Raw genomic sequence first — 243,793 nt, 5'->3', positions numbered from 1 at the left:
TGAAAGTTAAGCTTGCAAAGGCATGAACTGAAAAGCGCCAGACTGAACTCGCGTTGTGAATGTATGCCGCGAGTGTAGTCGCGATTACCTCAGCTCTCATCACTCCTGCAGTTAGTGCTCAGTGCTGTGATACTCGCGCGGTGACTCACTCATTATATTTAACAGACACGTTCAGGTTTTAATTGTAGTGTCTTCAACTCAGTCACAGTAATCCAGTAGGTGGCTTTGGGAATGGCCTAACAGGGCAGCGAAGCATTCTGGGAATTGTAGTCTTTCATCCCCATTAGACAAAAATACATTTTCTGTCTTTTCTCAGTCTAGAAGGCACCAAATTCAAAAATAATTTCACATTTCTACTACACTGATGACCCAGTTTAAATACAGATTCATCTTCCCAGCGCTGAAGTACCCCTTTACATGTCATCCCACACCCGTAAGACCTCCGTTCATCTTCAGAACACAGTTTAAGATATTTGATATAGTGTGGAGAGTATAGTGACAGTATAGTGTGCGTACACTTAGATACGCTCTCAGACTAAATATAAAATACCTTAAACTGTCTTCCAAAGATGAACGGAGGTCCTACAGGTCATGCAAGTCGATTGCTAGGCAAAATTATAAATAAATAAATATCTTGCTTTATAATTTTATTTAATTTTTTTGCCTAGCATTGACTTGCATACCATAAAATACCTGTTTCTCTAGTTTACTTTTTTTTATTTCCTGAAAATATCAATCAATCAATCAATCAACTTTATTTATATAGCGCTTTTACAATCACGATTGTGTCAAAGCAGCTTCACAGTGTCAAACAGGATAATATTGCGACAAAATTAGATTTGGCTGTACAGTCGTACTGGAGAAAACAGTAATGTTATTAGCTTAGTTTAATTTATCATATATGTTTAACAAAATATGTTTTTTTTGTTCATAAAATCTAGTGTTGCTCACAGTCACATGCCACTTCTCCCTTAAGCTCAAAAAGGTGAGGGTAGTGCATGATATTGATGACATCACCATAGCTCTTTTATGACTTAATAATAATAATAATAATAATAATAATAATAGATTTTATTTATAAAACACTTTTCATTCCGAAGAATCTCAAAGTGCAACATTGAAAAAGGGAAAAATAACAAAACTGAAAAAATATAGAATAATACAAACAATCAACACATAAAAGCCTTTCTGAACAGAAAAGTCTTGAGTTCTGCTTTGAACTGGTCCAGGCTCTGTCCTGCTTAAACTGACTTAGCGCTACAAGTGATTGCTTAAATATATTTTGATTAAAATAACCATTGGTTAAATAAATAAATACAATCTTATTTAAAAGTATAGTTACCCCAACATGTAAATTCTGTCATAATTTACTCACTTTCATGTTGTTCAAGTTGATGGTCCCCATTGACTTCCATAGTATTTTTTCCTACTATTGAAATTAATGGCTACAGTCAACTGTCTGGTTACCTACAATCTTTAAAGTATCTTATTTTGTGTTCAACAGAAGAACGACACCCATGCAACTTTATTCAAACAAGTATGTTGTATCTGTAACTGTGGTAATTGATACAAATAAATGTAACATAATTTGAATTAATAATACTGTACCTACTATAGGCCTACTATACAGTATGGAGTGAGTAGAATAAAAATCAAATAATTTAACGTAACAGAAACAAAATATTTTACAATTATTTTTATCACATAATTTTATTTTAAAAAGACTGCTGCCTTTTTTAAATCTTAGGAGGGTGGTCCCTTGCACGTGAATGCTCATATTTGAGAGTCCATGCTATCTAAAATAATAAAAACCCTCTGGGCTTTAATGCCAGTCAGCTGCATAAACCATATTATGTTAAAGGGATAGTTCACCCAAAAATGAAAATGTAGGCCTACTCGTTCTCATTTTCCCGCCTATGGTAGTCAATGGCTATACCGTCAACTATTTGGCCAACATTCTAGAAAATATCTTATTTTGTGTTCAACAGAAGAGAGAAACAGGTTTGGAACAACTTTAGGGTGAGTAAATGATGACAACATTTGGGGGTCAACATATCCCTTTAAGACAGCGTATTAACATAACTACCAAATCATCTTTTTTTTTTTTTTGCCATTCAATTAGATTAATATATGTTTTTATGTAGCCTAACTTAAAATAATCTTAAAGGGGGAAAAAGACAACTAACTTGGCTAGCTAGTCAAACTCGGCCAGTCTTAACGGACTACTACCTAGTTATGAAACAAAGTATGTGCAGTCAGTGCATTTATTTATTTATTAATGTTTCGGTAACTCTAGCTACGGCGTTGATTAGGCCTGATTCTGAAACAAACACACCATTGTCTCTCGGGAGAGTTTTGAGGAAGCTAATTAACTTCAGATATAAGATGTTTGTCAAAGCAATGCTGCGACGGATATCGAGCTAAAAATCGTGAGCGGCTTTCGCTCGATTTTCAGGGAAAGCGTTCTCATTTGCACGGTATTATCGAGTAGTAATGCTGGCTGATTAGACACATCGAAAATCGCAATTTGTCACGGTCTACTGAACTGAGGATGATGAGTATCAGACACTCACTAGCACATCCTGCTATCCAAGTTACATCGCTCCCCTGGGCCCTCCTACCCCTGTTCCCGCGTCTCCATGGCAACATGCCCTGCCTCACATTTCCCAGAGAGAATGAATTCTCACAAACACTCCTCTTATAGTCAGTTTCGAGTATATGCTTCTTATTGTTCCTGCTTTGAAACAAACCTGAGGCTACACTGGTGAGTGGTAGTGTTTTTGTGTGGTGGCAGGACTTGTTATGGTTCTAGCAACGCTGCCTTGTGTTCTTTAATTTAGCCCTGACAAAATGCTGAGAGGATAATGAGGCCCTTATGAGTCACACTCCCTCTTTCTCCTTCATTTCCTCTTTTGTTTTCTTAGTATGTATGTGCATGTGTGTTGCAGTTCAAGCAATGTTTTCTGTATCAGCAAGTCGTTTAGTTGGTCAACTCAATTCTGATATTTCTTTCTTTTCATAAACCGAAACAACTCAGCTAAGTCATTTAACTTCGTTTGAATACTCATCTATGACAAGGCTCTGAGCTTTGTAGCCTAATTATTAGACAGATGTCTCCATCTGCTGGCCGAACACTGTAACTACAAGAACGTGAATCGCATAAAACCTCAAACCTGTCCATTCACTTACATATTTCACCCCAAATCGAAAAAGAAATGGAAATAATAAGAAACTATATTTGCTTGTTCATTTAGTTCATTGTCTGTTCACAGTGCATTAACTAATGTTAAGAAATACAACTTTTGATTTTATTACAATGTTGAAATTAACATTAACCAAGATTAATAAATGATATATTGTTCATTTGTAGTTCTTGTTAACTAAAGAAAACGGTGTTTGCACCGTATTATCGTTCACAAATGAGACATTATTGTAAAGTGTTACCAATTTGTCTAAATAAAAATATCAATAAAATAAAAACTAATCTAGGCCTTCTACACACGCACGTCTTGCTCAAAAGTTTACACACCCCTTGCAAAATCTGTTCAGAAGTTTTCAACCCTGGCTTTTAATGCATCATGTTTCCTTCTGAAGCACCAGTGAATGTTCAAACCTTTTTTTAATAGTTGTGTTTGAGTCCCTCAATTGTCCTCAGTGTGAAAAGATGGCTCTAAATATCATACAGCCATTGCTGGGGAGGGTTCAAATATGCAAAATATGCTGGAAAACTGAAGAATGTGCAGGACCTGGAGGATTTTTCTGAAGAACAGTGGGCAGTTTAACTGCTCAGGACAAACACAGGATTGAGAACAACTATCAAAAAAAAAAAAAAACAGAAACAAAAAAACGCTGCCATGGATCATCCATCGTCTCGTGGACACATTTTTAAAAATGTGAAATATCTTATTCAAGACGGTACTGAATAATAATTTAAAAAAAAACATATTTTGTAGTATTTTTCTTATTTTGTTAAAAGTATTCACATTTTCACAGATTATGCAAGGGACGTGCAAACCGTATATTGAGCAAGACTGTATATACAGTGTTTAACAAATGTATTAGACCACCTGTCATCATAAAGAGAAAACACAAATATTTAAGGAATCTGTCAACAACTAAAAATGTTGTTGTCATTTATTAGGCAAATAACAAACTGAAACAATTAAACAGTCTTTATTCACATAATAACCAAAAAACATAATATTCTGTATAGCATCCTTTAGCTTTGCAGCTTGCATTCTTGCTGGCATTGTTTTCATGTATTTTCCACAGTCTCTGCTGTTACTGACTTCCAAATAGTTTTAGTTGTTCTCAAAGACTTGCTTTTGATGAAACTTTTGTGTAATTAATCTTTAAATCCCAAATTTGTTGAATAGGATTCAAGTCTGGACTTTGTCTGGATTTTGTTCTGGCCAACTGTGACTAAAGAACTTACACATAGCCTACTGGTGGATTAACCATTACAGAAATATACAAAAAATATATTTTGGTAATAACCAATACTGTTAGTTTAGGGCAACTGTGGCACAGACCTTACAACAGGTGGTGGTCTAATAATTTTTTAAGCACTATATATATATCTGCCCCACCTCAGACCTGCGTAGGTCATCTTTAGAGTTCATTGGTGATAATGCATGGCAACATCTCAATGCAAGTGAGCTGTTGCTGTGTTAGAAATAGCATTTTTGCCATTTTACCATTTTTTTATTTGTTAAATGTATATACTTTTTAACCTAAATTGCTCATCTTGCGCTGCTTTGTTACATGACACGGATTGCATAATCACATCAGAAATGTCACGCTAGACGCAGGCGGAAGTACCGTGTTGTGCTGTCACTTAACTTTGCAAAACAATAAAAGATACGATGGCACAAGAATTCCTTGGATTATCAGATTTCTTTAATCCAGACCGAACTCTCCATGTGTATTTACCATCCTTCTTCCTTTCATCACATCTCCCCCTAGTGTTCATTCTTCGTAATAACAGTTTCAACACAATACCACCCCCTTGTTAACAAAGCGAACGTGAAAAGACTACTACAAATGTCCTTTAGCAAAAAAAAGGTTAAAAAAAACAAACAAAAAAACATATGATTTTAAAGTTGAAGATGGAGTGTTTTTTTTTGGAAAAGGACATTTGTATTAGTCCTCGCACGTCCGCTTGGGGCGGTACTTCCGAATACATCTAGCGGCATGATTACACAATCTGTGGCACGGAGCAGCGCAAGATGAGCAATTTAGGTTAACCCTTAAATACATACATCGTGTCTTTAGCGACCCGGGACCCAGACGTCATTCACTACCCTCCTCCATTAATTTTTTAAAGTTAGACATCAAGTTAGACATCAACCTTCTTAGTATTCCTCAATCAATCCATTTTAAACAATGTAACAATACAAAAATCATAAAAATATAATTGAATGCCTGTTTTTCTACTATTTTTTTTGTCAAAATTGTATAGGGTCACTAACGACCCGAGGTGTGTACGATTGTACTTTTTTTTCAGCACAATAATACACTGATCTGTAATGACAAAATAAGTGCAATTCACCTTTATTCCAAAAGGTGGCAATGTCTGATACACAATGATGAAGTGACGTTTCACTCATAGTTACCTATTTAGACAGAAAACAAAACTATATACTCCAATCTAATCATAATCTGAAAATCTTGAAATGGCTCAGCGATTTACTGCTGAGCAAGTACTGAACACATTCAAATATTACTGTCACTGTCACTTTGTCACTTTACTAAATTAGTTTTGAGAATATGTTTGAGATTATTATGAGCCAGATGCTGAATGTACTTGGAAATGAGCACTGAGGAGGACAATGATGATAGTATAAAACATCTGCTCAAACTGAACCCTCCCAAGCTCCAAAAGGTAACGAAATATAATTTATTTTATTCTTCTGTAATTGTTAACTCTAATATCAGGAGTTTTATATATTATCTTAACAGGTACATATCCATCCATGTTAGATAGACCCGCGTTGCTAAAGACCTGAATATGTAAGGGTTAAAAAGTATAGCCTATACATGTTTTTTTAATGTTTTTGTATTGTTGTTGTTGTTTATTGTGAAAATGATGATGGTTTAGCTATATTCCTCGTCTGGGATTGCGCAGAGCCTCTGAAGCTACTCAAAGCCCTTTGAAACTGCATTCATTTGGACCTTCAACATTTTGGTTGCCATTTAAGTTTATGATGTGGAATCCTGTAATATTTTCCTCAAACAAATTAATTTGTCTTCGACTGAAGAAAGAAAGACATAAACATCTTGGATGAGATGGGGGCGACTAAAATATCAGGACATTTTCATTTTGAATTGAACTAATCCTTAAGCAATATCACACGTGTGCTGTTTTTGTCACACACATCAGCGATCAAAACATACAAAACACATGTTCACATTTGAAATAGAATCTATTCTTTATTATTTGGACGCAGGGAGAAAGTTTTTACTTACTTCTTATTTTTCATATATTATCTTTTCTCTACTGCACAATTTGCATAATTTCATGACATCCTGTGGACAACCACAAAACCATAACATTAGATTTTTTTCTACTTTTTTTTACACGAAGTGAAAAACAAGACTCATTTTACAAGCATTTTTACAGTCCGCATACAACTTCAGATGATGTGTTCAATTTTTCTCTCTTTTTAAACTGAATCCGGAGGCAAAATATATCAACAAACATCTAACAAAACATGCAACATCTATGTAAAAACATAGAAACTCTTTGACAACCATTCAACTTGACAGGAAATTGTGTTGTCTTTTTTTTTTTTTTTTTTTTCATTCTGAGAGATGTTGTTTATTTCATCAGACAAGTTGGAATGGGTTGATCGAACACATGATTTTAAACCAATCCAGATATTACATTCTGACACAGTTAGACAAATACAGTATGTACAGACAGAGGTTGACCTTGATCACAATCGCATGCTCAACGTCAGACCAAATAAATATTCAGACCGCTTCTCGTAGAAAATATCCTATATATTTACAAAATCAAATAAATCAAATAACCAAATCACATTCACACTGTTTACGGCAACTGAATTCATCGAATGATCAATGATATAAGAATAGAAGATAATATTTAGTAGTCAAAAAGATTAAATGAATGTGCTTGTTTAAAGGAAACAACTGAAAAATGATGAAAATGAATGACACTGACTCATTACAGGTTTTGATTGGTCATCATAATTATGCGCATTATAAAATATGCATCGTTTTTACCCAATTTTCTGGTACGTTAGCATATTTTTTGTCATTATTTATGATGACATTTGGAATCCTGTGAAAACAATAATGTAAAGTGCATAATGATTAATATATACTGTGCCATAAAGAGGAAGTACAAAATAAATAAATAAAAATAAACACTATACAATATTCATATAATTCATTTCTTGTTTTCTTTAACAGATATACATATATTCAGACACTCGCTGGATGTCGCATGTTAAGGTATATGCATTCAAAGAACATAATCCATGTTGCATAGATTTACCCAAACAGAACCAGTGGTTTGGTTAAAACATCAGGTTGGCACACGATAGTTTTTCTTACTATGACAGCAACCTTTTATTCAGGTACATCTGTGCACCACCTGTGCAAGATGCAGATTAAATCATATGGAAACGTCGGTGTACGTTATATTAGCCAGGTTACAAAACACCCGGTTTCCATGTGTGAGAGATGTCCACTGATACTGAACATGGAAAGTTAGAAAATTACTGACTGGTGTTTTCAGGACCTAGACAGACAAAAACATGTGCCTTTATCCATCAATGGCACAAACTAGTGCAGATATACACTGATATGGTGCAGAGGCAGTGATCATAATGAAAAAGAACCATCCTTCATAGCTAAACTGACTTGAACAGATGAACTTTACAGCAGAAAAACAATATTAAAAAGTGCACCACCATGGAACAGTGACACAGACAGGTAGGACAGACACCTTGCACCATTCAAATAAACAACAAACATTACATCTGGATTTAAGTCGAGCCAATTGAGCCAGAATCCTTATATAAATGGCAAAAAGTTGTTTGTTCATTTGTATTATTAATAATATTTTTTTTCTCTTTTTGTCAGTGCATATTTGGATTCCACATACAACTTGGTCACAAAACGGAGACTATTGGTGACAACATCTGACCACTAACATGACATTTACTTCAAGATGCTCCTCATAAAACAAACACATCGCAGACACATACAATCATACTTCTGGACAGAAAATAGATGCCCTTTAACTTCGGAGAACCTAACTTGAGGGCTTGAGATGCTAAAGAACAAAGTACACCCTCGTTTAGGTTTACCATTCTCGAAATATTTCAGTGAGCCATCCGTGTCCAACTGCCAACGTCACATTCCCTAAACGTTGAAGACGACACCCGAGACGATACAAACGGAGGAATCTTAAAATGTGTGCGCTTGGATGCTGCATTCAAAAAGGGAAATCCATTATATTAACGATTGTCTTTCTTCCTTACGGTATAACCTCCGTACAGTGCATAACATATTCTGATATCACATGATTGTGTCAAGAACTAAAAATTATGCTATGTTGATCTCCATTGTTGATGGCCTTTTTTTTTTTTTTTTTTTTGCCAGAAATATATATGAATTTGAACACGTGATAACAGCTTAAATGCAGAAATTCCCAAGTAATGATTGGCCCATGCCTAATATATTTAAGATGTAGAATGTAGTTGCAGAAATGACCCCGCAAAATGACAACAGCAGAGCTCTGGGAGCGGAAATGGATTTACATATCCTGATTATGAATGGTTCGGGATTTGGAATACACTTTTCAGTTAGAAAACTGGCAGTCTCGCCCTACAGACTGTTCGATATTGTAGTCAGTTTATTTATTCACCTCCATTTTCTCTTTCCGTCAACTGTCAGCCATTCTAGATTCACAAACCCACCGTTTCCTGTTTTCTCTTTTTTTGGAGGGCACTGATGGGAGACAGATGGGCGTCTGATTACGGCTGCGTTTGATTGGTGGTGGCCACTAGCTTGTGCCAGCTGACTGCCCGCTTACGCATGTCCACTTTGTCCAGCCAGATGTAGGCTTCACCAATCAGGGTCTTCTTCACAAACTTCCCACCATTTGACACCAAGAACAGCTGTGAAGAGGGCGGGGAAGCAAGAAGTTCAATTATTGAAAGATATTAAAGGGTTACTTCACAGATTAGCATATGGCTTATCATATTTATCAGTAGAAACCCTAGCCTAGAAATCTAGACGCACCCTAGCTGCAGCAAATCTAATCTGCCACGAGTATCGTCTAGCAACTCTCAATACAGTTATGAGCTGTAAAAACCAAACTCTGGTCAGGCCAATCACATCGTGTATAGAGTTAGTGGGCGGGGCTTAACATAATGACAGCAGAGTTGCCGTGCTTCTAGTAAACACAGAATCTGGCGAACGGCGGTCTTTCCAATCAGCTTTGACCATGACTCTGGAAGACTTGGAGTTAAGCTTTTCTCTGAGAAAAGAACAAAGAACGGCACTGAAGTCATTCTTAAAAAGGCATGATGTGTTCTCAGTCTTGCCGATCAGATACAGCAAATTAGAGGTGGGCGGACAAGCGGCAACCTCCCGCAATCTCTCTTGAAGCCAAAACAGAAGTAATGTAAACTGCAATTCCTCAACTGGCCACTAGGGACAGGCTCCAGAAGGGAGCAGAATCTCATTGAGCCCTTATGTTAAAATTCTCAACTTTACAGTAGAGGATGACACGGGAGTGGATTTTCACTCCTGTCCCGTCCCACTCCCATATAAATAAATCTTGTCCCGTCCCACTCCCAGACCAAAGTTTAAAAAATAATCCCATCCCATCCCGCTCCTGGTAAACTGACTCCCACTCCCATCCCGCTCCTGTACTGCTCCCATATTTTTTTTTTCTTCAATTAGTGTTTAATACATAGCATTTGATTTAATCTGCTCTCCATCCTGTTTTAGACCAGCTGCTGAGCCCCTGTTTCTAGATTTTCTCCAGAAAATGGAAGACAGTAAATAAAAGAAAAACAGTACGGTTCACACCATGTCTACAATAGTTTAATAAATACAAACAGCACATAAAGCTGCGTTTTACTCATTAATTGTTCAGTAAACAATACATTTATAGTTTACATTTACAGTTTTAGTTATAGTTCTTAGAGCACTGCTCTTTGAATTCTGGCGGGAAGCCTTGACAAAAACTTTTGAGTGTGCGTCCTTATATGACGTACACAGTGCGCGCCTTCACCACTGAAGAGTGCGCACAGCGCTCACATGCACCAAGCTATAATGTTGACAAGAGAGGAAAATACATTTTTCTGAAGGATAAACTTTTTATTTCGTAAGAAGTTATGAAGATAATGTTGGCATAATGACACTGTCCTAAACCTACCTTCAACTGCGCCTGACATTAGAAATAATTTTTTTCTGAGATGATTGTACACTTTACAACAAATACATATCTTTTATAAAACCGTATAAGTCCCAAAAACAGTAAGATAAGTCCTGGTGGCCGTTGAGAGTTGCTATGGCATCTGTAAACAAATTCCAGCTGCTGGAGAGGACCGCGTCGACAGCTGATGCGGTAGACAAACTGAAAGCTTTATATTCGAATACATTGCTTGATATTTGATATCCGTTCAAATTAGTTTTTTTCCCCAAAAATGACAGCCCTAGTAGGTGTATTAAAAGGAAACTACAAAATGTTGCATTTACTTTTTTTTTTTTCCGTCTTTGCTATTGGTTGATTCCCGCTCCCGTCTGCTCCCGTTAACTATTTATCCTGTACCGTCCAAATCCCGTGATTAATAGCAAAGATGACTCCCATCCTGCAGGAATCCCACGGGAATCCCGTGACCCGTGGGATTCCCGGAAAAATGTCAGCCTCTACTTTACAGCAGAAAAAAACATGTTTACAGCCTGGTACAAATTGTGGTTTTGGCCTATAAGGCTAATTTTGACCTACATGACAACAGTGAGGGGAGTGAATTTTTTTATAACTCATTCGTTTACGTTATATAAAGCTTTAAAGTTCTGCATAATTAAGGGCATGGTTACTTTGAGTGATAGGTGGATAGCCATTTATCTGCCGTCTATAGTCACCTAAGCTCTGCCCACATCCCGCCTTTTTGCCCATTTTCTGTTATCAGGGAGTGACATGCGATGACTCACTTGCAAGATGGCAACGCCCAGCTCGACGCTACTTTAAGCTTCAGAACGGCTTATTGGAATCCTATGGGTGACGTCACGGATACTATGTCCATTTTTTACAGTCTGTGGGCAGATCGATCTAAATATCGATAGTATCGATGCCAACACTGGTGCTGGTATCAGATCGATAAAGTTGTAATTGAATCGATATATTAATTTAAATATCTCTCCTCTACGTTCATTACACTTTGCTCGTGTCTTCTACCTCTACAATCCTGAGCACTTTGCTTCTCCTCCTCCCCCTCCAATTGTAATTGATTGATACCAAATTTTGCAGTATCGCCCACCACTACAGCAAATGTTTCATCTATCAACGAGCTCCATTTCATGTTGCTCTGGTTGGTTGAAACGCTATCCTATTGCGTGCAGAGGGAGTTTGAAAGACAAAATCTTTTTGTTTATCCCGCCCCTCAGATTAAGCTGGCAATGGTGAGTTTCCAGACCAAACATGTTGATGTGGGTCTGGCTTGTCAGGCTATAGAAACCCTGGAGTATATTTGAAAGATCATGCTTCCCCCCTCATATCGCCCTGAGACAAGAGATTTATGCATTTTATTTCTGGGGGAAAAAAATCATTTTGGAATTTTTGGCCAGAGGCTAAAGACTACAGCCAGCAGAGGGAGCTATTTCCTCATGTTTTTAACCCGCGCATGGGGGATATTGCACTCACAGCTCAGCTCGTAGCTGCAGGCATTCATGTAAACGGAGCGGCAGAGCAAAGTAAGTGTTTCAACTTCTCAAATTAATTCCTATGAAAGTTAAGCTTCCAAAGGCATGAACTGAAAATGTGCCAGACTGAACACACGCTGTGAATGTATGCCGTGAGCGCGATCACGAGAGCTCATTCAGCTCATTCATCACAATGAATGTAATCTGACTCCTGCAGCATTTGTGCTGTGACACTCCCTCAGCTAAATCACATTATATAGAACAGACACATTCTGTTTTTAATTGTAGTGTCTGTTCTCTAAATGAACTGATTTTATGAAAATGAGCGCGGTGGGAAAGTGATCCAGTCACAGTGATCCAGTAGGTGGATCACTGGAGTGGCCTTACAGGGCAGCAAAGCATTCTGGGAGTTGTTGTCTTTCCTCCCCATGAGACAAAAATAGATTGTTTTAAACTTTCTATTAATCAAATACTGTATTATGATTTCCAAAAAATATTATTATATTATATTATTATTCATATTAAATATAAATATTTGTTTCAAATCAACATAACAGAGATTCATTTAAAAAAATAATGCTTTTTTGGCAATTCGTTAAATTTTAATTAAATGTTTAACACATTTATTCTTTCATAACTTAAACGTAACATTCTTTTTAAAATTCTTTTGAACAAGTATAATGCCTTTTTATGAATTTTTATTTTAGCCTAATGTGTCATATTTAATATGAAAATTTCTAGGGCCTATAAATTATGACCACATCTTTGCAGAAAAAAAACTGTTCTAATTCATGCCTTCTGTCCTCTGATTGATAGGTCACATTTTTTTTAATCAAGTAAAGTCTTTTTTTGCTCATAAATATTTGATGATTTTGATAAAGTGAATGTAAAATAAACATTTAACATTTACTGGTCTGAAGCAACTTGGGTTTACTTGATTATGTATACACCATTTTTTAATGTTGAAAATGAAAACTACTGTTTATATACAAGTTTTCATTTGTTGTGTATATCACACACAGACACACACACACACACACACACACACACACACACACACACACACACACACACACACACACACACACACACACACACACACACACACACACACACACACACACACGCTTCAGTACAGTAAATGTTTATCTTACATTTTATGAGCAAAAAAAAAAACACTTAATTAAAAAGTATGAACTATTCAGCAAAGTTTTGGTCACATTGAATCGTACATCATATTAAATATGACACATTAGGCTATACTATATTCATAAATAGGCTTAATATTTATGGTTCAACAAAAAATTTACAAAGAATGTTTAGTTTAAGTAATGACAGAATAAATGTTTTAAAAATGATTTATTTTGTTAAAATGCTGTAATACGCATTGCCAAACAAGGATTCTTTTTAAAATTAATTTGTGCCCCCAAAGAGGTGAGGTATCCTGGGGGATGCAAATAAATCCCCTCCAAATATAGTAAATATGTGAAATATATAAACTTTTATCTGAAGGTGAGTAGATTTTTCGCTGCAGTTGGTCATGTTGTTTTTAAATTCTGCACATGAGCTAAACAAAGAATGTATGAACAAAGTGACCAGATCTAAACGTTCACAATATTTCAACATGAAACAAAGAAGTGAGACCTAAACTCTCCCCACTGCCTCTCAAATGTTTGTATCCCCCAGGATACTTAGCCTATTTTAGAGTTGAACTATATTAAATAGATTTTAGAAATAGCGTAATGACGCGCGGAACAAGCTGTTCTTACTGTTGAATAAAGTGTCAAATAAATGGGTGTCATTCTAAAATTATCCTTTCACTCAGTATCTGTGAAGTGGGGCAGGGCAACATCCCACCAGTCCTTGTTTCGGATTCTCATCCTCAGATGATGTAATACATATAAGCAGCAGGGAAAAATGGTTCATATGCTCATTGGCCCTCATTTATCAATCTTGCGTAGAAACTAGTGTATATGTTGGCGTAAGATTATGCTTACACTCCTCTCATCGCCTGATTTATGAAACTGTGCGCACCTCTGCAATCCAGGTGTACGCAATACTTGCCCTTGATAAATGTGGCGGCTGAAAACGATCGTCATTAGAATAACACGCCCCTATATATTCAAGTCTCCGCCTCCTCCACGCCTTCATTTTACACCATGGACAAACAGAAGACGGCAAAGAAGCGAAACTTCTCCAACGTGGAGATCGGGCGTGCTCAATCATCTCACTAGTCCACTAGTCAGGGCACTGATTAGGACATAAGTCAATGGGCTGACTCCCTGATCAGTGCCCTGACTACTGAACTAGTGAGATGATTGAGACGCACCCATCGAGAGCATCACCAAGGAAATGGAAAAAAAACCCCGAAATTGTTTTATTTGGGAGTTTAAAGAGTGGGATTAAAGGCACCTACAAAAACAAAATATGGACCCAAATTACGAGTACTCTTAATAGTGTGGAGGTTGAGAAGCGCACTCCAGCAGTTTAAATAGCTGTTTGGATGATAAATTACCATCACTGCATTATTTTACAGCACGTTTTGAAAAAAATAGCATTTAATTTCGTATCACGGCACATGTATTGGGGTGTACAATAGTGATGATGATGTGATGTGGAGTAAGATTCATTGACATTAATAATTACATGACAATTTGTAAGATTCTTCTTCTTCTTTTTATGATTATTATTCTTAATGACGCTTAGAAGAAGAATGTCGTTTGTATTGATTGTATTATTATTTAAAAGAAGAAGGTCATTTTTATTATTTTGTCAGTCTGAATTATTTTAGTCCCAGTCCGTGCGCAGCTGCTGGGCCAGGCGGGCCTGAACCGTCAGATAAAGCGCACAGGCTCGCGACTGGAGGAATACATGCCTTCAAATCAAATGCTTTGGTAAAGTCACACACATTAAACATTGACGTTCATGTTGCACAAAAATAAACACTGAATGTTGTTGTTGTGGTTTTTAACAGTTGGTCATACAGCATATCTTGTCAGTGTGTTTTGTGGTGTTAGGAATTGTTTTTCTGCGCATTTTCCCACTAACTCAAACGTGCGTACACTACCTCCTGAGCTGGCGTAGGATTTGAGCGTGCCATACGCCAACGTCCATATTGATAAATCTCAAAGTCACCGTGGGTTTGGGTGTACGCAAGGTGTACGCTGGAAATTTGGTGTACGCACTTTTGATAAATGATGGCCACTGTCCCTAAATTATGACCAGAATGGATAAATATTAAAGGTCCTGTTTTTCATGTGTTTTTGAGGCTTTGATTATGTTTACAGTGTGCAATATAACATGAGTTCATGTTTCGCGTGTAAAAAAACAGTATTTTTCACACAATTTACTTATCTGTACACCGCTGTTTTCTCTGTCCTAAAAACGGCCTAATGATTTCCTTGTTCTATGAAGTCCCTCCTTCAGAAATACGTAACGAGTTCTGATTGTGCCAGCGGTTGCCTCTTACCATAATGGGGAGATGCATGCGCTCAGTGTGCGCTCTTCTCCACGTGGGAGAGCAACAAGACCACACACCCTTTTTTGCGTATTCTTGTGGCGGAGGGTTATGCTGCGTCCCAATTTGACTACTTATACTACATCCTAAAAGTATGTACTCTTTTTTTGAAGAAAAAGTATATACTTTTGAGTGTGTAGCAGAAAAGTATGCAAGCTTCGGGACATACTACTTCGCCATCTTTAACAGACTCTGTCGCTTAGTTACGAGCATACCGTCACCGTTTAACTGCCCTGTCAATCATCGTCAGATACGTCACAGTTCAAATCCTCCACATTTAGATTAATCTCCTACCGTATTGGAGAGAAATAAAGCCGCTCGTTGATCTGCCATTTGTGGGTCTTTAATGTAGAGACTCTCCTCGTGTGTTTGCAGTTTAAATATAATGATGCATTTAAAAGTTAATGGCCAAACGTGTCATTACAAAAGTTCACAATGCTGCTGCCGGTGAAATATAATATGGACAACACTGAATAAAATGTATTTTTGTCAGGTTAAATACTGACAGTTGGTCACTCAAACCCCTTTATCTGAACTTCTCTACTTAACCATCTGACTCACACATCCGTCATGTTTGTAGTTTTTTTAACGCTTTTTATCCGAGTTTGTAGTTCTAATCGAATCCTCGTCCAACTTGCAATGGGTTGTGGGTAATATCAGCCGTTAGAGTGCACATCGATCAGTACTTCGAATTCGTACCGGAAATAGTAAACCATCCGGGTATCTTTGGAATACTCTTTTCATACTAATTCTATTTTCGAATACTATTTAGTATGGATAGTATGTGAATTGGGATGCAGGGATAGTCAGCAAAAGGCTTGTTCGAGATCCATTGGCACTGCGCAGACCAATCGGTGTATGACATCAAAGTACCGCGAGAGAGATTAATAAGGAGTAGTTTGCTCTACAATCGTTCTCTCTGTACTTAGATGTCATTTGCTGATCAGTCTGCGCAGCGCCATTGGATCTCGAACAAGCTTAAACTGTTCTAGTGACGTCATTACAGAAGGAAGTGCAGGGATGTAGTCCAAGCTGTAGGTTTTGAAAGGGAACTTCTGTTAAATAAAATATCTCGCTTGGCATTGAACTTTGAGCTTTATAATTTTACAGGTATTATTTATGCTCTAACAGCAACATTACACACTAACTAAAGTTTGAAAGATGGGATTTGACATGGACCTTTAATGTCCATGTAGAAAAAATCAATTCCGATTTGAAGCTTGTGACATACAAATGCACATCAACCCGATCACTACATTCAGATCCATCAACTGAAATGAATTCGGTCCGATTGAAACAAGAGTTGTACATGTAAACAGGCAGTTTGTAATTTCTCTCACCTGGATAGAGTGGCCAACGGGATTCAGGTTAAAACGAAACGTCTCGTTGAAAGATGGCTCTCTGTCATGGCGACACACTCTGGTCTTCTTCTTTATGATCTTCTTTTGGGTTGCCACATTCACGACATAAAGCTTAACATACAAGTCTAAAAAAGATAGTTGAAAATATAACAGATGGTATGCCAATGGTATTTGTGAGTGCGTGTTGAAGAACATTTGATTACCAGGTAGGTGGTCTGGAGATTTGAACTTGTAGGTGATGTTTCTGCACTGCAGGATCTCAAGAACCAGCTGCTCTCCTTCAGTCTTCATCTCCTTCTTCAATGCAACCTTGATCTCACCCATCATCTTACCTACAAACAGACAGATAGATAGATAGATAGATAGATAGATAGATAGATAGATAGATAGATAGATAGATAGATAGATAGATAGATAGATAGATAGATAGATAGATAGATAGATAGATAGATAGATAGATAGATGGACGGACGGACGGACGGACGGACGGACGGACGGACGGTTGTCTGTTGTTCAAAATAAATGAATACAAGTTTTCGGCAATGGTGGGCAGGTGCATAACTACGATTGTGCATTGTATGATGTAGGTCGGATCTCCTTTTTGGGGCTAATACAGCCATTGAGTTGAAGCTTGTTGGGACTTTTCCACTTCGAAAGACAGTGAAGATGGAGTCATCAGAGAACAACACACTTTTTACATGATCCACAGCCCAAGATTTGTGCTGCTAGCACCAATGAAACCGACATTTGGCATTGGCACGCGTGACTGAACGTTTGACTATAGCCACCCGACCATGTATACATATATAGACTCTGTGGAAACAGGAGTCGAGGCACGTGTTGAATTCTGCAGTGAGTAGGGCAGCTGTGGTTTTATGTTTTTTAAATACAATCCAGCTCATTACTTAGATGTCCCTTTCAGACAGCTTTACGTTGCGTCGACAGTTACTCCTGATGGATGTGGTTCATCTTTAGTGGTGGTATGCCGACATCACCCTGGATACCATATCTCTCGATACACTGCAGAGACTTGCTGTCTTGGTCACAGAAAAGCAAGCGATATGCGCACCGACAATTTGGCCTTATTTGAACTCTGATATGTCTCCCATTATGCTGTGTGGATTGGAATAGTTTATTTACTATTGCTCTGTTAATTCAACCTTCACACTCTGCTCTTACTAATGGAATGTAAAATCAGTGAAGAAACCTCTCTATACTGTTTCAGAGTTTAATTTTCATTGTCCAACCCCTGTATGCATGTTATATACACGTAACAGTTATATACAAACCCGATTCCACAAAAGTTGTACACTGTAGGCCTACACATTGTGAATAAAAACAGAATGCAATGATGTGGAAGTTTCAAATTGCAATATTTCTTTCAGAATACAACATAGATGACATATTAAATGTTTAAACTGAGAAACTGTATAATTTTAAGGGAAGAATAAGTTGATTTTAAATTTAATGGCATCAACACATCTCAAAAAAGTTGGGACAAGGCCATGTTTACCACTCTGTGGCATCTTCTCTTCCCTTACGGACAGAGATTGTTCCAGATTCTCTGAATCTTTAGATGATATTATGCACTGTAGAATAAGGTAACTTCAAACTCTTTGCATTTTTTTCTGAAAAACTCCTTTCTGATATTGCTCCACTGTTTTTTGCCACAGCATTGGTGGAATTGGTGATCCTCTGCCCATCTTGACTTCTGAGAAACACTGCCCCCTGAGAGGCTCTTTTTATACCCAATCATGTTGCCAATTGACCTAATACGTTGCAAATTGGTCTTCCAGTTGTTCCTTATATGTACATGTAACTTTCCCGGCCTCTTATTGCTACCTGTACCAACTTTTTTGGAATGTGTTGCTCTCATGAAATCCAAAATGAGCCAATATTTGCCATGACATTTCAAAATGTCTCACTTGTAACATTTGATATGTTATCTATATGCTACTGTGAATAAAATATAAGTTAATGAGATTTCTAAATTATTTCATTTCTTTTTTATTCACAATTTGTCCCAACGTTTTTGGATTCAGGTTTGTATGATATAAAACATGGAGCAGTATAATAAAATACTAGAGATCTCTACTTCAGAACTGTTATATATATTTCAGTATTATATATAGGTGAGTAAATGCTATATTATATTTTGTGTAATGTTCATTATGCTGAACAAAGATAAAAAATAATGTTCAAGAATGACACTTTGCCACAGAGTCCATGTTTTGTTGTGCCGACGTCCGTCTCTTTTGACAGCAACAAAAACACACCCTCTGCTGTGATGAATTATTCAGCAATATATGGCAGTGACACAGTGGCTCATCTAGAGTAGAACAGAAGGGGATGACTGCTGTTTTCCTCTGTTTAACAGGTTCATAGTCTTCCAAACAGCTTTCTGACAAGTGCTAATTCAACCTCACGGGTGAACCTGACCTGTACTGACTTACCCTGCATAACATTGTGCAAAGCTCTATTGTGACACGCAGTTTGCCAATTTAATTTTGTTCTCATAATGTTCACTGTTATGAGCATGGAAATGATTGATTAGATTGTGTGTGAACTGAATCTGGAATACCAAACAGATTGTTACCTTCCGAATCTGGCAGGTTCAACGATTCAAGTCCTCTGCTTTTATCTGTCCCATTAGGAATGTTTTTCCTGATGAAATGAACAACGATAGAGCAAATAAATTGAAGTAGTGAGTACTGCAACTTTTTTTTAAACTATTTTGATATACATAATTAAATAGTAGGGTAAAAAAAAGTAACAAAAGAAGAGATTCATTTTATATATATATATATATATATATATATATATATATATATATATATATATATATATATATATATATATATTCAGCAAAGACACATACCATTGATTATTATATTATACCATTGAAAAGTTACAGTAAATACATTTATTAAGTTTTATGCATTTATTATGCAAATTATTCAAAAATATGTCACATTTTATGAATCAAATAAAATCAAATAAAAATGTTTCACCGAATCCACTTTTTTTTTTTAAAGCAGCACAACTGTTTTTAACATTGATATTAAGAATAAATATTTATTGAGCAGCAAATCATTATACTATAATGATTTCTGAAGGATCATGTGACACTGACTGGAGTAATGATGATGAAAATTCAGTTTTGCCATCACAGTAATAAATTACATTTTAAAATATATAATAAAACAGAAAAGTTATTCAAATGTTTATAATATTTCCCAATATTACGGTTTTTACTGTATTTTTACTACAGACTTAACTATATATATATATATATATATATATATATATATATATATATATATATATATTTGCAATTGCAGGTTTGAATAGAAATACTTACAGCTGAGGGACCTGAAATATGGCACTGTCCACAGCATTAGTGCCCATAACATCTTCACTGTCCAGAGTGTATCCATCCCCCTCAATCATTCTGTGGTTTGTTTTATCTGTAGAAATACACACACACACACACACACACACACACACACACACACAAAGAGAGAAAGAAGGAATTGTACGCATGCCATATAATGTACAGGGCTCAATATTTACATTACTAATTTACATTACAGTTTATGCAAAAAGAATGGATATGCATTTTCCACATGAACAGAAAAGATAAGCAAGAGAAGAACTAAAAAAATAAAATAAAATATAGACCACGGTGAAATGAAAGGTAATTTTAAAATAACTTTAAACATCGGTTTAAACACAAAACTGAAATTTAAGCAAATCTCATGGCTTTCTTGACTATATTCTAGATTTAAATATTTTCGTGTTTTGCTATTAAAATGGATGTATAATGTGCTAATTAGTGCTGATTTTATTCTTATATTTAGAGAGAGGGAGGAGTCACGTGTCTCTCACCTCCTCTAGCAGAGATCCCTCCATGATGGTCATCTGACTCGATACTTTGCTCTCATTGGCTGGAAGATGTTGTATGATCAGTATGGGGCCAGTTCTGCCTTTAGATGGGGCTGTCTCTACACAGACTCATCCACAGATTGCATAGTCGCCCTCACATGAAACCAGCTCATGATTTTTACACACCACAGTCATGCGGACATAGATATGGGTTTGATCTGGGGTAAGGGCCTGGGATTTTACTTGCAAGGGGAAATGAAGTAACAGAGGGGTTCATCATGCTCTGGATGTCAGTGTGAAGTGTCTTCAATATGCACTCAGTTCAGCATCGAGAATCTCTGACGGCGGGACAATTCGGGTAAAAATAGCACTTTGTGCTGTACCTCAAGGGATCTTTTTTTTTAAATGCAACAAATATATTCTCTGCTACTACAGAACTGCAAAGAAAGACTGAGCCTGGCATTATGTCGGGCATCAAATTTTATCGAGGAAATAAAAATTTTAATTGCTGACTCGCCCAAGTTTTACTGCAACTAAAGGCAGGTTTGTAATTTGTTTTTACGAACGGGAGTTTAACAGACATTGATTGTTTAAATAATTTAATGTTTTGTAGGATTTATTAAAAAGTAAGATCTTTTAGATGAGATCGTTTCTGTTTTGCCACTGAAATGTCTAAATTGAAATGCTGGGAGGTTTAAAAAAGTACTTTTAGGGACATCTAATTTTTCACTTTTCCTTGTATTCCATCAGATATTGTCTATTTATGATTTAAGTTAGATGATTTCATTTTGTAATTTAGGTGTAGGCTTTAATTTACTAACATAAAATGAAGAAAACTAAACGAAACAGAAAAAAAATGTGTCAGAAAGGTGAGGACGAGAGGGAATGGAAAAGAAATAGTGGAAGAGTGCGAGAATGAGAGGAAGGAAGAAAGAAAGACGGAGAACAGATAGGCTGTGAGCTCATGTGAAGTAGTAGGGGTTACTTGGCTGGAGTCGGGCCTGTTGCACCGCAGCCTCGGCTGCAGCGATGGCGTTCCCTGCTTCTTCCAGGTGTGCTTGGGTGACGCTGCCTTTGCTCTGGCTGCGTGAGGGGCCGTGGGAGCGCAAGTGACCCTCAGAGGAAGATTTGGAGCTGCCAGGACTACTGTGAGACTTTTCTATTGTAGGGACTTGTGTGTCTGTGAAAATACAGTACGTGCCCTCGATTAATCCAGCACTGATCCTAAATATATTTTAAACCTTCCATCTATTGTAAACTATGCAGAGCCGTTTAAACGTTTGAGGTCAGCGGTTTCATTATTTATTTGTATTTTTTTTTAAAGAAGTTTATACTTCCATTCAGCAAGATAAAATGTTTCTTGAGCAGCAAATCACTGTATTACACTAAAAAAGCCTTTAAAAATAAATAAATAAATAAAAGATTAACTATTAATTTTGATTAATAGTAAAATTCCATCAAATTTAATTGAATAATCCTTACATATTTTAAATGAATAACTGAACAGTCCATAATCAACTATTCAATTAAAAATATATATATTTTAAATGATTTCTGAAGGATCATGTGACACAAGGAGCAATGGCTGCTGAAAATTCAGCTTTGTAGTCTCAGGAATAAATTGCATTTTAAAATCTATTTAAAAAGAAAGTCATTTTGAATTGTGATAATATTTCACAATATTACTGTTTTTACTGTATTTTCTGTCTTTCATTTAACTTTCATTCACTTTATCTTTCAATTTTATGCTGTACAAACTGTAAAGCTGGTGATACACAGGGTAACTTTTTGAGCAATGTTGCTGAAAGATGTTGCTTGGGCTTTTTCCCATTGAGGAAAAAGCCCAAATAAACATCTTTCAGCAACATTGCCCGGAAACATTGCTCAAAAAGTTGCCCTGTGTATCATCAGCTTAAGAGGCTTCTTTCAAAAACATGAAAAAAATCATACCGAGCCCAAACTTTGAACGGTATTACATAACTAGTTGCGCCACCTGTGCGATTCCTGTGTTTATTTTTGTTTAGTATGCATGACCTACCTTTAGCCGGATCAGGGAAAATGCCGTGACTTCGGCTCTTGATGACAGAAGTTTTAGGGGACTGCTGGTTCCCCGGTTGCCCTCCTTGACCTCCAGAACTTCCTGGCCCTCCAGGGCCTCCCTGACCTCCAGAGCCGCCCTGACCCCCGAGTCCCCCGGAGCCGCCAGGCCCCTGTGGAGGGTGTGTTCTTCCATGGTGAATACTCTCGCTTTGCTCCTTTAGGGGGTGCCAGCGAGGTGTGTTATCCAGCTGAGTTGTGTTTGAAAGATCAATGAGCACCTACAAAAAGATGAATTAATAATGTGTTAGATTATATTTAGTCATCTGACTTCAGAGAAATTTCTTCCCTTTACTCAACCATAAACTATTCTTCCGTCGATAATAATGTAAATAGATACTGACAGAAGCTAGAATGACTTAAGTATTACAAATTCAATAAAAAAAGGAAGAGAAGACAAAATGCTAGCATACTTTGAATCACATTTAAGGAATTGATTCAGTGCATATTATGTTTATCTCAGCCATATATTTTTGGTGCACGGAATGACAATTATCCAGCAGCACTCACTTCTCCCAGGAAATCATTTGAGGAATATCTGTCATAATCCCACACAGTAACCTCCAGAGTTTTCTTCTTCAGCTGAACCGAACACACACACACACATTTTCAGTCAGATGAAGACATAATTCATGAAGGCAGTGCACAAACATATTTTAACTTGAAATCTGTGAATCAGTAAACAGCATTAGCAATGACAGCAAAACTGGGTCAACTTTCAGTGTTTTCAAGAATAGAATGGCAAGTTTGGATGGAAAAAAAATGGGACACATGGGAGATGTGACTGGGATGTCAAACTTCCCTTGTGTCTTAGACTAGTAATTACATGTAATACATTCTGTGCATATAACTTGGACTATATAGAACATTGCATATATAGCAAGAGAAAGAGGGAGGAAGCGAAAGAATGAGATGAAAGATGAATTTCACGTGAAAAAATGACTAGAGTAATTTAAAAAACAAGTGAGAAAGAATATAATTTTTTATATAAATATAATCTTTTACTGATGTTATCTCATTAGAAGAGATAAGTAGCACTGGCAAATGTTTATAACAAAATGTTTGATGAAAAAAATCACACACACACACACACACACACACACGCACACACACACACACACACACACACACGCACGCACACACACACACACACACACACACACACACACACACACACACACACACACACACACACACACGCACACACACACGCACACATATATATTGATCAATTTGATGTTTGCTTGCTAAATAATAAAATAAAAATTACCTAAATGACCCAACATTTGAATGGTAACATAATACATTTATCTGTTATAATGTATTTTATATATATATATATATATATATATATATATATATATATATATATATATATATATATATATATATATATATATATATATATATATACACTTACCTAAAAGATTATTAGGAACACCATACTAATACTGTGTTTGACCCCCTTTTGCCTTCAGAACTGCCTTAATTCTACGTGGCATTGATTCAACAAGGTGCTGAAAGCATTCTTCAGAAATGTTGGCCCATAATGATAGGATTGCATCTTGCAGTTGATGGAGATTTGTGGGATGCACATCCAGGGCACAAAGCTCCCGTTCCACCACATCCCAAATATGCTCTATTGGTTTTACATCTGGAGACTATGGGGGCCATTTTAGTACAGTGAACTCATTGTCATGTTCAAGAAACCAATTTGAAATGATTCGAGCTTTGTGACATGGTGCATTATCCTGCTGGAAGTAGCCATCAGTGGATGGGTACATGGTGGTCATAAAGGGATGGACATTGTCAGAAACAATGCTCAGGTAGGCCGTAGCATTTAAACGAAGCCCAATTGGCAGTAAGGGGCCTAAAGTGTGCCAAGAAAACATCCCCCACACCATTACACCACCACCACCAGCCTGCACAGTGGTAACAAGGCATGATGGATCCATGTTCTCATTCTGTTTACACCAAATTCTGACTCTATTAAATATTATAATTAAATATTGAATGTTGTTATTACCTGCTCCAGATGGATATTTTTATAAATGACAGTCTGGTTCCACTCTGGGTTCTGAGTCTTCTGGATATATTTAGTCCTTCTCTTGTTCTCAGCACTGAGAGGTCATCATGTTGAGAGAGGATATGAGGAGCAACAGACTTAGATTATGCCTTTCAATTGATATATAGCAAATTAATTTAGCCACACTTGAGGATAGTGGAGTTTCATAAACAGATGACCTCATAAGAGGCAACACCAATGCTTCTATGGTCCATGCCACCAGCGATGATGATGACATTATCAGATCACAGATTAAAATATGGAAAAATGTCTACTTCTACATGAGTATATGGGCAATCTATGCAAACATACAGTAGCGGTAGACTCTTACAATGAGCTGATGTGAATTTAAACAATGGTAGAGTTGCACAACTGTACTTAATATTTACTTGCTTCGAGGGAATCATTTCAAGAATGTATTGACTTCACATCAAAAACTTCAGAGGTAGAGGTTGCTTTGAGGTAGATCTGAGACACTTCACAGATGACGCAGTAGGTTTCACCACATGAATGACAGCTAGATAATGAAAGAAAGGAAATCCAAACACACACACCCACGCACCAATGAAAAAGTCAAATGAAAAGAAAAAGAATCGCCACGCTACCTTGCGTTCTGGACAACCATGACTTGTCTGAACCAATCCGGGGATTTGTATGGAATGCAAAGTAAAAGTAGACAGACAAACAGACAACAGTCAGAGAATCCAAGGAAAGGGTAGACAGAAACCCTTCGCGAAAAGTCGTAGTTTGGGTGGAGTCGCCGCTGCCGAGCTTTTAGCGGCAGACGGAAAGATCATATGTGCAGGTAATAGGAACTAATCTCATAAACGCTGCAGATATGGCCATTAGGAGATGGCAGATATAGCATTACACACCCCATAGTGGTGGAAGCCATATCGATTGTGCCGTCTCCGCAGTCTGAGACACTGAGCTTGATTACTTGGTAGCATGTTAAGAGAGGAAGGCTAAGCTAATAAAAATTGACTTCTCTAAAGAAGATCTCTTCCACTTTAGCCTTCCAATAAGTCATTTCTGCACTAAAGAGGTAAGGACTTCTGCACAGGAAAGGGGACCTTTTGTCCAGTTATTACAGGTAACTTTTTTATTCTGCCATCCAGCGTTTCAATTGATTATGAAACACTTTATACACCTTAGTTTCATTCCAATTATTAAGGAGTGATTTTTATACATGTCATTATATCTAGAATCTGGATATTGGAGACAAAAAAAGGGATTTTCAAAGATAATTTTTGGAAGACTGGGAGTAAAACAACATCAGGAGCTATCCCCAAAAAGGGAAATTAATTAACTCAGGATTCAAGTAACTTAAAAGGGAAAAATTAGACAACAAATTAATTAAAATTACAACACTTATATGTGCAGACAAGGACAAACATAAAATATATACAGGTACTGTAGAGAGCCTCTAAGTCTTTCATTCTTCACTCTATTAATTTAATAAGCACACACGCACACACACAGACACAGACACACACACAGACACACACACACACACACACACACACACACACACACACACACACACACACACACACACAACACACACACACACAGCCATAAACACACAGACACTCACCCTCTCCCTGGCAAGAGATAGACCTTAACGAAAGGGTCTGTGTATCCATTGTTTTCTCTAGGGGCAAGGTTTCTTGCTTGCAGCACGTGAACAATCAGGTTGCCCATATTCCTGTCATAGTTGATTTGAAGCTGAGGGAAAGATAATTATATGACACACAATACTAAAGGCAGCCCATTCAAATTGAACAAAATAGCACTGGGATGCTGCAAATACTTAAAGGTAGGGTAGGCATTTGCAGAGAGGCTAGCAATAGCAAGCATAAGATCCCACCCTCCCTTTAGAGCGTCTCCAAAGCCACGGCTTCTTTAAAACACATTAACACACAGCAGAGTCTGCAAAGCGTCACGAGAGACGGTGTTAAATTACTTCACGTCTCAAAGGACATAACAATACTAAAATAATGAATGTAAACAACTTAGAGCTCTGACTTGATTTTGGCGTTGATAGTCTTGCTATAGAAACGCATAATTCTGAGTCTGAGGATGCTAACTGCTCCGTGTTGAATGTCACATGTTGCCATCTTGAAATTAAGGTAACTATGACATGCCGTAAACAGAAGCTTGTAGTGAGTATACGTTTTTTTTTAGGAGGAACTGTAAAAGGTGGCTGTTTGTATAAAACCTAATGTGATGTCTGCGTGAATAGGGTGCGCGGAGGTATGCAAATACATACATCGACCAGGAGGTAGGACATCCTATCATTGCAATCGGACAGAGACTTCTACAGAAGACTTCTACAGAAGTAATTTTTGTTGTTGTTGTATGGGAGGCCGTTTCAGCATAAAAACGTTCCAGCGTTACTCGTCGTAATTATATTTTTACTAGTAACAATTCAATTAAAGAGCTCTATAATTCAATTTTTACTAGTAACAATTACAATTACAGAGCTCTATAATTCAATTTTTACTAGTAACAATTACAATTACAGAGCTCTATAATTGTATTATTACTAGTAACAATTATGATTATAGAGCTCTCTAATTCAATTGTTACTAGTAACAATTCCAATTAGAGAGCTCTACAATTCATTTATTACTAGTCATATGTCTCCATTGACTTCCATTCATTTTTATTTATAGAGCTCTGTAATTCAATTGTTCCTAGTAACAATTGGGATTATAGAGCTCTCTAACTGAATTGTTACTAGTAACAATTACAATTGTAGAGCTCTCTTATTGAATTGTTACTAGTAACAATTGGGATTATAGAGCTCTGTAATTCAATTGTTACTAGTAACAATTACGATTAGAGAGCTCTCTAATTGAATTGTTACTAGTAACAATTGGATTACAGAGCTCTTCAAATGATTTATTACTAGTAAAAATACACATTAAGGATATGTGTAATTGCAGAGCTCTATATTTGAATTACAGAGCTCTCTAATTGAATTGTTACTAGTAACAATTCAATTAGAGCGCTCTCTAATCGTAATTGTTACTAGTAACAATTGAATTACAGAGCTCTATAATCCCAATTGTTACTAGTAACAATTCAATTAGAGAGCTCTATAATCCCAATTGTTACTAGTAACAATTGAATTACAGAGCTCTATAATTAAAAATGAATGGAAGTCAATGGAGACATATGACTAGTAATAAATGAATTGTAGAGCTCTCTAATTGGAATTGTTACTAGTAACAATTGAATTAGAGAGCTCTATAATCATAATTGTTACTAGTAACAATTGAATTAGAGAGCTCTATAATCATAATTGTTCCTAGTAATAATACAATTATAGAGCGCTATAATTGTAATTGTTACTAGTACAAATTGAATTATAGAGCTCTTTAATTGAATTGTTACTAGTAAAAATATAATTATGACGAGTAACGTTGGAACGTTTTTATGCTGAAACGGCCTCCCATAGTTGTTGTAATATTTAGACCAATTATATTATTGATTTGTACCAGGATATGAAGAGAGTTTCAATCAGTGTAACAAAAAGTGTTTATGAAAAACATTGCCAACCCTACCTTTAAGAGTAACAGGTAAGAACATGAATTGCTAAATATTTGTTTATCCTCAAAAAAAAGATATATAGTACTTATAGTACACTTATTATATAATTTATACTTAAATTATATTTTTTGGGTATTTTTTTTTTTTGTTTGTTTGTTTTTTACTAAAGATATTCCAAAACTGTTTACATGTTGCCAAATTGTGATTAATACATGATGAAATATTTGCCATATTCAAATATCTGGAAATTGGAATAATGACTGGCTTACATCATGCAAACAGTCAAAACATAACCACATCATTCAAATTAACTTTAGAATAGTCTTGTATAGTTCATGTAAGTAGTTTGTTGTGAAATTGTACAGGCTTACTTGTATTTCACCAGTGATTGGATGTGGTTGTGGCTTCAGAACCTCTGCTGACTGAAAAACAAAATAATGGAAATCAAATCAAAAAATAAGAATTTGCAGTTCCCTATACAGACACAACATTTACTGTATGTACAGCATACTATATATGAGGCATATGCAGAGGCACCTTACTTCACACCTTTACACATACAGTACCTTGCTACTATGGCGCTTCTTGTTTATTGAAGGGGACCCGGGTTGCCCAGGGCTGGGGACACCACTGGAAGCGGCAGATCCGGTGCCAGAGTGCAAGTGTCCTGCTCTCTCTAGAGCAGACAGCACGGAGGCAGGAGCCTGCTGCTGGGACACCTTCTGCAGCTCTGCAGCCAGCTGCTTTGGGTCTACACCTGGAGAGCGCTGACGCTCACCTACAACACACACACACACACACACACACACACACACACACACACACACACACACACACACACACACACACACACACACACACACACACACACACACACACACACACACACACACACACACACACACACACACACACACACACACACACTTGTTTTTGTGAAATGTGGGGACATTCCATAGGCGTAATGGTTTTTATACTGTACAAACCGTATTTTCTATCCCCTTACACTGCCCTACCCCTAAACCTACCAATCAAAGGAAACATTCTGCATTTTTACTTTCTCAAAAAAAAAAAAAAAAAAAACTTCTCGTGTATGATTTATAAGCATTTAAAAAATTGGGGGCATGGTTAATGTCCTCATATTTTACCCTCTTCTTGTAATACCTGTGTCAATATACACATTTGTGTCCTGATATTTCAAAAAAAACATACACACACACACACACACAACAGCTATAACACAAAACAAACCCTTTTCAACCAACTGTTCAATACAAACACCTTTTCCATGGTCAGGAGTGCAAGAAGACGTGCTAAAGAAGCTCTAGGAAAGGAAGTCACCTTCCAGTTAAAATAGCAAATTACGGTAACACTTTAGTATGGGAAACACATATTCACTATTAACTATGACTTTTGCCTCAATAAACATGTACTGCTTATTTATAGTTAGCAAGGTTTTGGGTAGGATTAAGGGATGTAGAATAAGGTCTTGCAGAATAAGGCATTAATATATGCTTTATAAGTACTAATAAACAGCCAATACCCTAGTAATATGCATGCTAATAAGCAACTAGTTGATACTCAGTAACTGTACTTTAAAATAAAGTGTTTTCCAAATTACTTTATAGAAAAAGCATTGTCTTATGCATATTAGCTGGATCTGGATCTGAAAATGTCTCTTTTAGCCTGTTCAAGAAGCTAAATTTTGTACAGAATACAATATATACAGAATACAGAAATGTATTGAAACCTAGCCAACGGTTTTTGTTTAATATTTAGTCTTTCCCCATTCAAGTACTTTGGAGTGTGTGCATGGCCAACACCGTTGCAAAGTGGACTCATTTACCTTAAAGAAAGCCGAGTGAAAAGCTCAATAAAGGCATCAAGACATGTAAGTGTGAAGGGAAAAATGAAATATTCAAGACACTTACCAGCTCTCTGCTGAGTATTCAGCTCCAGTTGTTGTGGGTGCTCTGCGCTGGAGAGCATGTTTAGGTCTCTAAAAAGGAGTCAATATGGCAACTGTATTAGCATAGTGGCTTAAATATTCCAGGGTCACAGCATTGTAGTACATATCTGATAGTTAAATCAGCATAACAACACTTATTATGGCACAAACTGAACCTGACAATTTTCCAAGTGTCTTAAATGACTGTGTGAAACTATATGCCCTTACAAAAAAAGCACTGTACTATCACGGTACAGAGAGGGGATCAGGTGGTAAAACCATGGAATTTTGATATAGCATATTCATCCAACATGGTATATGAATAGCTTACATATAGGCCTATTTCAAAATTGATAATAATAAGGAATTTGTGAGCACCAAATCTGCATTTTAGAACTTGTGACACTAAAGACTGGAGTAATGATGCTGAAAATTCAGCTTTGCCATCACATCAATAAATTACATTTTAAAATTATTTTCTTTCATACAAATGTATATATATATATATATATATATATATATATATATATATATATATATATATATATATATATATATATATATATATATATATATATATATACTGGGAAACTAATATTGTTAGTTAATGTAATGTTGTTAATTCAAGTTGTTTAATGTACATCTAGCCATGGATTACCCTTGTCAGCATTGACAAGTTGAAGCTGTTATTGATGTTTGCAGTGCAATATTTGACTAAAAGGATAATAAAGAAGGTTATTTCAGAATGTTAGAATTGTGCCAGCTTTAAATCAGACACAGAGATAAAGTAGTGCATAAGGTTATATTATTTTAAACGAGTGAATTATAGAATTTATAATGTACAGCATTTGTTGTGCCTGCAGTTCTTTTCTATGCTGTTATGTGCTGGGGAAGTGGAATCAGGATCAGTGACGTAAATAGACTGAAAAAAAGCTAAATAAAGCCAGCTCTGTTTTGGGGACTAGTCTTAATCCGCTGGAGGTTGTGATGGAGAGGAGAATCCTAGCCAAACTCTCAGTCATTATGGGTAAAACTGCTCATCCATTAAATAGTATTGTTGGTGCTCATGGGAGTACATTTAGTAGGAGGTTGATTCCTCCTCAGTGTAAGAAGGAAATATACTTTAGATATTTTATTCCTGCAGCGATTAAGGCTCTACAACTGCACCCTGATTTGAGGCATGTGCAGAATAGTGTGAATATGTACACTGCGTGCAGAATTATTAGGCACATTGATTTTCTGATCACATTTTTCCCCCCAGGCACATTTTACCAATTCCAAAACACATTAATCTTAATAACTACTATTAATTTTGTATTTAATCATTTATAAGTTATATATGAAGGCTGGAAATTAAAAACACCTTATTTTCAGATGTTCTGAATTATGGACAGGTATATACACTCTCAGAAAAAAGGTACAAAAGCTGTCACTCAGGTAGTACCTTTATAAAAGGTACATTTTTGTTCATTTTAGGTACTAATATGTACACTTTATGTACTAGTATGTACATTTAAGGTACCAATGTGCACCGTTTAGGTACAAAAGTGTACCTTTTGAAAAGGTACCGCCCCAGTGACAGCTTTTGTACCTTTTTATAAGAGTGTACGTATATGGGTATATATGTGTATATCTGTGTATCATATTTCTGGGGGCGCCACTGTGTGTATGCACTGTATGTACAGTATATGTATAGGGACGTACAAATACAATCACCTACAGGATTATTAGGAACACCTGTTCAATTTTTCATTAATGCAATTATCTAATCAACCAATCACATGGCAGTCCTGGTCAAACAATCTCCTGAACTCCAAACTGAATGTCAGTATGGGAAAGAAAGGTGATTTAAGCAATTTTGAGCGTGGCATGGTTGTTGGTGCCAGACAAGCCGGTCTGAGTATTTCACAATCTGCTCAGTTACTGGGATTTTCACAAACAAACATTTCTAGGGTTTACAAAGAATGGTGTGAAAAGGGAAAAACATCCAGTATGCAGCAGTCCTGTGGTCGAAAATACCTTGTTGATGCTAGAGGTCAGAGGAGAATGGACCAACTGAGTCAAGCTGATAGAAGAGCAACTTTGACTGAAATAACCACTCGTTACAACCGAGGTATGCAGCAAAGCATTTGTGAAGCCACAACACGCACAACCTTGAGGCGGATGGGCTAGAACAGCAGAAGACCCCACCAGGTACCACTCATCTCCACAACAAATGGGAAAAAGAGGCTACAATTTGCACAAGCTCATCAAAATTGGACAGTTGAGTCAGAATTTGGCGTAAACAGAATGAGAACATGGATCTGTCATGATCTTGTTACCACTGTGCAGGCTGGTGGTGGTGGTGTAATGGTGTGGGGGATGTTTTCTTGGCACACTTTAGGCCCCTTACTGCCAGTTGGCCTTTGTTTAAATGCCACGGCCTACCTGAGTATTGTTTCTGACTATGTCCATCCCTTTATGACCACCATGTACCCATCCTCTGATGGCTACTTCCAGCAGGATAATGCACCATATCACAAAGCTCGAATCATTTCAGTTTGGTTTCTTGAACATGACAATGAGTTCACTGTACTAAAATGGCCCCCACAGTCACCAGATCTCAACCCAATAGAGCATCTTTGGGATGTGGTGGAACGGGAGCTTCGTGCCCTGGATGTGCATCCCACAAATCTCCATCAACTGCAAGATGCTATCCTATCATTATGGGCCAACATTTCTAAAGAATGCTTTCAGCACCTTGTTGAATCAATGCCACGTAGAATTAAGGCAGTTCTAAGGCAAAAGGGGTCAAACACAGTATTAGCATGGTGTTCCTAATAATCTTTTAGGTAAGTGTGTATGTATGGCATGTGTATATGTACTTATTTGGGTACATGAACAGACATACTTTTTATATATTTACTTATTTTATTTAATGTAATGTCTTATTTGTAACATATTGGAATTATTAGCTTGGAGTATGGATTTGATGTAATATGAGAGTATTTAGTGTGTATTTGTAAATGGATTTTTTTTTAGTGTATAATGCTAATGAGGGCATTGCATGTATTATTAATATTATTAGTATTACATTGTATTAGTAATATTTTGTATTTGATAATTATTCAGATTGTGATCAATTATTGATTATATTGTACAATATACGATGGTTATACAACCATCGTCCACATAAAAAAGTGGCATTAACATTGTACATTTTTGTTAGTGTTGTGGACTAGATTGAGACTTGAACATTGAATACATGATTTTAACTTACAGGCGCACACATATTTCTGCCTCTCCATACTGCTGACCCACAATGCTTTGCACCTCTTCATAAGTCTTTCCCAGCAGAGAGATTCCATTCCACTCCAGAACCTGCATTCCTGAGGAACAAAACATATGCCATTAGAAACAGTGGCTGAAATACATGTATTAGGTTAGAACAGTAAAAAATATAGAAGCTTGTTTCTGCCACAGAATGAAAAATTGAAAAGCTTATTGCGACTTTTTAATCTCACAACTCTTGTGTCTCTCAACTTCAATCTCTCAACTTTTTTTCTCGAATTCTGACTCGCAAATGCTTGTTTCAAAGTCAAAAATTGTGTGATGTAAAGTCGCAATTGCGAGTTATAAAGTCAGAATTATGACATTAACTTGCAATTATCAGTTATAAAGTCAGAATTGCAAAATATAAACTCGCAATTGCAAATAAAAGTCAGAATTTGGTGATATAAAGTCGCAATTTGCATAAAGTCAGAATACTCACCCTCAAGTAGTTTCAAACCTGTATGAATTTCGTTCTTCAGCTGAACACAAGGGAAGACATTTTGAAGAATGTCAGTAACCAATCAGTTAACTGGAATCATTGACTTCCATAGTTTTTTTTTTTACTATGGAAGTCAATGGCTCCAGTTAACTGTTTTGTTACTGACATTCTTTAAAACATCTTCCCTTGTGTTCAGCTGAAGAAAGATATTCATACAGGTTAGAAACAACTTGAGGGTGATTAAAGGATGACAGAATTTTCATTTTAAAGTGAACTATCCCTTTAAGGATTGTTAAAATGTTTTTTTTTTTTTTTTTTTTTTTTTTTTTTTTTTTTTTCTGTGGCGGAAACAAGCATCCATAAAAAAAATAAAAAAAAAAGATACAGTGTGTTTTGGCTAAAAGATCTGTATGTCTGTATGTTATGGAAAGCATTAAGAAGATATGTTGTTACTTAAAGTCACCAACAGCATGTTTATTTTTAAAAGCCTCAAATTGAGAGTTTGGTTTGGCGTCACTAACAAAGTGAAAGTGCTGTATATTAGGGAAACATGTCAACAACTATGATGATAGATTCACACACAGATAGACAGGTAGATTTGCTATTGTGATTCCTGAGAGGAAATCCAAAAGAAGCAATCACTGAGTCACCTACAAACATAAAAAAACATACACACTTCTTCAATAGCATGCTTCCCTGAGCACTCCACTCACTACAAGAAAATAGTCCCGGAGCATCAGGGACCGAAACAAGTGCAGAGGTGAAAGAAAACATGTATTCAAAAAGTATCACTGCAAACTAAAGCCCACTTCAAGCCAAACACCGGGCACTTACACAAATGGAAGCGCGTCTTCAGATAGGTCTTTTGCATACGGAGCGCTTCAGCGGCTGATAACAACAGGACATCATTCAAATCTCTGTTCATCACTACACAATCAACCCCTTTAGTTTCCACTCAAAAACCTCAAATGTTCAGCAAGTATCTTAGTCATATCTCTTTATCACGCTGCAAGATTACCACTAGGCCAAAATCATCACTTCAGCTTTGAACTATCTAAATGATTCATGGTTAATCTGGACTCATATTCGTTTCATATGCTGAAAATAGGGTGAGCATTAAAGTGGAATCATATTCGGTTCATTTGCTGAAAAGAGCTATATACAAATGAGCATTCAAAGCATAGCTAAGTAATATTTTACCTTATACCCCAACATTATTGTTGAAAATGAATTCTTAATATGGTTAAAAAATGTATCCTTATTTAGCCAGTGTGTTACTGATATAAGATCACTGTTATATGCTACAAGCACACATACTTGAAATGCATGGATATGAGTATGCATTGTGCAATTGTGCATGCATTCAGTTTTTGGCCCTAACAATAATATTGCTATAGTTATCAGCTATTAAATCTGCTCTCTAGCACTTTTTCCTCTGTGGCAGCAGACATTGTATTCTATCAAGGGAAATGCATACTTAAGATAGAGAACAGATGCTTGTGTAATTTACTAGCAGACTGGTGCTTATTTCAGGCATGAAACAAATATACCAAAGTTTTGACACTCTTAAGGAAAAATTCATTTTCTAAAATCACAAGTTATGAAAGAGTCAAACACAAACAAGCAAAAACATGTTCAGGAAGCTGAGCTACTCTCAGAGGAGCTCATCCAAATTGACAAGATATGCTGAGCCAGCAGAGTCAACAAGGAGAGCAATCATACCACAACAGCAGCGTCCCCGTTAAAATGAGAAATGGCTTCCCAAATTAGACACTTCCTTTGAAAGAATACTGAATGCTTAAAATGAATGAATGTGCTGACTCTTGCTTTAAAAAAACAAAAAACAACACCTTTTGAGATAATAAAAGAAGCATGTATTTACACTTTTTGGGTGACTTCACCCAAAAATGAAAATTAATTAATTAATTACTCACCCTCATGTCGTTCGACACCCGAAAGACCTCCATTTATCTTCGGAACACAAATGAAAATATTTGTGTTGAAATCCAATGGCTCAGACAGGCCTTCATTGACACCAATGTCATTTCCTCTCTCAAGACCCATAAAAGGCACTAAAGACGTCTTTACAAAGCCCATCTCACTACAGTGGTTCAACAATGATTTTATGAAGCGACGATAATAGTTTTTGTCCACAAAAAAACCCTAAATAAAGACTTATTTTACATTTACATTTACATTTATGCATTTAGCAGACGCTTTTATCCAAAGCGTCTTACTATATCACTTATATAGTGATGGCCTATTTTAAAAACACCTCTTTGTAAAGCTTCGAACTGTTATGAATCAGCATGTCGATTCATGATTCGGATTGCGTGTCAAAAAATGCATTTAATGCTGTTGACCTGACTAGTGGACTAATCGACTAGTCGACTTTAATGCTCTGTCATGACGCTTTAAGCTTGACGTCGACTAGTCGCTGGCCTATAGAGGGCGCAACAGGATAAGCAATTTCCTTACATGCATGCTCTGTTTTCAAAAGTTAAAAATGACAAATGCATACTCCGAGAGGTCTCCACAAGACATGTATGATTATACCATCTGGATGCTCAAAAATGATCACGCTTATTGTACACGTAAGTTAATCATCATACTAAACTAATGCCTGCTATGCGCGCCTCACAAAAAAACATTCAGTAGCAGCAGAAATGTACTGTCGACACTGTTCTGTGATTTATCAATAAAATAGCTCAGAAACTGAAAAGTTCTAGCATATATTTCTTGATAACTAAAACTCACAGCTTCACTTTTAGTAGAGAGACTCTGGCAGGTAGAATTAATTCACACGCAATCCCTCACTAATGCATTCGTATACATGTAATCTTTATTGTGCTACTTTATCTGAATCTTATTCAGAACGAGCAGAAATCTGTGAGAAATATAACAACCATAAGACAAAATAACTGATACAAAAGCTGTTATGTAGGACCAATAACCTTATGGGCAGTGCTGTGTCATAAGCTATAGCTGTCCTGATGCACAATAAAATCTGTGTTTGCATCTCTGCTCAAGGTTCAGAATTATATGTTCATTAATGAGGTCATCAGCAACTAGCCAACGTCGACTCAACTTTCATCACATTAATGTCGACTTAAAAAAATTGAAAGTCATTCAACGTCTACAGCGCAATTGACTTTGTACACGACGCATGTGTCATTCCTATTTTGCACCCGCGCAAAGCGCGCTTTTACTTCCACAGAAGCACGCTGCTAAACTAGTGAATGAACTTGCGCTCCCTGGGCGGTTCAGCGCAAAAAAGGAGGCGTGTTCCGGCGCAAACAATCCCTGGTGCTGTTTTGCTGTTCCATTAAACAATTTTGCGCGTTGCGCGTTGTTCATTATGCTATTTTAAGGACGCATGCTTGACCATAATGTATAGCGTGCACAACGCGCACATTGCTCATGTAATCTACACAGATGCAAGTCATTTTTGCAAATCATAAATTGTTACACTAAAAAATTTTAACACATGAGATGACGGAAATCATTGTGGTGTGCCACGAAGATGTGAAAATATAGGCATAAATCTAGCTTACAAATTATTCAAAACAATTGTGGCTATTTCTTCCCACGCCTGTTTAACCGACGCTATTTTGGGTGGGTTTCTCCCATCCCCATACAACACAATTTCTCTGTCTTTCACTGCTCTTACAAGAACATCAGTCTCCTCAGCTGTGAACCGCTCCTGGCGTGCGCCTGGTAAATACACCATAATAATAGCAAACTTGCGCACCTGCTTTTAAAGGGAATGTTGGATGACGCTCTGATATGTTTATTCACGTTACGCCCAAACCACACCTATGAATAATGAAGCTACTTCAGACCAACCCATTTTAGATTTGCGCCGGGCTCAAGAGCCATTTATCCCCCCGGGAAAATAGCAACAGCGTCAAGACCCGCCCACAAAGTTACTTGCACTTAGCGCTTTGACACTTGCGTTTCAGATCGTTAAAATAGGGCCCCTAGTGTCAAACTGCCAAATTGCTAAAATCACGTGACTTTGGCGATCCGTACTGCTGATTCATAACGGTTTGAAGCTAAAGCTTTTTTTTTTTTTAAATCAACCACCACTATATAAGTCGTTATTTAGGTTTTTTTTGCGCACAAAAACTATTCTCGTCACTACATAAAATAATTGTTGAACCACTGTAGTGAGATGGATTTTGTAAAGACGTCTTTAGTGCCTTTTATGGGTCTTGAGAGAGGAAATGACATTGGTGTCAATGGAGGCCTTTCTGAGCCATCGGATTTCAACAAAAATAACTTCATTTGTGTTCTGAAGATGGACGGAGGTCTTACGGGTGTCGAACGACACGAGGGTGAGTAATTAACGACAGAATTTTCATTTTTGGGTGAACTCACCCTTTAAGGGGTTAAAAAAGTGTTCATACATGCTTGTTTTATTATGTTAAAAGGTGTTGTTGTTTTTTTGTTTTTTTAAAGCAATTAATGATAGAATTTTCATTTTTTGGGTAAACTAAAATACATTTTAAAACAACTTGCTTATCTATTTATTGCATCTCTTTTGCATCATTAACCCCTCAATGTATGTAAGAGAACTTAACTTGCTAATATTATCGCACTGAATAAAATAGAAGTTCTTACCTTCAACAACTTTTCCCATTTGATCGGCACATCCTCCTACTGAAACCTTGGCGATGTAGGCTCCGATCTCGCCGTTGGTCCCTGGAACTTCTTTCCCGCCAACAACTCTGATTCCCAGCCCTCTCCCTGAAATCACCACATTCAGTTTAGCTGATAAATGGCTTAGTAACTGGATCCTAATCAGAGCATCTCAGTATCATTTTAAATGTGATCTCTTCATCAATACATCATCCACGAGGTAGATTACAATTGTTGTATTGCTTTTTCCTTCCAGTAATTTAGTTTGGAAGCCTAATTAACTAATTTTAGCTGTGTATTCTGTTGATTAATTGCTGAGAAAACATACCTGAGATGCTGTGGTCCTTGGGGTCCCGTTGTAGTTTGATATGAGTGTGTGGGAAGGGGTAATAGCTGCCTTTTATCTGCAACAACGAAAATACAATACTGAAGCAAATGATTGAAGCTCTTAAAGAGATTTTGCAATAACTATGCGCATACAGATGTGGTGGTTTGGGGTTCTTTCAAAGATAAGTACAGTATGTCTATGTGTTTGCATGACAACTAGGGTTGAAGTAGCACATGTTCCTGGAATAATAACCACATTTTAGAGTTAGCTTTACAGTAGGGGTTGAAGTTTAAATAGAATTGATATTGACTTTTTAAGACAATAAATAATTGTTATGGTTAAAACTATGAAGGGTAGTTACATAGTGGACAATCTGTGGGTACCACTTTACCTGTCTTCTGTCTGGTCCGAGTTCTGGTCCACCGTGTCCCTGGCGGGGTTTGTCAAACCAGTCCGTGTCTTCATGCTGAAGGTGGTATGCTAGAAGACAGGAAGAAAGCAGCCACTGTACCATCACAAGTGACAAAACTGGGGCATGCGTCCCACTCCACCACTTTTCTCCCAGACAACCATCCCTTCACCACCCCCAGTTGGGGACACCTCTTTGCTTGAGTGTTTGAACTGACAGCTTGATGGATTTAGGTTAGGGCTTCCAAGAACAACTTCTATGTTTTAAAAGGGTTTGACATTAACTTCCATTCCACAAGATCTTAAATCAAGCGCTTATTTAGATAAATGCTAAATGTAATAAGTAGCCTGTCCCCAGGGAAAGCAGTGAAGGAGGATGGTGAGGGCAGAAAAAGCAATGCTCTGAGACATGTTTTGGACATGCATAAATGAACATGCATTCTGTGTCCCTTCAGGACCGGGCTACATGTCATGCGTTGAGAATTTGATAGAGAACTGTTGTGGGTCTGAACCACAGCAGATATACGCACATACACACACCATCATACAACAGTGTGATGATGAGATGCCTTACCATATGTCTAATGATTAGTACATGTTCTGTTAGTACTATCTCTAACACACTACTTAGACTATACAAGTAAACCACTACTCAAACCAAACAAAAATCACAGCTTCTGTTCTATTAAACCAGACTTTCATGATGCTAAAATGTAATTTACTTTATACAAACTGTAATCTGCACCCTCAAAAACATTTTCTTATTCAGTGTTGCCATCTTGTTTTTAAGGAAAAAAGACAAATATAGTTGATAAGTCAAAATTGTGTAAGATAAGAATATAAATTTAAAAATAAATTATTTTAATCTTGTTAGATTCATGCTTAAAATAACGGGTAAGAAAATTAAATCAGTGTATTTCTAAAGTCGCATTTAGTCAGTCACGTTTGACGTTATGTCGATACTTACATATTGGAGTCTCATTTGACGGCCCAATCACCTTCGAGAGGTAACAAAACGAGCCAATGGATATTGGCTAGTGAGATTTGCATAGCGAGCCACTCCTACCCAGACATATGGGTATACAAGGCTGCCTCTCACTCACTCATTCATATTTTGCTTCAGAGCCGAGGGTTGTATACAGGGATCACTCTGTTCCAGTCATCCTTCAAAATAAAGCTGATTCCTGAAAAGAGGAAGAGCTTGAAAATGTTATTTTCTAAAGAGCTCTCCTGCCTGTGTGAGGGTGCATCCAGCCGTGATTTGCTTCCTGAAAGAGCTTAAGATCCCGTCTCTAAAGACAGTCCTGACTGCGCTTGCTTCTTTCAAGAGGGTGGGGGACCTGCAGGCATTTCTGGTCAGCAAATCGTGCCTTGAGTATGGGCTGCCCTGTCTCACGTGATCCTGTGACCCAAGTCCGAAGTTCCCACCTCTCCCTTTTAAGACCAGGTGGTGAACTTGCAAGCACTGCCCCTGGAGGAAGCATACTTAGCCCTTGCTTTGCCGTGTCCAGTTTGCGCACTGCACATTTACATGAACCGTGCTCAGAGCTTCAGAAACTCTTTGTCTGCGTTAGAAAAGGGAAGGGAAGTAAAAGTTAAAGGCTCTCTTGAGTCAGAGGTTGGCCCCCTTGATAGTGGATGCCATCACCTTGGCATAGCAGTTTTCCCTCGGAGTGAAGGCTTACTCCACTCGGGGTGTTGCTTTTCCCTCCTGGGCGTTGACACATAGCATCACTCTGGCAGAGATCTACAGAGCTGGTTGACACGTAAAACAACTTCGCGAGATTCTACAGTCTCTGGGTTGAGACAGCTTCTTTTCAACCAGGAAATGTGTGGAAATGCTGGCTCTGTCTCTCGCTTGGAGTGCCGGGGCTTTGGTGTATGAGTGCCTACTTGGCTCCTTATGTGAGTTCCCCAGTCTGCAAACCCTGAATTGAGCTCCTCCAGCATCTTTCAGCAGTCAGACATGGCAGAGGCATATTCTTTCACAGTATGGTTTCCCTGTCTGTAAAGCTGTTTCTTTCCTTGGGCAGTTTCTGCTCTGCCCTGTCTCTGCAGTGGTAGTTGTTCCATCCCTGACTAGGCAGGACCTACCACAGAGATCTTCCACTTCCTCACGGGTTGGTCCATATGTGTATCTACCACAATCTACCTCCCTATCAACAGGGTTTGGCCTCCGTAGCATCCCACTCCATTGGACTAGGCACGCCTCCCCAGCATTAACAACACTGGTCATGGTTGAAGAACTGGGAATTAAGAACCAAAGCACTTTTCTCATAAAACATCACGTAAGAGGAATAGCAGCTACGACCTGTCCCTTCCACCCCCAGCCCAGACTATTTTTGGGCTTACATGGGGCGATGGGTAGGTTACACCTGTGTGAGGGCAGTTGCTAAAAGGCCACGCTACAGCTTGCCATCATCTTTGTCTCCAACACTCATTACAGTTCAGAAGCTGTTACGCTTTCCATTGGGACCCCAATACTTCGGTATCGAAGTAATGTCAAACATGACTGACTCAATGTGGGAATGGAGACGTTATATATTCCTCCTGCCACAAACCTGAAACAACGCCGGGTTCCCTGTCTCTGAACCCCAGCAAAACATGAATGAGTGAGTGCGAGCAGGCTTACTCCCATATGTCTGGGTAGCAGTGGCTTGGCATGCAAATCTCAATGGCCAATATTCTGCGGCTCGGTTTGTTACCACTCAAAGGTGATTGGTCTCCAAAGTGAGATTCCATACATCAGTATAGACGTAACGTATCCGTTCCATCCTTGAGGACTGAGACAATCTTATGCAATTTGGGCTCTCGACAAAATTTGTCTTTTTATTAAAGAATATTTAATGTAAGAATGTTTATTTTTGGAAAAACAAGACAAAAATACTGATTAAGTCTCACCTAGAGTTGCACCGGTTATATGTTAGCTTTGCATACTAGTAGACTGTATACAGACCTACTGCTGTTTTTTTTTTCAGCATCCATTTCAGACAGTCTAGCATTTTCTTCAAAGACATTAAATCTAGGAATTCCTAGAATAATTCATAACAAGCTAGGGCAGACATGTCAGCACATACCTAAAATAGATCTGGCGAGCAATGTCTTCTGTTATGTTTACTGGGTATTTTGCACAACATGCAGGTGCCTTCATTACAATACTGTATAAGCGAAGCATTTTTTTATTCATGAGGCAGCACTGTAGTATGCCACAAACCATCATTTGACTCCTAATAGAGTGAGAAGAAAACAGACAACCGGATATGTCTGCTAGCTCCTAGCTCCTTCTGCAAGGAAATGTCACCTTAAATCAACAGTGCATTCGCTTTATAACCAAAATTGGAGGAACCATTTGGCATGGCACGAACCATCTAATTCTGGCCAACACACTATCAAAAGGACAGATAACTCTGACTTTTATCATGTAACACCAAAATAGCTCCCTTGTTCTGTATTTACAATGTCAACTAGTTTCAGAGGATTTCATTACCTTAGTGACATTTTGGTGGGGCAAGATAAAGGTTGCTGGAGTAACTTTTTATAATGAGCCTATCACTTATTCTAGGCTTCTGCTATGTATGCACACATATTTACTTGTGTATGTAGACATGTATGTGCCCTGGTTGATATGATCAGGCTATGTCAGAGAGACCTTGAGGAAGTGCAGTGATAATGAACACCAGGATGGGTCTGAGGTGCACCACTGAGAAATGCCCGTCACTCAAGACTACAGTATGGCACGCATGAAAGTAGGTTTATGCTTTATGATATTTTGAAGGTTGCTGAACAGCAGTTCTCACCTTTCACATTCCAGCTAGGACCTCCAGCTGTAGTGCAAACATTGTATTTCAGAGAATTCATAGTAAAATTAGCCTTAAAACAGAGCTATATTGTGCCAATGAAAACACATTGTTATACACTGTTATGCAGTGCAATTGGATAACTTGTACTATTGCAAATATCTAATACATACAATAATCTAATTTTCTAAAATATCTAAATAACACACCTTTGCAATCTATATTTTACTCTAGAGAGCCTTTTAAAAACATTCTGCAGCATTGATGTTTTGTATCAGCATCTGTTCCAGTAAAAGTAATAAATGTAAAGCAAAATGTAAATGACAATTTAATATAATACTATCTATATGATGTTTTGAACTTTACAAAATAAATTATTTGTTTAGTAACACCAAAAGTAGTAGTCTTAAAATGAAATGGTCCAGACTTCAAAACTAAGCTAAACTATACTAAGCTCTCTTGACAGCATCTGCAGCATATTTGCAATTACTACACAAAATACATTTCAGAGCAAAATGGGTGGCTTAAAACAGTGGTTATTTATGATTTCAGATTGTCTATATAAACTGAGGCTACTGAAAGTACTTTTTGAACCTGTAAAGTTCCTTGGACTGTGAATATAAGCAGAGCTAATTTGGCTGTTTCAGAAACACAAACCATGTCTGATACTCTCACTACAGAGCATAATGTAGGGTCACATCTGTGTCAACCCAGCAGAGCATTTAGCGTTTAAAAGCAACATTTATATTTACAATTTATACCATCTTTACACCTGGCTTATTTTAAGCTTTCCAAACAGCTTGATGTTCAACACAATATCCCAATCTAGAGGGTATTTAAAAGTGTTCTTAATACTGTTATCTTATTGGCATTGAGAGACCTATGAAAGCTTACAGATTAAAAATGTTTTACAGAAAATAACTGCAATTATCTCACAAATTGTGTATAAGACAGACTAGTGCTGGGCGGTATGGGCAAAAAATTATATCACGGTATTTGTCAAAATTATACCGGTTTCGCATATATATATTTCATTTCAAGAAGACGTGATTAAACATGCATATACATGTTGCTGGTTTATGTTTAAAGCACTAGAGTATAATAAATATTTCCATAAAAAACTTAACACACTCATCATGGTGGTATCTGATCTATATGATCCCTGTGGTGAGCGTTGTTAAACTCGATCTCAGCTGTGCTCTCACTACAGTGCAACAGTGAAACAGGACCCCTCTCAAACAGTGTTGTGCTGCGCCGCGGTCCGAAACACTGTTTAAGTAACATACACCAGTATTGCAGTATAATAAAAAAATTCATATTACAACAAAAATAAACACCGGAATACGGTATGAACCGGTATACCACCCAGCACTAAGACAGACTTCAAAACAATCCAATACCTGGGTAATTTAAAATTGTAATCCTTGCTTAATGTTCACTTCAGTAAAAAGAATAAATGTATATGAAAAACACAAAAAGAGAATGAATAGTATATTCACTGAAAACATATTAATCTTCATGTAACATGCAAGATGTTGTCAAACTTCCATTTATAAGCCATGCAAAAAAAAAAAAAAAACTGAAATAGCAAGAATTTATTGAGAATGAAAATTGGAAACACACCTATGAAAGACATTACATGACATGAAGAAGAAAACTGTAAAACAGGCAAGTTATAAGTTGTATATATGGAGGTGATGAAAAACTAAGCTCCGATTACTGCATGTTATAAACAGATCAACTTCCCTTAACCCTCGTTTAATTTACAACTTTATCTTATCACTTGGCAAAAGCACAAATTATTGTCCACAAGGACAGAAAAGGGAAAGATATACATCGACTACATTATTTTCTACAGTTCAACCGCATAACTGTTTTTGTTTTCCTAATATGAAACATAGCAATATTATAAAAATATATATTTATATAATTAAAAATAGACAAATATAGTGCTTCTTAAGATAACCAGTTATTAAAAGATTACAGGATAAGTCTTTAGTGCTGTGATAAATAACAGAGGCACTGAACGCATAATGAATTAAAATAGCTGAATGAATAGTTTTTAAGATCTCCACAATTGTCTCTCATCTTATATGTATATGATAAAACAAATAAGTTCCTTTTTTTGCATGCAAGTGGCATGCAAATTCCTCAAGAAACACATAGGCAAGCTTTTATACATACAAATCTATACTATTTATACATACAGTATGAAGGTGAAAATTTTAATTTAAGAGAATGACATGCAAATGTAACACCCTGCAAATTGTAAAGTAAATATGAAACAAAAGATGAACAATGTAAAGGAAAATGTAACACCTGAATTTACACACAAATATAAATAATGATTTCAGATAAATACAAAAGAGACATTATCAACAGAAGCTGGGATTGAAGATAACAGATCTCATAACAAATTTACCTTCACTATCTGACATGGCCCCCTGAAGGTCATCCTTTATATAGGAAATGTCTCGTTCATAGCCACTTGTCCTGGACTCCTCTCTCATGTGCTGTTGGACTTCTGGAAGAGAGTGACTGGAGCCAAACTGGTCCCTTGAGTCTGCTGAGATGGGTGGGAGTGGGCCGGCAGATGCTCTGGCCATGCCCATGGGCTGACCAACAGGACTCAGTGGACTCTCCTCTTCTGAGTTTTGTGCAACAATGGGAATTCGACCTCTGCTCTGACTAATTGGCAGACTTGTTGGTTTAGCCCTAGATACAAACTGTGAATCCATGCCCTCACCCTCTGTTTTCAGTCGTAGTGAAGAGTTTGATAAGTCTCTTTTGATAGATAGGTCCAGTCCATATACAGAGGATGGCCTAGAAGAAGGTCTTGACCGAGTGCCACTGGGATAAGTGCCGTCATCGTGGAGGGAAGACCTTATGGTAGGCCCTAGGTTGAGAGACTGGCCAAAGTTGACTGACTGAGCCAGGTTAACATTAAGAGCGGAACCCAAATATTTCTGTTGTTCAACTAGGTTCTTCCTAAGACCAAATGTGATCTCATCCTGCAGGAGCCTTGCCCTGGCAGACAGTCCACCAACTGATGAGCCGGCTGAGGCCAAAAAGCTGCTGTAGTCTATTTCAAGGTCTCTGCCTTCTTGAATAGGTGAAAACTTTGTAATTTTAGGGTCAATTATTGCTTTTTTATTCTTTAACTGTTTCTGGTAAAGAACTGAGGCAGGAAGCTGCTTGGCAGCTTGCTTTTCTAAAGTTAGTCTCCCAATGCTGTATTTTTCAGTTTTAGGGAAATGTCTGAAACTAGTGTCAGAGTGGAGGTAGTGAGGCAGGCCTGTAAGCTGTTCAAGGCTGTCTGTACCTCGTCTGAATTCCTGCTTAATTTGCTGTTTCAACAACTTTAATTCATAGGGCTCCTCCATAGAATCCTCATCAGCTTTACCATAGGAATGCAGTCGGGAAGAAGCCTGAAGAGGACCGAGAAAGTCTGCCACATCTGCTGTTCGACGGACATCAGCAGTCCGGAGAAGTCGGTCAGATTTGCTGATATCCTTATCTGCAATACTGAAGCTTGAACTTAGGCCCGTGGAGCTCTTTGTGAGTTCACCGATGTCATCAATCAGGACATAGTTCCTTGCATTGTGATGATCGAGTTCTGCATAGAAGGACTCGGCTGATATGCTGGACATGGGGCTGCTGGCCATGCTGGCTCTCTCTTCAAGGCCCATCCTCAGATCAAGGCTACTGTATTTACCACCGAGGTGGGAAACTCCATAGACACTCTCTGTGGATGTAGGGACAATTAGGAGGGGCTGGTTGCGTACGACCTCATAGTTTGTCGTAATCTTTGGTTCTAAGTCAGACAAAGTTGTCTGACGGGTTTTCTGTTGCATCAGAAGGAGTGAGGAATGGTCATAGCCAGTCTGCTGGGACTGCTGATTGAGTGAGGGCACTGACGAGTAGATGGATTGGTAGGGGGACACCTGCTGATGGTACAGAGACTGCTGCTGGTACGTCTGCTGAGGATATTGACTTGTTTGGGATGCATATTGATAATGGGAGTAAGGGCTTGTAAGCTGTGCATACTGGGCCTCAGCCTCAGTCTGTGGTGGAATGAACTGGTTAAACTCTGACTGTGGGGCAGTCCGTGGCCGTTCTAGTCCATGACCATTACCTCGTGCCTCTCTGATGTTGCTGACCTCACTATCTGACATGTAGTCTCGCTCTTCTGCCACTCCTTGTAAGTAGGCTCTCTCCCTCTTCTCTCTCTCTTTCAGTAAAGCCTCTTTTCTTCGATTTATACCCATCTCCAGATATCTCAATTTAGCATCTATCTCTTTCTCCTCCTCATCAAGTTCTGCCTGTATCTTACGAAGTTTTGAGGACTCACGTTCAACTAAATCCAGCTCTTTGTCTATGTCTTGGAGGATTTTGGCCCGCGCCATAGTGGTGTTCCTGCACATTCGTCTCCTGGCAGAAGCAGTGGAGTACCCAGAAAGGCCAATGATGGGATCTTCTTCCGGTGGTGGATGAGGTAGGGTGCGTTTTACTTTCTTCTGAGTGCCAACTGGTGTACTGCTCTGAGAACCTTTGCTCTGTGGATTAAAATTTGATTAGTTTTGATCCAAACCATTTTGGTTCAGATTGACATTTTAAAGTGTTGGATCAGCATTGAAATTTTGATAAAAGCCAAAAAAACACATTGGCAGAGACAGTGACATTGAATAAACCAGCCTGGTCTCATTGGAAAAACGTACCTGTGGCAACATCTTTGCAAACCCCAAAATACGTTGTGTCGTGCACATTTTGCAACAGTTTCAAAGTGAAATGGGGCTAAAAGCATGTTTAGTTTTTTTTTTTTTTTCGGAACAGGAATATATTTGTTTATAAATCATGCACTATGGTAAAAACATTTTTTGAGGTCATAACGTAATATTGTGCAAGGGGCCATGTGAAAACATGTCATTGGTCCATAATCTGCCCCTCTTATCATCATCTTTCAAGTGTTTATGAAAACAATAAAAAGTGCTTGCTGTTTTACTGCATCTAGTGTTAATTTATGTTGGAAACTGGTACTTATTTTGCAGTTTGCAAAAACATTGCCACAGGTACGTTTTTTAAAATGAGACTACGTTGTAACAAACTGTGATTTGTAGTTGATGACCACAATAGCATGCAGGTATGCATATCTGCAGGGTTCCACTTTATTTTACAGTACGTGTACTTACAACTACATGGGTTCAGGTCAGGTTTAGGGTATGTGTTCCCCATTTAGGGGGGTGTTTTTAAACCATGATGGCCATTTTCAATGTGCTCTAATCCAGTGGTTTTCAACTGGTTTTACGACGGGGCCCAGATTTTTGTACTGTACGGGAAGTCCTGTACCAAAACGGATATATATATACATATATAAACTAGAAAGAACTTAAGAAGAAAGAACCTAGAACCACGAGAGTGAACGTGATCATCTCTTCCTAGTCAAAGAATAAACATGAATTAACATCTTAAGGTCTGTTGAAGGATATATTACAACTTACTAAAACGTATCATGTGTCGTGTGCAGCCACTCAATCAGTGTTTCAATCACAGAAAGACGTCAATAAAAAAGCTTGTAAACAGCACGTCGCGTAGCATTTACCTCAGGCAAGTCATTTAGTTTACACAGCTTTTTAGTTCGCTAGAGAGATGAACTAATTCGCTAAATGTATGCACTATATTAGCCTATATTCCTTATATTTCACTTAACATGTTATATATGTCTTCATTATTTAATGTATGTTAAAATAAATAAATCTGTCATGAAAATGACAACCACTGTAGGCTATAAATGATTATATTTCCTCAACGAATTGGGATTAAAACATAATTGTATAATTCGTTTTAGAAGTCAATGCAAAAACTGCATACAATATGTTGTGTAGTGTTGTTATGTCTAAAAATAAATAGCACCTGAATTTAGGCTAATAGTTTGGGCTCTGTTGTTAACCTTTAATATTATAGTAATGTGCAAGTAAGAAACTTTTGGTTATAACTTAATTAATTTAAGGATATACATTAGTTGTTTAGTAAACCACTGTTTAATAAAAAAAAGCAATTAAATTTTTTAGGTTTCTCTCCCCAGCTGTACCGAACCTGTACCAAACCGTTATTTCAAAACCCTCAGTTTTGTGTACTGTTACACCCCTAATAAATATACAAATATAATCAAAGATTACTTTTATTATTTCAATGTTGATTCAAAAGCAATGATGTAGAATCAACATCAAAGTGTAAAGTTGATTCACTGGCTATGGACCCTAATAATCCGAATGTAATTGGACTAGTAGCACAATCTGAATAAAAAAAAAAGTATTTCGGAATGAATTGCCCAGATCTGATTAAAATTTAATTTGGATTGTAAGGGCTGGTTTATTCCTTTTGTAATCTGATTTAGAGGACATGCAAAACCAAAACTGGAGTGTACTGTAAATGTGTAATGACATAGAAATTGCATAATGACGTGTGATACGCAGAAAGAGCTATTCTTCCTGTTGGATAAAGTGTCATAAATCAGTGTCCTGTTATTCTGAAAATTCTCTTTCCACTCATTATCTGTAAAGTGAAGATTAGAAGTCAAAAGATTCTATCCGATCAGAAGCTTGTGAAATATAAATGTGCACATCAACCTGATCACTTTATTTAGCGTTAATGTAAATACTGCGTTTGGATTTATCAATCAGAATGAATTAATTCAGATTGAAGCAAAAAGTGTCTATGTAAACGTAGCTAATGACATTACTATTGATTATCTTTGTGAATTTCTATTTTAAGGTTAACTATATATTCAAATATATTAAAATTCAAATATATATATACTGTATATATATATATATATATATATATATATATATATATATATATATATATATATATATATATATATAAATTTTTTTTTTTTTCAATACTGAATCAACATTGGTGCAAAATACCAAATTCACTTTGTAACAAAGTCAATCCAATTATCGTTGACACATCAGCATTGACTTAACATTGTTTCAATGACTGCTTGCAATCTGGGTTTGAAGTACACAGAACTCAGTATGTAATGCAAGAGTTAGGAGAGGACAAAATTAAACAAATATATAAAGAATGAATCAGGTTTAAAGTGCAGTACTTACTGAATAGGTGTCTGAGTACTGGTACATCATTCTGTCCTCAGTTGTCGGACTAAGTGATTTGGGGTCAGACAGAGATCGTTGTGAAGGCCTTAGTGATCTTGGACTACTGAGGTGCCTTGATGAATCAGCAGTAAGCATCTTCTGTGAGCTTTTCCCTGGGGACACTGGTGAAACTGGGGAGCGTAATACCTTTGGAGATTTGGTAATTAATGAGCTTCCAACATCATCAGCTGTCAGGTGTGTGCTAACACTTATCGCAGCTGGCGCTAGACGTCTTTTATCTTTGTCTGATGTAATATCTGAATCGCTTTCTGTTTGACCCTCTCTGTGTAAATCTACCTTAGTGTCCACTTGAGCCCGAACAGGAGATCTCCTAATTGTCCCTGAATGCTCTGTCTGAACTGAAATCTCTGCTACAGTCTGAATAGCAATACTTGATACCTTGGAGCTTTTACCCTTCTCCCCGTCAGCATATCTAGTGGAACGAGACCTGCGTCTGCTCCGAATGGGGACGTCCCACTCATCCTGATCTTCATCATCAGTTTGCACACAGCTATCTACACTTCTCCTACTTCTTCTCCTTCTACCTGAAGGTATCTTCTCAACACCATCTTCATCATCTGTTTGAACACCACTCTCAATCAATTTCTTACCACTTAACACTACACTTTGATCTTGCTTGGCTGTATCTTGCAGGTTTGTGGATAACTGCAAATGTTCCTTTGTCTGTGCACTCACTGACACAGGAATGTTTGAACTATACTGTGTAAAAGCCCCAGAGGTTGTAGTTAGCCAGTTTTGACCTGTTGTAGAGTCGTGGGTGGACACTGCAGATGAAGTTGAGTTATCATCCTTCACTGGCCAGTACTGTCCATTATCTCCCCCAGAATATTTTGAGTCAAGAATAATTTCTGAGCTCATGGGTGGGGACATACCGTCACTTGGCCTAAACCCATATGGGTGTATCTTTTGATCTTCTAGTTGTTGCTGGAGTTGCTGCTGCAATCGATGGATTTGCTCTAACTGAAGTTGCTGTTGTGCAAATGTTTCTTGTTGAAGAATCAGATGGGCTTTGCGTTCCTCTTCTTTCTGCATTAGAAGTTGCTGTTTCATGTTCTGAAGCTCCTCTAGCTCCTTCTGAACGATGATCTGCTCTTGTTCACGGTAACGCTGTATCTCTTGCCTCTCCCATTCAAGCTCTTCAGCTAGACACAGCTGTTTCAACTTCTCTAACTGTAAAAACTCATGTTCAGCCTTGTACTGCTGGCTCTTGCTGTCATCTAAATCAGGAAAATTTGGCGATACCAGTGTATCCAGGGAGGCTGCTATTGCCTCAAGTGTAGCATCTGAGTAGAGCTCAGGGAAGGCTGTCAATGAGGGAAGGAGACTGGCTAATGCAGAAGGTAGGATATCATTTGATATATCCGATTGTGTGAACATTGATTGGTCTGTGCCTGTGGTGTTTACAAATCCATATGGAGCAGGCTGATTTTGAAGTGCTGAAAATGGCTCTGTAGAATCTGTCAGACTATTGTACATTGTGCTAAATATTGAACCTGGTTGGGTAGTAATTGCATACGTGGAGGGAACGGGTGCAGCAACTGATGAGTAAACAATGCCATTTGTCGATCTTAGCAAACTATTAACGCCAAACAAAGTTCCTTGAGAATATGGAGTAGTGGTGATCCCGGTAAATGCCAAAGTGCCTTTCTTTGAGAAGTCTAAGGCTTCTTCTGTTATGTTGAGAAAACAAAAATAGCAGCATCATCAGTATCTAAATGGATAATTTCTCTGTTTCATGCAACATTAATTAACTATGAAATGGAAGCCAAAGAGCATGCACATTTCTTGTCAGTGTCATCAGACTAGCAGGATGCAAAGCCAAAACACTGAGGGACAACACGAAGGCAAATGCATGCATCTGTTTAAAAAAAAAAGAACAGAAAAACACAAGAATGAAAATCAAGACATTTGTAAAGTAAACAAAAATATAGTAAACTATAGAGTAAACAAAAATATCTAAAATAAGGAAAAATAGGGGGCAACCAATATAAGGTACATTTCTCAAAACTAACATACAAAATAATACATACAATACTGTATATACTGACCTGTTGACATTTTAGTTGATGTCAAATCTATAGCCCCCTCTGATGCCCCATTCTGATAGGTGAATCCATTCTTCCTTTCATACCCAAAGATCTCAGGTTCTTTGAAGTTACTGTTTGATATTGAAGCATTCATGGTACTGAGATCTTCAATGACAGGTGTTGTGGCAATATTAATTTGATAGCCAATTTGATTGTCTGGTTGTGTGGTGACAGGTGGCTGTGTTCTGCAGCTTCCTGTGAAAGGAAGCCTGTAAATTACATCACAGCAAACAGTTTGTCTTCCATATGTAAGGTCAACTGGTGTACCATCATCTTCCACAACAGTTGTGATCACTCCAGAAGATGAGGACAAAGCAACCATGGTTTTCATTGTTTTAGAAGTGGTGAGGTCTACAGGTCCAACTGCTGATGGCTCTGTATGCATTGGCATTCCAGCAGTGGCATTTACAGGAACAGGCATTAGAGGAGAAGGTGTGCTTGCAACAGCTCTGTATGACAGATTAATAGGAATCTCTGCACTAGTTGTTGGCTTAGGTTTAGAATTCACAGGTCTGTACACTATCTGTGCAAGTGGCTCAAATGGATTATACGTGGTAAGTGGAAGAGGCACTGAAGTAGCATTTCCCAGGTCCATTGGCTTGTCAACTGTGTTACTGTTGTAGGCAATTGTAGCTGTGCATGTGACAATTGTTATGTTATCAGTTACAACAGAGAGTGTGGTAGTAGGGGTTATTTCTGCACTAAGATTCACAATTTCTGGCTGTACAGCAGAGGCCTGTCGTACACTTGATTCACTTGACAAGGAAGACCTACTTGAATCTGGGGCTCTCAGATCCATCCCTTGATCAGTCATTGTAACATTGACTTTAAAAGTAGTAAGATCTATAACATCACCAGGGTAGTGTATTTTTCCATTCTGTTTGGGCTTAGAATGGGCTGGCTGGATTAAGACTGTAGCTCTCACAGGTTCAGGTATAGGTTCAACAGGAATCCTCTCCTGGACAACTGACACAGTTGTTCTTTGCACTTCAGTTGTGACAACTTGGGTTACAAGATTAGGCAATGTGTCAGGATGCTGCTCAGTTGTTGAGATTGCAGAGTAAACTTGGCTCATGCTTGATATAACTTTATCTTGACCACGTATTTCTTGACTCTCAATAGATTTAGTAAATTGGGTAAATGTGACTGGTAATGGTGGCACAGCTGTTGCAGAAGTCACTACTGGAGATTGTTGTTTTTGCTTATAAACTGTTTGCTGCTCTTGAAGCTGTTTTATTGGAACTGATGAGGGATCCATGTCAGTCAATGCCTTTTCTGAAGCCGATACTATTAGTACTTCTTCCATATCCAAACCAGGAATGTCTTCATTCTGATCTGGGATTGGAATCTGGGTAATTGTTATTGGTACAGAATATGTTGTTGGAATTTGTTGCATCGCAAGTTCTTGTCGTACACCACTCACTGTATGCTGAGCAACAGACTCACCAGAAACAGCTGACACTGGGGTTAAGGCTATTGGTTTTGATGTATTCATCACTGAGACTGAGGGTATGAAATGATTAGAACCCATGGAAGGTGTGGTATACATCATTTCTGGATATGATGTTGGTTCCATTGCAATGGGTGGTGGTGGTGGTGCTGCTGCTACTCCTGAAACAGGTGCTGCTGAAATCCAAGCAGAAGATGCCATTACATCTTGTGCTGTATCATGTGGTGCTATATTCAGCGGTGGGAAGTGCATTGTATTCTCCATTGTGACATGAGAAACAATATTCGTAGTCTGCGCTACTTCTGATGATGCCTCTACAAGAGGTACTAAAACTGATGGTTGTACAGAAGGCATCTCTCGAACCGTTACACAAGGGGCTGTAATACTTTGTGTTGAATCCACAGCTGGAGTGATATAATGAGTCTCCATTGAGACTGAAGCAAAGTCAGGTGCCATCACCTCACAGGACGCTGCTGCATTTAAAGCAGAGATAGCCTTTGGTGGGGCTGCTACAATTTGTGCTGAAATTAATGACACAGGTGCATCCTCTACAGCTGGAGCAAACAATCTTGGAGCATCAGATGGAACCTGCTGCCTGGAAGTTGGAAGTGATGATCTTCTCATATGTGCTTGAGTTGTAATGCCCTCCACAGGTGATCCTGGTTCTGAGGGTAATGTTATCACCACATATGTTTCAAGAGTTCTAGCAAATCTGGGTGACAAGGGTGATTTTGGTGATGAAGCACTGTGCTTGGTGTCCACAGGGGCAGTCAAACTTAGTGACAATGCATTTGGAGGTTCTCTTGTTCTTGGCAAAGTTGCAGCACGAACTGCTTGAACAACTACTGGTTCGGGGCTAACCGGTGGCTTTACGCTCTCTCTTGATCTGTGACTAAATACTAGTCCTGGGGGAATACAGACAGGTTTGGGGGGAACAGGTGGTGGTGATTTGTGTGTTGGGGTCACAGCTTGTATTACAGTCATGCCAGCCATATTTGCTGGGGGTTCAGGTGGAGTTGCTGTAACTGACGAGGGTGTTGAGCAAATATTTTGCTGGTTAAAATCAGCCTTAGGAAATGTGCTATATGGCAGTTCTGGTGGTGAAGCTGTGGGAGGTGGTGGAAATGAAATCACTGGTCTATCTGTTCTTTCTTGAGACACATGAGGTTTTGCAGATGCCATACAAGGTGGAACTGTTGAATCAGTGATGAAACTTGATACTGTCGCTTGATAAGTAAAAGGAGAAACACTAACAATACCAGGGTGGCCTCTACCATCTTCAATAGTTGTTTTAACCACAACATTTTCCAGACTTGGAACAGCAATGTGACCTTCCTGTGTTTGTACAGAAGGATAAATATTTTGTGAAACTGATTGTTGTGAAGAAATTACATCATCTGGTACATTTTCCTGCAGTATTTCTGCCACCCTTGGCTGAATATCAGCCATTATAGATTGAACTGGTTGGGAGGTTGCAGCTCCAAAAGCAACAGTTGTAGTAATAGTAGGAGAAACAACAGAGACTGTCTTTGCAGCAATACACTCTATGTGATCTGTTGAAGGTGAAATAGGGGCTGCTTGGCCAAATGGGGGTGCCATGTCTAATCTGGTTTCCCCTGATCTCTGAATAGGAATTTGAATAGAAACACTGGTCAGTGGCTGAGTCCCTCTTGCTAAAGCAGATATAGTGGTACAGGCAGATGCTGGTGTGACTACTTGTTCAACAACTGAGATGGTTTGCTCTGTAGAGACAACACTTGCTGGTATTGAGTCTGATACTATAGTTAAAACAGAAATAGGTGCTTGATCCACTGATGAAACTGTTGCTGGAAGTGTGGCATGGGTTTGAGAAGATACTGGACAAGTACCAGAGACTGACTGTGATGGAGATGTGACTAGGGGAGGCATTTGGGCAACACTGGGGGTATATGTAGGAATCTGATTCCTGTGTGCAACAGACGGAACAGTAGGCTCTGAAAGTGAAGCTTGTTCTAGGACTGTATGCTCTAATGCAGGGGACACAAGATCTGGCATTTGAACAACAACAGAAGTTTCTATTAAATGTGCCTCTTGAGATTGAACAATAGGTGTAGCAACAGTAGTTGTAGAAGTTTTCACATTGTCTACATTTGGAGAAGTCACTGGTGCAACAGTTTGTTTGTCGGTAGAGGCTGGTTTAGGAACAGAAGTTGGTTCATGTACTGCACCAGCCAAAGGTTTTTGAGCTGAATCATGAAGAGCTGAATCCAGTGTATAAGAGGACACCCTATCTGGAGTAGGGACTGTTTTCTGTGTAGATTTTGGTACTGTTGGTTTTGGAGCCAGGTTTGGTTTTGGACCTAGTGTTGGCTTTGCAACAATAACTTTAGACGGAGGCGAAGTGTCAGCATTTTCTGAGACATGTGGTGAGGCTTGAATGATTGGTGAAGAGGATCCAATCTGTGTGGGAGATGTAACAGGAGCAGTTGCAAGTGAATGGTATGTTGTGGCTTGCTCAGACACTACGTCTGGCATGTGAATTACAACTGGGGTAGAAACATCAGCAACACTTGGGCTAGCTGGAGTAGATGTCTGGCCAGAATCTGGAGAGGATGACGGTGCAGTTGTAAATTCTATATTTGAATCTGGGGATGAGACTGCCGGAGATGTCGGTGGAGACAGTGGTGATATTGCTATTGTCTCCACAACATGCTTTATTGAAGGAACTTCACAGATTACAGAAATGGGAACCGACTCAAATGACTCTTCTGGGGCTTGTGGTTTCTCCTCACTTTGAGCAATATCAGTTGGCTCAGGGGACATTTTTTCTTGTGTGATACTGTCCTCCTCTTCAACTTCCTCTTCAACTTCCTCTTCACCAGAGGAGCACTGAGTGATCTTTAAGTCTGGAATTGGATATAAAGCTTTATACACAGATACATCCTGAGTAGATGTTGACTCTGTAATATAAGGCTCCAAAATGCACTCGATAGGTTCAGCTAGGTTGTCTTCTTCTTCACTTGAAGGGATGAGTATCACCTCGGGGGAATCATATGATGACTCAGAAACAGTCAGAGGGGAGGCAGGAGACACAGGAGTTGATTGTGTTGGACTTGTTCCTGGTGTTAAAACATCTTTTTGTGTTTTTAGTAGCTCTTCATAGGCATCCTCTGTTTGCAACAGTGGCTTTGCATTTTTATCTGTAGTAAGCGCATCATTTCCAGAAATAGTCACATAACAAGTGTCACTAACATAAAGTGGTAAGGATGTGTCGACCTTTGATGCATGTGTTTGCTGATCCTCCTCTTCTTTTTGCGAGATCTTGTTCCTTTTATGCATCATTTCCTCATAAGCCTCATCTGGTGTCATAAGTATCTTGACCGACTCATGATCAGACATCTTTCTGAAATCTTGCTTATGGGTGTCTTTACCAAAAGCTGTTGCAGCTTGTTCTTGTTCCTCAACTAAAGTTTCATAAGCATAGTCCTCTATTAACATGCCTCCATATAATGGTTCAATATCAGGTGGTGTGCATTTATCTGATGTTTTGTATTCCTGTGCTTTTTGCATCATTTCCTCATATACCTCTTCAGCACTCTTTAATGGCTTATCTGCAGCATCTTGTGTTTCAGATGATAATGTTCTGTATTCTGCATTATCTGGTTCAGATTCAACACTAGGTGAAATGTCAGAGAAAGAGGAGGACTTGTGTTCCTCCATCCCTGTAACCTGCTGTAATTTATTAGTTTTAGTCAAATGCTCACGTCTCCTTTGCATGCCCAGATCATCTCTTTCTGTCTTACATTTTTTTGGGACCTTTCTTAACTGCTGCTGATCATCACGTTCATCTTCCTGCTCCATATGTTGATCACCCTCCTCACGTAACTCCTCCTCAGACGAGTCCTCTATAGTGGGAAGGGCCTGGCTGTGTGGTCTGTGTTTTGCCTTTCTTTGCTGTTTACTTTCTGTTCTCACCTTTTTATCATTTGTGCTACTGTCACTGTCTTCATCAATAGAGGAGACAGAAGTAGGTGAAGCTGTTCCTGGTGTAATGCTGGATACCTGAACACTGGAAGACCCATCACCCTTGGACAAGTCTTCAATCAGACTCTCATACTCCTCTGTGCTCTGTTTAACAGGAGTTTTTTGTGTAATGGCAACTGCTGTGGTGTCAGAAGCTATGATATTCTCATTGTCATTTGACTCATCTATTTGCATTCTGAATTCTTCGAATGCTTCTGAAACAGGGATGACTTGGGCAACTAGATCATCTTGGTCATGAGAAGACAGGCTGATATCAGATCTCTCCTCAGGTTCTACAGTAAGTTTATTTAGGACACCTTTATGCTTTATGGAATCATCAGATTTTTCAGCCTCGCTGGTTTCTTGCTGTGTTTGTTGGTATTCTCTGACATTGTTTTCTTCATCAGATGGTAAATTATCATCTTCACCCATGTGCATAAGTTGTCTTCTTATGAACTCCTCATCATCTCCAGAATTTGAACTGTCTAGTTTGTCTTCTTCACTGCTGGAGGAAGGAGGCCTTACTCTTCTTCTCTGTATCTGAGGGGAGGGTTCACTCTCACTGCTGTCCTCATGGTATTGTTTTACACTATCATGTGCTCTAACAGGTAAGAGTTTTGTAGCTGTCTCTTTTATGGCCATTTCACTGACTCTCTGTATCTCCTTAAGCTCTTCCTCAGCCGAGCTGTATGATTCTACCGAAAACGGCATGATGTCCTTTCTTTGTTGCTCTTTAACATTTGCTTTTAAAGTGTCTACTTTATACATTTCAGAAATACTGCTATCCATTTGTATTACAATATCTTCTTGTTGTCCTTTTATTGCAGGCTGAGTATATGTATCCTCTTTAACCTGCGTATAATGAAGAAAGAAAACAATTAAATTAATTCTGTAAAAAACTGAAATTACTATTGTCTCCTTTAAACAGGCACACCTCCAACAGAATATTATTTTGTAGTATAACAATATAATATAAACAAGTCTTTGAATAAGGTTAAAAAAACAGCTTCTTGCATTGCTCAATACTGTGTAAGTAATACTATACCTTTGACACTGCTGGAAGTGTAGACATTGATCCTCTATCATCTTGTGTCTCGTCTGGGATTTTGTCTTTGCCTGTTTCTTTCAAAGTGACCTCAGCAGCAGCAATAACAGCTTTCTGAGACTCTGCAGCTGGTATTAGTGCCACCACAGCTGGCTTCTCAGTCTGCAGCATATCTGTGGTTGGAACAACAGAGAGAGGTGCAGGGACTGCTGAAGTTGTCACAGCTGACTTTTCAACAGTAGTAAGGGCGGTTTTCTCCTCTGCCTGCTTTCCAGCAGATGGTTTTGGCTTGGACTTTAGAGTAGGTGTCTGTGAAGGCGCAGGAGTCTCTGACAGTTGCGTTTTGGGAGTGACTGTAGGCTTATCTTTTGTGGATACAGGGTCAGATACTGATATTTTTTCCATGTCTCCGAGCTGCCCAGCTATAGCTCTCTGGGTTTGACAATTCAAACACAACCATTCAGCCTGCAAAAAAGGAGAGAAAAAAAACATACACAATTAAATACAATAATATACTTCAAAAGATTCAATAATAATAAATCTAAATGCATAAATACAATAATATTAAAAACATCCAAGAAATAGAGGCATACTATCAATACAGTGCCCCTAAATATTATGATGGCCCTTGAAATATGCTTGAATAAATAACAATCTTAGTGCATTTAGAATAAATGAACAATACGTTTACTGCCCTTAGCCATTTTTACTAAGGCTCCTTTCATTATTCTTGCAAATGAGAGTCCCAGTAATATATTTACACGTGTTTATGTCCGTGTGTGTGTGTGGAGAGAGACAAGGAATGAGATAAAATGTTCACACTGAGAACATGCTGCAGTATGATTTAAAAGACACATTATCTGTACCTAACAGGAGATTAGGGTTTATTCCCACATCCAGTGACGCAAACCAACCATAATTCATTGGCACAGGGTCTGACTTGAGTACTGTTCTTTATGATGTAACACGCCCTCTGTCTCTTTTGTTAAACTCAAAGGCTTATTCACAAAGCTGTGATTATAGAAAAAAAATGTTTCTTAGAAAATGCATTATGAGTCAAATAATTTAAAAAAGATGCAAATGCCTTTCACAGGAAATAAATTGAAAAACAAATCCCAAGACTAACTCCAGACCAGACTGAAACCATATCGCCTTTCCAACATAGCTATTCTGTTAGGAAAATCCTACTAAATCTCTTTGTCTGTAGATCATTTGTACCCCCCCCCCCTCCCTCGCTCTCTCTAATGATATTTTATTAATGATTGCAACAGCAAGCTGACAGATGTATAAAGGGCGTTTTTAACATTGTGTACCAGTGTGAAGAAATTAGGCATAGCCAGATGATGGTAAACACATGTAATCACAGACAAAGTCAATGAGGTGGATCAGGACAGCCTTCCTCTTCAGAACATCTGAATTACAATAACATACCAGACTAAAGAACAAGGGTTTGACTGGGTCATTATTAAGTGTCACCATGGAAACCAGATGAGATTTATGTCCCCTGGAGCACAGTTTGTCCTGAACATTTAGCTCTGTACCAAATCCTAGTGAGCAGCCTACCTAGACAGCATTTTAAGGCACCTTAGGCATGCATTCAAAACGTAGACCATTCAAACCGAAAGCATTGCATTTATTCTTCATACAGAAGGGAAATTAATTAAAAATAATAATAATAAAGAAAAGGGGAAATAAGGAAAAATCTATGATAATTAAGATAAACATTAAGATTAACATATATTCTTAAAATTATGAAAAGAAAATAATCAAGCATATAACGTCAGTTCTGGCGGATAATTTCAGTCAAGCTCACATCAGCTGACTGTCAGCTGATCACGTCTACCTATAGGAATACGAAATCAATCAGAGCACAAATATGCTGCGTCCCAATTCGCCTAATTATACTACGTCCTAAAAGTATGTACACTTTTTGTGAAGAAAAAGTATATACTTTTGAGCGTGTCATTACCAAAGTTCACAATGCTGATGCCGTTGAAATATAATATGGACAACACTGAATAAATGTCTTTTTGTCAGGTTAAATATTGATAGTTGACTCTGCAACTACATGCCAACTAACTGTCATTAGAGTATTTGTAGACTGTCTGATTAATATTTACTAAAACTTATTTTGTCTGTCCCCCAACAGACATTCTACTGACTATAAGTAACTTGGCAACTCCAATTCAACTTATTCTACTAACCCAAATCCTAACAACTAACCATAACCCTCCAGTCTACTGACAGTCTACTAATACTCTAATGAGAGTTAGTTGACATGTAGTTGCAAAGTTACTTATAGTTAGTAGAATGTCTAAAGTGGACTATCAAAATAAAGTGTAACCGGAAGTTCTTACTGAGAACAGAACCATACCGGCAAGCAAAACTATATGCTAATAGTCAATCAATCATATTTGACGATAGTGGTCCTGACAGAAATGCAAGACTGGGGACAAAGTTGAAAGAAATGCTGATTATAAATATAGTAAATAAAGGAAATGATAAATGAAAGCATACTTTAATCATAATTATAACAAACTAACTGTAATACTTTATTTTACAATGTCCATGTAAAACATTTTACATGTAGTTACTAGAGTAATAACAGTCAATTATGCATAGTTGCATGCAACTAACCTAAAACAAACCATAACCCTAATTGTATAGCAAGTACAAGTAGTTAGTTACTATTACTTAGTACATAATTGTATAATTGTAACCAGACTAATTTATTCATTATTGTTGTGGATGTGTTCCAAATCAGTCACAGCCAGCTAGGCAGCTCACTAGATTTTGGAACAGAGCTTTGAATTATACAATTTCAACTTGGAATGAATGAATGAATGAATGAATGAATGAATGGATGAATGAATGAATGAATGAATGAATGAATGAATGAATGAATGAATGAATGAATGAATGAATGAATGAATGAATGAATGAAGAGTTAGCAAAACTAAAGACAAAGCCAATTATATTTGAATATACAAAGATACTCTGTAGCTTAATAATAGGGTTGGGCATTGTCTACCAAATTGGCATCTACAGTGAAACTGAAACGACCATAGTGTGGTGGGCTTCTGGAGAAGGAAAGGGCTTGAATGAAGTACGTTTGGCTTTAGATAAAACTATTAGAGGCTATAGCGCTGAAATATCATTACCACAAATGATCCTGAGTGCTTGTGGTGTGACCGCACCACTGATTTGACGCTCTTCTCACTTCAAACAGGATAATGGTGCTAGCAAATATTATTGTTTTTTGTTTGTGTAAAACACCTAGGGCCAAGTTTACTAACAGCTTGCACCAGCGCAAACCCTCTTTTGGCGTTAAAACAGGGTTATTTTTGCAGCTGACCTTATTGCATATGTATTTGTCTGGGGGGTCAACATTGTAATGTCTGTCAGCCATCAGCAATGGCTGAGGGCATTGTCTATCGGCCAAACCCTACATAATAAACAGCAAGTGTTTGGAAAAGCAGTGTCGTTTTTGTCATTTTTGACCAAATTTGTGAATAATGTGTAGTAATGGAGTCACATTGGTGAGGTAACCGCCTAGAGCAGCCTATCTGTTGAGAAAATCCCTCAAGGGCACTGCTGAGCAAGAGATGCTTCAAAGTGCTTATAATGAGGTTCAGCATCCAGTACTTAATAAATCCTGTAAATCATATAATAGACATGAACAAGATAACAAATAACTACTAGCCTCCTATAAACTAGATGCAAATGTACCTATTAGAGCAAGATAAATTAACTCACAAATACAGCCATTACAGAAATGGTGGCAAAAAGAAATATACCAAGCTCATTTCAACACTGGCTGTGACTTCAGTAAAAGGTGCAATCATCACCACTAACCGATAACTTGACTGGCTTATGCATATGCAAATCAGGAGAAGCCTGAATTAACACACAGGACATTCAGAGCAGGGAAACCAGAAGATTAATTACCAATAAAAGGAACCAATCATCTTTTTCAGTATGTAACTTTGTGAAAGAATGTCTTCATCACTGCTGCTTGTCATTTTTGCATTCAGGCAATGTAGAGCACTGATCATGGCACATAAATAAGACAGCAAAAACAAAAAAGCCTGAATTGGGGGTGCTACAAAGAGAAAATATTCCTTAAGTCCTTAATCAAGGTACCAAATAGGGATGAATAAAAGTACATATTTTTAAAATCTATAAGCCTGTGTATTGCCTGATTGACTGCAAAAAAATGTCTGAATGTCTTCAGAAATCTTGGAATAAATAGGCTAGTTTGGAATTTACATAACCATATGTATCCAGGATGTGCTTGATTTTGTGTTTTAAAGGGTACATAACACACACATTGATTTCTGCCAATCTCATGTTGATCTTGAGTACTTATAGAGTACTATTGCATCCTTCATATTGCCGAAGAGTTTGATCAAATTTATAAAAGACAAACACTCTACTGATTATTACCAAAAAAAAGCCATGAATGGATTGTATTGCAAAGCACTTTTGCTGATATTGAGGTGGGATACATGTAGAGTTAGGGACAGGTGTGGTGATATGGGTAAGTTTAAGGGTAGGGTTAGGTGTAAAGGAAGTGCCAACTGTGTAATTACAAATGTAACTACAGAAATAATAACAGATGTAATTACATGCAGGTATTTCTAAAATGTAAGTACAATGTAAAAACATGTATGTACACAATAAGTGCATTGTATCAAATGATTCATTAAAATGTTAGTACATAGTAGTTAAGGCCACCTAATAAAAGTGGATCCAAAACATGTTTATTAGCAATGTTTCGGTATTATTACCTTCATCAAGCATACGGTATGTACGTTTCGATATCTTTTGCAAGTGTGCAGGATTTCCTTTAACTTTTGAGATTTGGGGATTTTGTTTTATCCTCTTTCCTACGCACCTATCTATTATCAACAGGTGTGCGATGGTAATTCTCAATTAACTGATTTTGTAGTCTAAAAACAAAATGAGAGCGCTGCCGATGGCTTCCATAACCACAGCGAAGCTTGTTGATGGGCGCACTCTTGTTCTCGCTCTAGTCGATGTGCGCACGCGCTCATTCGGTTGAAGTGCCCATACAAAGAATTCCACCCTTTATAATGTCACACAGGGCCATGCAACAACAAAAAAGTAATTAAAATAAACTTGTTTGAATCCTGAAGGAGTGTATTTGGCACATACATGTGCAATTTGTATTGACAGAATATAGTACTTTCAATTGTGCTTGGACATTTCTTTAAGAATATTTTACCAACGTTCACAATCTAAAGCTGCAGAGTGTCAGAGTCTTTTATAAATTTGGTCATTTATAAAATTCTTCCTCTGCATTCCCTAAATGCTTGTTCACCTATATCTGATTGTCTGTATTTGATTCAGCACAGAACTGAGAAATTGCATAGCATTTGAATTAGAGATGCACGATTAATCAAAATCGAATCGCAATCGCGATTTGGATGATATGCGATTATGAAAGATTAAAGGTTTTGATTTTAATTGAATAAATAAATACCCAGTGTGTTAGCGAAGAGCGGCTCTGAGATCATGAGTAAACGCTGCTCCGTCTTATAGACTGCGAGTTTGAGTCGCTTATAACGTGCGTTTGAAAAAGCAACATGAGTCAAACATCTTCACAAACTATTGAAGAATTCATAAACCTGTTAAACAAAACACAACGTTTAATAACATGTTTTACCTCACTTCATATCGTCAGTCAAGTGTTTGTGAGCTGATGTGGCTTCTCATCACAGAGTGAGGCAGACGATGTGTTATTTTATAGCATTCTACGTCAATCAGCACTGCATTGTACTTTATTATTATGAAAATACCCTAGACGGCTTGAAGAACTCAAATAAACCATATTTTGCTGCAGTCGTGTATATTGTCGTCATGTTTAATCAAAGCGTCTCTATCTTCTGTTTACAGCGTTAGCTTCACATAAGGGGTTTCCTGAAAATGAACATCATCATATCACTTTTCTGAGGCAAATGTGGCTTTTCCGTTCGAGGGTGCCCTCTGGCTTTCAGTATGAATTAAAATAATACATACAAATAAAAATAATTATGTACATAAAAATAATACATAAGAAATTAAAACACTTAACAAAATTAAAAAATAATACATTTAAAGGACAATCCATGTTTTCAATCCATGAACAGGAGTCTTTTCCCTCACAGTGGATGCGCAAGAAGTTAATATTTCATATTAAAGACATAGACATTGAAATTGATATCGCAGATAAACAACATATTTAATTTTATTTAATTATATATATATATCATTATATATATATAATGTTAATTATAATAATTCATATAATTATGAAATTATATTTCATAATTATATATATATAATTATGAAAATGTTATTGTAATGGTAATTTCTTTAAATATTTTTAGCAGTAATAAAAATCATAATAATTATTATTAGTCATATTAATAGGCCTTTATAAACACAATGTTATATACACACACTTAATTTGTGTAAAAAAACAAAAACAATAATAATTGTATTTTAAATCGCAATCGCAATTTTAACCAGAATAATCGCAATTTATATTTTTTTCCCAAATCGTGCAGCCCTAATTTGAATGCTTTTTCAGATCAATTAAACTATATGCCATGATTGCATTCATTCTACAAAGAACAGTCATCATTCTCTGAGATCAATTACATCTGCTCAAGCATTTGAGAAGAAATGTCAGCGTCCCTGAATAACAAAGACTGTTAGATTAATTTGTGAGTGATTTAGGAGAAAATATTGTATTTCTTATTTGTTATAGTTTCACATTTGGCACTATGGCAATACAGGGATAAGGGCATGCAGAAACCATGCATCTCTAATAGATAATAATAGAACATAATAGAAATAATAGAAAATAATGTTTCACAGAACAAAAAATCACAAAACTCTATTTTGAGGATATTCAGACCAAAGTTACAGTTAGCAAGTAAAATCCAGTCAACATAAGAATGAGAACAACAAATTCTGCCCTCTTTTTCTCATGCAACACAGCAGTGAACAATCATGCACCATTACCCAACATCATAGATTCCCACCTCAAAGTGTTAGTGTGCCTGGTTGCACTTGTTTTGCCATTCTTGTCGTTTACAATGAAAAATTAAAGCCAAAACGTCTAGTACACTGATACAAATTGACAAAAAAAAAATCCTGAAGTATCATATACTGACATAATTCTGTAATTCAATTGTGTCTGACTGACAAAGACATTCTTTTGAATGTGTGTATCTGAAAGTAGCTTTTCAGACACTCACAAACATACATTAGAAAATCAGATTACTGCCAGGCCCTGTAGTGTAAATGCAACCTGCTGATTTAATTTGTTAAAAATTGCATTCAACAGAATTTATTACAGGGTTCTCACACTTTTGCAATGAATTTCAATGAGTTTTACTTGAGTTTTTCCAGTATATACACTCACCTAACGGATTATTAGGAACACCATACTAATACTGTGTTCGACCCCCTTTCGCCTTCACAACTGCCTTAATTCTACGTGGCATTGATTCAACAAGGTGCTGAAAGCATTCTTTAGAAATGTTAGCCCATAATGATAGGATAGCATCTTGCAGTTGATGGAGATTTGTGGGATGCACATCCATAGCACGAAGCTCCCATTCCACCACATCCCAAAGATGCTCTATTGGGTTGAGATCTGGTGACTGTGGGGGCCATTTTAGTACAGTGAACTCATTGTCATGTTCAAGAAACCAATTTGAAATGATTCAAGCTTTGTGACATGGTGCATTATCCTGCTGGAAGTAGCCATCAGAGGAGGGGTACATGGTGGTCATAAAGGGATGGACATGGTCAGAAACAATGCTCAGGTAGGCTGTGACATTTAAACAATGCCCAATTTGCACTAAGGTGCCTAAAGTGTGCTAAGAAAAAATCCCTCACACCATTACACCACTGAGCAGATTGTAAAATACTCAGACCGGCCCGTCTGGCACCAACAACCATGCCACGCTAAAAATTGCTTAAATCACCTTTCTTCCCCATTCTGACATTCAGTTTGGAGTTCAGGAGATTGTCTTGACCAGGACCACACCCCTACATGCATTGAAGAAACTGCCATGGGATTGGTTGATTAGATAATTGCATTAATGAGAAATTGAACAGGTGTTCCTAATAATCCTTTAGGTGAGTGTACTGTATATTTATGGAAACAGCACACACAAGTAGTCATAGTCACTGACTATAACTAAAAACTGTAGTCCCTACAAAAATTACTATTCTATTAAATTGACTTTTCCAGGAATTTAAAACACGTCTTTGAAATGTTCTCATATTTTCAGGTTTGCCAGGACCAAGGACACACTGTAATTTAACAAATCGTATTTGCGTGTTTGTTTGTTTGTTTGTTTTCAGCGAGAAAGGCTTCATGAGGAATAAAGTGTTTCTAATAAGGTTTAACATCCAGTACTTGACAAATCCTTTGAATAATACAACACATACAACATAACAAAAAGTATAGAGGGGGAAATAAATAAAATAACATTTGAACATCTCCAACCTCAGTGGTTCTCCAAGCAAGAGACTTACAGACATCTTCTAATCATATACACTAATGTTGTAGTGCTGTATTATGTCCAATATTCTTGTCTTTCCTTACCCTAATTTTATGGTGCATTATTAGCATCCTAGCACAATGACCATGGTCCGTAAGTAGTATCATTAGCTGGCCCTTCCTGTTGCGCAAATACATCTTTCTGCCTGCCGCAGCTGGTTCTGAATGAGCAGGGCCTGGCTGCACTCCATGCAAAGTCTTCTTTAATTATAGACTAGCATTGACCAACAGGCCTGAAGACAGGCCTCACATAGGCCATTGTTCTCAATGATTAACCCAAGAGAAAAACACACCACTATCTATCTAATAATAAGACACATCAAGCCTTACAGCACGGAAACAAGGCACACTTCACCGAAGGAGATATCTGACCTTTCGCCATATTGTAATCTGTTAAATTACCTCAAATTCAACTAGCCAGAAGGAATAGAGAATGGCTTAACCAATAGAGTTGCATAATTTCAATAGCTGAAACAATGCTCAAGCTATATTCACTGCAAACTATTTTTTCTCCAATCTAAAGCCATCTAGAGAAATGCATTTTTGTAAGAGCTTATTAAGATATAGCTCTACTATTCATCTGCTAAGGGTAGCGCAATCTACAATGCCAAAAGCCATTAGGATAATAAAACTTCGTATTCAACATTCATTGCTGCAAAAGCTTGCTCCCTAAAGCTCTGTAAATGAATGCAGACTCAGAGCTGCTTCATGCAAAGCAAGTTTGTGCTTTGAAGAACGTAAGACGCATCTTTTAAAAGAAGAACATTTTAACATGAGTGCTGCCTTACGCTGTCATACACGTCTGTCTAGCACGTGTTTACATAGAAAAATAATGAAAAGTTAGAGCATTTGAAAAATTGGAAAAACGGGTTTTGTACGAACGGCCCAGTGTACAGTGTACCCAAATACAATTTTTTTTTTATATATCCTAATCATTTGTTAATGCAAATTAATACATTGTTAACTGCTTGATTTATATATAGTCAAGGCAAAATTTATTCAGACACCTTCAGCATTTTCTCACATTATCACAGTTTATTCGCTATAGTTTAGAAAGTTATAATAAAATAGGAAAGGAGTTAAACTCTGTCAGAACAAATTCATCTTGATAATGTCAGATAACTTTGATAAAAAGGGTATGTAATGGATTACAATCAACCAACCAGCTGTCAGGTGTTAAGTTAAAATACACAATTAGATAATACCAATTTAGGTCAACCAATCAAGCAATGCTTAATTTTGTTCAGTCTGTGGTGTAAAAGCGATAGTTAACCCTAAAAACAAAATCTGTCATCATTTACTTACCCTCAGTTTTTTTACAAACCTGTATGAGTTTCTTTCTTTTGCTGAACACAAAAGTGTTTGGAATATACTTTTATAGATATTTGGAAGAATGTTTGTAACCAACCAACCAAATAGAGCAACCATTGACTACCATAGTAGGGAAAAATACTATGGTAGTGAGCAGGACTGGACTGGGGCTTAAATTCGGCTCTGGCATACCCAGAACATCCGGCCCATGAGTTCCCCGTGAATGTTTTTGCTGGGGTTGGGGCCTTAAATTGGCCTATATAAATTAGGACAAGGACATAATGATAGATATTATCCAATTTGCTGCAAATGCAGATAAACTTAATATTGCTTTTTTTGTCACACAGAAATGCCCATTGGCAGTAAAGCACTGATGATTTTGAGCTAGGATGCAGTAAAGTAAATTCACTTCTTTTAAATGCTGTCAGCAATTTTTGGTTTGACTGTACATTTCTAAAAATTCATAACCTCTGATAAGAGATCACTCTAAATTATAATGTAGATATATGCATTTTCTTTACAGCTGCTTTGAAACGATATGTGTGAAAAGCACTATACAAATAAATGTTAAATGAATGTTCTTTTTCAAAGAACCCAACTATACTAGTCTGCATAATATTCTAAACCATCTCATGGCAAATTCCAGGTAAAATAAAATGACTGGCCTAGTAAGTATCAGCCATGGATTGTTTTATTACCAACCTGCCTGCACTGCAGCGAAAAATAATTTTGCACTTGAGAAGTATGAATTTATAGTTATATATTAGAGGTGCTATTCCTTCATGGGACCACGGCATTGCAGAGCTGCATCTGCCGCCGTATTGATTCCTGGCAGCTGCCTTTGGCAAAGGTTGTAGCTGGCTAATATAGTGAGCTTTCAACCACCCCCACAGTGGTACAATCCCAATAAATCAGGCCCAATGATAATAGAGAATCTTGACCTACTAATCTGTAATAAGCAGAGTGCTTGCCACTGAAGGCATAGAGCCAGCCTGTGCCGCCCACCGGTGTGACAGAAAGCTGATAAACAGAGAGAGAGGGGAGGAGAAGTTTAAAAAAAAAAAATATCCTCCTTTTATTCTTGCGTGCCTCAGCAAAATATATAATTGAAGACAAGCAATTTATCTCCAGGTGGTTGAAAGATAGAAGGTTAAACTATTCCCAATTTTCTATATAAATGAACAAACTAGCTGAATGCCTCAAAATAATCTGTTTCTGCCTTAGTGATGTTCTTTTGAGTGCTCTCATTTAAAAAGCCAAACATGCACAGACACACAGCTAGGGGCATCTAGTGAGCTCATTGCTTTAAAAGCAGCTTGCGAGAAGGGAAAAAAGGTTAGGTGCATCTCTCTAGGCTCGCCTCAGACTATTTATACACCTACCGTCTCCTCCAGGGGAGCTCTCCTTTTTGACTTGGCAACAGATGCCGTCTGCCTTTAATAACATGAAATATCTCTTCCTGCAGCTGTCTGTGATTCCTGCAGAATTTTTGATGGTGGCAATTTAATGTGTTGGGTTGCGTGCAGCCTATAGATGTCATTAAGACTGTGCAGGTCAAATATTAAGATAATTAAACTGATTTTTTTGCAGTGAAATTCCTGCAAATTGTGTTGCTGCAGAATCTTTCTAAAGCAGCCCAATGTATTTTGTAGAAAAGAAATGAAAACCACAGACATACTTCTTTCTTATCTATTTCTATGTCTATGCAGTAACAAAATAATAGCTTTAAGTGAAAATTATGAAGCAAAGCAGACTAATGGAATGGAATATTGTAATGCAGAGTAGATTTGTGGAAAATATCTTGTACGGCTGTGCAGATTTGTGTAGTCATGACAACCGCTGACAGCTAGTGTTATGAAAACAACTGTTCAAAGGCTAGAAGGAGAATCATTATTTGCATTATTGCTTTTGACCTAAAGCAAACTATTGATGACAGAGTTTTGTTTCAATATGAAATGGAAACGGTTTAAATGTTTAGCATCTTCACAATTACTTTCCAATAATAAAATCTCATTCAACATACGGTAAAGCCAATTACTTCTTCTTCTTCTTCTTTTCCTTTCCGGCTGTTCCCTTCAGGGGTCACCGCAGCGAATCATTTGCCTCCATCTAGCCCTATCCCCTGCATCCTCTTCTCTTAGACCGATTACCTTAATGTCCTCCTTCACTACATCCATAAACCTCCTCTTCCTCTTGACCTCCTGCCTGGCAGCTCTAACCTCAGCATCATTTTACCGATATATTCATAATAATATGAATAATATATAAATATACATACATTTTACATAATAATATATATACTTTTAAAAATCATGTCTCAAATTGTAAATTTTCTAGTGACTGATCACATCTAAATTGGTCAGTTGGCCAAATTGAATTTGATGCAAATTAATAAACAGAAATTCAAATATGGACAAGTAAAAAAAATTGATGTGATCAGTCGCTAGAAAATGTTCAACTGGAGACCTGAATTTTTTACTTTTTATTTTTTTGCAGTGTATTTAATTTGCTTATTGAAGGTTATAAGCTAAGCTTTTTAATGTTTTTGAAAAAAGTTTATTTGTATGGCAGTGGTGCTATATAGTACCACAGCCACCCCAAAGAACCACTGAAGAACAATACTGGGCTTAACAGGTTACTTTATACGGTAGTGGATCTATATATATAGCACCTCAACCACTCAAAAGAACCGCTGAAGAATCCTTTTTTGTGGAATGAGTTTATATTAAATTTTCGATTTTAATATATTAAAAATGTAATAAAATAAAATGTATTAAATTAAATTAAAATGTTACGACAAAAAGCTGAATTTCCAGCAGCCAATCTACAATCTACTAAAAAAAAAAAAAAAAATCGCCAAATTACACAACATTTTTACATACGGTTTTACTGGCTACCACAGACTAACAGGAAAAAAGGTAGCGAAGGAAGAATAAGATAACTACCAGATAAACACATATGCCTATATGCCTATAGGTGCTTGGCCCCATAAAAAGAATGACTGTGGCCTCTTGCAGGTGAGGTTATACAATACGAGTTAGTTAATGGCATCAAATTAGTCTAGCGGGTTTTACGTGCCTCTCAGAGTCTCAGAATAATAAACACCAATTATTAGCAAGCAGAACACACCTTGAACTGTTTTCCACACACTGTGCCATTGGGATGATCATATTACTGTGCATAAAGTATCTAGGGCACACACAGACACATGAAAACACACCCATACATGTGTACACACAGAAGACTAAAAGGAGAAAAAGAAGGAGATAGAAACTGTGTGCATGATGACAATGGCCATGCTGTATAAACAATCAGGGCATTGTTTTGTGTTAATGGCATGTCATAGAAAACTCAGTCCAATAGAGAACACACAGAACTCTCTCGGGCACAGCTGGGCAACAGTGTATTATCACCAATGAGGAAACACAGCACACACTCTCCACCACTGCTCAGTCCATTACTGCCTATAAGACAACAGAACACTCTTTGTCTTTAAAGGGGTCATATTATACAAAATTGAATCTCTTTTTTGCAATAAGAGTTTCATACATATTAGCTATGTAAACAACTGGATGGAACTGAAAGCCTAATATCAAGTACAAATAGACCATTTTTTTTCTTCAAATAAAAGCTCCACTAAATAAACTGGAAATGGTTGGATTTCAGATATGAGAAAAAAAGAAGATCTATAAAATCTGGAAAAAGCTATCGATTAGCATTACAATTCATCTTAAAGGGATAGTTCAGCAAAAAAAAAAAAAAAAAAAAAATCAGCCTATGATTTACTCACCCTTAAGCCATCCTATGTGTATCTGACATTCTTCTTTCAGACAAATACAATCAGAGTTATATTAAAACATGTCCTGGCTCTTCCAAGCTTTATAATGGCAGTGAATGGCAGTCCAAAATTTGAAGACCAAAAAAGTGCATCCATCCATAATAAAAGTAATCCACACGGCTCTGGGGGTTATTAAGATCCTTTTGAAGCTAATTGATGTTTTTTTTTTTTTTTTTGGATCAAAATTTAAAAAAAAAATCATATTCCAGGAACATATCAAATCTCCAATGAACTATATACAGACAGATGCAGATGAAAACAGTCCACAATGAGAAAAAAATAATAATAAAAGAAAATAATAATAATAATAATCATAATAGTAAATAATAAAATAAATAAACTAATACAAATAAATAAACTAATTGATGGGTTTTCGTTAAAATAAAAATCCATATTTAACATGTTATAAAGTAAAATATCTAGCTCCCGCCAGACCACCTTTCGTATTCAACTTACGAAGAAATTGTAACACCTCTTACAGTTCAAAATGCTTACGCCATGTCCGACATCATTGTCGCACCAGTTGCGTAATGCCTAGTTCACACTGCCCAATTTTAGCCCCAATTTTGACTCGCCGACAGGTTTTGAGAAATCACAGACAAATGCCTGAAATCATAGGCAAATCGGTGCTCATGTACGCGAGTGACAATCTCGCAGTGTGAACGATCAAAGACGCATTTAGAGAGAATCACAGACTGAAAATTACATCGGTGATGACCGACAGCAGATGAGAGAGCAAGATACATGCTCGCAGGAGGTTGAGGGAGGAGTTATATATCTGAATATCCGTATTTTAATAGATATATTTACAATTCTATCAAACAGAAACAAAGCCCAAACATTTCCTTGTCCAGCTGCAGCAGCAGCATGTTAAAAAAAAAATATTTGGGCCCCACTTTATATTAGGTGGCCTTAAGTTCTATGTACTTACATCCAAAAATAAGTACAATGTACTTACTGTGTTCAAATTGTATTGCAACACATGTTTGCTGATACTGAGGTGGGATACGGGTAGAGTTAGGGACAGGTGTGGTGGTGTGGGTCAGTTTAAGGGTAGGGTTAGGTGTAAAGGAAGTGCCAACTGTGTAATTAAAAATGTAACTAAAGAAATGAATTACAGACGTAATTACATGCAGGCATTTTTTTTTATGTAAGTACAATGTAAAAACATGTATGTACACAATAAGTGCATTTTATCAAATTATAAATTACAATGTTAGTACATAGTAGTTAAGGCCATCTAATATAAAGTGGGTCCAATATTTGTTTACCTCAAACTCTTTTTGCAGACACAGCCCTTGCTCCCACTGTCTCAGAAAAATCTGACGAGTTTGAAAATCAAGCTGTCTGAACTAGGTTCAAGTTGAATAAGGAAGGCAGTCCTGTGAAGCTAGATATTTTAACATGTTAAATGTGGATATTTTTCTGACAAAAAAAAAAAAAAAAACATTGATTCACTTCAGAAGGCCTTTACCCACCCCCCGGCGCAGTGTGGATTACTTTTATAAAGGACACACTTTTTTGGGGCTTCAAATTTTGGGCTTCCATTCACTGCCATTAAAAATGCTTGGAAGAGCCAGAACAAATTGTAATATAATTCTGATTGTATTCTTCTGAAAAAGAAAAAAAAAGTCATATACACCTAGGATGGCTTGAGGGAGAGTAAGTAATGGGGTAATTTCAATTTGTGGGTGAACTATCCCTTTAATGGCAGTTGTGGACATCACTCCACTAAGGAGGAAATTTGAATGTAAAACTATCAAATCAAATGTTGTTTGGTGCAAGAACTTTGACTGAACTTGTAATGATAAAATAAAATAAAAATGTATCACAGATTATCACTCTAACCTTACGCCGCATTCACACGGGGCGTAGGCGTAGGCGTTAACGCTTCCCATTCACTTTGAATGGGTGACATCATCCGTTGCCGAACTGAATTGTGGGTTCCGTCGCGGCGCTTCACTCGCGCTGCAAGTGGCAGAAGTTGAAGATTTCTCAACTTTTCAAGCGCCAGTGCAGGCGTCATCCAATCAGATCGCCGTATGCAAATATCCTACAGCAGACGCTAGCCAATTGCGTTCATTACTGCTCTGAGAACCATCCAGACGCAGATCCCGGACCACTACGTGATATTCTTCCCGCTGTCGGAGCGCTTTTTCAGGATTTAATGTACTTAACAGCTTCGTGCACCTGTGCAGTGCACTGACAACAACTACACAGGCAATCGCACTCACACATACAACCAAATCGGCATCCATTTCGTCTCACAGACTAGCTGTCATAAAAAGGCTTTTTGTGTTTTGGTCCAAGCGGCAAGTTAATGTGATTGGCTGTTGTCATTATGACGATCGCGGCAGCACCCAGCTTCAGCCACGCCCTCCGTCAAGCGTTAACGCCTACGCCCCGTGTGAATGCGGCATTAAAGTTACTTATAAATCATCTAAATATAACAACATGATTCTATTGTACATAAATAGCTAATTATTAATGTCTACTTTTCGTTTATGTAAAATCTGCAATTGCAAAAAGGAAGAAGTCAGCATAGACTGTTAGATGGCATCCAAAATTACACAAGTCCCCTTGGGTCTAGCAGTAGTTTTCTTGGAGCCGCTGTCACAATGCTAGCTGAGGTAGATTAAAATCTAAAGCTATTTTTGGCCAACGGTGTGCCAGATGCAGACACGGCATATCACTAAATATCTTAATATCACGCATCAGCGTTGGAAGCTATGCCCTTATCTTTGCACATGACAGATATGTGAATATGCATTGTCATCCAAAAGGTTGTTTGGACAAACACTGCATTTTTCAATTAACATCAGAAGCACAGGGTCTGTTTTCTTGTGTGAAGGTGCAGTACTGTAGAGGCCAGAGTCAAAGGCTCATGTTAAGGGCATATTACAAGAGACTGACTGTGTCATTTCCAAAAGGGCAGGATGACAGTGCAATGTCAAATATGATTTAGCACATAAAAATGCAAGGCTGTCTGTTTCTAAGGTGGCCATCTTTTAAAATACAAAAGGAAAATGTTCTAGACAATGTGGCCCCAAGGGAAAAATGATTGGATAACGAAGGGTCACACATACTAGACTTTTTCCAGCAGATGATATTATCCTTTAAATGGACTTACACACTGGTGTACAGAACACCCCAACTAAGCCAATTTTATTATAGGTAAATGTGCCTATGTACAGCTGTTTCTACACTGCATAGATGGTCCATTAAACTGCACATATACTGATTACAAAGATGGGGCATAAATGTATTTGCACAGATCCTAAATTCAGCAAACAGTCAATCACATGATTGTTGATTAGCATGCACAGTAGATAGAACATGAGATGCAAGCTAATTGTCAAAAATAGCTTCTGTAGTTTGTGAGAGTGACGACGCGGTTGGAGCATATTTTAGCAGGTGAATTGCTTTCCTGACACAGTCAAGTGTTTACTTATTAGTTTATTTAAATCTCATTTACACGTTCTAAATAAATTGAATTTAAAAACATTTTCAGAATGGAAAAGTACAGAAAAGGTAAATTGCAAAAAAAAAATATATATATATATATAATAAAATCACCATCAGCGATGCTATGATTGAATAAGATTTGCAGAGTGCAACTGACAGAGAACAGCTGCAAAGGGACACAGAACAGACAATCATCGCATGCCATTTTCTTCAATGCGCTGTAATAATCCATCAATCCATAAATCAAACCGTTCTCCATTCAAATTACATCCACAATCACAGCTCTGATGAAAGCAATGAACACATCTTGTTAGGGTCACAAGCACAGGAAGTCACATTAGCATAAATTGTGAATGGCTGACATGTTGTGCATGTGGCCATGCTCACACTGCGGATGGCGTGGAAGCTTTAGTCCATCAGTCCACTCACACAAAGTAGGCATTTGACTACACACCAACACCCAACCCCCACACTCCAAATCTGCTCAATTGATTGGGATATCATGAGGCACACCACCCCTCCCCATTTCATAGCGGCTGCAGATTCTATCACATAAGGCTGTTGCACAACACCTCAATCACTTTAACAGAGTGTGCTGTGAGCTGTGGCTCTCTTCAATCAGCCTGTTACGTAATCACATTTTGTCCAAACACAGGGATTCTTCCCTCAGATTCAGCACTCAGCACGCTTCAGCATTAGCATGAAGCTATGCTCTCATAAATACCACTCATGCAGATTACCGCCTCTACTCTAGCTTAGGCCTGGGCAACTCGCCAAATAAAAGTTTGTTCAAATTTGCAATGCATAGTGCATGCATAATTTTTAAAACAAAATTGTTTAGCATACAAACAGCATTATTAAATCATCACTGGAACTACTGCCCACTACCATTTCCCAAGCTTTAAATACCTAAATCGTTTAATTTATTAGCAGTTTTAAATCACCAAAGGGACAATAGTGCCCACTTTCATTTTCCAGGCTTTGGATTCACAAGTCACTTAATTTCTTAGCAAGGTTTTGTCGACTCAATCTACATCCGCCGTTATTGGCTAAACCTGAAAGAATGCCAATCATTCATTGGTCCCTGCAGAACACTAATGCATTTATTGGCTCTTCTGCTGCATCCTCAGCCCTTGTGAAGTTTTAGTAAAATTACAATGATTTGGAAAGAGCCATCTGGAGAATGAGTGGGCATAACAGAGGTTATGAACTGCACATTGGAGAACCGACCAGCACAGATTTTCTGTCTGTCAGACTCATGGACCCAAGAACATCGGCTGATTAGTCATTAATACATAAGAGCTAAGACATGAGAAATAAATCAAAATAATTTATTCTCTAGACACAATCAATGGCTGAATGTAGAAGTGGAGAGACTCCCAAAAAGAGTCAGAAGTATTTCAGGTAAGAAATTAAATTAAATTAGCAATCAAGTCAAACTAAAATCTTAGCCATGCCTCCATCCATCGAATTCCTAACCTTCACACTCTTACTGGGCTAATCTGTCTACTAAAGACATTAAAAAGAATACACAACAAAGGCAAAAAGAGGTAAATAGTCAATGACCTACCTCTGCAAGGTGAGGCATGGGGTTAAATCCACAGAGATGGCATACCACTTTTTTACATTCAGTGCAGGTGTTGTAATTAGGAGGGTCCTTCGAGCCCATGTTAAGATCCACTTTACAGAGTGGGCAGGTGGATGGGTGAAGTACACTTTCAGGATGTTTAACTAATTTATCCTGTACAGTCTCAGGTTTATCCTTTTCTGAAGTAGGTATCCTGGATATTTTGTCATCATTGAGCTGCTCTGGTTTCTTTTCAACAGGTGGCTTGATCTTGTTGGGTTCTATTGCAATAGATCCTTTTTGTGATGTCGGCGGTGTAGCCTTGACAGAATCCACTGAGCCTTTACGGGAAGCTGGTGCTGTGGTAGCTTTACTGGACTCAGTAGAAACCGTGGAGATTTTCCGTGAAGTTGGTGGTGTTGTGGATGGCTCATCCTGAACAGCTGAGGAAATCAGATTAGATGCTGAGCTAAATAATGAGGATCCAAAGCCCAGAACTTTCCCAGAGACAGCAGAAACGGACTGTGGTGAGGGTGACCGAGATCTAGTTGTTTCTGTCAGGCCACTAAAGCCACCAAAGAAATTCCCTGTGGTTGACTCTGATGATTTAGAAGCAGGCTGTGCTTTAAGACCACCTAATCCAAAACCAAATAAATTTGATTCTTGTTTTGGGGGTTCGACCTCAGTAGGTGGGGCAAATTTTACAGGAGTCCTTGTATCTTTGGGTGGCTGTTGTTTCACAGGCTCCGGTTGAGTATTATTTTGCTTTTGAGTTTCTTCTCTTGAGGTGATAATATTAGTTGTCTTGGCATCAGTGCCTGTCTTTTGTTGAGGGCCTGGAATTGAGATATCTTTCTTTATTTCCTGACCAGGAGCTGCTTTCTTTTCAGCTGGAGCTGTGGTGGGATTTTCATCAGGTTTGGACTCAATTGGTGTTATAGCTACCTTGTCAACTTTGGAAAGAGTTTGGTTGTCCATCACTAAGGGAACTGGCTGAGGTATCACAATGGGACTTTCAGATGTATTCATTCCTGCCTGTGCCCGTTGTACCTGGCAACTTAGGCAGAGCCATTCTTCAACCTGCAATAATTATAGGACAGTCAATTGCAATAAGACAGTACATCCTCTACTATAATGTATTAGGTTTCTATCTAGAAAACTTAATAACTACTAAAAAAGCTGCTTCATACACTTATACATATCAGGTTAAAATAATTTACCACTTAAATGCATGTCACTAACATTGACTGTGTGACATATACGTTAGCCAGTGAGGGTCAAATACTTTTGTTAAACTTAGGTGTATACTACATAATTACACAAATGAACTGCCTCAAGGCACACTGCTGCATAATATGGCTTAGGAATTGCAATTGCTTACCACATTGACAGCATGAATACAAATTACCTCTCTTAGGCAATTAGCAGACAAAAAGTCAAATATATACTGTACTAAAAATCCTTTTAAGTAAAATCAGAGATAAAACTGTAAGAACAATTCAAGCTTAATAATGGGAAACTAATAGTAACTAATAATTACATTATATATATAAATTACAAGAATGAAATATAAATCTTATACATGTTAAAAACTACAGGTCAAATGTCTTACCTCTGTTTGATGAGGCAGTGGATTAAATCCACATTGGCTGCATACTGTTGTCTTGCATTCAGTGCATGTGTTAAAATTCTTTACATCCTTGGCACCAATGTTGAGTTCCACTTTGCATATTGGGCAGTTGGTCTTGACTTCTTCAGGAGCAGGCTTTTGGGGTGGTTTGGGTGCAGTAACTTGCTTAGTTTCTGGTTTCTTCTCCACTGTTTTTTCTGCATCTTGTGCTGCATGTGGTTTAGTGTCTCCAGCAGGTGGAATTTTACTAGAGTCTGGTGCAACAGCAGATCCTTTGCGAGACGAGGGTGGAGTAGTCCTAGCAGACATCTGGGAAACTGTGGATCCTTTTCGAGAAGCGGGTGGAGTTGTGAAGGGCTCATCCTGAACAGCTGAGCTGATCAAATTAGACGCTGAGCTGAATATAGAGGATCCAAAGCCCATAACTCTCCCAGAGACAGCAGAAACAGACTGTGGAGAGGGTGAGCGAGATCTAGCAGTTTCTGCCAGACCACCAAACCCAAAAAATTTCCCAGTGGTTGACTCGGTTGGCTTAGAGGAAGCAGGTTGTACCTTAGGACCACCAAATCCAAAACCAAAGAAACTCTGTTCTTGTGTTGGTGGCTCTGCCTGCGGAGGTAGAGCAGATTTTTCAGGAGTGGTTTTCTCTTTGTGTGGCTTTTGTTCTGTTTTCCCAGATTCTGGTTGATTATTATTTTGCTTTTGAGGTTCTTCTCTTGAGGTGATAATATTAGTTGTCTTGGAATCAGTGCCTATCTTTTGTTGAGGGCCTGGAATTGAGATCTGTTTCTTTATTTCCTGAGTAGGAGCTGCTTTCTTTTCAGCTGCAGCTGTGGTGGGCTTCCCATAAGGTTTGGACTCAATTGGTGCTGTAGGTACCTCGTCAACTTTGGAAAGAGTTTTGTTGTCCATCACTAAGGGAACTGGCTGAGGTATCACAATGGGACTTTCAGATGTATTCATTCCTTCCTGTGCCCGTTTTACCTGGCAACTTAGGCAGAGCCATTCCTCAACCTGCAATAATATAGGACAGTCAATGGCAATAAGACAGTTGATCCAATACTGTAATTTCTGAGGTTTTTATCTAAAAAACCTAATTACAACAAGAAATACATATCAGGTTAAAATAAATGAACATATAAATGCATGGCATTAACATTGACTGTGTGACAAATAAATTGTTTCTGTTTTTTATCTTTTAAGGAAGTTCGAAGAAAAACAAGCCTGTGAGGGTCAAATACTGTTCTTAAACTTATTTTATACTACATAATTACACAAACGAACTGCCTCAAGAAACACTGCTACAGAATATGTCTTGGAATGGCAATGACTTGCCACATTGACAGTACGAATACAAATTGCCTCTATTGTTTTTCAAAACAAAAATCAAATCGGCAATTAGCTGACAAAAAGTCAAAGATATTCTGCACTTAAAAATTTAAAGTAAACAGATATATAAATATATAAAGGTCAAACAATATATACATTTTTTTTGTAAGATTTTGTAAGATTATTATTTTTGTAATGGCAACAAGAATGAAACATGCCTTACCTCTGTTTGATGAGGCAGTGGATTAAATCCACATTGGCTGCATACTGCTGTCTTGCATTCAGTGCATGTGTTAAAATTCTTGGCATCTTTTGAACTAGTGTTGAGTTCCACTTTGCATAATGGGCAGTTGGTCTTGACTTCTTTAGGAGCAGGTTTTTGGGTTGGTTTGGGGGCTGTGACTTGCTTCGTTTCTGTTTTCTTCTCCACTGTTTTTGCTGCCTCTTGTGCTGCATGTGGTTTAGTGTCTCCAACAGGAGGAATTTTACTAGAGTCTGGTGTGACTGTAGATCCTTTCCTAGATGAGGGTGGAGTAATCCTAGCAGACATCTGGGAAACTGTGGATCCTTTTCGAGAAGTAGGTGGTGTTGTGGAGGGCTCATCCTGAACAGCTGAGCTGATCAAATTAGACGCTGAGCTGAATATAGAGGATCCAAAGCCCAGAACTCTCCCAGAGACAGCAGAAACAGACTGTGGAGAGGGTGAGCGAGATCTAGCTGTTTCTGTCAGACCACCAAAGCCAAAGAATTTCCCAGTGGTTGACTCAGATGGCTTAGAGGAAGCAGGTTGTACCTTAGGACCACCAAATCCAAAACCCAAGAAACTCTGTTCCTGTTTTGGTGGCTCTGCATGCGGAGGTTGAGCAGATTTTTCTGGAGACTTGTCAGACTCTTTTAAGACTGTGTCAGTCTCTTTATCTTTCTTTAGATCTGATGTTTCTTTCTTCTGAAAGGATGCAGTTTGTGCCTTTATGCTACTCTCTGGTAGTTCTGGTGATTCTTTCTTTTGGAAATTCACTGAAATAGCACTCTTAGTTTTATCAGGGATGGCTGCAGCTTGAATCTCTTTCTTTTGGGTTTCAGAAACATCAGAAACGTTGGTTGAGACTAATGATGGTGGCCCTGGTGTTAGACTTTCTGTTCTTGGATGCGGTGCTGAGGTATAGACATTGTCAGGTTGTTCATTGGTCTTTATTTTAAGAGGTCCTTGTAGTTCCATTCCATGTAATGCTCGCTGTGTCTGGCAGTTCAGACAAAGCCATTCATTGGCCTGTAATGACAGATTAAAAAAAATTATTATTGAATTTTTTCTTCCTTGACGTTGATGGAACTGATATTGATTGTTTTTTAAACCACTAAGCAAAATGATCATATGCACCGTGTCATAGGTAAGTAAACACATTTGCTGCATTGAAATAGTGTTATCAACAGGTACCAATAGTAAAGTTATATAGAGTAACATTCTCTTACCTTTGTTTGATGGGGATTTGGGTTGAATCCACAGAGGTTGCAAATAATGTTCTTACACTCAGTGCAGGTATTGTAGTTAGGAGTTTCCTGTGAACCTATATTAAGATCTACTTTGCAAAGAGGACACACTTTGGTCTCTGCTTTAGGAGCTACAGCTGCTACCACCAAAGCTTCAGGTTCTGCTGTAGCCTGTTGCACCTGCTTCTCATCTGTTTCTTCCTCCTTTGTTTTTTCTGTTGTAGATGCTTTTGTGTCAAAAGAAGGTGGAACTTTTTGAGAAATTACAGATTCTTTCAAAGAAGTTGGTGGTGGTGTTGCCTTTTGAGAAGATAGTGGCAATGTGGAGGACTCATCTTGAACGGTTGAGGTGATTAGATTAGATGCAGAGTTCAAAAAGGAGGATCCAAAGCCCAGAACCTTCCCAGAGACAACAGTCACAGAAGGCTGAGGGGATCCAGAACGAGCACCACCAAAATCAAAGCTAAAGAAACCTGATTCCTCTTTAGAAGGTTCTGTTTTTTGTGCTACAGCAGATTTTGTAGGATGAGGGTCGAGTTTTGGCATTTCAGTTGGTTGTGTTGTAGATTGTGTGAGTTTGGTCTCTTGATTCTCTGTAGCAATTGATGTTATTTTCTTCCCAATGATATCTGGCTTATTTTGCAGAGAAATTGAAACTGGAGTAGATATGAGAGCCTCCTTTTTTCCTGGTAATATTGGTGGAGATGCTTTGCTAACCTGTGGCTGTGGCTGGGTAGAGGGAGATCCTTGTGCTTTCTTCACCTGGCAGTTTAAACACAGCCATTCCTTAACCTGTAGGATAACAATGGAATTAAAATCCTTAAAGGTGCTATTGAAATTAGATTACTCTTAAGTAGAAATTAATGCCATAAGTGATGCATGAAAGACATACAGAAAAAAGTACTCTTACCTCAGTTTGATGTGGCATGGGATTAAATCCACAAAGGTTGCACACTATGTTCTTGCATTCAGTGCAGGTGTTGTAATTCTGAAAGTCCCTATTTAAGTCCACTTTACAGAGTGGACAGACTTTTGGAAACTCCAGGGCTGGTTTGTTAATTTTCACGTTAGTGACTGGTTCTTTGGACATATCATCTTGTGGCTTATTCTCAACTGTTTTCTTTTCATCCTGTTTCTGTACAGCAGTGTGTTTAGCCTCTTCTGCCAGTTTAATTTTTTGTGAGGCTTGTGAAGCTTCTGAACCTTTTCGAGAAGTTGGTGGTGTAGGTGTTGTCTTAATAGAACTTTGGGACACAGTGGATCCCTTACGAGAACTTGGTGGAGTTTTGGTGGATGACTCATCCTGAACGGCTGAGGATATCAGATTAGATGCTGAACTGAGAAAGGAGGACCCAAAACCTAGAACTTTCTCAGAAACATCAGACTGAGGAGAAGGTGACCGAGAACGAGCACCACCAAACCCAAAGCTGAAGAAACCAGACTCTCCCTTAGTCTGCTCAACTTTATTTGAAAGAGCAGTTTTGGAAGGAGATTCATCACCTTTAGATTTTTGAGCATTTGGTGCAGGAGTAATTGTAGGTTTTTTAGTTTCTGAAGGTGGTTTCTTGTACTGCTCATCGGGAACTTTCTGTTTCTTTTCTGGAGAAGGTGGATCTTGAGTCACTTTCTTTTGTGGAGATGCTGGTTCTACTTTGTTAGATTGTGGTAGAGTAGAGGGAGGTACTGAAGTTCTCTGTACCTGGCAGGTCAAGCATAGCCACTCTATTACCTGTTGATTATTTTAGAAAGTTAATAAAACCATTAAACACTACATTAAGTCAAAATCTACACAAAATAATTTATAGTTGCATTTTTAAAAGAGCCTTTAAAACATATAATTGTAAAATACAGTGACATACACTACCTCGGTTTGATGTGGATTGGGATTGAATCCACAGAGATTACAAACACATTTCTTGCAAGAACTACAAGAGTTATAGTTCTGTGGGTCCTGCTTAAGGGTTTCTTTGCAAAGTGGACAGCTTTTTGAAAGCTCCTCTGGAGCATGTGGAGGTTTGGTCAGTTGAGGATCTGGGGTGTTCTCTACTGGCTTTTGTTCTTGCATTGATGTAGCAGGTGGCTTTGATTCTTCTTCAGGTCGTTTTTGTTTAGCATCATGAGGAGCTAATGATCCTTTTCGAGAAGTGGGTGGTGTTGGTGTAGTCTTATTTGAAGTCTGGGAAATTGTAGATCCCTTGCGAGATGTTGGTGGAGTTTTGGAGGCGAACTCACCCTGACTAGCTGAAGAGATCAGGTTAGACGCTGAACTGAGGAAGGAAGATCCAAAACCAAAAACCTTATCAGATACAGCAGTTTGAGGAGAGGGAGACCGGGAACGAGCACCGCCGAGACCAAAGCTGAAGAAACCAGATTCTTCTTTAGTCTGTTCAACTTTATATGACAGAGCAGGTTTGGAAGACGATTCGTCACATTTAGATTTTTGAGCATTTGGTGCAGGAGTAATTGTAGGTTTTTTAGTTTCTGCTGGAGGTTTCTTATCCTTCTCGTCAGGAATATTCTGCTTCTTTTCTGAAGAAGGTGCATCTTGAGTCACTTTCCTTTGTGGAGATGCTGGTTGTATTTTGTTAGATTGTGGTTGTGGTAGAGCAGGAGGAGGTCCTGAAGTTCTCTGTACCTGGCAGGTCAAGCATAGCCACTCCGTCACCTGTTGATTATTTAAAAATGTGAATTAAGGGGACAAAACATACTTTAAGTCAAAATTTACACAAAATAATTCCTAGTTGAATATTTAAAAGAGCCTTTGAACATATATTTGTAAAAATCCATTGACATATGGTACCTCGGTTTGATGTGGTTTGGGATTGAATCCACAGAGATTACATACAAATTTCTTGCAAGAACTACAAGAGCGATAGTTCTGTGGGTCTTTCTTAAAGGGTTCTTTGCAAAGTGGACAGGTTTTTGAAATCTCATCTAGAGCATGTTGAGGTTTGGCCAGTTGAGGATCTAGGGTTTTCTCTACTGGCTTTGGTTCTTGCATGGATTTAGTAGATGGCATTGATTCTTTTTCAGGTAGTTTTTGTTTAGCATCCAGAGGAGCTACTGATCCTTTACGAGAAGTGGGTGGTGTTGGTGCAGTCTTATTTGAAGTCTGGGAAATTGTAGATCCCTTCCGAGACGTTGGTGGAGTTTTGGAGGAGGACTCATCCTGACCAGCCGAAGAGATCAGGTTAGATGCTGAGCTGAGGAAGGAGGATCCAAAACCAAAAACCTTATCAGATACAGCAGTTTGAGGAGAGGGAGACCGGGAACGAGCACCGCCGAGACCAAAGCCAAAGAAACTTGACTCTTCTTTAATCTGTTCAACTTTATGTGGTGGAGCAGACTTGGAAGGAGAAGTATCACCTTCTTTCTTGCCTGCCTCAGCTATAACACCTGACTTCTTCTCCGTAGGTGATAATGAAGTCTCTTCTTTTTGTGGAGTTGCTTGTGTAAGTACTTTGCTAGACTGTGGTTGTGGCTGACCAGGGGGAGGTCCTGTACTTCTCTGCATCTGACAGGTCAAACACAGCCACTCTTTTACCTGTAGATCATAAGAAATATTATACTCAAAGAAAGTCACATATGTATTGTATTTGTACCACCTGTGACTATATTAACTTTTAAACCTATGTCTACAAAATATGTAGACATAGATTTTTTTTTTGTCCAAAACAAAACCCTTTACATGTAATAACTGTAAAAACACAGACTTACTTTAGTTTGATGTGGATTAGGATTGAATCCACAGAGATTACAAACAATGTTCTTGCAAGAAGTGCAAGAGTCGTAGTTCTGTGGGTCCTTCTTGAGGGTCTCTTTGCAGAGTGGGCAGGTTTTTGGAGGCTCCTCTTTTAATTGAGCTTGTAGAGGTTTGGATGTTTGAACATCTAGTGGCTTTTCCTGTTCTTTTGTTGGTGTAGAGGCTGGCTTTGATTCCACTGCAGGTGGATTTAGTTTAGTGTTCTGCAGAGATACTGATCCTTTTCGAGAACTGGGGGGTGATGGTGTGGTCTTATGTGAAGTCTGGGAAACTGTAGACCCTTTACGAGATGTTGATGGAGTTTTAGAAGGTTCATCCTGGACAGCTGATGAGATTAGATTGGATGCTGAGCTAAGGAAGGATGAGCCAAATCCTAGAACTTTCCCAGAGACAGCAGACACAGTGGGCTGAGGAGATGGTGACCTTGAATGAGAACCACCGAACCTGAAGAAATCGGAATCCTGTTTAGGTGGTTCAGCTTTGGAGGGTTGATCCGATTTGGCAGGTAAGACATCACTTTTCTGCATTTGAGCTTCTGAAGTGGGTTGTTTTGTATCTACTAGATTCGGTTTGTCTTGTTTACCAGAAGCATTACGTTTCTGGTCCTCTGCTACAACACCCGGAATGCCTTGTTTTTGTGGTGATGCATTTTGAAGTAATTTAGTAGTCTGTGGTTCAGGTTGCACAACTGAATGTTTGGGAGCTCTCTGCACCTGGCAGTTCAAACACAGCCACTCATTCACCTGTAGGATGATGATAAAAGGTAACCATACAAGACTGTGAGAAATAAACACAACTATTACTTAATATTAAATAAATACATATAGTACGTACATACATGCATACATACATACAAATATGCAAAGTTTTTTCTCACCTCGGTTTGGTGTGGCATTGGGTTGAATCCACAGAGATTACACACAGTGTTCTTGCAATCAGTACAGGTGCTGTAACTTGTTGGATCCTTTATTATTTCTACATTACAAAGTGGACAATGTTTTGGAGGCTCTGATTTGTGGTCATCCTTTTTTACTACATTGTTTCCTTGAACTTTTGTAATTGTCTCTTCTGGTTTCTTGTCTTTCTTCTCTTCAACAGATTTAGCTACATGTTTAGTTGACAAATCAGCTGATCCTTTCTGAGAAGCTGGTGTTAATGTAGTCTTCACAGGAGTTTGAGAAGCTGCTGAAACCTCCTGAGTTGCAAATGGTGGTGTGGAGGATTCATCTTGTACAGCAGTGGAAATAAGATTAGAAGCTGAACTCAAGAAGGAAGAACCAAACCCAAATACCTTTCCAGAAACACTGGAAGCAGCAGGTTGGGGAGATGGTGATCTAGAGCGTCCAAAACCAAAAAAGCCACTCTCTTCTTTTGTGGATGCAGTCTTTGTTATGGCAATAGATTTTGTGGATACAGTTTCTTCCTTCTGTACTGGATGTACTGGGCCTTTGATGTCCTGCTGATGAAATGGCTTCTGTGTTGGGGGAGCTGAACTTGCATTCTTAGACCCTAGTGTTATACCTGCAGATAGATCAGTCTTTTCTTTTGCATCTGTGGAGTCAAGTGGCTTCTTCTGTGGAGGAACAGGAGCTGGTGTCATTTTCTTTAGTGGTGATACCGGTGGAGGTATTTTATGAGCCTCAGCCTGTGCTCTTTGCATTTGGCAATTCAGACATAGCCACTCCTTTTTCTGAAACAAGATTTTGTTTGAGATTGAAGAGGTTTAGGAATAAGCATCAGCATAAACACAATTAATGTGGTAAATTCATGCAAAAGACTATATAGTTAATATATTTAAAAAAATAAAGTAACAATATACACTTAAGCATATAAAGATATGTATTATAAATTAAACGTATATTAGTTTTTAACAACCTATATCACCTATATATTTAAAGTACGTAATGTGAGGTTATAAAAGCTGGTCCCCATACCCATAATGTCAAATACTACTACAGTACTTATACAAGAATAATGCCAATAATTTGTTTTTAATGTTCTAGGTAAAAGACTGCTTACCTTTGTCTCGTGAGGCATGGGGTTAAAGCCACATAGATTGCACACAGTGTTTTTGCACTCGGTACAGGTATCATAATTGAGAGGCTCCTTCTGCAAATCAACCTTACAGAGAGGGCAGGCTTTGGGAAGTGATTTGGTAGACTCTGTACTTGTTTCTGGTACAGCTGTATCTTTTAAAACTGATACATTTGTTGACTGTTTCAAACTGACCGTAGATTTCTTATCATCTGTTTTCTGCTCTTCTATATTTTCAGGATGCACTTTTTTGTCACCTAAAGGATGAATTTTAGGAGAGGAATCAGATACTTTTTGTGAAGTGGGAGGTGTGCTGGTCTTAAGAGATGTCACAGAAACTTCAGAGCCCTTTCGTGAGGAAGGTGGAGTGGTGATCTTGTCAGAAGCTTGGGAAACTGATGAGCCTTTACGAGAAGAAGGTGGTGTTGTAGTCTTAGCAGATAGCTGGGAAGCTGTGGAACCTTTGCGAGAAGTGGGCGGTGTTGTGGAAGGCTCGTCTAGAGCTGATGAGATCAGATTACTTGCTGAGCTCAAGAAGGAGGAACCAAATCCTAGAACCTTCCCAGAGACAGCAGATGCTGCAGGTAAAGGAGACTGAGATCTACCTCTAGATTCTTCAGAGATTTCAGAGGACACTGGCACAGCTCTATCTTCCATCTTTCCTTGTTCTTGTTGCTGTGGTGTATCTCTTTTAGTGGTTTCTTCACCTTTCTCTGCAACTTTATTTTTTGTTTCATCTGTATTGTCAATGATTTTAGAGTTTTCAACAGCTTCAGGCACCTTTCGTGAGGTTGGAGGAGGCATTTTATTAGATGTCTGTGAAACTGCAGAACCCTTGCGAGAGGAAGGTGGGGTGGTATTATCCTTATTGGAGATTTGAGAAACTGCAGAACCTTTTCGAGAGGTCGGTGGTGTCTTATCGGAGATTTGAGAAGCCATTGAAGCCTTGCGAGAACTAGATGGTGATGTGAAGGAGTCATCTTGAACAGCTGTTGATATTAAATTAGATGCTGAGTTTAAGAAGGAGGAACCAAATCCTAGAACCTTGCCTGAGACAGCAGATGCAGCAGGCTGAGGAGAAGGTGATCGAGATCTAGCTCCACCAAAACCAAATCCAAAGAGTCCAGGTTTGTCTTTTTGTGGATCTATGTTTTGAGAATCTGAATTTGGAACTTCTGCAATATGCTGTTGCTTTCTTTTTGTTTCTTGGGTAAGTTGTTCGGTTTCTTTTGAAGTTTGCTTATTGTCTTGTTTCCCTGCTAATTCTGGTTTCTTATCCTTTTGAACTGTATCTGCTGTAGGATGTGGCTTCTTCTGTGAAGCATCTGGAGTGGGAGTTTTAACTTGTGCTAATTCCTTAGCATGTGACTGCGCAGGAGGAGGTTCAGGTGCTTTCTGCATTTGGCACGCCAAACAAAGCCACATCACCTGTAGTTTGTAAAGAATAATGTATTTATAATTTTGCAGCTTAAATTTGCATTGTGTATATTCAGAAAGATAAATAGCTTAACAGATTCCATTGGACTAAATCACACTGCATTTTAACTTGCAATGATCCAAGGCAGCTCAAATGATTAAAATTACAGAAGAGGTGAGCATTACAAGCTCTCCTGTTAACATTAAACTGTTATATGTAAATAAGCTTTTCAATTTGCATCATGATGCCACTATTATCATGAAAGAGATTTTCATTAAAGTCAGTATGAACTAAAGATTGACACTATTTATTCTCTGAATGCATGTCACTGGTCTTATTGTTAAACATTTATTTATGCATTTATTTTTATTAGACTTTGTATCCTTTAATCTAAATGTCTTAACTTGCTCTTTTCTCTGCTGACACATGCAACACCGCCCTGCATTTCAGATTTGCATCCCATCTGGTATGCAACACTCACTTTGCTGTTCCACTCAACAACAGTGGTGTCCCTCCTCATGTTTTGTCTTGTTTAATAGCAGTTTCAGAAAGTTGTTAGCAACCTCCGTATTATACTGACTTTAACAAACCAAAATTTAACAAAAAAGTTTTCTTTCAAAACAACAGTAGCACTTTCTCACCTCATTTTGATGGGGCATGGGGTTGAATCCACACAAGTTGCATACAATATTTTTGCATTCAGTACAGCTGTTGCATTGGTCTTTCTTGAGCTCCACCTTGCAAAGTGGGCAGGCCTTGGGAAGAGGCTTGGATAAATCCTTTGGTGTCTCTGATTTATCCTTGGCTGACTCCTTAGCTTGTGGAAGTAATGCTGCCTGCTCCTCTTGTTTCTGTCCAATCGAATGTTTAGTATCTTTATTATATTGAGCTTTCGGAGAACCTTGCATGGTCTCAGAACCTTTTCGTGAGCTGTTGGACAATGCCTGCGACATTGTAGACCCTTTACGGGGGCTGGGAGGAGGTGTGGTTTCTGAAACTGATGAACCTTTGCGGGAGGTTGGTGGTGTTGTGGAAGGTTCATCTTGAACAGCTGATGATATCAGATTAGAGGCTGTGCTAAGGAAGGATGAACCAAAGCCTAAAACTTTCCCAGGCACAGCAGAAGCAGAAGGTTGAGGTGAAGGAGACCTGGATCGTGCCCCACCAAAGCCAAAACTAAAAAATCCTGATTCCTCTTGATGAGGCTGAGCCTTTGGTGGTAGTTTAGTTTGTTTTTCTTGAGGTTTGTCCAATTTCATCTGCTGTGAAGTTTTAGGTTGATTAAGCTGCTCTGGTAAAACATCAGTGGGCTTCTTTCCCTCAACCACAGCAGCTTTCTCTGCAATTTGTTTCTGCATTAATTTTGGAACATCTTGCTGCTCCATCTTTGGCACTGGAACTACTTTCTTAGCTTGATCTTGAGGCTCTGCATTGGAAGGCATTGATGCCCGCTGCACTTGACAGGTCAAGCAGAGCCACTCCTTTGCCTGCCAACAAATGAGAGGTTGAGAAACCCCAGACAAAAGGATTTTCACAAAGGCTTCTTTAAACTAAGGTTAAGAAATACAGATTTGATAATACAAAAAATGTACATAACAATATTGGTGAACTAGCTGTGGAATGACAACATTATCAAAGGTATTTTCTAGTAAAGTTAAATACAGTAGAAACCACAATCTTACCTCGGTTTGATGAGGCATGGGATTAAACCCACAAAGTGTACATACAATGCTCTTGCATTCAGTGCAGGTGTTGAAATTAGGAGGATGTTTCTTGAGCTCAACTTTACAAAGTGGGCATTCTTTAGGATGAGACTGAGATGTCTTATCAGCTATTTGAAGCTTTGATGTAGGTGTAGATGATGCTTTGAAAAGTTGAGGCTGCAGTGGCATCTTGTCTTCCAATTGCTTTTGAGAAAGAGGTTTACTTTCCCCAACCAGCATTTTAGTTTGGTCCTGGGATGCTGTAGATTCCTTGCGAGATGTAGCCGTTGCTGCAACAGCAGATGTGGCTTTGAGAGATGTCTGTGAAACTGATGAAGCCTTACGAGAGGTAGGGGGCGTGGACTTCACAGATGTCTGGGAAACTGTTGAACCTTTACGAGGTGTTGGTGGTGTTGTGGAGGATTCATCCTTAACAACTGATGATATGAGATTAGAGGCTGAGCTGAGGAAGGAGGAACCAAAGCCTAGAGCCTTCTCGGGTTGAGGAGAAGGAGATCGAGATCGAGCACCACTAAAACCAAAGCCAAAGAAACCTGTATCTTCTTTAGAGGAATCTGATTTTGTTGTAGTTTCGGATTTGGCTAAAGAGATGCCGTCTTTTATCTGTTGAGATTTTAGAGTTTCTTTCTGTGCAGGGTGTTTTTCCTTTGTGGGATTTTGTGTTGTTGACATTGTGATGGGTTTGCCAAGGGCGGTTTTTGACTGGTCTTCAGTTCTGCTGTCTACAGGAGGAGGCTGATGTGGAGCTGTTTTGTCGTGTTTCGAGTAAGCATTAGCCTGTATCTGGGGATTTAGAGTTGAAGGTTCAGGTGTTCTCTTTATATGACAAGCCAAACAAAGCCATTCCTTCACCTGCATGACCAAAATCATAACCACAAATAAACATTATTGTTCTTCAATAAAATAAATATGACCAAAAGAGTAAAATAGATAATTTATCTTACCTCCTTTTGAAGAGGCATGGGGTTAAATCCACAACGATTACACACAACGTTTTTGCAATCAGTGCAGGTGCTGAAGTTAGGAGGATCAGTGGTAATATCTGCCTTGCAAAGTGGACATAATTTGGGGAGAGGCAGGGGAGTTTTGTCAACTTTTGCAGATTGTTCTGTTTTTGCTTTCACAGAAGATTTGCTGGCTAGATGAGGTGACTCAGATAGCTTTGTGTCTTCTTTTTGTGCAGTAGGTTGTTTTATATCCCCTGTGTTTGTGGTCGGTGGAACAGCAGGGCTCTTCCGAGACGTGGGTGGTGTTGAGCTCTGGGAAACTGTTGAAGCTTTGCGGGAGGTTGGTGGTGTTGCAGATGTCTCATCTTGCACAGCTGAAGATATTAAATTAGATGCTGAGCTGAGAAATGAAGAGCCAAAGCCAAGAACTTTCCCAGGAACAGCAGACACAGCAGGCTGAGGAGATGGAGATCTTGACCTAATACTACCAAAACCAAAAAATCCAGATTCTTCCTTGGCTGTTTTGGCAGGGACTTTGGATTTGGCTTCATTTTCTTGCTGCTGGGCATTTTGGATGGGCAGAGTACCATTCTGAGCCTTGCTTTGCTGGTCCTGTAATTTTGGAGGAGGATCAATTTTATTGCCTAACTTCTCCAAATCAGAAGCACCTTTCTTTTGGATTGAGGGTGAAGCCAGTGGTTGAGTAACATGGCTTTTGTTGGGCTGCTCTGCGGTCTTCAACTTTGAAGGTCCTTGGGTCTCCATTCCTTTGAGAGCTCTTTGTGTCTGACAGTTTAGACAAAGCCACTCTTTCAACTGAAACAATAAGACACAATGGTTAACTCATAAACATAATCATCATTCAAAAATTTTAAAAGTATTAAAAGCCAACATAATGTTACCTCTGTTTGATGGGGTGTTGGGTTGAATCCACAGAGATTACACACAGTGTTTTTGCACTCAGTACAGGTTCTGTAGTTGTCAAGGTCCATATTGATTTCTACCTTGCAGAGAGGGCAGGATTTGGGAGGGGGTTGAGGGCCTTTGAGTGCTTTTGGCATATGTGAAGAAGGTTCAGATTTTGTAGATATTGGTGCTTTGTTCTTTTGGTCAGCAGTTGGCTCTATCTTTTTCTCTTCTTTCTGACCAACTGATTGATTAGCCTTTCCTGTAGACACTGATACGGTAGTACCTTGTGATGCTGTGGAGCCTTTGAAAGAAGTTGTTGGAGTAGTGGTCTTGGAAGAAGTTTGAGAGATTGAAGATGCTTGTGGATTAGTTGGTGGCGTTGCAGAAGGTTGATCTTGTACCGCTGATGAAATACGATTAGATGCTGAGCTCAGGAAGGAGGACCCAAATCCTAGGACCTTACCAGACATGCTGGAAACAGCGGGCTGAGGGGATGGTGATCGTGACCGGGCTCCACCAAAGCCTAAGCCAAAAAATCCTGATTGTTCTTGCTCAGTCTCAGCCTTTGGTGCTGCTTTAGGCACCGGAGAAGAGGGGGCATTTTTTGCTGTTGGCTTCGGTAAAGGCTTAGGCGAGGGAGCTTGCTTTGCTACTGCGGCACTAGCCTGTTGTTCATGTATCTCCTTTTTCTGAGCAGCAGGTTGATTGGCAGGACTAGCCTTTGTTGGCAGAGCCGTGAGCTGTTTCTCTAAAGGACCAAGTGTAGAATCCATCTTTTGAGATTTGCTGGGCTGTGTTTGGAACTTTACAGTGGGTTGTTCTGGAGGCTCTATTCCTTTCAGCGCCCTCTGTGTCTGGCAGTTTAAGCAAAGCCACTCTTTTCCCTGCAAATACATTACAATTGTTATGATTGTTGCAATTATTCATATAATAATCATTATTATTTAATTTCTTCACATTGTTTCTTCTTCAATATTAATAAAGAATAATACAACATATACTTCTGCAGAAATGTGTCCACAAGCAGATATAACATTACTACTTGTAGATGTTAATGTTTTTATTTATTTATTTATTTATTTATTTTTTAAGAAACACTCAGGGGCTCAAACATTGGGATATATTCTCTCTCTCTCATTTGAATATATTCATATCAGAGTAGCCCTTACAACTCTTACGCTCCCTAAAGTTTCATGACCTTAGGATACTCCTACACATCATAGACAACTGTAAAGTATGCTGAAAAAGCATATTCTGCTTGAGGCCTACATGGCTAGTTTTATAAATGCATTAACAGTAAGCTAGAAGGTGAAACCTCTGTATGTTCATCTCAGGCTTGCCTTAAGACACATGTAAATGTTTTATTATTCTGAAAATGCATGTTTTTGATGTCTACAGTGCAGTTGCTCTGATTTAAAACATTCTTTCCAGTAAACTAGAATGCTGAAACAAATATTTTTATTTCAAAGCAGTCCTCAGAAGATCCCCAAAGTCCCATTAGGCTACCATGAAAATCATTTTAAATATTTAGTGAATGGGCTCTTTTGTGTTACATATTACATAAACAGTGATTACTAAAACAATTAAAGAGATAATTATAATTTTCATAAGTTTACAGTATATATATGTACATATACTGAGCACACACAATATTAAAAGTAAAATATTACAGAAAGATTTAAAATTGGCATTGGTGCCAGTAGGTAGTGACAGTGTTGTGTGATGTTGGGAAAATACAAATGAGTGTGCGCTGATGTTAAAATGTGTATTAATATTTAAACTTTTCTTTTTTTACACAATGGATCTCTCGGGGTTAAATGAATTCCCCTCCATATTGCACTATTTGTACTGCATGCACACTTTAAGCACACACACACAGATCACCCTGAAGCCTACATTTAATCTCTGGAGAAAGCCAGTACCACACTTTTTTTAGGCATAAGGTAACTAAATCATTTAGATATTTTTTGCATTGGATAAAAATATACAAAGATGTGCTGCATTTGCTAATCCTCCACACTTAAGGCAATTCCAAGGTTTGAATGTTTCATGATAAAACACCAACCACACAGTTGTGGCCATGAATGAAGGTGACCTTTTTATTGAAGAGATATTTTTGTAACTATTATTTCATTTCAACAACCTGTGCTTGACACTGAGCGCAACCAAGCAACAGATGCCACTTTATTCTACACCTCATCTCTGTGTTTTTGAACTCTCTTGAAAAAGTATTGTTATCTCTGATGTTATCTCTTAAGACTGCCCGATGATCATATTTTCATCACACAGCTGGTCCATGTGACCTAATAGCCTTGGAGTCTCCTTGCCAAGCTGCACATAAAGTCTGAATGTTTAATTACAGAGTCAATACTCTTTTGTGCTCAACACATCTTTAAAAGATGGCCATTCCAGCCTTGTATGCTCAGGACTTCCAGATTATGACAATAGAAGTGGTAAGGGCTCTCTAGGGGACATACATCATTACAGCAAATTCACTTAGACTAAGCACATAACACATCCCAGGCCTTGCCTATATTTTTCCCTTAATATAAAACCTGATTACCAAATGTATAAAAGTTAGTCTGTGTTTTGTAAAATCTATTGCAAACTTAAACATTCTTTCTGCTACAAACTGACATGTATGATATGTGTAAAAAATACATTTTGTACCTTAAAGGGATAGTTCACCCAAAAATAAAAATTCAATGTTTAACTTCTTACCCCCAGTGCATCCAACATGTAGGTGTCTTTGTTTCTGCAGTAGAACACAAATTACGATTTTTAACTCCAACTGTTGCTGTGTGCCAGTCATTTAATGCATGTGAATGGGTAACTATTCTATGAGAGCAAAAAAAAAAAAACATGCTTAAACAACATGCACAAAAAACCCTGTGGCTCATGATGGCACATTGCTGTCTTAAAACACAAAATGATCAGTTATATCCAACAGCCTGGAATAAGCTTCACTTCCGGTAAGGAAGATCAATCTACATGCTCTGGCATCATGTACGAGATTCACTGTTGGCGTAAACTACGCCAGATCGTGTAAACCGGAAGTGATGTCGTTACACATACACGCCAGAGCGTGCATATTGACCTTCATTACTGGAAGTGAAGCGCCATGCAGGCTTTTGGATATAGCGTTCTATTTGAGGTAAAAAATTATTTAAATACGGCTACATTTCTCACACAAACTGAGTCTTAAGATATCAATGTGCCATCATGAGCCACAGGGCTCTTTGTGCATGTTGTCTAAACATGTTTTTTTGCTCTCACAGAATTGTTACCCATTCACATGCATAATATGACTGGCACACAGGAACGGATGGAGAAAAAAAACATTTTGTGTTCTACTGAAGAAACAAAGACACCTACATGTTGGATGCACTGGGGGTAAGCAGATAAACATCACATTTAAATTTTTGGGTGAACTATCCCTTTAAAAAACCTTATTAATACTCAGTGTGACATGCCTTAAGATATACCTTAAACCTACAGTTGTAACAAAAATTATATGAACCGCTTACATAATCTGTGATAATGTGAATAATTTTAACAAAATATAAGATTATACAAAATGCATGTTATTTTTGATTTATATATATATATATCCTCCAGTACCCAAAAATTCTTCAGATTTGCAGGACCTGGAGAATTTTTCTGAAGAACACCGGAGAGTGATACTGCCGAGGACATACAAGGGAACCATTAGAAAACAAAATGGTTCATAAACTTTTGAATAGAATAATTTTAATAAAATGGTTGTCTTGTGGACTATATGTAAACTTTTTAAAATGTGAAATATCTCATTCAGGACAGTACTAAATAAAAAAATTAAAAAAACATGCATGCCGTTCTCTCTTATTTTGTTAGAATTATTCACACACAGATTCTGCAAGCGACTCACATACTTTTTCTTGCAACTGTGTCCTGAGAAACTGTTTGTGTCAATCTTTTATTTTATGAATTAACTAGAATTTAAAGGTGCGGAATGTTGGATTGACAGCTAGTGGTTGAAATGGCTACTGAAATGTAAAATATCCTCCTCAGACTCGATGCTCACGTGAGTTGCCAGCTTGAGGACATGCAACAGGAGTGAGCGCAATTGACAAGGAATGCCGCACTGTGAATTGATGTATCAGTGTTAAAATATGCTCTCGTTCATAAACATGTTTAGATGGATGCTGAGGCTTTTTAGTTTGGGTAGAATTTGTGATCTCTGACCTAGTTTGTTTGCTAGCTTTCATGGCTGCTACAACATGCTGTGTTTTCCACCAACTGGCAACTTGGAGTGTCGAAATACTATTGGGTAAACTGACAGTGTGCGCTTTTGCACAGACCAAAACAAAAACAGATATTCCGACACGGAGCGCACATTTCAAAGTAGAATAACTGGCTGTAGCATTTTTTTGTTTAGTTTTTTGCTGCGAAACAAGTAGGTGATTTTAGCATGTTTTATAAATATCTGCAAATACAGCTCTGGAAAAAGTAAAGAGACCACTTAACATTGATTTCTCAATGTTGAGTGGTCTCTTTTTTTTCAGAGCTGTATATAATGGTATTTGGTAAGTGAAACATTTACATACAGCACCTTTAAAAATAAAAGACATGATAGACAGTTATGTTTACAGTGAAACTGAATTCACTGAAATTCTGAAGTGAAAGGAGAATTATATATCTTATTGGATCAAAACAGACAACAATAAAGCCCATGAGATTATAATGAACCTCTTTCCCCAAGCAGACTTGACTATCTTGACAGCTTTGCTGGGTCTAGAAAGTGTCTGAAAGCAGCACACTGGGTGGAATGTTTGCATGTAAAATAGACAAGCCACTAACTGCAGTGTTTGACCCAGAAAGATCATTAAACGTCACAACACGATGCACAGAATGTCTACTTAATGGATTTGTGAATCACTCTAATGCATGACTAAAAAAGGAAGAAACAATGTGAATATGCACATTAATGTTTTCTTTTCTGCCTTAAGAGTGCAAGCAAATGCAAGCAAACTTCATTTCTGTAAGTTTAGGCAGGGAGTAGTCTGAGGTAATTGAGAATCAAGGCACATTTTGTCTCTCTCACAGCCATTTTTGGTCTGCCTTCCACAAGACTGCCTCCACACAAACCAAAGAGACTAGAAAACACATCCATCTTTTACAACAGAATCACTGGAATCACCCAGAACATGTCCTCTGAAATTGCTTGTGACATTTTCCACCCACAGTTCATTGCACAAACCATAATGTGAACCTACTGCAAGAAAAAACATTCATCTGTTTCTTACCTCCGTTTGATGAGGCACAGGATTAAATCCACACTGATTGCACACAGTGGCCTTGCATTCAGTGCAGGTACTATAGTTGGGAGGATCTCTTCTCAGGCCAACCTTGCAGAGTGGACAGGCTTTGGGAAGAAGTCTCGGGCTTTGATCTGTTTTAGTAGCCTGAGCAGGTGAGGATTCCTTCGTTGTCAATGGTTTTTGAGTGTCTTGGCTTTTATTTTGTTGCTGTTGCATCTTTCCTTCCAGTGTCTGAGATTTAGGAAGATTGGGGGATGCCTTAAAGGCCTCTGAACCTTTTCTTGAAGAAGGGGGTGTGGTGGTCTTGGCAGAAGTTTGGGAAATGGCAGAACCCTTTCGAGATGTCGGTGGGGTTGTCGAGGGCTCATCCTGGACAGCTGAAATCAAATTGGATGCTGAACTAAGGAACGAAGAACCGAAGCCTAGAACCTTCCCAGAAACAGAAGAGGCACCAGGCTGTGGAGAGGGCGAGCGGGATCGAGCGCCACCAAAACCGAAACCAAAGAAACTGGACTCTTCTTCTTTTTTAGGGGGCTCAGTCTTTACCGGTAGCTCACTTTTGGCAGGAGGAACACCTTTTGTTGTCTGCTGTGGAAGAAGTTTCTGTTGTGATGTTTGCTGCAATGGATGAGCTGCACTTGTGCTAGACTGGCTTGGCGGTCTCTGACCGTCTGTTGGTTTGGTTGGCTGGCTGGCAGATGGAGGCATCTGCTTATTATGAGGTGTGTCTTTCTTTGCGGGTTGCTGTGATGGTACGGAGACTTTGGCCTGTGGCTGGGCTTTTAGCGTAGGAGGTTCACTACTTTCTGCCCCTCCCAGAGCTCTCTGCATCTGGCAATTCAGGCAAAGCCACTCCTTAGCCTGTGTACATTGAGGATACAAATTTCTGTCATACAATTGATAGTTTTAAACTTAACAAATTTTGTAATTAACATAGAATCATGAGCTCTGCAAAGTTACAAACAGAAATATCATATAAAATAACAAAACAATAAAAAAAATATATAAAAAAAAGTCTTCTGAATTAGCATTTACTTATTCACGGTTCAATTGGTGAAACACTACATTAACTACCTTAGTGAATGGTGATAAATGTATTTAGCAACAAATATGTGTTTTTGTTCGTTTTTGTTTGTTTGTTTGTTTAACACCATCCCAGCTCCCATGGCTATTATGATGGCAAAAACCTGGTAAAATATTATAAAACTGATAAAAACCTATACAAGATATAATATTTTAAAATCTATCTTTGATTAAAAAAAAATGTCATGTAGTATGACTTTGCTAAAAAGTTATTATAAAAACAACGTCATCACTCGAATAAGACTTATTCAAGGGATTAAAACCTCATAGTCCATTAAAACATGCTTCAGATAGAATGAGGCACATAATGGTGAGCATCGCCTGATACTACAAACTAATGGAACAATCTAGAGTGGTCTATTAGATAAAATATCTTTATTATATAAAATATATTGATTATGTTCCTATTTTAATCCAAAAACAAGCACAAAAAAAAATGTAGTCATGCATTTTACATGTCACTGCTTTATTTATACTAATGCAAAACTAAACGAGTTAGGAATTTGTACTCACAGTTGCATCTGGAGGACTGAACCCGCACATGTTGCAGACCACAGATTTACATTGTGTGCAGGTGTTATGGTTGGGCGGATCCTTTGACTTAAAATTGAGTTCTGTATTTTTACAGACTGGACAGAGGGATTTCACCCCAGCTCCATCTTTCACCTGAGGCTCTACTGAAGGAGGCCATGACCCAGCTGCACCTGCTGGATGAGACCCAGGTCCTCTTGGGCTTTGTTGTTGCGGTCCAACCTTCCCAACACCTTGCTTAGGAGATCCACCCCCAACTGCTCCTTGTGGCAATCCTCCTCTGCCCACTCCCTGCTGTGGGAGACCTCTACCAGCTCCTTGCTGTACAGGACCTCCCCGTCCAGCTCCTTGAGGTTGAGATCCATTCCGTCCAGCTCCTTGAGGTTGAGATCCTCCCCGTCCAGCTCCTTGAGGTTGAGATCCTCCCCGTCCAGCTCCTTGAGGTTGAGATCCTCCCCGTCCAGCTCTTTGAGGTTGAGATCCTCCCCGTCCAGCACCTTGAGGTTGAGATCCTCCCCGTCCAGCTCCTTGAGGTTGAGATCCTCCCTGTCCAGCTCCTTGAGGTTGATATTCACCCCGTCCAGCTCCTTGAGGTTGAGATCCTCCCCGTCCAGCTCCTTGGCCTCCTCTTCCCACACCCTGCGGCTGCTGTTCACTTTTCCTCTGAGGCCCCTGTGAGGCTGGTTGGCCATTCCCCTGCTGTTGAAGATCCTTCTGCTTTGTATGTCCTGGAGGCTGCTGTTGTTGCTTTTCCTCACTTGCCTCATCCCCAAAAAGACTGAACTTGTTTACAGCAGAGGACATCGCATTTAAAGGATTCCCCCCACTCAGAAAGTTGGAGGAAAACATGTTGGCTGTGGGGAATGTTGGTGTAAGGAAGGGCTGGGATGGAGGGGCCCAGTGGAGGGTTTCTCACACCAGTTGCAATTATCCCTCACATCTACCTCCAGTGTCCCTTTGGACAATGAAAAGAGAGAAGTCACACATTATTGTTGTCTTTAATGCATACATACCTTTAATGCAAACGCGTACACACACACACACACACACACACACACACACACACACACACACACACACACACACACGTTGGTCTATGTGGTTTACAGGGACTCTCCATAGGCGTAATGGTTTTTATACTGTACAAACCGTATTTTCTATCCCCTTACACTGCCCCTGCCCCTAAACCTACCCATCACAGGAAACATTCTGCATTTTTACTTTCTCAAAAAAACATCATTTAGTATGTTTTTAAGGCCATTTGAATTATGAGGACATTTGATATGTCCTCATAAACCACATTTATAGTGTAATACCAGTGTAATACCCATGTAGTTATACAAATTTGTGTCCTCATAAACCACATAAACAGGCTCACACACACACACACACACACACACACACACACACACACACACACACACACACACATACACACACACGTTTGTTTTTTTGTGAAATGTGGGGACATTCCATAGGCGTAGTGTTTTTTTTTTTTTACTGTACAAACCATATTTTTTATCCCCCAACACTGCCTCTGCCCCTAAACCTACCCATCACAGGAAACATTCTGCATTTTTCCTTCTTCTTTTTTTTTAACTCATCCTGTATGATTTATAAGCATTTTGAAAATTGGGAAAATGGCCAATGTCCTCATATTTCACCCTCTCCTTGTAATACCTATGTCTTACCCATGTCATTATACACATTTGGGTCCTCATATTTTACCAGAATAGAAAAACATAAACACACACACATACACATAACACCATATACATGGTTACGGTAACATAGTAGTTGTTTTTAGACTCCAAAAATTAATATCAATTATTTAATATCAATAACAAATATCTCTGAAATAGTTTATGTTCTGCCAAAGACAAATTGGAGTAAAATGAGAGTGTTATTTTCAGACATGTTTAGCGAAGTCATCTTCAGCGTGAGTAAAAACCTCAATAACACAAGAGCAGTAAATAAGATAAAACAAACAAATAAACAAAAACAGTTATGAACTTTATAATACATAATCGTTAGCTGACACGTAGAGGTTGTAGATGGGATGATCAAGCTTATACAGTCACCCTGAAATCTATTCAATAGTAAATAAGAAAGGAAATAGTGGGGGACATAAGTTACCTTACTGTCCTGGTAATGTTGCATACACCATTAACTTCATATAAAACTTTTTCTTTATTTTTATTTTTTTTATCATACGATTATTACACATGCATATCCATGATCTTTGAATGACATTATGCCAGAATGCATTGAATATCTGTAACATGTTACAGGCTATACCATACAAAACATATTACAGAACTTTATTAAAATGAACTACCCTTTCGAATATGTACCAGCAATGAAACGATTTTTCGTTTACAGCATGACTGCATTCCCCCAGTGATTGACTGGATGTTTGGACGTGTCCCTTCAGCACCTTGGACAGCGTTCGACGCTCGGCTCATGCATCACGTTTCTCTGCCTTTTAGCGTGAAATACAACACGGCTCGCCATTCACAGCAGTAACTCTATGCGGACACATTCACGATGAGAAACTTTAAAGTCAGAGGGTTTTCTGTCTATACATTTATTTTCCCAAACGCACGATTGTTTTTCAGTAGAGCGCGCGCACTTCAACCACATTGACGATAACCATCAACGTTAAATAGTCACACTGCTCTTCAAACAGCCTACAAATATATATATATATATATATATATATATATATATATATATATATATATATATATATATATATATATATATATTATTATTTTGGTTCTGCTCCTTCAAAAACATCTATAGCCCGTTTACAGAAATCATCCATCGGCATATCCGGGTTTTGAAACATTCGCTGCATGTGTAAAACACAAATGGGTGTTTTGCAATATCATGTGAAAGAAAACTTAATGTTTCATTATTTAAAGTATTTGATATATTAGTTACTAAAAACTAAGTGTGTGTTCTGCATCAAAAGACCAAAAAAACTAACAAACATTGAAATAGTATATGTTTGATAACGTTAGATGATCAATCTCAGACAGTCACGATCTTGCAGTAATAACACCAATCTCGCCATATAGCATGCATTTAAACGGGAAATAAAAGAGCAAACGGTGAGAAATCGAGGGTTTCTCGCTGTCCTGATCATGCTGCATTCGCCCTTGATCAAACCCTGCAAGGATTTGATCAAGGATGGGAGGATTTCCCAGCCTCATCACTAAAACCGCTTTCTAGCACGCTGTAGCCAATACGAGCATCTAGAAGACGAAAGCATACCCAGACTGGAAGTAGCCTTCTACTCTACTACAACACACCATCATCATCATCTTTCATGAAAACTGCCACTGTGATCACGTGGAAAAAATACGAATATTTTTCATCGGAACGGAGAGCTGAAGTCGTACAAACAGCATCCTACCTGCATCGTGCCTGCATCTCTATTTATTCTCCCATCTCTGTCTCCCTAGTGCTGTTTGGTGGTCGGCTGCTCAGGATGGAGGTTACGAGGATCTGAGGGCATACCCGCTTTCACAATCACACCCTCCGCGCATGCGCCGGACATGACAGGTGATCAGCATACATCGCCTCGCGAAAATTGAACTTAAAGCGACATAATCATTCGTCTTTGACAAATCGTCCGCTAATAATCGGCTTCTATTTGTTCCGGCATCTGTAAAGGGTTAGCGTTTGCACAGATAAGAATGTTGACTGTGCAAGTGCACAGTCTACATAACAAACACCTTAAGATTACTTATTAAAACAGTTTTATTCAATACTGAACATTTGATTACATGTTTGAAAATGCCTATATTTTACGATTACGATTATATTAATAATTAATAGTACTGTCTAACATTCTAGCTGACTTGCATTTGAAATGTTAAGTTATTACAGGGAAAAGGTGGATGCTCCTACTGGATAAAAATATCTAAATAATATTTAAATAAATAAAAAAATGCAATGATGCTTCTATAGGCAACAAACATATTTATGAGCATAGTGCCAGAAAGAATAACCATTGCTTAAATGTTGCCAACAGTGTGAAAAACAACAACAAATACTACTACTACTACTACTACTACTACTACTACTACTACTACTACTAATAATAATAATAATAATAATAATAATAAAGCTTCAAATAACTCTGAACTAGATTCATGCTGCTACAAAACGCAATCTGGTTTATGTTTATTAATATAGAAGGTCAACTGCAGTCATAAACACTGAGCCTGTGGCAATGGCCTGAATCAGTTCACCTTCACATTCATTCAGTTAACACTGATAGAGTATGACAATTCCTTCACTCTCTCGGTGTATCTTTCTCTTTCTATCTATGTCCGCTTGTCATTTATCTGTGCATACTCACTCAGATGCAGCATCATTCAGTCCTCAGGTGGCGAGAGAAACCTGCTTTTCTCTATCTGCATTATAGGTTTTTGCCAGGCAGAATCTGTCCTGGGAGAATCTAATGCGCTCCACTCTAGTGCTAATGGTCAATCCATAAAAAACCATCAGTGCCGGCATGCCAGTGCCATTACCTGAGTCTTGCTGCCCCATCTCTCTTCAGAATAGAACTCTCAGCAATCATCAGACTTCAAATATTTCAGTAACATGGCCAATATAAGAGCACTACTTTCCTACTGTCTCAACTACTGGGATGCAACAACAACAAAAATGGGGGGGGGGGGGGGGGGATTTTTATTTTCTTGTTGATGTCAAAGGTTGTGTTTACTGTATTTTGACACATATTAATCTATCAGGCAAATAATGTTTCAGCTTATAAAGTTTTAATCTGTTCTTTAATGAGTAATGATGATAGGCAGCTAGCATTCAATTTGAGCTGAATTTTTAAACGTTAATCTTAAAACGGCCTGCAAATAAATCAGATAACTCAGGTCATGAGTGGCCACTTATCACATTCACACTGATAAAGGCCTGGCATGCCTTAGTAGGTGCTCATGTTTTAACTTCTAATCAAGCTAAGCCAAATTTGTACCTGGTCAAATCAAATCATTGTATTGACTCTGTATTCTATCTCAAACATTTCTCTAAAATGTCTAGTTGCTATAGTGGAATCCTGCTAATTCAGAAGCCAGCCTGAAAACCATATTGGATTGAGGTCACATAAATCAGGAGTGCTTGGCTTACAGCCCAGGTGAGTTTTATACAACAAGCATTTCATTCAAGACAGTAGACCATACCTGTCACCCTGCAATGCGCTGAACAAGAGCCGTCTAAACAATCTGCCAAGAAGCTACACCACAGATTGGATCTCTCCAGCATCTCTTTGGAGAATTAAGGCCAAAACCATAACTGCCATTTATTCCTTTCCCATTTAAATTAATTCTCATCACTTTAGAAGAAGCCCTCAATCATTCTGAGCTATGGTCAAGCAATGGTTTATGGAATAATCATACATCATCTCACTGTTTGGTGCAGAGTCAGATGCAATTAGGAGGAATGTCTATTCCAGCAAATTCAGCTTGTCAAGAAACCATATCATTAATGGATTTCACCTGGTTGCCCAAGTTTAAATAAAATTTGTAAGGATTAAATTTGTAAGGATTAAAAGGAATAGTTCACCCAGTAACCAGAGTTTAGAACTGAACTGAGAATGCATTTTAAATTACAATCGATTTGAATTTAAATTACAGTACACAAACTGGATGCAGAACTGCAATTCAAATTTAAAGGGGTGATGAATTTTGAAATCAACTTTCCCTTGAGCTTTTGATATATAAAAGGTCTTGGTAAAATACGAATATCCTGTACGTATCAGAGCTGAAAACTTTGTTAGTCAAAGAAAAGCTTGTATAGACACCAGGCCCAGAAAAGGATTGTGTGTTCATCCTGACGTCATCGACTGACGAAATACCGCATCTACAGAATAATAAGCACATTGCCCCGCACACTGAGCTGTTCGCATCACGTTGCCAGCAGCAATAAACATGCCGAAGAATATAGCCAGACATTGTGGAAGAACACAGTCGCTGCATAAGGATCCTAATATTAGGAATGTGTGATACTTCATTTATTTTTAAAGGGGTACTTCAGCGCTGGGAATATGAATCTGTATTTAAACTGGGTCATTAATGTAGTAGAAATGCGAAATTATTTTTGAATTTGGTGCTTTCTAGACTGAGAAAAGACAGAAAATGTATTTTTGTCTCATGGGGATGAAAGACTACAATTCCCCGAATGCTTCGCTGCCCTGTGAGGCCATTCCCAAAGCCACAACTACTGGATTACAGTGACTGAGTTCAGAAAGTACAATTAAATACTGAACGTGTGTTCAATATAACGACCGAGTTGCTGCGTGAGTCTCACAGCAGACTCAGATTAGGAGTCAGATTACATTTAACGTCATAAATGAGTTGATGAGCTCTCGTGATGAGAGCTGAGGTAATCGCGACCACAGTAGCGGCATACATTCACAATGCGTTTTCAGTTCATCCCTTTGGAAGCTTAACTTTCATAGAAATTATTTTGAGAAGTTAAAACACGTACATTGCTTAGCATCCGTTTAAATTAATGCCTGTAGCTGAGCTGTGCCTTAAATGTGATGTTTTCTAAGTGTGAAAACATGCGGAAATGGCTCCCTCTGCTGGCTGTAGTCTTTAGCCTCTGGGCAAACATTCCTCTCGTGACGCAAATATCGTCAATTTGCGTCACGAGAGGAATCCAGAAATAAAATGCATAAATCTCTCGTCTAAGAGGGGGGAGCACGATCATTTGAATATACTCCAGGGTTTCTACTGATACAAAGCCATATGTTAATCGCTGAAGTAATCCTTTAATAAAGTTCCAGCTCATGTGGGGAAGACATTGTACACGTGTTCGCAATCGCTTCATTTAACTGCGGAATCGTTTGTAAACAAGTCTGAGGTCGCGCTGGATTTGCAGACACAATGTTGTGCCTTCTATATTGGATCTGACAGGAATGGTGCAACACACTTATGTGAGTAAAATGTCTTTTTTATAATGTAATTGTAGTCCAGGGGCTATGTGCTTTCCAGACGGGTTACCAAAACATAAGCTCGTCGGCAGGCCGGTGAATCTCCATTAGTGAAATAATATTCCTTTCTTGATCTGGGCGCGCACACGCATGTGTGTGTGTGTGTGTTGTTAGGTCTGTGCGTGCACGGTTTGCACTGGGCCAAGTAATAGAATTACTTTTACAATTACAATTACAAAATAATAGTTTTGTCAATCGAGGGTGGATGAGAGATAAATCATTGTGTTTGTTTGATAAAGACGTTTACGAGCCCTGTGATCGAGAGAATCATTCCGGTTGCCGCTTTCAAAACAATCCCTCCCTTATGTGAACTGAAGTGACAGGAGAGCTGAAGCTCATTAAATATGCAAGTCTTATCCAATCCTAGCCGTGGGCGTTTACTTCCAAGTCTCCAGTGCGTCACACCCATCAAAACCCAGCATTCTGGAAAGAGCCTCAAAACCAGTCTAGAAAATAGCCTATTATTTATTAGTTATGATTTAACTTAGATTATGTTTTTAAATGTAAAAATTTTAAATGTAAAAACCACATGAATGTCATTAGTTGACATCAGACAACAGTATATATATATGTTTTATATATATATGTTTTATATATATATATATATATATATATATATATATTTTTTTTTTTTTTTTTTTTTTTTTTAAAGCCAGTTCATGACACCTTTAAGAAAGAATAACATATCTTTGAATTTCAGTTTATTTTATCTAAATATAATTATTATATTATTATATTATTAACTTTATAACTTTTAAACTTTTAATCTTTCAAAACAAGGTTTTATCGGGTCAACATACAAAGATGGATGGATGGATGGATGATGGAACAATGGATGGATGGAGGGACAATAGAATGATAGATGGATGCATGGCTTGACAATAGAATGATGGATGGAAGGACAATAGAAGGATAGATGGCTTGATGATAGAATGAGGGATGGATAGATGGATGAATGATAGAATGATATATGGATGATGGATGGGCAATAGAACAATAGATGCATGGATGGGTGATAGAAAAATAGATGGAATGACGATAGAATGGTAGATGAATGAACAATAGAATGATGGATGGATGGATGGATGGATGGATGGATGGATGGATGATAGAATGATGGATGGATGGATGGATGGATGGATGGATGGATGGATGGATGGATGGATAGATGATGGATGGATGATAGAATGATGGATGGATAGATGATGGATGGATGGACGATAGAACGATAGATTGATGGATGGATGGATTTCAGAACTACCTGCCTTTTAACTTCCAAAAATGTGTTGGCTTTATCTCAAAGCTCAAAAGAAGCAAAGAACCGCATCTAATGAAGTGTTAATCTGTTCTTTAATTAATAATGAGGATTTTCCATGACATGACCTCAGCATTAAATGTGAGCTGAATTTTTTAAAACGTTAAATGTAAAAAGGCCTGTGAAGAAAAACCAACTGCCTTCAATGTTTGCAGATCATAAGTGGCCACTTATCACTTATCACAGACAGACGGACGGACAGACAGACAGATAGAGGATGGTTGGATGGATGGATTTTCCTATTTTTGCCTGAATTATTACAATATGGTTTTCTACATTGCCATGAGGTTAGTGGTTTGTGTTGAATAAAGTTGAATAGTGGTTTGTGTTGCTAAATTAAATAAAAATGTTCTGAATGAGGTAGGTGGTGAGAGCCAGGAATCGTCTACACACATATGCATTGCTAAATTAATTTGGCTTTAATGCAGTAAGGTTAACGTAAACAGGGCAGACAAAATTCTGCCATTGAAACGCACAGATCAAGACAGCCAGGAGTCACATTTCCCCAGAGCCTGTTCCTGCGAGTGAGCGTGTGTAAGACGAGGACGTGAGCGAGTCGTGCATGTCTTCAATCCCCCATGCTCCACTCTCCCACTCGGCCTGCGCGTCATGTGATGGGGGAGGGTGCGTGTGTGTGGTGCCGCTGATTATGTGTTGCGTCATGCGTGGGGAAGTGTAAACACTAGGAAGCTGGAAACATTTTTTCCTCTCCCACCATTTATCTGTGTGTGGGTGGGTGTGTGTCTGTGTGGGTACACACAGGCAGATCGGGCTGAATAATCCTCTAGACATTGTTACAGCACTATTCTCACCCATCTGAATGCTCAGATGTCACCATTTCATAGCTCAGAAAACTGAAAGGGTTTTTCATTTGTGTCATAAAAATATCAAAATCAAATACAGTATCAACTTTGTCTCTGATATGTATATGAAAAAAATAGACACAAGTTAGATGTGTTAACACATTGAGAGTAAAAAGAAGAAATAATAATATTGAAGTTTATATTTAGATTCACTATTACAGCAAGTCTGAATACAGTTTGAGACATCGTGTACAGTAGTTATAAATCTCTAAAGACATTATGGAATTATATGTTAATACAATAGCGCTGAATAAAGACCATATGTTTATATTTGTAATGAACTCCAAAAAACACAAAAGTTTACCATTTCAATTACATATATACTGTATTACAGCTACAAGACGATGCACTACCGTTCAAGGTTGGTAAGATGTTTTTCAAATAAGTCTCTTACACTCATTTATTTATATTTCAGGATTCTTTGATTAAAGGTGCCCTTCAATGAGTTGAAACAATATGTTAAATTGTTCTCTGATACCTACATAGAGGGTGTGGGGCTTATTTAAGGGCAAAAAAAATGTCCAGATACAGTTCTACAGGTCAATTTACAACCATATAAATTGTCCCAAGGATGTAATGCTCTGTTTTTGCCTTATTTGGAAGAGTCATGAATATTAATGTTGAGCTCTGCTCTGATTGGCTTATTTCAGCAGTTCACGGCACACAGCAGTTCAGTTGTTCAGTGAAGTGGCTCATAAGTCCTGACCATAGACTGTAAAAAAATATGGACGTAGTGTCTGTGACATCACCCATAGGATTCCGTTAAGCCGCTCTGAAGCGTAAAATAGAAGAGACGAGCTGGCCATTGCCATTTTAGCAACGCATCATCGCGCGTCACTCCAGGATAACAGAAAATGGGCAAAGAGGCGGGATGTGGGCAGAGCTTATGTGACGCAATGACTATAGACGGCAGATAAATGGCTATCCACCTGTCACTCAAAGTAACCATGCCCTTAATTATGCAGAACTTTAAAGCTTTATATAACGTAAACGAATGAGTTATTAAAAAAATCACTCCCCTCCTCAACGCTCGAGTGTTTGTTTGTCCGGGTGTTGAGTTCAGTTAACGTGCAGTAAGTGCAGACCATTGTGAAAATAAGCTTCATTGTATACCAGCTTCACTGCGGAACTTTGTGAGATTGCGTTTATTGAATGAGTGACAGCTTTTAGTGATTATAAAGGGAGTACTCTTTACACGCTATGGGCAATATAATTATTATTTATTTTTTTAATAATAGGTCTAATATTCAGAATTTGAATAAAACTTTTGTTTTCCATTCGTGACAAGCAGCCACATACGCACTTCAATACACTGACCCATCCACATACAAGCGGGATTCACTCGAAAAATGTGATGACTGATCAGTTATAAATAATCATGTCGAAATCAGGCTCATAAAAATGTCAGGAAAACACAATTCCTGGCTGCATGTCATTATCCTTGGATCACTGAATCTGTGGTAGTTGTAAGGATCACTATATCGAGTCCAAAATTTTGTTTAAACTTATAATTGTTTGCTATACTCGTGTTTTCCTCTAATAGCTGCGGTCCCGCAGCAGCTCTTCTGCTACTCAGCCCCAGCTGAGGCACGTGTTCCGGCGGGAAATTAACATCAATGCATTCCCTCTATATGCGTCACATGACTATCATCGGGACTATCATCGGACTATCACAACGAACATGCGTCATCGGTTTCAATACCTAACACTACGACATGAAGGCAATGTTTTCAAATGTATCCGCTTTGGAGAGTGTTTTCAAAAAGCAATGTTTTCGTTGACTTAAAACGGCGTCAGAATATGGAAGGCCAACAAAAAAGGTGTGGACGGACATGGCCTTAACCGACAGAAACTTTCTCTGTAAAGTCAACAGTAATCGCCCAGCACCCACTGCACTCGCGTCATGTCCTTTGCAGCGCCATTGACGCCAAACTGACGGGAGATGCATGCTCCTGTGGAAAACAGTGACTGGATCAAGAACTTTCAGAGGACACAGCTTATATCTCCGACGCTGTACGTTTTTGTTTTGTTTTTTGTTACAGATGTCAATTATAGAATGAGGTTGCCCTCTGTGCTATGTACAGTGGCCCAAGAGTGCAGCCGTACTAAATTAAACAACACAACGGAATCACCACAACACAACGAAATCACCACAACACAACGAACTCACCGCAGCACGACGGAATCACCACAACACAACGAAATCACCACAACACAACGGAATCACCACAACACAACGAAATCACCACAACACAACGAACTCACCGCAGCACGACGGAATCACCACAACACAACGGAATCACCACAACACAACGAAATCACCACAACACAACGGAATCACCACAACACAACGAAATCACCACAACACAACGGAATCACCACAACACAACGAACTCACCGCAGCACGACGGAATCACCACAACACAACGGAATCACCACAACACAACGAAATCACCACAACACAACGGAATCACCACAACACAACGGAATCACCACAACACAACGGAATCACCGCAGCACAACAGAATCACCACAACACAACGAAATCACCGCAGCACGACGAAATCACCACAACACAACGAAATCACCACAGCACAACGGAATCACCAAAACACAACAGAATCACCACAACACAACGAAATCACCACAACACAACGAAATCACCGCAGCACGACGGAATCACCACAACACAACAAAATCACCACAGCACAACGAAATCACCACAACACAACGGAATCACCACAACACAACGAAATCACCACAACACAACGGAATCACCGCAGCACAACGGAATCACCACAACACAACGGAATCACCACAACACAACGAACTCACCGCAGCACGACGGAAACGAGCCACAACACAACGAACTCACCGCAGCACGACGGAATCACCACAACACAACGAAATCACCACAACACAACGGAATCACCGCAGCATGACGGAATCACCACAACACAACGAAATCACCACAGCACAACGGAATCACCAGAACACAACAGAATCACCACAACACAACGAAATCACCACAACACAACGAAATAACCACAACACAACGGAATCACCGCAGCACAACAGAATCACCACAACACAACGAAATCACCACAACACAACGAAATCACCGCAGCATGACGGAATCACCACAACACAACGAAATCACCACAGCACAACGGAATCACCAGAACACAACAGAATCACCACAACACAACGAAATCACCACAACACAACGAAATAACCACAGCACGACGGAATCACCACAAGACAACAAAATCACCACAGCACAACGGAATCACCACAACACAACGAAATCACCGCAGCACGACGGAATCACCACAACACAACGGAATCACCACAATACAACGAAATCACCACAGCACAACGGAATCACCACAACACAACAAAATCACCACAGCACAACGAAATCACCACAACACAACGAAATCACCACAGCACAACGAAATCACCACAACACAACCAAATCACCGCAGCACAACGAAATCACCACAACACAACGAAATCACCACAGCACAACGAAATCACCACAACACAACGAAATCACCACAGCACAACAGAATCACCACAACACAGCGAAATCACCGCAGCACGACGGAATCACCACAACACAACAAAATCGCCACAACACAACGGAATCACCACAGCACAACGGAATCACCACAACACAACGAAATCACCACAGCACAACGGAATCACCACAACACAACGAAATCACAGCAGCACAACGGAATCACCACAACACAACGAAATCGCCACAACACAACGAAATCACCACAGCACAACGGAATCACCACAACACAACGAAATCACAGCAGCACGACGGAATCACCATTACACAACGAAATCGCCACAACACAATGGAATCACCACAACACAACGAAATCACCACAACACAACCAAATCACCGCAGCACAACGAAATCACCACAACACAACGGAATCACCACAACACAACAAAATCACCGCAGCACAACGGAATCACCACAGCACAACGAAATCACCGCAGCACGATGGAATCACCACAACACAACTAAATCACCACAACACAACGAAATCACCACAACACAACGGAATCACCACAGCACAACGAAATCACCACAACACAACCAAATCACCGCAGCACAACGAAATCACCACAACACAACGGAATCACCACAACACAACGGAATCACCACAACACAACGGAATCACCACAATACAACGGAATCACCACAACACAACGAAATCACCACAACACAACGGAATCACCACAACACAACAAAATCACCGCAGCACGACGGAATCACCACAACACAACGAAATCCCCACAACACAACGAAATCACCACAACACAACGAAATCACCACAGCACAACGAAATCACCACAACACAACGGAATCACCACAATACAACGAAATCACCACAACACAATGAAATCACCACAACACAACGAAATCACCACAACACAACGAAATCACCACAGCACAACGGAATCACCACAACACAACGAAATCACCACAACACAACGAAATCACCACAACACCACAAAATCACCACAGCACAACGGAATCACCACAGCACAACGAAATCACCACAACACAACGGAATCACCACAACACATCGAAATCACCGCAGCACGACGGAATCACCACAACACAACAAAATCACCACAACACAACGAAATCACCACAACACAACGGAATCACCACAATACAACGAAATCACCACAGCACAACGGAATCACCACAACACAACGAAATCACCGCAGCACGACGGAATCACTACAACACAACGAAATCACCACAACACAACAAAATCACCGCAGCACGACGGAATCACCACAACACAACGAAATCACCGCAGCACGACGGAATCACCACAACACAACGAAATCACCACAACACAACGGAATCAACACAACACAACGGAAACGAACCACAACACAACGAAATCACCGCAGCATGACGGAATCACCACAACAAAACGAAATCACCGCAGCACGACGGAATCACCACAACACAACGAAATCACCACAACACAACGGAAACGAGCCACAACACAACGAAATCACCACAGCACGACGGAATCACCACAACACAACGAAATCGCCACAACACAACGGAATCGCCACAACACAACGAAATCACTGCAGCACGACGGAATCACCACAGCACAACGAAATCGCCACAACACAACGGAATCACCACAACACAACGGAAACGAGCCACAACACAACGAAATCACCGCAGCGTGACAGAATCACCACAACACAACGAAATCGCCACAACACAGCGGAATCGCCACAACACAACGAAATCACTGCAGCACGACAGAATCACCACAACACAACGAAATCACCGCAGTGCGACGGAATCACCACAACACAACGAAATCACCACAACACAACAGAATCACCACAACACAACGAAATCACCACAACACAACGGAATCACCACAACACAACGAAATCACCACAACACAACGGAATCACCACAACACAACGGAATCACCACAGCACGACGGAATCACCACAACATAACGAAATCACCACAATACAACGGAATCACCACAACACAACGGAATCACCACAACACAACGAAATCACCGCAGCGCAACGAAATCACCACAACACAACGAAATCACCACAACACAACAAAATCACCGCAGCGCGACGGAGTCACCACAACACAACGAAATCGCCACAACACAACGAAATCACCACAACACAACGAAATCACCACAGCACGACAAAATCACCACAACACAACGAAATTTACAGCAGAAAAAAAAAAAAACATGTTTACAGCCTGGTACATTTTGGGGTTTTGGTCTATATGGCTAATTTTGCCCTTTATGATAACTGTGAGGAGGTTGATTTTTTTTTTTTTTTTTTTTACTCATCCGTATTAAATTATATTAAGCCTTAAAGTTCTGCATAATTAAGAGATTGGCCACCTTGAGGGACAGCTGGATTGCCGTTTGTCTGCTGTCTGTTAGTCATCATGTCAACTCAGCTTAACCCACGTCCCACCTCTTTGCCCATTTTCTGTTATCCGGGTGTGACGTCACGGACACCAAGTCCATATTTTTTTACAGTCTATGATTTTTCTCACATGCTTGCAAAGAAAGGCTTACCAAAACAAAGTAACTGGGTTGTCCTTTTTCACATTTTCTGGGTAAACACAACAGCCTTTTATAAGGCACACCATATCAATATAAAAGAATAGCAGACAACTCTAATACACTACAACTATAACAATAATGTCACAGAGAAACAATATCCTTGGAATGAATCACTTTCAGAAAAGTGTGTTTTGTTTTTCATCTGATGAATGATAAAAACAATGACAACCAATCAGAATAAACAGAAAAACATCATCTGGTGATGTGTGGATGCTAACAAGTTATTGTTGTAATTATCTTTATTAGTTTATTAATATGTCTTTCAAAAATATAACGGGTGTCTCAATCAATCAATCAATCAATCAATCAATCAATCAATCGATCGACCGAACGAACAATCAATCAATCAATCAATCAATCAATCAATCAATCAATCAATCAATCAATCAATCAATCAATCAATCAATTTTATTTGTATAGCGCTTTTACAATGACTATTGTTTCAAAGCAGCTCCACAGTGTTAAACAGGATAATATTGCAACAAAATTTGATTTGGCTGTACAGTCGTTCTGGAGAAAAACAGTGATATTATCAGCTCATTTTAATTTATCATACGGCGACAATGTTGGCAGATCAGTATTATAGATTATATAATTAAATAAGACATAAATAATTAATTTTATTTGTATATTTAGTTGAATAACTTGGATCATAATTTTAGTGTCCCCAACTGAGCAAGCCAAGTCAAAGGCGACAGTGGCAAGGAACCAAAACTCCATTAGGGCATGATGGAGAAAAATAAACCTTGGGAGAACACTTTAAAATAACTTTAAGTATAGTTGCAGCCTACTTGTACTGGGCATTCTGGTTTCTGCTTCTTCACTGGCTACAGCCATGCCCTCATCTCATATATTCAACAACTACCTACTAATGCACTCACATTCAAGTAAAGTAGCCTGTTTGAAAAGCTTGGGTGAGTAAAGCCAAAATGCACAAGATATGTATTGGAATGAAGAGTGCATATGCTTCAAAACTGTAGAAAAGTAGAAAGTTACTAATATCTTTGATAATCAAATGAAGCGCAAAGAACCCAAAAAGATACTTAAGTAGGCTACAGTAACTTTTTGGCCTAGATTTACTGAAATGGTTTACACCACTGCATACACATACATACTAGGGATACCACACTTCTCAATATAATATTGAACCGTTCGGTACAGCATTCATGGTTTAATACGCGTTTGTGAATTGCAGTTTTTTCTGCAATTCGGTTTTGCATTTAATTAATTATTTATTTTTATGTCCGTTTTAAATATTTATCTCAGTTTATTTCAATAATATAAGAAAATATCCAATAATGTGCACTAAAGTAAGTGGGTGTTTAGCCACATTTTAAAGCCTTGCCAGTTAAATATTTAATTTGTTTTACAATCACTGAGCGCGCACACTAAAAGCCTGTCAAACACACGTGATTAATAAAAGTAGTCTTACTGCACTAATACTGTCAAATACACATAAGGTTAGCATATATAAACACAGTCGGTTATGTCTAAAGTGAAAGTAAAATCGTGTGCGTCTGTATATGAGATGCGAGCAGGTCTTTAATTGACAGCAGCGCAGCCTAGTGAACACAGTTCACCTCTAAAATTATGTTAATAAAACAACAAAAGACAGAGAAAATCATGCACTGCTTTTGAATAATAAAAAACCCATTAATACAGTAGATTGTAATCAATGTATACAGTATATTGAAGACTATGTAGTTTAAATTGTAGCCCTAAATTTACTCATTCAATTTCATACTTAAATACTGCTGTACATCTCTGAGCTGCCACTGTAAATCTTTATATATATATTTATTTATTATTTTATATTATACAATACACTAGGAATGTGTACAAGGTTTTTTTTTTAAGTAAAGTTTTAATTATTAGTTAGGTTTTTCAAGTCTTTTAAGTAAAATAAAGAAAGAGTATTGCAATAAAAACCTCTTTCTGTTCCTGTCGCCTAAGAATAGAATAGCAAAAAAATGAACCGAACCGAAAACCATGGTTAAAAACCAAGGTATGTATTGAACCATGGACTAACTGCATCCCTAATACGTACATATACAGTGTTTTCCAGATAATATTATATTTATTTTCTTTAGTAAAATGACAATATAAAAAGTCAATCATTTAGTTTAGGACAACATTAAAGATACAATATGTATTGGAATATGATATTGGAATTAAAATATCCAAAAACCACTAGAACAATTTTTTTATATACACTCACCTAAAGGATTAATAGGAACACCATACTAATACTGTGTTTGACCCCCTTTCACCTTCAGAATGGGGTTGATTCTATGTGGCATTGATGGTGCAACAAACTTGTGTGAGTAAAACGTCTTTTTTATATGAAATAGTATTAGTCCCGGGGCTGTACCAGACCAAAACGTATGTTCGTTGGCAGAAATTCTTTCTTGATCTGGGCGCGCACGTGTGTGAGCGCACGTGTGTGAGCGAGTGGTTCGCGTTTATATTGACCGATCGTGAGGGAGCGGGCCATGTAATACAATCTCTGGTGGGTGAGAAATAAAGCATTGTGTTTTTTTGATAAAGACAAGTTGCAGTTGCCGCTTTCAAAATAGTCTCTCCCTCATGTGAACTGAACTGACTAAATATGCAAATTTGATCCAATCCTAGCCGTGGGCATTTACATCTCCAGTGTGTCACATCCATCAAAACCAAGTGTTCAGAAGACAGCCTCAAAACCAGTGTAGAAAAGAGCCTATTACTTATTAGTTATGATGTTTATGAATGTAAAAACCACACAAACATAATTAGTTGACCTCAGACAACAGTATAAAAAAAGAAAGAAAAAAAGCCTTTTCATGACACCTTTAAATCCCCTTTCTTTCACATTCTGACATTCAGTTTGGAGTTCAGGAGATTGTCTTGACCAGGACCACACCCCTAAATGCATTGAAGCAACTCCCATGGGATTGGTTGATTAGGTAATTGCATTAAAGCCGCACTTGGCTACTTTTGCTCTCGGGGTCCCCCTACAGTTTGGAAAAAATAATGTCCTCAACTACTGTCGTAAGCTCTGTAATCCTACAACAGGGGATGCCATCGCGCGTGCATTTGTTGACATGACAACCCTGATAGCCCTGAACTAGTGATGTGTGGCTCGTCTCATAACCCGCGGACCCCGTATGTCTATTTAATGATCGCGGGTGAGCGGCGGGTTGTAAAAATATATACAGTGGTGCGGTGCGGGCCAAATAACTTCATAAAGGTGGCGCCGCGGGTCGGTGCAGCGCTAACAGTTCCCCTGAACACTGCAAGAGGAGTTCAGAGTTCTTCTGGCGTCGCGTGTGAAATGTCTTCATCCCAGGTAACGTTACAGTCAGTGGCATATGTTTCAGCATGTCATATGAATATAATTTCATGGGTTTTATTTTTTTAAAACGCCAAATAATCACGATGCTCACGTTTACAAGCCAGCGTCATTATATTAGTCTATTGGTTAGCGTTTTCCAGAATCTATATGATACTTCAGTTCAATGTTTGAGTGGTCGGTAATCACCGTAACAAGCAGGACAGCAATGGTCGGGCACGCCTCCTTCAGCTCACGCCAACGAGCAAACGCTGGTCACATGTTGATCCTCGTCCTGCCTTTAATCCCATCACTTTTTCGTTTCCTCTTATTGCTTTCCTCCAACAAAACCTTTTCTTTCTTATGTGTCTGTGCTGCTTCGGACATGACTATATTATCCGACGAACAAAGTTGGGCTCGCACGTCCGAAATTAAGGAAGTGTGTGTGTTGGTGGAAGTGACGTATATGCCGTAAAGCAGTCGAATTTTGTAGTTCTTTTTGTTCTCGGGTTACTACCCGAAACCCGAAGTTTAAAAGTATGATTAAAAACGATACAGACCCCATCAGGCTATGGCAGACGTGTCATTCAACCTATTGTAAGTCGATGTATCATCACAAGAGTCTTGAAAATATATTATGAAGGTTGAAAAGTTACCTAGTGCTGCTTTAATGGCATAATGTCTGCGGCATAATGAAAACTCAGCGAAATCACGGTTTCATCAAGCTACGCCTTTGTTTTGAAAAAGCGACCTCTAGCAGCGGAAAATGACATAATGTGGTTTAAAGTAAACATATATTTTTAGCATCACACTTAATATTTTTCTGACACACTATAATAGAGCTGCCCATATTTATTTATGTTGTGAGAAGATCATTAGGAGGATTCTTAAAAATCTGAAAATCCTGCTCTCACTCAATGTAAAGCTCAAAGCATACAATGTATTTCTCTTCGGGATAATGTATAGCTCTTCTGTTTGTTTGCGTATGCGTGTTTGTTTGATTGATGTCTGGGGATGTAGGAGCAAGTCTTTGCTCCTGTTTTCGGTAAGCTCTGCTGCTTCACTGGCCCTGACATGTTATTCTATTAAGCATACTTAAACCTTTTGGCATTTTTTTTCATATCCTGAAACAAACTTTCTCCCTTTCAGCCCCTTTAAGTGTCTCAGCTTCTCATGCGACAAACATAGTTATAGAAAAGGATGCAAACATGTGTTAACACTGCAAAAAATACAAAAACACGAGGACACAAGCAGATGGACAAGCTGACGTTGAATGCATTCACGCGTGCACTCATCGCACAAGGTCTCGCATATTTTGGCTTAGTCTCAGCAGTATTTTATTCATGTACACTCTCAGAAAAAAAAGGTACAGTGCTGTTACTGGGGGGGTACACTAAGGTACAAAAGTGAAAAGGTATATCTTTGTACCTTACTAACCCCTAAATGGTACATATTAATAACTTAAAAGGTACATATCAGTACTTTAAGAGTACATAGTACAACATAGTAGTACCTTTTCGGTTTTCTACCTTAGGGTACCGCCCCAGTGACAACATTGTACCTTTTTTTCTGCCAGTTTAATATGAGTGTATTTTAAGCACACATGCTGGTATTATTAATTGGATGTGTTATCCACATTCACACAAATGGGGACTTTCCATAGACATAATGATTTTTATGCTGTACAAACTGTATATTCTCTCCCCTAACCCTAAACCTACCCATCAGAGAAAACATTCTGCATTTTCAAAACAAAAACAAAAACATCTTTTAGTCTGATTTAAAAGCCTCATGGGGACCAAAAATGTACTCACACAGACAAGGATTTCTGATATTGCCATCTTTCGTTTTGTCTTAATAATGCAGGGTTTATCTAGACCACACACACAAACAAAGGCAAACATGCACACAAATCTCTCTGCATGTGGAGTACAGCAAAGGGTCAGGCTGTAATCAATACTGTAACTTGATCACACACTGTTCGCCAGTTTCATTAAATTTAAATATCTGCCTCAGAGAGGAATAAGATGGACTGGGTTGTCCAGCCAGAAAAAAAGATAGCTTGACAGCTAGTTCACACTAGTCAACAAACCCCCATCCTCCATAATGGCATCATTTCATATCTGCAAGCCAAGCATGATGTAAAGCTTACATGTATGAAAGAGTATGGTTACACTGTTGAAGATATACATAGGAGCCAATAACATGTCTAGCACATAAACTTTTCTATATTATTAAAATGAAAATAATAATGAAAATACATGATTGCTACCACTTACCTAATTTTAGCCCCAACAAATTAAGGTTGAAGACATACAAATAACCCAGGTCCAGTGTGTTTAATAGCGGTAGACTGTGTGAATTCCCTTAAAAAGCGGTTAAATCCACAGTACATCAGCGTCTCCCTTGTCATCCATGTTCACAGGCTGCCACTGCACTGCCGCCACTAACTCTGATTTTCCCCACCACTGACCACCATCAACTATCAGCCTAAAAATACTTTTAAAGAGACAGCATCTCTCACTCTATCCTCGAGCTCTTTGGACACCCTTCCAACTGATAGGGACTGCCCTAATCTCCTCCTGCTCATATGGACCAATCAGGAGCAGGCAGGAAATCAGTAGTGATGTGTAGTGAGAGAGCAGGAGAGAGAGAAATAGGCAGCTGTGGATAATAGATATAGAGAGAGCATAGACAACAATCAGCAGGAGATTATGTACTTAAGATCCTGCCTGGTATAGGAAGGTTTTGAGGATAAAGTGGGTGGGTTTTTGCCATTACTGGTTCAGCTTACTTTGCAGAAAGCACTATAAACTGCAGCTATGTCATTATATAATACAGTTTTATATTATATTATTACATACTTGTACTATATTTATATTACTGGGCTGTTTAATGGTTGGTCTTGATTGGTTGGACATGCATTTTTGTTTGTTTTATAAAGCATAAAGTAACAGAACAGTGAACAAAATTCTAAGTCTAATTTTAGCAGAGGTGGAAAGTAACTTAGTAAGTACTTGAGTACTGTACTTAAGTACACTTTTTGAGTATCTGTACTTTACTTGAGTATTATATTTTCTGGAAATGTATGACTTTTACTTTACTACATCTGAAAGACAAATATTGTACTTTTTAGTCCACTACATTTCTATCAAAGTCGTTTCTGTACGTCTACAGTATGTCTAAGGTGTTTGGGTTTTTGCAGAAAGCCTTTCAGCAATCACTCTTGTAGAGTCACGTGATGTTCGATGATTTCCCAGCAATTTTGAACACTTATCAGTTTATAGCAAAATGGAAGAAGACGGATGTCAAAATGTTTATGATTATGTCTTAAGTTAACGTAAACAGTTGGGAGAATATCAGATGTGTATCACTGTATAGGATCCGTGCATTTGGCCATAAAGGGACAGCAGTTTTGTAAAGAGCTTTGTAACTTTGTAACTAAGTTTAAATTATTTTAAGGTAGTCGTATGCTAGTATGTCGGATGGAGCATCACTGACTGGCTTAAACCATGATGGCATAGTTTACATTCATACAACAACAATAAAAAAATGCGCTGACATAAAAAAAGAAATCTACTTTTGATACTTAAGTACTTTTGAAAACAAATACTTATGTACTTTTACTTAGTAAAAATCATTTTTTACAACTTTCAACTTTAACGGAGTAATATTTGACCAGTAGTACTGTTATTTTTAATCAAGTAATGAAATTGTGTACTTTGTCCACCCCTGAATTTTAGTTGGGGGAGGGGGAATTTGGCCATTTCTATTTACTAGGGGGGACTTCAAACCTCAATGTGTCTACGGCCCTGCAGTATGGACACACGCTCACACAGAAATTAGTTGTCAGTGCTGCTATGATGATTTTATCAGTAAAATATTTTAGCAATTTAAAAGCTAGATAACATTTATCAGTAACAAAATAATAACAGCGCTGTTCTTGAAGCCGATAAACAAGACACAAAAGCACAAAACACCCAAATTCTAATAAATAGATAACACAGCCACAACAACCTATTGGGGGGGGGGGGGGGGGGGCACTCAGTTTCAGTCAATCTCATGTCAATCTTGAGTACCTATAGAGTAGTATTGCATCCTTCATATCTCCGAAAAGTCTTTAGTTTTATAATATTTATAAAAGAAATATGGGCTGTACCGAGTCTTTCCGGGAAAAAACCGAGCGCCTGGAGGCGTATCGAGTGGGCGGAGCTAAAGAATGATGAATGCGCAAAGCGGTGACGTCCTCAAGCGTGGAGAAACCCTTGCTATCGATCTCAGCTAATAGATATGATCCAGAATGTGGTATGTTCTGTATTTAGTGGCCTGTCAACATTTGTGTGTCTTTACTCGCAGTTTATGAGGACATGATTCGGTTTATGGACTATTGTATGCGACTAAACCTTAGCAGTAGCAAGCAAAACGGTTTTGCACGTCAGACTCGTGTAACGTTATACATAGAACAACAATGAAGTCCGTTAGCGCATTTGAATGACGAAGCACGCGATCGTGTCGTTTACTGATGTTTACTCACGCGACGATAAGCAACAGCAGAGGCATTTGAAGCAGTTTTACTCACCGGCTGCTTCCAAAGCAGGACCAAACCTTTATCGCTGGGACCGCTCCGTCAAAAACACACTTCTTGGAGTGTGGAGATCTACTTTGCGATGCGACTGAAGCGATGTTGTGAAGCTTCCCGTCATTTCTGCATTCAAATCGGTTCAAATGCAGCGCTGCCTTCCCGGAATACTGTGCTGAAGCGTTGAAGTCGCTTAATGTCAAAGTGGAGGAATGAAGTGGAGCGCGGCGCGGACTATAACCGACATAAGTGTTCACGGACGACTGGATCTGCAGCTTGAGAGCAGTGTTTATGGGCGTGCATTTCCTCTCTCGCTCTAGTCACGCGCGTACGCACCCTACCGGGAGAAGAGCCCGTACGGCCAATACAAGGACCTTCCGGTCTATTAACGTCAAGTCGAGCCATACTCGAAAAAAAACTCTCCGAAACTTGTGAGAAACTGGAAGGAGTATTTTTAACACAGAAATACTCCATCAAACGTCCAACATTAGTTTTTGAAACTTTGTCTATGTTTAGGATGGGAATCCAAGTCTTTAACAGTGTAAAAAGTTCAGTATGCATGAAACAGCATTTCACCCCCCCCTTTAAAGAGCTGTGCAATAAAGGCCATAGTAACATACATATTTAAGAAGACACCTTGCCCAAAGAATAAACCACATTAATAACTGCAGTAGTCTGCTATCAATGGCTCAAGCCATTAATATCTCTAAAATAACATTTATTAATTAACAACAGAGATGTGGCATGAGATGTAGAAGTGATGAGTCCTACACACAAGAGTGTTTTGAGGACAAAAACCTGACAAATGTCTTGATATTCACATCTGAAATGTTTTTTTGAAACACTGAGGCCACATTCCATTGACTTATTCGAAAATAGTGCACACAATAATGGACACCCGAGCTGTAACAGATTACCACCTCGGGTGTGCATTATTTTCTAATAATTCATGGCCAGACATCCATTATTCCTTTTATTATTAAATTATATTATATTATACAGACATCCCACCTCACCCGGAAGGTCTGGGAGTCTCCCGCATATTGATAGCGGCTCCCTGACACTTCAAATAATATAAAATATCCTGGGAATTGAGCGAGCGAGTGAGAGAGAAAGCATGTGAACTGATCACAAGTGGTCAGCCAAGACACATTACCATTACACCTGGTATTAACACTAGTTTCAAATGCATTTTCTGTGACCACAAAATCTGTCACCTCGTTTTTTTTTTTTTTTTGTCACCCTCTACTACATTACTTTCAGCTCACAGATATTGACAGCTTACAGAATTGAATATAATTGTAGGCTTTTAAAATAATATTAAATAGTTGTTGGGGGTATGGGGGGGAAGGAGTTGTTGAGATGAATCACATAGCGTGAGGATGTTCAAACCATGAAAGCTTGACCAGCATGGTTTGTTGATGGGTTTTAAGTGAGGTGCTTACCCAAGCTGAATCTTCCTGCCACATGCTGTCCTTGATGGAGTAACGCAATAGCAAGGTCTAGACACTAAGCACTGTATAATTGACGAAGTGTAAAACAAGATGGGGATAAAACCCATCTCAAAAGTCTTGCCCTCGACTCTCAATGTTGTTTTAATGAGTCACACTCTCTCCAGACCTCGGGCATATCATTTAGTAAATGTTTGCTTTTGGGAACATGGTGGATATAGACCCCAACATGTCTTCAAGCTGAAAGCAAACATTCAGAGACCATCTGCTGCACTGCGCGCTTGACATTTGAATGATCCGATTCATGGTTGTGCAAATTATAAGTTATTGAGGTTTCATTTTTGCTTTATATCAAAGCATATTTTTTATGATGGTAGTCAAGTGAGTTAGCTTTTTTTGCAACAAAATTACCTCTCATGGCCATTTTTCACCCTTTCGCTAACCATTAGAATTAAATCGGATGTTTTGTTTTTCTTTTCTGCTGTTCATTTGAATACTCCCTTTGTATGTGAAATGTACTTATAGTGCGTACTTGCAGGTTGTGGGCTTGTTGTTGAGCCAAGTTTAGTTGATGCAACACAGTCTTAATAAGAGTATTTTTGAAAAATCTGCATCAAATCAATTCTGAGCTGAAATGTGCCACAAACATGGTTTTAGCCATATTAAAATGTTCAAGGACATTGTACATCCTTCAAAATAATACTTGCAATTTATTTACATCTCGGAATAGTGGGATATCCACTACTGCTGGTGTTCAGTTATGCAGCACTGAATAGGCTTTGTTGATGCTTAAATATTGGTGGTGCAGTACTGAGATGTTGCTTAGAAGTTCATGATTGTTCCCTCTATGATTTGGAATTACAAAGGCAGGAGCGTAATGACACTATTCCCAGCATATGGAGTGCCGGGTTAACATCTGCAATGCTGAACGCTTTTATGTGACAGGACTGACAACTGCAGCCATCACAAAGAACAAATGGGTGAACATTTCACTTGATTTACCCATTTAACTATCAGAAACACATGCTTTTCCTCTTAAATTCACTTTTAAAATTGCATAGCCATTAACATTAATGTTCTGGTACATTTTAGCTGATACAATTATTAAAAAAAATACCATAAAATTACTTAGCACAAAATATTAAACAAGCAGTGGTAGCACAAAACATATATTTTCATTTATAAACCAACATACCATCAGAATGTTTGATGATACACTATCAACACAGGATAATTTGCAAATGCAGGCCATGATATGTGTGCCAGTAAGTTAAATAATGTAGCACCTCCTCTAAATCTAACCAAGTTAACAAAAGCTAACAGAAAAATGCATTTGCTAAAGCAACCATGCCATTTTAGTTTGGTCACTAAATGGCCATTTAACTCATTGGTCACATTACTTGTATCCGAGCACTTTGTATTATAAGTGCAATGCTGTATCAGGTGAACTACTGTTAAAGTTTACTCAGTCAGAAAAGACATACACATGGAGCTGAATATGTGATGAAAACATCAAAATGTACTAGTTTACAAATAATGTGCTATGGTAAAATTGTTTTAAAAGGGATAGTTCACCCAAAAATTTAAATTATCCCATAATAACCCTCAAGCCATCCTACTTTACTTCTTTCAGACAAATACAATCAAAGTTATTTATAAAAAAAAAAATGTCCTGGCAAATCCAAGCTTTATAATGGCAGTCCAAAATTTGAAGACCAAAATTGCATCCATCCATTATAAAATTAATAAGAAAAATAACCATATTTAACATGTTACAGTAAAATATCTAGCTTTGAGCGGACTGCCTTCCATATTCAATTTGACGATGACGTCGGACGTAGCGTAAGCATTTTGATCACTTTCTTCATAATTTGAATTTCGGAAGGCAGTCCGGCGGAAGCTATTTCACTTTATAAAGTTTTAAATATGGATATTGTTCTTACACATCTGGATGATTTGCGTCAGAAGGCCTTTATTAACCCCAGAAGACATGTGGATTACTTTTATAATAGATGGAGGAACTTTTTTGGCATTCAAATTTTGGGCTCCCATTCACTGCCATTATAATTCTGCGTTCACATCAAACTCGAATTGAGCGTCAAAATCGTGTCTACCAATGTTTAAGTGGTCTCTTAATTTTTTCAAGGCACTCCATGAGAAATATGTCATAAAACACCACTCTGCCTCTTCATTTTCATAAAAAAATAAAAATAAATAAGCATTAACAACCACACAAATGTGGTTCAGCCAATGCATTGACCTTACCTGGATTACCTGGATCTTCACTTCATGTATATTTTTATATCCTTAAAAAATATAAAGTTATGAAACTTCACTTTGCCCTCAGTTAAAATGATTGTTTAACCACTACAGCAACATCCGAGCCAGCGGCAAACGCCAGAAGGACTGGCCGAGGAAAGGCTGCTCTCGCCGGGGTAAATCGCCTGGATCTCACAACTCCAAAAACGCAAGATAATTTTTTTTTTTAAGTAGGCGCTGTCTTTATAAATAAACCACATATTTTAGCTTTAAACAACTACATTATCAACTGAAAATAATTAAAACTACATTTAGTGACAAAATAACAGTATTTTTTTATTATGCAGGGTTTCATCACGTCACTTTACTACGTGACGGCAGCAAGCAGGCTCCTCATTGGTTAACGCGGCGTGAATTGACATCAAAGTTAAACATTTTCAACTCGGGCATAGACGGGAATTCGCTACAAACGCGTGAATGCACAAAAAGCACCACTAGCGCATAACGTGCAAACCACTCAATTCGCCTTAAATTTGTGCAAACTGGACACGCAAATGAGGCGGAATCGCGTCCATCATGGAGCAGAACCTCCAGACGCACGTCAATGCGACTTTCCATTGACTTAACATGAAAATCATTCACTCCAGATGCTCTATTCACATTTGATGTGAACGTACCTTAAAGCTTGGAAAAGCCAGGATATTTTTTAATATAACTCTGATTGTATTCTCATGAAAGAAGAATGTCAGATACACATAGGATGGATTGAGGGTCAGTAAATCATGGAGTAATTTTCATTTTTGGGTGTACTATCCCTTTAAGCTCAGGGCATAGTATTTTTCAAGGAAACACACAAAAACAAGTCTTCCTTACTTGATATCTGCCCCTGTAATCATAATTGGAATTAAAATGGTTGGTGTTTAACTGTCTCGCGTGAATTGTGTGTGTAGGTAATTTAGCAAAAATGCAGATAGTCAAATTTTCCCAATGAGCCTAGGTTGCTAATGAAAGTCCTTGGCCTTCTCATCACATCTCAAAGCAACTGAACTTGATGACCTTGAGTTTCATGGCCTGGTTGTTGTGGAAGGGAACACAGAAGAAAAATAGCATCACTTTTCAGGTGTAACTTTCATGACCAGGAGAGAAGTTATACTTCAATATCACCTTCACTGGCTCTGCATGCCCACAGGGGCGTAAAGTTAGGGAGGTTACTGTAATCCAGTGCTACACTGAGAGATCGAGTCTCTTCTCAAATATTTATAGGCCGTCACTGCCTCACAGCTGTTGCCGCTTCTACTGTCCAAACACACGCTAGCTGGCTCGTGGTCAATGAGAGCCTACCTGTCAGTCACTGCACCGATGCTATCACATAATACAGCAATAAAAATATACATTACATTCGTCACTTCAGCAGGTTTCCAAAGGACAAAGTCTGTATGAATAACACATGTTGGGTTAGCAGAATTTAAGCAAGCACCAGTAGGAAAGGAAATGAATACAAAGGTAATAGCAGCATTGCTTGTGACTTATACGATTTAACTGTCAGAAGACGTGATGCAAGACTGCGGCGAACCATATTTTCTAACACAGAATACAACCTCTAATGTTAGATGTCTAAAGCTGAAGTAATGAGACACTCATTCAAACTCATTTTGCTCAGGCCTCACACATCTTAGCCAAACGCTTTTCATCACTTGTATCTCTTGATATCCGACACTCACGGATTAAAGCTTTAGAGTTTGAGCTGACCAACTGGTGGGATGTAAGAGATGACGTAAACACACAGTGGGTGTGCACCGTGAGCACAAACCTATTTATGCATAAAACCCGTGTGCAATTATTTCCATGCAGAAATCATGATTCATCACTTAAATTGTTCAAAATTTATGACTATTAGAATGAATTAAAGTGTAATATAAAACAAGGCTTCTTTGTTTTATATTTATATGTGTGATCCTGGAAAACAAAACCAGTCACAAGTCGCACAGGTATTTGTGGCAATAGCCAAAATTGTATTGGTAAAAATTATACTTTTTTTTATGCCAAAAATCATTAGGATATTATGTAAAAATCATGTTCCATGAAGATATTTTGTACATGTTCTACTGTAAATATTATAAAATAGTAGTAGTGATATGCATTGCTAAATCACACATTTAGAGGCAATTTTCTCAATATTTATATATTTTTTTGCACTCTCAGATTCCAGATTTTCAAATAGTTGTATCTCGGCCAAACATTGATCACAGAGCCAAACTGAAGATGCAGGCATACTTTTTTTTTTCTTAAAAAAAAATCAACACACCTAAGGATACATTACTATAAAATGAGAACCCAATTTGTCTTGGTGACAAAGTCCAATGTCAACTGTAATTGTGATTTATTACATGATGTGTCGAGGTGTACTAGCCATGCAGATCTACAAGTCAAACCTATTGATTTAAAAATAAATATTTCCTGCGGCGTGTCGTCTTGTATATTTTGAGATGTCAGCATGTGTTTGCTGGCTGAGTAACAGATGTTGTGTTTTTACAGAGCAAAGGTCAGGATTATGTAATGTGTGTACACAAGTATGTGAGATTACAGAGCGGAAATGAAGCCATGAATATCCACATGGAGGGTTATAGCTCTCAGATTAAACGCATTCAATCCTGACAGCGGTTGGTAAAGTTCTTCCTATCGAGTGTAACGGAACAGTCAAAGCACACAATTCTAGAGGACGACATTTAATCCTGCAAGAGCAAAGGTTTGTGTCCTTCTATTTAAAAGACCATTGGTTTTGTCCCATCGTATTTTAATAGCAACATTTCAGCGCGCACTTTAAAAAAAAATGTTTTTAACATAATTTCAGATTTTGCCCCTCTGATTTCAGAAAAGAATGTTCTTTCTCCATTTTGCATTAAAGCCCTGGGAATCTCTGGACTCATCAGTCAATGTCACAATGTTCTCACCAATTAAATGGATAGTATATGCAGAACAAAGATCATCAAATTTAATCAAAAATAAACCTCAAAATACAGTTTACAAAGCAAATACAACATACGATGTTAATTAACAAAGATTCGGGAGGAGGGCTTTCAGATAATTGACACAGGTGGATAGCACTCAGCTAATCAACGAGAGGTGCATATATATACACTGCAGTCTTACCTCCATTCTGTTGAAAGTTTATCAGCATCCCTCCTCCACCCCTTCTCCACATTTTGCTCTTTTAGTTCTAACCACTTACACGAAGGGGGGGGGTACTCTGGGTTCGGGCCAAGTTCGAGCTCGAATCCCTCCCCCCGGACAGCACGCCAAATACGCATTTATATTACTCTATATAATTATATGTAAGTGTGAACTCGTGAATCTTAGATTAAAGTGGAAGTCTTAGAAAACATTATTAAAATACCTATATTGTTTTAAAGAAGAAACTGAGCAGATTATTGCTGAGTGAGAAATGAAAGTATGACAAAGTTATGGAAGTTAAAATTTACTGTAAATCAAACGTACTGAACTAATATATAATATATATATTTTGTTATTTTTTTAACTATAAAATAACTATAAAATCAAATCCATATATTGATTGGTATAAAAAATATTACACAAATTTAAGTTCCTATGAAATGTTGTTTAGGCGCTCCTTTAACAAATGAATACATTTCTGCCCAAATATCATTTCTATCATACAATAGTCACCAAATATGGAACCTTGAGACTCAGACCTGTCCAATGATAATCATGTTGTCAAGACTAGAAAAGGTTTTGATTATAAAGAGATTGAAATAGATTTTGTAATATAAACTAGGGGAGGAGCCCGCTAAAAAATTTAAAGTACAGTTTTCATGGTAAAAAAAAAAAATCAAATTTCAAAACGTTTTTTTATAGTTTGTAAGCTTTCGAATGAAACCTAATGTTTGATGATTACTAAAATATGCAATACGGTAAAAAGGCAATAAAAAAGAGCGGCAAATTCTGGTGAGAGTTAAGGGGTTAAAAGTAGCCTATTATTCTGTAGGCAAACCTCAGAACCTCAGATACTGCACTGCATGACCCCAAACACATTGCTTTACACTTTCTCCATGGATGTCCCACAGGACTCTGTATTAAGCCCATTAATATTCTGTCCAGCAAGTTACTCAGTTCTGTACAATGCATGTCTTAATTTTTCTTTGCTGTGCTGACAGCATGCAACTGTACTCACATTAGCCAATTTAATGTTTTTGCTCTATGGATGGAATACTAGCATTCTGTTTGCCATATTAAGATTTGGTTGTACTGTGCATGATTTTTATCCATAATAAATGTTCATAACATTCCTCTCTTTTCTTCAGTGCTGATGAATACTGGTCCTCTGCTATCTCTTCTGTCTCTTTTGGTGCCAGTACTTCTCCTCTCTATCTCTCTGAGTCACCATGTCTGTGTGCTCACGCTGAATCGTAGTGGGTGAAGTGTCACAAAGGCTGATGAATTGTGGGTATTACTTCCACTCCCTCGCTGTCCTCCTCCATAACTGTGCTCCAGGCAGTGTGAGTAAAGCGGAGCCTTGAGTGTGTGAGCATCGAGTGTGTTTGCGTGCCTGTATGTGATGTATTGTACTGTGCTCTGCAGAGCGGGGACTGATGGCTATCCTATGTGACCTCTGTTCTTAACAACGACAACAGCAGCTACTGCTTTCCTTAAAAATAGAACATTTTCAGGGTTACCCTAATGCAATTTTCTTTCTTCAGGTAATGAGTAAAGAACATGTTCAGGCTACATTTCACCAAAAAAAAAACAAGGCATCTTCATTAACATGTTAATGACAATTTCATTATACACCAACTTTTAAAAGTTTGGGGTCTTTTAGATGTAGTTTTTTTTTTAAGAAAAAGACTCATGCTCATTGAAACTGCATTTAGTTGATCAAAAATACAAAGGCCTGTCATGAAACTCTAGATGGCGCAGGTCCATAACTCAATCTGCTTGCGATCACATTTTTTTTATAGGGCACAGCTGATTGGTTCCTGCTATATCAGTGGCCAATGAGCTTGCTGCTCAACTTTTAACGAATGGTCAGCATTTGCTGTAGTAGTTGCAGCACGCAACTTCAAAAACCTGTTGGTTCGCTGGGCGTTTACACACACACTGAGAGCTCACACAGGCTTGCAGATCGTACTGTGTGGAGGCTTGCAGGCTTGCAGATCGTACTTCCATTCACAAAAGAGCAACACGGTTTGACCCTGCGTCTTTTTCAAGACGTCATTCAAACCGTGTATTCCTGGTATGCAACGGTTTCCTGTCCTCTTTGACGGCCACGAGCGCATGTGAGATTGCGATCGTGGGTGATTCATGTTCTCGAAAAAGAACATGGTCACGTCGGCGCGTTGTTCGTCTCCCCCTTCTCATAAAGGGCTTGAGTGTTCAGCGCGCCGTGTGCCGTCGAGCGGCCGGCTGACAGCGGTGGTTGTCACAACAACCGGCGTGCGTCAGTCGGCGCTCTAGATGCGCGGTCGAGACTATGAAACCTCAGATGAGGTCGAGTCCCTTCGCCTATCCCCCGATCTAGTTCATTTCTAGTGTTACTGGAAAAGGGCTACTTTGGCTGATAAGCGCTGGTGGCCTGAGGATTACAGTGGGGATTCCCCGCCGGGTAAATCCCTTCGGGCCCCCACTCCTCCATCGCATCAAAAGCATGCTGAGTGTTCGTGGGTGGTACGGATTCTCTCATGAGAACACGACCACGTCAGGGCATTGTTCGCCTTGCCTTCTTCATAGAGGCTTGAGCGTTCAGTGCGCTGTGTGCCATTCTGACGGCCACGTTCACTGTCTCGCATGCCTGCTGGTAGTTGAAGATGGAATCGCTGGTCCTAAGAGAAAAGGTCTTAGCGTTTCATTTTTGGCTCTGGCAGAGGACAGATGTCAATTGCTGCATCGGAGAGAGGGGAATATGGAGCGCCATAAGGGCCAAAAATTTTTTTTTTGAATTTTGTTTTCCCTCTCTCACTTACCTCTGTCCTGCACGCACGGGGGTAGTCCCAGCCCAGGGGTTGTGCAGGAACTGCGTGCGGTGTTGGACCTCGCCCTATGGGCGACGAAAATCACTGCACGCTCCCTGGGTCAGGCGATGTCCACACTAGTGGTCCAGGAACAGGGGGCTAACCTGGCAGATATGCGCAAGAAAAGCCTGTCTGTCAGGCTGGCCTCCTCGGCGACGCCATCGAGAACTTTGCCCAGCAGTTCTTGGCCCCCTCTACGAGGCGCCTCTATGCTCTGAAGTGGAACCTGTTCGTTGAGTGGTGCGCTTGCCGCCTGGAAGACCCCCGAAGGTGTTCGATTAGTGTCATGCTTTCCTTCCTGCAAGAGGGGTTGGAGCGAAGGCTGTCTCCCTCCACCCTCAAGGTATATGCTGCTGCGATAGCAGCGTACCATGATGTAGTGGAAGGTAAGTCCGTGGGGAAGCACGACCTAATCGTCAGGTTCCTCAGAGGTGCGAGGAGACTAAATCCTCCTCGTCCTACCTCGATACCCTCTTGGGACTTGGCGCTAGTGCTCAGAGCACTTCAGAGCCCCCCGTTCGAGCCTTTGGCGTCTTGTGAGCTTAAAATCTTGTAGATGAAGACAGTGCTCCTGACGGCATTGGCCTCGATCAAGAGGGTAGGGGACCTGCATGCACTTTCGGTCAACGAATCGTGCCTAGAGTTCGGGCCCGGTAACTCTCACGTTGTCCTGAGACCCCGGCCCGGATATGTGCCCAAGGTTCCTACCACTCCCTTCCGGGATCAGGTAGTGAACCTGCAAGCGCTGCCTTCGGAGGAGGCAGACCCAGCCCTGGATTTGTTGTGTCCGGTGCGCACTCTTCGCGCTTACGTTGACCAGACCCAAAGCCTTCGGACCTCAGAGCAACTCTTCGTCTGTTACGGAGGCCAGCAGATGGGAAAGGCTGTCTCCAAGCAGAGGTTAGCCCACTGGATAGTGGATGCTATAGTCTTGGCTTACCAGTCCCAAGACGTGCCTTGCCCGTTCGGTGTAAGAGCACACTCCACTAGGAGTGTTGCTTCTTCCTGGGCGCTGGCTCAAGGCGCCTCGCTGACAGACATATGTAGAGCTGCGGGCTGGGCGACACCTAACACGTTTGCTAGATTCTATAGCTTACGTGTAGAGCCGGTATCTTCCCGCATCCTCGCCCCCAGTGGCCAGGAGCGTTAAGTGCCCGTTCTAAGTGTCGGCTTGCAAAACGCCACTCCCGCCCTCTGGGCCGGATACGTGCGTCTATTGTCTCCAGTTGTGTTCCCCGGGAAACCGGTTAACCCTGTCGAGCTCCTCCGTCACCCCTCCGGTGTCAGACGTTGCGGACCGTCTGACGCCAGGCCTGCACCTGTATGCTTGAGAAACGTGGCTGTAGGCTGGGTTCCATATGTAGCGGTTCCCTCACAGCAACCCCATATGTGTATTCTTCCACGGTACCAGCTACCCTTCGGGCTAGCCCCGTGTCTTTCTGGGCGTGTTTTTTCCCCCCTTCAATCAGGCTGGAACCACCCCAGAGACTGCCATATGTTGCACTACCCTCCCAGGTTAGTCCTTATGTGTATTCTGCCACCTCCCCTTCCCTGAAGGACGTGGCCCGGCGTAGATATATTCACGGAATCGCCCGGCGTAGATATACTCGCAAAATCACACAGCGTAGCCGTAGATATAAATGCTGAGATGATGGTTCATTACGGCGTAGACATTCAAGCAGAATCACATGGCGTAGATATACACGCTGAGATGATGGTTCGTTATGGCGTAGACATTCAAGCGGAATCACACGGCATAGATATACACGCTGAGATGATGGTACGTTACAGCGTAGACATTCACACAAAATCACACGGCATAGTTATACACGCTGAGATGATGGTACGTTACAGCGTAGACATTCACACGGAATCACATGGCGTAGTTATACACGCTGAGATGATGGTACGTTACAGCGTAGACATTCACACAGAATCACATGGCGTAGTTATACACGCTGAGATGATGGTACGTTACAGCGTAGACATTCACACAGAATCACATGGCGTAGTTATACACGCTGAGATGATGGTACGTTACAGCGTAGACATTCACACAGAATCACATGGCGTAGTTATACACGCTGAGATGATGGTATGTTACGGCGTAGACATTCACACGGAATCACATGACGTAGTTATACACGCTGAGATGATGGTATGTTACGGCGTAGACATTTACACAGAATCACACGGCGTAGTTATACATGCTGAGATGATGGTACGTTACGGCGTAGACATTTACACGGAATCAGACAACGTAGTTATACACGCTGAGATGATGGTACGTTACGGTGTAGACATAACGGCATAGATAAAGGATGAAGATAAGATAAAGGATAAGATAAAGGATCACACGGCATAGATACACATGCTGAGATGATGGTACGTTATGGTGTAGACATTCACACGGAATCACACGGCGTAGATATACACGCTGAGATGATGGTACGTTACGGTGTAGACATTCACGCGGAATCACACGGTGTAAACATACAAGCGGATCACACGGCGTAGATATACACGTTGAGATCATGGTACGTTATGGTGTAGACATTCACGCGGAATCACACGGCGTAAACATACACGCGGATCACACGGCGTAGATATAAACACTGAGATGATGGTACGTTACGGTGTAGACATTCACGTGGAATCACACTGCGTAAACATACACGCGGATCACACGGCGTAGATATAAACACTGAGATGATGGTACGTTACGGTGTAGACATTCACGTGGAATCACACGGCGTAAACATACACGCGGATCACACGGCGTAGATATAAACACTGAGATGATGGTACGTTACGGTGTAGACATTCACGTGGAATCACACTGCGTAAACATACACGCGGATCACACGGCGTAGATATAAACACTGAGATGATGGTCGTTACGCACACCGAAAACTTGTGTACAGATAACACGCCACTTGGCTTTAGAAAGTGGCGTGTATGTTTACGCAAAGTCATGATGTCATGTTGCAGTTGTCATGACATAAATGCAGTTACATATAAATGTGAATAGTAAAATAACGGTTGAAGATGCCCTCGTTTACACCGACATTACAAGTAATTCTTGCCATTAAATTTTTTTGAGAAACAGATTTGGGATTTACCTTGAACTAAGATGCAATATTTGGAAAATCTTCTTTTTAATGGACGCTGTGAAAAGCAGCCTGGGGTTTTAGATAACATGTTTGCTCTGCTTCCTTTGGCGTCATTCTGAAGTCAGAGACAAGTGTTTATTTGAGAGCCGATGAACTTTGATAAAGAACAGTGGGACTAAGCTGTGCTCTGTGATGATATCAGCACCGGAGCATCACATGAAAGCCTTTCAAAGGATTTAACATGTCTGAGAGTGCCAGAGTAAAGCTGAAAGAGAATGTCAGCAAAGATTACAAATAATTATTAGTACTTACATTGTGTTTGATGGATTATTAAAATGCTAACGCACCTGGTGCAGTAATTTGATTTAGTTATAACCGCAATCAGTTCCCTTAGATGCATACAAAATGTTATTTTACATTTATGGTTCATTTTTATCTTTAAAGGATTAGTTCCACCAAATATATAAATTAAGTCATCATTGACTGACCTTTAAAATGCATCACATCCAACTTGGTTTGCTACAATGGAGGGCAACATTTTTTCCCCAGTTTAAGGTGGAATTATTTATTTAACGTCAACGTGAAATAATAATGGACTATGGTTATTATAACACCTGCATGTTGCTGCAGATTATTCGGTGCTATATAGCATTGCTGTAGCAAACTTACATTGCTTCTGGCTCTATTAAGGTATGCCACTTTTCACGATTCCTAATTCATAAAATCAAGTCTCTGAAGTTGTACATCAAATTAGAAGCAAGAAGAATTGGAATCATCATTCATATTTAAAGGGCTACATCACTCTTCACAATCAAAAGGAAAGAGTAAAAGATCACACGCAGAAATAAAAGGTGCTTGGTGACTATGCTGAATATTAGGAGGATATCAGTGTGTTAAGAAGAGATAAAACACCTCCACAAAATGCTTTTGCTGTGTCAACGGAAGCCTTTCATCTACAAGCACACCACATTCACACACTTTTTCAGGAATCTTTTATAAAAAGAATTCTGTGGGCGAGGTGAGTAAAGCTAAAGACAGGAAGCGGGCTGTGAGAGGTGTTCTTCTCATGAGACGAATGAGTTCAATAAAACTAGCTCTGAATGAAACTGAGCATACATTCCTGCTCATAAGACTGTGACTAGTTCTCCTTTCAAGAAACTAAAATTAGCCTAAATCTATACCAACAGAATGAAAAGAAGTGCTCAGTAAGAAATTAAGAACTTATGTACCTTCTGGAAATGATTCATAGATAACTTTCAGCTTTGGCGCCTCCTTTATATTATCAACTTCTGGTGCAGAAGACTCAAAGACAAACTGACCATTAAGTCATAAGGTTCTGGCAATTTATTGTGTTAAAATGAATAAAAAGCAAAATGTCCACCGGCTTATAAAAGTGCTACAAACTGGATTTATAGTTTTACATTATACTGCTTATTTATTAACATTAGTGATATTTTGGTAATACCTTAGTTTAAGGTCCAGTTCTCACTATTAACTAGTTGGTTAAAACATGTATTACTAGGATATTGGCTGTTTATTAGTACTTACAAATCACGTATTAATGCCTTATTCTGCATGACCACATACTACATCCCTTTATCCTATTTAAACCAAATCTTAACCATCTTATTAACTGTTAATAAGCAGAGTTTATGGAGGCAAATGTTGTAGTTAATAGTTAGTTAATAGTGAGAACTAGACTGAGTAAACCCAGCCTGATCGACCAGCGTTTGATGTCTCCCAGCTATTCAGTCTGGAAACCTGTAAATTAATTTATACTGCTTCTGTTAGACTTTTGCGGGAACTTGCTTATCCACCAGGAGAGCTATTGGCGGGTTTAACACGATGACGGATAGAGAAGCGATGGGTCGGTGCCCAATGAGCACACCTCTTGTGGTCTGATTGGTTGACGGACTATCCAATTGCATACAGAGTCATTTGAATAATGCTCGAAAATTTACTCAATCTTACATTGAGCTTGGTCTGGTGATAGCCAGACAAAGTGATATAAATTGTCCGTAGGATGTGATGCTCTGTTTTTGTCTTATTTGGAAGAGTCATGAATATTAATGTTGAGCTCAGCTCTGATTGGCTTATTTAAGCAGCTCACAGCACACAGCAGTTCATTTGCTCAGCGAAGCGGATCGTGAGTCCTGACCGTCCTGACAGACCATCTGAATGACACTTTAAGCAGAACATTTCAAATGGAGATTGCTAAAATACAGTCTACTTGTTTATTGGTCCGAGAGAGAGCTTACGTGCATTTGGTTGCCAGATTGTATGTTTAGGTAAAACACTGGATAGTATATGTGTTCTTTTTACAGAAAAGCTCTGATTGGGGGATTTGAATTTCTAAAATCTGGCAACCAGTGTTTTTTGTTCAAGTTTTTCTTTTTTAAAGTACATTTTAGACTCATCTTTTTTCGTCAACGATATAAGTGGATAAATCACTACTTACCACTTGCAGGAATATAGTTGCCCCTTTGTTCAGTTTAAGACGCTGAGCAAAGCTTGCTTGAAATGTACCGAACAAACGAACGATTTTGATTGAAACTGTTGTGGTATCCGATTATAACAAACATCAACTATGACTGTTGACATTTTTTATCTTTGGGAAGTGTAGAAAAGTCCTCACATCCCCTGCACAGCCTGGAATATGACATTTGTGTCCATGAAAGCTACTGTTTTTGCTATCCTCGCGTGACGCTTGTTTACCTGCAGAACTCCCGATGATTCAGTTCCGCCTGACAGTAAACATGTTCAGACATATGCAAATATTGAGGGCGTACATATTAATGAAACCCAGCGATTGCGTCACAGGTGCCGCTATGTTGAGAATCACTTATTTTTCTGTGGTATTTTTTCATGCACAAGTTTTACATAAGAAGTAGAAGGCAATGGTGTTTGAGACTCACAGTATGTGATGTCCACGTACTGAACTCTTATTTCACTATGGCAATGTTAATTCAATTTTTCATTCTAGGGCACCTTTAAAGCTACTTCAAAAGATTAAGAATATAATGTTATATAAATAATACTAAAATAAAACTTTTTGAAACCTTCAACAAAACGAAACTGCCTGGAAAAGAGAAACAAATGCAGTCTTCAGAATATTTAATTTTTTGTTCCATATAAGTAAGTCAGTCATGAAGGTACAAGAGAAATTTAATTTTGTGTTAACTATAGAGGGCGCATTTTCTCAATTATGTTCGGGCAAATATTTTAGATCCTGGTTAGATAAGACCTGAAAGAAAACATGATGAAATGGTTTAGGCTGAGATATCACAGGCTGATACACATCAATCCTAATTTGAACATGAGCAAAAGGTTCTTGTACTCTGTTATGTTGAAATGTTTTAAATGTGAGAAAAATGAAAGACTAAGGAAACAGTCTTCATTATAATGATTCAGCATGGGGTCTGCCACATGTTTATGATGAGGCATTATCAGTGATATGCTCGGCCGACTCTCTCACTCATAAATGAAATGCATCATTTCCATTGCAGGCTGGCTTACATATTGCTAATTATGAGGCCCATCTGCAATAAGTAGAGATGAGAAGAAAGAGCAGGGGAACTGCTGTGGTGGAAAGCGACAAGGCTCAAGACAAGGGAAGTATGGGATTTCAAATGCAGCTTCTTCTATAGGTGAAAAGCAGTATGTGACGACACAGTATGTCCAAATTCACAGCACTCTTAAAACAGTAGCCAAAAAGTACCCGGATGACCTACTTCCTCTGGCGAGATTCTGCAGTGTGCATACGATGGACTCTTTAATATCCCATGAGGCCACGGGAGAGGATTTGTGTAATGCGTTTTTTTGTGTAATAATAAAGGCAGTCACGCAAAAACCACGCAACTGGCTGATAGATCACATGACAATGACAACATGGAGAATGTAGTAAGTCCAGATTACATTCATACTACATATTCAAACTATAAAAGAACTATAAAGAACATACTTTTTAATGGTCACAAAGTAATTACTTATTCAAAATACCTACTCAAGAGAGAATGCGTTTTCCGACGCACTTAGATAGCACTCTGAATATTAATACTGCCTGTTATGGACCTCAATAAACACAAACTCATAGCTCCATACTCTTAGTTCCAAAGCTGAATTTGAGCAAGACATACATCATAAACTTTGTATCAAACAAGAAAATGCGTATAACGTAATTTACATAATATATACAAAGTTCAGTTAAGAAACTCTAAATATGCAGGCTAATAGATCCTTAACTCAATTTGTTAGTGATCACATTGTTATCTGCATGGCGCAGCTGATTGGTTGCTGCTCAACATTTAAATACTTGACATTCATTTCTGTTAGCAGCCTGCAGTGCGCTTTCAGAAACGCACTGAAGGATCATGTGACAAGGCCAAAGTATACTTCACTTTTTATGCGTACACGAGGGTCAGCGCAGAGCATAGACAGTAAAAGAAATGGACCGAGCGTTCCCATTGACGTCAACGGCGAAAGAATGAAGTCAACCTAGGGGCACTCACTTCCTGATGGCTGAGCGAACTGCGCAGGCTCAGACTGAGCTTGACGACGTAGATGTGACGTGAGCCTCCTGTCTGACAGCTGTGAGTCTTCTAGTAGATGTGGAAAGCGAAAGCTGAATCACGTTGTTTAAATATTTTCTCCCGTTGTTTTTGGCTCACTATGGGCTTCTCCCCATTCTTCCCCCTTGACTTTATCAGACTAGTCTCCAGGACATGTCTCCACGTCCCCCCGACTGTCTCATAGACAGTAAAAGATTGCCTGCGAGCGTCTCCTCAGGTCTATACGGTAATTTCTCAACTGTGCGACATGGTCGCGTTGGTTATGACGCAATCGTTAGCCTATTTTTACAAAAACAGCTTCTGCGGGGCGATAGTGTAAGATACAAGGTAATGGAGCCTTTTATACATTGTCGTGTTTCTTTAGAAATAAACAATGGACAAATGGAGTCTTTAAACGTCTCAGATGTAAAGTTATTCACTGTCAAAGTGACTCAAAAATGAATGGGAGTCAATGGGATGCTAACAGCAGGTGATGGCTTGGTTAGCAATGGCAGCCCCTAGGGGTGGAACGCTTTCCGAGCGCTAGATTACCCCCTTGGCGCAGAGTGCATATGACGCAAGTTGTGTCATCAGAAGAGTAGGCTACGCACCGCCGGATTTTAGTAACCGCACAACCGCCAGTTGCACATAGGCATTACATTATTAGGCAGTGTTTGCATGGGTTGTAACTTGTGGCAAGAGACTGCTCAAAACTGTGTATTCGTTGAACGTTTGTGTATGCATACGACTTGAATAGTATATTTTGCAAGGCTGTACATTCAAATATGAAAAAAGCAAAAACAACGAAATATACTTTTGGCCTTAATGGCTACAAAAAAAATCAGCTTTGCCGTCACAGAAGTAAATTACATTTTAAAATATATTAACATTGAAAACATTGAACTTATTTTTCATCAAATAATGCATTAAATAAGACTTCTTTCAAAAACATTTAACCTACTTACTGACTAAATTATTTTAACAGCAGTGTATTTCATACTGCAGTGTGAGAACTAAGAAGGTCAATGGTACCTGAAACTTGTCCGTTAGTATTCCCATTTATCTCAGCAGCAGCTGGGAAAGATGTAGTTACAGAGTTAACAATGCCATGCTAACCAGCTACACCTCGACCCTGTGTGGATTTATGGCATTTATTACACAACTGATTTTACATACTTTGAAATATCATGATACACAGCAAAACAGTTGACCTCACTGGAATATCATAATTTGGTTCTAGTTTAGCAGTTCACACCAAAAATATTGTTGCTCGTCTTAGAATACTAAACAAGGATGATGATGGGGATTGCATTATGATTAATGATGTAAAAGATTATTTACAAAATTGGATTGCAGTAATACATGTCTAGTTAAAACTACGAACACATCTAAAACCACTAGAAAAACACTATCAAATCTTACACCAACTAAAATAATTTATAAAATAATGAAAATACAGATAAATATACTCAGTATGTGCGCAAGGTTGACACTCGGGATCTGTTGAATATTGTCAACAGTGGAAAAGTCATTGTGTGAATCTTCAGGAAATCTCACATTGTCGACAAGAGGACAACTGGTCTCTGTCATTTGTCATTGTTCAGAGCGGTCCAAGAGGAAATGTCATTTGTCAGATCCCGAGAGGGTCTTTTAACCACTTGTCTTTAAATGGTCCAGTCAGTCAGGTAGCACTGTATGTTTTCATAGGAGCAACCTTGGTATTTTCTTTGAATCTGAAATGTTACACAAGAGCCCTGCACAATTTTTTAGATCAATTACACATTTTCTTCCTGCTTCTATTTTTAAAAAAGGTACACCAAGTAATTACATGAATATTTTAGGAACAGCATGCTACCATACTACTTTTACAACTGCAGTATGTCTCTTTTACTAATTTTATGTATGCTTGGAAAAGTCAGATGACCCATTACACTTTACGTATATGTTTATGTAGTATACAGCACTTTAAAGAACACAATTTCCCATAATACAATACTTATAATAATTTCCAGCATCACAAATGATTTATTTTTTTAATTTTTATTGTTTTAATAATGATTTGACCAACTTCCAATTGATATTAACATTAAACTAAATGTTAAACATTAACACAAAAAATGTATTTCCATCCACTGAATTTAAACATTTTTTAATACAAAAGTCTTTTATACTTACCATGTCTGCACTTACAAAAGTCAGTAAAACAGTAATATTGTAAATTATGAAAATTTAAAATGAAAGATCAGTAATTATTCAGTAATTATGGTGAGTTGGTGCTCAAGAAACATTTACTATTTTTGTCAATATTGAAAGTATTATCATTTTGCTCATCACTTTTGCAAATAAATAAATAAAAACTAATTTAAAAAAGTATTATTAGATGAACAGAAAGTCCAAAATTACTTTTTGTAAAAGTCTTTACTGTCACTTTTTGATCATTATAATGCTTCAATGCTAAAAATATAAATGTCTTGAACGTACTGACCCCAAACTTTTGCACTGCAGTGCAAATCATCAGAAAAAAATGTAATGAGACCGCAATGTAGCATACAAATAATACATAACGTAAGTGGTATACCTTAGCTTCCTCACATCCATGAATCCGATGAGAAAATTACTTGGTGTACCTTTAACTATTTGGGATGTTGACTGTAGTGTAATGGTTTTTTAGATGGAATGACACAGCGGTAAAGTGAGTGTTATTAAATGTCATCCATTCTCTTTTTATAATAATAATACTAATATATTTGATCATCTGCACTGAGCATGCGTTTAAGTGGTTTGACGTCTCATCTTACAGTCTTTACTCTGTGTGTCGAGGTGCCCGTGCTCTCGGTCGTTGCTCTGACCCGGGTGTGTATCGCCATTTGGGTGCTATTCCCTTGAGTTTCTTCCTCTTCCTGTCGGATACGCACCACACCTTCTCACAGTACTGCTCCACTCGCTGAAAGTTGCTGTAGCCGATGAGCTGCATGAATTCCTTGTACCAGAGCTTTGAGGAGGCAGAGGGTAGGCTGGGAAAGGAGCAGGGCGGAGGTCTGTGCAGAGAATCGCCTTCCTCCTCCTCCTCCCCTTTATGGAATAGACCCTCAACTTTGCCCTCATCCAACACCTCCAGAGTGACACGCACCACCGTCTGGATAAAGCCGTGCTCCGTGGACTGGCACACGTAGACTCCTGCGTCTCCTTTCGTTATTTTAAGAAGCAACAGGCCATGGGGGGTTTGAATCACACGATCATCACCTTTCACCTGAGAGGAGGAGGAACAAAGGACAATATCAAATGTATGTATCTTATTTTGGTGGTTAGTCGCCAGTTAAAAGTGCGTTGATGCGTGGTTGCTAAGGTGTTCTGGCTGGTTGCTAGGATGTTTAGGGCGACCCCACATCCAAGTTTTAGATAATTACTCCTTTAAGGTGTGCCTATTTCGCTTTTTCAAATATTATCATTTCAAGCAGTGCGTAATATTACAGAGCCCTGCACATGGCATGCAGTAAAATACTAGTAGGCTAAATCGTGCACACGATTTACTATTTTGTTCCCTCGATTTATAAATTGTGCGCACGTTTAACTAATTTGTTCCCTCGATTTGCTAAATCGTGCGGATGATTTATAAATCGAGGGTACAAATTAGTAAAACGTGCGGACGATTTATAAATCGAGGGAACTAAATAGTAAATCGTGCGCACTATTTACCTTTTTTTTCTTGTAGGTCAATGTGCGGGGCTCCATATAATATAGCTTTTTGTGAATGTAAAACCTCTGCAAAGTTTTAAAGATTAAAATGTGCATGACAAATAAATGTATTGTTTCCTAAAAGAATGAATCGATTCTGAACTGCCGAAATGAATCGTCAGCAATTTCAGTTTCACTTTCTCACAAACCTACGTAACAATGTTACAAATTGGCAGGCTATGGTCTTCATTGGGTGCTGCAAACAATGTCTACTTTTACCTGCCCTCAAACACTGTAGTTGTAGCTGAGGCCTGCCTGGAAGAGTTTGGTTTGTGTTGTTGACATGTCGAAAAGAGTGCTGCAAATCCATTGCCTGACAAGCCAGACTCACATCAAGATGTTGGGTCTGGGAACTCACCATTGACAGGGCTCAATCCGAAAAAATGGCTGTTTTTCAAACTCCCTCTGCACGCAATAGGATAGTGCTTCAACCAACCAGAGCAATAAAGAAGATGAAGCGGAGCTAGTTGATCAATTTAACAATTTAACTGGCTGCAAATTAGACTTGCTAGGGTGCGTCTAGTTTCCCAAAGTTACTAGCCACTCAGCATTTTTACTGGATACAATTTTGACATCAATACCATGTGGAAAAACTGCCAAATAGAGATTTTTAATATTATTTCATAATTTGGCAGCAGGGTATATATTAGGCTGCTGTCACTAAGTCCTGACGCACGGATCCAATATACTGTTACACATACAGTAACAGTATAATTATTTGGGTATACAGTAGTACATAGGAAATGCACTATACATATACCTGTAATGTTTACTGTTTACATTTAAACCACTACTTAGCCTGTTTACGTGAATACTCGCCAAGACCGGCATTTGGTGTGTATTTGACAGTTTAATTAGCACAATAAGCAGTTAAAAATAACTTAATTTGGTACTGAAACATGGCTTTATGTGCGCACACTATGAGTGTGAGCACAAAATCTGTGGGAGTGAGTAAAATTTTGCGCAGTCCCACGTCGAAATTCAAGCCCTGTAATACCAACAATATTTATCCGGATATGAATGAAGATAAGAATGGAATGGCGTTGATAAACACGCTAAAAGGCGATTATGCGTCTTGATAGCATGCCAAAATGGCATACGAATTGTCGTGTCATACATAAGCCATTTCATGAGATCAGTCTGAACAAATTATATATGAGTGAGGAAGGGGAGGTGGGTTTGCGAATATCATAAATCTGATTGGTCTGAAGAGTAGCAAAACGCTTCCTTGCATGATTTGAGGTATAATTATGAGCTATGTGTCAAAATATAATACTTTCAGTGGTCTACTGTTTTAATCCCAAACCTCAAATGAGAGTAATAGTAATAGTGATGCTCACTTTAGCTAATACTACTATGCCATTATTGAAAGTTCACCATGTTTCTACAGAGAAATGTCTAAGCACAGAGATGGTCAGTGACATAGCCAATGTCATTATTCTTTTCCATTTAAAATGAATCACTGGGGGCTATATTACCCAGCCTCCTGTGGTTGGAATGGTTCAATGAAGCTTTAATCTATATTTAACAGCCGTCTCTCACCAGGGGTTCAAAGACCATTACTTGTGATAAAATACTGTAATTTCTGAGCCTGACCATGTGAGCCTTACTTCTATATATTTCAAGTAAACTCTGTGTGTAGGCTGCATCTTTGAAGTAAAATCTATTTTATTGCATTCAGAAGATGTTTACTTAGGTATGTTTTGGAGACAGATGTTAGTCTCTTGGATTCTATGGTATGTCCTCCTGTAGATGTGTTTTTACCTCCTCCATGTCCACGCCATGTTGAATGTACCACGTTACAGATGCCTGCAGTGATCGTGGTCTGCACTCCAGTAGAGTACTGTTGGTCTCCACACCATATACCAGCTTTTCTGAGATATGTTGTTCTCCTGTAACACACACCCACATACTAAACAGACTATTCCAATGAACTCCAAATATGAAGGTCTTTTCACCACTGAACACATTCTACATCTTGCAACTCAATTTCTTGATATTCTCTGTAAACTATAGAAGCTTGTTTCCGCCATTGAATTAAAACAACTGTAATTGTGATTTTTTTCCCCTCACAATTCTGACCCCCCTTCAGAATTAGAAGATCTAAACTAAGAAATAAAAATCAGAATTGTGAGATGTACACTACCAGTCAAAAGTTTGGTGTGTCCATCAAAGATAATGGGAAAGTGTGTCCAAACTTTTGACTGATAGTGTAAATTCTCACTTTTTTTTGCAATTGGAAGTTTATATCTAGCAATTATGATCTTATTGCTAGCAAATTGCGAGTTTATATCCCTCCACAAAATAAATAAATAAATAAAGTCAGAATTTTGAACTTATCTTGTTTACCTTTTTTATTCGGTGACAAAAACAAGCTTCCATAATAAACACAATCTTACATGCAAGAAATCCATATATTGTGCTCATGGCTGTTGCATATTGTTATTTTATCTATTAGGGGTGCCCCTCACTAAAGATTTACACATTCAAATCAGAATTGCCGAATCTTTCTATGGTCAACTGATAGTCGAATATGTAAATGGAATGGGAGGAGCACGACAATAGTCAGCAGGAGGGTAAAACTATTTTTATTTTCCTTTACACACTGCACACAGCAACAACTTATAATAAAGAGACCAAAACTGCCTGCCAAGTGACAGACAAACTGACAATAGCTTTCTTATTTAGGTTTAAATAAAAGGTAATGTGGTGGATAAACATTCGTAAAACATTTTCTCATAACATGTTTGATTTTCCAATCATATTTGTGTTTTGATTTGAATCCATTCGCACTATAGTTTATACCTTATAGATTTTGTCACATTTCCAATACATTTGTGCTTCAAACTGAATCCTGTAATGTTTAATATCAGAGTTTATATTAGACGTTGGTTTGATTTAAGCTGAAATGCCTATGGAAAAAAAAAAAAAAGAATGAGGAAATTACTTCCAGAACAAGGCAGCATAAGAACCGAGCGGTCACTGTCACGCTCTATTGTAATATACTGTGATGTGTGTCTGCTAAAGTAAAAGCACCATCTGTGCATAAAGAGTTAGATACTCATTAACTGTACTGTGACCTCTTCAACTTTCACAGATCTCACCCGCCTCATTTTTCTTATAAAGCTCCCAAGACTCTAATATCCTCTATTGATCAGGCTATAGCCAGAACGTACCATTAAGATGAAGTCCATTGCACTGCTGAACCGCGTTGCCATGGCGGACGTCTTGCCTTCTGAAACGCCTAAAGAATCCAAAAGAAAAATGAGACATTGACATAACCCAGACTCGGCCTGCCTATCTGCAATTGTCATAATATCATCCTGCCGCCCAAGGTTTGTAACACCACCGGGAGGTGACAGAAATTCAATCAGACTAGCTCCGGTTTTTGTTGGAACTCTGTGAGTAATGGCTTTGACAGGCATTTGGTGCCGATTGTGTGCGACTCGTCTGGCTTTGCATGCAAAGTGAGCGTGTGATGGGTATTAATATGGACGATAGGTGTTAGCATCAATCGCTAACGAGCTCAAACTGATGACCACACTGAGACAGCTGACAAGCTTTTGAATCGGATTAAGCAAGCACTCCCACTCGCCCTTCTCTCCGATACGCTCGACACGCAAGCACACACGCTACCCTGCGGCTGAGTGAAACATCAAAAGAGCTCTCACAAAAACACACACACTGTGAGTTCACTAATGGAAACCCGAACAAGATTTTGGTGTACATAGATACACATTCTCACATAATAAAACTTTAGGGGGAAAAAATGTAGACCTTAATCAAGAAATGCATTAACATTCAAAGAATTCAAAGTTAAAACACAATCTCTTTCAAATGTCAAGACATCTTATGTCTGTCTCTAACCTTGTTTTATTATAAAAGCAACCTATAGCAGGGGGTCCAGAGACTCGGTCCTGGAAGGCCGATGTCCTACAGAGTTTAGCTCCAACCTGAATCAAACACACCTGAACTAGCTAATCAATGTCTTAATAGGTCATATATTAGCTATATTAGGCATTGATTAGCTGGTTCAGGTAATAATAATAATAATTTGTTCGAATTATATAACGCTTTTCAAGGCACTCAAAGCACTTTACATTGAAGGGGGAATCTTCTCAAACCACCACCAATGTGCCGCATCCCCCTGGATGATGCAACGGCAGCCATATTACACCAGAACGCTCACCACACACCAGCTGATTGGTGGAGAGCAGACAGAGTAATGAAGCCAATCAGGAGACGGGATGATTAGGAGGTCATGATGGACAGAGGCCAATGGGCAAATTTGGCCAGGATGCCAGGGTTACACCCCTACTCTTTATCGAAGGACATGGTTTAACGTCTCATCCCAAGGACGGTGCTCTTTGACAGTATAGTGTCCCCATCACTACATGGGGTGTTAGGACCCACACAGACCACAGGGTGAGCACTCCCTCCTGGCCTCACTAACACCTCTACAAGCAGCTACCTGGTTTTCCCAGTTGGTCTCCCATCCAGGTACTGACCAGACTCAGCCCTGCTTAGCTTCAGTGGGGGTGTTTGAAACACTCCAATCAAACACACCTTCACAGGTGTGTTTGATTGGGGTTGGAGCTAAACTCTGCAGGACAGCGGCCCTCCAGGACTGAGTTTGGGGACCCCTGACCTATAGTCTCCAGTCTGAGGCTTATATCTACAGAGCATTTATAAATATCCTCAAAATATCAGCCCTTCCAAATGTGCCATAGTTATTTGAGTGTGTTTAAAGAGCATTAACATCTACAGTAGAGAACATTAATATCTACATAAACCTAAACAATACAGAACACAGCCTATACATCTATGCAATAATATGTAAATATTATTATAAATATTAAGTAGCTAATACATTAGCTCATGGAAAATTAAATAATAATTTTAAATAAAACATTACATTTAAATTACTGTTAAGGAAAATGGCACAAAATATACTTTTGACACCATTTCAAATAATACAAGATATACTGTTAAAATGAGGTACTGCATTTGAATATTTTCCTTTCATTTTGGACTGCCAGAAAATGTTCATAGTTAATGTGATGTACAATTACGTGGATTTGAGGATAAATGGCTCCATATATCCACTAATCGCCCTCCGTATTCCACTTACGAAGAAAATGTAATGCCTCTTGCAGTTAAAAATGCTTGCGCTACGCCGACGCCATCATTGCGCCAGTTATGCTGTTTCCGTAAGTTGAATACGGACGCCGAGCCGCCAGAAGCTAGATATTTTACTTTATACCGTGTTAAATGTGGATATTTTTTCCTACAAAAACCCATCGATTGGCTTCAGAAGACATTTATTAACCCCCTGGAACCGTATGGATTACTTTTATAATGGATAGATGAACTTTTTTGGTTTTCACATTTTGAGCTGCCATTCACTGCCATTAAGATGCTTGGAAGAGCCAGGACATATTGTATTCGTCCTGAAAGAAGAATATCATATACACCTAGGATGGCTTGAGGGTGAGTAAATCATGGGGTCATTTTCATTTTGAGTGAACTTTCCCAGCCCCACTTTATATTAGGTGGCCTTAACTACTATGTACTTACAATATGAAAACACAGTAAGTACATTGCACTTATTTATTTAAATATATATTGCAAAACACTTTTGCTGATATTGAGGTGGGATACAGGACACAATAGGTGGGATACAAGTTAGGGACAGGTGTGTTGGTATGGGTACGTTTAAGGGTAGGGTTAGGTGTAAGGTAAGTGTCAACAGTGTAATTATAAATGCAACTACAGAAATTAATTACAGATGTAATTACCTGCAGGTATTTTAAAAAATGTAGGACTATAAGTGCATTGTATCAAATGATTAATTAAAATGTTGGTACATAGTAGTTAAAGCCAAGGTCCACTATCCCTTTAAGGCTTTATTTTCTGTAAAGCAGCTTTGGAACAATATGTACTGTGAAAAGTGTTATGCTATTAAATCTGACTTGACTAAATACAGGCTATAAATTTTCTATACATCTGACTGAAATGGTACCTTTTGGTATACAGGCCTGCGGGGTAGTACCGGGAACATGTGAACCCATCCCAGGCACAGTAGGGGTCTCTGGCCAGGCAGCAGTCTGCGCAAGCAGAACCGTACAGCCCACACTGGTGTACAAGCACCTGCGTTACACCCAGCTCAGAGCCCACGTACAGCTGTTGCTATGGAGATATAAACAATGCTGTCAACTGCTTTGTTACATATGATGAATGCCATTATGTCCAAATTACCATGTTAGCATAATGATGAAGATCAAATCATTCCACTGAATTGGGCATTGTTTGTGTGTATTCTATACATATTCTAGCTCATATCTGATAGTATTTAGTAATGATTGTCAGCATTATACTACAAAGCACGTCTTGTTATGAATTCTGAATTTGCTATACATCTATACATCTAAGACTGTCATGGTTATCACTCATGCATGAAAAGTTTACTCAATGTCACCATCTCCAGGTGGAAAACTACAGTGTCTGTGAGTCTTACTCTTTTGGTAGATAAAAGGATCTCTGTAATGGGAACAGGGACCTGGAATGAAAAAAAAATAAGATAAATAAATTAATAAATAAATTAGTGTAAAGATTGTTTTTAAAATAAATGAAATGGTTTTAATACAAAGATAAAATGACACTCAGAGGACTTTTGATGACCTTGAAAACCTGCAATTCCTCCAGAAGAACCTCTTCAACTTCATCGGCCTCTTTGTTGTAGATTGTGATCATTTTTAATACTACAGAATTATCTGAGAGAGAGAGAGAGAGAGACAGAGAGAGAGAGAGAGAGAGAGAGAGAGAGAGAGAGAGAGAGAGAGAGAGAGAGAGAGAGAGAGAGAGAGAGAGAGAGAGAGAGAGAGAGAGAGAGAGAGAGAGAGAGAGAGAGAGAGAAAGTTAATTATTTACTGATCAAATACATTTAATAAATAATACATTTTATGATCAATGCTGAAAACAGTTGTGCTGCTTAATATTTTTTGGGGAACCTAGGTCTCTTTTTTTAGGATTCTTCGATGAATAGAAAGTTCAAAATAACAGCATTTATTTGAAATGAAAATGAAAAAAATGAAAAAATGAAAAAAAAAAATGAAAAAATTTTTTTTTTACAGTGTCCATGTTACACATTTTACATGCACTTACTATTATAGTTATTACTATATTATAGTAATAACAGTCAATTATGCATAGTTATATGCAACTAACTAACATGTTAACTAATATTACTTAGTACTTAATTATATAATTAAACTGTAACAAAGACACCTTCAAATAAAGTGTTACCAAATCTGACCCCAAACTTTTTAATGAAAGTGTATATTTGCTAAAAGATCATTTATCTTACATATAGTTGGCCTTAAATTCACAAAACAATCATTTTTGGGGGTTTGTAGACTAGAGATTAAGTTAAGTAAAGGTATATTGTGATGTTATTCCAAAAAAAAAAAAAAAAAAAAAAAACACAAAGCCTATATGATGTAGCAGATCTAGGTGTTCAATAATATATAGGTACTACAATGGAGTACCAGTCCCTATGAAGAGAACATTGTAGTGTCCGTCCTCGGCTTCCACCCGGTCCACCGCCAGCTGTGTGAGTTTACGTCCTCCTTCGGTGTCCAGCAGAATGGGCCGCCTGTGAACGGGCTGCACTGCCTGGAACATGAGGGGATGGGAACGTGCAAAACGAAGAACCTCATCCGGATACGCCTTAGAACTGGAGAACTGGCCTCCGTTTATTTTACTGGCACACTGCGAGAGACAAAAAGCGGTGAGCATGAATATACTCGTAAACACAGTTCACCAAGTCACGAAAGCCATTTTGGTCTTTCATTTTGTTTGAGCTGACGTCTCGCCGCAATAACCTTTTAGAACAAGAGACTAATCAGAAATCCAGCAGTGCATGACTCAAGCCACCAAATTGCCTTTTAAAAGGTCAGCTGTCAGAGACATATTTTTTCCCCCGTATGCTTTTACCAAGAATACCTGCACATGGAAACCAAAAATGTGAGATGTGAACAACAGAAAAACCCTGATGCTTCAATATGAGAAAAGACATGCACCAGGGACAATGACTGTGAATTACCAGCCATTACTAACTACTGGAAACCAATCTTACTCTTTTATCATATGGAGATAAATAGCCAGAGAAAGACATTAATCAGCACATATCAGATATAATTATAATTCAGGCCACGCCAATGCTGCAAGTACTCGGTTAACAGCATTAACGTTAAAGAATTGGAATGACACGCTTGAGGTGAATAGTGATGTGCAGTCATGCTGAAAATAAACCAATCTGCCATGAGAGATTCTATGCGTCTGAAGAAATAAGATCCAAAATTCAACATTCACTCAAGTGGGCCGTCAACTCGTCGTGACATTTTTTTTACACAGGGATTTCTGATATAACAAAAAGATTATGACACAAAGTGACTGATGGACCCGACATACAAGCTAACATTACTCACCGATCCAGGTCGCGGGTAGGGGACTCTGCCATCGTACACCTTCCAGTGGTGGTCAGACCGTTCCCGGTGCGCAAAAGGCCCATTAAACGCAGCACGGATGTCTTCCATGTTATACATGCACACGGCGTATCCTTTAAACACGGCGCTGAGGGAAAAAAAAACAGATGTAGGTGAGCCTCCAGACTGCTGTTTGTTAAAATAAACAGAATATAAGAGTGACACATGTGACCTCACACACCTGGTGGTGCTAAACAGACCAAAGATCTCTGGATTTTTCTCATCTTTCTTCCGCAGCACAAACACATCCTCTAAAACAACACAAAGATGCACACAAAAATGTATCATCATCAAATAATGTTGAATTTGTTGGTCCTGGAACAACATCATTTATCAGTCGGTGCCCTCAAATTTAGAGTAATGTTTACATTAAATTATGTTAATGTACCAGAATTTGAAATTCATTTCCTACACCAGAAATCCCAACGTTTTTTGTCACCTGAACCCATTTGTCCTGAAATATTTACTTGAATTTTAAGTTAATATATTTCAATCATTAAAAAAAAAAAAACATTCATAGGTTTACGAAGCACTGAAACCAAATTACAATATATGGGTGATTTCTACAATTGCAGGTACATTTGCTGTTCTAAGTAAAATAAAAAATAAAAATCTGCTTTTTTCAAATGTTCATATTTTTAATTGTTTAAATAATTTCTTACTCATTCTCATGGATCACGAGATGTTACAGGCCATAACAATATATTCTGTGTAAAAAGTGTATTTTCTTGTTATCAGAATTCTGTGTATTTTTCCTTTATGGATCATTGTGTAATCAAAATATTTTATTTTACTTTTCTTTTGGGATTATTTAATTTATTGTAAAGGCTGAATAGTAATTTTCCTAATTATAACATTAAATTGTTTCAAAATAAATTGTATCTTTAAACATGTGTCCATAAATCTTCTGTCAATTCTGTTACCTTACCATACTTTGCTTTTAAATTAGGGGAATTATCGCCCACAACTATGTAAGATAAAGAAAATGACAGGTATGTGTGCTTTCTCTGAGAAAATAACAAACCAAGGTTTTTGTTAAACGTCAAAAATGTTTACCAAAAAACATAAGGAAAACATAATTCATAACCGATCATACAGCGGGTTATTTAAAAGCCTTTTAATCAGGATATCATTAGTGCCATGTGCTCTTTGCATTTATGCTAGCAAGTGGAGTTTTTGGCTAAAAAGTTTAAAATTCTCAATTATGTTACCGTCCAACTCTGTTACCAATGTTATTTCTATTGCCTTTTTTTTTTTTTTACCGTTACAGACAAAATAGGCAATGCTTAGAATACTTTTTTTTTTATTATTAAAAGCATATTACAATTTAATAATTCAGTGCTTGCCAAACACGTTACTTACTTTTTTACTTTTAACAAAATGGTATTTTTATAGTATTCTTTGTCAACTCTGTTACAGACAAATTATGCAATGTGTAGAAATTTTCAGAAACAAATTGCATATTTGCTCTGTAAAAGAGTTGACAAACAGTACCATAAAGATATTACTTTTTCATTATAACAGGAAATAATGTCTGTTTGTGAATTTTTTTTATCTTAACTTTTTGAAATGCAAAATGTATCTCCAATAATAGAATCACTCATGTGATAAAAAAAATAAATAGTCCAACAATACAAATAACAAAAGGCATCATAGGGATGGAAAAAATGTGATTCGAGAATTTACACTTGAGGATTAATAATATAAAACTGCTTTTCTGTGTCTTTACATTTATGATCAAAACCAATCAGCTCCATTTTCATTTCAAAGGGAAATGCAATCAATTATATACAATACTAACAGGGACAGCCAAAATGACAGTCAAAATAAACATTGTGTATTTTACATCTCTGATGATCTTTGGAACAGATTAGGTGATTAATAGGATGCCATGAAGAAATAAATGAGCTTTCATCTGGAAATTAAAGCGATTATCAGCGAGATCCTTCTTCAGACTACCAAGTTTTGAGTAAGTTAAGCAACACAGCTGGTGAAACAGATTTGGATTTTCAACTCACACAGCTGGCTTATACTCAATGTGATAAATACTGCGAAGACATGGAGATCTATTGCAAATTCATCCGGATTGACAGTTGGGTACTTGATGAAATCTCTATAGCGAAAGGCAAAATGTGAAAAAAAGCAAAAACTGATTCATCAGCAGTTTTGCTCAGAGGCATCTGATGAAAAGAATCACTGAGCTGGACGAAACTGCTCATCACTGAAGCTACAAAATGCAGGTATTCTTTTCTTTTTTTCTTCTTTCTGTGCTATTGTGCCTATTTTGGTCAAGCGGCCCATCTTGATGTATCCGCTGTCAATTCTTTACAGATATTGCTCAGAGCATGACAGTGACTTCCTCTGTATATTACCAACCAAAGAACCAAATCAAAAGTTGCATTCATGTAGTTTGCAAGATTAGGGTATTGCACCCCAAATATGTCAAGGTTAACCAGATGACAAACTATTTCTTGTATACATACAAGATTTACGGGCTAACATTTCAAACAATTTCTTGCATGACAGAATACGACCGGTTTGAGAAATTCTACCTTTTCAGCTGTATAAATACTGCAAGGAAGGCAATGACAGTTTTAAAATGCATTAGATTTTTAATCTACTTATCTCAAAGCTACACTATGTAAATTTCTGTCCTCTAGAGGTCGCCTTTTCAAAACAAAGGCGTAGTTTGATGATGCCAAGTTTGAGCTCAGAATCTTGGGACTTGTGGTCTTCACCTCACAGCCGGTGGAAAAGAATCGGGATAGGACTCGGGCAGAAATCATATTCATGGATGTGATTATTAATGTTACTTTAGTATGAAGCAGAACAGGACAGAATGTTGAAGGAGCTGAGCAAGGCCGCTGGAGCGATTGTTATGCAAACACAGCGAACAATGGGATTTTTATTATGAACGGACACAGTCGCCGGCACTATTACCCCTTTTCCGGTCAATAGTATGAGGTAAATCAGCTCTGTTAATCATATTAGATGCATTTAAGTGTGTTTAAAATGAGGTTATGACATTACTCTGTGCGTTCACTCAGCGGCTGCTGTGACACTTTTGCACACTGCTAAGAGTAAAGTGTTTCTGCAGGAAAAAAAACAGAGACCGAGGGTAACGCAGATATGACGCAAATTGACAAGTGACTCCCTCAGATCTCAGACTTGGTTAAAATAGCATTTTTCCACAATTTACAAATAGTTTTAAACATTTGGGAACTCAACTGAACAAAATATATAACACTGGCCTTAGGGTGTTTGAATATTTTACTGCAAAAATACTACACAGTGCACCTTTAAATAGTAACACTTATATTCAAATGCTTACATTAAAAAAAATAAAAAAATAGTGTCCTATTTATGGTGTGCATATGACACACTCTTGGGTAGGTTGGGGGTGGTGGGGTGGGTGGTTCTTACGTAAAATACGCCATAAAGTGCGTATGTGAAAAAACACGTACCATAGGCATGCCAAAATGAGTTTTTTGAGTCAAATGAGTCAAAATGACATTCCAAGAGATTGCACACTCGTACTATTTATACACATTTATGTGAGATCGGGCTTAGAGTGAAAGTGAACAAATTAGGTTTCATCCCATATCAGGCATGTGTTTAGAATTACTGGCCAAAATTCCGTAATGAGGTACAAGGCGAATACTTCCATGTTTTAAGACACGCATGAAAAAGGCCGCCAGAGAGGACGGCAGAAAGTAGAACGTCCCCTACCGAGCTCATCAAAGTGTGTGTCAATGCCGTTGGGTCCAGCCACTGAGCAGATCAAACGAGTCTTCAGGAAAGAGCTCCATCTGTTTACCAGCATTCTCTGACCACCCTGGTCATTCTGACAGAGGGGAAGAGATAAAAAGACACTTCATTTCACCTGACCTGTGGGCGGTGCAGCACAACATCTTGAGAAAGACAAAAGTAATTGGTCAATGCTTAGTTGGGTAGCTTCGGAAACGTATGCCAACATGATGCTGGTAAAATAGTCCCCCATTATGGTGGCAAAAAGCATCTTTCTCCACTGACAGCCATTCAAAAAACATTTTATCATATTATAATGTTTTGCAAGAGAAAGTTACTTAGATTTTCCCTCTCTGTTTTATTTAACATCATGAGTAATAGAAGTCTGGAGAGCTGACCAGATAATGCTAAAAATAAAGCTTTCTCTAGCCATTATATAATACGTTTTTGAATGTTTTTGGCATCTGTGTGCCGTACCGCACAGACTCTTCCCACTCTGGTGTACACAGCTTTGTTTCCTCCCTCCGTGTTGGCCACTCGTTCCGTAAAGAAGTAGTAGACCTTATCGTCAGCAGGATCATCATTGTCAGGGATCACTGCTGAACCCACAAACTTGGGCTCTAGAAAAAAGAAAAAAAAGAAAAGAGAGATATACAAAGATAATACATGGTTAGATTTACTCAGGAAAAAAGGTATTAAGGCTGTCAACGGGGTGGTACCTTCTCAAAATGTACACTTTTAAACCTAAAGGGTGCATATTGGTACCTTTAAGGTCATACTAAAACATAAAGTGTACATATTAGTACCTAAAATGAAAAAAAGGGTACCTTTTAAAAAGGTACCAGCCCAGTGACAGTTTTTGTACCTTTTTTTCTGTGAGTGAGAAACAGACTACCATTTAAAAGTGTCTTATGCTAACCAAAGCTTAATTTATTTGACCAAAAATACAGCAAAAACAGCAATATTATTTAAATTTTATTACCAGGGTTCCCCCACCTTCAAACTTAAGGACCTTTCAATGACTTTCTAGGTTCAATACCCTCAAATTCAAGGACTTAAAGGGTTACTTCAGCGATTAGCATATGGCTTTGTATCAGTAGAAACCCTGGAATATATTCAAATTATTGTGTTTTCCCCCCTCATATTTCCCTGAGACAAGAGATTTATGCATTTTATTTCTGGAAAAATTCCTCCTATGATGCAAATTGACGATTTTTGCATCAAAGGAGGAATGTTTGCCCAAAGGCTAAAGACTACAGCCAGCAGAGGGAGCCATTTCCGCATGTTTTGAATCTGCGCATGGGGGATGGAGATCGCACTCAGCTGGCAGGGAGAGCTCAGCTCAGCTACAGGCCCTCATTTAAACGGAGCTATGGTGAGCAATGTAAGTGTTTTAACTGCTCAAATTAATTTCTATGAAAGTTAAGCTTGCAAAGGCATGAACTGAAAAGCGCCAGACTGAACTCGCGTTGTGAATGTATGCCGCGAGTGTAGTCGCGATTACCTCAGCTCTCATCACTCCTGCAGTTAGTGCTCAGTGCTGTCTGTGAGACTCGCGCGGTGACTCACTCATTATATTGAACAGACACGTTTAGTTTTTAATTGTAGTGTCTTCTCTAACTCAGTCGCAGTAATCAAGTTGGTGGCGTTGGGAATGGCCTCACAGGGCAGCGATGCATTCTGGGAATTGTAGTCTTTCATCCCCATGGGACAAAAATACATTTTCTGTCTTTTCTCAGTCTAGAAGACACCAAATTCAAAAATAATTTCACATTTCTACTGCATTGATGAGCCAGTTTAAATACAGATTCATCTACCGAGCGCTGAAGTACCCCTTTTTCTACATTAACGTGAGTTCCCCAAGCCTGAATATTGTCCCCAAGTGGATAGACATTTAGTTCGGTGTAAACCGTGTACTGGCTGTCTTTCTCTGCCTTTGAGAAAATGATAGGTCAGACGAGCCAATCTCGACTGTTCCTGTTATGACGTCATACCAGGTACGGTTACCTCCCTTTCCTCCTCCCAGAGAATTTGGCAAGCCGCACGCCCGTGCCAGTGCTATATTTGTTTGTCCTCGAGAGAGCATGGCAGTTGCTCAGTGTTTGAATGTACAGATGAAAACAGTCTTTTTTCAGTTCCTTCATCTGAGCCTCAAAAGAACCAGTGGGTTTATTTTATTTTCTCTGGAAATTCCCTGACCTGTGATCAGTGATTTCTGATGTGTAGCTAATCCTTCAAGTTCACACAGACTTTCTTTCTAAATCGTTTAATTCTGTTTATGCATCAGTGAATCAAGCCAGTAACTAAATGAACAACTTGGAATCGTTTGTAAGTAGCATAAAACAAATGTTTGATCAAAGAACACCCTTTATAATTTCTGAAGCTGTAAATCATACCTCACAAGCTTATTTGCACACTTGTCCAAACTGCCGATATAATGAATGACACTGCTATGCTCAACAGAAGCTCTTACTGTATTCATATTAATGTCGTGTTTGCTGTTAGTTGTGGTCAAAGCATTTTGTGGGAGAGAAATAGCGTTGCAATGACGAGATCACTGCATTCATGCTATCATCAGACTGCCTGTGTACTCAATGCTCAAAAGAGGACCAATACAGGGTCGGCGTGACTGGGACTCGCGTTTATTCAGAACTCTCAGATACAAACAAAATAAACTCGCGCTCACAGCGCTCTCAACAACTGAGTAGAATATAACTTTCTCAGCAATCTTTTTTGTCTCTCTGGTCCATGAGTACTCAGTCTGCCTCTCTCTGGTTGGCAGCGCTTGCCTTTCATGCATACCTCTCTAAACCATTCCCCCTCCGCCACATACAGTAAACTAATACTCATTTCAAATGCAAAGATGACAGCCAATCGCAACAGTGGGCGCTTTCACTGAAGTCTCACAGCAGACATGTCCTTCGAAACAGAGGGCTAAAATCAGGAAAGAAAAATTATTATTTCAAAATTATAACATTGTGTGATGTAAAAATCATACTAACAATATGAAACATTTAAAAAAAAAAAAAAAAAAAATCCACGCCATGGGAACTTTAAGATATATAAATGTGCTTTTAAGGTTTTCTTGCCTCATGTGTTTACATTATCTTAACAAGCAAACCAATTCAACATTACATTAAATAAAATATTTGGGCAACAGATTATCACAAATGTTTTATGTTTAGTGAAGACAATATACGGTCATAAACTATGCTTATTTTCAAAACCTTTCTGTTTTTTTTTTTTTGAAGATTCACAAACTTTCAAGGATTTCAAGGACCTGTGGGAACCCTGCATTACAATTTATACTTTTCCATTTTAATATATTCTAAAATGTAGTTTATTCCTGTGATGGAATTTTCAGCATCATTACTCCAGTCTTCAGAGTCACATGATGCTTTAGAAATCATTCTATATGCTGATTTACTGCTTTGATTTGTTACTGGTGTAATGATGCTGAAAATGCAGCTTTGCCATCAGGAATACATTATATTTTAAAAGAGAAAACAGTTGCTTTAAATTGTAATAATATTCCACAATGTTAATGAATTTTGATCAAATAAATGCAGCCGTGGCGAGCATAAAAAAATCAAATAAATGAATTATTCCATAATTTTGAGTAGTGTATTTACTCAGAAAGCACCAGTCTATAATTACAGGATAAAGAATCTTCAACATTCAAAATAACGTGTGTGATATATGCCTGTCATTTTATGTGCACAATGCATTTGATATATGCCTATATTTGCCTATATAACCCAATACTAAATCTTATTATGCAGTGTGATCTGCATGTCTGCATTGTGCAGTGAGCGTGAGTGGGATTAGATCTTCAGTGCTCTGTGAGTCAGAAGCGAAAACACTTAACACCAGTTAACACCATTCAAAACAAACTGTAAAATGTAATACGTTGACTTTACTTAGAAAAAGTGAGGAAACCGATTGCCTTAAAAAGTAAAGTAGCCACATTTTTGGTTATTTCTTTTTTTAACATTATTAGTTGTGTTAACTTGTTATTAGTGCTCACATTATGGTAAACCAATTGCCTTAAAATTCTCAAGAAAGCTGAACTTAAAAAAATAAGTGAAGACAAAAACTGAACTCCATTTAACACTTATTTATTACTTAAAGTAAAGTAAAGTAAAGTGAACGTATTTTTAGCATGAATAACACTTAACACCTAACACTTAACACTATATATATATATATATACACAACTATTTTATTTTACAGTGCATGAACAGATCTCAACCTCAGACTATCGAGTGCACACAGAAAACGTGAAAGTCTCCATGGTTTTGTGCTCTGCATTAAGCACCTGTATGTTATCGAGCAGATGACCTCGGGATGTGATAGTATTTGACCGAGTTTTATTATGTCTGAATGGATGTGAATAGGTCTCACGGAGATGGATGGTATGTGTCAAACACCTCGCTCTCTTTGTCTCTGTGTGATTAATCCCAGCAGGGGTCTGAATCATATGTGAGAAGTGTGAGACGACACTGTATTCTTAGCACGGTCTCATCATCTGTCTGAGAATGCACACATGTACAATCTTTAGAATGAATACTGGCATACTTATTTCTGCATGCTGTGCAAAAACAGTATGTGAAACGCAATATTACTACATGTTCAATTCAGAAAGTAGCCTTGCTGTAATACAGCTTATGAATTAAAGGGATAGTTTGCCCCAAAATTTAGTCCTCAAGTTGTTCCAAACCTGTCTTAATTTCTTTGTTCTGCTGAACACAGGAAGATATTTGGAAAAGATCTCACCCCTATTGTACTAAATTATGACTTGATCTCTTTAATATTTTGCATTTAATAAATATTTTGTAAATAAAAAAGTCAATATTTAGTTATTTGTTTGTGTATTATATTTACGGTATACAACTTATCTATTTTCTCATTATTATTTTTAATTGTTTTGCTATTTGAGATGTTTTCAATCAGTAATAATATAAGGTACTATAAGGGAAAACAGTAAAGACTGTAAAAAGACTAATGAATATTAACACTGCCAAATTGATGAATAACAATATAACATTAAAGTCAGTACATCCCAACCACACACACACACACACACACACACACACACACACACACACACACACACACACACACACACACACACACACAGATATATATATATATATATAGTGTTAAGTGCATTCATACATACATACATACATACATACATACATACATACATACATACATACAGGTCCTTCTAAAAAATTAGCATATTGTGATAAAAGTTCATTATTTTCCAAAATGTAATGATAAAAAATTAAACGTTCATATATTTTAGATTCATTGCAAACCAACTGAAATATTTCAGGTCTTTTATTGTTTTAATACTGATGATTTTGGCATTCAGCTCATGAAAACCCAAAATTCCTATCTCAAAAAATTATCATATTATGAAAAGGTTCTCTAAACGAGCTATTAACCTACTCATCTGAATCAACTAATTAATCCTAACCACCTGCAAAAGATTCCTGAGGCTTTTAAAAACTCCCAGCCTGGTTCATTACTCAAAACAGCAATCATGGGTAAGACTGCCGACCTGACCCTGTCCAGAAGGCCATCAGTGACACCCTCAAGCGAGAGGGTAAGACACAGAAATAAATTTCTGAACGAATAGGCTGTTCCCAGAGTGCTGTATCAAGGCACCTCAGTGGGAAGTCTGTGGGAAGGAAAAAGTGTGGCAAAAAACGCTGCACAACAAGAAGAGGTGACCGGACCCTGAGGAAGATTGTGGAGAAGGACCGATTGCAGACCTTGGGGGACCTGCGGAAGCAGTGGACTGAGTCTGGAGTAGAAACATCCAGAGCCGCCGTGCACAGGCATGTGCAGGAAATGGGCTACAGGTGCCGCATTCCCCAGGTCAAGCCACTTCGGGCTACAGAGAAGCAGCACTGGACTGTTGCTCAGTTGTCCAAAGTACTTTTTTCTGATGAAAGCAAATTTTGCATGTAATTCGGAAATCAAGGTGCCAGAGTCTGGAGGAAGACTGGGGAGAAGGAAATGCCAAAATGCCTGAAGTCCAGCGTCAAGTACCCACAGTCAGTGATGGTCTGGGGTGCCATGTCAGCTGCTGGTGTTGGTCCACTGTGTTTTATCAAGGGCAGGGTCAATGTAGCTAGCTATCAGGAGATTTTGGAGCACTTCATGCTTACATCTGCTGAAAAGCTTTATGGAGATGAAGATTTCGTTTTTCAGCACGACCTGGCACCTGCTCACAGTGCCAAAACCACTGGTAAATGGTTTACTGACCATGGTATACTGTGCTCAATTGGCCTGCCAACTCTCCTGACCTGAACCCCATAGAGAATCTGTGGGATATTGTGAAGAGAAAGTTGAGAGACACAAGACCCAACACTCTGGATGAGCTTAAGGCCGCTATCGAAGCATCCTTGGCCTCCATAACACCTCAGCAGTGCCACAGGCTGATCGCCTCCATGCCACGCCATTTCTGCAAAAGGATTCCTGACCAAGTATTGAGTGCATAACTGAACATAATTATTTGAAGGTTGACTTTTTTTGTATTAAAAACACTTTTCTTTTATTGGTTGGATGAAATATGCTAATTTTTTGAGATTTTTTCAACTGAGGGGTTTTTATGAGTTTTTTTTTTTGAGGGTTTTTTATGAGCTGTATAGCATTCATGCATCGCCCAATTAGAATTTAAAAGACAAAACTATCTGTACTTAAATGCACATTCTGGCTATTGTTGAAGATCCAGTATTCCATCTACAGAACAGTTGAATGTGCACCGTATACTGTACATATAACAAAAATAGTAGTAGTATTGTAGTACGCCATTCTGAATCTATCTTTTGGCATGGAGCTGATGTGCTAACTGCACCCACGATGAGGGCACAAGCTTTGCTACAGTGATACGCATGGTAAAAGCATCATCATGGGCTCAGTCGCAGCTATCTGGGCTGAAGGCCAGAGCTCCCGTATGTCTGCAGGAGGAGATATACAGCAAAGCGAAACATTCAACCAGCTCACAGCAGGATGCCACAGGCTTCTCGAAACCACACACAGGACAGCCTGTACTTTACTCTTGAAACTTTTTGTATCCAGCAGCTAGTTTCCATTGTTTTGTCAGTAAAACCCTTTTTTTTTTTTTTTTTCACACAAATATAAAGGAAACTTAGCAGTTTTATAATAACAACAAAAAAAATTGCATGGCCAGTTTAAATAGCTATAATGTTGTTTTTTCGTAGTGCAATTTGTAGTGAATGAAACAAAAATAAATAATATTAAAAATATCATTTTGACAGTATATGCAGCGTTTTTCCCCCCTGTGGTATCGAATATCAATAATATTCCAGGTGATGTATCAAAGTTAGAAATTCCAGTATCATGGCAACCCTACTACAACTACTACTTTCAATTTTTTCCAGGACAATCACTGTGTTGCCATGGTTTCTATGCCTGTAAAGAAAGAAACCGGAACACGGACATGACGCCATTGACAGGACATTACACTGGTTAAAATTGAGAATTCCTCTGTGCTTAAACATTGCTGAAAACATTTGTGATAATGTAAATACACAAGTGAACAAACTTTATAACACTGACCTAATGGTTTTTGGATATTTCAATACTGTGGTTGAAATATATGCTGCGAAATGATATGTGGTTTGTAGGTTGCCACCATCATCCATGCGTATTTTCAACAGGGATTAGTTTGGGTTCTAAGTTAAGGTTCTATTTTGGGTTGAATCTAAGTTAAGTTTGGCTTTTCTCTCACCATTCAGTTGCTGTCTGTCACCCACTTCGGTCCTAATGAAGCTGTGGTTGCCTAGACGATACAGAGCGGCATCATTCTCCCAATAATCAGTGTACAGGCCCACAAACAACTCCCCTCCTGTCAATCAAACAGAGAGAGAGAGAGAGAGAGAGAGAGAGAGAGAGAGAGAGAGAGAGAGAGAGAGAGAGAGAGAGAGAGAGAGAGAGAGAGAGAGAGAGAGAGAGAGAGAGAGAGAGAGAGACAATTAGTATTATGGAATGAAATCAAGAACATCTGGCTGTATTTAATATCTGAAGTGGTTTTTGTTATTATTATTATTTAAGCAGTTATTTAACAGTTTCAGCTTGGTAACACTTCTCACTATTAACTAGTTGCTTATTATCATGCATATTACTAGTGGCTGTTTATTAGTACTTTTAAAACACATATTAATGCCTTATTCTACATTAACATATTCTACATCCCCCAATCCTACCCAATATCTAAACTTAACAACTACCTTATTAACTATTAATAAGCAGTGATTAGAAATTTAATGTAGGCAAAGTCGTAGTTAATAGTAAGTAGATAGTGAGAATTGTGGACATTGCGCTATAGTTTTAGTGTATTGTCTGTGTTGGGTATGATGTGTTGTCTTGTGTAATGTGGTTGTGTAAATTGCGTATATGTTTTTAGAAAGGCCCGACCAGGGACTGGGGTTGCAAATTAGCCTATTGGCTAGAAACCTTTTATGCAACACATCTCCACATTTTTTGTTATGGCTTGTCTGTGATAATTATGTAATAATGTGTGCTGCGTTGTCCCTGACAAATAAACAAATAAACAAAATTGGACCCTAAACTAAAGTGTGACCTATAACATTATAAAATATCACTTAAAAGAGTCCTAAATTTGTTCAGTAATGCTTTGATTTCACTCAACATTTTACAATATTTGGCCTATACGTCAACATTTACTGATAATTGTGATCCCTAAACACTAATGCATAATCATTTTGGCATTCTGTTTGTCGTACATTTGGACACCACTAGGGGGCACTACAGACACTGGTAAATAATTGCCTCCATATCTACAGCATGTGTAATAATCCTGCAGTAAGTCAAGAAGTAATGATATGCAGGGCAGTATCTATTTAGCATCTAAACATTCTTTATAATGAACGATCCTGATGCTGGTGCCGACTGGGAGAGTCTAAATTAAAAGCTCAGCTGTATAAAGTCTGCAGCTGCTGTCAGAAAGAAAGTCATCAAATTCATCTCTCAAGCAGATCCCCTGTCGCCATGTGAATGAGGGCTCTGAAGGATTCGAGCTGAAGAGTGTTATTGAGGAGCTTTTGTGTTATTAAAGAGCTTTTGTGCTCATTGGCTCCTGGCTCAAAATGCACTCTCTTTTCACAACGCAAGAATACACACATTCTGAACATCACGCTGAAAAGGAGAAGAGGGAAGCTACATACGGTATATATAAAGACATGATGGGATGAAAGATATTTGGCAGTAAACGAAAGGAGGGCAAAGGCTGAGAATGATAAATAGATGAAAAGACAGAGGGCCGAAGGAGACTGAAGCTTCAAGAATGGATGAATACTTACGGTACACAGTGGATGCTAAAGGGCTGTTGGGATGGAATGGACATCTTCCTTTGCCACTCTCTATGTGATCAGACTCTAAACTGAACCCTCGCTCCTGCTGGAACACATACAAACACACACATTTACCAACTATGTGGACTAGCTTGGTCATTTTTATACTTTATTTCAAAGTGACAGTTGCATTGTACCTACTCAAATAAGTACTAATTAATATTAATTAACTACATGCACTTACTATAGAGTTACAGTTAGGGTTTGTTTTAGGGTTAGTTACTATGCATAATTTTTTGTTATTACTATAGTAGTAACATGTAACTATATCAATTATCTTAAAATTAATTGTTACCATATTTACAGAATGCTAAATATAATAGAAAAGCGTATTTAAAACTTACACATACATAACTATTTTTCAAAAGTCTAGGGTCGGTAAGATTTTTATGTTTTCTTATGCTCACCAAGACATCTTATGCATTTATTTGATCAAAAATACAGTAAAATGTAAAACTTTATTATATATTATTACAGCTTAAAATAAATGTTCTATTTTATTATGTTTTAACATGTATTTTATTTCTGTGATGGAAAAAAAAAACAGAATTTTCATCAGCCATTACAGCAGGGTTCAGTAATGGGTCCTGCACACTGTGCGATTTTTCAAAATCCTTTGCGAATGTCCCTTGTCAGACTGTACGAACATGATCCCCGATGTAAGCCATCTCACACTGTATGATCTCAGTTGTCATTAATGTCAGACTGCATGATAGTTAAGGCGCTTAAAATGGACGCGCATGCAAGAAAACTCACCCGGAACTTTATATCATCAATGAATGACGCGTTCGGTGACAGTGAGCTGCATTACACGTGGGACCGAAATGCTGGAAACAAATAAATTTCTAGCTCTCGTTTTGGTCATAGTTTGTATTGAAAAACCGATATATTTGACTGTCGTCGTAGGAGAAGTCACACTGCAGGATTCTGTGCCAAATCTTCTGACACTGCCAGAATTTCGTCTGAGGTAAAATTTGATCGCAGCGCTCATTAATCGGCTGCCGGTGAACATGTCAAACTAACGACCAAAGACGTCAGATTTTAGCCTAGGATCTGAGGAATCTTTTAGGATTTGCTAAATTTGTCTCAGACGGCCAAATCGTGGGCAAAATCGCACAGTGTGCAACCGGCTTAAGTATCATATGATCAATAAATATTTCTTATAATTATCAGTATTGCAGGGATGGAAACGGGTGAGGGGAAAAAACGAGAAAAAAAAAAAAAAGATCAGCTTGAACGGACCTCTCCCAAAAAGGTGAATTGAGGAGTTTGCAGCTATGTTGTTGAAAACAGGTGTGGTGCTTAATATTTATTTGATCAATTTAATGTCCGATTGACTACGACGCATGCGTGAGAACATGACGAAGAACTGAAAAAGGTAAATAAAACAATATAGTGATAAAATGACGATACAGCAACGTAGCTATGACTTCCCATTTTTAGAATTCAACAGCTTTGATACGCGCCGTCTTCCACTGCTTGTGAACAAAGTCCCTCGCTTCTGGGTCATAACCAAGCGGCAACCTTCACAACACATACAATCTCTCTTGAAGCCAATACGGAAGTAATGTAAACTGCAATTCCTTGACTGTCCACTAGGGACAGGCTCCAGAAGGCAGCAGAATCTTACTGAGCCCCATGTTAAAATTCCCAACTTTACAGCATAAAAAAAACATGTTTACAGCCTGGTACAAATTTGTGGTTTTATAAGGCTAATTTTGACCTTCATGACGACTCTGAGGGGGGTGATTTTTTTTTTATAACTTATTAGTTTACGTTATATAAAGCCTTAAAGTTCTGCATAATTAGTTCTGCGTCTTTAGGTATTGCGTCACCTAAGCTCCGCCCACAACCCGACTTTTTGCCCATTTTCTGTTATCCGGTAGTGACACGCGACGACACGCTCGCAAGATGGCAATGCCCAGCTCGCCCCTACTTTAAGCTTCAGAACGGCTTATCGGAATCCTATGGGTGACGTCACGGACACTACGTCCATATTTTTTTACAGTCTATGGTCATAACACTGGCTTTAGGTCATATTCTCGCGCATGCCTTGTGGTGCTTCGTGAGTTCACGTCAGAGGCCCAGATGGAAGACAAGAACCTGATGAATAAAATTATTTCAATTTTTTTTTTTTTTTTTTGTTGCACACAAACTATTCTCATTGCTTCATAAAATGATTGTAGAGCCACTGTAGTGAGATGGAGTTTATAACAACGTCTTTAGTGCCTTTTATGGGTCTTGAGAGATGAAATTACATTGTGGCCAGTGGAGGCCTTTCTGAGCCATTGGATTTCAACACAAGTATCTTAATTTGTGTTCTGAAGATGAACGGAGGTCTTACGGGTGTCGAACGACATGGGGGTCATTAATGAATTACAGAATTTAAATTTTTGGGTGAACTAACCCAAAAAATTAGGTATCACCTGGAAGAAACTTTTCTCTAAATATTTTTTTTCATGACATTATCCTCACTTAAAATACCATATGGTCACCAGCATATATTGCATTTGGTATGCTGATCCCCAGCCCCCAGCGCGAGATGCTGGCATTCCCTCCATGTTTTTAAAACCGAACCAGCAAGAGTTGGTAAACCAGCTTCAACAGAAAGATCCTGCTGGCCGACTAGCTCCAGTAGTTTTGCTGGTGAACAGCAAAGAAAGACGTGCTGGTCTAAGCCGGTATTTTCAGAAGGGTAGACAAAACAGAAATCTGACACTGCAGTTCTTAGCACTGCAGCAAGAAGAAGAAAACAGCAAAAAATAGCCGGTCAGCCTTCGGGCGATTTGTATCACTGAGTATAATGTATTAACACATCAGTATCACTGTATATTACAGTGGCTTTTCATCATAAAACACACAGGCCTTCAATGTATTCCCTGCAGTCTCAAGGGAAATATACCATCCAGGTGAAGCAATGAAGGGTAAAATGAGATTCGAGTGCACACATCTAAGTCCTTCCTCACATGAAAAGCCCTTTGAAGAATCACTTTCTCTCTACCGTTACTGCAAAACTCACTTTAACCAGAAGGTGACGGTATAAGCTGTGCAACATGTGTCACAGGACAGGCTTTCACATGCTTGATTTATGTGTTCTCACACCGTGTGATCCTGGAGAAACAAACACCAGACATGTAACACCAGTCCATCCATCATTTCCTGTCTTTAGATCATTCTTCTACTCTTTCAGCAGGCAGATGCTTTTCCTGATCATTCGCTCCTCTAACTTCATACAAAACTGGAATGGAAATAAATCCTTAGGCAAACCCATAACTTCAGTTTTACTTTATGAAGCGTGCTGTTACATGGGAGAATTATGAGTATAAATCATAAAGATTGGCTGTGGTCTACATAGGGTATACGCAGAGGCTGTAAGGTCCTTTGTGAGTGGACAAATCTTACTTAACACAGTCTTGTGATTACCAGACTAATAGCATCAGCCCTTGTGGCCTACACACATGGTTGTGCGTATCGGCTTGTTTAGGCAGATGATGTGCCCGAAGTAACATTTGTTGCGTAGATGAGATGAAACAGAACAAGATTCACATGATAATCAGCACACCTTAAGGCTGATTAAGTCATGCACATACAAACTCACAAGCACATGGTTCAGATTTGAGGTTTAGCGATCATTGCGAGGGTTGAGAGATGTGACATCTGAAGAATACTGAAACTGAGTAATGGTTGAATTACTAGTAGGTCTGGTCCAAAACCAAGTGCGCTACCCATGCCTTAAAGGGGTACTTCAGCGCTGGGAAGATGAATTTTTATTTAAACTGGGTTATTAATGTAGTATAAATGTGAAATTATTTTTGAATTTGGTGCTTTCTAGACTGAGAAAAGACAGAAAACTTGTTTTTGTCTCATTGGGATGAAAGACTACAATTCCCAGAATGCTTCGCTGCCCTGTGAGGCCACTCCCAAAGCCACCACTACTGAATCAATTTCATTTTCCCACCACCACGTTCATCTTCATAAAATCAGTTCAGTTAGAGAACAGACACTACAATTAAAAGCTGAAAGTGTCTGTTCAATATATTGTGATTTAGCCGCTGAGGAAGTGTCAAACGCAGCAGGAGTCATATTACACGCACCGTGATGAGCGGGATGAGCTCTCGTGATGAGAGCTGAAGTAAACGCGTCCACGCTCGCGGCAGTAGTTCTCAGCCCGTGTTCAGTCTGGCGTGTTTTAAGTTCATGACTCTGGAAGATAAAATACTGACTTTGCTCCGCTGGTTGCACCGTTTCCATGAATGCCTGAGCCGAGCTGAGCTGTGAGTGCGACCCCATCCCCCATGTGCGAGTTGAAAACATGCGGAAATAGCTCCCTCTGCTGGCTGTAGTCTTCAGCGTCTGGCCAAACATTTTACTAATGACGCAAATCGACGATATTTGCGTCACCGGAGTAATTTTTCCAGAAATAAAATGCATAAATCTCTCTTATCTCAGTGGGATATAAGAGGGGGGAGCACGATCATTCGAATACTCCAGTGTTTCTACTGATAGAAAGCCATATGCTAATCGCTGAAGTAACCCTTTAACCATGAACTTTTTAGTTAAGGAGGGTATGCATAGAGTGACTGCAGAAAAAATGTGAATGTGCTGTAGAGAGAGAGGGCGAGCGGCCTTCTATCAGACATTTTTTGGGGGGAGATGCTCAGTGTTGAGACTGTCATCTGTCATCCTATCTGTATTCATTTTATTATTTAATTAAACAAGATTTGGTTTTCTCTGTGACAGTTTTGTCCTACTTTGTAAACAGTAAATATGTTAAAATGACACAAGATAAATAATGTAACCATTTTACTTTCTGGCAAGCGGAATCACTACAGGTCGATGGCAGGGGGGACAGTGTAAAATAGAAGTGAGAGCAGGCGGGTCACAGGTGTGGGAGAGAACCGTTAAAACCTGAGTCTCAGATTAAAAACTTAGTCTTAAGTCATGCTCAGTTGTACACAAGAAAAGCACCAATCGTTAGACATGTCAATCAAACATCAATTTAAATAATTCGTAACATACAGTATTAATATACATTAACATACAGTAATACATATTTTGAATGGGACTCGAGTGGACTCGGGAATAAGTACAATTCCTACGTACAAGTAGGAATAAGTACAAGTAATAAGTATATGAGTACTAGTAATAATAATAATAATGCGTTCAATTTATATAGCGCTTTTCAAGGCACTCAAAGCGCTTTACACAGAAGGGGGGAATCTCCTTAACCACCACCAATGTGCAGCATCCACCTGGATGATGCGCCAGAACGCTCACCACACACCAGCTGATTGGTGGAGAGGAGACCGAGTGATGAAGCCAATCAGGATATGGGGATTATTAGGAGACCATGATGGACAGGGGCCAATGGGCAAATTTGGCCAGGATGCCGGGGTTACACCCCTACTCTTTCTCGAAGGACATCCTGGGATTTTTAATGACCACAGAGAGTCAGGACCTCGGTTTAACGTCTCATCCGAAAGACGGTGCTCTTTATCAGTATAGTGTCCCCATCACTATACTGGGGCGTTAGGACCCACACAGACCACAGGGTGAGAACCCCCTGCTGGCCTCACTAACACCTCTACCAGCAGCTACCTGGTTTTCCCAGTTGGTCTCCCATCCAGGTACTGACCAGGCTCAGCCCTGCTTAGCTTCAGTGGGAAACCAGTCTTGGGCTACAGGGTGATATGGCTGCTGGTGTAATGCACACGATTCCAAAAAAATATGTACCAAGACCAAAACCATTAAAATATGGTCTCGAGACCGAGTCCAAGACCGAGTCTCAAGTACTACAACACTGGAGAAGGTTATTCACACAGTAAACGTCCACATAAGCCAAGCGAACCAGTAAACGCCTCCATCATCTCCATAAACCAAGCATCAAGATTCATCATTCCCCATCGAGTGTGGAAGATGTGCCGTGAGAAATAAGCCTTGAATTTACCTCAGAAGAAAAATAATGCGATTGATCCAGCGGAGGTGAGAAATTGAACGCGTTGAGGTGTTATTGTTACATAAACTTGTTACTAGTTGAACTATTGCCAGACTAAAATGATGATTGATCGGTTCAGTAAATGCTCTGCAATCGCTGTGAGATAAGCAAAATGCGCTATACATTATGTTTTTACTCCTGACTCACTTGATAACGTCAGTCGAGTGTTTGAAATAACTTTCATGTGGGATCTGAAGTGGCTTCTTATCACAGAATGAGGCAGACAGTATATTACTTTTTACTATATATATATATATATATATATATATATATATATATATATATATATACTGTAATGAATGCTATGTTGATTAGCATTGCATTATAAATATACTTTATTATAAAAATACTCGAGATGGCATGAAGAACACAGAATACAGAACAAAGATATTGTTGCAGTCGAGTGTTTATTGTCTTCAGGTTTAAGGATGATTGTATCTTCCCAGCCTAGACATTGTGCGGGCATTTACATCACACCATTTTTAAAACGTGTGTTTTTGGCCTTTCATGTACACAACAACAGTGTTTAGGGGGCCTGAAAACATCAACCTTTAAAAACTGGTTTCAAAGGGTAAGTTTTTTAAAAGCAGTACAGTTATTGTCTCTGCGTAAACTACAAAAACAAGATTTTAGGAAAACTGCAATGTCTTGCACATGCGTATCATGTGTTTAATCTATAGATGTGTCATTTGTCTTTACAAAGTGACAACTACTGCCAACTACTGGCCTGGCATGTATAACACCGCGCTTTTAAACGTTTTCGCATATCCGTGTGAACGAAGTGTCTGACAGTTTCAAGAAATTACATTAAAAGCTTGCCAGTACATTCAGCAGTAAACATTAACCATATTTCAAAGACAATTACATAAAGATAATAAAAGAATGTTAATTAAAATGTTTAATTTTAGGGTTTGGAAAGGTAAGTGATGACAGAATTTTCATTTTTTGGGGCAACTAACCCTTTAACTGTGATTTATATTATATTATATTATATTATATTATATTATATTATATTATATTATATTATATTATATTATATTATATTATATTATATTATATTATATTATATTATATTCAGTAGGCTCAAAAGGTTTTGAAACTTCCATGTGTTTATTCTGGCAAGGTGTTAGTGAGGTACGAAGTGGGTGTATCAGTATACGGTATAAGTATGTGTAAATCCCATGAGAAAACGCAGGATTTCGGTGAAAGAGAAGACAGCGAGAGGGAACGGAGCACTGTGATGTGTCAGGTGATGCGTATGGGTGCAAAGGGCCGAAACGGTGCTTAGATTCCTGATGCTAGGGAAAGAATGTGTGCAGAGGCGTTCGCCTGCATGTACGTGAATGCTCCTCTCACCCACTCTCTCTCCGGTTCTGGTCTGTGTCTCCGTAGCTTTATCAGTCTTTCCTGTCATCATAGCTACATCTGCATCATATCATCCCAGCACTACAGGCCCGAGTGTGTGTATAATTGTGCAGGTATCTGTATCTATCTTTGTCGTAGTGTGTATATATGAATGCTAAGCCCATCTCTTATGTGCTCAGATGCATATGTGCCTTGTATGCATCTCATTAATGTCTCTTAGTGTTTAGGGTGTAGCAGTTCCAGACCGAGGCGTGTGCTGGCGGCCTGCAGCTCCAGTGCTGGAGTTATCAGGCACCCCGCTGAAGCCTGTCTCCTCTAATTAAACCCTCTCTGATCTCCTGCCTATGGCTCCCACAATGCCTGTGGCTCTCTCCTTCACCTCTGCCGGAGGGTCAGGGAGCCAGAAGTGCTTCCTATTCCCAGCCATGAGTTCTGATCTCTGAACCTGGTTGGGATAAAAAGCGGGAATGAGGGATTGAAAGGAATTCTAGACACCTATAATTTCTGTGATGTGGGAAATGAGGATGGAACCACTGAATCCAGTCATTAAAGAAATGTCACAGATGAATGAATCAAAAGTATGTATACCTAATCAGATCGCGATATGGAATAGAGTCTATGAATATTAAACTATTTAAATATGAAGTCTGCATGTTCTGTGTCTCTGTGTGGACGAAAGGCACGGTTTCGTCTACATTTACTGGCACATGGTGTTTTCGACGTCTGGTATCTCTTTATGTATGAGGACACTCAACATGAACTTTATCTTCAGAGTTGCTCCGGGAGTCACTTCATCAGCATTTCACTTTTTTTTGTTATATATCATACACACAGAAACTCAAAGGTCTTCGCGACAACCTGTCAAATAATAGTTTGGTTTAATTTGAAAAAATTGTGAAAGAAATATATTACTAATGTTCAGTGTAGAATTTAGTTCTTAAAGTAATAATAATGATAGTATTAATAATACAATTATGAAAACTTTATTTAAGGAATAAAATAAAATAAAAATTGTTCGACCTTGTCTGCAAAAAAAATAACTTTCATGCTCATGCATTTATGCATTCATTTGATTACAGGGCTGGACTGGTAATCTGGCATACCGGGCATTTGCTTTGACTTTGACTCCGAATTTTGTTTTATACAATTCTATGATATGGAAACATTACAGATTCTATGTTGAATCAGCTGAAAACAGCCGCGAGCATGTATTCATGACGAGGTAAAGTGGAAAATGGCAATACACACAAACGTTTCACTTTAGCACAACCACAATTTACATTGCAGCTAACAGCGAATAAATATGGTGTTTTGGAAGAAACAATTATTAAAGGTCCCGTTCTTCGCGATTCCATCTATCAAACTTTAGTTAGTGTGAAATGTTGCTGTTAGAGCATAAAGAATACTGTAAAAATATACAGCTCAAAGTTTAATGTCAAGCGAGATATTTTATTTAACAGAAGTTCCCTTTCAAAGCCTACAGGACTACACCCCTGCACTTCAGGAATGACGTCACTAGAACCATTTGTTGACTAACCCTCCGCCCACAAGTACACGCAAAATAGGGGGCGTGGTCTTGTTGCTCTCCCATGTGGAGAAGAGCATGCATTCAGCGCTTGCATCTCCCCGTTATGGTAAGAGGCGGGACCTTTCCGGGCAAAGTGTGCTAAGCTGCTGTCCAATCACAACACGGGAAGCGCTGGCCCTATCAGAACTCGTTATGTGTTTCTGAAGGAGGGACTTCATAGAACAAGGAAATCGTCAGGCCGTTTAGGACAGAGGAAACAGGGGTGTAGAGACAGGCGGCAACCTCCCGCGATCTCTCTTGAAGCCAATACGGAAGTAATGTAAACTGCAATTCCTCAACTGGCCACTAGGGACAGGCTCCAGAAGGCAGCAGAATCTCATTGAGCCCTATGTTAAAATTCTCAACTTTAAAGCAGAAAAAAAACATGTTTACACCCTGGTACAAATTGTGGTTTTGGCTTATAAGGCTAATTTTGATCTTCATGACAGCTGTGAAGGGGGTACATTTTTTTATAACTCATTCGTTTACGTTATATAAAGCCTTAAAGTTCTGCATAATTAAGGGCGTGGTTACAAGTGGATAGCCATTTATCTGCTGTCTATAGTCATTGCGTCACCTCAGCGCCACGTACAACCCACCTTTTTGCCCATTTTCTGTTATGCGGGAGTGACTCGCGATGACACGCTCACAAGATGGCAACGCCCAGCTCGACCCTACTTTAAGCTTCAGAACGGCTTATCGGAATCCTATGGGTGACGTCACGGACACTACGTCCATATTTTTTTACAGTCTATGTGTAGAGATAAGTAAATTGTGTGAAAAATACTGTGTTTTTTTAAAAGCGAAACATGAACTCATGTTATATTGCACACTGTAAACATAATCAAAGCTTCGAAAACACGTGAAGAACGGGACCTTTAAAAATGTTGCTATATTACTTAAGGCTGTTTTTGTATTTTCTACAGGTGTTTACTTTTTTTTTTTTTTTTACTCACAAATATAATCGTTTATTATATATGTTTTATATAGCCTGACAAGCCAGACCCACATCAAGATGTTTGGTCTGGAAACTCACCATAGACAGGGCTCAATCCGAGGGGGCGGGATAAACGGTTGTCTTTCAAACTCCCTCTGCACGCGATAGGATAGCGCTACACCAACCAGAGCAACGACGGTGAAGGGGAGCTCGCTGACTGATTAAACATTCACCGTATCCGGTCGGCTAAACTACGAACACATCTTCCCTTTTTAAGAATGACTTCAGTGCCGCTCTTTGTTCTTTTCTCAGTGGAAAGCTTAACTCCAAGTCTTCCAGAGGCGCAGGCAGAGCTGATTCGAAAGACCGCCGCCGTTCGCCAGTTTCTGTGTTACTAGAAGCACGCAAACGCAACTCGGCCGTCGTCATTATGGCCCCGCCCGCCGACTCTATACACGATGTGATTGGGCCGTCCAGATTCTGAGGAATACAGCTCAGATAGGAATTGAGAGTTGCTAGACCACACTTGCGGGCAAATTAAATTTGCTGCCGCTAGGGTGCGTCTAGATTTCTAGGCTATGTTTTATATAGTTTTAGAAACCATAATGAGGAGCAAGGTTTTTACAGTCTATGGTTGTGTCTCAATCAGCTCCCTAGTTCAGTTGTCAGGGCACTGATCAGGGAGTCAGCCCATTGACTTATGTCCTGATCAGTGCCCTGACTAGTGAACTAGGGAGCTGATTGAGACACAGGGTATGTTTTTTACCCTGTGAATACCATGATCTTAAATTTAAATGAAACTGGCCTACAGTTAAACTATAATCTATAAAACGGTTTTAAAGTCTGGATCCCATGAATTAAGGACAAAGCTTTTTTTCCTCTTTAAAAGTTTTAATGACTTTTTTAAATAGATTTAATGAAATTGAATAGCCTCATGAAAGATAGATATCAGTGTCTTACTTAAATGATGTGTTAACTCTTGCAAAATATGATTGTTCAAACCAAAAATGTGATAATTTACTCACCCTAATGTCATCCCAAACCTAAATGAATTTATTTCTGTGTAGCATAAAATAAAATAATTTTAGTCAGATTTTTTTGTTCATACAATCTTCAAATGGTAGCCTAACCCAAAAGGCTTGGTTGCCAACATTCTTCAAAACATCTTATTTTGTGTTTCACAGAAGTAATACAGGTTTCGAAGGACACAAGAGTGAGTAAATGCTGACAGCATTTAAAATAAGTAAATTTACTTTACTGCATCCTAGCTCAAAATCATCAGTGCTGTGATGACAAAAAAAGCAATATTAAGTTTATCTGCATTTGCAGCAAATTGGATAATATCTATCATTATGTCCTTGTCCTAGTTTTATTTATATACTCCAATTTAAGGCCCCAACCCCAGCAAAAACATTCACGGGGAACTCATGGGCCGGATGTTCTGGGTATGCCAGAGCCGAATTTTAGCCCCAGTCCAGCCCTGTTTGATTACCACCATGTTTAATAATACATTTGCATTAATCATAAATCTAGCAAAAATAAAACTTATTAAAATGTATTTTTAATGTTTTAATTTTTTTTAAATCCAATTAAGCAAACGTGTTTTAGATTGTTACAACTACTGTAATTAAAAAAGTAAAAATAGAATCTCAAAATAGAAAATTAAAACAACATTAAAACGAAATTTGAGGAAAAAATGTAATTAATTTCATAATGTATGGCCCTAAAAATATACTTTTTGTTAACCCTTGTATGGTGTTCGGGTCTGTTGGACCCGTTTTCATTTTTTATCGAAAGAAAAATGATATGATTAATTATTTTTTCAAACTGAGACTCTTTGGCCTTGGCTCATTTTCTGTGAGGAATATTTATCACACCACAAACTGTACACCATTATTATAATTATTTTAATTGTATAGGGTCACTTGATGGTGGATCTGGTGAAGAAGCTGTCAGCGATCAAAATATTGATTTTGAAGTTTTGAAAATATGTTTGAGATGGTGAAAATGAGTAATAGAATATGAGAAACATTCATGTTAGATATAGATCAGGGTCACTAAAGACCCAAATATGTAAGAATGATTGGCTAAACAGTCATGCATTTAAGAGTTAAATGTAACCATTAAAATAGAGTCATGTAAAAAATGTAATGAAAAAAAAAACTGAATTTGAAAAATAATAATTAACCCTAGTTTGTGCTCTGGGGTCTATATGACCCCAAAGCACTTTTCTTTAGTTAAAAAAAATGGTTCCCTTTATCTCAGTGGAATAAAACTTTGTGACTTTTCCTAAGTTATCTATCTGTACATGCACAAAAAAACTGGGCTTGATTCGGTTGTTCTAAAGGCATGTAAAAAAATTTGTCACACTCAGGAGCTTTGGGGTCAATATGACCCCACATTGAAATGAATGGGAAAATCGAAAAAAATGTGTTTTTTATTTTTCATTTGTCAAAAAAAATATATAAATCCAGAATAAATCTGAAAATTTCCATACCACAATGAAGCCCTGGTACTAGAGCAGAAATGTAAAGTGGAACGAACATGATCACTTGCACACACACATGCTCACGCACACAAACACACATAAACAAACACACAGGAGTGACTCCAATTGAAAGCATTTTTTTTAGAAATTGACAAATAAAATCAATAATTCCAGAAAAAAATCTGAAAATTTCTACACAGAAATGAAGGCCTGGTACTAGAGCAAAAATGCAATGTAGAAAAGACATGCTCACTCAAACACACACACACACACACACACACACACACACACACACACACACATACATACATACTAACAGGAATGACTGCCATAGCCAAATAAAATCAGCCACAAATGCAGAACAAAGATAAAAGGGGTGAGACCTAATGCACACACACACACACACACACACACACACACACACACACACACACACACACACACGCACGCCCGCGCACATGTGCACGCATACACGCACATGCGTACTGAGGCACCACCCACATGCGCACTGGCGCATTACGCACGTGCGCCTATGCGCACGCGCACATGGGCACGCGCGCACACACACACAGAGAGAGAGAGAGAGAGAGAGAGAGAGAGAGAGAGAGAGAGAGAGAGAGAGAGAGAGAGAGAGAGAGAGAGAGAGCGAGCATCTATGGAATTTGTCAAATGAAATCAGCAACAAATGTGAGTACCTGAGTGAATCAGTGAGACCTAATGCATGCACACACACACACACACACACACACACACACACACACACACACACACACACACACACACACACACACACACACACACACATACACGCAGAGAGAGCAAGGGAGAGATGAAAGGAAACTGACCCGTTCAACTTTGAGAAAGTTTACTCTGAGATCTAAGAGCTGCAACTTTGTTTTGAAAGCAAACTAATTGTTCCCATAACATATATTCCCATACAAAAGAGGGCCAGAGCATGGACTGATTTTTGTTCATGATACATGTTCATTCACAACATTCTGAACTGCTTTTTTACCATGTGAATTATGTAATAATTTTTGTAGCTAGTTACTGCTTTTATGGTCAGTGTTCAGAATTTGATTATCAAAAAATTATATTGTTATTCAATGTTCATTCTTCACTCCTGGTCATTTATGCATATTGCTGCTGGGTTTTTTTATATATATATTATTAAATTAATATCTTCAAAATTCTAAAGTTAATAATTTTTTTCCACATTTGGTTCATTAAAATAAATAATATTCAACTACAATCCGATTCTAAGTCTTGTACTTTAGGTGTTTCTTATGTGGCGATTTATGTGGTATTTTGTTAAAACAGACATTTCAAAACTTATCAAAAACTACCAAAATTCTACTATTTGAAGGAATATTTATTTTTTTATGTCTTGTATAATGTTTATACATGTATAAATTCACAAAATGTATAACAAAAGTTATGATATGAGCAGTTGGCCACATCCAGTAAAATGAATGGATCTCTATTGCCCCCTATGGACAAAACAATTTCTTTCTTAAATTGTAATTCCTTCAAGTTTGTCTTTGACCAACAGATGGCAGAATTGTACAGCTAACACCTATATCAATATCCAGAAACAAATTCATTTTAATTTAGATCATGATTTAAGTATTTTTTTCATAAAAAATTGATATTTCACACGCAAGCTAATGGTATAAATGAGGATTTGTGTGGTAAATAGGTACAAAAGTACTTTGAATATCCAAAAACACAGCATTACTGTATAGATGAGAAGTGAACAAAAAAAATAATATATTATATGTAATATTAAAAATGTATATTTTTTTTACAATCACTCTTTACATTTTGGGGTCATATAGACCCCAAATGCACTGAGTGTAAACAGGAAACTAAGGACATATTAGGGTTAATAATTCTAATGTAACTCGGGAAAAATTGATTTCATAAGGCTCTATAATCCTCTATCCAAAAACCTGCCAGAAACTGAGTAAAGGGAAATAAAGGCTGAAGGCTGACTCCCACAACACGGCACCGGAGAAAATCCAGATTCTCAGTTTCCTTCAAATATAAGTCTCCTCTTTGCTCTTTTCTCCTAGCCTGTTCCTTTAAATAAACGTCTCCTCTTTGCTCTTTTCTTCAAGCCTGTTCCTTCAAATAAAGCTCACTTCTCTGTGATTAGCTGCTCTGTAATTTGACTGGGGTTCTCCTGGGAGGATGGAGATGTTTGTTTTCGCTTGTCTGGATGTTTGGTTGGAGATTTCTTCAGAGAAAGAAAATGGTTGGAGAAAACTTCCTGTCGTACACACTAAAACAAACTGTTTGTCTCTCTGGAGACCAGGCAGTTGAAGAGAGTGTAAAAGTCGCTTCAGAAAGAAAGCATTGCCAGAACTACTTTCTGTCACTTTTGCATTAGTATTTATAGGATTTTGCCTCCTAATTAGAGAGATACTAGAGAGAAGGATGACAGGAAACAGGAAATTGTTGGGGGGGGGAGAGAGAGAGAGAGAGAGAGAGAGAGAGAGAGAGAGAGAGAGAGAGGGAGAGAGGGAGAGGGAGAGAGAGAGAGAGAGAGAGAGAGAGAGAGAGAGAGAGAGAGAGAGAGAGAGAGAGAGAGAGAGAGAGAGAGAGAGAGAAATGTGGTGTTCACAATCTGTGAGTGCAAAGTTGAACTCGTATTAACAAATTTATAACCTGAATGCAAAGAAAATGTTGAACTTCTTTATTATGCTAAGAATATGATATTTTATTAAATTAAGGATCTGTGGACCAGTGTCATTTAATATCACGTATATACTATTATAGTATTCATTAAAGGGGGGGTGAAACACTCAATTTCAGTCAATCTCATGTCAATCTTGAGTACCTATAGAGTAGTATTGCATCCTTCATATCTCCGAAATGTCTTTAGTTTTATTATATTTATAAAAGAAATATAGGCTGTACCGAGTCTTTCCGGAAAAAAACGAGCGCCTGGAGGCGTATTGTGTGGGCGGAGCTAAAGAATGACGATCACGAACAAAGCGGTGACGTCCTCAAGCGTGGAGAAACCCAAGTATGCTATCGATCGGATTCAGCTAATACGTGATCCAGAATCAGGCTGAAATAAATTGAACAGGAGAAACAGCAACAGCAGGACATCCGTCTCTGTGGTATGTACTATATTTAGTGGCCTGTCAACATTTGTGTGTGTTTACTCGCAGTTTATGAGGACATGATTCGGTTTATGGACTATTGTATGCGACTAAACCTTAGCAGTAGCAAGCAAAATGGTTTTGTACGTCAGACTAGTGTAACGTTATATAGAACAACAATGGAGTAACGTTAACCGTTAGTGCATTTGAATGACGAAGCACGCGATTGTGTCGTTTACTGATATTTACTCACGCGACGATAGCCAACAGCACAGACATTTGAAGCAGTTTTACTCACCGGCTGCTTCCAAAGCAGGACCGAACCTTTATCGCTGGGACCGCTCCGTCAAAAACACACTTCTTTGGTATGATTTGGTGAAGTCCTGTCACAGCATTGACCGTTGAAATCCGCGATGTTGTGAAGCTTCCCGTCATTTCTGCGTTCAAATCGGTTCAAATGCAGCGCTGCCTTCCGGGAATGCTGTGCTGAAGCGTTGATATCACCCATAGGAATAAAGTGGAACGGGAGCGCGGCGCGTCATAAGTGTTCACGGAGGACTGGATCTGCACCTGAGAGTGTTTATGGCCGTGCATTTCCTCTCTCACTCTAGTCACGCACGAGCGCACCCTACCGGGAGAAGAGCCCGTACAGCCCATACAAGGACCTTTCGTTCTGTTCACGTCAAGTCGACCCATACTCGAAAAAACTCTCCAAAACTTATGAGAAACCGGAAGGAGTATTTTTGACACAGAAATACTCCATCAAACGTCCAACATTAGTTTTTGAAACTTTGTCTATGTTTAGGATGGGAATCCAAGTCTTAAACAGTGTAAAAAGCTCAGTATGTATGAAACAGCATTTAAGATTTTGAAGATTTAATTTCCATTTTGTCATATTTGAGAAATGTACATTTAGGCTTAATTTATTTTCATTTCAGTTTTTTATTAATTTTAGTACTTTATATTTGATATGGCAATTTTAATGGTCTTTAAAAATGGTCTGAAATGAATAGTTATTTCAGCTTTATTTAAATGAATGAAAACATAAAAAAATGTAGTTTATTTAGTTAACAATGCTGTGGACATAAAATAGATCAGAAAATTAAAAGACAAAGTAGAAATTAACAATACTGATGTATTAATATTAGCAGGTTAGCCTTATGCAAAGCATAAAACCTTCAACTTTTCCACACAGCAGTAAAGCTGTAGGTCACATTCTTTAATCTCTGCCTCTCTAAACCACCAGATTTTTAACATTCCTTAAACGATAATACAATTCCATATGCTTTATGTATTTCTTTCCTTTCAAATGCAAACTTTCAGCAAGCTGAATACCAGCCATCATGTTATCAAACAGCCCTCCGAACTGAAATGTGCTCCTAAACCTCACGGTGACACAGCATCTGGATCTTTTTACAATCAAAGATTTCAGAACTCAAAACACGACCAATGTTTAAGTGTCTTGAGATGTTAAATGCTTTAACTTGTTACCACTCTGACTGGTTTCAATTATCGCAAGGGTCTCTGCACGACTCCCTCATGTGTGGAACACAGTGAGAGTGACAGTCGCCGACTACGGGGTAGTTTCCAGTACAGTCTCTGGTGACAAACAACAGCACAACACTGGACACAGTTCTTCTGTGAGTCACTATGACACATTCCTCAGAAGACAAACAGGACCTCCTCAAGACGTGTTTTCTGGAATACAAGTCAGAAAGTGTATAGAAGGACAAGGCGACACCAGAGCACTTTCGACGACCTCAGTCTGCATCCGATACAATAAAAACCTTCAAAGTTGGCTGTGGTCACTGAGGCATTTGTTGTCAACAATGGTGTCTCGCATTATGGTTTTAAAACATGCCAATGTCATGGTGTTCATTCACCTTCTAACTTTGAAAAACCTTCTAACTTCATAATTTCGACGGTAAAAGAGGCCAGAGTGTTTTGAAAAACCTTCTAACTTTATCGTTTCAACAATAAAAGAGGCCAGAGTGTTTTTCAAACTACAGAGCCCCATGGTCAAGATTTACTAATTAATTCCCTCGTATTACTAAATCGTTGGTCACATCATAATAATTTGTTCATTTTTTTGATGCAAAACAATAGTAGGCCACAATTTATTTAAACGAGGAAACTAATTCTTAATTTGTGGCCATGATATAAATTATAACGTCCAAAAAGTCCCTTATGCCTACCATAAAGCCAGACTTAATTGAATCAAAACTGCAGCAAAAACAGTAATATTGCAAAATATTATTACTAATTAAAATAACCGTGTTCTATTTGGATATATTTTAAAATGTAATTTATTCCTGTGATGGTAAAGCTGATTTTTCAACACAGTTACTCCAGTCTCCAGTGCCACATGATGCTTCAGAAATATTATAATACTGATAGCATCCTTAAAAAAAGATTCAATTAAAATTTGTGCAATTAGAGTTGTTTTCAGAGAATAAATATTCAGTTATATTCATAACACATTGCCATCAACTAGCATAAAGAATACATATATAATTCCAATGTTTCATGGCTGTAAGTTAATTTTAATGTACTGCAATTAATCACATTTTGATATTTTTAAAGAGGTCATGAACTGAGAAATAAAAATGTCCTTGAGCTTTTGACATATAAGAGGTCATCATATAAGACTATCCTGTAAGTTTCAAAACTGAAACTTCCTTGTTAGTCCAACAACAAATTTTATTGTAATGAAGAGAATGATTCGTTGTGAAAAGCACCTCTGCAGAAGAAAATCAATGCCTACTTCATCATTGCAACATTGGCCCCGCCCACTGGTGTGTTAGTGAGATGACGAGGAGAGTAGAGCGATACAGGATCACTGGACAAAAATGTGAATATGTGATGTTGTTATTTATTTTCAACAATGAATGTCTCAGTTGGGCATTATTTTTTTGTATGATACATTTCACTGTGGATTTTTTAATAAATCAGTCGCAATTGCAGAGCAGACTTTGCAAACAGACTTTTATAATATGAACTCGACAGTAATACGACAATATGGAAGTAACTGTTAATTCTAAAGCTTGATTTAGTGATTTCTGACATCTAATGATTCATGCACAGTCAAATGTTCTTTGTCTATGCGTCAGCAAATCAAACCAGTGACTAAACAGTCAATTCCAAAATGTTTCTTTTAGTAGGATAAAAGTTATTGTTATTTAAACTGTGATTAAATGATATATAGAAAGCGATCAAATAACGCTTCCTTTACAATCGCTGAAGCTGTCAATCAGACAGCGTGAGTTCATCAGTGACATTCTGGACTATCGCCAAAACTCCCATTATAATCAACGCATCTCTTATTTACATTGTGTTCGCACAGTTAGTTCTGATGAAAGCATTTGTTAGTATGCAGAAATCCTTCATGCGCTCAGCATGTATGTGATCAGCTACAACGCTCATCACTGCAACCTTTCATGCCAAATTATAAATATAAATCCAAAGGTCTAAATATAATGCTATAATCAACACTTTTTATGATTAGTTAACCTTGAGAGCTGTAATAGTAAAAATGTGGTAAAAGTTTGAGAGAGAGTTCCACTAATACTTATTTCATATGCAAAGATGTTAGCCAATCTCAGCAGTCGGCATTTACATTAAATTCTCACAGCAGACACGCCCCTTCAAACAGAGCATTGAAATGAGAGGCTAGGAAAAATGCCTTGTATTTCTAAATAAATGTAAAAATCATACTAACATTATAGTGCACCCCATTAAACATTATAAAAACAATGCCGTTCATGAGCCTTTTATGACAATTCAAATTCTTTATTAGAGTTTTTTCTGGTATATAAGATGTACCTGTGTTCCCAGACCCACTCTGATATAGGCACACATTGGGCTGAAGGCTCCAGTTCCACACGCTAACAGGTGGGTGCTGTTATAATGCTGCACCAGCTTAATGTAGTTTGCACATTCCGGCTAAGAGAGAGGGACAAAGAGGAAGATAAAGAGATGGAGGGGAAAAAGCTTTAAGAATGTTTTTATAATTCATCAAACATTGTAGTCATGTAACAGGATACCACTATGTCACATGTATAGGATGCATAACAGATTTACCTTCTCTCTGCCCTGCATTAAACAATCCCCCACCTGCTCCTCAGAGCTCGCCCAGTGAATCTAAAACAGAGAGACGGGCAGATTAGTTCTGGTAACGTTGTTCAGACACAGCCATGCTTTTGCTCTACTTGGCTAAAAACTTTATCTGAGTTATATTTTTTGACCTGTGGTTCCATGAAAAGGCTTTCATCGGATCATTGGTTCGATTCCCATGGAATGCATGAACTGATAAAATTTAGCTATACCTTGAATGCAGTGTCACTTTGGATAAAGCGTTTTCCAAATGCAAGTCCACTACAGTTTAATTATAACTCTTTACGACCCACTAATTATAATACCGACTTTCCAAGTCCACTAAGTATGTCTCTACTTAACCCCTTCAGACCCTGCAGTCATTGAAATAGACATCGCATGGTTTTTGGTTTAAACCAATAACATTTTACGTTTTTATAATTTGAGTAATGCCTGTTAGTTCACCCAAAAATGAAAATAATGTCATTAATTACTCACTCTCATGTCGTTCGACACCCATAAGACCGCCGTTCATCTTCGGAACACAAATTAAGATATTTTTTGTTGAAATCCGATGGTTCAGACAGGCCTCCATTGACACCAATGTAATTTCCTCTCTCAAGACCCATAAAAGGCACTAAAGACTTTGGTATGTATGGTTCCCTTTCAGTCGGTCACGTTCGACGTACGTCAGAACTGAACCGACGAATGGGATCTTACTTTAGAGACCAATCCTACTTCGAGCATCTAACAACGAGCCAATGAAATTTGGCATGCGATCACGCATTCCACGCTCCGCCCCGCAGCGCGGGTATAAATAGGAAGTGGAATGGTAGATCAGCGCTTTCTACTTCGGAGCCGAACAGTCTTCATTGCTGTTTCTACGAAGAGCTTTCTGACTACGAGTCAAAACCTTCCTGTGAAAGAGTTTGCCAGTGCGGGTGATACGGCGCGTCAGCGAGAGACCGTCACTTCAGTGATAGAGTGTGCAAAGAGCTGTTGGTTCGCTGAGCGTTTCCTTACACACACACATTACAGTTGGTTCGCTGGGCGCTCACACATACACATCACTGAGAGCTCACGCAGGCTTGCACTATCGAACTGCGTGGAGCCGCGGTCATCTCCCTGAGTGCTTCAGCACTAAAAGAGCAACTTCCTTTTCACAAAAGAGCAACACGGTTTGACCCTGCGTCTTTTTCAAGATGTCATTCAAGCCGTGTGTTTCTGGATGCGGTCGATTTCTGTCTCCGCTTGACGGACACGTTCGTTGTCTCTCGTGTCTGGGCGCACAGCACGCTGAGGCTGCGTTCGTGGATGAGACATGTTCCCATTGCGGGAATATGTCCATTGCAGTGTTGCGGTCCCGTCTCCAGTACCTCAGAAGAGGTGGAACACCATCGTCCATCCCCCGATCTAGTGGTCCTCCAGCTGCAAAGCAGAGGGCTACTACTTTGGCTGATGACCTTGGTGGGGACCTGAGGGTGTCGGTCAGGGTAAACCCGACGGGTCTCACGGCTCCTCGGGCCCCTCCCCCCTCCACTGTACCGGTGGAGCTTCCGGAAGGGCGCGCTGACCTCCCACGCGGAGCGCCAGTCGTCTCTTTTGGGGCTCCGGCGGAGGACCAGATGTCGGTTGCTGCATCGGGGGATGAGCTAATGGGTTCCGAGGATGAAGACTCGGCTGCGTTGCCCCCTTCGGGTGTGACAGCGTTGCCCGAGTCTGACCCGGAACTTACGGCTATGCTTGCCCGGGCCGCCGCAAGTGTCGGGCTTGAGTGGAACCCAAAGAAAAAAAAAAAAAAAAAAAAAAAAAAAAAAAAAAAAAAAAAAAAAAAAAAAAAAAAAAAAAAAAAAAAAAAAAAAGCCCACCCCGGGCACGTCTGTGGTGCCGTTGGTCCCGCTTGTACGGTCTCTGGGGGCCTGGCTAGGTCTCCCCAGGCCGTCTCGCTGGCTCATCCGTACCATCAGACTCGGCTACGCGATTCAGTTCGCACGCCGGCCACCCAAGTACAAGGGCATCCTCTTCACCTCCGTGCGAAGCAGCGATGCTCAAGTCTTGCGGTCAGAGATCGAGGTCCTACTGGCGAAGGACGCGATCGAGCCGGTTCCTCCAGCCGATATGAAGACGGGGTTTTACAGCCCCTACTTCATTGTGCCCAAGAAAGGGGGTGGGTTACGGCCAATCCTGGACCTGCGAGTTCTGAATCGGGCCCTGCACAAGCTCCCGTTCAGGATGTTGACGCAGAAACGCATTTTCCAATGCATCCGTCCCCAGGATTGGTTTGCGGCGATCGACCTGAAGGACGCGTACTTCCATGTGTCTATTCTCCCTCGACACAGACCGTTCCTACGCTTTGCGTTCGAGGGGAAAGCATATCAGTACAAGGTCCTGCCCTTCGGGCTGTCCCTGTCGCCCCGCGTCTTTACGAAGGTCGCGGAGGCAGCCATTGTTCCACTCAGAGAACGCGGCGTTCGGATTCTCAACTACCTCGACGATTGGCTGATCCTAGCCCAGTCGAAGGACCAGTTGTGCGAACACAGGGACCTGGTGCTCAGTCACCTCAGCCAGTTGGGCCTTCGGGTCAACCGAGAGAAGAGCAAACTCTGTCCCACACAGAGGATCTCTTATCTCGGTATGGAGCTGGACTCGGTCAACCGGACTGCGCGCCTCACCGAGGAGCGAGTCCAGTCGGTGTTGAACTGCTTGAATATGTTCAAGAGCAGGACAGCGGTCCCACTGAAATTCTTTCAGAGGCTCCTGGGGCATATGGCATCTGCAGCCGCGGTCACGCCGCTCGGATTGCTTCATATGAGACCGCTTCAGCGCTGGCTCAATGGCCGAGTCCCGAGGTGGGCGTGGCAGAGCGGTCAGTACCGGGTCCCAGTGACTCCTTACTGCCGCCAAACCTTCAGCCCGTGGTCCAGCACTTCGTTTCTCCGGGCCGGGGTGCCCCTAGAACAAGTGTCCAGGCATGCTGTGCTATTCACGGATGCCTCCACCACAGGCTGGGGGGCCACGTACAACGGGCATGCAGTTGCTGGTCTGTGGACGGGGCCGCAATTGCATTGGCATATCAATTGCCTCGAGTTACTGGCAGTACATCTGGCACTCCGCCGCCTCAAGGGGCCGCTGCGTGGCAAGCATGTACTGGTCCGTACGGACAGCACCACGGCCGTTGCGTACATCAACCGTCAGGGTGGTCTACGCTCCCGTCGTCTGCTCCAACTCGCCCGCCACCTCCTCCTGTGGAGTCAGAAGCAGCTGAGGTCGCTTCGGGCCATTCATGTCCCTGGTGTGCTGAACCAGACAGCCGACGAGCTCTCTCGTCAGCCGACACCTCCGGGAGAGTGGCGACTCCACCCCCAGGCGGTCCAGCTGATATGGGACCAGTTCGGAGCCGCACAGGTCGACCTGTTTGCCTCTCCGGACTCGACCCATTGCCAGTGGTACTATTCCCTGACCGGGGGTACCCTCGGCACAGATGCACTGGCGCACAGCTGGCCCCGGGACCTACGCAAGTATGCGTTTCCCCCAGTGAGCCTTCTTGCACAGACTCTGTGCAAGGTCAGGGAGGACGAGGAGCAGGTCTTGTTAGTTGCGCCGTATTGGCCCAACCGGACCTGGTTCCCAGAACTCACACTCCTCGCGACAGCCCCTCCTTGGCCGATTCCCCTGAGGAAGGACCTTCTTTCTCAGGGACGGGGCACGCTATGGCACCCGCGTCCAGACCTCTGGAATCTTCATGTCTGGTCCCTGGACGGGACGCGGAGGTTCTAGATGGACTACCACAAGCTGTCGTAGATACCATCGCTTCAGCTAGAGCCCCCTCTACGAGGCGCCTCTATGCTCTGAAGTGGAACCTGTTCGTTGAGTGGTGCGCTTCCCGCCGGGAAGACCCCCGAAGGTGTTCGATCAGTGTCGTGCTTTCCTTCCTGCAAGATGGGTTGGAGAGAAGGCTGTCTCCCTCCACCCTCAAGGTATATGCTGCAGCAATAGCAGCGTACCATGATGTAGTAGAAGGTAAGTCCGTGGGGAAGCACGACCTAATCGTCAGGTTCCTCAGAGGTGCGAGGAGACTAAATCCTCCTCGTCCATCCTCGATACCCTCTTGGGACTTAGCTCTAGTGCTCCGAGCACTTCAGAGCCCTCCCTTCGAGCCTTTGGCGTCTTGTGAGCTGAAAATCTTGTCAATGAAGACAGTGCTCCTGACGGCATTGGCCTCGATCAAGAGGGTAGGGGACCTGCATGCACTTTCGGTCAACGAATCGTGCCTAGAGTTCGGGCCAGGTAACTCTCACGTCGTCCTGAGACCCCGGCCCGGATATGTGCCCAAGGTTCCTACCACTCCCTTCCGGGATCAGGTGGTGAACCTGCAAGCGCTGCCTTCGGAGGAGGCAGACCCAGCCCTGGCTTTGCTGTGTCCGGTCCGCGCTCTTCGCGCTTACGTTGACCGGACCCAAAGCCTTCGGACCTCAGAGCAACTCTTCGTCTGTTACGGAGGCCAGCAGAAGGGAAAGGCTGTCTCCAAGCAGAGGTTAGCCCACTGGATAGTGGATGCTATAGTCTTGGCCTACCAGTCCCAAGACGTGCCTTGCCCGTTCGGTGTAAGAGCTCACTCCACTCGGAGTGTTGCTTCTTCCTGGGCGCTGGCTCAAGGCGCCTCGCTGACAGACATATGTAGAGCTGCGGGCTGGGCGACACCTAACACGTTTGCTAGATTCTATAGCTTACGTGTAGAGCCGGTATCTTCCCGCATCCTCGCCCCCAGTGGCCAGGAGCGCTAAGTGCCCGTTCTAAGTGTCGGCTTGCGAAACGCCACTCCCGCCCTCTGGGCCGGATACGTGCGTCTATTGTCTCCAGTTGTGTTCCCCGGGAAACCGGCTAACCCTGTCGAGCTCCTCCGTCACCCCTCCGGTGTCAGACGTTGCGGACCGTCTGACGCCAGGCCTGCACCCGTATGCTTGTGAAACGTGGCTGTAGGCTGGGTTCCATATGTAGCGGTTCCCTCACGGCAACCCCATATGTGTATTCTTCCACGGTATCAGCTACCCTTCGGGCTAGCCCCGTGTCTTCCCTCGACAGAGCCCGCTCTGTCGTCTCTGGGCGTGTTCTTTCCCCCCTTCAATCAGGCTGGAACCACCCCAGAGACTGCCATATGTTGCACTACCCTGCCAGGTTAGTCCTTATGTGTATTCTGCCACCTCTCCTTCCCTGAAGGACGTGGCCCCGCAGCGTACCCTCTCTCTCAAGTACGAGGTAGGCACGCTTTCCCAGCGTTATCCAATAGTCATTCTGAGTGGGTCTTGCAGAAACAGCAGTGACTGTACTCCCTGCTTGGAGCCCTGACTTCCGTACCATACTAGACGGTGCAGTGCGCTCAAGCAGGACGCTGGAAGGGCCAGCATCCTGGCGTTTTCCATAGGGATCCCATTCGTCGGTTCAGTTCTGACGTACGTCGAACGTGACCGACTGAAAGGGAACGTCTCGGTTACGTATGTAACCCTCGTTCCCTGAAGGAGGGAACGGAGACGTACGTCCCGTCGCCAGATGCTGTGCTTCCGCTGGGAGTCCGGTCACCTTTCGGCTCCTCAGTAGGAAAAGCGCTGATCTACCATTCCACTTCCTATTTATACCCGCGCTGCGGGGCGGAGCGTGGAATGCGTGATCGCATGCCAAATTTCATTGGCTCGTTGTTAGATGCTCGAAGTAGGATTGGTCTCTAAAGTAAGATCCCATTCGTCGGTTCAGTTCTGACGTACGTCTCCGTTCCCTCCTTCAGGGAACGAGGGTTACATACGTAACCGAGACGATATTTGGTAAGAAATCCCGTGCCTTTGGCGCTCCGAACCAGTGATTGGATACACTGATTCATTAAGCTCTGAAGCATCATCATTTGTATTCTGAAGATGAACGGAGGTCTTATGGGTGTCGAACGGCATGAGGGTAAGGAATTAATGACAGAATTTTCATTTTAGGCTGAACTAACCCTTTAATCTGATTACAAAAACCAACTAGACAAGAGATGGAAGACCCTTTTTTATCTTTTATATGCAGATTTATGGTAGCCTCATCAACTTGCACCTAGTATAAACAAAGTGATAATATAGCCTAAAAATATAGACGCACCCATGTCAAACAAGACCGGTAATACCACTATGTGGTATTACCGTGGATATTTACTGATCCCGTTTTTCAGTTGTTGCACTTATTGTTGTGTGAAAAAAAATAAAAAATAAAATAAAATAATATATATATATATATATATATATATATATATATATATATATATATATATATATATATATATATATATATATATATATGTTTTTTTTTTTTTTTTTTTTTTTTCACTCAACAATAAGTGCAACAACTGAAAAACGGGATCAGTAAATATCAGTGAATTGTAAAGGAGCAGATGGTTGCAATCCATCTCTGTGCTCTATTTGCATGAGTACTGATTTTATTTATTTAATAAGTATGTGGGTAGTTATGCTAAGATTTATTCACCAACAGACGTAAAAAACTACTTGCGCAATGTACACTCAAATGCCAAATGAGCTGATAAACTGTACCACACGTGCATGCACACACATGTCTGGTTCACTATCTTTGTGGGGACTCTCCATAGACGTAATGGTTTTTATACTGTACAGACCGTATTTTCTATCCTCCTACACTGCCCCTGCCCCTAAACCTACCCATCACAGAAAACATTCTGCATTTGTACTTTCTTTTAAAAAAAAATCTCATCCTGTATGATTTAAGCCTTTTGAAAAGGGCATGGGGACCGCTGGCTGGTTCCCACAATGTAGGTAATCTCAGGTTTTACTATCCGTATGAGGACATTTGGTCCCCACAATGTAATATAAACAAGGGCACACACACACACACACACACACACACACACACACACACACACACACACGCACAGCCCAAATCCTGACAACATCTAGATAAATGCATATGCACCTCTTTGTGAGGGGCAGTGATGCGCTCCAGATTGAGAGAGTACAGGATGTCTTTTCCACCGACAATTAGCCTTTCCTGAGTCTCGTCCAGTAACATACTGTAGTGTGGCAGACGCCCCTCTCCTGCCTGGAACAGCCACGTCCTGTTCAACTGCCATAACTCTACAAACACACAAGCAAATCGAAAGTTTACATGATTGACACACATTCATATCCAAAACATAAACGGTGTGAGATGAATTTTGCGGCAAACTTTAATATTAAGGAATTTATTGGTGAAGCTGGTTAAGATAATTAAGAACTTCAGTCAAAAATGAAAATTGTGCCATCATTTTCTTAAAATGGACAAAAAAGCACTATAAAAGCACCATTTGCATGATAATTCTAGTTTTGTGTGAGAAAACTATTATATATTTACTAATAAAGACGCTTGCCCTAGCTCACAAGCCATTTTGTGAATTAATCATTCTTTTTTTTTTTTAAGAAGTCTCTTATGCTCACCAAGGTTGCAATTATTTGAATATAAAATACAATAAAATGTATTGTATGTATTGTAAAATTCTCTTTCAATTTCAATATATTTGAAGAAGTAATTTATTCATGTCATGCCAAGATTAGAGGTTTTGACTATAAAATAGTTCAAATAAATGTTGTAATATGAAACATGACAGCGCCCAAAAAGGGAGAATCCCGCTAAAATAATTTAGAGTACCGTTTCTATAGTAATGCAACGTCCAATTTTAAAATGGTTTTCACAGGATAAGTTTTGCCAAGCATCCCGCCAGCAGGACAGTGATAGTTAAAGGAACACGCCAATTTTTGGGGATTTTAGATTATTCACTGCATCCCCCAGAGTTAGATAAGTCCATACATACCATTCGCATCTCCGTACGTGACGTAACTCTGTCTGACACACGTTTTATTTTGATTATTATTTTCTATTTTTATGTTGTGATTTACATGAGTTTACGTTCCCTTTTGGCTCACCTTCACACACAAAAAGCATGTCAGTCTTACACTTAATGCCATTGCGGATAGAGACTTTCCAGTAAAATCACAAAACAATATGCACACAAATGTGTCCATGCAGACTGTAGCTCCAACAGCCCCCAGAAAATCGAAAATCATAACTTTTTATTTTCCGCTGGTCTTAGTACATGGTGTAACTCTACACACCACAACATGTATAGGAAAATGTTCCATTATTTTGTCACTTATTGAGCAATATATAGGCTAGATTGGAAATTTACAATTTACCTTCATTCTTTGTGCAAAGCTAGGCTAGTGGTCAGACAGAGTTATGGCACGCACAGAGATAAAAATAGGGTGGCTATAAATCTGTTTTTATTAGAAAAAGTAAGTAACCTGGTTTGCCTTAAAATGCTAAATAATATAAACTCCAAATATTACTGTATCTGTAAAAAAAAAAAAAAAAAAAGTTTGATAAATCATGACAATAGCACAATTTGACATGGTTCACTGCATTACTACAAATAAACCACATTTTTATGCAATATGCTTGCTAAATCTTTTAACAGAAATTTGAATAAAGGATGATGTAAATTCTCAAAAATGTTCATTGTATTAAATCAAAGTTTTAATTTCAATTAACAAAAAAATTAAGGCAACCACTGCCACATGCCAGCACAGATAAACATAAAAGTGACCGACAAGCTATGCAGGTACGTCTTCCCTTAGGTCATTGTAACAACGTTTGTAAGGAGGAAGAAGACAGGGTCGGCGTGACTGGGACTCGTGTTTATTCAGAACTCTCATGGTACAAACAAAATAAGTTGGCACTCAACAACTCAGTTCAATAACTTCAGATGCAATCTTTCGCCAACTCTTCTTTTTCGTGCAGACTTCGCTAAACCACGCCCCCTCCACCACAGTCTTGTTTTGCATGTTCATGCAGTCAAGCATCAACAGTCATACTGTATAACAGAAATACATAAACAAATAATGAAAGTGAAAAATAAATAAAGCCTGCATTTCATTTCTTAACAAAGAGCTGCATGAGCTGCTGCAGATGAACATTTTTGTTAAGAACTGATGTGAAATGTGTATTTATTTATTATTCGCATTCATTTTTTTTTTTGTTGATTTATGTATTTATGTTTTCCAGAATTTTCCGAAGTCCAGAAATGTTATTGTTTCAGGCACTGCACACTTTGCAAGACAGGTTCATCTCAGTGGTCAGTTTTTGAAACAGACATCACAATGTCTTGAATAAATACAAATACTGTGAACAAATGTTTTGGCCTCTTTTGTTACACATAGGTCACGATCAAGGTATCATAGATCAAATCATCTGGCAATGATTAGAGTAGGCTATTTCAGAATCACTGTATCATGAGAGCATCGATATGATGGACAAAATTGTATTGTAGTTGCGAGTACACCAGAGTCCTATGCAATTATTCTCTCCTTACAAAAGGCTGCAAAGTGTCCTCCTTTTTGGTGTTATGGAAATGGCCAGGTGAGAATGGTATGTATGGACTTATCTAGCTCTGGGGGATACGGTGAATAAGCTAAAATCCCCCAAAGTTGGCATGTTCCTTTCATGTTAATCTGTCCTTGCTGAATAAATTTATTCAAAAAGAAAACATTGTCTGACGCCTAACTTTTGAAGTATAGTGTATGTTGAACCGTTATAAAGCTCATGACTCCAATCCCTCTGTCGAATTTCTTTCCACCACAAAGTGAAGTCAGGCAGCTGGAACAGGATTAAACAGACCACATATATGACCAAAATCAGAGAAAGATGCACTGCTTCAGTGAATCGTGATATGAGAGAAATTGGATTATATGATTAATCAAAGTATGCAGTGTCAATGACTTATGACAGATTTCCTGAGTGCGTTTGCGTGTGTGTTGGGTTGCTCCATGGGGAGTTGCCCTCGTAATGGTCTTGACCTTCTGATTTATTCAGCGTGTGTGAGTTGGCCCTCCAGTCATACACACCCAATGACAAAATGTGTTTTTCATTTTAAATGCTCTCTGGTTGATTTAGACTGAAAAATAGCAGCCTTCCAACACACACAGATGCAGGCAGATCCATCGATAAATGGATACCCACACACACACATTTACCACTGGATGCAAGTTGAGTTCAGTGACACATTGACAATAAATACAAAATTTAAAAATATATAATAAATTTTAAAGGTGATTGAATAATGACAAAATTATATTATTTTTGCTGAATTTTTCCTTTTAACATGTCTCTTAAATAAATATACTCCTGAACAAAATCTTAAGACCAGGGGATTCATTGCAAGTTTTACACATTTCGCACTTGTGGATAATAACTGGGTTGTAAGTGCTGCTTCAAAATGACAAAAGAAGAAACAGGAGCAAGAGACACAAAATAGAGAGTCGGCAATTTATTGAAAACTGCATTTAAACTGAAACAGGCCGTTCATCAGCTGATCAAAAGTTTAAGACCATAGCCCAAAAATAAACGCACAACAGTACTAAAAGTGTCAAAAAAGGACTCAGCAGTGAGTAGCCCCACCGTTCTTGTTGATCACTTCAAAAACTTGTTTCGGCATGCTTGATGCGACTGTTTCCAGGAGGCTGGTGGGAACGTTGCTCCATGTGGTGAAGATGGCTTCACGAAGGGCATCCACGGTCTGGAACTGACGTCCATTTTTGTAAACTTCCCTTGCCATCCATCCCGAAATGTTCTCAATGAGATTTAGATCAGGGGAACACGCAGGATGGCCCAAAAGAGCAACGTTATTCCCCTGGAAGAAGTCCTTTGTCAGGCGGGCTTTGTGAATTGCAGCGTTGTCCTGTTGAAAGACCCAGTCATTACCGCACAGACGGGGGCCCTCGGTCAAGAGGGATGCCCGCTGCAACAGATCCACATAGCCAGTCGCTGTTTGATGCCCCTGCACAACCTGAAGCTCCATTTTCCCATTGAAGGAAAGAGCACCCCAGATCATGATGGAGCCTCCTCCACTGTGCTGTGTGGGATCTCCTTGTCATGCCAGTAACGTTGGAAGCCATCTGTCCAGGTTAATTTTTTTCTCGTCAGAGAATAAAACTTTCTTCCACTTTTCAATGTCCCATGTTTGGGGCTCCCTTGCAAATTCTAAACGGGCAAGTTTGTGTCGTGGGAGGAGACGTGGCCTTTGAAGACGTTTTTTGTTCTTGAAGCGCTTCTCTAGCAGATGACGTCTTTTGGTTATTGGGCTGCAGTCAGCATCAGTAAGGGTCTTAATATGGGTTGAGGATCGACCTGTGTCTTCACGGACAACCCGTCGAATGCTGCGGTTCAGTGCAGGTGAAATCTTTTTGGGTCTACATTTACATTTAATCATTTAGCAGACGCTTTTATCCAAAGCGACTTACAAACAAGGGGAGAGCAATAGAAGCAATGAAACAAACAAGGCCAACAACCTGTAAGAGCTGTAAGAAGTCTCAGTTAATTAGCACAGTACACAATTTAATTTTTTTTCTAAAAACTTGACTTTTTTGTCCCATAACTCTCAGGATTTTTTAAGAAATGTAAAATGACTGTCTTACTGGGTCCAACCTCAGCAGCGATGGCCCGTTGCGAAAGGCCTTGCTTGTGGAGCTCAACAGTCCTGCCACGTTCAAAGAGAGAAAGCCTTTTTGCCTTTGCAATCAGGAGAATTTGACAGTATGACTGCTTGAAGGACAATGCCATGAAAGCCATATTTTTGTGCAGATTTGACCTTTGTATGGCCATGGTCTTAAACTTTTGATCAGATGATGAACGGCCTGTTTCAGTTTAAATGCAGTTTTTCAATAAATTGCCTATACTCTCTATTTTGTGTCTCTTGCTCCTGTTTCTTCTTTTGTCATTTTGAAGCAGCACTTACAACCCGGTTATGATCCACAAGTGCGAAATGTGTAAAACTTGCAATGAATCCCCTGGTCTTAAGATTTTGTTCAGGAGTGTATATAGAAAGGAGCAATCTGAGAAAAGAAAATGAATCATTATTTAAAGGACAACTCAAAACAAAAATAAACCTAGGGGTAATTAACAGATGGTTACCGAGTAGATCGTTTTTTGGGATCCTTTTTTATTACAATCGAATGTAAAGAGTTTTAACTCTAAAAACAGATTAATTTATAACGCTTGTCTATAGGGCACAGAGTCAGTGAAATTAAATCGCTAGTTAATACCACTAACAAGGCTCAAAATAGCCTCACACTAACACGGTAGCATAATGAGGGTCCCTACATGCAAACCGAAGCATTGAGAACTTTGTAAGTGTACAAACAGTTTAATAAGAAGATACTTCATAAAGACAGTCCATTACGTGTATACATGAGCCATCTTGGCAAAAAGTCTCGACGAGTCGAGCCACGAAAACACTGTGCTAAGTGATGAACTGTGACTTGGAATCTCAAATGGTCCATTGTTTCTGGAAGAAAGCACTGAACGCAACAGAGAAAATAAATAAATACAAATAAAAATGTCAATGTAATTAGATTTCACAAACTTAATTCCTATCGACCAGCTCACTTAGCACAGCGTTCTGCCTCTTCATGACAGATCGCAGTACTCCTCGGTTTTAAGTCGCTTTGGATAAAAGTGTATTTTAAATGCATAAATGTAAATGTAAAACTGTGCTCATTAATGCAGATTTGATGCAGTCTGTCATTCTTACTACTTCGAGTAATGATAAAGGATGGAGCAAGATTTGTTTTGCAAACTTTAATGTAACAGCAGTCATTAACGTTAGTGCTTTATTTAATAATTGCACCGTTATTGATACAGTTCCCGCATGTGCACCGCAGTAAATTCCAAGCATGATCATATATATATATATATATATATATATATATATATATATATATATATATATATATATATATATATATATATATATATATATATATATATATATATATATATATATATATATATATATATATGATCATGCTTGGATTTTGTGTATGGCCTCTCCATTCATGTTGCTGCTCCTTGAGTCAATGGGCTTGTAACACTCACCATCAGCATTAACAAGAGTATGTCCATCAACAAACTGATGTGTATATTTCTAATTTACTGCGGTGCACATGCGGGAACTGTATCAATAACGGTGCAATTATTAAATAAAGCACTAACGTTAATGACTGCTGTTACATTAAAGTTTGCAAAACAAATCTTATTTGTTTAACAAATCTTATTTGTCTTATCTTAAAGTATATATATATATATATATATATATATATATATATATATATATATATATATATATATATATATATATATATATATATATATATATATATATATATATATAAGTGCCGTTATTTTGACCTTATTCAATGAAAGTAATGCTGCTGGGAATAGATGAGATTCGTCTGCTATAAAGTAAAAAAAAAAAAAAACAAATACTGTTTGTTATGCACTGCTTTTTGTGTCATCTTAGAAACTTAAAAACATCAGTCCCCATTTATTATTCTTATAATTACAAGGGTAAAAAAAAAAAAAAAAAAACTTTCTGTCATATAGGTTTAGAATGAAATGAAGGAGAATCCATTCCCAATTTTGCATATACTAATTCTTTAAAAGAGCCACTTAGAAAGTTGAAGGGCAAAATCATGTATGGAAAGAAGATAAGGGAACCTGACAGACAGATAAGGAATACAACTGGATTACTGAAATGATAAGCGAGAGGGATGAACAGACATGAAGAAAGTGGGAAGAGAAAGACAAGGTCAAAGACTTTAATGTGGCAGACTTTGATTACATTTTAGTGTCTGAAAGCAGTTCTTCTGAAAGACCCTCAATGTGTCTTTAATTATTTTTTATGAGTCTTTCAGTTAATAGAATTGCCTTGGGATACTCAAAAAAACACACACAAAAAAACACATTAAAACAACTAACACTCATACACACCCACAGTTTTCAAGTTCATGTTCAAGTCAGTCTAATACCACACTGTTGTTTTGCAGATATAGTGGGGTCTAAAAGTAAGGAATATATCCCAGTTCTCTAACCATACTCTTATTAATTCAAGGTCTCAGCCATATTGATGTTTATTTGACCTGTCATTTTGTTTTATTTATGTTTAATGCATGAAATCAATTCCACTAGGCCTCTTTCATTTGATTTGATTATGAGCTTCTGTCCCAGTCTAAATCTATATGTTGGCTTCTTGTTCATGAAGATAAAGGAGTAAGATAAAAGAAATAAATAAAACCAGACGTAGCTCGTACTTGTACTGCCCTCTCTATGTTGTATTTCACAGGGAGGGCTCGTCCACTCTTTTAAATATGTATTTAATATACTGCATTTATTAGCGGAGACCACAATGAAAAGCAAGGCATCTGGCATCTTAATGTTTATAGAGAGACCTTGTATCTAGAACAAACAGCTAATTGCAAATGCCCCAATACAGGCCAAAAAAATTATCCTGAATGCCCCCAGAGGCGATGAGAATTTTAACCCTTCACCGTTACTTACTCGTGCCCTTGACCGGGCAAGGGTCGTACTATTAGTCCCTTCAGTGGAGGGGCGGTAGAGGAAATCAGGTGAAAAAGAGGAACCTTTAACTGCTATAATATGTTAAAAACTGTACTGTAATGTACTCCCAATAAACACAATTGTGTAAGTGTGATTATGATACTGAGTAACTTGGCATTTTAGACATAGTATTAAGTATTAAGTGTCACCTATAACTAATGATTATTCTAATTTCACTGTAAACAATAATTACACTCTAAAATGAATTAGCTATAGCTAGCTAAATTCCCACTACTAAAAATATTTAAATTGAGTCATATTGATTTGAAATCAAATTTATGAATTAACTTACTTAAAGGGTTACTTCAGCGATTAACATATGGCTTTGTATCAGTAGAAACCCTGGAGTATATTCAAATGATCGTGCTCCCCCCTCTTATATCCCCCTGAGACGAGAGTTTTATGCATTTTATTTCTGGAAAAATTCCTCTCGTGACGCAAATTGACGATATTTGCGTCACGAGAGGAATGTTTGCCCAGAGGCTAAAGACTACAGCCAGCAGAGGGAGCCATTTCCGCATGTTTTCAACTCGTGCATGGGGAATGGAGATCACACTTACAGCACAGCTCAGCTACAGGCATTAATTTAAACGGATGCTAAGCAATGTAAGTGTTTTAACTTCTCAAATTAATTTCTATGAAAGTTAAGCTTCCAAAGGCATGAACTGAAAACGCGTTGTGAATGTATGCCGCTAATGTGGTCGCGATTACCTCAGCTCTCATCAATAGAGCTCATCAACTCATTTATGACGTTAAATGTAATCTGACTCCTAATCTGAGTCTGCTGTGAGACTCACGCGGCAACTCGATCGTTATATTGAACAGACACATTCAGTATTTAATTGTAGGAACTTAGTCTCTGTAATCCAGTAGCGATGGCTTTGAGAATGTCCTCACAGGGCAGCGAAGCATTCTGGGAATTGTAGTCTTTCATCCCCATGAGACAAAAACAAGTTTTCTGTCTTTTCTCAGTCTAGAAAGCACCAAATTCAAAAATAATTTCACATTTCTACTACATTAATGACCCAGTTTAAATACAGATTCATCTTCCCAGCGCTGAAGTACCCCTTTAAAATGTCTAAGTTAAAAGCATTTGAAATCTCCCAGTTAAGCTTTAACTTTGAATTTCTTAACTTATCAAACTTAAAGTGTGGGTGATTACCTCTAACTTATTCTGGTTTACAGTGTATATAAGAATATGATGTCCACACCACGACTATTATGATAACAGAAGAAGTATATACTGTAATTGGAATCACTTTCGAACATGTTTTTCCCCAGCTGATAAACATAAAAAAGTTTCTATACAGAACATTTACTTTTAAAATTGTAGTTCTGGCAGTAGATGACTACAACTGTTTTTGCAAAGTGAGTATGAATCATTCACTTAAGCGATTAGTCCAAAAGGATGATTATTTCAGGAGCAAAACAAGTGACTTTTGAAAACAAGAGTCCTTTTGAGTAAGTCATTGAATCATTTATGCAACCAATTCATTCAAAAACCCTGTTCATTCAGTAATGCTACAACTTTGTGTTAATCTTCACGCAGCGTTTAATACACGGCTTTATTTTGGAACTATGCCCAAAATCTTTAAACTCTAAAAGATTCTGATTGGCTGCTCAAGGGTTCAATCTTGATCGGCCAATTAAATTTGAGGAAAATAATTAATCATTTTTGTGTATCGTAAATTATGTTTGTGTAAAACGGGCAACATATTTATTGATTCAGATTGTAAGTGAAAGTAATTTTTGATGGGCACCCCAATGCTTTTAAGACGCCAAGTGACGGCATTTGCTCACAGGAAACATTGTCAGTCCCAATCTCAGACCTGTCAGCTAATAAAATTGAAAAAGCGGTTATTGAAAGGGAAATGACCCAAACCCCTCTCTAATCCAAATCCCCATGTGCTGAACAGGCTGTATTTCCCCATAAGCCAAACTAAAGACCTGTTTCCTCTGCCTAAGGCATCTGAACCTCAGCCGGGGTGAGCAGGTCTAAGGAAGTGCCGGTTCTCCCTAAAGAGGACTTTGGAGGGCTGAAGATTCCAGATTTAAAGAGCGCTGATAGGCTGATTGCGGATGTGGATGTCTACTCCCTTTGCTGAGGGGCTATCGGCTATCGGAGATAGGGAAGTGCTTTCATCCTGGGACGGAAACGAACTTCCCTCTTTCATCTGTCACTGTGAGTTCTCCATCTTTTGTCTAACAGGAAAGATCATTTTGTAGACCCCCTGATGGATGAACTTCTCATAAATCATATTTTTCTCACTGTATTATAAAGCAAGCTTGTTTCTATGAACGGGTCCATTTTATTTAAATCAACGAGACTTTAAAGGAGGCAGGAAGCCACAACGAATTACTATAAAATATCTGATTCTGAGCAGAGAAGACTGAGAGACTTTGTTTAAGAGAGACTCTGTCCTCTAAAGCAGCATATTGACTGTGTTAACCTGTTAACCCTAGTAATTATCGCAAGGGTTATCCTGTATTTGGGAATATGATCTTCACCTTCTTGCAGACAGACTGCATGTCTGGGTTAGGCTACATATTCTTCACAATTAAAACTCTGTCAGTGCAATATTAAAAACGTTTAATTTTTATATAATGTTTTATATCATTTTAGTGTAGGCTTTTAAAATTACAGTAATGTACAGTAATTAATGTAATAACTTGTGGGGAAATCTGCTTGTCATGGAAATAATTCAAAAAAAAAGAAAAAAAGAAAAAGAAAAAAAATGTAAATGGCCCTAAATTTTGATTTTCCCCGTGCCATATATAATATACAACACCTGTATTGAGTCAAAGGCATACAAATCTAAATGTTTGCAGCCTGAACATTATCCAATCCACCAGCCTTGAAATATTTCTCCCTGAACAATCTCGACAGCTTGGTAAAAATGTCTCTGCTGATCTGGAATGGTGAAGGTTTTTATTTTAGATATGAAGCCCAGAGGGGTTTGCTTCTTGTGGGAGGGCTGGCAGGGAGATGTCCCTGATCTGGGGCCCGCATTTAGGTGTGGCCTTGTAGAGGTGGTGCGACCTGGGGCCTCAAATAACTTTAAGAGGGTTCTGACCGCATTGTGTATTGTGCATGTATGATTTGCTCTGACTCATGTTATTTGTACTTTCAACCAATGCTAAATTGCAGCTGTCATACTTCAATGAACCAGTCAAGAGGAAGTGGAGCTGGCAATCATCAACTCCCCCCTCCCTTAACAAACTCTACAGGAGACTGAAAACATGAGAAAATATAAAGGTGAAATAAGCCAGATTCAAACTCTGTTTTCCGTTATAAGCACCACAACACCACTGGATCTCCGAACATCATACTGGTGCACTAGGTATCAAAACTGAACCCTAAGTAAGTGATGCAACTGAAACCGATATCATGCCAAAACGGAAACATTTACGCTCACACACACGTCTGGTTCATTATCTTTGTGAGGACTCTCCATAGATGTTATGTTTTTTTATATGGTATGTATCTTACACTTAACCCTACCCTCTAAACTACCCATCACACACAACTTTCTGCAATTTTACATTACATGTTCATATTATTTTTTGCTTGTTTCCTCATAGGCACCTCAATTTAGAGACATGAGTCCCCATGAGTCAGTGTGCATTCAGGTCGAAGTTCCCACCGGGAAAGAAAAACATGAACACACACATTTAGATTTTTTCACTTTTTATCAGTTAAATATACTATGGGAAATATCCAAGATAATTCCATATTCTCATTTCATCTCTGTGACAATTCAACAATGGCTCTTTAGAGATATGGCACATGGCAAATAAGTGTTTTGTCTGTTTTATAGCACGTAGGTCGAGATTAAAGCATTTAAAAAAAACAGTGGCACATTGATTTGAAAGAGTCTCCACATTTAGATGCAATGCTCAGTTAAGGGTGAAGATATGAGATGGGGAGAACTTAGATAAAGAATATTTCCATAAACAATCTCAGTGATGCTTGGGCAAAACATTCACGTGCAGCCAAAATGCCATACCCTTGTGTTGAAGCTTTCAGAGATGCTATAATCTGACCCCAAAATAAATAAAAAAACTTTGGTAACACTTTAGTTTACTGTGACAAAAGTTAGTTAGTAGTTAGTTAGTTAATAGTGTGAATTGAAATAGGGAACATCGAGTGTGATATCAAGCATCACATCTGTATGGAAAACAAGACAAGAACTGTGACCCATCAGACATTGAACAGGGGCGGAGGTGGGGGGTGGGGTGGCCCATCTGCTCCCCCTTTCATAGGCAAGGGTCTTTCTGACCTGTCAATCAAGTTAACAAAGACAGACAGGTATTTTGATTTCTAACATCAGCGCTGACTGAAACAACATGCTACTGGGGATTCCACAGTAGCTATGAGATAAACTTCAATTACCAGCTAGGACACATGATGTGTAGATCATAGCAAATTACCAAACACACAAACACAGAACGCATGTCAATCATTCAGGAGGTGGAGCTAGAGAGACAGAGGTCAGGTCCTACTGATGGAACATGCTGTGGACTGCATGAGGCTCAAGGAGAGACACGTGGAAGTGTTGCTATTAACAATATAGTCCTTGTCATGTGTTATTTTATGGTGACTGTTTGATTCCAATGGCATTCTGTTAGTTTAATATTTTCCCCATGCTGCATTCAAGTAGGCTATGGCAGAAAAAAAAGCCTCTTATAAAATATTAACTCAACTTTGTGGAACTAGGAAACTTCAAGCAAGATGACTGTCCATGCAGTATACATGCTCAAAATGATTATTGAGCAAGCTTATATAATTATTACCTGTTGTTAAAGTTTTAATTTTAGGACATTTTGAAGACACGTTACAAAAATTAAAAAAAACCTTCCTAATAATAATAATTTAGACAATCTACTGGGTGAATCAGCCTTGGTACTTTAAAATACGCATGTGATTATAACAATCCCCTCTCAGCATTTAACACCCAAACACCCAGCTCATCATATTATATTTATGAGCTTTTTCACTTTTCAACCTCAAACATCTGAATGTTGAATAAAGATATTCTTTCAGTTCAATGTCTTGGCATGTACAGAGTCAAACACATTTTTAAGTGGTATCCTTTGAAAAGAAACTGGGGGGATTTCCAAAAGATTTATTCCCTATAATTTCCTCCCACCTGGAATAACCGCTCATGTTTAAGAGCTGAAAAAGTCTCAAAACACACAAGTGCTGAATACAATCAGCCCTGTCGCACTCTCACCTCATGGACAAAACAGCCTTTCAACAACCAAATCAGATGGGTTGAAAGATGCCAATGATTTGAGTTCATAAATATAAAATAAAAATCACTAACACTTTATTTTAGGTTTCAGTTCTCACTATTAACTAGTTGCTTATTTGCATGCATATTACTAGCATTTTGGCTGTTTATTAGAACTTATAAAGCACATATTAATGCCATATTCTGCATGACCTTATTCTATATCCCTTAATCCTACCCACTACAAAAACTGTTCATGTGCAATAAATTAAGAGTTTATTGAGGCAAAAGTCATAGTTAATAGTGAATGTGTTTCCCATACTAAAGTGTTATCCTTTTTTTTTTTTTTTTAACTGGACAGAGCCTTGGACAGTGTGAGAGAGAAATACAGATTTACTTCTCACAGATTTAAATAACAATAAACCTTGACATTTACGCATCATAATTCTTGGAGTGTCAGTCGGAGTAGATTAAACCTGACTAAGTATATCTTTTGAGTAATGTCATATCATAATTCACTTACAAGAATAAGACGATTAGCTGTACTTAAACGTCCTCCCACAAGAAGTGCCATGAATACCTCAGGAGACAAGTCTATAGAGAAAAACTGGGTCAAAAAATGATTTATTGAATTTTCAACCAAAGTTCAGGAGTATAAAACTATTTATCAACCCTATGGTTAGTTTAAAATCTCTTCAAGATGAAAGAAAATGACACCTTTGCAAATCCATTGTGTTGTGTAGACTGTTGCATGATTCATTTTTGACCTCTAAAATTAATGACACATGGACACAAAGCAAGTAAATTAATGCAAAGGTGAAGGTAGAGGACAGAGAACATCTAACAGAAACCACTAACTGCCTTCACTGGAGCACAATATATCACAGAGGACATCACATGGACTGCTATTCTTCAACGCTTGTATCTTTGATGAAATTCCAGGCTATTGTTTTATTTGTAATGGTTGTTTGGGTTGTTTGAAGTGGGGGAACAAGCTGATTGATGGACACATTGTGAATTACCTGACCTTGGAGATCTTTCATTGACCAGAGAACAATGTGCATTCATTGAAGCCACTGTAAGTCAAGGAAACCCTTAGGGGACCGTTTATGGGCCTGCTGTCCTGCACTGATTGTACTGACTGTGAAGTTTATTAAAAAACAGGATTTCTTCCTTCCTGTCTTGCTGTCTCTGAAGAACCTGTCTCCATGACAACCCTTTAGATGCCTCATTTCAAAGGAAATTATGGGTTTATTGGGTAAACAGACCTTTCGGGACTGTCAGGAGAGATACTGAGAATGACACAGTGAGAGGTAGGAAGAGGCAGAAACAGACCAAAGCAGTAACAAACTCTTCCAAGAACATCATTAATTAAGCAATGACCCGCGGGCTGCGACTAATCACATCTGGATACATTGACTGGGTAATGAAACAACAGGAGGTTTGCTTTTACAAGTCCTTCTCCTTTCATGTGCTGTAGACTCAAAGATAAATTTGTCTTTAGAATGACAAATAGCTCCTTACACCTGAAATTAAACATGATGTTTCACATTGCCTAGAATTTTGTTTAGGTTTGGGTTTTGGACAGTATCTTTTTTTTTTTTTTTGGTAACCATATTGAATTTACACTTTCATTCCAATACATTTGATTCAGATCAAAATCAGATCACATTTACATACATTTCACATCATCATCTGAATGAATGAATGAATGAATGCATGCATGCATGAATGAAAAAAAAACTATATATATATATATATATATATATATATATATATATATATATATATATATATATATATATATATATATATATAGTTCATCCAAAAAATGAAAATTATGTCATCATTTACTCACTCTCATGTTGTTCAAAACCTGTATGGAGTTTCTTTCTTATGTTGAACACAAAAGAAGATATTTCAAAGAATGTCAGTAACCAAAAAGTTGACGTATGACCATTAACATAGTAGGAAAAAAAAAAAAAACTCATAAAGGTTTGGAACAACATGAGAGTGAGTAAATTATTACATTCTTTGGGTGAACTATCCCTTTAAAATGTTTTCTTTGGGGATTTTTTTTTTTTTTTTTTTTAAGAAATCTGTCATTTACTGATGCTCAAATATTCTGTTCTGCAGAATAAAGGTCATGCAGGTTTGGAACAACATTAAGGTGAGTAAATTATGAAATAATGAATGACCCCTATTAAATGTGGTCAGAATCTGTCCCTGAAAGTTTGCTACTTTTGTTGATTCACATACATGATCAGCTGCATTTAAAAAAGGCAACAAAAAAAAAGGCAAAAAAAAAAAAAGGCAAATGTTACAGTTTTTTTTAGTTCCCAGTCACATATCACACTTTTCATGTTTGGTTGGATTAAAACGAACCCTGGTGTGATTGCTCGTTTAGTGCGGTTAATTTGAACATGTGAACGCTGCCATCTGAACCCAAGTGCGCACCAAACAAGCAGACAGAGACCGCTAAAAAGATGGGTCTCGGTCCGCTTCCAAACAAACTCTTGTGCGGTTCAAATTGATATATGAACGCAACACGGACCAAAGACATGTAAACGAACCAAAAACCGAACGTAATGTCACAAGATGCCACACATAGTCAGCTGATTTGACGACGCGGTAAGATCAGTGTATCAAATAAGTAACGTTAATGTTAGAGGGCAAACGTAGAGCAACGAGGAAGTGCCTCATCAATATTTGGTCCGACGAGCATGTTTAGAAAATGCTAGAAAAAACACACAAAAAGCATACCTGGTTCTTCTCATCAAAGGACCTGTGTTGCCCATTTGTCGGTACAGACGACAGAACGGCCGTCTCTTATCTGCACAACGGAGGAAATCCTGGTGCTGTTTTGAATGTTTGAATGTTTGAACATTTTATGAGCTCTTCATGAGTTCTCAGTGGGTAAAAATAATGTTATATGTACACGCTAAAAATGATGACGTTTAATCCAGCACACAGCATTGTTTTGAATGTTCAGTAAAACAAGCTTCTACGTCATATAAGCCGACCAATCAGGTTGTGACCATCTCCCTATGACTTTGGTTCGGTAACTTTAGGGTCGCTGTTAAAAATGCCAGTGTGCATGCTAAGCGGACCAGGACTATATATTTTGTTTTTGTTTTTTGTTCCGGACCAAACGAACCAAACTAACCGAACTACGAGTGTGAACGCACCCTAAAAGACCAACTAACATCATCACTAATCATATCATCAACCACCATTCTGAGTGGATTATAAGGGTTGTCCTTCCAATCATTGTGTTATTGTGTTAGCAATGGTTAACTTCAAAGAAAGACATGGAGCCATCATCTCTTTGCATCAAAATGCCCACACATGCAGGGAAATTGCTGCAAAGAATATTGCAACTGAAGGAACCATTTACAAACTTCATGGACTACAACTACATTGAAGAATGCTTTAGGGCATCCTAGAGTGTCCTGCAAGCACCAGAACCCCCTCCTCCTGAGAAGTCATCAATAGAATTGTGTCACCTCCAGTGGAGAGCTTGCTCGATATTGGTAGAAAGTGGGTGTGAGTGAATCTGCACGCACAGTGAGGCCAAGACTTTGGACTGGTGTCAAGAAGGGCAGCAAAGAAGACACTTTTCTCCAAGAAAAAACATCAAGGACAGATGGAAATTCTGTAGGAAATAAACAGATTGGTTCAAAGTTGTTTTCTCTGATAAACGCAGCTTCCAACTGTTTGGGATATCTGGAAAATCGATTGTCCAGAGAAGAAAACCTGAACCCTATCATGGGTCCTGTGTCATGACAACAGTAAAGCATCCTGAGATCATCCCGTGTGGGACTGCTTTTCATTCAAGGGTGTGGGGTCTCTCACAATTCTGCCCAATAAAACTGCCATGAATGAAGAATGGTCAAAACGCCCTGCAAAAGCAACTTCTCCAAATGATCCAGGAGCAATTTGGCGATGATGATCCATGCATGTTTTTCAGCATGATGGAGGCCCATGTCATCGAGCCAAGAGTGATAATGAAGTGGCTCTGAGAGCAATACATGGAAATTTTGGATACTTGGCCACGCAATTTTTCTGAACTTAATCCCATAGAGAAGCTATGGTCAATCTTAAAAGGCAGTGGACAAGCATAAACCCAAAAATTGTAATCAACTCTGAGCCCTAAATAATAGGGTAAAAATAGATCGCATCAGTCAGGATTTGGCACAGAAGCTGATATCCAACAAGCCAGAGCGAATTGCATATGTTATTGAATGTTTTTGCCAAAAAAGGCTATACAAGCATATCATTGTTTTCCACTATACCAAAGAAACATGAGAAAATATAATCTACAAATACTGAAGCAGCAAACTTTGCGCAACAAAATGTGTCACTGCCAAACCTTTCGGCCATGAAACAGAAATGCCTAGATGAAAGCATTGAACACCTTCACATGAAATAATGTAGAATGGTAAAATATGAAATAAGAAAATTACATTTTACTCTAAATGTTACAAAAACAGTCTTCTGTGTGGGACTGAAATTCCCCTATTTACCAAAAAGAAAATAACCCTGGGCAGACACATTTAAAGTAATGTGAATCATAGATGAGCCTTGTTGTCTGTACAGAGGTAGGTTTAAAATTACAGCAGAGACTCGAGCAGCACGATAGTGATTATAACCCGAGCCTAAATGCAACATGAGCTGGCTAATGGGCTGTTATACTGTCAATTTAAAACAGAATATAAAAATTAAACACAGACTTTGGTCTTCCTCACTAAGAGCCGAAAGCTTTGTAAAACAAATCCCAAGGCTGAATTCAAAATTTAAAGATAATGTTCTCCACTGAAGGCAGGGTGATGAAAAACCGATTTATAGTGCTCAACTGTCATTAGTCATTTAGTGATGACTGACGATGGAAAAGCTACTATAGCTTGTTATTATAGACCATATAACTGGGTGAAACTAAAGTATGCTACCTATTTGACTGTACTTAAGTGTCAGAGAGCTCAAATATGTCTCTTTTCTCACATTCATATTGATGTAGGGGGTAACCATGTTATATGTTTGGATTGTTTCAACAAACCTCATAAAAACGTTCGCGAACATCCATTTACGTGATGATAGCTGGGACCAACTGGAGGTCCGCTAGGATTTGTATGTTTGAACGGTCATAGATTCAGGATAAGAAACTGACACTCTTTATAAGTAGCTGGGACAAGGGCTAAAAGCCCTGGAGAGCTTTTGGGGGGGCTCCTTGTTGAAATTTTGCAAGGGGTAACTGTTCAGTAATACCGCTCCGAAACCAGCAAGGTTTATTTATACAAGTTAATGCACGAAACTCAAACTCTGTCTTAACAGCGTGACATCACCTCAAACTGGGGTCGGACACTCCAGAACCAGTTGGAAGTGTTTTGAAATAATGTTTAGAGTAGATTGAAACCGAATTCACTCTCGAATAAATATACAACTCTTGCAGATCATGTGCTCAACATGTTGCCCCTTGGACCCTGTGGTAGTGAAGGATGTACAGTCTCACCACTAAAAATACCTGCATATAATGAAGATGACTGTCATGCTCAGAATGCACATTTGGGATATTGCTTAAGAAATGTGGCAATTTTCATGTCTGCAATCACGGCAGCGTTATTTTCCCTCATAAACAAACAATTGTGCCAAGTTGCAGCTCCTACTAAATTACGCCAATTTCAGCAGCAATCCCTTAACTCTCACTTTAGTTGTTTTTACCCTCATTAAACCTTCAAAGCCACTTAAAAATAAATATCAAATATGTGCACCCACCTACACAATTCCACCCAAACACCTACAAACCAGTTGAACTTGTTGTTGCTTCAGCTGTTGAAAAATGAAGCCAAAACATTTCAAGGCGTAAGTTTATTTTGAAATAAGCTTCCTTTACATGTAATTAACATTTGCTGTAGCTAATTTACACTTCTTTAAGCAGAGCCTAGCTAAATGATAGCATGCAGAGCAACAGTTTGAAGCTTTGTGCTTAAATTTGATTTGGAAATTCCCCTTTGGTCTGCATTTTCCACTTGGTTAGCTTCAAGCAACTCTGAAAATCACAGGCATATAATAGATTCAATCTTCAAATTTTGTAATTTTATTAATGTCAAGCCCTAAACAGGGTTAATGTGCTTACTAAAACTAATTTAGACGCTTGAAGAAAATCCCACTGAAACTTTCCTGCCTACACAACTGAAGATTCATTTAAGAAAATGAGCACTTTGCTGCTATATTTAGCTTTTCAATGCAACTAACGCAAATGTAATATCCAGAACCACGTTCTAGTCAAGAAGGAAACAAAGGAGCATTCAGAAAATCCACAGATGAGACAAACTCAAGCTCTATAGATATTGATAAGCATGTCAAATATGTTTACTTAAGCACACACAGGCTGCTACAAGCAGTTGCTGGATAGGAGAATTAACAAGTCCACAAATATTGCCTTTGCTTACACCACAAAGTGACCTCAGTTTTGCTGTATTAATCAATAACTGTAGTATATGGGTGTGTAACCTGTTGTGTATTGTAACAATAGGTTACACCCATTTACTACAGTTAGTAATTAAAAGTAAAACAGTATACAGTAAAATACAGTAAAATTTGGGACACTGTGATTTTAGTAATTCTTTGTGGTTTTGTCATTAGAGATTAAAGTGACAGAAAACTGGTATTCCTTATTTATTATTTTAATGTATTGTCATAATTATAAGTACACTTGTTTGTAGTGCAAATAGTTTGCTGTAATTTTTATTAATCTTATTTCAACCCATTCTCACTCCCAAGGCGTCAAAATCCGAAGCATGGTCAAGTGCCTTCTCCGTCTTAATGAAGACCCTAAAGGTGCACCTTGGCATCATTTTTCGACACGTTGGGTGCTCCATTCATTTCAATAAGAAACCTTTGGCGTCATACACATACGCACTGGGTATGGGGATATTATCGTCATGGTGAAACTTATTTTTATTTTATTTTTTATTAAATTTATTTATTGGTTTATAATTTTGCCATTATGACATATTGGAGTGTGCTTCTTAACTAAATCAGCAAGCATAATTTCATTTACATTTATTTTATTTACGCTATTTAGACGTTTTAACATGTAACCCAACCCAACCCCACCCCATCCCTAAACCTACCCATTTTTGTGTACATGATATAAAACACAGGATATACGACTGCATCCACGAGTTATTCAAAAAAGTTAAATAATCCAAGTTTTCTGAGGCCAAACAATTGATTTGCTTGAAGAAAATCCCCAAAAGCGATCAGCGGAAGTCACTTGACCATGCTTCGGATTTTGACGCCTTGGGAGTGAGAACAGGTTGCTTATTTAGCTATTACCTATTTAGGTTAAAACTGTGGACTAAAAAACACAGTGGCTCAGATTCAGTTTTCCATTAAACTGGAAAATAACGCTTTCTGGTAGTCAACCGCACACACACACACATACACACAAAAAAAAAGATCTCACTTAGCACTTAACACATGCTGACAGATTAGGGCAGGATTAAATTAAATCAACACCTGGTTTTGATTCCAGATGTAATTTATAACGTATCAAAAATTTAGAAAGAGACTCCCAGTGGGTTTAACCACAAGCCAACCTCCTGTGATTACCTCCAAGGTCTACACAAATGCCTTGACTACCTCTGAGATCTTTGTGCTATTCAAATTTTAAAGCTTGTACATGTTTTTCATTCCATAATGATAGGATACAAGAAAAAAATGCTTCTTCGGCTGAGTAGAGAAAACTTTATCAGTCTAGACACGCAGAGCACACCAAGTGAATGACAGAAAGCACAAGAATGGAAAGAAAAAGAAAAAAAAGGTGCAAGACAGAGATGGACATTGAGAGCAACTGTAAATAGCTAGTAAACTGAGAAAGAAAAAAAAGTTTACTGTAAAAAAATGTCACAATCTAAAGATATACTTAAAGGGATAGTTCACACAAAAATGAACATTCTGTCATCATTTACTCAAGGTGTTCCAATTTTGAAGATTATTGGTAATCAAACAGTTGATGGGTCCCATTGACTTCCATAGTACAGAGAAAAAAATTATGTGGAAGTCAATGGGGACCATCAACTGTTTGGTTACCAATATTCTTCAAATGATCTTCTTTTGTGTTCAACAGAAGAAAGAAATTCATAAAGATTTGGAACAACTTGAGGGTGAGTAAATTATGACTTTTCATTTTGGGGTAAAATACCTTTAAATATATGTATGTGAACTAAATCAACCTGACTATTAAAGTCATTTTAATAGTCAGACCTGATAGAAATTAACATTCTATTTCTACCTGGTCTGACTATTAAAATTAGTTATTTGGTATAAATAGCAAATAAAAAAAAAAAAAATAAAAAAAAAATATATATATATATATATATATATATATATATATATATATATATATATATATATATATATATATATATATATATATATATATATATATATATATATAAAAGAAAGACAACAAGGCACAAGGAGAATGAGAGGCAATGAGAAGATTGGGAAAGAAATTCCACATTTTATCTTTGCCTGGGGACATTTCCTCTGGAGCCAGCCGGTTTCTTCGCCACACGTCAATCACAATTTGCTTGAGTTTTTTTTTTTTGCAGCTACGCACACAACCCACTAAATATGACAGTCCAAATCAATATTATGACAAATCTGATGAGAAAAGCCACTCAGACGCACTTCAGTCTAATACATTTGGCCAGCTCACAGTTTCAGTGTCTTTCTCAAAGGAAAAGGTGTCAAAAGAACAAAAGTGTTGTTTCCATGATTTTACAGTTAGCTCATAGACGTAACTGGTTTGATTTATTTAAACTGAAATTCCACATGTACTCTCAACCATGACCAACGGCTGGGGTGTGGATTTTTATATGACACCGTTTCCACCACATTTTGATCAAAGAGGAAGACTGAGAGTGGCATGGGCTATTTGCGTCGGGCTAGGTTCATCTACAAAGGATGCCCCCATTTATCCCTGAATTTCATTGTAAACATGCCCATGAGAGACCAGCATAGTAAAAAGAACAGTTGACATTCCTTCACTGAACCGCTTAAGCTGACAAAAAAACACATTGTAGAAGCTTAACCACCATAACGGTGAGGAAAAACACAAATAAATGAGAATCCAGATGTATTTATGGCAGCGCAAGTGACAAATCATTCATAATCCAGTTTGCATTATTTAATAATAATAAAAAAAAACTGATCTCATGAGAAAAAGAAAAAAAAAACATTATTTTATGTATAGTGCATTTTGATGAAATGGTGGCAAATTTGTATACATTTGCACAATTTTAATTGAGATTTACAGAAGAAAAACTAAGCATGAAGGTTAACCTCTAACCATCAGTGGGGCGAGCATGTCATACAAAAGAGATTGTCCTAAAGAAATTGTACAAATGAGATTGTAAAAAAAAAATGCACAACAATTTTATAAATTGCTGTGAGAGTGTGTTGTAATAACTAAAGCAATTAAATAATAATTATGACAATTTATAATGTATACATATCATTGTACATTTAGTCATTTATCATTCAGAGCTTTTGCACATTTTAACTGTGGGGGGAAAGTGGTAAAGTCCAAAGTTCAACATGCATTAAGTAAAAAGTAAGAATTGTATATTGATATTTTAATCTAAAAACTTTTGTCTAAAATGATGACCAATAATTAGTTTCAGCTTTAATGTAAGTGAACTTCATGTGCATTGAATGAGCATTGCACAGACACACACCCACACACCTGTTGCCTTACCTTTGTGAGATAGTCGTAATCTTGGATAAACACTCTTTGTCGATTGAGTTGCTGTGCTGATCCATAGTGTCATGCAAAGCATGAAGGTCCGCACACCCCATGCCATCCTCACACACTCCTGTTAAATGTCTCACAGTGACTCCTTACGATCCACCACGAGCAGCCTCCATCCACTGACTGAATTGCCGTTAAAGAAGAGAATTAGTAAGCTGTCATCAGAGAAGTGTGATGAAACTCACTTCATTGACTCTTAAGGTGTGTGAGTGTGGCTTTGAGATGCTTCTGTGGATTCCAGCGTGAAGAAAAGTGTCTAAACTGAGTGTAAGGCTGTGACTCAATGCTCTTACCACAGCCGATGGATTCCTCAAGCTCATAACACTATGTGTGTGAGACAACAAGCGCGCTGATTTTGGAGAGCTTCCACCTCCTCTAATGAGAAGAAGCCGATTCTCTCTCTCTCTCTCTCTCTCTCTCTCTCTCTCTCTCTCTCTCTCTCTCTCTCTCTCTCTCTCTCTCTATGAAATACTGTCCTTCCACGTGCCAGCCCTCTCTCCCCTCCTGACTGCTTCAACTCCCATGCTGCACATATGGACAACAGCCAAACACTTCGCTCAACTCGCATCCACCCCCACCTCTTCTCTTTCACTCTCTCCTTCTGTCTCTCTCTCACTCTCTTGGTTCCGCCCTTGAATTTTCCCCTATTTATGATGTACTTCTGTTCTCATCTCAGGGACAATGTTTAAATGCATATGAAAAGAATGGTTAATCTTGGAATTTGGTTATTGCATCTCTAATTGCCATAAGCCGATAGTTAGTTTAAATAAATTATTATATATATATATATATATATATATATATATATATATATATATATATATATATATATATATATATATATATATATATATAATGTATTATATATAATATATAATATTTAATTTAAACATATGTGTTTATGTACAAATGTGAGGGAGAGGTAGTGTGTGTGTGTGTGTGTGTGTGTGTGTGTGTGTGTGTGTGTGTGTGTGTGTGTGTGTGTGTGTGTGTGTGTGTGTGTGTGTGTGTGTGTGTGTGTGTGTGTGTGTGTGTGTGTGTGTGTGTGTGTGTGTGTGTGTAGTTTTTGTCTGCAGGGTGAAAAACAAGAACTGAGACGGGGTTTAACAAAAGTCATCTGATGACCAAGAGGAGACAGCCTCAGTTCCATTTCACATTTATTTTATAGCACTTTTCCCAATACATATCGTTTTGCAGCTTTACAGAAAATCCAGGTTTGTAAATTACAGTTTAGAGTAATTTTCTATCATTTTTTACAGTATTGAGATATTCCAAATCATGCAGTTAGCTAATATAATGTATTCATTTAGACAGAAACAATACATACAATAATTTCAGTTGTCGAGCATGACTGGAATTTCAAAAGAGACCGGATACTATTGTCAGATGAAACAAAACAAAAAGAGCTTTTTGGCAGGAAACCCAACAGATGGGTTTAGTGCAAACAGGAATAAAAAGTACCCCATGTCTACGGTTAAATATACTGCTGGATCCTTACAGTTGTCAGCCTATTTTTTAGTTGGAGGTCCTGGACGTCTAATTCGCATATGGCATCATGAATTCTAGTAAATACTAACAAATAACAAAATTAAAACCTCTGCTAGAAATCTTAGAATGGGCCAAATTAACACAAAAATGTTTCACTGAGCACAAAAAGAAGCTCCAGCCATGGCCGCCCAGTTCCCTGACTTGAACCCTATAGAAAAATGAGTGGGCTGAACTGAAGAGAAGCACCACCAACATGGAGCTGTGAATCTGAAGGATCTGGAGAGATTCTGTGTGGAGGAATGGTCTCTGTTTTCTTGTCAGGTGTTCTCTAAACTCATCGGGCATTATATGAGAAGACTCAGAGCTGTTATCTTGGCAAAAGGAGGTTGCAAAAAGTATTTAATAAAAGGGTGCCAATAATTATTGGCCAACATGTTTTGGAGAAAAGCCCCGACTTTCAATTATTTTACAATTCTTTTTTTTCTTTTTTTTTGGCCAGCAATTTTTGCAGTTTTTTGAATGAAAGATCAAAAGGATAAGCAGATGTATTTTTACAGACATATTTACCAGGGGTTGAAAAAAAACTTTTCTCTCTTCTCTGATGATGTGTTTACTGGCGTGAGAGTGCGACAACCTGTCACTCACATGAGATCACGATCTGATGATCCATACAATTCCCCCTGACAAAATCAAGTGTAACCCTGGTGTGGCAAGCAGCAAGGAGGGGGACCGTGAGAACGGGCCGGTGACGAGTGTTAATGAGCGGCAGCTGCGCGCCACATCGGTCTTGTCTCACGGCGGAGTGACGGGAGCATAAAAGGGGCAGCGAAGACAGTGGAAGATGAGAGAGGACCAGGCCTGGATTTATGTTTCTGTGTCATCCGTGAGGGGCTGCCCGCATTACTTTTGTTTTGTTTATTTTTATATTATTAAAAGTATTTGAGTGTTCGCCGGTTCCCGCCTCCTTCCTTATCATCTACGAACTGCGTTACACCTGGTTAAATAATTATGATCGTATAAATATAACATTATGATTTTTCATACTTGTCAAATTATAGAAGACTAATAAATTATATATATATATATATATATATATATATATATATATATATATATATATATATATATATATATATATATATATGCATGAGAAACAGCCAATCGGACTATTGATTGGTTGGCTCCACCCCCTTGCTGACAGATCGCCCGTTGCGCAGGCTGGAAGACAGATGCAGAGCAACAATCGGAAAATCGGGGAAATCGGATTGGAGCCCCGCACATGACATGCAGTAAAAAACTAGTAGGCAAAATCGTGCGCACAATTTACTATATCGTTCCCTTGATTTATGCGATTTATAAATAGTACGCAAGTTTTACTAATTCGTTCCCTCGATTTGCTAAATCGTGTGCACGTTTAACTAATTTGTTCCCTTGATTTGCTAAATCGTGCGCTCTATTTATAAATCGAGGGAACAAATTAGTAAAACGTGTGAACGATTTATAAATCGAGGGAACAAAATTGTAAATCGTGCAAACTATTTATCCTTTTTTTTCTTGTATGTCATGTGCGGGGCTCCGTAGACATGATAATTGAAAATGGAAAAATATAAATCTTAAACTGTTTAAAGTTCACTTAAACTGCAAGAATCAGTGTGTAACTTCAAGATATTGGATGATCCAGTGTGATCAAGCACTTCAGAGCTTACATTTTGAATCGACCACATGGTGTATTGAGTGTTCACTGCCGTTCGCTGATGCCATTTTTTGTGCGTGCCTGAAGAAAAAAAAGAGAAACACATGAATTGACAGGTAATTGAATATAATGAAATATGCTATATGATAATGGTAAGCATCTATGTATTTTATTTGTTTTCTGTGTAATGTATTTAATTGTAGATCATTATTGATATACAATATTGAATGCATATTCTGGTCTGTGATCAGGCCAGGGTTTTTTTTCTTTTCTTTTCTGTGTGAATTTTTTTTTTTTTCCAAGTTGGATTTCCATAATTTATGGAGCCTCCTATTTCGACCCTAAAAGCTTCACAAACCTAATTCTGTATCATTTTGTTTATGGGACTGAAACATCTCAGGAGCACAATTGGAGAAAGTTAAGACAGAGTTGAACTTGAAAGACTACTACTTTGTGAGTTACATGTGTTACATTCTGCCTATTCTAGGCTATGTAAACAGAGAGGGAAGACCACGCAGAGTGTTCATTTAAAGAAATATATTTATTAAAGATAAATAATAAACAACGCAAGTTAAATAAAGTCAGTGTAAATCTTAGATTGAGAAATGAAACATGTATGCAACAAGTGATATGAAGTGTCATGCAAAAGGAAACAAAAATGTCAAAACGATGCGGGAGAGAAGGAGAAGCTGCGGCCTCCTCAACCAGCTATGGAGAGATCTTTAAAGCCCAAGATGCTGGAATCAAATCACACACAATCCTTGAGGCAATCACAAGCACAACACACCCCACCTGTGCTCCATCACCTGTAGGGGAGACGTAATGAACAGGAAAGAGCGAAGAGGAGGAGCCCAGCAGATCCGTGACACCCCTCCCTTAAAACAGAGGCCCCTACAAAGCCTCTGTAACCGTCTTCAAAACCAGACTACACACAACAAAATAAGCAATTTATTATTTTTAATTTTTAAAACAATTTCCATAAAGTGAGCACTTAACTTTGGTCCAGGAGTGTTGACAGCCCATATACATGAACTGGACAGAAGAACACTTGTCCACAGGCCCCGATCCCCTTTCCCTCCAGCAGCTTCAATCGCCCTGCCCCCCCCATACCAAAAACTCCAGCAAATTCCGGTACCTGGAAAGCTACATTTAAGGAGACCAGGCAGAAGAAGAGATTGGAGAAACAGGAAGAGAAAGAGACCGGACCAAAACACTCACTCCACCTGGGGCACGGGACAAAGCATCAGCCATGACATTGTCCATGCCCCGAATGTGCCGTATCTGTAAATTTTATGGCTGTAAAAATAAAGCCCAACGCATAAGGCACTGACTAGGACTCTTTAACGATTGAAGGAATGTAAGTGGATTGTGATCCGAATAAACGGCAATAGGAACAGCGCCCCCAGCTAAATACACGTCAAACTGTTGCAGACCCCATACTAATGCCAATGTTTCCTTCTCAATATTTGAATAATTCAACTGATGACGATTAAACTTTCTAGAGAAGAAACACGATGGCCTATCCACCCCCTGCTAATCACTCTGCAGGAGCACAGCACCAGCACCCACATGACTTGCATCAACCTGCATCTGGAAAGGCTGATCTAAACAGGGTGCCATCAAAACTGGGGCCGAGGTCAACAACAACTTAACATTATTAAACGCAGCCTGAGAGGTCACAGTCCATTCAAACTTCACTTTAGCTTTTAACAGATTAGTCAAAGGGGCTTCTACCGTAGAAAAGTTGGAACAAAAACTACGATAATACCCTACCATCCCCAAAAAGCGCCGCAACTCAGGTTTGGTGGTGGGAACAGGGAAATTATCAATAGCCACGACCTTAGCATGGAACGGCTTCACTTGTCCCTGCCCTACGATCTTCCCCAAGTATACAACAGTGGCCTGGGCAAACTCACATTTGGGTAGATTTACAGTGAGGCTAGCGTCCACAAGCCTAGTAAAGAGAGCCCGAATGCGGTCCACATGTTCAGACCAATCATTGCTGTACACAACCACATCATCGAGGTACACCGTGCACCCCTGCAAACCAGAAACGACACGATTCATAAGTTGTTGAAATGTGGCTGGTGCGTTTCGTAACCCAAAACTCATTACAGAGTAGGAATACAACCCAGAGGGTGTTATGAAGGCTGAAACCTCCTGAGCCCAAGCTGACAAAGGGACTTGGTAATAACCTTTGAGTAAATCAAATTTACTCACAAACTTTGTGGATCCTACCTTATCAACACAATCTTCAACCCTTGGAAGAGGAAAACAATCTGATTTTGTGATGTTATTTAGTTTACAGTAATCAGTACAGAATCTATATGTCCCATTAGGTTTACTGACCAATATACAAGGTGAAGCCCAACTGGAATAAGAAGGCCTTGCCAACCTATTATCTAACAGGTACTTCACCTCTGCCTCTAGATGTCGCTGTTTGTCTAGTGACACCCGGTAGAACCGCTGTCTTATAGGTTCCGCATCACCGACATCAATATCATGCTCAATTAAATGATTACGTGAAGGTGTGTCTGAAAACAAGGAGGGAAAAGCAGACAACAAAGACATAATGTAACAGATTCACAGAGACAGGATTCAATAGCAAGTAACTCAGTTTATTTGCCAGATAGTGTCACAGAAGTCCAAACTCAGAACACTGATGAAGTCCGGATAAGACGGAGCAGTGAGAGAGGCTCTGTTGGCGACACGGGCAGGCTGTGAGCAGCTGTGACTCGGGAGATCGGTACAGGTAATCCGGGAAAGGATCCAGCGTTTCACGGAGGGGGGAAACGACAACCAACACGGAGACACAAGGGGAAACATCCAACAACGCTCTGACAAAGCCAAGAGAGAACCAGAGAGACTAAATAGGGTGAAGGTGATGAGTTGCAGCTGGTGCAGGTGATCAGCCACAGGTGCGTGATGAGCCAATCCCAGGCTCCGCCCTCACCTACATTCAACACGCACCCAAGAGTGAGACAGGGAATCCATGAACCGTGACACATAATTTCTGATGCCCGTTCATCTGACAAATGCCTAAACAAAGTATTCAAGTCCACCAACTTCTCAGAATTCCTCAACCGAGGTTGCAAAACACCGTTATCAGGACCTACTTCCTCACCACTACTTGCTGCCACCATGTAGGGGCCCCAGGAGTCTCAACAGCTACAGCTAAAGAAACAGGCATAACCAGGTTCCCAGACTCTGCTGCCCTAGAGGCCGAAGACCTGCTGTAATAGGACTTCAATAGATTAATGTGATAGAGCTGTGTACAACGCCTACAATTTGGTGTAGAAAGTAAATAATTCAGGGCTGACACCTGCCGAAGAACCCTTTAGGGATTTGTGTATTTTGCCAAGAAAGGGGAATTGGCTATTGGCAATAATGCCAAAACCTGATCACCAGGACTGAACACCTTTGGCTCAGCCCGACGGTCATACCAACTCTTCATTTTCTGTTGGGCTTTCGTGAGGTTGTCAGTCGCTATCTTACAGGCTAAAAACAACCTACGATGAAAACCATTAACATTGTCCAACAAATTAACAGGAGACTCAGGACACTTTAGTTCCCCCTGCAAAACTGCTCAAGGCCCACAAACTCTATGGCCAAAGACCAAATCATTTGGTGAGAATCCCGTGCTCCCCTGAGTTACCTCTCGTGCTGCCAACATTAGCCATGGGAGCCCTTCCTCCCAGTCTCTGTTAAGCTCAACACAATAACCCCTGAGAAGCGACTTCAATGTCTGATGAAAACGCTTCAGAGCACCTTGGTTCTGGGCGTGATAAGCGCTACTACACTGATGTTTCACACGTAACTGCTCAAGCACCTCTTTAAACATGCGTGATGTAAAGTTAGATCCTCTATCACTCTGTATAGTGTGAGGGATACCAAAGATGGAAATAAACTGTGAAAGTGCTTTCACTAAAGCTCTAGTAGATATTGTACGCAAAGCATAGGCAGCAGGGTATCAGGTAGACTGACACATCACCGTCAGCAGGTAAACACACCCTGACTTAGATGGAGGCAACGGTCCAACACAATCAATTAACAAATGTTCAAATGGTTTTCCTATAGCTGGTATAGGGTAAAGTGGGGCGGGCTTTAACACCTGATTAGGCTTTTCTGTTAACTGGCAAACATGACACGTCTTAATGAAGCAAGCCACCTCCTTCTTTAGGCGAGGCCAATAGAAGTACTTCATAAGCCGGTCATAGGTCTTTTTAGCCCCCAAGTGCCCCGCTACATCCCCATGAGCTGTCTGTAGGACCAGTTATCTAAACTTAGCTGGCACTACCACTTGAAACACTGGGTCCTCAACTCCTTCGTCAGTGTGAGAAGACCACTTCCGGATCAACAAGCCCACCTGAACAAAATAACCCCTTGCTGCACTGTGCAACTCCTCAGGTGGCAAAACCCCAACAAACAGATCTTTTAATGTCGCATCCTCCTTTTGAGCTGCCACAAAATCACTATGAGAGAGAGAAGGAGGTAGATTAGGCAAAACAACAGATTTGAACTCCCTAGTCTGTGAAACATCATTAGTGGCACGGCTCATAGCCCATGTCACTGCACAAGCTGTAAAAATTCTGATTACTAACACCACTGTCAGCTGGAATGGAGGGAATATTCCTAACAATTACAGGGGGTGGTACATCACCCCAAACACGCTCTTCAGCCAGGTTATTACTTAAAAGGAGATGCATGCCCTCTACAGGTAAAGAGGGATGTACTGCTATTGCTACTTCCCCCTGTACCAAATCGGAGTGCAGATTAATCCTATGCAATGGAATAGAGACAACCTGTAACCCAATTCCTCGGACTAAAACATTGTTCCCAGTGCTTGAGTCAGTAGAAAAAGGCAAAACAGACTCCAATATAAATGACTCGGACGCCCATGTGTCCCTAAGTATTTTAACTGGCACCTGGCTGGAACTACCCACCAATGAAACTAAACCATCTGTAACAAAAGGAAAATAGCCACTTCCACCCGTTTCAACTGAATCAGCCCTACCATTATTCTCACTAGCCCCAGCAGATCTCAGGCCTGATAGGGTATATGAAGCCAGAACACCTTCAGGTTTAACCTCATTCCCAGCCATCAAAACGTTAGAAGGTATAACTGACTCGGATACAGCAAGCATGAACCCCCTTAACAACATCAGTACCATTTCTCAGATTTTTCCCCTTTAAAACAGGACAGTCTTTCTTCTAGTGCCCCTTGTCCAAGCAGTATTTACACACATCCGCATCCTTCTTAACCTGACTAGCAGGTGTAAAAGCAGAAAACCTAGACTCTCTGTGAAAACCCACAGTACCCTTGTGTGGCCGATTAGCATGTGAATCTATTCTACTCTGAGCAGGTGGCAAATTTGAACCTAAAGATGAAACTAACAAAGAAGGCCTCAAAACTTTATTGAAACGTCCAAAATGTTGTTCCTGAGAAACATTACCGGCACCGGTTTACTTTAAACTATACTTATGTGTCAAAGTGAAATCATCAGCCACAACTGCTGCTGCTGTTTTTCTCATCTTATGCTCAAATATATGTATAGCAATTCGCTCTGGAAGGATGTTCCTAAACTGTTCTAAAACAATCAAATTAGACAACTCTCCAAAAGTAGCGACCCCCACTGCAGAGCACGATTAAAGTGGCAATTCAGCTCTCTCGCTACCTCTGTATACGTCTGTTTGTCTCCCTTTCTCCAGCTACAAAACTGCAAACGATAAGCTTCAGGAACTAATTCATAAATTTTAAGCACTGCCTCTTTTACCTTTACAGAGTTTTTCCTGTCTGGCACAGGCAGCACAATAAATGCTTCTTGTGCTCTACCTACAAAAACACTTTGGAGTAACAACGTTCTCTCAGAGTCAGACCAGCCACGGTCATCAGCCACACTCTCAAATAAAGAAAAGAAAATATCTGGATCTCTCTCATTGAACTTTGAAAGCAACCTAACCATGTTGGATATATCAGGGGGGCGCACCGACCCCCTAGGAGCCATATCCTCACCCCCATCAGATGAAAGCCTACCTTCAGTGACCAGTCTCAGCCGTTCTAAAGCCACTTCACGTTCACTTCTTATTCTTTCCATTTCTAATTGACGCTCAGCTTCCCTTTCGTCCTGCTCTGCCCTACGTTGAGCTTCGCTCTCTAGACGTTCAGCTTCCCTCTGCGCTTCCCTTTCTTTCTGTTGTGTTCCTATTAATACTTTCTGTTGCTCAAACGTAAGTGACATTTTGGAAAACGCTGCCGAAAGAGGTGTCAACGTTGCTTCTCCTAGCGCTAATTCCTCCATAATTAGAGATGCCGGTGATGAAAGAATATTCCTAACAACCAATTCCGCCTGAACTGACACTTATCTGGGCCAATTTCACTGTTCTAGGTAAACCCAAATCAAAATGATAATGTTCACAAACTTGACGCAGCTGATCCTTTGTCAAACAATTCAAAACCTCCACTGATGGAGCTACGAAAAAATCCTCTAAACTAGCCATACAAATGAAACAAGTTCTACAGCATACAATCTATATAGGCTACCAAAGAGAGAGAGAAAAAAAAAAACAAGCTCACCTTTTACAATGCAAGTGTGGCCACAACGCTGCGCATCAAGGCGAGACAAAAGGAAGTACCCTAAAAGAAAAAGAAAAAAAAACTACAACAAAAAAACAGCAATCCTCTTCATGCATACCCCAAGGACAAAGATTTTTATTACACGATATCAGTTGCGCCTAAACTCCCCCGACAAAATGTCGTTAAAGCAGGCTTCCACGACTGTGTCCTCTGCCCAGGATAGCACAAAAACAAAAAACTAAACCAATAAAGCAAAATAACAAAAGCCGTTAACGCTTGATGGGCACTCGCAAAGCTCCGATACTTATGTTATCCAAACTTTATCAATAAACTCAATCTTGTAAATGGGCAGGGCAGACCCACACTTACCAAACAATAGCCCACCGCCAAATCTTCAACCTGGCTCACTTCAAAAACACCCCAGGCACAAATTAACAAAATATTCTTCTTCTCTCACGCACCAACAACAAAAGCAAAAACAAATTTGAATTACTCCCCATGCATCTTCCCAACAATTCAAAACGTGTTTAGTTCAATGAACTGTATCGGATCTTTACAAGATCCGTATACAGCGCTTTCCAAATCAAACGCAACTAAGCAAAACGGATCTATATTTAACACTTTTAACACCTAGGCTACTCAAAACCTAGTTATAAGCATTAAAAGAAAAAGAAGAGAAAAAATGGACGAGCCCCCAATCTGTTACATTCTGCCTATTCTAGGCTATGTAAACAGAGAGGGAAGACCACGCGGAGTGTTCATTTAAAGAAATATATTTATTAAAAATAAATAATAAACAAAGCAAGTTAAATAAAGTCAGTGTAAATGTTAGGTTGAGAAATGAAACATGTATGCAACAAGTGATATGAAGTGTCATGCAAAAGGAAACAAAAATGTCAAAACGGTGCGGGAGAGAAGGAGAAGCGGCGGCCTCCTCAACCAGCTCTGGAGAGATCTTTAAAGGGTCACGAAACCACCCTGCTGCAGCGGTGTTTTTTCACACTTTCGATTTGAAAAGGCTTGTTAAAAGGGGAGTGGTCGACTGTGAAAAGGTGGTATGGGTATTGTGTGGAAAGAGGGAATGGTTTGCATAAATAGGGGAGTGCAATTAGGCCCATTAAGATTAGCGATACCAACAGCAGCAGTTAGAGTGATTCTGACACATGTTCTTGGTTCCCGTTGGCATTGTTTACAACAGTGAGATTAAATGAGGGATGAGTACAGCGAAGGAGAGAGCTCTGAGACATTAAGTGGCGTGCAGCGGAGATCGCAAGTTTTTCAGCTCTTCAAATCAGCATTCAGTGAGAAAATAAAATAAATGTTATTCTGTATGACGACTTATTTTGCAAACGTGATAATTAAACTATATTTGTCCAAATATGCACGCTGTTTGGCAAGATGAACAAAGCGCAGACGTGATAAGACTAAGAGAACATGAACCACTCACGAACATGCTAGCAAATGCGATAGAGGTGTAATGCTGCCTTCAGGTGCTCTCAGAATTATCGTAAATACGAGTTTCCTAGGTAAAAAATGCACATGAACGCCCTCACATTTTGAAACTTGAAAGCAATGATTTCGAAATCACGACTTCAGAAGTCAGAATGATTAAATTTCCGATGGCACGTGAAGGCAGCATAATTCTAGATCGGGGTAAAAGCAAAGGGGTTTGAGGTTTCATAGTCTTGACCCCACATCTGAAGCACAGAGCGACGCGTGCTGGGTTAATCTATATTTGTCCAAATATGCAGCACGCTGTTTCACTAAGAGCCCGAACACATGCGGTTTAGTGCATGTCTATGACCACAAATAAAAGAAAAAGGTGGCTTTTGATTCTTGTTATTTCATCAAAAATATTGTTCATTAGCCTACAGATCGGTTATTTTGCACTCCTAACATAAATTAGATAGTCAACGCTTGCAGGTTCGGCGTGCGATTCCTCAGGTTAATTTTACTTTACAGAGCCTTTGGTAGCAAAGGCTTCCACAGACGGCGCCCGGTTACAGCTCGCTCGGCGCCCTTACGTTACTTCGTATTAGCACAACGCCTCACTTTCCTCCTTGACTTTTCGTATGCTGCTTTCAAAACTTCCCTAACATACAATAATGATGGAAGATGATGAGCCTGACAGAAGTGACTGTCTCATGTATTTTAACTAAATTATATTTTGTGCACACTACAAAGCAGTGATTGGACTGAATGAGATGTCATGAATATATATCGAGAATCGCTCGGAGTGGTCGACGTCAGCATGTCCCCAGCAGCCCATACTTGGGCCAAAAAACACATGCTGACGTCAGCATTTGTGACGTTGCTCTGACAGAAATCGCTCTGAAAAATGCAAAAATAACATTTTTTTTTACATATGAATAACATTAATGAGTACCTTTAGTGTTTTAAATGATGTGCAGCCTATACATATCTATTTACATCTCAAAAAAAGTGTTTTGGTTTCACGACCCTTTAAAGCCCAAGATACTGGAATCAATCACACGCGATCCTTGAGGCAATCACAAGCACAACACCACACCTGTGCTCCATCACCTGTAGGGGAGCCGTAATGAACAGGAAAGAGCAAAGAGGAGGAGCCCAGCAGATCCGTGACACATGTGATATCACTGGTGATTGTGATTAATTTGTGTTCAATTAAATTGATTGTGATTACTTTTGACTGAACAGTAATTTAGGCCATGTCCACACTCATATGTTTTCATTTGAAAACGTATATTTTTCTCTCCATTTTGGCCTTCCGTCCACTCTGAGACAGCGTTTTAAGTCAATGAAAACGTATCGTTTTGAAAACGCTCTCCAAAGCGGATAAATTTGAAAACGTCCTCTTTGCGTCGTAGTGTGGACTGTGAAAACGGAGGCTTGTTAATACGATGACACATTTTTAGCCATCTGATGCAGTCATATGGCCAATTCACACTTTATATTCATGTGTTACATGCAGCAACAACTCCACCTCACTGTCGGCCCATTTTAAAAACTCAGTGCCTTTTCTCGACATTGCCGCAAAATTTAAAAGAGTAAATAAACAAGTAGCGAAAATGACACAAGTCGAATTGCGTCTTGGATTTGCTCATGCGCAGTACAGGGATGTAAGAGTTTTCAGACGTTTCAGTGTAGATGAACATTTTTTGGAAAACGATTGAAAATGATAGTGTGGACGCAGAGCATTTTTAGATGAAAACTCAATTTTTAAATTTATCCGGATTAGTGTAGACGTGGCCTTAGAGGGTGCACCCAGGGTATACATTAATAGTTTATTGTATTTTCTCTGTTTTCTTTATTGTTATTCTTTGGGTATGTGATTGATGTGAAAAAAAGAAAATATTCAAGGAAAGTCACTAAAAATACTACAGTAAAGTAAAGGCCTATTTCAACTTACCTGTCTCTGCCTGTTACTCAGTATCACCGCCACCTCCCGTACTACCAAGCAGTCTTCTAATCATTATCCTCCGGTCCATTAGTAAGTGAGTTCAGACCCACTAACACAAGTGCCACCCTGCATTTTTTCAAGCTGTTGAGAAGCTGTTGAGAAGCTCGCTTGGATATGCAGGGGTTAAAGGGGGCCGGAACGGTCCGGAACTGCGTTCCGACACCACAGATAAATTAATAAATAAATAGACCCTATTTAATAAAAAGAAATAGGCCCTATGTGTTCTTAATCCAGGCCTGGTTTCAGTGGAGCTAAAAGGACAAATCAAGTCACAGTATCATTCAATATGCAAGCTATATGTGAGAATAGCCATTTTGTTGTATGATAAAGCAAAACATTTGAATCTGCATTTGGACATTGTCTATGCAATAGGTCTATCTTGGATGTGATTTATTTCTGTCATAGTTGTGTCTCAGCCATTTTGATGTTACATTTTGATAAGTATTGGACGTTCCATTTTTATGTTTGAATTTACATTGTGAAAAACAAGATTCTGGTCCATATTGTGGTGCTCAGCCATTACAACATAGCATTGTCATCTTATCATTGTAGATGTACCATTAAAACCATTAAAGGGGTGATGAATTGAGAAATCAACTTTCCCTTGAGCTTTTGATATATAAAAGGTCATGGTAATATAAGAATATCCTCTAAGTTTCAGAGCTAAAAACTTCCTTGTTAGTCAAAGCAAAGCTTTTATAGACACCAGGCTCAGCAAACGTTCCTGTGCTTCATACTGACATCAGTGCACGACGAAACACTGCGCGTCTAATCCAGTAGCCTCGCCCACCGACTCATGGAGGGCTCGTGCTAGCTGGTCAACAACAATAAAGATGTCGAGGAAGATTCAGATATTGCGCTATTCCTGATTGTGGTAGAACACAGTCACTGCATAAGCTTCCTTCTGATCCTAATATTAGGAATGAGTGGTTGAACTTTATGTTTAATGAAGTTCCAGCTCACGTGGGGAAGACACGTTCACTTCATTTCAGTGCGGAATCATTTGTAAACAAATCTCCGGTCAGTACTGGATTTGGATCCGACAGGAATGGTGCAACACACCGACGTGAGGTAAAACGTGTTTTTATATGTGATAGAACTTCATTGTGATAGATCGTTTTGCTTATGTGTACGTGTCTAACAGAAACATTTAGTATGCTGGACTCACACACGCATGGGCAAGGGCTCGCAAAGCCCGGCAGGCCGATAAATCTATTTATATTTCGTTCTTGTTCTGCTATTCTCTCTCTCAAGTTGACATCTGAAGGCCGGCGAGCATGCGCGCACGTGTATGTGTGTGCGCACAGTTCGTCCGATCTTGCGGGCAATGTGTAATATAAAAATAATACTCCAATCAATCGCAGGTGGATGAAAAATAAATAAATCAATGTGTTTGTTTGATAAAGAGGTTTAGAGAGCCCTGTGATCGAGAAAATCATTCCGGTTGCCACTTCTCGCTCATTCTCTCCTCTCTCATGTGAACTGAACTGACAGGGGAGCTAAAGCTCATTAAATATGCAAATCTTATCCAATCCTAGCCGTGGGGGTTTATTTCCAAGTCTCCAGTGCTGCACGCCCATCAAAAACCAGCGTTTTGGAGAGAGCCTCAAAACCAGTGTAGAAAATAGCCTATTACTTATTAATTATGATGTTTTTGAATGTAAAAACCACACAAACATCATTAGTTGACCTCAGACAACAGTATGATTTTTTTTTTTAAAAAGCCAGTTCATGACACCTTTAAAATATTAAGTATTGTGATACTTGGTGACACTCTTATTCCAAAAAGTAGCTTATTGCAATACCACGATACACAATATGGTGCCCAACGGTGAGTTCCCTGTTGAACCTACACAAAATTTGAGGGTTCCCCTACCTGCCATATCCTACTTTAACCTCTGGATATACGTCACAAATAGGAAAAAAAGCAACTGAAACTTCCGTTCCGAAGAATTAGGATACCACTTCCCCTGACAGTTTCCATCTTGTTGTGTTCTAATATTATCCGCATGCCAAACGAAGAAGGAAAAATAAGGACACAAGTCAGCATGGGTTTGCACTCCACTAAAGACAAACGAGAGGGCGTTTCATGCTCTGATCATTACTAAACAATCACAGTGTGGCCCTTGAGTTGTGGTGGACTGTGAGCAATCACTTTCATCTGCGCCTGTGGTTACGCAGCCCAACGCTGGAATCATTAGACCAGCTCTGTGTTCACCAACGGTTATTTTTGTGAGCACCATTAAACTGCACTTAACTTTTCTCTTTCATGCCCCTTTTCTTTGTCGTTCTAATTTCAACATGTCCATTTTAGTTTGCGCCGTTTGAGTTTCTCCAGCCTGTGACCGATCTCAATCCCCGAGGTTCCGACAGTAAGAACTACAGCACTTGGATCAATCAAAAATCATGATCACTGTCACTGGCCTGTCATTTGAGAAGTGAAGAGAGGACGCTCCATTCCTCCGTATAACAGCAATGCACTGTGTAATTTCGTAAACCAAAGGCAGCTGATCCTTATTAAATTCTGAGATGATCTCATATGTTCGCATGTGGCATGCTGGTTACGCTTGAGGAATAGGGTGACATCATTTTGCTTTGTAAATATTATACTTGACTTTTTTTTTTTCCTTCATCAAATAGTGACAAAAATGTTTTAACCCATTTAAAACCATTCCACATTGTTATTACTCACTTAACATCTGTATATTTCCATCTTTAGGTAGGAAGCACTAGGCCACAAAACTCAGAAAAAAAGCGTATGTTAGGGCATAAAAAAAAATGTTTTTTTTTTTTTTTTAAAGCTTGCATTTTAATTGCAAACCTGGTCTGGTAAAATAAATAAATAAATAAATGAAAAAATAAAATAAAAGAAAGAAAATAAAATAAAAATAAAAATGAAATACATTGAATTAAATTCATAAATAAATAAAATAGAATAAAATATAAAAATAAAAATAAATAATAAAAAATGAAAAAAACTAAATAATAAAATAAAATGAGTGACAATAGCTACAGATATGTAAATACGATCATATGTTAATATGGGTGACATCGCAAACACGACAACTTCTGATCAACCAGGGTATTCTCACAAAAATGCGTTATAAATAGTACGAGTGTGCAATGTCGTGGAATGTATACGGCAAAACTCATTTTGGCGTGTCTATAGCACGCTGTTTTTCGCGTGCATATGACACACATTTTATGGCGTATTATACATATGAACCCCCCACCCCACCACCCTAAACCTACCCAAGAGCGTGTCATATATACGCCATAAAGTGCGTATCATATGCACGCGAAAAACAGCGTATCATATGCACGCCAAAATGAGTTTTGGCGTATACATTCCACAACATTGCACACTCATACTATTTATACGCATTTATGTGTGATCGGGTTGGATCAACCTGCTTTTGAAGCTAACTAGAAAGGGAATTTTAATTTCTGAAAAATGCGTCTCTATGCAGTGCCACTGAATAATTATAACTCATCTTACTATTCCATATAGGGTGACTGCACTAGAATGAAAATGGCAAGGCCAGTGAAACAATGACTAATTGGTTCCATTTGAATACAGTCTGCATGAAATCACAGCATGAGTGAGTGTGTCATATGCAGAGTTCCGTCTGCCTGCTGTCCATACTCCTAACCTTTCATTATCCCCTTCTTTCTCTCTTTCTTTTATAATAACAGCTACCCGACATACTGACAGTCACCCTACAATCTCCAGCTGAATGAGAGAGAAATAGAGAAAAAAAGTGGAGGCTTTAGGCAGCTGCACCAGTGCAAAGGAAGCCATTAGAAATTTCTCTGCCTGTGCTAGTACAATTATTATACTGACTAATGTTTAAAATGTAAATGTAAAAGACATTATTGCCTTATCTCTAATCTCATACATTTTTATGGGACATGTGTCTTTCTTAGCTTAAAAGGTCAGATATCTCACTATACTGCTAAACTTGCTATACTGCAGATTTTAAATGCTGCGGCCCTGGGGTTGAGACAACATTTCAGATTATCATTTGTTATAAAGATAAAACATATGCTCTTTCCAAACAATAAAATAAATCTTATCGGTTTTCAAAAATGTGGCATATCAAAGAGGAAAACTGTAACGTTTAACCCTTAAAGACCTAGAACATTTTGGGGTGCCTGTAGTGCCTCTACTTTTCTGTTTTTATCTCCCATTCTAGCAGTTAGCATCAAGTGCCATATATCACTTTAAACAGGAGAACCTGAAGTTCCCATCTAGCTCATTTGAAGTCCCTTTTTTACATTAATTTAGTCCTCAAAATGTATAAAATTAATAGAATTTTATGAAAAACAGCAGGAAAAATGTGGCATTTTTACTGTGAACTCAAACAGAACTTCATGAGGTTCGGATTTTATCCTAGAAAGTTAGAATTGGTTGTTTTAGACATCCAGATGAAATTGTGTCTACATGTAACAATCCCTCTGCAACTTATAGCCATTTTTTATAATATTATTCCAGGCGATTGAAAACAGGTGTATTTTATTTACTGACAATGTACATGTGTCCAAAATGTAGATGTGTCCTAAAAGTTTAGGGAGTAAAGTAAATAGAAAGATTGTTATATAATAACAGAACACTGAAGCAAACATTTTTCTTCAGAGAAATATATGAACAAGAATAACAAATGCAAACAATGTAACAAGTTGTGACAACAAATCGTGCAATAAAAAATACTGAGTGTAAGAAATCTAAAGCTGAGGTTCTCCTCTTTATGGTGCAGTTTACAGCATACAGATTGGATTAGCTGCAAGCTATTAAACTTTTTAGAACAATAGTTATTCAACGGGCAGCTGTCTCAGTCTATATATATATATATATATATATATATATATATATATATATATTTTTTTTTTTTTTTTTTTTTTTTTGTATATATGTACAGTCCCTGACAAAAGTCTTGTCGCTTGTGTACAAATTGACCTAAAGTGCCGCTGAAATATATTTCTAATCAAGATTTTTTTACAAGAAATGGCTCATTTTAATCACACCAGCTTTTGTGATAATGTTTCAGTGAAAAACTAAACTTTCAAAAAGTATTCTAATATTCACAGCTTGGTAAAGCCCATTGAGTCAATTTTTGCAAAGACATAAGTTTTGTCACCTTGTCATATGGGCTTCACCTGTGACTAATAATAAATCAATTAGGTCTCAAGTGTGTATAAATAGAACCCCAGTACACTAGACCTTCACATCAACTGCAACTAGACCTCTGCAAACATGCCTAAGATTCACCCTGAGACTAAAGTTTTGATTATCAAGAGGCTGAAGACTAGATCCACTGCTGATGTGGCAGACACCTTCAATGTGTCTCAGCGTCAAGTATAGAGGATAAAAAAAGATTTGAAGAGACTGGAGACATTTTTGACAAGCCCAGGTCAGGCAGACCCCGCAAGTCAACTGCTCGAGAGGACCGTTTGTTGGCTCGAAAATCCAAGGCCAGCCCATTTTCCACTGCAGCAGAGCTCCACGAGACCTGGTCACCTGAAGACCCTGTGTCAACCAGAACAGTTTGTAGGATTCTGTCTCGAAATAGCCTCCATGTTCGAATCAGTGCCCAGAAGCCAGCACTAAACAAAAGACAATTGAAAAACCGTGTGGCATTTGCCAAGGCCCACAGCCTGCTAAAAGGATGGACGCTGGAAAAGTGGCAGAAGGTGGATTTTTCAGATGAATCTTCTGTTGAATTACACCACAGTCACTGCAAATATTGCAGGAGACCTACTGGAGCCAGAATGGATCCGAGATTCACCCAGAAAACAGTGAAGTTTGGTGGCAGAAAAATCATGGTGTGGGGTTACATCCAGTATGGGGGTGTGCAAGAGATCTGCAGGGTGGAAGGCAACATCAATAGTCTAAAATACCTAGAAATCTTAGCTACCTCTTATTCCCAACCATAAAAGAGGCCAAATTCTGCTGCAGGACGGTGCTCCATCGCATACTTCCATCTCCACATCAAAGTTCCTCAAGGCGAAGAAGATCAAGATGCTCCAGGATTGGCCAGCCCAGTCACCACGAACATCATTGAGCATATGTGGGGTAGGATGAAAGAGGACGCATGGAAGACGAAACTAAAGAATATTGATGAACTCTGGGAGGCATGCAAGACTGCTTTCTAAGCTATTCCTGATGACTTCATCAATAAATTGTATGAATCCTTGCCAAACAGCATGGATGCAGTCCTTCAAGCTCATGGAAGTCATACAAGATTGTAATACAGTTCGTAGATGGGAAGGAAGGAGGCGGGAACCGGCGAATGTTCAAAAATATTTATTCAAAATAAATAAACAAAATGAAAGTAAAACCGCGGGCAGCCCCTCACGGACGACTGCCCGCAAACACACAAAATAAAATGTGGGCAGCCCCTCACGGACGACTGCCCACAAACACATAATAACAAAAACAAAACAACATAAAGTCCAGGCCTGGTCCTCTCTCGTCTTCCGCAGCCCTTGCTCCTCCTTATATGCTCCCGTCACATGGCCGCGAGACGAGACCGGTGTGCCACGCAGCTGGCACTCGTGAACATTAATCACCGGCCCGCTCTCGCGGTCCCTCGCCCCGCTGCCTGTCACACCACATAGATATATTAAATTTGGATCTCACAGCACCACAACTTAATTTGCAGACATATTTTAGTATTTGGTGTAAATTTGTTCAATTTCTGTATAGGCGACAAAACTTTTGTCTTGCCAAAATTTGACCTTCTTGATCAAATGATAAATATTTTTTCTGTGAACATTATTTATTTCAGTGCATTAAACATCATTTTGGAGGGTTTTAGCTTTTCATATGAGCTATTTCTAACACCAATTAATTAATTAAAAGTCAGGGTAATATCAGGTATTTCTAGAAAATAGATAAGCGACAAGACTTTTGTCAGGGACTGTATATATATATATATACAGTCTTGTTCAAAATAATAGCAGTACAATGTGACTAACCAGAATAATCAAGGTTTTTAGTATATTTTTTATTGCTACGTGGCAAACAAGTTACCAGTAGGTTCAGTAGATTCTCAGAAAACAAATGAGACCCAGCATTCATGATATGCACGCTCTTAAGGCTGTGCAATTGGGCAATTAGTTGAATTAGTTGAAAGGGGTGTGCTCAAAAAAATAGCAGTGTGGCATTCAATCACTGAGGTCATCAATTTTGTGAAGAAACAGGTGTGAATCAGGTGGCCCCTATTTAAGGATGAAGCCAACACTTGTTGAACATGCATTTGAAAGCTGAGGAAAATGGGTCGTTCAAGACATTGTTCAGAAGAACAGCGTACTTTGATTAAAAAGTTGATTAGAGAGGGGAAAACCTATAAAGAGGTGCAAAAAATGATAGGCTGTTCAGCTAAAATGATCTCCAATGCCTTAAAATGGAGAGCAAAACCAGAGAGACGTGGAAGAAAACGGAAGACAACCATCAAAATGGATAGAAGAATAACCAGAATGGCAAAGGCTCAGCCAATGATCACCTCCAGGATGATCAAAGACAGTCTGGAGTTACCTGTAAGTACTGTGACAGTTAGAAGACGTCTGTGTGAAGCTAATCTATTTTCAAGAATCCCCCGCAAAGTCCCTCTGTTAAAAAAAAGGCATGTGCAGAAGAGGTTACAATTTGCCAAAGAACACATCAACTGGCCTAAAGAGAAATGGAGGAACATTTTGTGGACTGATGAGAGTAAAATTGTTCTTTTTGGGTCCAAGGGCCACAGGCAGTTTGTGAGACGACCCCCAAACTCTGAATTCAAGCCACAGTACACAGTGAAGACAGTGAAGCATGGAGGTGCAAGCATCATGATATGGGCATGTTTCTCCTACTATGGTGTTGGGCCTATTTATCGCATACCAGGGATCATGGCTCAGTTTGCATATGTTAAAATACTTGAAGAGGTCATGTTGCCCTATGCTGAAGAGGACATGCCCTTGAAACGGTTGTTTCAACAAGACAATGACCCAAAACACACTAGTAAACGGGCAAAGTCTTGGTTCCAAACCAACAAAATTAATGTTATGGAGTGGCCAGCCCAATCTCCAGACCTTAATCCAATTGAGAACTTGTGGGGTGAAATCAAAAATGCTGTTTCTGAAGCAAAACCAAGAAATGTGAATGAATTGTGGAATGTTGTTAAAGAATCATGGAGTGGAATAACAGCTGAGAGGTGCCACAAGTTGGTTGACTCCATGCCACACAGATGTCAAGCAGTTTTAAAAAACTGTGGTCATACAACTAAATATTAGTTTAGTGATTCACAGGATTGCTAAATCCCAGAAAAAAAAATGTTTGTACAAAATAGTTTTGAGTTTGTACAGTCAAAGGTAGACACTGCTATTTTTTTGAACACACCCCTTTCAACTAATTGCCCAATTGCACAGCCTTAAGAGCGTGCATATCATGAATGCTGGGTCTCATTTGTTTTCTGAGAATCTACTGAACCTACTGGTAACTTGTTTGCCACGTAGCAATAAAAAAATATACTAAAAACCTTGATTATTCTGGTTAGTCACATTGTACTGCTATTATTTTGAACAAGACTGTATATATATATATACAAAAAGTGATAAGACAAGGGCCTTTTTCTCCAGGGAAGCACCCTAAAGTTAGGTGAGTTAAATGAATAGTCCATTCATTTCCACCAGTTTTGCTTGATACTGTTAACAAACATTTTTTTTAAATAATATTTGGTAATTTCAAATGTCTGTGGTCTCCCAGTGTGGCTTACATTTTTGGCAGTTAAGTGATACATTTATACCAAAACTAATGATAACTTGTATGCCTTAATTTCCGAAAACATTATTTTTGTCGTTATTTTCTCATTATTTCATAATGAACAAGTTCAGTGCCGAGTCATCAGTTCTTTTTGTGAATTGGAAAGTGTGCAAAGGATTGTGAGTGATTGAAGCGCACAAAGGGTACACTTGATCTATCCTTCAAAACAGGCTGAATAAAGAAAACAAAACAAAGGCTGCCTTCCAAAGATCCTCACTTTATGATGTGCTTAAAAGCTTGAAATATTTGAGTAAGCTAATTTGGCTATTTTTAAAGGGATAGTTCACCCCAAAATTTTAATTTTATGTTTATCTGCTTACCCCCAGGGCATCCAAGATGTAGTTGTGTTTGTTTCTTCAGTAGAACACAAATTAAGATTTTTAACTCCAACTGTTGCTAATATAATGCATGCCAATGAGGTCTAATTAGAATAAGCAGATAAACAGAGCTGAGAGGAGCAATTAATTGACTGATAGACAACTACTCTGTAAGTGTTTGTAACTTTTCTCATTTGATTGTTTGTTCATTTGTTGTTGAATAAGTGTGTCTGTGTAGTGCAGTGGTGTGTATTATTAGTTTTGGTGTGTGTGGGAGTTAGCATTTGTTGAGTTAGCATTTGTTTGGTCATTGCCACGTTGGGAGTGAGTTTGTTGGGGGCGTGGCCAGCGAGGTATTAAAAGCCTTGGTGTGTTTCTAACATTTGGCTAGAGAGGAGCAATTAATTGACTGATAGACAACTACTCTGTAAGTGTTTGTAACTTCTCTCATTTGATTGTTTGTTCATTTGTTGTTGAATAAGTGTGTCTGTGTAGTGCAGTGGTGTGTATTATTAGTTTTGGTGTGTGTGGAAGTTAGCATTTGTTGAGTTAGCATTTGTTTGGTCATTGCCACGTTGGGAGTGAGTTTGTTGGGGGCGTTCCCAGCTGCTTTCAATAACGATACTCAGGTTAGTATAAATAGCGGGATAGTCCGCGGCAGCGGAAGCAGCAGTGTGAAGCCCTCCTCGTGTGAAGACCAACGAGTGTAAAGACTTCAACTCTTCCCTGTGCAAGACCAATGAGTGTAAAGACTTCAACTCTTCCCTGTGCAAGACCAACGAGTGTGAAGACTTCACTACTGGTTTGCTTATCTCAAATGATTGGAAATTTGATCCATTACCGTCTCTACTGGCCAATTCATTTGAATCGCACTCAATCACTATTACTCACCCTGTTAAAATCCATGTGGTAGTGGTCTATCGTCCTCCAGGTCACCTCGGTAACTTTGTGGAGGAGTTGGATGTGTTACTTTCTAGCTTCCCTGAGGATGGCACTCCACTGATTATGCTTGGTGACTTCAACATCCATCTTGATAAACACCTAGCTGCAGACTTCAGCACTCTACTGACTTCATTTGACCTTAAGTTAGTATCTACTACGGCTACTCACAGATCAGGTAACCAATTAGACCTTGTCTACACACGCAACTGCTCCACGGACAACACTTTAGTTACTCCATTACACACCTCAGACCACCTTCTAATCACTCTTAACCTCATACTGACTCCTGATACAACACGTACTCCTACACAGATTACCTTTCGGCGTAATCTACGCTCACTCTCTCCCTCTCGCCTATCCACTATGGTTTCATCTTCACTCCCTCCACCTGCTCAGTTCTCAGCACTGGACACTAACAGTGCTACCGACACTCTTTGCTCCACTCTAACATCCTCCTTAGACAGTTTTTGCCCCCTTTCATTCAGACCAGCCCGCCCCACCCCATCTGCCCCCTGGCTGTCTGATGTTCTCCGTGAACATCGCTCTGGACTCAGGGCGGCAGAGAGGAAATGGCAGAAATCTAAAAACTATACTGACCTTACCTTGTATCAGTCTCTTCTCTCTTCTTTCTCTACAAATGTCTCCACTGCTAAAACAACATACTACCACAACAAAATCAACAATTGCTCTTACTCTCGCAAACTCTTTAAAACATTCTCCTCTCTCCTTTGTCCTCCTCCTCCCCCTCCTTCATCAACTCTTACAGCTGATGACTTTGCATCATTTTTCACAAACAAAACATCTCTCATTAGCAACCAGTTCTCCTCACCACAAACTGACCCGCACATCTCAACAACAAACACGAACACGCTTCCATCCTTCTCTCCGCTCTCCGAGGCAGATATTTCTAAACTCATCCTTTCCAATCACCCTACTACCTGTCCACTTGATCCTATACCCACTCACCTTCTTTAGGCTATTTCTTCTTCAATCACTCCTGCACTCACTCACATTGTCAACACTTCTCTTCACACGGGAACCTTACCCACAGCATTTAAGCAGGCTCGGGTAACCCCACAGCTTAAGAAACCCTCTCTGAATCCAGCACTTTTAGAAAACTACCGACCGGTTTCCCTTCTGCCTTTCATTGCAAAGACCCTTGAGCGAGTTGTGTTCAATCAACTCTCTATGTTTCTTGAACGGGACAACCTCCTAGACAACAACCAATCCGGCTTCAAAAGCGGCCATTCGACTGAGACTGCCTTGCTCTCGGTAACTGAGGCCCTGAGACTGGCACAAGCAGCTTCCAAATCCTCAGTGCTCATTCTGCTGGATCTGTCTGCTGCTTTTGACACAGTTAACCACCAGATCCTCCTGTCGACACTTAAGAAGACAGGGATCTCAGGACAGCTCTCCAGTGGTTCAGGTCTTACCTCTCTGGTAGGTCCTACAGGGTGTCATGGAGAGGTGTAGTGTCTAAGTCACATCATCTAGCTACTGGGGTTCCCCAGGGCTCAGTGCTTGGACCACTTCTCTTCTCCATCTACATGTCATCATTAGGTTCTGTCATTCAGAAACACGGCTTCTCCTATCACTGCTATGCTGATGACACTCAACTCTACTTCTCATTTCAACCAGATGATCCTACAGTCAGTGTTCGTATCGCTGCCTGTCTGACAGACATTTCTGACTGGATGAAAGAGCATCATCTTAAACTCAATCTTGCAAAGACAGAATTACTTGTTTTCTCAACCAACCCAGCACTTCATCAAAATTTCTCCATTCAGCTTGGTTCATCGACCATATCTCCATCAAGGACAGCCAGAAACCTTGGAGTTGTGATTGATGACCAGTTAAACTTCACTGACCACATTACTGCAACAGCCCGGTCCTGCAGATTTGCTTTATACAACATTAGAAAGATTAGACCCTTCCTATCAGAACAGGCTGCACAACTCCTGGTTCAAGCTCTTGTTCTCTCCAGACTGGACTATTGTAATGCTCTTCTGGCTGGGCTTCCAGCATGCACTATCAAACCCTTGCAGCTGATCCAGAATGCAGCGGCGAGAGTGGTCTTTAATGAGCCGAAGAGAGCGCATGTTACGCCTCTCTTCATCAAATTGCACTGGTTACCAATGGCTGCTCGCATCAAATTCAAGGCACTAGTTCTCGCCTACAAAACAACCACTGGCGCTGCACCAATATACCTAAACTTACTTGTTCAGACTTACACACCCTCCAGAAGCTTGCGTTCTGCGAGCAAGCGGCGCCTCATGGTTCCATCCCAAAGAGGCATGAAATCGCTCTCACGGACATTTTCCTTGACCGTTCCCACCTGGTGGAATGATCTGCCGATCTCAATTCGTGCTGCCGAGTCTGTAGCCATTTTTAAAAAACATCTTAAGACACATCTTTTCCAATTGCACTTGACCAATACAGAATAGCACTTACTGATCACCACAGCAACGACCAAAAAGCGCACACTCCTGGATCACATCTACGTCTCTCATCCGGATTTGTGCCTTCAGGCGGGTATGTTACATAGTTATCATAACTATCAAAATCCAGTGTTTTGTATTTTGCGTACGTGAGTTTTTGTTGTAGATGGCTATTGCTGCGCGTTTAGCTAGAATGCCATACAAAACCAACCCATTGGGCCACTGAATCTGCATTAACGACAACAGTTGGGGCAACAGCCTTAGTCCTAATGGGTTGTTATCATAGCTATCAAAATCCAGTGTTAGGCATTTTGCATACGTGAGTTTTTGTTGTAGATGTCTATAAAAAAATAAAAAATAAAAAAAAATTGTGTACTGTGCTAATTAATTGAGACTTCTTACAGCTCTTACAGGTTGTTGGCCTTGTCTGTTTCGTTGCTTCTATTACTCTCCCCCTTTTTGTAAGTCGCTTTGGATAAAAGCGTCTGCTAAATGATTAAATGTAAATGTTAAATGTAAACATAACATTTTCATTTTTGGGTGAACTATCCCTTTATCTCACCGATTCAATAAATGCCACCTTGCTAAATGGTAACACTTTGGAAAGATTGGCATAGCATAGCTCTTGCTGAATGCTGATAAAACATTTAGCAACTTTTCTTAAACTAAGCTCATGCTCCACTTGTCACCTTGATGGTGTTTTGTGATTTTTTTTTCTTTCCTCCTATAGGCCAGACTTTGTCTCTAACTCATAAACTTGACTTTCTTTTCATCTGTCTATCACAAAAGTCTTTCTCCCGTAACCCTGGATAGAGTTGCGTCACAGACCCCTTTTAACCCCCCCATCGGCATCTCCTTCCAGCACAGACGGTTTGATGTGTGAAAAAAAGACTGACTAAATTGGTGTTAATATCAAAGATTAGTTTCCTTTGGCCTTGTCTGGAACCTCTGCTTTCATGATTCACACAGCAGTGAAAATATTTTCTCTCATGTAAATGCTATGAAAACATCCTCTGCTAGCCGAGAAAGCCACCCCACAGGGCTGGGAGGAGCGCGCTGTCAGGGTGGAACACGTACCCCGTGATGAAAACTCGTGGAGGAGAGATTGCCATCTTAATAGGGGTCCGAGTCTGCTAAGTCTGTGGCCTGCAACAAAAAGCTCTGTTGATCTTTAGAGCTAATTATTTTGCTCTGCATCTAGTTTAGACAGGTACGCATCACATGTCCTTTTATTCGCATGCTTTCACAAAATATCATAAACTATCATGCATACATAAATGATTTGTATCATCTCATATTATAGTGTTTTCTAAATGGTTATGCATTAACAGTTTTGAAGAAGATCCATGCAAGTTTCTTATTACTTTGCCACATTATGGACACTTTAACTAGTAATAGCAACTTGTTTTCTAAACAAAATACTGACAGTAAAACTCAGCATAAAGAAGTTCTACAGAAAAGCATTTTAGGAAAATTCAAAAGTTTTAGAAAGATCTCACAAAGAAATGCCATATTTCACTCCTAAATAATAATAATATTATATAATATATATTGAAAAAATTCCTTAAATTAGCTTGAATGTACCTCTACATCCTTGCTTAATTTAGTTTATGTTGATTCTTGAATATGCAAATGAGCCTTTTACTTGACTACATTATCAAACCGCTAATAATGTGTTTGTAACATTACACAAACCATGTTTCCGTTCACCAAGTTTGGAAGAAGTTTGTTTGGAACCACCAGGACCATTCCTAGAGGTAGCTGTCTGGCCAAACTGAGCGATCGGGGGAGAAGGGCCTTAGTCAGGGAGGTGACCAAGAACCCAATGGTCACTCTGACAGAGCTCCAGCATTTCTCTGTGGAGAGAGGAGAACCTTCCAGAAGAACAACAATCTCTGCAGCACACCACCAATCAGGCCTGTACAATAATGCTCAGACAGACGCCACTCCTCAGTAAAAGGCACATGACATCCCATCTATAGTTTGCCAAAAGGCACGCAAAGGACTTTTGAGAATCATACCATGAGAAAAAAAATACTTTGGTCTGATGAAACAAAGATTGAACTCTTTGGCCTAAATGGCAAGTGTCAAGTCTGGAGGAAACCAGGCACCGCTCATCACCTGGCCAATACCATCCCTACATGTAACTGCAGCATGGTGCAGTTACATCCCTACATGTAACTGCACCATGCTTTACTGCAGTAAAGCATGGTGGTGGCAGCATCATGCTGTGGGGATGTTTTTCAGCGGCAGGAACTGGGAGACTAGTAAGGATCTGCTCCACAGCACCCTGAACCTCAGACTGGGGCGAAGGTTCATCTTTAAACAGCAACTGTTTCCATGGTGAATCATCGAGTCATCGCTCTATTGAGAATGTCTTGTGTGTTGATGGTTAACATAGTCTGAGTTGTCTGAACTTACTCATGGATGCATTTTCGGAACCAGCAAACTTGGAGTAAGCAGGGTTTGGGATTATCAACCGAGAGTTCAGAGTATCCACAACTTTCCCGAACTCTGACCTTTCCCATGATCGCTATGGCAACGTAGAACACGCCTGTAACGAACTTCCGGTTTACGTTAGTCTGTACTGTTATCAGCTAAACGCTTGGTTGTATTATCAGGATTCAGGAGTAGATTTTTACAACAACGCTTCAGGCAAAATGATCACATGTCCCAGATGATCGCATGGATCTGACTATCTTACTAATATCTGTAGCATTAAGCGATTCACCTGAGTTATGCGGTGCACACATTTTGCCACTGTGTGGTAGGCCAGCTTGGCTGTTCCTATGATCCACGCAAGAGTTACCTTCCGTCAATGCGCCTGTAAATCGATTTTATTTTATTATAAATAAAGGTTGATTTGTTTATAGTTATTTATTTTGTTAGATATTTCCACTTTGCGGGAGTCACGCAAAATAATTTTATTTTCCCGCGACTCGCACACAATGTGCGTCTCAATCGGCTCCC

General features: G+C 39.0%; 2 protein-coding genes and 1 pseudogene across 6 annotated transcripts; all 3 read right to left on the bottom strand.

Moving 5' to 3' along the window:
- Positions 1–8,552: 8,552 nt before the first annotated feature.
- On the bottom strand, positions 8,553–121,049 carry pclob (piccolo presynaptic cytomatrix protein b). 4 transcript variants are annotated; one of them, XM_067420143.1, is made up of 40 exons: positions 120,910–121,049; positions 99,931–100,903; positions 98,320–99,195; positions 93,028–93,918; positions 92,123–92,941; positions 91,137–92,030; positions 90,096–90,941; positions 88,023–89,465; positions 86,881–87,693; positions 85,958–86,746; positions 85,041–85,784; positions 84,105–84,905; positions 83,151–83,969; positions 82,223–83,032; positions 80,976–82,022; positions 79,406–80,437; positions 77,797–78,873; positions 59,029–59,493; positions 52,493–58,835; positions 50,382–52,114; positions 45,686–47,819; positions 43,264–43,290; positions 39,450–39,538; positions 39,059–39,134; positions 38,713–38,838; positions 33,598–33,706; positions 30,322–30,389; positions 28,957–29,168; positions 28,762–28,812; positions 26,430–26,560; positions 25,438–25,464; positions 24,794–24,887; positions 23,278–23,349; positions 22,709–22,988; positions 21,656–21,850; positions 20,147–20,252; positions 19,382–19,449; positions 16,989–17,117; positions 16,765–16,910; positions 8,553–9,152 (listed from the first exon to the last, which is right to left on the bottom strand). In XM_067420143.1, the coding sequence occupies exons 2-40, from the start codon at positions 100,795–100,797 to the stop codon at positions 9,009–9,011; spliced, it is 27,393 nt and encodes a 9,130-aa protein (XP_067276244.1). In that variant the 5' UTR covers positions 100,798–100,903; positions 120,910–121,049; the 3' UTR covers positions 8,553–9,008. The 4 variants fall into 4 exon arrangements, with proteins under 4 accessions (XP_067276244.1, XP_067276243.1, XP_067276245.1 ...); XM_067420142.1 differs by lacking the exon at positions 120,910–121,049 and adding an exon at positions 103,370–103,481; XM_067420144.1 differs by lacking the exons at positions 25,438–25,464; positions 120,910–121,049 and adding an exon at positions 103,370–103,481.
- A 20,690-nt stretch (positions 121,050–141,739) lies between these two features.
- Positions 141,740–215,544, bottom strand: sema3e (sema domain, immunoglobulin domain (Ig), short basic domain, secreted, (semaphorin) 3E). 2 transcript variants are annotated; one of them, XM_067420140.1, is made up of 17 exons: positions 215,076–215,544; positions 192,564–192,724; positions 185,583–185,642; positions 185,325–185,444; positions 165,990–166,086; positions 164,399–164,515; positions 157,108–157,250; positions 156,613–156,727; positions 153,065–153,134; positions 152,827–152,971; positions 151,885–152,107; positions 151,019–151,110; positions 150,855–150,896; positions 150,360–150,526; positions 147,514–147,581; positions 146,102–146,229; positions 141,740–143,852 (listed from the first exon to the last, which is right to left on the bottom strand). In XM_067420140.1, the coding sequence occupies exons 1-17, from the start codon at positions 215,179–215,181 to the stop codon at positions 143,406–143,408; spliced, it is 2,301 nt and encodes a 766-aa protein (XP_067276241.1). In that variant the 5' UTR covers positions 215,182–215,544; the 3' UTR covers positions 141,740–143,405. The 2 variants fall into 2 exon arrangements, with proteins under 2 accessions (XP_067276241.1, XP_067276242.1); XM_067420141.1 differs by having other exon boundaries at positions 165,990–166,083.
- On the bottom strand, positions 171,626–171,742 carry LOC137043998 (5S ribosomal RNA; annotated as a pseudogene).
- Positions 215,545–243,793: the final 28,249 nt, after the last annotated feature.

The sequence above is a fragment of the Pseudorasbora parva genome, chromosome 16, assembly GCF_024679245.1.
Source record: "Pseudorasbora parva isolate DD20220531a chromosome 16, ASM2467924v1, whole genome shotgun sequence".
NCBI classification, from domain to species: domain Eukaryota; kingdom Metazoa; phylum Chordata; class Actinopteri; order Cypriniformes; family Gobionidae; genus Pseudorasbora; species Pseudorasbora parva.
This window is presented reverse-complemented; position numbering and strand designations above follow the sequence as displayed.

Coding starts and splice junctions, on each gene's coding strand:
- sema3e (XM_067420140.1), bottom strand. CDS start 215,181: ATGGCATGGGGTGTGCGGACCTTCATGCTTTGCATGACACTATGGATC. Junction 157,251..164,398: donor TGACAGACAGCAACTGAATG/GTGAGAGAAAAG, acceptor TCTTTTTTCTAG/AGCCCAAGTTTGTGGGTTCA. Junction 151,111..151,884: donor TGTTCTCTTCATAGGGACTG/GTACTCCATTGT, acceptor TCTCTCTCTCAG/ATAATTCTGTAGTATTAAAA.
- pclob (XM_067420143.1), bottom strand. CDS start 100,797: ATGTTTTCCTCCAACTTTCTGAGTGGGGGGAATCCTTTAAATGCGATG. Junction 39,539..43,263: donor TCCTAGCTGGAATGTGAAAG/GTGAGAACTGCT, acceptor CCTGTCTTCTAG/CATACCACCTTCAGCATGAA. Junction 21,851..22,708: donor TTTCCCTGATCCGGCTAAAG/GTAGGTCATGCA, acceptor GTATTTTCACAG/ACACACAAGTCCCTACAATA.